Source organism: Rhipicephalus microplus, chromosome 7 (genome assembly GCF_043290135.1).
Source record: "Rhipicephalus microplus isolate Deutch F79 chromosome 7, USDA_Rmic, whole genome shotgun sequence".
NCBI classification, from domain to species: Eukaryota; Metazoa; Arthropoda; class Arachnida; order Ixodida; family Ixodidae; genus Rhipicephalus; species Rhipicephalus microplus.
In genome coordinates, this window is record NC_134706.1 from 79,982,840 (window position 1) to 80,237,217 (window position 254,378).

A 254,378-nucleotide genomic window follows, 5' to 3' on the forward strand; every position below is an offset into this window, starting at 1 on the left:
AAGACATTTTTCTTAGGATTGCGGGCAATATGCGAACAGTTGAGATTATTCAAGTTTTGGTGCGATGTCAAGTGATAAGGTTGGTATATTTTACGGCACATGTATAACTACCGACACCCTTCGCGTCTGTCAGTTGATCAATGGCTGACGGCCGCAAGTTTGGCCAAGTAAACACTTTCAATTTTGGACAAGCCGTTTTTCCCTTCGCCAGCGTGCCGACGCCATTGCAGCATCGCAGTATTATTCTGCGGTACAAGCGTACATTCGTTTCATACGTCAGATCATGTCATTATCATAACGACTTGTTGATACAAATCTAGCCACACATTAAAAAGGCGCACATGCTATGGTACTTATTACAATAAGCCCACGTATTTGTTTCATATAAGGAACGCAAATGTTTCGCTTGCATGCTACCTCATAGTTTGACGAATATAACGTACTATACAGAATGCAGACATACGCGAAAGCTTCTTACCCAAGCCACATTCAGGTTGATCAATTTTATTGTATTTGTCCATAGTTTAAACTTCTCGAGCAACACCTTACAATAAATTGCATGCATTAGGTGCTTGAAGTACGCACCATGAGCAGCATATTGCTATCGTGTTGAACTCTTCAAGGCGGAGCTTAAAGGTCCCCAAATTTATTTATTTTTTCGCATTGTTTTCACATTTCAGTGACTAATAAGTTGATAGAACACGCGTGCAATTAGAGAATTGAGAAATGAGTCAGGCTTTTTGTGACGTTCAATCAAGGCTATGTTTCTGCCATGATCACATCTGCATAAAAGGGGTACGTGTAAAGGTTTTATTATAGCACTGATACGAGGAGAGTTCTAGTGATCTGTGTCTGCTGTTTCTTCTATATCAGTTCATCCTGTCTTGATTAGGAGCCTTTATGCTCTTGGCTAGAAGTCGTTGCGTATAAAGAAAGTACCACCCAATTCAACAATGAACTTGAATGCATGTACGCGTATCGGCGCCAGCTGACAGAAAAGAAATGAGGCTTCGTCTCCTTTGTGCACTTTTCAAGTATATCTTTGTGTTCGCCTTAAGTGGTAAGTGATTTGTTAGATATACATTATTAATTTGACATGTTAAGAGCTATAATTTTTTATCGCACGTTCTGCAGGAGAACTAGAGTAAAATAATAGAATATAATCGACTACCAAGGCTCTGTTCTTTGAAAAGTTAGAGAAAGATTGAGCTTCGAGTTCTTGAGCGAATGTGATTGCAAAACGCGGCCCTATTCTCATCCCTTCATCAGTCGATTAGCTGGTGTGGTTTCTCGGGGAAGGCCTTCAGTGTCCTGCAAGAAAAGTAACGTCTATAAGCCAAAAATTGGGCGTCTGAACTTTACCAGCTAGCACAAGTGCTGTTTATAAGTCACCAGCACGCTATAATTATTTCCTTTCCGTATCAACTAAGTACCCACTACGCGACCATGACGTAACAAGCTAGCCTGCACAGCTACTGACTTTTGTGGTGGTGTAGCTGTAGTTGATGTTCAAACATTTCTGAGCGTTTTGTAATGAAAGAGCCTTCAAACAACTGGCTGGCTGTAAAAATTAGATTGATTTACACCTGGTGCGATTGTACGCTTCTGTCAGCTAACATTATACACATTCACAAGACTTACTTTTATTGCGTCTTTCGTACCTATATGGTGGTTTTGTGACGTTGAGCTCCACATATCAATCAATCAAAACTTACTTTTCTTAGAAGTATGTTTTCAGGGTAATGTTCAGCCAGGGGCAGGAGAAATAAATTTTAGTTGAAACCAGCACTTAATGTGGTGGACCTCGGCCTTCCACTTGAAGACGTTGAGGTTGTAGCGCCTCAATGCGCCGCTCGTCAAGGAAGAAGTTGGCATTTGGGCCGCGTGGCAGGTGCAGCGCGATAATAAAAAAAATCAGTTGGAAAACTGAACGCTGTCAGGGCTGGATCTTTCCCGCGTTAGCTCCGACAGTAAATGGTGACCCGATAAAGAACACACAGCCCCGATCATCCCGCATGGATCCCGCCGGCTCTGCCACCAATCCTACCGGTCCTGACGCCCAAGAAGACGCCAGACCTAGTGGTGCTGCAGTCGCTGCGATTCAACATGTCGACCTGCCACCATTTTGGCCCAACAGCCCCAGCACATGGTTTCTGCAGGTCGAGGCGCACTTCCGTCTACGGCAAATCACCAGCCAATAGACCAGACACTGGCATCTGGTATCCTGCTTACCTCCGGACGTAGCAGACGACTTAGCTGATATTTTAGCGTCACTGCACCCGAGCCATTCCTACGACACGTTGAAGGCAGCTATCATTTCCCGCAAGTCTGAGTCCGAACACAGCAGACTCCAACAGCTTCTCACGGCTACAAAGCTTGGTGACCGTCGCCCATCACAGCTCCTGCGACGCATGCACCAGCTCCTTGGCGGCCCCTCCGCCCCTCAAGAGGAGAAGCTGTTACGTGAGTTGTTCCTCCAGCGCTTACCGCAGAGCATGGTCCCGGTCCTCGTAGCTGCAGGAGATGTCCCACTAGACACACTCGCTGAAATGTCTGACCGAGTGGCGGACTACTCGCGGGCACATAGCCTCAACGCCGTTATCACACCGCCACCGGCCACCGCTGCAGACCCGGCACTCGCGAGCATCGAGAACCGTTCGGACGCCCTTGTCAGGCGCCTCGATGATTTTGTACCTGCGCATCGTCGACCGTCATCCAGGTTCCAGATACGCAGTCGCTCCTCGACGCCTTCACGTTCTCCGGAACTTCGGCCACCCGACGCGCTGCGGGACGTTTCATCCTCAACCGTGTGCTGGTACCACCGCCGATTCGGTGCCTCTGCTCGCAAGTGCACTCGCCCGTGCTCCTGTTCGGGAAGTGCGACGACCGGCCACTGACGGCGGCAAGTGGTACTGGTCGAAAGTCATGCCGCCTTTTCTATGTTTCTGATAAGATCACTGGCGCTTGTTTCCTAGTCGACACAGGAGCCCAGGTTAGCGTCATTCCGGCCTCGTGTGCAGGTCGCCGTCGCAACGAACAGACCTGCCCACTCCAAGCGATCAACAATTCCGCCATTCGCACATACGGCCAACGCTCTCTTACACTTGACCTTGGACTACGCCGTACGTTTCGCTAGATTTTCATCCTCGCTGACGTCTCGCAAGCTGTTCTTGGAGCTGACTTCCTCAATTTTTTCAACCTTGCTGTGGACATGCATGCTCATCGCCTCATTGATCTCAACACCCGCCTCTCCATAAATGGTGTACTCTGTACTTCCTCGCCAACGGGAGTGCAAGCTCTCACACCTGCTTCGCTGTTGGCAAAAATACTCGACGACTTTCCCAACATCACGAAGCCGCACACCAGAGAGTCACCGGTGAAGCATTCCATCACTCACCACATTGTGACCACTGGACCTCCCGTTTTTACACGACCCCGTCGACTATCTGGAGAACACCTCGCCATCGCCCGCCATGAGTTTGAGCACATGCTTGAACTCGGCATTGTGTGGCCTTCCTCCAGCAACTGGGCGTCGCCACTCCACGTGTTGCCGAAGAAAGATCCTGGCGACTGGAGACCATGTGGGGATTACCGCGTTCTCAATGCCCACACCTTACCAGACCGCTATCCACTTCCTCACATACAGGATTTCACATCGAATTTGGCTGGGTGCACAATCTTCTCTAAGATTGACTTAGTGAAGGCTTACCATCAGATTCCTGTAGAACCCGCCGACATTCCGAGGACGGCCATCACCACCCCATTCGGTCAGTTTGAGTATGTGAGGATGTCTTTTGGATTGCGCAACTCTGCACAGACCTTTCAGCGCACTATCAACGAAGTCACGCGAGGTCTCGATTTCGTATTTGCCTACCTTGATGACCTCCTTGCAGCAAGCTCATCCGGCCCTGATCATGAAGCCCACCTGCGCACCCTGTTCCACCGCCTGGATGATTACGGCCTCGTAATTATTCCCAATAAGTGCCTCTTCGGCGTCGCTACAATAGAGTTCCTAGGCCACCTTGTCACTCCAAAGGGGAGGCAAAGTGAAGGCTATTCAAGACTTTCCACCCCCGACTTCACTGAAGAGACTCCGAGAATTTCTGGGCCTACTAAACTTCCATCACCGCTTTCTTCCAAAGTGCGCCACATTCCTAAAGCCCTTGACCGACCTATTGGCTAAAAAGAAAGACCCGGCTGCGCCACTGGAGTGGCCCAAGGACGCTGAATCTGCCTTCGGCACTGCCAAAAAGGCTCTGGCAGACGCTACCATGCTCATACATCCCGTCCCTGATGCCCCAATTCGTCTCATCAACGATGCATCAAGCGTGGCAGTTGGCGCCGTTCTCGAGCAGCACGTATCCGGTGGGCAGCCCCTTGGGTTTTTCTCCCAAAAAACTGAAGCTACCAGAGACAAAATACAGTACATTTGCCTGAGAACTCCTCGCAGCATACCTCGCCATGAAACATTTTCGTCATTTATTGGAGGGCCGGGACTTTTACGTCGTTACAGACCACAAGCCCCTGACGTTTGCCTTCCATCGCAATCACAGCGATTATACTGCACGGGAGATCCGTCAACTATGCTTTATTTCCGAGTTCACTGTGGATCTCAGACACCTACATGGGCCGGAAAATGCCGCTGCTGATGCGCTATCCCGCATCGATGCCTTGTCGACCCAGCCATCATTAGACATGGAAGAGCTAGCAGCTGCCCAAAGCAACGATCCTGAGCCACATCGTCTTCGCTCTTCATCCACGTCTCTATCGTTCACGGAGTGCCCGCTTCCATTTTCTACCTCATTAATAACGTGCGAAACGTCTACTGGTGTCCCTCGGCCCTTCGTGCCTTCAGCTTTTCGTCGTGCAGTTTTTGATCTATTGCACAGTATGAGCCATCCTGGTATTTGTACGACCCAGAAGCTAGCCACATCTCGTTTCCTTTGGCCAAGCATCAATGCTGATGTCTGACGCTGGGCGCGAACCTGCCTTGAGTGCCAGCGCGTTAAAGTTCACCGTCACACTGTCACGGCAGCATCTCCGTTTCGGCCTCCAGACGCAAGGTTTTCTCACGTCTATCTTGACATCGCCGGTTCTCTTCCGTTCTCGCAAGGAGCCTCTTACCTGCTGACATGTGTGGATCGCTTCACCAGATGGCCGGAAGCGTTTACCATTTCCGACATTACAGCAGCAACACTTGGCAAGGCTTTAACAAACGGCTGGGTGCCGCGCTTTGGATGCCCTTCTGTCGTCACCACTGATCGCGGTCGTCAGTTTCAATCAGCCCTTTTCACCGCACTTGCCAATATCCTGGGTATTCGACACAGCCACACAACAGCCCACCATCTTTCCGCCAATGACATGGTCGAACGGCTTCATTGACAACTGAAAGCTGCCCTCACTGCTCACCAGCCAAGGGAACGTTGGCTCGACCACCTCCTCTTCATACTTGTGGGCATCTGATCAGCATTGAAAGTGGATCTCGGCTGCTCATCAGCCGAACTAGTCTATGGCGTTTCCCTGCGTCTTTCAGGAGGATTCTTCGAGCCATCATCGCCCCTTTCCACTCACGATGCCTCCACGTACATTCGAGAGCTGCGCACCACGTTTCGGGACCTCGCTCCTGTGATTCCTGCCGACCAAAAACCCAAGTCTGTCTTCGTCAGTCAGGATCTGCATGACTGCATTCACGTCTTTGTTCGGCGTGACCAAATACGGCCACCACTAACACTAGCCTATGATGGCCCATTCCGCGTACTCCATCGTACACCTAAGACGTTCACGCTGGACATCAATGGCCGTGAAGACGTCGTGGCTGCTGATCGACTGAAACCTGCGTATATCGCCGCTCTCGCGGTCGCGGGGTTTCAATCTAAAGTATGGATGCCAACATCCAAGCATGTCCACTGGGCGACTCCTCTGGTGATTCCTACGGCTCTCGCTCTATGGGGGGGAGCCCTTTAGCGCCTCAATGCGCCGCTCGTCAAGGAAGAAGAAGTTGGCATTCGGGCTGCGCGGCGGGTGCAGCGCGATAATAAAAACAATCAGTTCAAAAACTGAACGATGTCAGGGCTGGATCTTTCCCGCGTTAACTCCGACAATGTCTTCGGCCGAGAGGGAGGCCGTGTAAGCTCGCTCACGATATGAAACTTTTCGTGCTCACGGACTTGATAAAATTAACGTGAACAGGCAGCAGCGTGTACCGAAAAGCCACCACGGGACTCAGCTTCTGTGCCGCGTGCACGACACGCGTTTGTCTGACACGCCTGCACTAGCAACCATGTCCTCGGTATTTAAGACTGTACCTCCCCGTGCAAGCCTCACGGACAAGTGCACCACCATAAAGTGTGTACCGTGTCTCGAGAACGCTAGCTGCACTGCACAGCCTCTAATGTCGAGGAATATTCGTTGTGCACAAACCAGTAGCTGACGGACGTCGAAGTGGTCACCCCCTTGATTCTTGCCAAGGAGGACCACCCAGCAATTGCCTCTTTCTTTGCTTACCTGCGGGCTGCTCGCATGGGCCTCACCAACTGTTGGCATGAGCAATGGTACAACTCTACCTTACGCCATAACATCGTGCATCTCGACCGTAGGACCAAGCAACAAACCAACGCGCTTGCCCACACTCAGATAAATAGACGCACCACGTAAAGAACAGAGCAACAACATTATTCTCACCACAGTTATTTAACCTTGTGAGAAAGTAGTGCATAGTTAGCCGTGGTACATACTCTTCCGAGGAAAGGAGAGTAAAAGAAGCAGCGATTCCTCTGCTTCTCAGAGAGAGAGTTTCCAGTATATGCAACTCTCTTGTCGACATGGCGTGAATAAAATCTCATACTCCGTCAGCCTAGGACGGTGTACAAGCTAGCGCCGAGATCTTAGCACCGATGACAGAAAGAATTATAAATGTCGCATAGCGATATGCCTCTAAGGGTACACTTTAATGGGATAGCTTTCAGTGATACCAAAAGCATGGTTTTGTAATCTTGAACGTTTTGTTCCCGAAACGTCAATGGCAACACATTCGAAGTAATTCGAAGTGAGGATAAACGGCAACATGTAACGAGTCGCAAGGACTTAGTTTACAGCACAGGCTTTTTGCCGCTGGAATAGAGTACAGGCTTAAGACAATAAAAAAGGTAAAATGCTATAAAAATCATAAATAAGACTTGCGACGTACGCGAGTGATACACCACTATGCAACAACCCACCACGCTGACCGCGCTGTAAAAAACTAATTAAAGAAACACGCCGTCCCACTTCATTGGTCAATGTCCGAAAGCAGACACGATGCGTCTTAGAAGTACCTGATGCTTGGCTAGCTGGTTCGTCATACGGACGGAAACTTCTAGACGCCTAAACCACCATAGGAAGGAATACATGCAGGAAAAGAGCGTCATAACGCTCTTTCTCTGTGTGTCTTTCTTCCTGTGGTGGTTTAGGCGCAAGGAAGTTTCCCTCAGGACGATGCGTCTTCTTAACGTGGCAACTTCTTCCAGCCACGTATGACTTGCCGCTATCGAAGACGCCAACTTTCTTTTTGAATTCACTCACAGAACAATATACAAAAAGTGCCGCCATATCCACGAAGTGAATGACAATGAGTGAGTGAAGCTCCGGAGGTAAGCCTGGTAATCCATGAATCTTCCGTGCATCTTGCCCACTTGATTTTATTGCAACACTCCCCCTAGCGTACGTCACCGCACTAAATCGAACTATTGCCTTCCACCAATGACAGTGCCATATGTGACATCATTTCTGTTTTACAAAAACTCGCATCTTTCATCGTCCACTACAAGTACCGCCGTCTAGTTTATAACATCTTGCATATTTTCATCATCAGCCACAAGTACCGCCATCTAGTGAACACTGCAAGAACTAAACGAGAGGTGGTTACATACAGAGAATGCACAGCCCACGCCTAAAGGATCTTCGCCCCTAAAATTACCGAGAAGCGGGGAAGTATTATCAGTTGTTACTTCCGAGTCTAGAGGACGTTCCTTCCCGGCTGTGGCGGCTGCATTTTTGATGGAGATGGAAATGCTGTAGGCCCGTGTGCTCAGATTTGTGTGCACGTTAAAGAGCCCAAAGTGGTCGAAATTTCCGTATCCCCACTACTGTGGCGTCTCTCCTAATCATGTGGTGGTGTTGAGACGCTAAACCCCACATATCAATCAATTAGGAGATGTTCCTTGCTTTTCCTGCTGGTTGAAGTGCAGAGAAATTTTAAATCCCCTGTAATAATCAATAAGTGCGCGTGTACTTCATTGACTAAGTAGTATTTTATGTCTCAAGCGACAATGTGCTATAGTGCAGCGGCCGTGTCAATGTGTAATGATTTGTATCTGTAAACTGATAGCTTCAAATCCATCATCAATTGCTGAAAACCAAATTAAATAGACACGAAAGTATCTCACTATGTTGATTTATTAAAACGAACCACATGACAAGCATGTGTATTCAGGTATAAGTCGCTGACGTGCCATGATTGCACTCGGTGGCTTTCTGTAGTGGTCTGTGTGCGCTGACTGAATGCACAACGCATCGATGCCCATCGCTCATTTTACGAACACCGTAAGCAAAAAACAATGAATTGTTCAGATTACCCAAAGGGAATGTTCTACTGTACACTGACTCTTACTCCTCCGAATCGCGTGTCATTAAACCGAGAAGCGTCGTTGACATATCGGACGGACTCGAATGGTAGGCAAGGCCTACATTCACCCGAAGTCATACTTGCCCAGGTCACATTTATTTGGAGCGATCTCAGTGCAGGTGCCTCTCGAACGTTGAAGTTTGAGCTATTCCAACAGTCTCTAACTGCTGCAATAAGGTGTTGCCTAGGTAAGCGGAACTGTAAGAATTACTAGAGATGCGTTCGATTGTTCGTTTTGTCTGCTGGCGTTGTTTTTCTGGTGTACTAGTGCACACCGTGGCAACGCAAGTCGGATGAGTCAGTGGATGGTAAAGTTTGTAGATTATTTCTCGACCCCCACTGCTGAAAGATCGTTCCAACTGTGTTCGTAAATGCCTAGCTACAACTTCGTAACTTGGCATGAGTGGCTTCACCGCATTGAGTCGATATGGTGGAATTCCAGCTGATAATTGTAATTTAGTAATAAAAAGGGCATTGAGGGCCATCTAGTTTTATAATAAAACGTCGACGTCTCCACAGAGTACTGAACCGTCACCATACACTTGCACATGCTGGATGTGTATTTTTTTTTCATGCACGCGTAATAGAGATATACACCACCCACGCATGAAGATATAGCACCACCCACGCAAATCCATGACGTTACACGTCATAGATTGAAATACCAGTTAATGTATGTATGGCTGTCCGTAATGCGCGAAGTACATGTTCAGTGTTGCTGTGTTGTGTATAATCTGTGTGCCGATGTCCACCCTCTATTGTGACGTAACTTCCAGCAATCTATGCTGCATGTTCTATGTTAGATCGTAGAAAGCGCTCGACAACAAAACGTTATTCCTAGCAGCTAAATTGACTCTAACTTTGGAGGAAGTTGCCACACTTCAGAGGAACCAGAACGTACAATTTAGTGGGAGACTAAAGTAACTCCCGCAAAGAATGCATGCACTCTATTTTAGAAGCACGAGCCTACTCTGGAGAGGAATCTTGTTCACTCTCGTTCAACCAAAATACTAGCACGCTGTCAAAAGAGTGTGCCTGATCTATAGACGAGAACCCACCCATCTCGCTACTAGGTGCCTTGGGCGGTATACCCTCGCTCCCAGAGAAGCCATAACTTGTTTGGAACTGCCAAGGCGCGGCTCGCTAGCATGGCAAGCAGTGGCTGTGGGAGTTTAAAAAGAGAAAAACGGGACTGTTCACGCTGCACCCGCTTATGAAATGTCACTTTGGTACCACAGCGCTATCATGTGATGCGACAACAACCACCGCAAGAGGAAGATATTGCTGAGCACTGCCTGTGAAGTTCACAGCACATCGCGGGAATAGTGCTGTTTCGGTGGTTTGTGATTGCACAGATTTTCATCCACAACAAAAAACGCTGAGCTCCGCCGCCATAGGATATAATCGCAGTCGATGGGAAAAACTACGAGCCCAGTAAAGTGTATGCGAGTAAGTATACTTGTTGCGTTTATTCAAGCGAAACTCCAGCTCTTCCACTTTACAACACCGATTTGCGTGCAGTATGCCGGTATTATGCGGCATAAAACTATTGCCGTACACTTTCACAGGTCACAAGTCAATATTATGATATATGAATCACGAGTCACGCCTGGATGCATGCACCGCGCATGTTTAGTACAACTCTAACGGCCTACCATCGTGATGCAAAGAGACGTGAACAGCGCGGAAATCATGGCTTTCGACTTAGTCGAACTGCGATATGCCTTGAGGCGAATCTGCACGTGCTTTCGGTGGGCGCCACCGTAGCATTTTGAAATCTTGTTTTGGCTGGCACTTTTTCACCGCCTGTGTGTTTCGAGTGCCCGGCAGGACTGGCAATGGATACACATGCATCGCATGAGCTTAAGTTGGAGCCCTATTTTAGCGCTATACGTTGACGCTGGCTTACAGCATTTGTCACAGCCAAGGCCGACTTTGTAATCGCGTACGTTGGCACACTAGTTAATTATTCCAATAGCTTGTTCTTACAGTGACATGGTTTTTATGTCAGATACGCCCACAAGGCGCACTTACAAAATATGATTGATTGGTGCGTCTAACCACTTCAAGAAACAACTACAACTCTTTTATTATATCAACATACAGGGGTTTCGAGACTGCTCAGTCTAGTACCCCGCAGGCTAAACGCAGAGCCAGATCCAGAACATTGTTGATTCTTCTAAGCATCGGTGGCAACGGCCTGGTGCCAACAGCTGCCGCTTGCCCACCCGAGTCTTCATTGTTCTTTTCTTTCTGTGATCGGCAGGCTCTTGGCAGCCGCTCCCACACTGCTCCCTCCACCTAGAAAACAGTGGAGGGAACATGCCGCAGAGATAAAATGGCTAAACCTTATCTTGGCACACCGCACGTGGTGCACGAGACCACGTGCTGACGCAGTCAGTAGGTGCAATACCAGACCCGCTCAGGGTAACAACCGCGGTAGTTGGTCAGAGCCTCACAAAACAACGATGTTACCAATGCAGCACCTGTCCAGGCGGGTCCTAAGCCACATTATTTATCGTATGGTATGTTGGTTGATTATTAGGCTAACGTCGCAAAACCACCATGTGATTATGAGGGATGCCGTAGGGCAGGACTGTGAAAATTTCAACCCCCTGAGGTTCTTTAACGTGCACCCAATTCTCAGCCCACAGGCCTACAAAATTTTCACCTCCATCGAAGATGCAGCCACCGCAGCCGAGATTGGATCCCGTGGACTGTGGGTCAGCAGCCGAGTACCTTAGCCACTAGACCACCACGGTGGGGCTTCGTGGTCGTTGTTGCTGCCCGCACCGTTGACGTATAGATGGTGGCCACTCCTCTCCACGTGGTAGTCTTCGAGTGCTGGTGACGCCAGCAGCCAGAGAGGTGTGAAATTCCCGTAGTAGCTCCGACTGCATACGGCTCCAGTACTGGATTGCCTTTCCTACTCTCCTTCGACGTAGCTTTGGCCGCCACCTTGCACGCCTGGTCGGACATGCTGGTGTAGTTGCTCACTTCGGCTGCAGCTTCCTCCAACTGCTTCAACTTTTCTGTCGCTCTCTCCATGCATTCCGGGAACTGCCTCACTTGATCTTGCAGTCGAGATTATTATTTGTCCTCCTGCTGGTGCTTTGCCTTTTACCTGAAAGTGAAAAAAGAACCTTTTCCTAATCTAGCACAACTGAACGCAGGAGAATTTTGCTTTAGTTTTAGACAGTAATAAACAATTGACCGAAAATTTCTTGGATAGCAACACATGCTGCTTTCATTACTGTGTTTAACCTAAGCGAATAACTGGTACGCTCATTGCTCATTGTTACAGCATTTATTATGGTGTCCAACATCGCAGCTTCTGAAGGAATGGCAATGGACATGGAGTTTTGCCCAGGTGAGCTTGCCATCGCTATTCTACATAATAACGAGCAGCTGAAAGCAAGCGTCTTCAGAGTAATGTGTATGAAGAGAACTACATAGATGTTTGGCTGTTTTTAGTAGCAGAGGTGCTTAAAATGAATATTCGCCTTGCCACACTAATAAAGTATGTGACTGATTATGCTATTGTAAGACTCGCTCTAACACAAAAGATTAATTTGGCATTACTGGGCAAGTTGAGTGCTTAGTGTACTATAATAAGTGAGAGCTTGCACACGTTCTATTGATATTTGGCACCTTTAGCACTATATGACGTGCATGGAAACACGTAGATGCGTATAGTAGTCCATCTCTGACGTGGTGACTAATTCCCATGATTATAATTTAACTGATGTGGAAGATGAAGTTGTCAATATTTCCCTGCATAGAATTTCCTAAACCTGATGCAAACATAGCATACACAAACAAGAAGCACATAAAACAAATAATTAACAGGCACTTAAAAAGCCGATGTTACGTCACAAGGACGTTGCACTTCACACGATAGCTTGTAGTTAGACTATATCGCAAAGCAAGGCAAGCAGCACAAACCATGTAGCATGCTGCTCCCGCTCAAAGCACGTACCAGCTGTGACAGCTTAATACTTATATGTGCTGCTTGAACACTAAAAAGAAAGCACAAAACGATAGCACAAGTATACGCAAAACAAGCGCGAGCTAGGATCTGTCACAGAAATTACTTGTTCATGTTAGCAGCGCACTCCCTCAGCGAAACGTGGTTGCTGCATCCAACGAAGTCCCTTTCGTATAGGTAACAAGTAAATAATCAGCACAAATGAAGCCTAGAAGAAGTGCATTTTTCATTTTCTAATATGTGGAAATATTTAGCGCTTTATTAGAACAATCTTCAAATAGAAAGGAAAGCTGCGAAAATCATATGATCATTTTGCGGACAGTATACATGCGCAACTGTAAACGATTGCGCATATTTACATTTTTTGCTGTGATAGTCATTCGGATAATCTTTACAGAATTTTAGAGTGGGTGTCGTGATCTTGTTCCTAATATGGTGTAACTTGACAAAATTCCCACAGGCACAGTATGCTCTACCCGCTGCTTAGAGTGTGCAAGCGGGGCTGTCCAACAGGGATGAAGCAGACTTCAAGCAAGTTGCCCATATGCGTCACTCGGATGGAGTATCTTAACGTTCCTCTTCTTATGACTTTAGTAGACTTCTGATTATGCAGAGAGGAAGTTCGCCGCTCTTCTTTAAAGAGCACAAATGGATGTGAAAGGGGTGTCCTGACGCTTTTTGGGCTGCTACTCGTTGCTTCATCTGCGCTCAGCGGCTGTGTCCACAAACACATGCACTGTATCAAAGGCGCTGCGTCAAACAAGAAGCCAGAGCACATCTGAACTATGACTAGCCTCATTCTGGGAAGTTAATAATTAAAGAGCGCCAAAACGCCAGAACATTGAATAACAAAGGACACAGGACGACACACTTCTGTTGTTGCACAGGGTTTAAGATTTTCGCAACTTTTCAAGTTCGACCCAGCTCGTCTACCTGCGTCTGCTTAGTTCAAGTATGGCGTTTTGTCTGCCCGTAGTGGGGCTCCGGTTGTGGTGTTGAACTTCTGGCGCGAAGGTCGCGCAATCAATCTCAGTGGTAGTGGTTGCATTTTGAGGAAAGTGAAACGCTACGGGCCTTGTTTGCGCAAAGTCACTGCACGTTTAAAAACACCAGATGGTAAAATTTCCCGCGATACACCACTAAGGCGTGCATTATATACATATGTTACTATTGGGACGTGAACGCCAAATTTTATTAAAACTATTTGTATTGTAATGCCACAGCTCACATATTGAAAGCATGGAGGCAGTACATGCACGAACATGAAATGAAAAACAGGACTGATCTCTGTATCGTAGGAAACGGTATCACACGAAAGCGAAACGTGTCTTCACAAAGGTAGTTGACCGCTTATTGTCTATTCGTTACACCACATGTTGGAAAAAATGAGTCATAGGACAAGAAACTGTAATGCCGAGTGAAGAGCAGCGAGCTGCTAGAAACTTGCGGCACGTTTTTGGAACAAAAGTTAGACAAAACGACACACACAAGAAGAGCACGAGCTAAAAGCTGTCAGAGCTCGGCGCCTAAAGCGCTCTGCTCAAATCGGAATGGAGGATGCACAGAACGAATGCTGAAGCATAATCAGGACGAGCGCAGACTGTCGAAATTTTCGGTGAGTAGTATACACCTTTTCCCAGCGTGGCCGCTGCACCTAGCGAAGTGCCCTTTGTTGTCTCTGTTACTTCAACACATGCTTGCGGTAAGAGCCGAAGGCTCACTAACAGTGCGAGCGCACGAGTGACCCCTCCCAGTTGGAGCGTGGGCGCACGAGTAGGGACCTCTCCCAGTGGGAGCGTGGGCGCACGAGTAGTGACCCCTCCCAGTGGGAGCGTGGGCGCACGAGTAGTGACCCCTCCCAGTTGGAGCGTGGGCGCACGAGTAGTGACCCTCCTAGTTAGAGCGTGGGCGCACGAGTAGTGACCCTTCCCAGTTGGAGCATGGGCGCACGAGCAGTGACCCTCCTAGTTAGAGCATGAGCGCACGAGTAGGGACCCCTCCCAGTGGGAGCGTGGGCGCACGAGTAGTGACCCTTCCCAGTTGGAGCGTGAGTGCACGAGTAGTGGCCCTCCTAGTTAGAGCGTGGGCGCACGAGTAGTGACCCTTCCCAGTTGGAGCGTGGGCGCACGAGTAGTGACCCTCCTAGCTAGAGCGTGGGCGCACGAGTAGTGACCCCTCCCAGTTGGAGCGTGGGCACACGAGTAGTGACCCCTCCCAGTTGGAGCGCGCGCGCATCGCAATGTGTGGGGCGACGTGTTCGCAAGCGCATTCCGCAGACCCCTTCACGGGATGTCGCCGGTGGTAACAAGAGCACACTGAATCCAGTGATGTCTCTCATTGCTGCCAGCGGTAAGTGATACATACAAATAGCATGCCATTTGCTCGCTGAAGAACATGTGCTATGTGGCCGAGTTGTTTCGCGCAACGTGCTCCAGAACGATAGCGTCATTTCAAGTCCCAGCAACAGAACTTATATTGCGATAGCAATAATATGGTCCCTTTCGGCTGGATCGTGCCACTGGCGTCGGCTTCGGCGAAACCTTCTTTCAGAGTATATATATATATATATATATATATATATATATATATATATATATATATATATATATATATATATATATATATATATATATATTGTAACAGCGAGCTGTGATAAGATGGTTTTATTTACAGGAGGTGAACGATGGCCGTTTGCAGCAGCACACTGCGATCGTGCCAAGGCACTTCGTCTTCCTCTCCTACTCTTCTCTACCTTTTACTAGTCTGTTACATTCCCCCGCAAGCAGACTAAGCCCGTCGGGCGAGTTATGATGCACAAGGAGGGTAGAAAGGTTTCAGGTGAGCAACGTGAGTGAGCTGCGTTCTGCTCGATCGTCGACCATTGGACAAAAGACGAGCTATTACGTAAGTGAGCTGGCTTAGACGCTCCAAAACTACAAATGGGCCTGAATATTGCGACAGAAGCTTTTGACACAATCCACGCTTGCGTTGCGGTGTCCAAAGTGACACCAAGTCACTTTTTTTGAATAAAATCGGTTCTTGACAGTTGTCATATCGTTTCTTCGAACGACGTTGAGAGGCCGGAGTACGAAGACGAGTGATTCGACGGGCTTCTTCTGCGAGGCACAGGGTGTTTGATACAGAGTCGTCATTGTGTAGAATGAAGGGTAAGAAAATGTCTAGAGGCTTAGTGGCAACCTGGCGCACAACAGATAAAATGGGCTGAAGTTCGTTGTTTCATATTTTGCCGTGTTGTACGCGTACGTGATAAAAGGACGAAGGCAGCACTTCATCCCAGTTCTTGTAATTGGAAGAAACGTACATGGCAAGCATGTTGGTCAGCGTTCTGTTTGTCCGTTCAATGAGGCCTTTCGTCTGCGGGTGATAACGGTGTCGAATGACGGAACTGTGCCGTGCACATACGTAGTAATTCTTCAACGGCATCAGCAGTGAACTGGCGGCCACGGTCGCTGATAACAACACGCGGCGGGCCATGGCGAAGGACCATGGGCTGAAAAGTCTGCCACGGATGCAGCAATAGAAGAGGGAATAGTTTTGGTTTCGGCATACCGCGTAAGATTATCTACGCAGACGTTTATCCAATGCTTCTTATTGTTAGATATCAGCAATGAACCCATAATGTCAATTCCTACTTGTTCAAATGGTAATTAGTTTTATAAAGCAACTTGTCTCCGACCGTAAAGCGACTGCTGTGTTGGGAGGCACGTGTGGCGGCAAAAAGAGGATCCAAGTTGAGATCGTTGCGTTGTTCTCTCTTGAAATCAGCCGCGTTCGGGAACGTGCTTGTAACAGCAGCAAGGCAGTCGTCAAAATTTTCAGCATCGCAGTCGGTAGTCGCAAGAGGAATCCGGGAGAGGCAGTCTGCGTCAGCGTGATGACGGCCACTTTTGTACGACACCGTAAAGTCGTATTCCTGAAATCTCAGTGCCCAACGTGCGAGGCGGCCAGAGGGGTCACGCAAACCGACCAGCCAGCATAACGAATGGTGATCGGTAATTATCTTAAATGTCCTCCCGTAAAGATAACAACGAAACTTCTGTACAGCAAAAACAGCTGCCAGACATTCCTGTTCCGTAACTGTGAAATTGCGTTCAGATTTGCTCAGGCAACGGCTGGCATATGCCACGACATGCTCTGCGCCATTGTGACGTTGTACAAGCACTGCGCCTACACCGACACCACTAGCGTCCGTGTGGACCTCAGTCGGGCAAGATGGATCGAAGTGACGCAACAGTGGTGCTGACGTTAGTACAAACTTAAGTTGTGATAATGCGGCGTCACACTCTGGTGTCCAGTTGAAGGTTGCGTCCTGTCGCAACATGATTGTCAGCGGGTACACGATCTCCGCAAATCGTGGAACAAAACGATGAAAATACGAGCATAGGCCGACCAATGAGCGAAGTTCTCGTGCGGACTGCCGTGATTTAAAAGAGCTCACTCCTTCTATATTGCGAGGATCGGGTCTGATGCCATCCTTGTCGACCAGGTGCCCCAGCACGAGAGTTTGACGTTCGCCAAAGCGACATTTTTTACAATTCAGAACCTGCCAAGCTTTTTCGATGTAGTCGAGAACAAGACTGAGACGGTTATTGTGTTCCTCAAACGTACGGCCAAAGATCACAACATCGTCAAGGTAGCACATGCATATCTCCCATTTTAGACCACGTAATACTGTGTCCATAAATCTTTCAAAGGTGGCTGGAGCCTTACAAAGGCCGAAAGGCATGACATTAAATTTGAATAAGCCATCCGGAGTTATGAAATCAGTCTTTTCTTTATCGCCGGGTTCCATAGGTATTTGCCAATAACCTGACCGCAAATCAAGCGTTGAAAAATACGAAGCGGCATGCAAGCAATCTATGACGACATCAATCCGCGGTAAGGGATATACATCTTTCTTCGTCACAGTGTTTATACGCCTGTAATCTACGCAGAATCTCCAGGAACCATTCTTTTCCTGACAAGAATTAGCGGGGCTGCCCACGGGCTGGGTGACTCTTGCACGACACCTTTGTTCAGCATGTCCTTTACTTGTTCGTGGATAACTTTGCGCTCAGAGGATGACACTCGGTAGGGCTTTTGGCGAATGGTGTGTGCAGAGCCGGTGTCTATTCTGTGACGAGCGCGGGACGAGGGTAACTGAAGGGGTGCATCTCTATGTTTGAAGTCGAAAGCAGCAACATGCCGGGAAAGGACCTGCACCAGCGCTTGCCGTCCCGTCGTACTGAGAGTCTTGCTGTTCATAGCGAGCATTAGATCTTCATTATGGCGAATATGACAAGGAGAGGAACAGGTGGGGAGGTCCGTAGCTATTGCTGCTATTGAGTTGCATGAGGCTTCATCAAAGAAAGCTATCTTCATCCCGCGAGGAAGCACAACGGGCGTGGCAGAACAGTTCAGCGCCCACAATGTTGCTACTCCTTTTGTCATGCACACAACAGAACAAGGCACCATTATGTCCTTCCTAAAACAGTTCTTGCGTAGAGGCCCCACTACGAGGTCAACACAAGCATCATCAACCGCTGTGGAAGAGACTCGAACGGGTGTCAGGCACCAAGATGGTGCTATCACTTCATCAATAACACTTAGTGTGTTCTTGTCTTCGCTACGGTAGTCTTCTTCGGAAAGCGACGGTAGAAACAAATTGTTCAGTGATATTTCCCCACTACCACAGTCAACGGAAGCGCCGCATTGCTCCAGGAAATCGATACCAAGAATGACATCGCGCGAACAACGAGATAGAACCAGAAATTCCGATACAAATACTATTCCAGCCAATAAAACACTGGCAACACATACACCAAGAGGATAAAGCCACTCGCCGCCTACACCACGAAAGGTGATTGTATCGCCCCATGAAAACATATCTTCGCGACGTAAGCGGTTTCTGAAGGCGAGGCTCATCACAGACACAGTCGCCCCAGTGTCAACTAACGCCATCGTCAGTATTCCATCAATCAACACAATCACTTTGTTTTTGATCATAACAATAGGCAGAGGTACATCTTGCAAAGACCATCCGGCAACCTCACCTTCATTGGCCGTGGATGCTAGTACACCGGCGGCGGAGAAGAACGACGCAGAGGAGACGGCGAGCGACGAGAACGGTTGGACGGTGGTGTCAAACTCCGCTCGGATGCTGGCGAATCACTGCGTCTGGTCTCCCGCGAAAAACGGTCCTTTGGTAACAAGTTGGTTGTCCACAGGTCGTATGAAGCACCGGGCCTTGGTGGCGAAGACATGGCTGCGGTCCTTCGTGATTGGCGGCGTTGTTGGCGGCAATACCGGGCGACATGCCCAGTGAAACCACAGTTGTAGCACACGGGAGGGTCACGGTTTATACTATATTCATTGGAACGAATCCTGGGCTGCTGCTGTCGGCGAGGAAGTTTGTTATCATGCGAAAAACGGGTTTCTGCCGCTCTCTGGAATCCATTGTATTCGTCGTAAGTTAAATCTTGGTAGTAGGGTTGGTACTGTCCTTGCCACAGCGGGACGTAGTCCGGCTGAGAGTCCTGAGTATAAGAATGTGGCTGTGCTCGTCGTGATCGTGCGTCATAGGCAGGGCCTCTATCGTATAGACGTGGCTGATACTGAGGTGTGGCATCAGAATCATCAAAGCCCTCCGCCACTCGGTGCGAGGAGAATGAAGCAACGTTTCGCTCGAACTCTGGTGGATAGTAGGGGGATGAGTGCTTGGGCGGTTTGCCACTTGAGAGTACAGGCCGAGTTCTTCACGTACTATTTGCCGGATTGTTGATGCAATATCAAGCGCCTGGCTGCTGTCTATACTCGCGATGGTCGTCACATTGGCTAGCCGGCCGAACTTCGGCGTGATGCGCCTCGTCTTTAGTTGCTCAAAAGTGCGGCAATGGCGATTGACATCGGTGACAGATGTCAAGGTGTCTTTCGCGATAAGGAAACTGTAAACATCCTCGGCGATTCCTTTTAGAATGTGCCCGACCTTGTCTTCCTCAGACATTCCGGAGTCAATCGTCTTACGTAGCTTTATGACTTCCTCAATGTAGGTCGTGCAAGTTTCACCTGGCACTTGAGCGCGTTGCATGAGCGTCTGTTCTGCTCTTTTCTTTATTGTTGTTGGGTCGCCGAAACGCTCTTTGATTTAAGAAACAAATCTGTCCCACGTCGTTAGCGTTTCCTCCCGATTCTCGTACCACATTAATGCAGTATCTGTCAGAGAGAACGGGACGTAAAAAAACTGAGAAGCGGAATCCCATTTGTTAGCGGTGCTCACCCGTTTGTAATGGATGAGCAAAGCCTCGACGTCTTCATCTGGTCTGCCGGCAAAGGAGCGAGAATCTGTCAGTTGTGGAGCCGAACTGGTCGGCGCAGAAGTCGAGAGGGGTCGGTATTCATTTGCGTTGTGGGACATGTCCAGCTCAGATGGATTCGGTGGAAGTCCAGCAATGCGACGGCTCCGTCGAAGAACTTGCGGTTCACCCTCCGTCTTCGGGTGTCGATCACCCCGGCACCTCCACCACAACTGTAACAGTGAGCTGTGATAAGATGGTTTTATTTACAGGAGGTGAACGATGGTCGTTTGCGGCAGTACACTGCGGTCGTGCCAAGACTTTTCGTCTTCCTGTCCTTCTCTTCTCTACCTTTTACTAGTCTGTTACAATATATATATATATATATATATATATATATATATATATATATATATATATATATATATATATATATATATATATATATATGCTTCCTGGAAATGGTGGTTCGGTGTGGGGCAAAAAAGAGCTTGTTTAGGAAGCTCTCTACAACCTTATATAGCAAACCAACGGATCGACAACAATACCTCCATTACTAAAGCGATCACCCACGCCACTGTAAAAACAGTATTCCATACAGCCAGGCTCACCGGTTTAAGCGAATCTGCTCTAGAGACGCTGACTTTGACACGAGCTCACAGACGCTAAACCTTATGCTCGAGAAACAAAAAAAACCCCACATGTAAATAATAACGCTGTTCAAAAAGCGAGAAAACTAAAGCGTGAAGACTTACTTATGAAGCGACCACCACGAGAAGACCCACAACGAACAAACCTCTGCTTGACTTACAGCACCAACTTTTCCAATGTAAACAAAATCCTTAAACGACATTGCAACATTCTGGAACCAAGTGAACGTCTGAAACGCGCATTTCCATCCGCTCCAGGCGTCGTTTACCGACGACCACGTAACCTCAAAGACACCCTTGTCCACTCCCAGATAACACATCGTCCCCCAATAATTAATGCCGCCCTTGTTTAAAGCCACGATGTCTTGTATGTAAGGCGATGCGAGAAACAGACAAAGCAACCAGCACACAATCCATGTTTTCGATTAACATACGAGGAAACCTAACATGCGATTCCTCTAATGTGGAACACCTACACGAATGCAACGTGTGTGGTATGCAGTACATCGGACAAACAGAAACACCATTTAGGATTCGCTTCAATAATCACAGAGCCCATGCGAAATCAGCCCCAAGTCTACCTCTATCCAAGCATCTCAATCTTCCAGACCATGCATTCGACAAACTATCAGTAACGCTCTTAGAGACGGGATTTGAATCAAATCGAGAACGTGAACAACAAGATTCATACCTTATCCACCGATTTAACACCCTCAATAGAGGAACAAATGAGAATCCTGGTACACTTGCAGCAATTAAAGCATTAGAAAACAATAATGGAAACAACAAAAATAGTAACTGAGTTCACGGCACTGCAGCCGCGAAGGGCACTGGACAACCCAAAATAATTCCAAGTGTAACTACTGTTCCTAAGTGCAGCTGTCGTCTGTTTTCTGTTTTATTTTACTACCCAATCAATTGTGCCATGCATGAAATGCCCAACAGCAACCCTGTGCACAGCCGGGAGGCCCCCACTACACGCGTAATCCAGAAGCGGGCAAGGAATTCGCATTGCGCCCGCTTACCAGCCTCTACCGCGATACGGGGCACCCCTCTTTTTACGACGAAATGTTGACAGGGTGCCGAGTAGCTAAAGGCTTAGAACTTCCTGAAATGCCCGCTTACCAGCCTCTGCCACAATACGTGGCACCCCTCCTTCTACGACGAATTGTTTACGGGACTCCGAGTAGTTAAAGGCTTAGAACTTCCTAAAAAAGCTTTTTTTTGTCCCACACCGAACCGCCAGTGCCAGGATTCGCCGTCTGGCCGGGATGAATGCGTTAGTGAAAGGAAACCAACACGGACCGCTGACATCAGAAAGGTGAAGGGGAGAAGGGGGAGAGAGATGAAGGGAGAAATGGAGCGAAGAGTGGAAGGGGGGCACCCGAGGGCAGTCCACCGTATAAAACTTTTCTCTTCTGTTTCTCTTTTTTCTTGTTTTTTTATCTTTTTCTTTTTTTCCTCCTTTTTTCTTTTTCTCTTTTCTTTTTTCTTTTCTGTCTTTTTTCCTCTATCCTTACCCTCTGATTTGAGATTGTATAAAGCTGAGCACCAACAAACTGTATCTTTAATCCTGATGAAGGCCAGACTCTAGGCCGAAACGTCGAAATAAACCACGTTGTGACCGCTCACGGAGAACTTTATGCAACGCTACAGCCACTCAACGACCATGCCTGCATATATATATATATATATAAATATATATATATATATATATATATATATTGTTAAGGCGTTTAATAGCCGGTACACAGCGAGCAAGCACAATGGCGACAGTAACGGCCAAGCACGGGCTCTCCGTACGAGCGGCGTCCTTGTTGGGTAGTCCCACTAGAAGGTACTCAAGAGTTCGACCCATTTCATAGTTCGGAGGCTTCGCTACAATTACCCCGGGGTCGAAGAGGGAGCCGCCTGGCGACCTAACAGCTTGTTATTATGAGCGGGTCATAATAAGCCTTCAGGCGCTCTACGTTGACGATGTCTCGCCCACGGCGGCGCATGTCCGAAGATTGTTCAACGGGTTCGATCAGATAGTTGACGGGTGAGGTGCGCTCGATGACACGGTAGGGGCCTTCGTATTTGGGACGTAGTTTGGAAGAGAGGCCAGCGGCAGAGGTCGGGATCGAGAGCCATACAAGCGCACCAGGAAGGAACGTGGGCTCAGAAGTGGCGCTGGCATCACGGATACTCTTCTGCCGCTCTTGCTCTTGCGTCGTAAAAGTCTTGGCAAGCTCGCGACACTCTTCAGCAAGCCTGGCTGTCTCGGAAATAGGTGTACACTCAGATGGATCCGGCGTGTACGGGAGTATCGTGTCCATGGTGTGCGACGGGTGCCTTCCGTACAGCAAGTAGAAAGGTGAAAAACCAATCGTGCTCTGAGGGGCGGTGTTGTAGGCGTAGGTGACGAAGGGCAGTATATTATCCCAATTAGTGTGGTTGGCAGCGACGTACATAGAAAGCATGTCGCCGAGGGTGCGGTTAAAGCGTTCGGTGAGGCCATTCGTCTGTGGGTGGTAAGCAGTAGTTTTGCGGTGGACAGAATGGCACTCCGTCAGAATGGCTTCGACGACTTCCGACAAGAAGACACGGCCTCGATCGCTGAGAAGCTCTTGGGGTGGTCCGTGGCGCAGTATAAATCGATGCAGCAGGAAGGACGCAACATCGCGCGCAGCAGCCGCAGGGAGAGCGGCGGTTTCGGCGTATAGCGTTAAATGGTCAACGGCAACGATGGCCCAGCGGTTACCAGCCGACGTCAGAGGAAGTGGTCCAAACAAATCGATACCTACGCGCCCAAAGGGACGTTCAGGGCAAGGTAACGGTTGTAGACTGGCGTGCGACTTATGAGCTGACGGTTTACGGCGTTGGCAAGTGAGGCAAGAGCGAACGAACTGCTGCACATAGCGGTACATCCCGCGCCAGAAGTAGCGTTGTCGAATGCGATGGTAGGTTTTGAATACCCCAGAGTGCGCGCATTGCGGATCAGAATGGAAGGATTCACATATCTCTGACCGCAGACTGCGGGGTATCACGAGTAACCACTGCCGGCCGTCGGCGTCGTAATTGCGTCGGTGTAGAAGGCCGTCACGAATGGCGAAATGGCGAGCTTGACGACGCAATGCACGCGTGGATGGCGTTGCGGATGGATCAGAGAGCAAGTCGATCAGCGGGCCGATCCAATTATCCTTTCGCTGTTCGGTAGCGATTATGTCAACGTCAATGGCAGAAACAGCAGCCGAGGATACTGAGCAGAGCACATCACCTTCAGGCATAGGGGAGCGCGAGAGGGCGTCGGCATCAGCATGCTGGCGTCCATTGCGGTACAGCACGCGGATGTCGTAGTCTTGTAAACGAAGAGCCCAACGGGCGAGACGGCCTGAGGGATCCTTCAAGGATGAAAGCCAGCATAGTGCATGATGGTCGGTGACGACATCGAATGGGCGACCATACAAATACGGTCGAAACTTTGTAAGAGCCCAGACGATCGCCAGGCACTCTTTCTCGGTGACGGTGTAGTTTGTCTCAGCTCTCGTGAGCGTACGGCTTGCATATGCTACGACATATTCAGGGAATCCGGGTTTGCGCTGCGCCAGGACAGCGCCGAGGCCTACACCGCTGGCGTCTGTGTGCACCTCCGTCGGGGCCGTAGGGTCGTAGTGGCGTAGAATGGGAGGAGATGTCAACACATGGCGGAGCTTCGCGAACGCGTCGTCGCACTCAGACGACCACGAATTGAGGGACCCGTTACTTCCAAGGAGCTTCGTCAGCGGTGATATGATCGTGGCAAAGTTTCGTATGAAGCGTCGGAAGTACGAGCACAGGCCCACGAAACTACGCAGTTCTTTGACGGACGCAGGTTTGGGGAATTCGGCCACGGCCCGAAGCTTGGCTGGGTCAGGAAGAATGCCATCCTTGGACACGACGTACCCAAGGATGGTGAGTTGCCGTGCTGCAAAGCGGCACTTCTTCAGATTTAGTTGCAAGCCGGCATTGCTGACACGTGCAAAAACTTTTTTCAGACGTTGGAGGTGCGTAGAGAAATCTGGAGCGAACACAACAACGTCATCGAGGTAACACAAGCACGTGTGCCATTTCAAGTTGCGCAGAACGGTGTCCATCATGCGCTCAAAGGTCGCAGTTGCATTACATAGACCAAACGGCATGACGTTGAATTCGTACAAGCCGTCGGGTGTGATGAATGCAGTCTTCGGTCGAGCGTCATCAGCCATGGGTACTTGCCAGTACCCCGAGCGCAGATCGAGAGAAGAAAAAAATTCGGCTCCGTGAAGGCTGTCAATTGCGTCATCGATGCGCGGCAGTGGGTAAACATCCTTGCGAGTGATCTTATTGAGCCGTCTGTAGTCTACACAGAACCGCGCAGAACCATCTTTCTTCGCAACAAGAACAACAGGAGACGCCCATGGACTGTCCGAGGGCCGAATAACGTCGCGTCTGAGCATATCATCAACCTGCTCGTTAATTTCCCGACGTTCAGCAGGCGACACGCGGTAGGGACGTTGCCGTAATGGTGGATGGGCACCAGTGTCGATACGATGCGTAACAGCGGACGCACGACCGAGAGAACTTCGCCCGACATCGAAAGAAGAACGATATTCTCGCAACAGGTTCAGAAGCTGGGAACGCTGTACCGACGTGAGGTTGTCATCAATGCAAGGGCCAAATACATCAGGAGATGACGAATCAGAAGTGGAAACAGCACTGATGGTACGCAAATTGGGAAAACGCGAGTCATCAGGTACGTCCAGGACTTGTGCGTTATCCACTGGTTCCACTCTGCCGAGACATTCCCCTCGAACCAAGGTAACAGTGTACGGGGATGGGTTGGTCACGAAAATAGAGGCGTTGCCCTGGGTGATTTGCACGGTCGCGAAAGGTACTAGCAACCCTTTCCTTCGGCAAGCACGGTCGGATGGCGAAATGAGTGCAATTGTGTCGGAGAGCCCAGTGCAGTAGACAGATACACCCATCGTGGAGCTTGGAGGCACTATGGTATCGTCTTTCACGAGAATCTTGCTCACTTTCGAAGAACTGTCTTCCGGCGTCAAATGCGAGAAGGGGGAGAGTTCAATTTCGGCGGCGGCACAATGGATGACGGCGTCGTTGCGGGAGGGAAAATCCCACCCCAGGATGACGTCATGAGAGCATGCGGGAATGATGATGAATTGGGCGACATACAGAACGTCCTGAACGACAACGCGAGCTGTGCACCCTGCTGTAGGATGGATACGATGCAAACCGGCGGTACGAAGGGACAATCCAGAAATTGGCGTCGTCACTTTACGAAGCAAGCGGCAAAATTTTTCGTCCATAACGGATACTGCAGCTCCATTGTCAATAAGAGCAGATGCGTGAACACCGTCCACAAGCACGTCAATGACATTAGATGGGCGGCTCTGAGGGCTTTCACAATGCGATAGCATCGCAGTCCTTGCCTCGGGGACTGCGACGACTAGTTTTCCCGCGCGTGAGCAGCTGAACTTGGCCGCATGGGGGACGGGGAACGACGTCGTGGAGACGGTGACCTACGAGAAGATGAAGCTAGGCGAGTTGGCGGTGGCATAGACGGCGTTTCCTCGTGATAGGTACGCCTAATCTGGCCAGCAACAGGCGATGAGATATGGGGCGTCTGTACGCGAGTGCAATAACGTGCTACGTGGCCGGCGTAACCGCAGGCAAAGCAAATGGGCTGGTTGTCGGATGTGCGCCATCGGTTCGCCGGGGTATGTCTTGTCCATGACGCAAGAGCCGATGGACGGAACGGTGACTGGAAAGGCTGCAGGGGGTGCTGGAGCTGAGTCTGAGAGGTCACGTCAACATACGTAGCCGGCATACCCGCTGCAAAGGATGGAGGTCGTGCGGCAGCTTCGGCGTAAGTCAGTGGGGCGGGCGCTTGAACGACTGGAGGCGGCCAGGCGACCACTTGGGCGTAACTTGGGGATACAGGAGCCGGAAACTGTTGTGGGTGGTACGCAGGCATAACCACCGCTATTTCCTGCTCAATCGCTCGGCGGATGGGGGGGAAAATGGTAGTGGCCGATTGTTGAGCAGCCGGTGGGTGGGCGAAGGGCAGGAGAGAGAACTGCCGTGCGATTTCCTCACGTATGAAGGACTTGAGGTCTGCCAGCAGTGCCACCTGGTCACAGCTCGCCTCCAAGCCTGCAAGCCCTGCATCTCGTGGTGTGGAGCGACGGGTCATCGAACGCTGCCGGCGGAGCTCCTCGTAGCTCTGGCACAGCGTGATGACCTCAGCTACTGTGCCTGGGTTTTTGGCCAGCAGCATCGTGAAGGCATCATCGGCAATGCCCTTCATGACGTTCCGGATCTTCTCTGATTCGGACATGCTGTCGTTGCATTTCTTGCATAGGTCCAAGACGTCTTCAATGTAGCTGGTGAATGATTCACCGGCCTGCTGAGCGCGTTCGCGTAAGCGCTGCTCGGCTTGCAGCTTACGAACGGCAGGGCGGCCAAAAACGTTGGTGATAGCGGTCTTAAAATCGGACCAGGTTGCGAAATCAGACGCGTGGTTGTTATACCACATGCCAGCCACACCCTCGAGGTAGAAAACCAGGTTGCCGAGTTTACCTGCCTCGTCCCAATGATTGGGGACGCTGACGCGTTCGTACATGACGAGCCAGTCCTCGACGTCGGTGCCATCCGCGCCGGTGAAGACAGGTGGGTCGCGGATGCGGGGGACACCGGAACATGGCGTCGGCGATGGAGGAAGCGTTTGCTGGGCGGCGTCTTGTTGCATGGTTGAAGGCACGGTACGGGATCTAAGCTCCAAGGGCATCGAATGTGAACCGAAGATGTTTGAAGGGCACAGCACCTCCACCAAAATGTTAAGGCGTTTAATAGCCGGTCCACAGCGAGCAAGCACAATGGCGACAGTAACGGCCAAGCACGGGCTCTCCGTGCGAGCGGCGTCCTTGTTGGGTAGCCCCACTAGAAGGTACTCAAGAGTTCGACCCAATTCATAGTTCGGAGGCTTCGCTACAATATATATATATATATACATATATATATATATATATATATATATATATATATATATATATATATATATATATAAATATATATGTGTATATATATATATATATATATATATATATATATATATATATATATATATGAAATAGATGATTAGAGTTTCTTCCGGCTACCGTAATAAAAGTTATAAACTTCGAGAATAGTGCAGTATAGGAAACAAAACAATAAAATATTTATTTATTCCTGACAGTTTCGGCTTGTGCGCCAGCCTTCTTCGGAAGATTTAAGTGAAATGGTACAAGTTCCCGTAGCAGAGGGTCAACCTCACAGTTTGAAGACCCTCCAAAACGATCAAAAAAAAACGAGACAAATGGGCGAACGAGGTGGCAACAGACAACAAGAAGCAGAAGAAGGAGAGGAACTAGAAAGGAGCGACGGAGAGCCGCCGGAAACGAGCGGGTAATTCTGGCATTGTCACTGGGTATAGGTAAGAAGCGCCGCCAGTTGAGGCGACCAAGAAAAACGAAAAATGTGAAACATGATGCGAGTAAGTGGCTACATGTTTCACATTTTCCGTTTTTCTTTGTCACAAGCGGCGAAGTGCGTCGGCATTTGTACTCTTGCTATCGAATGTTGTAGCGTTATCGCTGGCGGTGGCATAGGTTCCAGAATAATCTGTACAGTTCGCAGAGTGGGCGTGATCTTATCGAAATGATGTACTAAAGTCCGGAAGCTTCTCGAAAACTGCACGCTCGTTTTGTGCTGAGAATTGTGTGGTGTTTTGGGGCGATAACAAAGCTTGAGAAATGGAACGTGGTATTGCCCCCCTCCGAAAAAAAAAGCATCGTCGCGATGCTTTAACTAAAGATGAAGGTACCAAAATAATGCAAGAAAGTACAATGAATAAATTACGGTACAATAATAATACGAAAAAACACTGTTTCAGTTTGTTAACGCGCATGAAACGGCTTGAGGCGTGCGACATGGACGAATTCAGGTCGCAATCGGCGTCATTGAGAGTTCGTGATGCTGTCGGGGACAACTTCGTAATAAAGTGGGCCGAGTCGTCGAACCACCCTCTATGGTCCGAAGTACCGTCGCAGAAGCTTTTCACTTAGTCCACGTCGGCGTATTGGCGTCCACACCCAGACACGTTCGCCTGGCTGGTATTCCACGAAGCGTCGTCGAAGATTGTAACGGCGGCTGTCGTTCGTCTGTTGATTCTTGATGCGGAGACGCGCGAGTTGTCGGGCTTCTTCGGCGCGTTGAAGGTACTCACTCACATCGAGGTTTTCTTCGTCAGTGATGTTGGGTAACATGGCATCGAGCGTCGTTGCCGGGCTCCTTCCGTAGACCAATTTGTATGGAGATATCTGCGTCGTCTTCAGCACAGCTGTGTTGTATGCGAAGGTCACGTACGGAATAATGGCGTTCCACGTCTTGTGTTCGACATTGACGTACATCGCCAGCATGTCGGCGATCGTCTTGTTTAGCCGCTCGGTAAGGCCGTTGGTCTGTGGGTGGTACACTGTCGTCCGGCGGTGGTTTGTCCGGCTGTATGGCAAGATCACTTGAGTTAGGCCAGCAGTAAATGCCGTTCCTCTGTCGATGATAAGGACCTCCGGGGCACCGTGACGTAGGACGATATTTTCGACGAAGAACTTAGCTACCTCGGATGCACTGCCTTTTGGCAAGGCGTTTGTCTCGGCGTAGCGGGTGAGGTAGTCGGTAGCTACCACGATCCACTTGTTTCCGAAAGCCGACGTCGGGAACGGCTCCAGTAGGTTCATACCAATCTGCTGGAAAGGTCGGCAAGGTGGATCGATTGGCTGCAGAAGTCCCACCGGCCTTGTCGGTGTTGTCTTGCGTTGTTGACCGACCCGGCATGTCCTCACATAACGAGTGACGTCGGTAGTAAGACGTGGCCAATAGTACCTTTCTTGTATCCTCGCGAGCGTGCGAGAAACACCGAGGTGCCCTGCTGTAGGATCGTGGTGCAGGGCCTGCAGGAGTTCTGGTCACAGAGCTGAAGGCACCAAAAAGAGGTACTTGGCTCGAAGCGGTGAAAAGTTTTTCTTTTGGAGAAGACCGTTTCACAGGAAGAACAACGCAAGTGCGCGCTTGAATACCTTCGGGACTTCGGCGGTCCTGCCTTCGAGGTATTCTATTAGGGCCTTAAGTTCCGGTTCGGCCCACTGTCGTTCAGTGAAGTTGTTATTAGTTAGCGTTCCCGAAAAGTAGTCGTCATCCGGGTCATCGGGTGGTGGTTGGTCGACAGGCGCACGAGAGAGACAGTCGGCGTCGAAGTGTTTCTTGCCGGACTTGTAAACGATGGTAATCTCACATTCTTGAAGTCTCAGGCTCCATCGTGCGAGGCGACCTGAAAGGTCCTTCAAGGTGGCTAGAGAACACAAGGCGTGGTGGTCGCTCACAACTTTGAAGGGCCTGCCGTAGAGGTAAGGGCGAAATTTCAACGTAGCGCAGACGATGGAGAGGAACTCCTTTTCGGTTGTGGAATAATTGGCTTCTGCTTTGGATAGCGACCGGCTGGCGTAACTAATAACCCTTTCAAGTCCGTCAGCCCTCTGCACAAGAACGTCGCCAAGATCTACGCTGCTTGCGTCAGAGTGTATTTCTGTCTCGGCGAATTTGTCGAAATGAGCAAGTAACGAAGGCGTCTGGAGGCGATGTTCAAGCTCCTAAGAAGCGTGTTCCTGCGGCGTTTCCCACTTGAACTCCACGTCGGCCTTGGTAAGGTTAATGAGTGGATCAGCGCTGTGGCCGACGTTTTTCACGAACCGCCTATAATAGGCGCACAGGCCCAGAAATTGGCGCACCGCCTTCTTGTCAGTGGGCGGCGGTAAGTCGGTGATGGCGGCTGTTTTCCGTGGATCGGGACGTACTCAAGAATTGGTAATCATGTGCCGCAGAAACAAGAGCTCTTCATGCGCAAATCTGCAGTTTTCTGGCTTCAGTATGAGTCCGGACATCTTGATGGCTTAAGTACAGCTTCAAGGCGCCGAAGATGCTCGTAGAAACTCGCGGAAAACACGACGACGTCGTCCCAGTACACCAGGCAAGTCTGCCACTTCAATTTTGCCAGTGCTGTATCCAAAACGCGTTGAAAAGTTGCAGGCGCTGAGCAAAGGCCGAAGAGCATCACCTTAAACTCGAAGAGGCCGTCCGGTGTTATAAACGCCGTCTTCTTTCGGTCTCTTTCGTCGACTTCGATATGCCAGTAGCCAGTCTTGAGGTCCATTGACGAAAAGTACTTGGCGTTATGGAGCCGATCAAGTGCGTCGTCTGTTCGTTGGAGAGGATACACGTCCTTTTTTGTGATTTTGTTCAGGCGGCGATAATTGACGCAGAAACGTAGGGTTCCATCTTTTTTCTTCATTAACACCACGGGGGATGCCCATGGCCTCTTGGACGGCTGGATGATGTCATCCTGCAGCATTTTATCAACTTGTCTCTTCATGGCCTCACGTTTTCGCGTCGAAACCCTGTACGGACTCTGACGGAGTGGTCTGGCATTTTCTTCGGTTATGATGCGATGTTTCGTGATTGGGGTCTGCCGATATTTCGATGACGATGAAAAGCAATCTTCGTATTGCAGAAGCAGGGCCTTGAGCTGTTCTTGCTTATGGTTTGGAAGTCTGGGATATACGTCGAAAGCTGAAGGAGGGGCTTGGTTATTCTGAGCAGGTTCCGCGGAATCGGCGAGGGCGAAAGCACTGGTGGCGACCACAATTTCTTCGATGTATGCGACCATTGTTCCTTTGTTCACATGTTTGTACTCATTGCTGAAATTCGTGAGCATAACCGTTGCTTTGCCTCCCCGCAGCTCTGCGATTCCTCTTGCGACGCAAATATTTCGGGTGAGCAACAGATGCTGACTGCCTTCAACGACGCCTTTAAGGTTAGGTGTTTTAGGATCGCCGACTGAAATAATGACGCTGGAGCGAGGTGGAATGGTGACTTTTCTTCCAGCTCATTCAAGGCATGGTTTCCTGGCGGCGTGCGTGGCGGTAGTGCTTCTTCTATAGATAAAGTTATCGACTTTGTTCTTACGTTGATGACAGCACCATGGAGACATAAGAAGTCCATACCAAGGATGACATCTCTCGAGCAACGCTGTAGGACTACGAAGTCTGTCGGATAAATACGGCCGTTAATGGTGACTCTCGCTGTGCAGATTCCTGCAGGCGTTACGAGATGACCTCCGGCTGTGCGGATTTCAGGGCCTTCCCAAGCTGTCCTAACATTCTGTAACTTCGCGGCGAACGGCCCACTGACGACGGAATAGTCGGCTCCAGTATCGACGAGAGCGGTCACACTGTGGCCGTCGATAAGAACGTCGAGGTCGCTACGCTAGTTCGCTGTCTTGCATTACAGTTAGGGCGCGACGTCGGGTCACGGCTGCGTTGGCTTGTTCCGCTGCTTCCATGTTGCGTCGTCCGGCCACCTTCGGTAAGTGAGCTTTTGCCGTCAGGGCTTTGCCTGGTTGGCGTTGTGTTCGGAAAGCTCCGTCGCGGCGTTGTCGTCGTCAGAGGATCTTCGGTAGTTCGTCGCACAGCAACCGCACCTCCATCGGTTGCTGCCCTTAGTTTCCCGGATACGGGCTAGGAGACCGGCCTGGCCGGGGGTGCGGTGACATGCGGCGGCTGGACGACGGTGAACGGGAAGGACTTCGTGGTGTCCATTGAGTTCCTGTCAGGTAGTCGGCGATGTCACGTGGCCGATCTCCTGGCTGCAGACGCGGTGCATTGACAGCGAAGCCATGCAGTCCCATCAGTCGGTACTGGCAATGGCGGTATGTGTGCCCGGCCTCGCCGCAGTGGTAGCAGAGCGGGTGGTTGTCAGGTGCACGCCAAACGTCCTTTTTTCTCGGCGCACTGCGCTGGCTCTCTGGGGAACGGTAGGACGTCGGTGGGGGTGGTGGCGGCGGTGGCGGCGGTGGCGTCTGGCGACGGAAGTGCGACGGGGTGGCGTTTTGGCGTGGACGGCGAGGAGCGTTGTGGCGCACTGCAGCGGCGTAGCTTATAGTTTCTGGCTCGGGCAGCGGTGATTGGGGAATTCGAAGCGATATCCGAACTTCTTCTCGCACAATGTCGGCGATCGAATCCACTTGAGGCTGCGCTGAAGGCAAGTTTGCGCAGCTCTTCCCGCACGATCGTTCGGATCGTTTCACGCAGGTCTTCGGAGAAACTGGCTTGAGCAGCAGCGCATTCTGGAGTCAGGCGGCGATTTTACTGTCTGGTGCGCATTGTCCAGGGTTTTTTCGATGGTGGTCACCTCGGATACAAATTCTTGCACGATGTTCGGTGGATTCCTCATTTGTCCCATGAAGAGCTCCTGTTTGACCCCTCGCATGAGGAAACGAACTTTCTTCTCCTCAGGCATGTTTGGGTCAGCGTGACGGAATAGGCGGGCCATCTCCTCTGTGAAAATTCTAACCTTTTCATTTGGTAGCTGAACCCGGGTCTCTAGTAGAGCAGCGTCCCTCTCTTTACGAGCGACGCTCGCGAACGTTTGCAGAAATGCCCCGCAGAAGACATCCTACGTTCGGAGCGTGGACTCTCGATTCTTTAGCCAGGTCCTTGCGGTGTCTTCCAGGTAGAAGTACACACGACGGAGCTTTTCTTCGTTGTCCCAGTGGTTGAGGGCGGCCACTCGGTCGTATGTTTTTAGCCAGGTTTCCGTGTCTTCAAACAATGACCCAGGGAACGTTGGTGGTTCGCTGGGTTGATGAATGACGATCGCGGGCGGAAACGCTCCAGTTGTCATTGTCGCTGCAGTAGAGGTCATGGCCTTGGTCTTCCGCGCCTTGTCTTGTAGAAGCCCGTACTCCGGTGGAAGACCTTGCTGTCGGCGGCTTGTTCGCTGCTCTTGGTTGGCGACAGTGTCTTCTCCGCGACGTGGGCTGCGTTCACGGCTTGACGGGGGCGTCCAGCACGTGAACGAAGCAGCACCTCCACCAGATGTCACGGGGCCGTTACGTGGCCGAAAACAGGAGACTTTGCGTTGGAATTTAACTGTTTATTTAGGCGAACCTGTGCCCGGTAAACGGAAAGTCCAATTACAGTAGCAGTATTGAACTGATACAAAGAGAAGTTTATTAACTTCAAACTCAAAAAGACTCTTTACGTCATTTTATACATACAGTGCTCGTTTAGACACCTCTCTTGTGCACTATGGGGCATACAAACTCCATCATTCATAAAGGAAACTAGCGGCACATACACAGATCTATATATATATATAGCGGTGAAGGAGCGTCGGCCGTCGATCAACTACTCACAAGCGGCGATGTGCGTCGGCATTTATACGCTTGCCATCGAATGTTCTAGCGTTATTGCTGGCGGTGGCATAGGTTCCAGAATAATCTGTACAGTTCGCAGAGTGGGCGTGATCTTATTGAAATGATGTACTAAAGTCCGGAAGCTTCTCGAAAACTGCACGCGCGTTTTGTGCTGAAAATATTGTAGTGTTTTGGGGAGATAACAAAACTTGAGAAATGGAACGTGGCAATATATATATATATATATATATATATATATATATATATATATATATATATATATATATATATATATATATATATACTCTTTCGTTTATTTATTATATAAACCTTATAAACTGTCTCGGGAAGGCCACCGTGGTAGATCATCGAACGCGTTATTTCAAGGTCACAGGTTTGGTTCCTGCCCACGGCTAGTTATCTTTTCAACTACTTTTATTTCTTCCATTTACATTACGTTTTGATCTATTGACTCCCCGTGTACTTTCCTTGGCATTATTGCCTGTTAGATCCCATTAATATATCGTAAAATACGGAAAAACGAGCCCTTAAGTATAGACTCCGTTCCTTGAATCCTAAACGAGGGTCTCGTACTGGCAGACATGGTGCCTTTAGGTTGTGTACGAGAGACTATTGGTCAGCTGCCTACTCGTAATACGTTCACGCGCTACGTGACGCCAGAACAGGCTCATAAAGAGTGTGCTACACTCGCTGCCATGGATACAGGTGGCACTGACTGACACTCTCATGTTTAGTTGATATATAAACCCTATAAAGTGTCTGCGGGGCTGGCCACCATGGTAGCTCGGTTGGTAGATCATCGAGCGCGTTATTCGTAGGTCGCAGGTTTAGTTCCTGCGCACGGCAAGTTATCTTTTCATCTACTTTTTTCTTCACATTTTCTTTAGGATTCGGTCTAATAACTTTCTTTTTACTTTCTTTGGCAACATTGTCTGTTAGATGTTAGATCTCATTATTAGGGTGTTAAACACGGAAAAACGAGCCCTTATGTATACACTTCTTTCTTTGACATATATATATGTATATATATATATATATATATATATATATATATATATATATATATATATATATATATATATATTAGGAATAAAGGAGCACACTTACGAAAATTTATTAGTTGTTTACTTTACGTTTCGGCCGTGCCACGGCCGAAACGTAGAGTAAACAACTATCAAATTTTCGTAACTGTGCTCCTACATTCCTAATTATATTTGCACCAGACCCACAGAATTTCTTTTTTGAATTATACATATATATATATATAAATAAATAAAAATATATATATATATGTATATATATATATATATATATATATATATATATATATATATATATATATATATATATATATATGTATGTATGTATATATAATTGTTGTAGGTATCGAACTTTAGCGCCCTCTTCCCATCACATCTCACTGGCAAACGATGGATAGTGACCGCCGTAGACCACTTGACACGCTACGTGAAAACAACGCCTCTATCAACTGCCTCTGCTTCGGAAGTTGCCGACTTCGTTCTGCAACGCCATCATTCTGCGCCACGGGGCCCTTCGTGTATTACTGAGTGACCAAAGAAGGTTATTCATGCCAGAAGTGCTAAATGAAGTATTGCGCGCCTCTGGAATAACACACAAGACAGCTTCGAACTACCACCCTCAGACCAATGGTCTCACCGAGAGGTTTCACCGCACACTTGCTGATATCATAGCCATCTACATCATCCAGATCACAAAAACTGGGATTACAAACACCCAGCACCTCCACCACTTATGACGTCTGGGTTGAGACAGCATTTTTTCAGACAAGTGCTCAGCAGCGAACGGACAGTCTGAGACTGAGCGCGCACACATCAGATGATGATTAGGGTGACACCTAGTGAAGATGAGGACAGGGACCCAGACGGATGATGATGATTATGATAATGCATAAATAAGAAACGCATAACAAATGCGCACAATATATGCAATTCGCCGTCCTGAATTGGTATATGTGAAATATATGAACCTGATGTCAACTATGAATAAGGCAAGTTGAAGGACATTAGATTATGAAAATTTTCAGTCCTTCGCTAGGGCGCCCTTCACACTAATATTGCTGTTTTGGGACGTGAACGTAACACACAATAATGTAACGGTAGAGTACTTCTCACTCCCTCATTTGCTGACTTGTGTATAGGGGCAACGAATGTTGTATGACAAATATATGCGTACGTTTGTTTTTCAGTGAATTCAAGCTTGATAAGTACCTGCGTTAAGATAACTTCCAACCCTCCAAAATGCACAGGTAAGTTGGCTTAAACCACCTCACAAAATCGGGGAACATACCTGACCATGATATTTACCATGTTCCACAGTGAAAACAATGCTGCTCAGATTAGAAATCCTGCAAATTGTGGTGTTTGTGGCAATAGGTACCACGTGGTGTGGGTGGTAAGTCATAACAATTGGCAGCTGATCCCACGTACATTGGGAATCGATGATATGCGAAGCACAAATCAGAATCGTTGATATGTCACTTTAAAATCAGCACAACGTTACGAGGTGGAGGCAAAAATGTCGCGCATGACTTCCACGTCATGATGATTAGGTTCAGTTGTATCATTTATTTTTGTCACCTATTCACATCACCCGATATAAAATTTAGTATATGTGGAGCCAGCGACACGGTCGCGAGCCCGCTATGAGCGTGGTATGCTGTCTTGTACTTACATGACACGCGTGTCAGCATTATCATGTTTGCACCAGTCGTATATTTCGTCATCTACTGACGTCACGTAACACCGAATTTGGTATTCGTGGAGCCTAGCATAACGGCCACGAACGCATCAAGACGGGCCTTATATGCTCCAGTGTAGCCTTGACGCGCGCGTATGCTGGGCACAGTGACGCTACGTTAGCAAAACAAGAGCACTATATAGTCGAACGCCAGACGCGACCGGCGCGACCAGCGTCCGTGTGGCGCGGCCCGACAGCAACCGGCATGAACTGCGACATGCTGGATTCCGTGCCGATGCGTTACCCAGACAACACGGCGTCTTTCTCTTTTTTTTGATGGAGGGATGCCGGATGCGCTGAAACGAGCATGCGCCAAAGCAACACAACGCGGCGCGCGCCGGCCAGTATAAGACAGGACCGGTGCCTGGCGTGGCAACGCCGGCGTAACGCGAAAAAATGAACGTCGGTGAACACGCGCACGTCGAACTGTATTGACGCCTTGACTGTGGCATGTAGTCATGTTCTCACATGACACGCATCTTATGATTATCATGTTTGCAACCAGTCACATACCTTCGTCATCCATTGACGCCACGTAATACCAAATTTGACGTATGTGAAGCTAGCGAAAAGCCTCGAGCGCATCATGAGTGTGGCATATATTCATGTTCTTACATGACACGCATGTCGTGATTATCACGTTTGCATGTGTCGTTTACCTATGTCGTCCATTCACGTCACGTAATACCGAGTTTGGTGCATGTGAAGCTAGCGAAATAGCCGCGATTGCATCATGAGCGTAGAATGTAGTCATGTTGTTACATTGCACACATCTCATGTTTATCATGTTTGCACCAGCATAATAAGCTCGTCATCCATTCACCATCCGTAATACCCAGTTTGGTATAAGTGTAGCTAGCGAAACGGCCGCCAGTGCATCATGAGCATGGCATGTAGTCATGTTGTTACATGACACACATCTAATGATTATCCTGTCAGCACCGGTCACATATTGACGCCTTGACTGTGGCATGTAGTCATGTTCTGACATGACACGCATCTTATGATTATCATCTTTTGCAACCAGTCACATACCTTCGTCATCCATTGACGTCACGTAATACCAAATTTGACATATGTGAAGCTAGCGAAAAGCCTCGAGCGCATCATGAGTGTGGCATATATTCATGTTCTTACATGACACGCATGTCGTGATTATCACGTTTGCATGTGTCGTTTACCTATGCCGTCCGTTCACGTCAAGTAATACCGAGTTTGGTACATGTGAAGCTAGCGAAATAGCCGCGATTGCATCATGAGCGTAGAATGTAGTCATGTTGTTACATTGCACACATCTCATGTTTATCATGTTTGCACCAGCATAATACGCTCGTCATCCATTCACCATCCGTAATACCCAGTTTGGTATAAGTGTAGCTAGCGAAACGGCCGCCAGTGCATCATGAGCATGGCATGTAGTCATGTTGTTACATGACACGCATCTAATGATTATCCTGTCAGCACCGGTCACATACCTTCGTCAACCATTCACGTATCGTGATACTAAATTTTATATTTGTGACGCTAGCGAAACCGCCGTGAGTGCATCATGAGCGTGGCATGTAGTCATGTTGTTACATGACACACATGCCATGATTTTCATGTTAAGGTCTGTCGCTTGTGTTCGCCATGCAATCATGCCATACCATACCTGTTTTGCAACATGCCATGTGAACGAGTTGCAGGACCATGAAATGTAACTCATGACATTAATGACATCTATATCATGATTTTCATGTCATGACTACTCAAATATGTTCTTCATTCAGTCATGTTATGCCATACCAAGTTTGGTATCACTACCATTATCTAAACGGCCATGAGAGCTAAATGTCTTAGGCGGTTAGATAGATGGATATACAGATACGGTCAAAGTCGCCGAAGTTCGCTAAGAAATGCTGTGCATTTTATACTAATGCCCCTGTTACATAAGCGTTTACAATTTCTTAAACTGATAGTCTGTTCGCTAAACCGTTATGCTCAATTTCCTACTCATGGGGCCTCGATTACCATTCAGTATGTAGTCCATCGAGTCAACGAAGCACGCCACGACTCCGTAAAGTTTTGTGGCCGTTGAGACATTGAACGGTGAAGATCGCGATTGTGCTTGTATTCCAAATTAAAAGCAAATCAGCCAGCCTGCAACAAAAGTAGTACATAGGAGAATGATAATTTATTTAGTCACGTAATGCCAGTTGAAACGCTCAAACTGAATATGCGGCACAAGCAGCATGCTTAGCTTCGTCTTGCCATGTCTCACTCAACGAACCTCTGCTGCTGAAAGACTTAACGCAACATATCACAACTACGAATGAGCTTTTAATTATTCGTTGTAACAAAGATAAACGATATATATATATGGGCTTTTGAGTGTATTTAATCTAGCTAACTATGCGTGACACGAATACTAAAATAAAGATTCCCTGGCACACACAACTGTGTGACAAAAGTGCAATGCACTCAATGGCCTTTCAAAACTGGCTTGCAGCCGCGTTCTAACTCCCGCCAAGTCTGACGATTGACTGAATGGCCTTTCCAAAGCACGCATGTGACCCGGGTTAGTAAAGATGAGTAAACGGAAAGTGACGATGGACCATGCTGAAAAGCAGCAGAAGAAAAGTGTGCTTTGTCGAACGACAGCGCCCAATTTCGCAAGCTTGAAAGAATGCTCAAAAGTCGTCATACGGTTCTGGGTAAAGGAGTCGTGAAACGCTCGCTCCAAAACGAGAATGCGAAACCACCGGTACCCATGCACACTAAGGAACGTCTACATAAGTAATGCTTTGCCTATCGACAAACGCGTAATTCTTCGGTACTTGCAAGGGCGTTCAATTTGGACACCCATCAGCATCAATGCCTACGCAATCGGCACCAACCTGAACTCTGATGTCATATCAAGCAGCGTTTCGGTGGAATGGCGATTGCGTATGGCCGACGCCGATGAGCGCCTTTTGTGCACACTCGCTATGCCGTATAGATCAGTGTTCTTCGGTAAGCAAAGTGCAGGTGAACTCGGGCTGATAATGTAGTTAGCGCATGTGGCTGCCGATGGTGCCGCATCGTCGTTGTAAAGCGACCATTTCACGACCCGTTTAAGAAAAAAATCAGTAGATTCCACGTACAGTGGAAATCGATGATATGCGAAGCATGAATGAGTAAGGGTGATAGGTCACTTTAAAATTAGCACAAGGTTGAAAGGTGGACGTAAATGTTGCGTACATGACTCACAGGTCATTATTATTTATCATGTTTGGACGTTTCATCTACCTTCGTTATCTATTAACGCCACCTAATATCAACTTTGGTATATACTGAACTAGTGAAATGGCCGTGAGGGTGCTATAAGCGTAGCACGTATTCATGTTTTACATAAAATCCATATCATAGTTATCATACTTGGACGAGTCACTTACATTCGTCGTCCATTCACGTGACGTATTACCAAATTTTGTATAACTGGATTAGTGAAACGACCGCAAGGCTGCTATGATCGTAGCATGTAGCCATGTATTACATGAAACGCATATTCTTATTATCAGGTTCGAACGTGTCATTTACCTTCGTCTTGTATTCACTTCCCGTTATACAAACTTTGGTACATGTGGAGCTAGCGCAATGGTGGCGAGCGCGTCATGAAGGGCCCAGTAAACTCCAACGAAACCTTGACGTCCACCCAAGCTGGGCGCAGCGATGCCACGCTAGCAAAACGAGAGCACTCTATAGTGTGACGCCCGGCGCGACCAGCGTCCGTTGGCGCGGCCCGGAGTCAACGGGCGCGAAATGCGACATTCTGCGTTTCGCGCCGATGGCGTTACTTAAGGCCGTTTCACATGACACAAAAAGTAGCGGTTTTCAGGCTGCGAATTCGCTCGTAGCGAAAAAAAGGGCAGTTCGCTGCCACCGCAGCGGTCCGCGGTGAGCTCCAAACACGTTGGAAATTTTCGCTCTCATCGCAGCGGCGGGAGCAATTTTTCGTTTGGGACCCGTCGAAATGAATTTGACATGTTTCTTTTGGTAATGTCCGATGCTTTGCATTTTAAAGTGAATTCAGACTGAAAAGTGTTCTTAAATGACTAAACAAGCAAGCCATTCGTTACCGTTCACGATAACTTCATGATATTATAATGCACATAATATTATATTACATTCGTGTCTGTCACAATGAGCGGTGGCAAGACCTCACCGCTCCAGCAGCAGAGTGAAAATCGCGCACCGCTCGCGGTCCGTGTGAAACAAAACTGCAATTAGCGACGGTTGCGAACAAAACGATTGGAGCGAACGGAATGTTTTTTTCGGTGCAATCGCGGCATGTGAAACAGCTTTTAGATAGCACCGCGTCTGCCTGTATTCGTCACCAAGGCACACCGTTTCGCTCAAACGTGCATGCGTCAAAGCGTCGCAGCAAAGCGCGTGCCTGCGAGTATATGGCATGCAGATCCACAATAAAGGTCAGTGGGCAGATCCACTGATCTCTACTAGGAGATATCGGCGCCTGGCGTGGCATCGCCGGCTTGACGCGATAAAACGAATGCCTCCGCGCACACGTGCTGGCTCACGTTGAAGTGTATTGGCGCCTTGAGTGTGGCGTGTACTAACGTTCTTACTTGACACGCATCTCGTGATTATCATGTTTGCACCAGTCACATACCTTCGTTATTCACTTATGTGATATATACCAAATTTTGGCATATGTGAAGGTATCCGAACTGCCACGACGCCTCATGAGTATGGGACGTAGTCATTTTGTTACATGACACATTTGTCATGATTATCATGTTCGCACCAGTCACGTACCTTCTTATTCCGTTCACGTCCCGTAATACCGAATTCGGTTCATGAGAAGCTAGCGAAATGCCAGGAGCGCATCATGAGCATGGCATGTAGTTATGTTGTTACATGATATGATTCTCATGATTATCATGTTTGCTCCAGTTCCATATCTTCGTCATTCATTCACGTCTCGTAATTCCAAATTCGGTATGTGCGAAGCTAGCAAAATGGCCGCGAGCACATCATGAGTGTGGCATGTAGTACTGCTGTTACATAATACGCATGTCATGATTTTGATGTTACGGTCTGTCACTTTTGTTCACCATGCAGTCATGTCCTATAATAGCAGTTTTGCAACATATGTGAATGAAACTACCGCAAGATAAGCAAGACCATGACAGCTAAAACATGACATTTATGATGTACATGTCATGATTTTCATGTTATGACTAGTCAATTGCGTTCGTCATACAGTCATGTTATATCATACCAAGTTTAGTATCGATACCATTGTCTAAACAGCCAGGAGAGCTAAAAGTCGTTGGCAGCTGGATAGATAGATAGATAGATAGATAGATAGATAGATAGATAGATAGATAGATAGATAGATAGATAGATAGATAGATAGATATGCTCGAAGTCGTCGAAGTTCACCAAGAAATATTTCGCAATTAAAAGGACGTATTATGTGATACCCTCTTGATGAAGCATCGCGCGAGACGGTGGTTATGCTTCAGTGCATGAGAAATACGTCGAATATATTGTCTGAGGTCTTGGTGGTTTAAAAAGAAACTATGAATCATCTACCAGAAGGAAACCCCGGCGGGATGCCAAGCAGCAGTGGTGCGCACGGCGTAACCAGATTGAAACAGGCGTCAACACGGGCTCTGGAATAACGAGTTGTAGCGAAACTTGGTGTGACGTTTACTCGAGTAAACGTTTGTTTAAAACGCAAAAACACGAAAGGCGGTGCGCATTAACGCTTGCAATCCTTGGCTCGCGCATTGTGAGTGTTTCCCGCGCATCCTCTGTATTCTAGAACGCGATCAGTTTTCTTTACTTGCACCACCTGGTCAATGTCCTTGGTCTTCCACTTCCAACAGCTGCGGTTGGCTGCTGTGGTTCACGCCTCATCGGTGTTGATGTCATCATTCGCGAACGCTATTGCCTTCGCTAACTCTCGCGATGCCGGTCACAGCCGGGACGCGCACACTCGCAGCAAGCATGGCGCCATGGTGGCCCGCCCGTGGGTGCGATCACGCTGCAAGCAGTATCGCACTGCCCACATCGTTAGCGCCGATAGATGGAGAGAGGTGGCAAGGGTGAGATAATGCCCACGTGAAAAGTTTCTCGAGTGTTTCGAGTGGTGGAGAAAGTGATGCGAGAGAGAGCTGACGTGGCGAGCATGCGGGAGGGCAACAGTGTGGGCGGAGGGACAGCATTACACAGGCTTGTCAAAGAGTTTCTTCACATCTAATATACCACATTTCGCTCTAGATGGTAATCAAATTTGAACAAGGTAGGCCTCTAACTCGATCGACAGGAACAAGGTAACGTTAAAATTATCGTAATGCACTTTCATATAACGTTCAATTTATGTATGCTACACCCAAAGGTTTCGCTATAGGAGGATGCCAGAGGCTAAACATGTTTTCAAACATACATTACAATATTGAACTGACAGTATGAAATTCCCTTAAAGGGCCTTCGGGCGCATTGCCAGGTAAATTATTCAAACACTGTCATGTTCGACAAAATCATACAGTAAAATTAGGTAGCAATTGATGTTATAAAAACAAACCTCTATTTTGATCCCGAAGAAATAAAAGCAAACACATCATCAATGTTTGCAATGTAGAGTTGTCAACTCATGGACTGCATGAAATCTACACACACGAGACGGTGAATACAACAACTTTCGCGAATGAATTGTGGTTATTTACCTTTTGTCTTACAGCTGAATGCAAGCATATTGTACATTACGTATATAGATGTTGACGAAATTGTCTTTTAAGTTCATGATGCAAGCCCTTCACCTCGTCAAATAGCTTGGTGGTGTTTTGCTTTCATTCAAAACACAAGCAGGATGTGCCCTGTGCCAATAAGAAGGTTCCCAGCAGAGTTTTCTCTCCGACAAATGGCGTATTCTGCGAGCACTCGTTGATCTACGTGCGCTTCTTGATCCACACAAGTATGTTTGGGAGAGAGAAACATTTAATGAGGAGCTGGAGACGTTTGTCGGGCTTATTGCCTGACATATTATTCCAGTTGCTGGTGATTAGTATGATATATGGAACGATAAACATGGAACACATACACCACAAACGTGAACTATGCTATCTACGAAGTTTCATTCAATCTTGTGGACCGCAAGAAAGTCAGCAGTGCTTTTGTGAACTAATGCACTGTACCTGCTTTTCCATGTGCCGAGAATATGTGTGAGCTCCAAAATGTCGCGTTCTTGAAGATATGAAGTCGTCCTCAAAGGCTGTCTCTCTGGTGCGTATATCGTCCAATCACAGAAGACATGGTTGATACAGTCTAGAAATTTACAATGGATACACGATAGTGAGTTCGACAGTACGATTTCCTTTCTAAATGAGTTGGCATGAGCGACCTTTAATCGAATACGGCGTGAGCAATTCAAATGGCCTATGGAGGTTCCGCGACCCACCGAATTGATCCGATGGATTGATTTTGTACAGATGCCCATGTATCTTGGCTGAATGTGCATCCGGTAGATAACACCCGCAATCACGTGACATGTTACGTCAGGCTTCTCTTTATATAGCCATTACTCACCTGCAATAATGTTTTTGTTCAACCGACTGCTGCCTTTTCAACCTCCTATACTGGGGACTAGCTTCTGTCCAGAGGGATCACTTGAGGCACCAAGCGCCTCAAGTTTATTGAGGCGTCAAGCCGAATAGGCGACATACCTTCCTCGAGACAAGAAGCACAGCTTCTTGTCTCGAGGAAGGTATGTCGACTATTCCCATCGAAGTGTCACGTCCAGCTTTGGCTACATCATCTGCCTAGACGCCTATTTGTATTCCGCAGCGGACATTGTAGACCAGACAGCTGATTCCCGGGTCCTCTTTACTGACTCAAGAGTGGTGGTGCAGTCGCTGAAGTCTCCACGCACGCACCACCAAGTCGTCATAGGCATCACAAGCTTATGCAACAAAGCCTGCGACCTACATCACTGCATTGTTCGGCAGTGGACATAGCCATGCTTGGTGACATGAGAATGGTGCCTGCTTGAGCCATGGCATTTCCTGCGGACGCTAGGCCAATATGGTCAATACCGCAAAATCCAAGGCTGTTGAAAGTGAAAGTTGTTGGGGCACTAATAACTAATGAATAGTGCCCCAACTACTTAAAGTAAAAGTTGTTGGGGCATTAATCACTGGTGATTGTTCGAGTTAAACGTCCTCAAACAAACACAGAATTATGAAAGATGCCGTAGTAGAGGGCTTCGGAAATTTCGACCACCAGCGGTTCTTCAGCATGTACGTAAATACAAGCACACGAGCCTTAAGCATTTACGCCCCCATTGGAAATGTGGCCGGAGCAGCCGGGATAGGATCCCGTGATCTGCGGGTGAGCAGAGCTGCGGAGTACCTTAGCCACTAGTCCACCGTGGTGGGAGGCAGGATCAATATGGCCCTGCCATTCTTTTGCTTATATAGTTGCGTGCTGCATATTTTGCATTCGGCATAGTGGTGGCGTGATCTATTACCAAACAGTTAATATTGTAAAAATAAGTGAATAACTCTACGTAACTAGTACGTTAGCCCATTATTGCAATAAAAGTCTGATTTGTCTCATAACACACATGAAGATACGAATATGAGCACAAAAATGGTTTTAAATGTGATTGCATGCACCTTAAATGAAAACCTCAATAATTGGAAATCACGTGCACCATCCCCATTGTCACAGAACGAGCGCTCAAAAAGGGCGCGCCGCCAAAGTCTCGCGACGAAACGGGGAAGTGACGCCGCGAGGTCAACGATAAAAGAACAAAAAAGAGAAAACAAACATCCAAGGCTCCCCGGGCGCGCGACTCTCTCCCCTCGGAAGCGTGGCTTCGCCGACGAACCTCCTCACCCCACATTAGCGGCCGAGCAAGCACTCGAAATTTCTAGAAGGAAAGGGGCTTGTTATGCCGGGTTGAGTCATCTGTCGGGGACGGCCCTCGTACAGTCTCTCGCCCTCCCCTAGCCTCCGCTGCGCATCGCGCCGACGAAATGATGAGAACTTTCTGGAATGTCGCGCGGAAGGTATTTAACCGAGCAGCAGAGATGAGAGATCAGGAGAAGACGGAAGTTAGCGCCAGAGAGCGTAGGGTATGTGATTCTCGGAAGAGTATCGTCCAGACTTTTGTTCCAAGAACTTTGGACTGAATAGGTTTCCTATCTTTTTAGTCTTTAAGTGTCTTGGTTGTTCCATGCATGCGACTGCCTTGTAGTGCGTATTGTTGTCTGTGTCCGTTGTTTCGAGTGTGGCTGATTGTACTGTGTAGTACATTGTTTGATTGGTGACATATTGTATGCAGCTATTGTGGAGTGAGCATACTTGTGTATTGTTTTTTGATTTACCATTATTAAGAATATAATTTTGTTTGTTTATCAACTCTCGGCTCTGACTTGTTTTTTGGGCCACAGCCGGCGTCCGCTGGCGCGCCAAAAAGGACCACTTCTAAATTGTCCACACTTTCGTGGTGCGGTTCGGGGGGCCGATACTTCGGCCCTTGGAATTAGCCCGGCGATCGCCTCTCTAATAGCGAGACCTGTGACAATTATTCTGGCGTCCGCGACACAGGACCTTTTGGTGCACAGTGTGTCCAAAGTAGTGAGAAAGAGCCTCGAGTTGTTGATAGTGCTATTGGAACGATTTTGTGTGTTGTTCAGTGTTCTCGTTAACGAGTGCAGGGGAGTGTTCCGATAGACTGATTTAAGCAGATACTTTTTACACGCGGCAAGACTTTATTTGCGAGACACCATGGATCTCGAAAAGTTAGTTGCTCTTGGTGAGAAGATGGGTCTTTCTGGTGCCGAACTACGGAAATGGGTAAGCCAGAAGGAGAAAGAGGCGGTGGAGAGAGAAAGGTTGGCAGCTGAGAGAGCAAAGGAAGAAAAGGCAGCTGAGTTGGAACGAGAGAGGTTGGCAGCTGAGAGGGCCAAGGTTGAAAAAGCCGCTGAGTTGGAGAGAGAAAGGCTGGCCGCTGAAAGGGTGAAGGAAGAAAGAGAGCAACAATTGAAGTTGGAGTTGGAGAGAGAAAAGATGGCAGCTGAAAGGGCGAAAGAAGAAAGAGAGGCAAAGGAGCGACAGCCGAAAGAAGAAAGAGAGCAGCAATTGAAGTTGGAGCTGGAGAGAGAAAAGTTGGCAGCCGAAAGGGCGAGAGAAGAAAGAGAGCAGCAGTTGAAGTTAGAGCTGCAGAGAGAAAGACTGGCAGCCGAGAGGGCGAAAGAAGAAAGAGAGGAAAGAGAACGGCAGCGACAGCACGAGATAGAACTCGAGCGGCTCCGTTTGCAACAGCGAAGTGAAACTCCGGTCCAAGCTAGAGTTGAAAGCAGCGAACGGGAGGACCACGGCTTCCGCTTGAACCCAAGCAAGCCGCTCGTAGCGTTTGATGAGAGGAAGGTCGACCTTGACGCGTACCTTCATAGATTTGAGACGATTGCAAGGAGCCAGAATTGGCCGGAACATCAATGGGCAACTGCTTTGAGTACTTGCTTGAGTGGTGAAGCGCTCAGTGTGTACGGTAGGCTGACGCCGACCGATACAGCCAACTATGCAAAGGTGAAAACTCCTTTGCTGAAGCGATTTAGATTTACTGTGGAAGGATTCCGGGACAGATTTCAGACAGGAAAGCCAGCTTATGGTGAGACGGCTACGCAGTATGCCGCGCGACTTTGCCATTAATTTGACAGATGGATTGAACTTTCAGGGACAGCGCAGGAGTACGATGACCTTAGAGCTAATAATTAGAGAACAATTTTTTACTAGCTGCCACCCAAGCCTGTCGCTGTACTTGAAAGAGAGGAGAGCTAAGTCATTTGAAGACATGCTTGAATTAGCTGATCAATTTTTGGAAGCACAAGGTGGCACTAATTTGGCCAAGGTCAAGAAGGAGTGTCCCGAAGATTCGAAGAAATCGGCTCCCGAAGAAAAAAAGCGTGCACCGGAGAGCATTCCGCGATGTTTTCTGTGTAACCGAGTGGGTCACCGTGCTAACCACTGCCGAACTAACTTCACGAACCCCACGGTTGTAAAATGTTTCAAATGTGGTCAGACTGGGCACAAAGCAGACGCATGTCGTCACGGAGCGAGTCAAACTGACCAGGTATCCTGTGTCCTAGCAGCACCGAAATCCGATGATAATGCTGTCACCGATGGATTCGTAGAGTTGAAAAATGGGGAGAAAATTCCTATTGTGGGTGCTGTGATGACAAAACAGCCAGCCGGTTTTTCTAAGCAAACGCCAACGCTGCCTGGAAAGGTTGCGGACAAAAAGATTACGGTGTTAAGAGATACCAGCAGCTCCACTGTTATGGTGCGGAGAAATTTGGTACGGGAAAGTGAGTTGACAGGCAGAACGAAACCGGTTCGCCTAATTGACCGTACGGTTCGGATGCTTCCCGAAGCAGAGATTGAGGTTGAAACCACGTACTTCAGCGGGAAGGTTACGGCTCTATGCATGACGACCCCCCTATACGACCTCGTCATCGGAAACATCGACGGGGCGCGAGGGCCGAATGATCCAGAATGTTTGGCGGAAGACCCGAAGATGGAGCCCCCGCCGACACAGGGACCGCGAGATACAGCGGAGAACAAAGCCGCGAAGGAATTCACTCGAGTCCAAGGTGAAGCCACGGTGCAAGAGAGAGTGAATGAGAAGATGATCGTGTGGAACGAGTCTACGCGCCGAGCAGCTGGACTTACGTCGGCACGACCTCAACCGACCGACAGTGTAAAGGTGACGGAGTTGGCCAGCCAGGCCAAATGTCGGGACGTGAACAAGCGGGTGAATAACCGGGCAGGATCGGTTGAGCGTCATGACCCGTTAGCAGTGTCAGAAGTGACAACGATCTCTGAGACGCCGCCTCAGATACCGTCGTTGGAAGGGGCTCGCCGGGACAAAACGAGCAAAGACAATAAGAAGAGATCGAGCGAGCACCGCAAGAGAGGGCGCAAGCGCCGTTCGAAATGCACAGGATAAGTGTTGGGGTTGAACAGGAGTGTGTTTGACAGTGCTATATGTTAAAAGTTGGTTGTTGTCCTGTGTCACAACTGTATGTCGAGCGAGTCAAAATGTTTGTTACGGTGGTGTGATGTGTAGTATTGTATAATTGCTGTAATGAGACAACTTTGTACATTTGTATTGTTTGGAATATGTGATGGAGTGTTGCAATCATATACCTGTGGCTATATTCCATGTGTTGTGGAATTGAATTGCAATGTACAGTTGTATTGAGTGATATATTGTGAATGTGACGTGTCATGAGCGACAGACTATGTTACAGTCTTTAAGTGTGTGGTGACTGTTCGCGCTCGTTTGTGTGGTTTTGAATATTACGAGAAATATTCTTAAAGGGGGGGGCAGTGTCACAGAACGAGTGCTCAAAAAGGGCGCGCGGCCAAATTCTCGCGACGAAACGCCGGAGTGACGCCGCGAGGTCAACGATAAAAGAACAAAAAAAGAGAAAACAAACATCCAAGGCTCCTCGGGTGCGCGACTCTCTCCCCTCGAAAGCGTGGCTTCGCCGACGAACCTCCTCACCCCACATCGGCGGCCGAACAAGCACTCGAAATTTCTAGAAGGAAAGGGGCGTGTTATGCCAAGTTGAGTCATCTGTCGGGGACGGCCCTGGTACAGTCTCGCGCCTTCCCCCAGCCTCCAATGCGCATCGCGCCCGCGAAATGATGAGAACTTTCTGGAATGTCGCGCGGAAGGTATTTAACCGAGCAGCGGAGATGAGAGATCAGAAGACGGAAGTTAGCGCCAGAGCGCGTAGGGTATCCCGCCGTGTAGTCGGCGAAGGTTTTGTCCGTAGGGACAAAGCAGGAGAAGACGTGAGGTTTCCTGGAAGAGAAACTTCGGAGGAGAAGACGGAAGTTAGCGCCAGAGCGTGTAGGAATTCCGCCTTTAAGTCGGCGAAGGTTTTGCCCGTAGAGACAAAGCAGGGGACGAAGATGATTTCCTACTGAGGGGTGACGACTCGAGCTACAGGCAAGAGTGTGTGTTTACCGCTATCGAGCGAAGACGCGTGGCAACAGCTGCGTTTGTGAAGCCGACGTGTTTCCGGCGAAGAAGTTGAAGCCTGGATAGTGGCCAATTGAAGACGCGGGGTTTCCTGGAAGAGAAACTTCGGCGAGGTTTTCTTGGAAGAGAAACTTCAGGGGCAGCGGAACGACGACAACGCTGGACTTTGAGTGAGTGATTTTCGGAAGAGTATCATCCAGACTTTTGTTCCAAGAACTTTGGACTGAATAGGTTTCCTATCTCTTTAGTCTTTAAGTGTCTTAGTTAATCAATGCATGCGACTGCCTTGTAGTGCGTATTGTTGTCTGTGTCCGTTGTTTCGAGTGTGGCTGATTGTATTGTGTAGTACGTTGTTTGATTGGTGACATATTGTATGCAACTATTGTGGAGTGAGCATACTTGTGTATTGTTTTTTGATTTGCCATTATTGAGAATATAATTTTGTTTGTTTATGAACTATCGGCTCTGACTTGTTCTTTGGGCCACAGCCGGCGTCCACTGGCACGCCAAAAAGGACCACTTCTATATTGTCCACGCTTTCGTGGTGCGTTTCGGGGGGCCGATACTTCGGCCCTTGGAATTAGCCCGGCGATCGCCTCTCTAATTAACGAGACCTGTGACACCCATGCTTCCCACCCATCTCGGATACCGGTGACTTCGCCATTTACACACCTCGGCTACCATATACTGTCCATTCATCTCGCCTACAATCCACCCACTTTCCTACCATCTACCTACCCTGTACACCAAGTACGAGCCTTTCCTGTTGTCTGCTATGTACCGACTGCATCATTCTGGCGTACTGTGGGATGATTTTGTTATGCCCACCATTTCTCGCTTTTCAATGGGGGAAGATTTTGGATCTAGGAGCATTGCCGAAAGTATGTGAAGTATGGTCTTATTCTTGTTGTTCCATGCGCTAATCCACTTGCTTTAGGCCAAGTATAGAGAAAATTAAAGAAAATGCTGCACAGTGGTTCACCGGGACCAAAATGCCATATTTCCAACCTAGATATCAGGTTCGTAAATTGATGCTAGCAAATGAGAAAAAAAAATTTCCTGATTTACGGTCGAACCTCTGACTTTTCAGCCCGCGACAGTAAGTTCCCGGTGCTCGACCTAATAAACTTTACCGAGGCAAATACCAACCACTATAGAAACACTCGTTGGATATTGGTACGAGACAGGAACAGTTTATTGAGAATGCTCGGCGACAGAACACTGGCTGGTGTGAATCTACGGAAACGATAAAAAAGTCCTCATCCTATTTTCCTGCGACAGAAAAGACGCCATTACACTTCTCCTCATGCAGACAAAGCTCACCGCGCAAGTCAGGCGTCCTCTCACTGGGTGCATGACTTGAACAGGGCGGTGTGCGTGACTTGAGTTCTCAGAGAACTTTTGCTGCATGGTGTGAAGCATGCGATCAAATAGTTTACCTTGTTCAAATGAACCATGGTCCAATACGGGCCATAGCAACATGCTAAAACCATAGTGCATAGAATATGCTTCTCCACTGGGGGTTCAGAAGCACTCAAAATCAGCAGAGACTCACCGGACGGTGCTTACTGTCGTATCGGGCCCTCGAAGTGGTCTGGAAAGCCAGCTTGCGTAGCTGCACTGGTTGACGAAATTCCTCCGCCCGACAGACAATCTCAGATACTGATAGGTTGTCAGCGGTCGTCAAAGGAGGATGTAATCTGAAGTACAGTGAGGTGTACGGGCGTAAAGAAGAAAGATTGGGCTATAGCATGCTATTTCCGGCCGTGTCGTGTTGAAGGCGTATGTTATAAACGTTAAAATTCAGTACCAGGTCTTATGATTGGGCGTCACGTACATAGAAAGCATGTTTGGAAGTGTCTGGTTCGCACGCTCAGTAAGTGTATTTTTTAGAATGGTAGCGTGTTGAATGCCAAAATGTAGAATGACACATGTGTAGCAACTCGTTCACTACGTCTACAGTTAACTAGCAACCACAGTCACCGATTATCACTCGGTGCTGCCCGTGTCAGACGAGGATATAATGTAAAAAAAAGCAGGGAAATGACAGCAGTTGTCCCAGGTGGATCGTGGGAAAGGGCCTAGGAGGTCAATGCCCACTTGTCTAAAAGGTGAGCAACAGGTGGCACAGGCTGGAATTGATTGGCTGGAGCTTGTCATGGGTGCTTGTGACACTGACACTTGGTGCACCTTTTGTCATACTGTCCGGTTTTTTGCCACATCAGGGGCCAGTATGAACGCTATGTAGCTCTATACAGAGTCTACACCCACCCAAAATGGTCTGAAGTGGAGTCATCATGCAAGACGTGTAACACAAAGGAACAGAGGCTTACCGGCACCACCAAAAGCAGTGCGGGCCCAGTTGCAGTGTAATTCTTATATATTATCCTATTGCGAGCACAAAACTGACGCGCTTTCTTAGAAAATATGTATGAATCCGTGTATCTAAGTATGGTTATTCAGGCTTGAACGCGTCAGTGTCGGGAAAAGCGAGATAAAGAAAATACAGTTAATAGTTGAAGTTCTCACCGTAGAAATTCGTAGATTGTAGTGGCAAGGGTAAAGGTAGTCAGCGTCGACAGGGCACCGGTTGGTCTTGTAGAGTACAGTGATGTCATTCTCCTGTTATACGAGGTCCCAGAATGCAAGTCGCCCGAATGTATTACGTAGACTATCAGGCCACAACAGGGAGAGGTTGTCTGTCAGGAACGTGAAATATTGTCCGTACAACTATGTATGACTGAAAACTCTGAACTGCGAAAATTACTAGACATTCCTGTTCAGTGACAGAAGAGTTACACTCGGGATTGCTCAGCCAGCAGCCGGCATAAGCAAAGACGTGTTCTTTATCATCAATACATTGATTGAGCACAGCACATACGGCCACACCATTAGCGTGTGCGTGAGCTTCTGTCAGAGTGGAGAGGCCGAAGTGCTGGAGTATCGGTTATGAAGTCGAAGAACTCTTCAGCCACCAACAAGTGGCATCACATGCACCTGTCGAGTGAAATGATGCATTGTTTTGTAGAAAGCGTGTCAGGAGGTAAGTGACGTCAGCAAACCGGTTAAGAAAGTGACAAAAGTCCAAACACAGTCTAAGGTCACCGACCACGGAAGCTCCAAGTCTTTGACGGTTATAGCCTTCTGGGGGTCAGGTCGGACACCATCTTGGTCGACAATGTCACCTTGTACGAGTGCTTGCGACTCACCAGAATGGCTGTTATTTGAATTTAGAACTAGCTTAGTATTCTTAATGCAGTCCAGCACAATCTGAAGAGATCGATTGTGGTAATGTAATGTACGACTAAATGTTAGATCACCGCTGTGGTAACAAATACAGATCTTCCTCTTTAGGCTATGCAAAATCACACCCATAAGCATCCAGAATGTTGGGGGCGTTACACAGATGGAAGGGCATGACACTACATTCATAAATATTATCCAAAGTAAAAAAGTCATATTGTTTGCCAAAGGGATCCTTCGGTATCTGCCGATCACCTGAGCTCAAGTCCGTAAAGAAAATTTACGGGGCGGAGCGAAGGCAGTAAACGGAATCATCGATTTAAGGTGAGGGATAGACGTCATTTTAGTGACTGCATTGAGACACCGATAGTCCACGCAAACCTTACAGGTGTCACGTTTCTTTCTGACAAGTATGACTAGGGCCGCCCAATGGCAGCACGACTCCTTAATTACCGCCCTCTTCCAGCCTATCCCAAACTCGCTCATTGGTTATTTTTCATTCTGCCGGGAAAACACGGTAAGGTTCTTGCCGTATGGGATGCGCTGTGCCTGCGATGGTTTTGTGGCGTGCGCCACAATACAATCGGAAGCGTTTTGTACTCTTGAAAAAAGTCTAACATGGATAAGTGGCATGACAAGATGTCGACCAAGGTGTAGCCTTCACTTACATGTAGTGATGTGCTGACCATGCCAAAAATAGTCACCTCCGAAGGACGTATGTGACAGTCTCGCCGGGGCTTGTACGTTTCTCCACGAGGTGCCCGTGCCCTGTCGTGGTGGTCTGGTGGCTAAGATACACGCCTGCTGACCCGCAGGTCGCGAGATTGAATGCCAATTGCGGCGGCTGCATTTCCGATAAAGGCGAAAATGCCGTACTCAGATTTTAGGTGCTCGTTGAAGAACCTCGACGGTCGACATTTTCGTAGCTCTCCACTACGGCACCCCTTAAATTCGTATGTGGGTTTTGGGATGTTGACTCCCACATATCAATCATTCATCAATCAACAAGACTACTGCAGAAAGCGCCTCTTTTTGAAAGGCAGCGAGCTTCATTTCATTCGGAACTAATACTGGCTCTATGGAGTAGTTGACAGAAAGCAGATTCTCTATTTTCACTGCCACCATGCAATGCGAAGCGATGATTTTCTCTTCAGAACAAGCTAATTTTATTGGATTCGCGGTGGCATGAAACATGGAACCTGTAAAGCTTGAATAGGTCACAGTTACCCAGACAAATGATAATGCTGGCATGTTGAGTGCCTCAGAGACAGCGAAGGTACTCTCACAGCCGCGGTTGCATCCTCCAAATGTTCGAAAGGAAGGTGATTTGTTCAATAATTAACCGCCGTGCATTGCTGCTTTGAAAAGTCATAGCCCAAAATTACATCTTGTGTACACCGAGGAATGACCACTATTCGTTGGTGAAGAGTCTGCCACCCAGACACATCCACAGTGCGCCTTCGGCTAGAATACAATGATTCACCACCCACTACAAAAATATTCCTTGGTGATATACCCTACGAGACTAACTACGCAGACACGTTTGTCCAGCAAAGCTATAACAGGTACTCCACCGACACGCAGATGCACTTTGTTCTTCAAAATAAAAACGGGAAAATGTACATCTACTAACAGTGATTTTCCTAGCAACCACTCCACCATCCGCCACGCTGGTTAGTTTTGTGGCCGTGGTGACGGTACTCGCCACGGCCACGAACCGTGGCGATGAAGAATGGTTCAATCGAGGGCCTGATGTTAGTGCCAAGCACCAGTCGGAGGCTGCCTAGGTGTTTGTGAAGATTCTTAGTGCACAATTAGCCCCGCATGTCACGTGGGTCAGTCATTGGTTACCGGTGCGCCCGGGATTGCAGGAATTACCAGCCGGGGGTCATTCGTACCGAGATGACTGCCAGCGTCCACAGAACTATGCGATGAGAGAAGCCACGAACAGCTGTAACACGCTGAGAAAGGCGACCGCTACACACCCGTCTTGTCGAAGTAATCTGGCATGCATGGGTGTGGAGAATCCACAACACTTTTGTGCTCGGAGTAGTAACCAGTGGGCGGTGGTCTACAGCGGCTGGTGAACCAAGTGCACGGTTCGTAGTTAGGACTCAGTGAAGGTGGCACCATGGCACCTGGCCCTTCCGTGGGACAGCTGACATCAGTGGCATTCACGAACTGTCATGCCGGAACAACGTCTGGCAATGAGGAGTCTTGCGCTCAGCCGCCACTCGAGAAAGGTGGCGTGGGCGAACATAATTCCCGCCAAAGCAGTTGTTCGCAAATAGTTCAGCGTATTGTTGAATAAAGGTCACACGATAAGCTGATGTGGACAATAATTGCTACCGTGATAGGGCTTGAGACGACTGACGTGAACAGTCTCACGTCCAAGCTTTCGCCTGTCTGTAGATGGCGTGACCGGCTCAATTACGTATGTGATGTGAGATCGACGTTCGACGACGCGATAAGGACCGTGAAACTTGGGGCCAAACTTAGAGGACAGACCTGGGGAGTGGAAGTGCAGTCGGAGCCAGACGAGCGAGCCCACGTCAAAAGTGTCGACTTGCTGGTCGCGGTCGTGGCGGTCTTTTTCGAGTGCTTGGTTGTCCGAGGTGAATGATCGGGCCAACTGACGACACTCTTCAGCGTGGCGCACAATTTCAGAAAGACGGTGGAACTCTGAGACGTCGGGACGATACGGCAAAATGGTGTCAAGGGTGCAGCATGGCTCACGCCTATATAGAAGAAAGGCGAGAAGCTTGTGGCTGACTGCGTCGCGGTGTTGTAAGCATAAGTCACAAATGGAAGAATGACATCCCAGTTCGATTGGTCGGAATTGACATACATGGCGAGCATGTCTCCCAGTGTTTTCTTGAAGCGCTCAGTTAGACCGTTGGTCTGCGGGTGGTAGGCTGTAGAGGTGCGGTGCACCATGTGGCATGCCCGATGGAGTTGTCGTACAACTTCGGATAAAAAGACATGCCCTCGATCACTCAGTAGTTAACGTGGTGCCCGTGACGGAGTACGAAGGGTCTCCAGACGAAATTGGCTACGTCACGTGCACCAGCAGTAGGTAGTGGAGCTGTTTCTGCATACTTCGTCAGATGGGCGACGGGAACAATGATCCATCGCTTTCCAGCAGCAATGTACGGAAGGGGACCATATAGATCGATTCCAATGCGGTCGAAAGGCTGCGCCGGACACGGTAAAGGTTGTAATAATCAGGGTGAATGGGCAGCTATCTTTCGTCATTGGCGTAATGAACAGGACCGATTGTATTTTTGAACAGAGGTGTACATACAACGCCAGTAGTAACGCTCGCAGATCCGGTGATATGCTTTTAACACACCAGCGTTAGCACGTTGTGGGTTAGCGTGAAAATACGCACGGACATCAGATCACATGTGGCGTGGTATAACCAAGAGCCATTTACGACCATCCGCGTGGTAGGTTCTGTGGTATAGTTGCGCTACACGTATCTCAGAATGTGTGGCTTGGCGGCGAAGAGCGCGTGGGTACGATGACGTTGAGGAGTCAGAAAGAATGTTAAGGGGAGATTTTATTCATGGGTCTTTCCGCTGTTCAGACGACATACTTGAGACGAAAATGAGAGCGATGGGGAAGTTGGCGTCCGAATGCAGGTCTGTGCTAGATCTCACTGGTGATCGTGAGAGGGCGTCTGCATCTGAGTGTTTTCGTCCTGAGCGGTGGACGACACAAATGTCGAATTTTCGTAGGCAAATAGCCTAACTTCCAAGGCGACCTGAAGGATCTTTTAGCGACACCAACCAACAGAGTGCGTGGTGGTCTGTCACAACTTCGAAACTCTGTCCGTTCAAGTGAGGACGAAACTTGCTTAACGTTCAAACGATTGCGAGGCATTCTTTTTCAGTTACTGAGTAGTAAATTTCTGCTTTCGTGAGTGCGCGGCTTGCATATGCGACGACGTACTCTAGAATACCAGGCTTTTGTTGCGCGAGTACTGCTCCCAGACCAACGCCACTGGCGTCTGTGTACACTTCAGTGAGGCACTTGGGTCGTACTGGCGTAGAATGGGTGGCGACGTAAGCAGGTGGCGCAGTGTAAGGAAGGCTTCGTCACATGCCGGGGTTCAGTTGAAAAGATGAGCTGGACCATTCAGTAGTTGCGTTAGTGGGGCTATTATTGATGCAAAGTTGTGGGAAAAACGGCGAAAATACGAGCACAAGCCGATGAATCTCCTAAGTTCTTTTAGTGAAGTCGGCTTTGAAAAGTCGGCTACGGCTCGAAGTTTGTCCGGGTCAGGGCAAATTTCATTCTTTGACACAATGTGACCAAGTATAGTAAGTTGGCGAGCCCCGAAGTGGCACTTATTTAGGTTAAGCTGAAGTTTTGCCTTAGTAAGACACTGAAGCATTGTGAGCAGACGGTCGACGTGGGTAGAGGAATCAGGAGAGAATACGATAACATCATCAAGGTAACATAAGCATATCTGCCTTTAAGGCCACGTGAAATGCTGTTCATCATTCGTTCAAACGTTGCAGGTGTATTGCACAGACCAAATGGCATAACAATGAATTCGTATAAGCCATCCGGCGTAACGAACGCGGTTTTGAGACGGTCACACTCTGCCATCGGAAACTGCCAGTAACCTGAACGTAAGTACAGCGAAGAAAAGAATTCGGTGCCTTGTAGGCAATTGATAGCATCATCGATTCGGGGAAGAGGGTACACATCTTTCCGTGTAATTTTGTTTAGTCGCCGGTAGTTGACACAAAATCTAATCGAACCATCTTTTGTGTTCACTAGCACAACAGGTGAAGACCAGGGGCTAGAAGATGGCTTGATGACACCGCGCTGAAGCATATCGTCCACGTGTTCTGCAATTACACTTCATTCCTTGGGCGATACGCGGTAGGGGCATTGCCGCAAATGAGGGTGCGTTTCAGTGGAGATTGTGTGAGCGACGGTGTTAAACTGACTCACTGCCGTTTGAGGAAAGTCAAATGAATATCGGAATTCATGCAGAAGGGTTATTAGTTGGTTCCGTTAATCAGAAGGAAGCGTGCTGTCGATGGAACGATCGAAAATATCCGAGGAGTAGTCATCCCGCGTAAAAAAAGGAGTAAGAGCGTTCAGTTGAAGTTGCTGGCCAGGGTCTTGAGACTCAATAGGCACAATAACGTTGTCATCAACAGGAAGAACATAGCCCAGTGTTTCCTGAGCTCTTAAGGTGAGAGGGCATGAGCTAGGATTGCAAACGACAATTCCGGAAGTATCTTGGTGAGGTGGCAGAACGGCGTATGGCAGAGACGTACCGTGGCGGCGACTGAAAACGTCACATGGGGAGAACACAACGGTAGAGCCGGACAATTCAGTGCGATTGACGGGAACAACAATGGCAATAAGACGGGGAACATCTATGTCGGAACTAAAAAGGGGCTTGCGAAGGTGAGTGCGCTCATTATCGGTAGATGGCGCATCAGAAAACACGAAAAATTCCACCTGCGCGCGAGCGCAGTCAATTATGGCATGGTGGCGCGACAAAAAAATCCCATCCAGGTATCACGTCGTGGGAACAAGTGGTAAACACTTGTGGGGGGGGGGGGGGGTGTAATTCAACCTAGAACTCCGCATCAGGAAACTACCTGTCATCCCAGAAATGGCTGAAGAAAGCACCCAGCAAGGTACGACCCCGCCTCCTATGGTCATTGTGCCCACTGCGCTACGCGTGCGCGATCCACCTTTTTTCAACGGTACCCATGAGCAAGGCGTAGAAGATTGGCTGTCGACATTTGAAAAGGTAGGCGCAAGCAACAAGTGGGACAACACATCGAAGCTGCAGTATGTACCCTTCTACTTGAAAAAGGTAGCGAGTCTCTGGTTTAAAATTTACCACTCGCAATTTGCCACTTGGGGTGCTTTTAAGCTACGCAATACCGATGCATTCCGTCGCCCCGAGGTACGCAAGCTCCGTGTCGAACAGCGTTTACGGGGACGCTCACAGCTTCAGGGGGAAGGCTTCACAAGCTACATCGAGGATGTGCTCGACTTGTGCAAGCGCCGGGACCCTTCAATGTTCGAAGGAGACAAGATCAAACACATCCTGAACGTGATAGACGACGACGCCTTCCAGATGCTGCTGACTAAGAACCCACGTACCGTGTCTTAACTCGCCACTCTTTGCCAGAGCTTCGGGGAATTGCGCAAGCAACGGGTCATGACACGATGGCCAGGGACTACCGACGAAACTCTCGCGGCATTGACCCTAGGTGGAGACAACAACACAATTATGTCGGAAATCAAACGATATGTGCGCGAGGAGGTGGCCCGACAACTTTCGTGTCTGTCGTATCTACCCGCAACGGAACCCTCTTCTGAGCGTCTCGCGCCCACCATCAGGCAGGTAATACAGGCGCAGGTCTCTGAGGCACTGCCGCCTGTATCTCAGACAACACCTGTCACCGCGCCATTGACTTACGCTGCTGTTGCTGCTACCCCGCACCTACACCACTCCGAAACGAGGTTTATTGGCGTAAGCAGTAGTTTAACAGCAGGTCTATTGATGCGCAAAGCGGGTGGCAGCAACGGACCCAGGAATTGCAGCACTCGGGGCAACAGCTCGCGCTCAGCACCTTTCGTTAAAGGCGTGACCCACTGCGGCACATAATCTTCTTCCTCTCTACACCGTCACCATATCAGACAGGCTACCAAACTTGGCAGTTATTAGACGCATCTTCGACGTTCTCGACATCTGGCAATGCTGTGTGACATCAGTCACAAAGCTTAAACTGATCAGGAACTTGTACACGTCCTGAGCGATGTGTTTGAGGAGATGCCAGATTTTGTCTTCCTCTGACGTAGATGAGTTGACCATTTTGCCCAACGTCAAGATTTTCTCAATGTATGCGATGCAAGTGTCACCCCAAAGCTGAACCTTCTAGGCGAGTGCCCACTCATCATGGTTTTTCTTTACAGTGGGTTCCACTGAAACAGCTTTTCTGTTATTGAACAAAAATGCTCCACGTCGTTAGGGCCTCGTAGTAATTTTCGTACCAGATGAGTGCGGTTTTGGTCAACGAGAATACTGCATTCGTGAGACGATCATTTACGTCCTATTTGTTGCTTTTGCTCACTAGTTTGTAATGCGTCAGTGACTGATCAACGTCTTCAACAGCTTTCCCTCTGTAAGAGCATGGCTGTGCGGCTGCGAGGGACCAGCAGGCACTACTGTTCGAAGCGTAGTGTTCGAAGACTCCCAAGCGGACTACTGCGAAAAACACTTGGGGGGACAGCTTCCGTGGTTGGAACTACCTAAGCCTTTATCCACAAGGTTACGAATCACGAAGCGATTATTGAGAACGCTCGGTGATGTTGCACTGCATGGTGTGAGGCTACGGAAAAAAATAACCAAGTCCCCGTCATCTTGTTCCGCGATTGCTTCTCTTTATCGCTCCGATACGCCGTTACAATATCTGATATACTCTCTCTCTCAAGTCGCTCTTTGTTGGTGGGGTGAAAGCCTCTTGCTATCTGCGAGCGAGCGGAGATATGATATATTACTCCATGACTTGTTACAAGAGATTAATTCGTCGACGAAGGAGTTAAATCGTGGCATCAAAATTTGGCACAGGTGCGAAATTTTTGACGCCAGGGTTAAAGTGTCAAAACAGCAGGGAAGAACACAGGCCGCGCTAACATGGGGCAGCACCAACATAGATATGTATTTCCTTTTGTTTCATGTTAGTGTGTGATGGTTTGCTTTCGGACTATAGCAGCTTCCACGTTTGCAAAAAGTGCTTCGCCTCTAACAACGTCGGGTGCAAGAGCACCGACTGGAAAAGCTGCTAGAATTATGGGTGGAGCAAGGCAATAACGCCAACGTACGAATGTCATGCGTTAGTGCAGTGAGCGAGAGGCCAGTGGGCCATACAACGCCTGCACGCGTTCGTGGCACAAGCAACAAACCTCTACCTTCTACTTTGCTAAAGCGCATAAAGGTAGTGCGTGCATTAGCGCAGGCTTAGGCTATCCGAATACTCCGGAGCCCACACCGTGCCGTTTCTGGCCTTCACTGACTGACGACACCTTTAAAAGATAACAGTCTTTCTTGGAACACTTCTAAAATATTTAAGTTTCACCAAGATTACATGGCGTGAGTTCTCCACACAATAAGGTTACTTATTCAATTGGCACTCATTTGCAATTACGAAGGTTCCGCACAGTCACACGAAGTATTTCATTTCGCAAACATTATTTGTAAATATTTGTAATCATTGTTGCAATGTTTGTAAACATTTAGAGCGTCTGCTCACTCATCTTATCGCGGAAAACATCTAGTAAATGTTATATTCACTCCCTGAAGATGCAACAGCATCGTGTTTCGATGACATTCCCAGTGAAACGTTCAGATAAGGGGGAACGTTTTGACCATGCGTATGTCAAGAAGCAGCGTTTCTTGTGACTTTGTTGACATTGTCTTTGCACAGAAATAATGATGCGCTCTGCTCAGGTATATGTGCGGCTTCCACAATAGTTCAATTATGACAAAGGCGATAGTCGTATCGACGGGGATGTGCCACTAGGTGTGAACGTTGGTGTATCTATGTCAAATGGTGACATAGCTGGCCAGCACTAATGCACACTGTAGAAGCTGTCATACATCACTACACAATAGCTACTACTTTTGTGAAGACTAACTTCACTTTCGTGATACGCTGGTTCTTATGACAGTGAATCGGACATTTCTTCAAATGTTCGCATGTTTTTTTGCATTAGAATATGTGGTCTATATTCGACAGCTTTTTCACTGCGCTAACACAATCTTACAAGGAAACGTATATTTGCAGATATTTACGATGATTACACGCGACGGCAATGCCTGGCACACTGGCGTGCTGGGACCAGTCTCTATTCACTTCGTAGTCTTTTCTTTCAGGCAGGGACCCTCTACCGCTTTATGCCCCGATCCCACTACTGCTTTGTGGCACTACCCTGCGGCGTTAAAGCACCGACCCCGCGCTTGTCACGAAAGGGGAGTGTTGGGTGACACATAAGGTTTTCAGTCTTACGACGTGCACTACAGTGGATGGTGGTGGCGTTTAGTGCGCTTCGTCGACGACTCGCTGTATCTCGTAGGTGAGGTTGGTAATCTTGCGCAGGACCTTGTATGGTCCGTCATAGCAAAATAAAAGTTTTTCTGAGAGGCTGATGTGACGACATGGGGTCCACAAAAGTACGAGAGAGCCTGGTGCATAGTAAACTTCGTGGTGGTGACGATCGTATCGATCTTTGTGAGAGGCTTGAGAAAGTATGTGTCGTTCTCGGGCAATCTGTCGTGCTGCGTCGGCTCGCTCTATGGCATCGCAGACGTATGTGACAGGGGAGCTTCAACCAGCGGGAAGAAGTGTATCAAGAGGCAGAGAGGGTTCCCGTTCATAAAGAAGGTAGAACGGGGAATAGCCTGCGGTGTCATGTCTGCTGGAGTTGTAGGCGAAGGTGACGTAGGGTAACGTTGCGTCCTAGTCACGGTGGTCTGGAGAAACATACATTGACAATATGTCCGTGATAGTGCGATTCAGGCGCTCTGTAAGTCCATTAGTTTGTGGATGGTATGCCGTAGTGAAATTGTGGTTCGTGGAACAGGAACGTATGACATCCTGGACGACGCGAGATAAAAAAGTATCGGCCTCGGTCAGTAACGAGCTGTCGAGGAGCGCCGTGATGCAGTATGATGTCATGCAGTAGAAAGTGCTGCTGAACCATTCTACCCTACGTGGTAGAATGGTTCAGCAGGGATCTCAATAGGGTTAAGAAGGCCAGCTGGAAGCGATGTTGGCCGTTTTCGACGTTGACAAAGGTCGCAGCTGGCGACATACTTTCGCACAGAGCGATATATGCGTGGCCAGAAAAAGCGGTGCCGGACGCGATCATAAGTGCGGGTGACTCCCAGGTGACCAGCGGCAGGTTCGTCATGAAGCTGTCGGAGAACATCTACACGCAAATGGGAAGGCACGACAAGAAGGCGGTCAGGACCATTAGGGCGCATGTTGTGGCGGTAGAGAACACCTTCGTGAAGGAAATACAAGTTCAGAGAAGTGGGTGCAGTAGCGGAACTCAGGCTTTCTATGATGAGAAGTAAATCCTGGTCGCAGTGTCGCTCAGAAGCGATATCAAGAAAGTCTGATATTGATAAGACGCAAGCCTCCGTAGCTCTCTCTGTGGCATCTGGTGGATCCACTGGATACCGTGACAGGCAGTCGGCGTCTTCAAGGAGGTGACCAGATTTATACACGACCGAGAAGGTGTATTCTTGGAGACGGAGAGACCAAGGACCGAGACGTCCCGTGGCATCCTTGAGCGAGGAAAGCCAGCAGAGTGCATGATTGTTCAGTTACAACAGTAAAACTGTGGCCGAAGAGGTACGGGCGAAATTTAGCGACAGCCCAAACAAGAGCAAGACACTCTCTTTCAGTGATCGAATAGTTCCTCTCGGCAGGGGATAAAAGGCGGCTGGCGTAGGCGATGACACAGTCACGTCCATGCTGACGCTGAGCTAAAACAGCACCAATTCCGTGGCCACTCGCGTCCGTACAAACTTCTGTCGAGGCAGTCTGATCGAAGTGGGCTAATATTGGCGTAGTTGTGAGGGCTGCAATGAGCGCCGAAAATGCAGCACTTTGAGGCGAATTCCAAGCAAATGGGACATCTTTTTTAAGAAGCTCGGTGAGAGGCCGCGCAATATCGGCGAAATTGCGGATGAAGCGGCGAAAACAGGAGCACAAACCAAGGAACCTCCGGACATCCTTAAGAGAAGAGGGCCCGGGAAATTGAGTCACTGCGCGAATTTTGTCCGGATCGGGCTGTACCCCAGATGCGTTAACGAGGTGACCAAGTACAGTTATTTCGCGACGGCCGAAACGGCATTTTGAGGAGTTCAGCTGGAGACCAGCGTTGCGGAATACTTGGAGAATACTGGACAGTCGCTCAAGATGGCTTGCGAACGTCGGTGAAAAAACAAATATATCATCTAAGTAGCATAAGCAAGTTGACCATTTGAAGCCGCGCAGAAGGGAATCCATCATGCGCTCAAAGGTGGCCGGCGCATTACAAAGCCCAAATGGCATTACTTCAAATTAGTATAACCCACCGGGGGTTACAAATGTTGTTTTTTCTCGGTCCCGTGGGTCGACAGTGATCTGCCAATAACCAGATTGAAGGCCGATGGACGAGAAAAACATTACGCCATGAAGGCAGTCAAGGGCGTCATCTATTCTTGGTAAGGGGTAAACGTCCTTCTCAGTGACCTTGATGAGATGTCTATAGTCGACGCAAAACCGCCATGTGTTGTCCTTCTTGACAAGCACGACCAGGGATGCCCACGGACTAGATGAGTGTTCGACGACGCCTTTGGCGAGCATTTTCTTGGCCTCTTTCTGGATGACAGAGCGTTCGGCAGCGGAGACGTGGTAAGGACGGCGATGAATTGGGTTGGCATCACCGGTGTTGGTGTGATGGGACACAACTGATGTCTGGCCTAAAGGGCGGTTGTCAAGATCGAATATGTCCGCATAAGATGTCAACAGATGGTGGAGGTCTTGTGCTTCGGAGGGAGAAAGATCTGGTGCTTGCTATCATTTTGGCAATGTCAATGCTTGACAGGTTTGGCGCAGTGAGCAAGTTGACGTGCGGAGTAGGTTGCTGAGCCGACAGTTCAGAAATATTACACTCTTGTAACGACTGCACGACGCTTAGTTTAATACCAGCAGGCAGCACGTGCGTGGAGAAACCAAAGTTCAAAAGAGACAGATGGGTCTGGTTGTGGCGTACTCTCACCACGGTGTGCGGGACAGCAATGGAGTGCTTTAGCACAACGTCGGTAATAGGTGAAACGACATATTCACCATCGCGCACAGGCGGATCACACATGAGCTGCACTTAAGTCGCGGCTTGTGGCGGAAGATGCGGGAACTCGGTGGCACAAAGGCGACTTTGAGCATCACGGGCAACAGCGGCGTCAAAAGGCAGTTCCAACTGAAGAAGACCCGTCGAGCAGTCGATAAGGGCGGAGTGCGCAGTGAGAAAGTCGAGACCAAGAATCACGTCATGTGGGCACTGCTCAAGCACGGTGTACAATACGACGGTCTGGCGCCCAGCAATACACACGCGAGAGGTGCACATGCCGAGAACGGTAGATGTGCTCCAATCGGCCAGCATTACTGCACACCTAATAGGAGGCGTGATCACTTTTCGCAGTTTAATACAGAGAGCAGCGCTCAGGACTGAAATTTCTGCACCAGTGTCTATGAGGGCTGTAACGGTAACGTCATTCACCAAAAGGTCCAAAATATTGCGGCGTGTAGGAATCGTCAATAGAAGATTTGCAGAACGGGTCGTTAATGCAGCGTCACCTCCGGGAGCTGCATGGTCTTTTCCCGAGGTTGAGGGCCCAGGTCGTGCAGGGGACCTGGATCAAGAAATCATCGGCGAGAGAGATTGGCGGTCTTGGGGTGACCGGCTGAACCTTCGGCCCAGAACGTTAGTAGGAGCAGGCTGTGGATCGTACGGAGTAGAAAAGCGGCGAGAATTGCCTAGAAAGCGACGCCATGTTCCAGTGTTCCAAGATGAATTGGATATCCAACGATTGCGACAGTAGCGTGCAATATGGCCGGCGCGAGAGCAGTGAAAGCAGATCGGTCTATCATCCGACGTTCTCCATTCAGCAGGGTTCCGGTGCCGGGAAGGGTAGCGTGAAGGGTACACCGGAATCTGGTTAACAGAAGCCGAGGTCTCGGTAGTGCGAACAGCGCAAACGGGTGCGATGCCGAGATTTGCTATTTCTTGGCGAACGACGGTTTGGATGAGGGAGACGGTGGATGCGTTGTCTTGAGGACCGTCGGAGGCGATGGCTGCAGAAGCCATTGCTTCGAGTTCGCGGCGAACAATTCGGGTGACATTTTCGGACGACGTAGCTTGCGTGAACTTGGGGCTGTCTTCGCAGGTCGAAGTGGCTGCAGTATTAGGCAGACGCGCAAACTGGTGGGTTATGCGACGGTTCTTGGCGTGCTTGAAGTGCTGACATTCTTTCACAACCGCGTCGACGGTGGCGCAATCTTTAACGATCAACAGATTGAAGGCGTCAGCGGCAATTCCCTTTAGTATGTGAGCGATTTTCTCAGTTTCGCTCATGTTCTCGTCCACCTTTCGACAGAGGCCCAATACATCCTGTATGTAAGATACATATGATTCTGTCAATGTCTGCACGCGACATTCCAGGCCTTTCCTCGAGGCCTGCTGTCGCCCAAATGGCCTGCTGAATAACTCTACAAGCTTCACATTGCAAACGTCCCAGCTGGTCAACTCCGACCCATGCGTCTCATACCAGGTGAGCGCTGTATCCCGCAAGTAAAATACAACGTTGGCCAGCATCAAAGTGATGGAGGCCGAAATAAGGGCCCAAAATGTTAAAGCTGTGCCTTTATTTGAAATAAACATTAAAAAAGAGAGAAGAAAAATGTTTGATCGCCTAGATTCGGCATGTTTACATCTTGTTTATTCGCGTTCGTATTACATTGCGTTTTTCAACCTAAATTAGCTGCATATAATTAAAAAAACGAAGGTGCGTTGATTCGCTTTCATTTCACAAAATAGTCGAAGCCCTTGACGGAAACAACAACGAGCTGGGACCGAAGACAACCCGAGGCGAGTTTACCCGCGGCTGCCCATGGCGCCTGCTTTGGTCGCTGTATTGGCCGTACCTTGGCGACTGCGTGCGCTTAATCCGATTACTCTCCACCTTTCTTGCTCATAAGTGTGCTGTGTACATATAGCGGTCACTTCGTTCGAACAATGCATCTGACAGCCATCCGGAGCGAAAAAATTTCGACATGGCGTTGCTGAAACGCGATCCTCGCTGAAAGTAAACATCCTGCGCACGTGTGTGGAAAATAAAATTTGGTGGAAACGCTTGCGCTAACAGTCTTCTTCTCACTGCGTGCGGCGATCGCCCGACCACTTGAGTGTCTTTTGCTATTCTGTGCTACGAGTCAACGCAAACGTCACGACATTCCAAAGCGGCGTGTCATCGCCGATCGTCGAATTTGTTCGTGTTGCAAACGCGACTTAACCGCGCGGAACACCATGGTGTAGTTAAATTTCTTCGACAAGCCTTCTTGTGTGCGCGTGTGTGAATGCGGTTGTATTCCTGATATGAGCAACGTCGGTACGTAACATTGAATCACCGCGTGGATTTTTAATAGGGTGTTTGTGCTTTTTCGATTTGCCTTTGTGCCTACCTGAAGCACACAAGCTGCTCAAGAATTAAAGATCCTTAAGTGAAACGCCCGCGAATTGGCCTAGATATTCTTGCACTTTATTTTGCTGGCGATCTTATATGGCTTCTGATGTTTTTTCTACGTTAGTTCGCAGCTTGGTGCTTTTCATCAGTAAAATAGCATTGCTGCTTACCGAGACATTTCATTTAGTATCCGAGTGTGAGGGTAACCTAAGAGTAACAGAGTAGACAATAATGTACTTTGATATAGTTTTATTATTTCGTGGCCAGTAGCTGTGGATATGGGGTATTTATTTATTTATTTAAGAAGATACTGCCTGTCAGAATGCCATACTTTAGCAGCGGTGAGCGATACATATAGGAAATATACAGTGATGGCCAGTGGCTATAAGGTATCTATTTATTTATTTAAAAACATACAGTAAGTCTGAATGCCATACTTTAGGCAAGGGTCAACGATACAGTGGGAACAACACAATTCAGGAAATACACTGATGGCCAGTAGCAATGGCTATGTGGTATTTTTTATTTATTTTAGAACATACAGCCAGTCCGAATGCCATACTTTAGGCAGGATCAGCAATACAATGGGAATAACACAATACAAGAAATAGACAATACGTACAGAACAATATGAAATATAGAACAGATCATAATGTAGGAACAAGAGTATTATTTGTTTAAAAGAAAAGCCTGAATAATACACAAACCCAAACAAAGTTTCATAATACCACACAATTATCACTACACGAGCTGTACAGTAACAGCAACTACCACTTATTTACCATAACGGCTTGACATATACACATGCCGCCTTGCAGCAGCTGAACAAAGTTTTTCATTCATCCATCGATATACACATGCAGCACAAAAATATAATGACACTAAGTTGAACAACTACGTAAGGTTATGCTTGCACACAAAAGCTGCGGCACATGCCACCCACAATGCAAAGTACAGAGTTACGCAGGTACTTACTAGTATATTTAATTACACATTCAATGCACGAAATACGCTTAGGATGTGCTTCCAAGTGAACAAAAGGACAAGACATGACGCTGGCACTGAACAGTAAGGGTAGCTTAAATAACTATTAAAATGCAAAAACAAAGAACAGCCACACTTACAGTAGTACAAGAGACATCATACATTTTACACAAACTTTCTACCAGAACTACCTAATGCTACCTGCAGCAACATGCATTCCAATGCTTCGGCTACCACACTTCTGTGAGCTTTGAATTTTTGTCATAAAGAGATGGTTTTTCTTTTTCACGAGAATTGAGATTCTAGTTCTTAAAAACGTGGCAAGGAGTTTGTCCGATATGCAGTGGCATGTAGGGAAGCGATTGCCCAAGTACAGAGAACTTTAAATGGTACTCTGAAGTTTAGATGGAGAAACTCTGTTCGCAATCAATGCATCTTCATTTAAGCGCACATAATTTTCAGCAGCCTCTATTAACTGCAAGACAGCTGGTGATGGGACTCTCAATGCCGGCTTCTCATTGTTGTAGCACTTCAGCATTGTGAGCTTGTTTCCCTCGGCTGAGCTTGTGGTCGCTTCAACACAGGCTTGACAGGAGTTTGCCCTCTTGACTTGTGCAACAACGTAACCAGCAAGGTACTCCAAGGATTCATGTTCTAAGTCTTAATATCAAGGAGGTCAGACAAACGAACAACATACATTTTGCTTTCATTTGGTTTGTTGTCATCGGCCATGCCAGTCAAGAGAAAGCAGTCTTATTCAGTGTAGCTGCCGCACTTACTTGGCCTCAGAAACTGTGCCATCGCAGCAGCTCAAAGCGAAAACTTGAATTCAAGTACACGAGGCACCGGGTTCTTACACCTTAGTGTAGAGAAAAGATTCTCTAGGGCATCTTGGCCGAACCTGCTCAGGAGCAGAAACTTAAAGTTGTACTTTTCAAGAAACAGTGCCTGCAGTAGCAACACTGATGTTGTCGCTAGGATAACGCCAGTCTGCTCTGGTTTCCAGGTGGCTTTTTTTTCATCCCCCAAACATATTTTTTCAAAAAGTGCAATTGTTTCTTCAAGAAACTGAAGGGCCTTTCCATACTCAACATCATTGAAATGGCTCAAAGCTAGTTTTGTTGTTCTGGAAGTCATGAGCCTGAACCATCGAAACATCATCTCAAGAAAACATGCAGTTGTCAAGGCTGGTTTATCTAATGTTCTATTATCTACAAGCAAGCGTACTGCAGCAGCAGTGTCGCTGTTGATAAGGCTGAATGCTGGCCCCACCTTTATTTTATCATAATGGCTGGGGTCAACTGAAGAATGCTTCAGGTGGGGAGCTAGCTTTAGCTCTGCATTGCTGTCTATCTCGACAAGCTTCTGAATAGGCTCGATGGATATTTCATTTCCTGGCAGATTGTTTTTTTCACTACTTCTTCGGGCAAGTATATCTTCTGGCCCTTAGTTAAGTGGCTCCTCAGGTTCTTAAGGAGATGAGGAACGTCAGCCATGAAAAAAGGTTCCCTAGATGCATCACATGAGTGGAGACACGAGGTTTTAGGCTTGCTGTGCTTGCCTACAATTATATCGAACAGTTTCCAGACGGCTTGGTTCCCCCCTCCCATGTCTGTCACCACAACATCTACTTTCAGGGAAATTGCCTCACATGCTTTCATGATGACAATGATTATATCTTCAACTGTTTTGGCATGGAATGATTTTCTAGTGAAATGGTAAGCCACTGTTTGCTTCCAGCGGGTTGTTATCCCACCGAGCATATATACCAGCCCATGAGTGGCCAAACAGTCGGTTGGCTGTTTTCCGTCTGCAAGAGGTATAGTTGGGGCTCCAAGCATTGTTCCCGAGGATGGGTTGTACACTAAGTCTGGTGCAAGCTGCATCTTATCGAGCATTCAAGTGGCATGCCGCTGCTCTGGTGACATGAGGCTAACCTATGGAGTGAAAAGATTTAGTTAGGCGATGCAAACAGCGGTGATATGGTAACAAGACAGTTCAAGGGTCATGGGCACCTGTCTGTGCACTTACCTTTAGTGCGAGAGACGCCATTATGTCATCCAGCAAATCTGATGTGAACTTGTACCCTTCTAAGTGACGATGTAGGGTGCGTTATGTTGGCAGAGGTTGTCCAAGCTCCCTGACTGAGTCATAGCCACGTGCTCTACAGGAAAGGCTCATTTTCAATGCCTTTATAACAGTCTTCTTAGTCCATCGAGTCCCCTGCATTGTTGCCATCTTCAGACATTTAACTTGTTCTTCATTCAAGTATTTGGTTAGTCCTGCGACAAGGCGCTTATTTGCAGTTAGTGCCTGGAAACGCTGCCTCTGAGCAAGTTTAAGCTTCCGTCGCGTCGCCTGAAGTTCTATTTCAAGCTGGGCCACCCTCTTCTGTAGAGCTGCTTGTATCAAGTGGCCTGAAATAGTGCACCGAAATTAAATCTAAAGCAGTTGTCAATGCTAAACAGGCAAGAGCGGGGGCTAGGTGGTGCTTCATATTGAAGATGTCACACTGATACAGAAAGCGCATGCACGGAACAGCCTGTTTGCTGTTCTCTGCATGTGTATTCTTTATCAGTGCGATATCTCCCCTAGTTTAAATAGCATTGTTAAGAATGCGTTGCTGACAGCAAATGACCTGCATGAGAGCAGGGAAGCGCTGCACAAAAACATCAGGTAAGCGCAGGAATATCTAACATTCCCGCATGTTGCTTTTCCCTTGTTCCCTTCATGCAGTTCATTTTCTCTCACTCTGCACGAGTTGGACACAAATCGGTACTGTTACGGGTATAATGTATTGCTATTTACGAAACAAAGGGCCTCGACCTCCTAGTAGCATGGAAACTTGCATTTAAAGAAAGGTTGTGTCAGCTTCCGTAAGTATGTCGCTATGCGCAAAAGAGGCATTGAATGATGGCACACAAAAAAATTCGAACAAAACTGTTTAACTCACCAGCCTGTGTACTTTCTAGCTGGAATGGAGCAGGGATCTGTAGGTCTAGTTGCATACCAGGAACATCTGCATAGAGCACAAAGCAAGTTGACAACCAGCAATGTAGAGAAGCATTGGTATCTCACACGGGGAATACACATGCTTTGGGCCACACAAAATATCTGCCTGTTTGCTCAGATCAGCTGTAGACACAGCTTTATTAGACATGAAGGTAAGCTTGAACCATATTTTGCAACATAAAAAAAGATTGTAAATTACAAATATAAAATATCTCTGCGCTATCTGCACGGCATATATCGTCTGTATGTGAACGGGTGAAGAGCATAATCACGCAATTTACCAGCTGATGGAAATGGAGGAGCTCACAGACGGCAGAAACTTACCATTCTCAGTGTCGACTGGCTGGGGTTAGACATCGACCTGTGTGTTTTGCTTGACTTTGGGGTCATCTGGGTAGGATACAAGAACACAATGACAAATGATAACTGAAGGATTGTTTTCATTGCAATAATCAAATTTGACTTGAACGCTGTGAATAGCATTCAAGATAATTTGTCCTAATGAACACCGTGAATATACCAGTACTTTCCACTCTTGTTCTTTTAGGGGGTGGCTTGCGTGGCTTTGCAACTGGTCGATGCAAAAAGATGGTTGCCGTCGCAAATGGCCTTAGCTTCTTTTCACCGGTATTCTTGAGAATAATCGGTTCAAACTGGTCTTCTGTGAAATGATCCTGTTGCAGAGTTGGAAACGACTTTCAGAACATGTTGTAAAGCGAAGTTAACAACGCGCGCAGAGATAGAGAACTAGAGATAGTAGAACTCACTGCTGAAATTTATGAATGTTTATCGCTATAACAATACTAATAATTGCTGGGGTTTACGTGCCAAAACCACGATATGAGTAAGAGGCGTGTCGTAGTGGACTGCTTCGGTAATTTCTCGACTACTTGGGATTCTATTACGTGCACTAAATACGCACCGTACACGAGCCTCTAGCATTTCACCTCCATCAAAAATGCGACCGCCACGGACGGGATCGAAGCGCGTCTTTCCGGTCAGCAGCTGAGCACCGTAACCGCAGTAACTGCCATACCACGACGGCGGACAAATTTAGGTCGCGTGCAACACGATGCGGATATCTGTCAGCGAGTTAGTGCGCTTCCATCGCTTTATTTACTTGCATGCTAGGCTCGTAGTGCATGACCTACGTCAGCGGGTTCATAAAGCACTAAAATGAATAATCTCGACAAATGTGGGCCATCAAAACCAGCGCGCACGAATGAAATGCCATTGCAGCTCGGCACATGCACACGTATGCTTTTTATTGCGCCTTTGTGTCGCGTTACTTACCTCGCATAGTCGTGCAGTGGCCGACGGTTGGAAGTCTTTCCGTCCAATTCTGTGCAACCACACTTTTTTTTTTGTTAGGTTCTGCTTGGCCCGCGGGATGCAAAATAACTTTTTGCCGTCTTCCGTTCGGTTTCGGCACCTAAACGCACAGCAACATGGCATATCAGACCGTCCAGAACGGAATCACCGCACAACGTGCATAGCGAAACAGGCGAAGCGAGCGCTCTCCTCCCGGACCGCGGGAACCTTCATGGCGTAGCAAGGTCACGTGCCACAGATCAGCCTATCACGGGCGCCGTCAGCTTCATGAAAGCTTTTCGATACTTTTGAATTTATTGTGGGACTTTAACGTCGCCACACCGCTGCGACGTGGCATAGCGCGCTCTTTTACGCGTACTTTCCCCCGCGGAGAGGAGGGGGATAGGCGCTCGCTTGTGCGCTCTGATCTCGCGGTAGGAAAAATCATATATATTCGCTGGCCTTGAGAATTCACCGAAACATTTATGTTGCGCAAAGGTCACTATAATCGTTGCAAAGTCTCTGTTTGCGAAAAGGGTGCGTTTTGCAGACATAGCGAACTAATAACTGAAACGCTTATTCGCGTTCATCTGTACTTTGAGACACCCCATAGACGCCACCGGGAGCGGCCGCGTTTCGCAAGCGCTCCGAGAAAACTTGTGTTTCTGACTGCTTAAGTCATTCAATGGCAACTTGAACAAATGTGTAGCTTTCTACAGAATCGACCACATCATCTTAAGCGATTTCAAGTGAGGGCTTCGCAGTTCGCATCCAGGAAGATCGACTTGGCAGCGTTTGAGGACTTTGGTGGGCCTACCTGCTAGGCCCACCAACATGGTCACCCACGAAGCAGAGGGAGAGGAGCTTCCCTCCGCCAAAGCTCTCAATGATGATAAAGGCAGATGGCGTCAAGTGTATGCCAGGATCAGAAAGCCCGCTTCACCTCGAAGAATTCCACGCCTGCCATCAACACTTCGCAAGAACAGTCACAGAAAGCTCTCCCACTGACTCGTCGCATTGCCCCCAGACCCCCTCTACTTCCAGCGGACGGCTACAAAATAGTCCTTCAAATACGTGGAGGCCTCAACTGTGCTGACACTTCACTTTCAATGCTCTAAAAGCGTGAGCACTCACAAGTTCTGTACATGACCAATACCGCATCAACTCTGTAAGCACACTGGGTTCGCAACGCACCGAAGCATACCACCGTATCAAATCCATCAAGATGGAAGAACGCAGCTTTGTAGTTGTCCCCAACATTACTGATTCATCGAATACCTTCCGAGGGGTCATCCGTATTATTCTTATAGAACACACTCTTGAAACCATCTTGTCATGTCTATTGGACTACGACAGACTAGGCCTCATCCTGACCGGGCGTCGCTTGGTTTCCACAACGTCCATCTTGATCAGCTTCAGAGGTACGTGCGTGCCTTTCTACATAAGCTATCATGTTGCATCCCCTGATGCGTACCCTATCGTCATAAGACGGAAGCGTGTAAAATTTTCCTGCAAACTTGGTCACAAACTAGACGTATGCCCAGGCGCCCCTCAGTCTTTTTGTACAATGTGTGGCATTCCGAACCCACTCCTTGATAACGAATGTGAACCTAAATGTGTGGTGTGCAACAGTAATCACCCCACTGGCTTGTCCCAGTGCCCACAGCTCTACAATCCCAAACCAAAGCACGCATACTTAACTTTCGAGCAAGATGCAACTCCATATACCTCGACCCAAGCACATCTTCCAAGAACGCCCTTAGAGGACGCTCACCCAGTACCACAAGACAACAAAGCCGAAAAAATGGCAGCATATCCACGGAGTGAATGATATGGAGAGAGGGGCGAAGCATCAGTCCGTCCATTTCTTCTTGCTTCAGTCCTTTCATGCGTCTGTCTGTGTGATCGTCCGGGCGTCCATTCACCCGTCCGTGCGTGCGTCTGTTTGTGCGTCTGCACGTCCATCTGTGCGTCCATCCCTGCGTTCTTCCATGCATCCGCCCCTGCGTCCGCCCATGCGTCCGTCCGTCGGTGCAGCCATCCGTGAGTCCGTCTATGCATCTGTGTTTGTGTCTATTCGTTTATCTATTCAGCACTCCAAGGGCCACCATCTCGCATCTTTTCATCATATATTCCCGATTAGAGTTACTGTATATGCTACCTTTAAGTAGTAGAGTTGCGCCACTGTTTTTCGAGCGCCGCTCGCTCCGCCTGCAGGAGTTCAGTGCTCCTATTCGCCGAGCGCCGTCACGTGGTCATAAGTGGTTCAACTGCACTGCGGAGAAACCAACGCTACGATGATTCTGGGCAGATCAAGCTTGGTTAACATCGGCTGTTGTTATTCTCGCCGCACTTCTTCGATACTGTAGTCATGTTGGTCGTGAGAAGCGTGGTATCAAGTGCATTTTGTGGTAACTACAGCCCATGTGATCAGACGCCGGTGCAGCGGATGTTGCTAGGAAAGGATATTGTTCAGTGAGGAAGAAATAAATGTTTGACTTCTTTTTATCTATCCATGGCACGGCAAACTTGCTAAATTTGTATTACCCACAGATGCAGTGATTAGATTATACCTGCAGAGTTGGTCAGTGTGTGTCGGCTGCATACGTCCCATTTGGTATGACTGGTATAGCACTACAAATAAAGGGAAAATAAGTTAAAATATACTTATTCAAATCGACAAGGTGTTGCGGCTAGCGCGTGAATTACGCGAATTCAATGTATCTTTCAAACCTTACGCGGAAAGAATGTTGGGCGCGACAGGGCTGTTGAACGACAATTCACATCAGCTGTCGTGAGCCGCGATTGTAATACGAGCGTATTCGAGAGCCGTGCGTGATATGGGCGTCGCACGGGTACTCTCGATTGCCATCCTGCTCGATTTAGTTGAAGGCAATAAAACTACACCGGGCTCCCTCACACAGTTAACGAATGAGTTCAAAACGATGAAAAAAAAACACCCCTAACTGGTTTGATAGCGACCAAAAGTGCAAAAATAATTTCATAATTGTAAATGGGAAAAACAGTAGAAAAGAAGACGAAGCTAGTGTAACCAACCATAATTAAAAAAACTACTTCAAACCAACCATCTTACTGGTTCAACGAGCCGACGCACTTTGTTTTTTTATTACATACCAAGAACGTAAGCATCAAATCAAGGCTTCTAGGTGTTACCGAAGCAACCGAGTTTTACTCATACCTTTAAAAAATGGAAAGAAAGCGAAAAAATAAATAAAGCCACGCTAATACCATAGTCCCTCAATATTGAGAGACAATGTAGCACTCTGAAGCACGAGCGTCGCTCCTGCGTGAGTGTGAGTGCCTTACACGCAAGACATTTGAACTCAAGATGGTGCACCTTGGTGCAACTCTGCTACCTGAAGGTAGCATATACAGTAACTCTATTCCCAATATAGGAGCACCGCCATCCAGCGGACATTCCAAGGACTAAACGAGAGGTGGCACACGCACACTTTCTTACGGCTCGCGCTTCGTGTCTACTTCCCACCTATAACCACCTCGACTTAATGTTATTTAATAGTTCACTGTATTCATGGCACTGCGGCTCAACGCTCGCTAAACCTTTTAAAGCCAAATAAACCTAGCGAAAATGGCTTCTCGTAACCGCACTGGACTTTGCGTATGGCAATGGAACTGCAGAGGATTTTGCCAAAAAAGGCAAACCTCCTGCAGTACATCAAATTACAAGCTACACCTTCCCCAATCATTTCATTACAAGAAACAAATGATGTAGCGCAGCTGCCAAACTATAGAACACATTAAAACCCGGCTGCTACCAAACCAAACACATCAGTATTAACTTAGAACACCTTAATGTTACCTATTCAAAATTTGCTGACATCGACATTGAGCCCGATTTTCTCTAAATACTACCTGATAAACTTAACTCGCCACTCTTACACGTTCTCAACGTATATAGTAGACTACAAGAGAAAAGCGACCGCCTCGATTCCCTATTCGCCCGAGCCACATCCTCGGCAAGCAAACACACCCTCCTCATAGTGGGGAATTTCAACACCTCCCACCCAGCGTGGGGTTACACCGCATCTACACCGAAAGGTAGAGCCCTCTGGTCCCATATTAAGGCACATAGCTGCACAACGACCCGGAGGAGCCTACTCGTTTGGGGAACAGTGTGAACAAAGATACATCCCCCAATCTTACCCTCACTCACAATGCCCCCACAATGGTTTGAACCAACACCCGAACTAATCTTGGGAGTGAAAATTACATTATTAGCATTACTTTACAACTAAAATACAGCCCTATTGCACCCAAACCAATGATGCTCAAAAAATGGGACGAATTTAGAGACACCCGCAACAGCACCACTCCCTCACGTATTGCAGACCGTACTGAGGGGACTCAACAGTTTCAAAAAGATGTTGAAATTCACATGACAACTCTATCCCCTGACACCCCGATAACTACTCTCGACTTCAAGCTCCTCTATATGTGGGCAGCAAAACAGCCACTTCTACTGCGACGGTGGAAACACCAGCGCCACAACAGCAAACTCCAAATTAGGATAGCGAAGCTAGACCAACAAAAATCGAGCGATACGGGACTCAATGGGCGACACAACAATGGAGTCGATTTTTTGAAGGAATGTATTAATACCTCCGTAATGAACGAACTTGAAACTTCTTGGACATAAGCTAGACCCCAGTACTTCTTGCGCACGACACTGCCACGCTATCACTAAACTGTTACACGAGCAGTGACCATTTAGGACAGCTCTTCGATGACCTCCGCCCGTAGCATTTACCTCAATTACGAAAATATTCTGTACCATCCTACATTGGAAAACCTAATGAGTCATGAGATGCACCGATAACGGAGGCAGAAGTTAGGCACGCCCTCACAACAATCCGCATCACGTCGGCTTCAGGCCCAGACCGCGTTAACAACAAACTACTTAGAAATCTTGACCCTATTGTTATTAAAGCTTTGAGTGAGCTCTTTAACGAGTGTTTTGATAAGGGCACCCTCCCGCCTTCGTGTAAAGATGTCACAGTCATATTTATACCTAAACCGAACAAAGCTTCCTCAGTAGAACATCTGAAGCCCATTTCCTTAACATCGAGTCTCGGAAAGACTATGGAGCATGTTATGCTTGCAAGCCTCCAGATAAACGTGGAGGGTAATGGACTACTGCCTCCAGAAATGATTGGCTTGAGGGCCTTACTTTTGGCGCAAGGTGCGATGCTTCGGCTTCAACACGACATTATAACTCCCAACCAGAGCGAGGATACTCAGGCGATCCTTGGTCTGGACATACATGGAGCATTCAATAACGTAGCCCTTTCGGCTATATATGCTGGCCTCAACCACATTTCTTGTGGCCCTATAATGTACTCTTACATCATAAGCTTCCTCACAGACCACACAGCTACTTTAACATTAGGTTCATAACATTCCTCACCCTATACACTAGGAAGCTTCGGAACGCCTCAAGGGTCACTGCTCTCTCCAATCCTTTTAGTCTGGCTATCCTACCAATACCCAACGCTCTTCAACGTATCCCTGACTTGAACTTCTCCATCTATGCTGACGATATCACCTTATGGGTGAAAGGAAGCTCAGATAGACACATTCAAGACACCCTACAAACAGCTAGAGATAAAATAGCAGCACTAACATCTGACATGAATCTTTATTGCACACTGAGTAAATCAGAGTTACTGCTTCTACAAACTCATCGTCGGAACGAACATTTTCAATATTCTAAGTTCACATAAATGGATGCCTCATTCCTAGAGTATCACGCATTTGTGTGCTAGGTTTATATATCTAAAACAAGCAACTTAATACGCACACTCGAAGCTTTACACAATACTGTTGGAAACACCCTAAGAATAATAATAGGATAGCGTGGCACAAATCCCACAAATCAATCAACACTCCACCACCACACCTTTCCCTCTTGGGATAAACAAAGTTTTTCTCCTCCCTTACCTCATCTGTACCTGTGATGACGTTTCGTTCGTCAGTTAAGTCAGGTGTTCCCCAAGGCTCCGTCCTAGGGCTATTATTATTTCTAATTTACATAAATGACATAACTGGTAACATAGACTGCAAAATTAAACTTTTCGCAGACGACTGCATTATTTATAGAGCAAAACCAGTTCGGATGACCATTTATCTTTAAATAATTCATTGAGTAAGATTGCTCACTGGTGTGAGCAGTGGCAAATGTTAATTAACCTAACAAAAACAGTTTGCATGACGGTAACCAGGAAAACAGAACCCTCCGACTTTACCTATACAATTAACGGCGTACCTTTACAAAGAGTTACGCAGCAGAAGTATCTTGGTGTTACCTTGACTTCCGAATTAAGATGGGATGCGCACATTAACAATGTTACAGCATCAGCTTTGCGTAAACTGTTTTTCCTACGAAGGCGTTTACCCTTCGCGCCGACAGATACTAGGCTCCTAACTTACACCACATTCGTGCGACCAATCTTGAAGTACGCTAACACTGTGTGGTTCCCGCAAGGTGTTACTAATATAGCAAAAGTTGAACGGGTTCAAAGGAAGGCCATTAGGTTTATACATAATAAGTACAAACGCACCGACTCGCCCACAAACCTTTTAGCAACCTCCGGTCTACCCACGCTTGCAACAAGAGCAAAAATCGTGTGTCTCAAATTTCTGTACCACATTCTGCATAACCACAGCCGGATCGATGCATCCAGGTACATATCTTTGGCAGAATCACGAACACTACGACATAAACATGCATACACTATCAAAGAATACGCTTCCAACAACGACTGTTTCAAGCAATCCTTTTTTCTACTGTCAATCAGCGAATGGAATAGGTTAGATCCCTCCATTACTAACGCACCATCACTGGCAGAATTCACTTCAAAAATTGAGACTATACTTTGTGACAAAGGCTTTCTTCAACCATGACCTCCATTATTGTTTTCCAGTAGTATTTATTTGGATGTATAAGTGTACACAATGCCTTCTCTGTATAAAACTGTATTGATTCTTTTATGCAGCAAAGATTCAGTTCGCTGCTTCCGAAGTGTGAATATTTGGAGTGCATAAATACCTATGTCTAATGTTTCTATGTAACTAGGATTATTATTACCAATTTTAAAGTAACTACAGTTCTGTATGCCGTCTGTAAGAAAGTACTTAGCATTCATTGTATTCTGTAACTCATGCCCTCCTGCTTTGGTCTCGTAAGAGACTGGCAGTATTGTAAATAATAATAAATAATAAAATAAATAAATTTGTGCGTAAAAACGCGGGGCACGTTTTGATCTACTTGCCATTCTGTGCGTGACCTGTCAATTTGTTGCTATCGCATTCATTGCTTCGCCTTTGCGACAAAGCTGTAACTTTTTCCTGTCGCAACTTTCTTGGAATTCAAAAGTAAGTCTAATGTCATGAGCTACTAAAGGTAGCCCGTCCTAGTAAGAAACCAACGCATCATATTGTTTGGCCTCATCTATGTGGGCAAAGGATATCCTAGATTGCTCCCCTGTTTTTACCACCGTTACTGAATGTCTTTACGATTGCGACGCTGCAAACGTTGTTTACGAATATTTCTTTTTTTCTTTTTCATGTATTCAGCTGTAAACGGACCGGGAATTCTCTGTGCAAATCGTAACCTGAACCCATCACTATGTGACGGCTGCCCAGAGTGGGTTGTCAAACAGTCGACACATAACCTGGGTGAGACATATTCTGATATTTTTTGCGATACATACTTTTTGCGATACTATGAAAACATTGCCATCAAATCGCAATGCCTATTTTTTTATCTAGGTTTCTGTGCGCCCTCGCACTTTAGTGTATGGGTGTTGTATAGATGCGAAAGCTGTAAAATAGTGTTTCAATGCAAAGGTGGTGCAAAAGAGGTTGTTAATTGTCATACCAGTCATGCGAAAATCAAAACGCGGCTTATTATTAGCATTTTATAAAATCGGAGTTTTGCGGAAATGCGCAATTTCTGATGGCAACCTGGTTTGTTATCCGGCAGGTCACTTTTAGTTCGCCAATGCAAACAATTGATATGAAGCTCTCACTGCAATTTCCTGCATTCAAATTCTTCTTTTCATCTGTGGTAGAACACATTATTATGCCTCAGCAACAGGATGTGACCTTGTTTTTTTAGATGTGTTTGAACCGCAGCCACCGTAAAGAAGTAGTACTCTTTCTTACTTTTCTTGCTTTTTTAAGGATGATAGTTTTTCTTGGGGACCTTCGGAAAAAATTTGGCCTGCCTGCCTGCCTGCCTGCCTGCCTGCCTGCCTGCCTGCCTGCCTGCCTGCCTGCCTGCCTGCCTGCCTGCCTGCCTGCTTGTCTGTCTGTCTGTCTGTCTGTCTGTCTGTCTGTCTGTCTGTCTGTCTGTCTGTCTGTCTGTCTGTCGGCCTGCCTGCCTGCCTGCCTGCCTGCCTGCCTGCCTGTCTGTCTGTCTGTCTGTCTGTCTGTCTGTCTGTCTGTCTGTCTGTCTGTCTGTCTGTCTGTCCACTCCTAACAGCACCAGGTACTTAAAACAGCCGACCCCATCCGCAGCACCCACCAATGTTGCTCAAGATTTAGCGTTCTTACTTGTGGAGTTGGCAATTCAAAAGCCACGATTGCGCATGTCTGGGGCACCATAACAGCAAGTATATATTCTGCATGTGCGCCTGTTACTAGTAACGACATACATAAGTAATTGGACCATAGCGCTTATCACGTTGCGCTGACCTTGTAGTGCTTGCACGAAAAGGCGAGTGTTTCCAATGCTTTGCCAATTTGTTTGGAATGCTGCAGCTTGGAGCTAGAATGGCTTTCCTTATTGCAGCTGCCTTCAACACTTCAGTGTTTTGGCGTGCACGAAAAAAGCGCCGCCATATCCACGAAGTCTATGATGATGAGTAGGTGAAGCTCTGGAGGTAAACTTGGTAAACCATGAATTCTCCGTCCATTTTCCCTTTTCGATTTTATTACAACGCTCTCCCTAGAGTACGTCACCGCACTGATTCGAACGATTGCCTTCCACCAATGACACGCCCCATATGTGACATCATTCCTATTTTATAACATCTCACATCTTTCATCATCAACTACAAGTACTGCCGTCTAGTTTATAACATCTTGCATCTTTTCATCATACGTTTCATCATGAAGTACCACCATCCAGTGAACACTGCAAGAACTAAACTAGAGGTGGCAGACAGTTTGATCTCCTTCAAAGTATTTACGAGTGCACGAGGGGTGTACATTGGGAGATGATTTATACTCCAACTTAAGGTTTGAAGAAAGTGCTGTCTAAATCATCTCCCAGTTTCAGAGTCTAAACATCTCCAAGTTTCATACCAAACCACACAGACTTCTCTCGAATGTTTACATTCAGGGTTGTGCATTGTTTTACGAGAAGTAGGACGTCTCTCGTAATCTAATATTATTCTTTTCGTTTCTTGTCGCCATGCAGATAAACTCATTGATGAAAACGAACCAATTAAATATCCGGTAAGTTTTCTTACAATTGTTTTTGGGATAATGAGAAAACTGGTTGATTTATATGTGGGGTTGAACGTCCCAAAACCACCATATGATTAGAAGATAAGCTTTAATGGAGAGCTCCGGAAATTTTGACCACCTGGGGTTCTTAAACGTGCGCCCGAATCTGAGCACACGGGCCTACAACATTTCCGCCTTCATAGGACATGCAGCCGTCGCAGCCGGGATTCGATCCTGCTACCTGTGGGTCAGCAGCCGAGTACCTTAGCCACTACACCACCGCGGCGGGGCTAACGAGAAAACTCAACCATGTTTCACATCAATAGGGAAACTCGGTGAAATTCGAGACAGAGAGTTTATATGGAAAGTCCCGGTACCAGCATAAGCTGTAGGCATAGTTGGAGCAGGGCACCTCTATGGGCTGCTTCAGTTTCGAAAATGGTATTGAAGGCGTCACATGCTTTCTACATGATACAAGCGCTAGTTGGTAGTCCACAGTTTGCGCTATAACAATAATCTTCCTACACCGACGTGGATTTTGTCACCGGCTCTCTGGGGCTGGCATTGTGAAGTAAATAGTTATTGAAATTCAACATCATTAGTCATCGACTACTATAATTGTCAAAAGTATGCTTGGCGACAGCCTTGTACTAAAAACAATGACGGGGTGAGTACGACTTTGTAAATGTATGGGTAAAACTTGCCACCTTCTCAAAAGATCAGCCGGGTGGCCACCCCTTGATTTGACCCCTTCATGCCGAGGGCATTGAAGAGAGGTGCACTAAACGTCAGACGCAAAATGTCCTCATCGTCAACAACTTCATGAATGTGCCACCATCCAAGCGCGACTACGAGCATAGTGCCTTCATGTACGATGTGGTGAGACTGTAAGCGAACGTTGATACACTTGCCTCAACCCAAAACAAGATACGAATTGCAGTGCAAAAAACAGAAGAGACTGTAGAAAAAAGGCCGTTACCGCCGGCAGCCTTCAAGCCAACGCCTACTCTAGCGTCGGAGCCACAGCCCCAATACTCCGAAAACCCAACTATGGGAAACTTGTCCAATATACTCGATATTGTAACACAATGCACCAGAGATTTCGAAGCACCTGCCTGCTCCCCCCCCCAAAAAAAAACAATTTATTGGCTGCTTGTGAGGCCCTTTTCACCATTTAGTGAGTATCATTAAAGTCCGTGCATTTACAGCCACTCAGGAGCACTTGAAATTGCGGGATCAGGCAGTAATGACTTTTACTGTTGCTGCATAAAAAGTAAGTAAACTTATATTCTAGCTTGGATGTGCCAGAGCACATTTAGGCACTAATTTCAGTTTGTAGAAGGTTGAAGCGCACAAATAATGCATATATGACGAAAAATTGTTTTAGCTTTTCTGACAATGTACAGAACTACGGACATTGTCGGAATTGACAAATATACTCGAATGTACACACGCGCTCGCTTTTGACGCTCTACAGTGAGTAATATGTTTTTTGATTCAGCTTTTGTCTTCATTAAACGTAAACATTAAGCGTTTTATTTCTAAGTTACAAGGCCCGTGTGAGTAATGCCAGGACTAAGACACATTTGCTCGTCCTTAATCTTTGCGTTTACGAGTTAAACACGATCATGATATTCTTTCATCAGTGCATTCTGTGTAATGTGTAGGGGTAAATAAACAACGAGTAATTATGCGCGCGAAATGTATTCGAACTTGGTGTGCACCCGCTACGTGGCCTCAATAACGATATGTGCGCCGTAACATTTGTGCCTTTTGTAGCGGGTAGACTGCTTTAAACTAAGAGGTAGTACCAATCACGTGTTCTAACCTGCGGTGAAAAACTGCGCCTCTCAATTTTTCTATGCACAGACCTTGCCTAGCTGATTTTCTTAATTATTCATTTTGTGAAGTCCTTGATACAACAGAACATTATTCAATATTTTAGAAACGACATGTCGCATTGCGCAAAACAACATTAGGTGCCTCATTCCGTCTCTTAAGACTCATAAGACAGATTAAAACACTTCAACTGTACTTTCTTCGGAGGCTTTGTCTTTAGGATTCACTGGCGGAAAAGTAGCTGATACATTGCAGAAGTTTATTATACGTTCAAAAAGATTCAGGCTGTAGAACCTATTAGTAGTCCCAAAATACGTTTTTTTCAACTGCTTTATTTATTTATTTGTTAATTTTGTTGCAAAAGTTACCTGCTTCTTTTTCTATATCCAGAACTGTTTTTTTTCAATCTATATATTTTAACTTTTTCCCTATCTCACTCATTCTTTTAAGAGCCATAAGCTATAGAAATTCAAAGCTTTGCCACAAAGGTGAAGCAATGAACGCGATAGCAGCAAATCGGAAAGTCACCCGCAGAATTGCAAGCAGATCAAATCGTCTCCCCGTTTCTAACGCACGAATGCATGAAACGTACTCAGAGGTACAGGTGAACGCGAATAAGCGTCTCAGTTGTTACTTCCCTGTGTTTGAAAAGCGCGCTCTTTTCGCAAAAAAGACTGCAAGAATCACAGTGACCTTTGTGCTCCCGGTAACTACAGCAGAATCGTCCCAGTGAAAGCCAAAAGCCAGCCAAGACATATGATTCATCCCATCACGAGGTTAGGGCGCGCGAGCTGGCGTCCACGCCTCCTCAGTGCGGCAAAATGTACGCGTGGGAGATGAGAGCACGCGCCACTGTGTCGTGATGATGTGGCAACGCCATAGAGAAATAAAGATTAAGAGTGGACACTCCCGTAGACCCCAGTGGCCCAATCGACCCTAGCACACCTGGTGGTTGGTGAGAGCAAGTGGCGTGCGCTTCCTGTTTCGGTTTCACTGGCGCAACTTTTGAATTACTTTGCATAACCGACGTTTGGCTATGAGGAAAGTTCATGATTTCAGACCACTATTCATCGCCCAAATGGATAGTTTTTGTAGGTCGTTTTGATTTAGCGATTCCCTGTTTTGTTTTGTTCAGTGGTTCGTGCGAATCGGTCGTGACGTAACTTTTATTTCGATTAAGGTATAATAAAAAGAGATGCAGGTAATGATAATTCTCTACGGTTTTATTCATCGCGCTTGTGTTTTTCTTTTGGAACGAGTGATCAATGTATATATCAGTCAAAGAGACAGAGTATCCGTAATGTTTTATTCAAAGGCAAGGTAGAGTCTGAGAATATAAAAAGCGCAATATGACAAAGGTAGACAACAAATGCATCTCGCCTTACAAATAAATTGTAACAAATACAGAGAGAACACAGACAACGCACACATCGCTAGAGTTGGCAGAAGCCGAGAAGCTGGTGAAGTATGACACACCGGGCCAGTGGGTAAGTAAGGATCTATGGCAAAAACACAGCGCACAATGCTGATGAAGAAGGAAGAAGTGACATATACACAGCAATGAAGTCGCGAATCACGCCTGGGGTTAACCGAAATATTGCATATAAAAAAAGAGCACACAGAAACCACACGACACAATATAGCAGAAAGGCAAAGGTGCAGTGTGCTGGCTGTGCTTAAAAACAGCTAGTCCAAAATGAAAAAAAGCAGACTTGATGCCTGCTTGTCCTCAGAAAGGTAGGGCTTTGCAGCTTGCTCACTACGTAAAAGACAAGCTTTATGTTACAACACTGGCAGGTCTTGCGGCTCTTCTTATGCGTCGCCTTCATCAAAAACTTAAGATCCCAAGCGATTTGCGTCTGGGTGTTGCTGTGACGCTTGCGAGCTAAAATATGTTGTAGTCATCACTTATCCAGAATTGTGGACCTTAATTGGTGCTACGAGAGCGGTATTACAGGGCTAATAAATAGCAGAAGGAAACCACTTTGGCTCATTATTTTTCACAAAGGCTCTACATCGTACGTTATCACTCACAAGCTATATAAAAATAAAATGGCAGCGTCCGCAGCCCCATCAAACGCTACAAGTTTGAGTATTCTTTTGAAAATTTTGATGGGCGAGATGAGGAGGTTGATGAGAAGCTAAAATACGAAAAGCGTGATAACGTGAACCGTGCCCACTTCATACTGTGTTCCTTACCCGCTCGAAGACATTTCAACAAGCGGTTTTGTTATCGATATATTACTTGAGCTGGAGAGATAAAGCATACACAGTGACCAAGCGAGCCACAGTAAAGTGTACAGTTCGCTTGCATTTGCTACAAAAATACAGACAGAATACCCAACAATCTTTTTAAGGTTATGCAAATCACTTCGAGCGAATACACAGTGTCCCTACTCCTCATAGCGGGTAACCTAAACAATGTATGCAACGAAGGAGTGGCTAGTCCAGTTGAGCTGAATATAAGCATATAAGACCATAATGAAGTCTGCTGTAACGAAGTAATAACATAAAGCTATTGCAGGATTCGGCTCAACTCGAATACTTTAGTGTAAACCCGCCGCTAAATGCTAACCTTTGAACTTGTCAAGCTGTATGCCTGAGATTGAAGACTGTAACCTAACCCTATCTAAGTTTCGGTTCACAAAACGCACATGCCAACATAAACGAACCCGGCAAAACATTTTCAGAAACTTCGCGCGACACCCAGCAGAGCAGAAATGAAAATCGCCAACACTTGACAGATGGTGATACAAAACATCGCACACTTTCAGGTGATGTGCAGTGGCCTCAATTATGGCAAGAAAGTGAGATTAAAGTTGTTGTACGTATGCAAAAGCTGCTTCTGATGGCCCAGTGAGATTCCCAAAAAGTTTGCTGGGGACGTGGTATGCTTTGAGCATTGTGAAATACTGGTGGGTACCCTTAAGCGTCTCACTGTCGTCTTTCAGTAACTGTGGGCAACTGCAACCGTCACATGCATTCCGAAGGAAGTGTTTGATGAGAAAACCAGCGACATAATATGCAGCGGAGTCATCGATAATATGGGAGTGAACGTTTGTCGCAAGTTCAGAGAGATAGTATAGAGCGGGAAAGTCGGCAGGCTGTGGCTGTGCACACTCCTCATTATCCACAAGAGACGCACTGGTGAGAGAGAATGGCGAGAGCTGCTCCTGGAGGAGGTCACATTCATCATCCTCGACATTTCCGTATTCTGACAGCTTGAAGAGTTTTTTTATGCAGATGTGCTTCAGGCCACAAATAAAGTGTGCTACATTGGGGTTGGTGTTGCAACCCTGTTTTTGCCTAATGTGGCCAAATATGTTCTCCAGAGGATCCTGTTGAAGCCTGCGTGTTAACAGGTATTCAAAATTGTAATTTTTGGAGAGGTCGTCCCATAGTTGACAAATTGCCTGAATTGTAATTTGCCAACCTACGATGGTTTGTTGTTGACGTCTGCCAACAAACTGCCATGAGGCAATCCAGGGAAGCTGGCCTCGGAGGAAGTCAATCAGCTCTGAATCATTTTTCATGATTGCAAGCCGCAGCTTTTGCGAAGTTCTTTTTTTACTCGAGCTGTTAAAGGCATCGAAAATCCTGTCCATACGATCACAAAATTGAGCTGTAGTGATGGCCGAGGCAGGCAGCACCTTCGCATACACCAATGCCGTGATAGCAATCGAAACTGATGCACTAAGGACCTGAGTTGCTCTGCTGACCTTCATATTAGAAATAGGTTTCTGATGAACGTGCCGTTCAGTCAACTTTGGAGCCAATCGCAACCACAACTCATGTGAGGATTGGTAAAGGCTTACAATGTGCGACCAGTTAACAATGTCATCCCCAATGTATAAGTTGTGTGCTTGGACATTACTGCGCGTTGTTTTAATTAAATGCGGAACATCAAAAATGTATTATACCCGCTCACCATTAACTTCAAAAAAGGCTTTGCTACAGTCACTCTTGGTTGGTTAGCGAGACTTACATTCGAACTGCCCTGGTCACAAATGACTGCTTTCACTGCAATATTAATGCCCCTAAGCTCCAAAATGAGTGACACCAGCAAGTTATCCATAACAGATGATGGTGTTGATGTGTGCCTTATAGTAAAAGCAACCGGTTGAACCCACTTTCTCGAAACACCAACAAGAAGAAAAACCAGTGCTCGATCAGCGATGGTTGAAGTGCGATGAGTGCCATCATCGGTAAAACCCTGGACAACGTCTCTTGCAGCATCATAGTACAAATTCTTTTTGAGTGCTATTTCGTCGAAAACTAAAGCGCACACTCGGTCCCGTTCATTCCAAGCTTGAGTATTTGTTGCAATGGAAGAAATGATTCCTGGAATTATGCCTGGAGTCATCTTTACATTAGCTAGCCACCTCCTTAATGAACGCCGGGAGGGCAAAGAAAAATATGGAGCCAAAAATCGGTATGCTCGCGGACCTCGGAAGTTTAAGTGAAGAGCAAATTTCTTGAACCACACGGGAAACCGCTTGCCCTTGCGTTTGGGCCTCAAGCGAACATGTGCAGAAAGAAGTTTAAAAACCTCCTCGGTGACGTGTGGTCGCATAACTTCAAGGGCCTTTGAAGTCGATGACGGTGCTTGGTAAGGCTGTCTCCGCAGTCTTTTGATAGTTTTCCGCTGTGCTGCTACTTTGGCTTGCAGATGTTTAATGGTTTGCTTGTACTTCATTGATCGAGACATTGTCGCTGGCACACAGGAACGCACTTCAATAAACAAAAAAATGGATGTAAAAGCAAAGAACAACTAATCCCATACGAGCACTTTCCTCGCTCTTTCAGACCCAAGGTGCACAACTTTCTGTGGTGCAAAGTTTTCGATTCCACTACCTAAAAACAAACCATTCACAATGATGACAATGCACAAAAAAAATAAAAATCACTGAGAGCCCACTCTTACATTTTGTAAGTGCACACGTAGTGTCCTTTTGAGGATAGTTTCCTGAGAATGCCCTAAACATAAAATAGCACATTAAAAATAGCTGCAATAAAAGCATAGTCACCATTTTCTCTAGGGCACTCAGGCGTGGAGATGTTGGCGGAGACGTCTTCTGGAGGGTTTTGTGAAGCTTGTTCAGTGCCTCGGACAGTGCTGTCGGAACAATCTTGCGAGCGGCCTGCGGAAGTCTCTATATCAATCCACTCTGGTGTTGAAGTGAACATACAACTTACCGGTCACACAAGTTCCTTTTGTGACAGCTGAATGACTGGTTAAGGTTTTCTCCGGCAAGACGAAGTCAGCGGAAATTCTTTCACCAGCTACAAGGAAGCTGCCACCTGCAGAGGTTTGGTCAACAGTCAATTTCGGTAAAAAAAAAAAAATCGCGACACTGAACGGATTCTGTTCATCGGGGCACCTCAATGTGTGGTAGCCGCTTTTTGAAGCCTCTACCGCAGGTCCTGAAGAAATGAAATTACGACAATGTGTCAGTAAGAGGCTTAAAATAACACAAACTGAAGCTCATCCGCACCTTGCAGTGCAGCTTCTGCAGCCATGTCACAGTCACTACTTGAAGCGACGCTCAGAGAACCTGCATATATGTGCAGTTGGTACAAGTTACAAAGCTTGTAGCATGGGGAAACTTAAACAGCTCTTTCAAACGCATAAATTGGTCGAACGTGGAAGAAAAGAGAAGGCACCAACTAGGAAACAAGTAATTTGTGATTTTTGGAATTATCAACAGTGGCAGCTTTCACTTATGAAAGGTATACGTACATGTGCACTCAGGCTTGAAGATAACGTGAAATAGCCCTTTAAAGTCTTTTAAAGAAGTTGCGCAGGTCAAGAGCATCAAAAAACGACAGAAATGTACAGCTGATGTTAGGAAGGTAATAGCCCACAATTCACAAAATTTAAGACTTTCCAAGTGTTACTTCTATAGTGAGGCTTCTCCATCGGCTACAAAGATCTTCACGGTTAACTGTCGCCACTGATTCAATGCAAGTGGCTGCTATTGCACATATTTGAGTTTCAGTCAATCACATACATGGTGCAGCTGGTTGCACACTGGGAACAGCCATTCTTGTAAGCCTTGTGTGCCCAGGGTCCATAAAACTTTGAGCAGTAAAATGGTCGCTACGAACCCTGTACGTTGCGTACAATAGGCTGGCCGGCTTACTAAGGAGATCATCGCGTCCAGCATACTGCATCCATGCTTTCATCCTGCATTGGCAATGAACTATCAGCTGAAAGGAGAAGTGCTTGAATAGTGATTTTTTATTGTTACCCTCACTGAGCAAGTACGAACAGTAAGCCTAAAGACATGCAAATCATACAAAAGCTTTAACACACCTGCCGTCCCGTGGTATGCGGAAGAAACTCGTCCCAGGCTTCTTGTGGGTTCTACCATTGTTGAAGCACCACGATACACAGCAGTAGCTGCCGTAGCTTGGACCACCGGACGGCATGGCGTCAGCGCGGTCTGAAAATGTTAGTAAGTGGATGCTTCGCTGTCAAATTACGAAAAAGATATGTGCACGTCATAAGTGTACCAACAAACCCCTTTGAATGATTAGCTAATCTGTGCACAATACAAAACCAGTGATACATCTCTGACCCATAAAACTCTGACTTGCAAAGATATACGTCAAGACTACGTACAAAGATCTTCAGAAGTTTCCAGGCCGCTATCCCTTGTAATGCAATGGTATCACGGCCTCGGAACTTTAGAACACCTTCGTACGTACGCAGTATCAGCAGTACCTTGGGAAGAGAAATCGTAGTTGAAATTTATACCGTAAAATTATATTGGAAACTTCAAAAAAATTTGTGAGCAGCTTGCACTAGTGGCACAAGGCTAGCGAAAAAACGAAGATGATGGCCACTTGGCTAGTCCAGATTTGCCTCCGGCACACCAAGAATTATTCGTGTTCTGAGCCTTCGGGAAACGCGTCGTGAAGCATGCGAGGCCCAGCGAATGCTTCTCAATATTTTGCACCGAGCCTATGAACTAGCTGCCCAGCTATGCTCTGCGCACAGACGCTCGCGTCCGTGGCAGACGCAGCGTGCGTCGCCTCGACTTGACGCCGTGCCGCCTTTGCTATACTGCATACGTTGCACAATGTTCCCGTCTAGCCGCCGCATAGAGCCACAAACTTTCTTTTTAGCGAACCTCCCAGTCCTTACAAGCTTCAGAAAAAGGTTACAACTGCGTGAATGAGACGCCACGTAAGAAACAAACTCGCACACTCGAAGCGCAACGTGTGTGTGTGCATCTTTCTATGTTTGTTGCATGGTGTCTTATTCGCGCAAGTGTAACCGTTTTCTGAAAAAATGACCCAACAAGACCAACAACATGTCATTCAACAAGCTTCGCTTGAAAACGTGCCTCACCTGTTATCTCACGCACGAAAACGCCGATGCAGCCGACGTTGACGAAAGCGATGAAAGCTTCTCGCTGTCAGTCATGCATGGGCTTTTCGCTGGGTAGATGGTGTTTATGACAGTACGGCTGAAGAAAAATAATCGCGTAAGGTGTGTTGTATAAATTGTTTTTATGTGTAAAGAATATACCAAATTTTTGCGTATAATTATTATTTTGTAGAAACAATTCTGTTGCATTGATTATAACCGTTTTTTTGCGCTTGTGCCCTCTGACATTTGGATAGAGCACTAGTTCGTTACGTAGTCGTGACGCACTTCCTGAGGCCAGGTTGTTGTTGTTTTCCTGTGCACATGGCTCGTACCCAAAGAAGGGGATTGGCCGATTATAAGGTGAATTTGCCCTAAACTTTCAGCATTGCGTCATTCCTACAATTTTTTTTGTAACTTAATTTGGATTTGAAATACCGATATCAAGTTTGCAGAAAAAAAAGAAGAAAAATAGTGAGACAGCAATTTAGGTTTCGCGGAGTGTCCGCTCTTGTCTTCTTCTTTCTCTATGGCAACGCGCGCTCATTGCGCCATCTTGCTGGTATTGCTGAGAGCAAAATAGTATCCCCTGCGAGTTTCCTGTCACCTGCGGTAAGTGGCAGATAGATTGCCGTTTGATTTTTCGTGGACGTGTTTTTCCGTGGCTCAATGGTTAACGCCTCGCACCCACGCTTCAAAGGCCCCACGTTCGATTCCGCGCACCGGAGCCTTTCTCAAGATTTTCCCCCCTTTTTTGCGTTTTCATATATACAGATAGGTATACATATACAGTGAGTGACAGCGATGCTCACGTCGAAGCCGATTGCCGATGCCGCCGGCAAAATCCAGCCGAGAACGCCCATTATTGTTTCTATAGCAATTAAGCAAAAGTATTTCGTTAGAACTACCCGGTTCTTGACGAATCCGCCAGCATGGGTGTGTGCCAGTTTCCAGGCTATTCTTCTTCGTATGTTCTGACGACCGATGGCAATGTCCGCTTGTGTTGGTGTTTCATTGATTGGGAGCAATCATGTGTAACATATGGTTTTCTGAATATATATGCAATCTTTCATATGAATTTTCGTTTGTAAAACCCGCGCTTGTCTGATTCTTCTCTTTTGTGTTTAATCAAGTGTGTACTACGTGGCAACTCATTTACTTATTATTTCTACTACGAGCTGCTGCTACCTGGTATCACGGCCTAGTAGAGCCATGGCTTTTGATCTATTCTTGTCATGTCTATATATTTCTTCCAGCATACGTCACTCAATATTGAACATAATGACTGAGTTCCTGATAACTAACAGAACAAATCCTTGATTTACCATAGCATGCAATGAGATAAGTGAGAACGCACCAAAAATTGTCCCCTTTTGAAACATTTACCATGGAGGCATAAATGTTGTAGGCCCGTGTGCTCAGATTTGGGCGCACGTTAAAGATTCCCCTGGTGGGCGAAATTTCCGGAGCTCTGCACAACGGCGTCTCATATAATCATATGATCTTTTTAGCACGTTAAGCCTCACATATCAGCCAATCAGTTAAGCAGGAAAGCTTAGTAAAGAAAAGAGTGGTAGACTTCACTTATGCAAATTTCATTGAACTCGTATTACGAACGTAAAAAGACGTATACGTTCATTTGTGTACGTTAATAGTTTAAAATGGTTAAGATATCAGTGAATGCATTAGGAGTAATGAATTGAAAATGGTGTCTAGATAAACCCCTTGCTCTGTATTTCCAAACTACTATAGGCCACTTTTCGTAGCATCCGCTCATGAGTTAGAAGACATTGTGTCTAAATATGATATAAAGTTGTGAGTAGAACAATGGAGTGATGCGAGTTCGCTATTCTGATCTTCGGAAAGAAATACCGGCCTGACTCCTCTACTCGTCAGGTGGTTCAGCGCATGGGGAGGGGCTCGACTTTCCAATGCCAAAAGACGCGAACGAAAGTTTCGTTGAATCGTTTGCCATTTCGCAACTATCCTTTTCCTGTGTTGGCTCAGCACCCTTTGTTTCACTCTTGCTTTCTCGGCGTCGTTTATTTTCTTTTTATACGTTGCTCAGTTCTCTCTTTTGAGAAATCTGCTTTCATCATTTGTAGAGTAGAACTAGTCTTGTCGGCGTCGGTCAATGTTATGTTCAAATAGCTGGAGTAACCTGTATTCAAATCGTTGGCCCTCCTACTTGTGGACAGCTTAAGCGACTGCTGAACAATAAATTGATATTTGCTGCGGCTGTGCCGCTCGCATCTGAAAGGCCTACTGCAAACTACACTCTAAAAATTGCGGAGGGTATCGCAGGAGTAAAAAGGCCAAGTTGCTCTTCAGATTGTTCTTGTACTCTCGCAAAGCATTATATAGAGCGATATTTATTTTCACTCAGTATGAAATGAGAGAGTGAAAATACTTTCTACTCCACCTTGGTCTGAGAAAATGTAATGCCCATATACTCATCAGGCATGAGAAAGTGAAACGCAGTTATCCTCCTGCTCCTAATTACACCTAGATGGGTCGGCACACAATGAGTGATTAGCACTACTTAACAATCGCACATATATTCAGTAAAACGTTCTGCTTTTGTTGAGGCGTTAAAGAGGATCAACAAAGAACAACGCTTCCAGCGTGCGCTTGAACATTTCAGCGCACTTGAGGCTATTTGGAATATCCACAGTTTTAGTTTCGGGTCTGTGTTTTGAATTGAGCGCATATTATCTTAATAAATTGGTTTAATCATGTTTTTTTTTCAATACGACCATCGCACAAGGGGGATGCTGCCGTAAGTCTAACGTACGGTATGGCTAAAGCAAAGTATTGTGGCAGTATTCGTCTAACCTGAAAAGAACGTCATCAAAAGGACCAAATGTATGACCAAGGAGGCCAAAAAAAAACTAAGTTGTTTAGAGTACAATTTAGAAGCGCTATGAACGCAGCAATGACTAACGACTTAGCGAGTGATTGAAAAGCCGTTCATATGATTGGTTGTGCTAATCTTATATTCTTCTACTGTAAAAAAATATGTCGGATAGCCGTTACGATCTCAAGAAGCACAAAGCAAACAAAAATAAACACGTTAGCTGCAGTCCGTCTCGTTTTGAGAAGCGCAAGAGAATAAAATCTGCATTTGTAAACAAGAAAATGCAGGCAGATCACAAACATTACTTATGGCATGAAAGAATATACGCTATTTTGAGTCTTTTCATGTGGTGTAGTGAATAGCGTGTGAAGCTCGCAAGGGGCAGTACGTGTACAGTTTCACTCAGTCTCTCTTTTGTATTTTTTATTTATTTTCTTTTGTAAATACCCGAGCTTGTGTTTAGCCGTCCTTTTTGAACCGTGCGTGAGAAAATTAAAAAAAACAATTGTAAACCCGATTTTGGCCCAAGCTGTGCTATTATTTTTGCGTGAGGTGTACTACTACACTTTTCGGTAAATGTTATGCTACTCTGCTTAGGGAAGCGTTATGTTACCCTGTTGAGGGAGAGTGCTTTGGTTCGTACGGGAGGATTCACTGTACTCTGCCTCAACAAGAAATAATTCACTCTGGAAACAGAGTGAAACATGGGGCAAGAAAGTACTCTCATGAAGAGAGGGCCCAGCACGCCCTTAGTGTTAAGAGTATAGATCGCCAAGCACACGTTGTGCGTTAGCACACATCTGCGACCAGCTGCCACTACAGGAGTTCTCATATGTCGAGCTGATGTGGGTCAAAAATTTCCAGTTAGATTCCATCAAAACACACATTACTGGTAGCTGTGCAAAGTCAGTTACTGATGACATTTCTGTATCAGCAGTATTCAGACGGCACCCCCATTTTTGAAATTAATAGGGCCTTTAGTGGCCTCTGTGACCACCATGGTACTTCCGGCTGCTAAGACATTCGATGCAGGTATTAACCTGCTCTTAGCCTCACAGTTCATCATCATCATTATATATCTGAATACGCCCACTGCCGGACAAAGGCCTCTACCTTGCTCCGCCACTCAACTAGCTACCGGGCTTGCTGCTGCCACTTTATACCCGCAAGCTTTGTAATCTCGTCTGCCCACCTAACTTTCTGTCTCCCCCTCAACCTCGTGCCTTTCTTCGGAATCCAGGCCATGATCCCTAATGACCAGTGGCTGTCCTGCTTTCGCGCTGGGCGCCCTCTCCGTGACGAATTTTTATTCTTGAATTTTAATGCGAAGGATTTCTAAGCGAAATTCCGCGGCTTCGAGCGCATCTATCTATCTATCTATCTATCTATCTATCTATCTATCTATCTATCTATCTATCTATCTATCTATCTATCTATCTATCTATCTATCTATCTATCTATCTATCTATCTATCTATCTATCTATCTATCTATCTATCTATCTATCTATCTATCTATCTATCTATCTATCTGCCTATCTATCTGCCTATCTGTCTCTCTGTCTGTCTGTCTGTCTGCCTGCCTGCCTGTCTGTCTGTCTGTCTGTCTGTCTGTCTGTCTGTCTGTCTGTATGTATGTATGTATGTATGTCTGTCTAGCCGCTTACGACTTTTAGTTCTCCTGGTCGTTTCGTTAATGATGTATATATCAAACTTTGTACGGCATAACATGACTTTAGGATGAGCATAAGTGGCAAGTCATAACATGAATCTCATGACATGTATGTCATGAATGTCATGATTTACAATTCATGGTAGTGCTGCTTTTGTAGTGGTTTCGTTCACATAACATGTTGCAAAACTGGTATGATATGACATGACTGCATGGTAAACACAAGTGACAGAGCCTGACACGGAAATCATGACATATATGTCATGAATGTCTTGATTTAATATTCATGTCATCGGTGCTTTTGTAGCGGTTTCGTTCAGATAATATGTTGCAAAACTGCTATGATATGACATGACTGCATGGCAAACACAAGTGACAGGCCCTAATGTGGAAATCATTTGTGTGTCATGTAGGTCAGAGACTCAAGACTACACGTCACGTTCACGGTACGCTTGCGGTCGTTTCGCTTGCTTTAAATATACGAAATTAGGTATTACAGGACAAGAATGGATGACGAAGGTATATGACTTGTGAAAACATGATAGTCATGAGATACGTGTCATATAAGAGCTTGATCTGCAACGCTCATCACGCACTCACGGCTATTTCGCTAGCTTCACATTCAACAAATTGGGTAATACGTGACGTAAATAAATGGCGAAGATATATGACAGGTGCAAACACAATAGTCATAAAATGCGTGACATGTAAGAACATGACTACAAGCAACAATCATGCTGCACTCGCAGCCGTTTCGCGAGCTTCACATGTGCCAAATTCAATATTATGGGACGTGAATGGACGACGAAGGTAATTGACACGTTCAAACATGATAAAAATAATATGCGTGCCACGTAACAACATAACCACCTGCCACGCTAATGATGCACTCGCGGCCGTTTCACTAGATTCACATACATCAAATCGGTATTACGAGTCGTGAGTGGATGACGAGCGTAAATGACACGTCCATACATGACAATGATGGCAAGCGTGTCATGTAAAACATGGCTACAAGCTACACTCATTGCACGCTCGCGGCCCATTTGCTAGCTCTACATATACCGAATTGAGTATCACGTGACGTTAATAGACGACGAAGGTAAAGGACACGTCCAAACATAATAATCATGACATAGAGGTCATGCATGGTATAATTTACGGTCACCTCGTAACGTTGTGCTGAAATTGAAGTGACACATTAACCTTCCTAATTCGTGCTTCGCATATCATTGATTACCACAATACATGAGATCTGCTAATTTTTTACTGTGATATTCTTAATCCGGCTTTATTCCTTGGCCTACTCTGCTTTTTAGGGGCGAAGCTCCTTAGGGCGTGGGCTGTGCGTCCCCTGTAGCCTGTATGTAGCCACCTCTAGTTTAGTTCTTGCAGTGTTCACTAGATGGCGGTACCGTCTCCTGTATGTAGCCACCTCTCGTTTAGTTCTTATAGTGTTTACTAGATGGTGGTACTTTTAGCTGATGATGAAAAGATGCAAGATGTTATAAACTAGAAAGCGGTACTTGTAGTTGATGAAAGACGCGAGATCTTATACAGGAACCGCTCTCCCTTCATTTCACAGACCATAAAGCCGTCATAATGAAGGGACATCGCAAGCCATCCATCGTCTAAGAACAAATAAAAGTTGATTTGTGTATATACACACACAGCGTTTCTCACGTCTTTACATGATGATCGACTGGGCGAATTACACGGAAGATTCACAGTTTACCGATGAATCCCTCCGGAGCTTCGCCCATTCATCATCATTCCCCCCGTGAATATGCCGTAATTTTTTTTAAGTGTGGAGCATTTCATACTTAACTTCAGTGACTTTGAGCGTATCTATCTATCTATTCATCTATCTACCTATGTGCCCAGCCACATGCGTTCCAGTGATTTGGTGCCCCGCTCCTTTATCTTGGCATGAACTAAAACTAGCATGATAGGGTGAGATGATTTAACGAATATGACGCACCGGTCAGGGCATGAATATTGTCACACTACCGTCGCGTACGTCGTCAAACAGTTCCCGTGAGGCAGTGCCACATACCGAGTGCGCCCATGTGCTACTAGTATGCGGGTATGTGCCATGGTGATTGACACTTCGTATCTACCCAGGGACGACGAGAACACACATTGGCAATTTTAACGCGTGAGCGTTAAGCAATACCCGACAAAGGTCACGTCGACCCCATGAATCCAAAGAATAAATGTCAGGGCTCCAGCTGGGATCAAACGCAATAATTCTGCGTAGCGATGAAGCGTTTTACCACAGAGCTACGCCAGGTCTCGCAACTACTTTTCGAATAGATGCTTATTTCTTGAAATGACAATTTTTCTTGCAGTGCTGCCCACCCAAGTTTATAAACATTACATATGTTCTCTTTTTATACAGGCATCACCTTGTGTTAACATCAATTGTGGTTAACTCTCATGTACTAAAGTTGATTTATGTAGCAGTGTGCAAAACCAGCATCTTCGCGAGCATCAGGGGTTTATATCAACTTCTGCTGTTTCTAGTATGCATGTTCTAGTTGGCATAGATGTTCAAGTCACTCAGTAAATAAATTGCAACACGGTCATCTTTCCTCCCCATGCTTCGCATAACATTGATTCCCAGGTACGTGGCATCTGCCGAATGTTTTTTTTTTCGTTCTTTGGAGTTACGCCTTTCACTTGAATTTATATTGTTCCCTGCTTCGTTATAAACTTAAGTTAAACCCTCTTTGAAATCCTGGAGGATTTGTTCCGAAGGTATGTACCGGTAATATGAGCTGGTAAATATCTTCCTGATAAGAGATAGTGGCAATATACCCCTGATGATTTGAGAATGCTTGCCGAATACGCTACACCCCGATGTTACTATTTTAGTTGCTTGAATTTCGTGGAGAAGCGCGAGTTTCTTACCTGTCTTAAGTAGACGTACTTTTTTACAACTTCAAGTATCTGGTGTCTTTCTCAAAGCTCTGTTTTGTTCTGAATTTGTTGTGCTTTACTATCGTTTTTTGGTGATTTCTTTAGAACCTACCTTTCTGCTCTTCTTCTCCAGTTCAGTAATCATGACTGGCAATTCGTCCTTTGAGAGAGAGTAAAATGAAAGAAAAGCAGAAATCAGAAATTTGAGCATTCGTTTTGTTACCCTGCACTAAGGGAAAGAGGGGTGGGAAAGAAAGATGAGAAAGACCACGAAGAGCGAAGTAGACGTGCAAAAGAGAAAAAGGTGAGCTTGGGTGGTATAGCCTATTCAATATGCCACCACAACGCGAAAAGTTCAATAAGGCCATCACTGATTTTCTGTGAGAAGATAGACCATGTCGCCTTTCAAGCACTGACTGTTCAGACAAGAAGATATATCATGTCGCCTTTCAAGCACTGACTGTTCTGACAAGGGTCTGTCGTCAAGGCGATCTGACGCAGCAGCTAGTTGCCATCTTTGCACGCTGCAAAAAGGGCAATGACAAACAACGTGGTCTGTTGTTTCATCGATGCCGCAACGACCGCAAGCAGTACTGTCGTTCATGCCGATTCGGAAGGCAAAAAATTTAGTGAAAGTAACACCAAGCCACAGTCGGCAAAGCACCGTTTCTGAAGCCGAGAAAGTCTGCACGGAGGCCGAAGTTGAAAATGCAGCCTATGCAATTTCGTGTGCCGTAAGTACTCAGCGTTCCACAGGGTTTGTACTTATCGAATATTATTTTTCGAATTTTCATTCAAGCATCAATGCTTGAAAAGGAAATAAATTCTTCGTCATTTTCGTGTGCTGATCGGGCCACTGCATCGGCATGTTCGTTGCCCAACATGCCGCAGTGACTTGAAAGCCACTGCAGCGTGATTTCATATCCTTCGCCAAAAAGGTGGTGAAGGAGCTCTCTAATTTCAACCACTAGTTCTTCATGACGTCACCAGCGCAAGGCGAATTGCAACCACTATAGTGCAGCCTTGCAGTCCGTGAACGTGCTCCGTTTCATGACTTCTTGGTATTTAATGACTTTAACTGCAGTTCGTAGAGCAGCAAGTTACGCAGATGTCGATGACGTCTGGTGAGATATCCGAATCTTCATCCTCGCTGCTGTGTTTCGTCCCCTCAGATGCAATGTCATCGGCGAAGTGCAGGTTACTAAGGTATTCTCTATTAACTCCTATTCCTAACTCTTCCCATTGTAAGCGTCTGAAAACATTTTGTAAGCACGCACTATACAGCATTGTGGAGATCATGTCCTCTTGTCTTACACCTTTATTTACTGGTACTCTGTGCTTTTCATTATGGAGCACCACTGTGGCAATTGTATAACTGAAGATTTCCTCCAGGATGTTTATATATGCTTCGTCGACGCCCTTAATACACAGTGTCTGTATGATTGCCGATATCACCACTCAATCTAATGGCTTCTTGTAGTGTATGCATAGTAGTTGGGTATATTCTGAGCATTTCACTATCACCTGATAGACAGCATGAACTTGGTCGTTTGTTAGGTAGCCCGTGAAAAATTCGCCTTGATGCTTCGGTTGATTGAATTATGATGTATATTACTGTTAAAAATTACTTTTGTGAATAGCATGTATATGACATGCTATGGCCGCAAATAGCACACACTCGCACAAAGTAAAGAAACACTCAGCACAAGCACAAGCATGTATTTAATAGAGCAAGTCCTTGTCATCTACTTTTCTAGGATGTTAGCATTCTTCCAAGATTCTGGTACCCTCTCCGTCAGAAGACACTTCATAAACAGCGTGGCCAGTTTTTTAATATAACTTGTCCTCCGTTTTTCAGCAAATCTGATGTACTCTGACTCTCACCAGCAGCTTTGTCTCTTGGTATTTTCTCGAACGCTACTGTTACTGTTTTTCTTATTTGTGGGGTGTCATCTGGGGTACTTCTAGCTCTTACAATAAAAGGGCGGCTGTTCCGGCTACTGTACAGATGCCTTGCTGAGTTTGCCTTGGAAGGTGTAAATAAGCTTTTAGCAAATATTTCTTTTGAATAGCAACTGGACCCGACCATATAGCAGCAGCAATGGTAACCAGTTTTTCTGAATTTTATGCCCATATTTTTGCTATTTTTTCCAAAAGAGTTTAGAGACAAGCACCGTTCCAAGTGACTGAAGATTAGCTAGTGTTGTGCCTGTATAGAAAAGTGGACCTTAAAACTCCGTGAAAAACTACAGGCCAGTGTCTTTACCTAGTACTACTTGCAAAGTAATTGAACTTGTTATATATAGTTTTATAATGTCGCATCTTGCTGAACACAACTTATTAAATGCAAACCAACACCAATAGAGGCAAAGTTTTTTTTTGTAGTACACAGCTAGTAGAATTTACTCCAAATTTGGCCCTAGAAATAGATAAAAGGCAGGCAGTCTATTGCATCTTTCTATATTTTCGCAAAGCGTTTGATGCTATGGCTCATAACCTTCTTATAAGCAAAATATACGTGTACAAACTGACCAAGAATGTAATCACAAGAATACGTGAATATCTGTCGCACAGACAACAGCCTGTGGTTCTCAAAGGCATTTTCTCTGAAGTCACCGCGGGCACCTCTGGAGTGCCACAAGGCTCTGTCTTCGGGCTTTTATTGATTTTTTGTACATAATTGATATCACTAGTGACATCCCATTATATTTAAGGATGTTTGCAGACGACTGTGTGGTGTATCGAGTTACTGATTGTGATTCTGATTTCTTCGACCTTAAGAGTATATTAGATAAAGTTTAAGCTTGGTGTACGAATTCGAGATGTCTGTAAATGTTTAGAAATGTTCAGTCATCATCTTTAGTAGGAAACGCTCACATGGGGCATGTGAGTACAAAGTGAATAACGTTAAGTTACCTGGGCTACGGATTATGAATACTTAGGGGTTTGTTTTACTTCGCATTGAAGATGGAATAGGCATGTACAGGAAATAAGAAGAAAGGCAGACAGATGGACACAGAGTTTTATTGAGATCCTGAGGAACAATACCTCAAGGAGGTAGAGTAGCGGGCCACTTCCACGTCGGGACGGGTAGGCCGAGCCTCAGCACGCAAATTAGGCTTTCTCCGTCGAAATTTTGCACAAATACCTAGTAACTTGAAAGAACAGTTGTATTTCACTCATGTACGTCCGATACTTGAGTACGCATTTGTGAGCTGAGATCCTCATACTCTACAGTGAGTGAACTTACTAGAACAGTTAAGAACAGGGCTGTTTGATTTGTTTTGGAAAATTACGACAAACACCTCAGTGTTCCTAAAAGTAAGCGTGCACTTCTTCAGCAGGACTTAAAGAACAGGCAGAAAGCACTGAGACTCAATTTTTTGACAGCATTCTTTATTAAAAATCTGGCATTACATGAAAAAACTATATCGCATTACATCATATATTTCGTGTAGAAGGGACCCTTTGAAGGTCCCTTCCTTTTAAATCTGACACTTCACATTATTTTTATTTGTAGGACTGCGAGCGAGCGAAATGCTATGTCGCCAAATATCGCAGAAATTCAATGTAATGGTGATTTTCACCACGCTTTGTGTGTGGAAACGAATTGCCATTTCATCTACTGGTGTATATAGCCCCCTCCCTCCTAATGTAATGCCATCAAATGCAATGGAGGTACTGAATAAATAAAGAAATGAATAATAACATATAACTCTGTAGAACACATCCGCTAGTTTTATTATCTTATTGATATATGTAGTCAGTTTGCTTTCCCTGTCCTTTAGTGTATTTACCTGTTCTCTGACTACGCAAGCTTCGTCCTGACGTCTTTGACACTTTCTGTTTTTTTTAGCATGTTCAACACTTTACATGTTATACCTTATCACAGTTGATACCTAACATTTCATATTCAACTTCGAATACAATGCTGGTTTTTTTTTGTCTGTTGTGCTCGAAGCTTTCACGCTTTGACATTTCCTAAGGAGGTTATTCAACTCCTGGGACAGCTTGTTAGTGTCCCGTCTATCTATCGTACCTCAAACTTTCACTGAAGTCTCCTCAAGATTACTTGTCAAATTAGCATTCACAGGTACTTCCGTTTTTTTTTTTCTCGCTTCGGGCGGTTCGGCACATTCAGCCTTTTTACACACTGAGGCCTTGACATTTATGGCATCAAACTCGCACGGTCTGCTATCACTTTTCTGGCGCCTTTGCGAACATACTCACGGTATATTTGTACCAATTTACTCAGGCGCAGCTCGTTCACAGGAACTGGAGTTCCAGAGGCTGAGGCGTGATCTGACTTTGCTGTACACAGTTCCAAGTGCTTTTTTCGCCTTCTGAATTCTAAGCATTGATCTCCCTAGCTGCCTCTCCTGCTCCATAAAAATTCCAGATGTCTGCACCTTATGCTTTCTGCATCGCGTTCTTCCTCAAGTTTTGTTGTTCCACTTCGAGCAAATTGTGCAGGTGCTTGCCTGCAAAAGCTAATGTTTGGCTGTGTTCAATTAACTTGTCAAGCTTCGTGCTCCACATTTTATAAACAGCTGCCGACTAACAAAGCAATACCACGGCAGCGGCATACTTCAGGCTTCACGTTTTACGTCACCACGAGGTCAAACAGTCCTGACGCGGATGTCAGGATATGTCCCACAATTTGGGTAAAGCTTTACTGTTCTGACAACTACGTGCGGCAGGCTCATAGGCTTCCACTTTACGCTTCGGTATAAGACGCCTGAAAGGCTTCGAAGTGCTGCAATTCGAGTTTTGGTTGGCCGGTTGACCTGTTTGAAGTGGCACGTATAGGAATGCTGAGATTGACCGACGAACACATGGAGGCAACACGGATATGTGATTAGGAACAAATGAAAGCAGACCAGCATGAGTGAACAAAAATCACCTAAGTGAAAAAACGCAAATACGCGCTAGCAAAAGAACACCTACAAAACAAGCTATGCTGTAAAATGGCACCTACAAATACAAGCAACGTGGTATATTTATAAGTAAATGGCATCAAGTAAAACACACACAAAGCAAGAAAAATATTAACTACTATAATTATCATACTACTCCTCCAGGCTTTTTACGTGTGACGCAGCACGCACTGAAACAATATATACAGCTCGATATATTGAAATAACATAGAAAGGAACAAAGATCACTATGAATAGTTTCGTTAGAGCCGAGTCAGCTCGTGCAACACGTAGGGATGCTGACGGGGGCCACTTATGATCTGGCTAGCTTAAGGAGAAGCCGAGAATGCAAGCTGTTGCAGGGGACTGAATTCGTTCAGTGGGACATTCCGTATTCGCGGCGCCAATGACCACGCTCTTCACTTGTTCAGTGTCAGCTAACCTTCGAAGCAGTTGAATTCTTTTCGAGTGTACAAATCGCTCTTGAGGCCATTTCCTCTACACACGTACGCGCCTTTTCGCTGCAGGTGCAGGGAAGACGCAGCGGGGGCACTGCCGCCTGGTCAGTTGCCACAAGTTTCTATCCGTCACAATTGGCGCCTATACTCTCAATTTAAAACACAGCGGGATGAATGAAGGTATCGCAGATATTTTTCAAGAAGATAATACCAAAGAACTTAATAAGGTATTGTGTGATAAGGTCGCAAACGCCTTTGGTTTTGCGCCGGGGCTCGCAGGCCCTCATAAACCTATTAAAGGCTTGCTGTAGGGCCCATAGTTAAAGCTACAGTTGGAAGCGGAGCAAATTTTTTGAACATTGAGGGCTTTCTAATTCATACCCAAGTTTTAACGTACAGGCATTTTTATTTCCAAATTATTTTATCTGGCTGCCATAACCTATGGTTGAAAACACTACTTCAGGTTTATCAGTGTTACACATACAACTCTACTTGCGTATGAGCTGATATCATGAAAGACATAAAGAGAGATGGATATTTGTATTTCAAAGACGGTAAACCAATTTTGTCGCACACAGGGTGAGAATGCCCTTAATCAAATGAGGCTTTCTCCTAGCTATGTTTTTCTCACCATGTACGCCAGTTAGTTTTAGCACAGCAGCAGTTGAGCAGCCATTTTGAATCATTACCAGACCAGTAATGAGGAAAACACACAATAGCATTATGACTTTGCTTTAGTTTTTCTTTGAGTTCTGTTTGTGTCACTCATTAATTAAAATGAAAATATTCATTTTTCTTTTCAGTTACCTGCTTCAACTAATGTTCTTTACCTCGTGGGATACTCCAAAGAACTTAACACGTCACGGTATTCATGCGTAGCGTCTCGTTTCTTAAAATTCGGGGGAGGCTTCATACACCGGACCCTGATCTTAAGACCTGCAGATGTAAGTGGCGCTAAAAAAACTTTCCGATTCTACGCATTGCGACCACCTGGTTCACGTGAAGCACACAGAGAGTGGCTTTCCGTTCAGCATATTTCTGCTGTTGCCTAGCAAAACGTTAAGAACCAGGTGGCTAGTACACTGGGGACTTGCCAAGCACGTCAAGTTGACTGGCATCTAAAGTGTAGCTTATCACTAGATGTAAGATGACTACACAAGTGGCCAGTTCATTCACAAGCCAGTTCATTCGGCACAAATTAAACGCTGCAGTAGTATGAGGAATCCATCGTGTGTAACCAGCTTTGACGTATTTCTCCGTGGCTCGCGCAATACTGAACTGTAGTTTCCCCCGTGGTTGAAATACGTGTACACTGTTTCTTTCGTTGTTTTCAAAGCGGCTAGCTTGCATTTCAAGTATACCCAAATGCTGTCCCGAGATGACTCTTGCTAGGGCGTCTTCCAGCGGCAGGTTCTTGCGCTGGTGTCACTTTGTGGTAGGATACTTGACTGTTACACTAAACGCCTTCGTTCAATACTAGAAAGCACCACAATTTTGATTCTCTGCGTCTATCAATGTTTTCTTTGACATGCACTGTTCTGAACAATCGTATGAAATTATCCTTGCTGTGGCAGGGTCATGGTGCAAGGCTACTTTAGGTGAGCGTACTCCGGGACTATCCGCTGCCTGGTAATGTTGTTTTTCGCAACGAGCCCAAGCGATCGCGCTGGTAGATATTCTGTATAGATTCTGTACATTTATGGTTAAACGATAAAGTGGCAGGGCAAATGACACTCCTTTCTTTTGTGTACTTGTGGACGGGAGAAAAGGCCAGAGAGGAAAACCAGGCAATGGTAGCGTGTATATCAAATGACATTCAGGAGTTAGGAGGGGAGTGCGAGATAATTATACTAGGAGATATGAATGAGCACATAGAAGATATAGATGGGTATACCGACCCGACAGGCAAAATCATCATTGATATGAGTGAAAGGCTTCATGTGATCATTTGCAGCAGTACCGAGAAATGTGAAGGGCAAACAACATGGGAGGTAGGAAGGCTGCAGTCGACGATAGATTACGCACTGATGTCACATAGGATTTATGATAAGCTCAGAGGAATGCACATAGATGAAGGTGGCTCCAGAAGTCTGGGTAGTGATCACAAACCTATCAAGCTAAGTTTTGGAAGAGCAGTGAAAGTGGGAAGGAGACAAGATGAGCAACTACAGGAAAATGTTTATTCAGAAAGGCAAATGGAAATAGCCACTAAACATATTGAGAAAGTAATCACGGAGGATAATAATACAGTGTGGACATACACGAATCTAATTAGACTGTTTGATCTAGAGCTTGCTAAGGAATGTGACAAGTCACCCCGGAAAAGAAAACACAAACCCAAAAGTTGGTGGGATGAGGAAGTTAACAGAGCCATAGCAAAACACCAGAAAACCTCTAGGGAACACAGACATGCTAAGCAGCGGGGTTAACCGACAGATCATGTTGAAAGGAAATGGGAAATCTTTCTAAGCTGTAGAAGGAATGTCTTCCTTCTGATCAATGAAAAGATTAGAAGAAAGCGAGCTCAGTGGCTGGCCGAAGTACATAAAAAAGATAGAAAGGCAGCTGCGAAATTTCGGAACTATCTAAACTCCCTAAGAAATGAGAGGAGACTAGAGAATAGGTTTATAACTACAGCTCAAGGTGCTAGGCTAGAAGGGGACGAAGCTATTGAATATATAAGAGCAAGGGTGACAGGAAAACTTCAACAGAGAAGTGCTTCATGCACCACAATAGACAAGGATAAATCAAGTGGCGCAATGGCTCCATTTTCACAAAAAGAGTATGAAAGGGCTGAGAAAAGGTTTCTTAGTAGTACATCAACAGGCCCAGATGGCATTCCAATTATGCTGATAAAGACATTAGGTCCGAAGTCTGAGCAGGCTTTGAGAGAAGCAGTGAGCAAAATAATATCGATGGAGAAGTTCTCGAATAATGGAAACATAGCAGATTGAGCATGACCTATAAAGGAAAGGGGGACAAAGCTGACATAAACAAATACTGTCCTGTAACAGTGACATCAGTGGTCTACAGGCTGGCGATGCAGATTAAAATTAAAGACTGCAGGCATAAATAGAGGATGATGGGGTGGTGGGGGCACTGCAGAATGGGTTTCGGAAACACAGGAGGCTGTAAGACAATCTGTTCTCACTGACGCAGTGCATTTAAATAGCAGAAAATGAACACAGGCCCCTGTGGCTAGCATTTTGGATATCAAGGGAGCGTACGATAGCGTGGTTCAAGAGGACTTGTGGCGAGTACTGGGCACAAAAGGTGTGAAAGATGGAGTCACTAATCTTTTAAAGAATATCTATAAAGGTAATAAGTGGGAAAACAGGCATCCAATCCCGCAGAGGTAAAACGGGGGCTTAGGCAGGGGTGTCCTCTGTCACCCTTGTTATTCATGATTAACCTACAAGGATTAGAGGCCAAATTAGAGGGAAGTGGACTGGGCTTCAACCTCTCTTTCGTCAAACAAGGAAAACTCATTGAACAGGCAATACCAGCATTGATGTACGCAGATGATATAGTGCAAATGGCCGACAACGAGGAAGATTTGCAGAGATTGATGGACATCTGCGGTAATGAGAGACATAGATTAAATTTCAGATTCAGTAAGCAAAAATCAGGAGTCATGATGTTCAATGAAAATGAAGGTAGTGAGCTTAGAATACAGAAGGTCACACTAGAAATAACAGATAAATACAAATATCTGGGTTATGGATAAGCAATGGGGCTGAGTACTTAGGGGAACACGAAATATACGTGACGCCTAAAGGTAACAGGAATGAAGCGGTGATGAAAAAGAGGGCACTGTGGAATTACAAATGGTATGATGTTGTGAGAGGACTATGGAAAGGGGTCATGGTTCCTGGTCTGACATTCGGCAGTGCGGTCTTGTGCATGAGATCAGAACTTCAAGCAAGATTAGAAATTAAGCAACGTGGAATAGGTAGGCTTGCCTTAGGAGCTCATGGGAATACACCAAATCAGGAAGTACAAGGTGACTTGGAATAGACATCATTTGAGGGCAGGAAAGCTAGCAGCAAGATAAAATTTAAGAAGCGATGGATACAAATGGGGGAGGAGCGTTGGTCTAGGAAAGTATTCAGCTACTTGTACATGAAGAATGTCAGTACAAAATAGAGGAAGCGAAACAGAAGATTGGCTGGTAAATACTTAGCAGGGGGCCAAACCAAAAAGAAATATCGGTTAAGAAGAAGGTGAAGGAAGCTGAGAACGATATCTGGAGAATTGGCATGATTAAGAAGTCCGCACTAGAGATATATCGAAACTTTAAGCAGGAAATTGCCGAGGTAAGGATTTATGATAATACTCGGTGTAGTTCTCTACTGTTTGAGGCCAGGACGGGAGTATTGTGAACTAAGACATATCGGGCCAAATACGAAGGGGTAGACACGGTATGTAGTGCGTGTTGAGAGGAAGAAGAAACTTCCGAACACTTCATAATGTTCCGTAAAGGGCTTCACCCTATAGTTCAGGATGATGGCGCAGAGTTTTTCAAAGCACTGGTGTTTAGGGACAGTGAGAGAAAAATAGACTTTGAGCGGGTAGAATTAACCATAAAGAGGTTATCTGATTGGGGGCTAAAGTCTAGGCACGAGAGAAAATTAAACGCTTCATTGCAAAGTACGAATCCTCAACCTCGCTATTTGAGGGAAAAAAATAAATCTAGTTTTTGGTTCATCAAGTATTACGGCTTGGTGGCGCTAGCCACCACCTGATATAAAGGTACAGCCATGTCCATCTATCTATCCATCTATCAATCCATCCATCCATCCATCCATCCATCCATTCATCCATCCATCCATCCATCCATCCATCTATCCATCCATCAATCCATTTCTTCATCCATCCATCCATCCATCCATCCATCCATCCATCCATCCATCCATCCATCCATCCATCCATCCATCCATCCATCCATCCATCCATCCATCCATCCATCCATCCATCCATCCATCCATCCATCCATCCATCCATGGGTAGCATCGTTCAGCACACATATTTCTTCCGTCGCTCGCTTCGCTATTAAACGAGCGCTGTCCCAGAGTGCGAATGGACGTCAAAAGTTCAAATTCACGTGGCGAAGCCAACTTTACGTGCAAGATGGCGCGGCGCCCACGTGTTCTCGGCCCGCACCGCCTTCAGTCTCTTCGTGAAAGGTATTAGGGGCTTTTAGCTTGTACGTATGTGATTTGTGTTACCATATTACCGGATAGAATTCGCGCATGCGTGGGTCTTTACAAAATGTGAACGTTTACGTAACGGAAGATACCCGCTGGGTAGGTTGGTCTTTTGCGGTGCTATTTCACAAATCCACCTTTGCTTGTGTAAACTCGCGATATCTGCATAGCGGATACTCCAGACATAGTGTCAAAATAAGCCGGAGTTCGAGCGCCATTTGCGAATAAATTGTTTCAGCCATATTATCGTAACCTAGAATGGCCAGAACATCAAAAATTGCCCGCAGCTTCCCTCGGGGGAACACTGAGGAGGATGCGGACCATATAATTGGTTAACGGGGTGTTAAAGTGCGACTTACTTGGGTCGATGGCTAAATTGGTTAACGTGGTTGTGAAATGGGGTGTTAAATTGCGACTTATTTGGGTCGATGGCTAAATTGGTTAACGTGGTTGTAGGAGGGGGTGTTAAATGAGTGAACACGTACACACGTATGCGAAAGGGCGGCGCTGGTCGAAGGGACGTCGATCATTGTGTTTGTGGATTCGTTGGAATTCATTTCACCGCAACCTTGGACGTCGACGCGCCGTACAAACCAACCGACGAGCGGCAACTGAGCGAGCGAGCGCCGACCTTGAGTATATATACAGCACGACGGCGCATGCACTGTCAGCTGTTGAATGTTCTCGAAGCGCGACGCCACATGCGCGTCCACTGGAGAATCAGGAGAATTGTAGATGTCGAACGTGGTGTCTAGAGGAGGAAGGGTGCACAGATGGTGGAGGAGTGAAGCGCGCGCGGTGTGTAGAGGAGGAAGGGATGCACAGATGGTGGAAGAGTGGGCGACGGCGCGACGGCGCATGCGCGCGCGTCAGCTGTCGAATGTTCGAGAAGCGGTGCGGACGGCGCACTACAATGCGCGAGTATAAGATGCTCCGCATCTAAAAACGCAAACGTTTAAGCCCCCGACAGACTGAATATGTGGCGCCCTCAAGCGGTGTGAAAATGAACCACAATTTTCATTGCGGAAACATTGCGCATTGTACGTCTGATGTAGAAACAGCACTGCGGCGTTATTAAGAATAATTTACTTGTTTATTCTTTTCCACCTCATTTTTTATTGTTGAGTTTACGTCTCAAAACCACCATATTTTGAAAGAAATGGCGTCGTAGAGGGCTCCGGAAATTTCGACCACCTAGGGGTTCTTCAACAAGCACCTAAATTTAAGCACACGGGTCTCAAACATTTTCGCCACCTATAGCAATATACCGCCTCACTGCAACAGTGGAATCTTGTTCAGCGCGTGGGAATGACTCTGCTGCATGCCGTCCGCGAAAGAACATGTTCATACCTGAGTTATCGTTTGCCACCACCGAGACACCGTAAACATGCTGCTACCACGGAAGTGACTAGCAAACTCGAGCCTTCTGCCGATCAATGCCCCTTACCCAATTAGAAGCCAGCACCTTAATCTACCAGATCGCACTAACCCTGGAACTCTCGGTCCTCACATCACCGTGGGTGCCCGCATCGCCTGAAACATCAACTTCTCATTACCTACAAAAGAGCTGCGATCAACCGCGGGGCCTTGTGGGTTTGACAGCTCCAGAGCACAGTCCAGAGCAGTAACTGGCTTGCCTTTTCCATGCAGGTTAGTAAACAATATCGCCTGTTCTAAAAAAATCACGCAACTACTTTTTGCTGCAGCTGCCAAGCTCATAATGCTGGTATTTGATTGTTGTCCAATGTATTGACGTCATTCGTTCTTTCCTCATGCAATCTGATGACGTCGAGTTGAATCCGGATTCCAAATCAGCTGATATACTCGATGAATACATAAAATACCACCTGGTCAGTCGAAACTGATTTCTCAAGTGAGGGACGTGAAAAATGAACTAAGCACAAATCAAACTATCGCCCACTTGACCCAGCGGACGAATGATGTTGAGAAACATTGTCAGAGCCTTTTTTTTTGCTTCGCTTAGAAGTAGACAGCATTAAGTCCAATACTAACCAAACAACCTGGGGTTCTTTAACGTGCACCCAAATCTGAGCACACGGGCTTACAACATTTCCGCCTCCATAGGAAGTGCAGCCGCCGCAGCCGGGATTCGAACCCGCGACATGCGGGTCAGCAGCCGAGTACCTTAGCCACTCGACCACCGCGGCGGGGCGTGTGATTCACCCTGAACACAAACGTACGATAACACTTTCTAACGAAAGAATGATGTTATAAGTAATGAGGAATGTACAGATGTCTTTAACACCGGCTTCGCACTTGTATTTACTAATGATCATGCTAAGCCTCCAATCGTAGTAAGATCATAGTGCATTGCCAGCGAACTGCCAATGCCCAATTTTGTTTTTTTTTATTGATGGCATAACATTTCGCATAGATAATTAAAACTGAGATCATCAGCTGATTTTGGCGAAGTTATTTCCAAGATTTTACTAAATACCGAAAGCCTCTCGACTGCTTTGTTATGTCTTTTGTTCTCCCAGTCCCTTTCTACAGCACACTTACCCGATGACAGAAAAGTGGGAAAGGTCTTTCCCATCCTTAAGTCTGGCAGTAAGCAGCCACCATTGAATTATCGTCCATTATCATTAACAAGTATACTATGTAAAATCCTCGAACATGTCATCATTGGCAAATCATAACCTTCCTTGTCTTAAATGATTGTTTTCCATCCTTCACAGCATGATTTTCGCAAAGCTCTATCCTGTGAAACTCAGCTAGCTACCTTCCTCATGATATACGCTTAAGCTTAGGCTGTAACCATCAAACTGATGCTATCTTTTTAGATTTCGAGAAATCGTTTTATAAGGTGTCTTATAAGCTTCTACTTTTTAAGCTTTCAAGCCTAAACATTAACCATTCCCTATTGAAAAAACGTTCAGCTTAAGAATGGTGGATTCCACCATCCACCATTTTGGTGGATTATGATGCTTGAAATGTTGGTGGCACATGGTGTACTGTGGCGTATGGTGGAGCGGATGGTGGATGGCGTGCTCTAGCCGGCAATGCTGGAGCGCGAAGCAGCGTCAGAACCACCGTGACGAACTGGCAATAAAGAAATAATGAAACTAATTGCATGAAAAACATTGTAGATAGCACCCATAAAGAAACATGCGACAGCGCGGAATCGAATTGGTCACCCACAGATTCTCAACTGATCACACTGACCACTGCACCATGCCGACATATGGCAACTTGGTGTTAAAGAAGTAGTCGACTCCAAAACTGACTGGTCAACTTCAGTTATAATTGTTGCTTACCTGAGATAGACGGGATCGGCACATGCTACTAAAATTTGCACATTTGATAAACACTAACAACTGCTGCCTGTAATGATTGCCACTGCGATAATGGCAACAGAGATATGTTTTTGTTACAATTTACAACCGCAAGAATAAAAAAAAACTCAGTGGACTGAGGAGCAGGTAGAGTTTGTCGGTGGTAACTACCAAGTGTAATATTCGCTTCTCGCTCCTTCCATAGAGCGATATCTGTTCAGGTTTTATGGCGCTTCTATTCTCATTCGATAGATACGCCCACACATTTGATTGTGATGTCTTTCGCGCAACACACAGCACAGTCTTGCCACCGCACCGCTGTTGCTCTGTCATTACGATCAACTACATAACGGCTTGGCCAAAACGAGTGCAGTGCGCCAGAAACATTATGCTATCATATTGGTTCACTAAGCATACGAATCGACGAGTCTGTGTTCTCGCATAGGAGCCAATGAAGTGCCGGCGCGTGTGACCGGCGGCTGTCGGTGAGGGGAGGCGTACATTTGGTGGAAGTGCAGCAAGCGCGTCGCATCGATGTTTGTCGCTTCTTGCGCGGATACCATACAAAATAAAAAAAAGCTTCATTTAGGTTCAATGATGCCACAGCTGTGCTTTCTTGTCATTTGTATTGTCAAAATTGTGTATTCTGAAACCCAGAAGCGCCGATAAACCTTGTATGGGCTCGGTCGGTATGACTTCATGGTATAAAATCATGGTAGTGGAACAGAAGGATGAAAGTCAAATTCCCTCGGGCTCGTCTTGACGCATGTCTAAAGTGAAAGTTGATGCATATTCGCACGCACTTTGTTAACCTAAAGGTACGGCTCAAGCAATAGAGTGTGCAAGATTTGCCAGAGTTGCATTTCTAGCGTGGTGACATCACGTGACTACTGTGTTCTGCTCAAACATTGAAACGGGGCAATTGCGAACTGAAGCTAATTTATTTCGCGACAAGAGCGCACCGATGTAAAAAAAATTATCACTGTGCACAGTGACACCTCTAGTCTTCTAAACATCACAACAAAGAAACACATCGCAGATGTCAAACTGATGTAAGTAGGTGCGTGAAATGTAAACATATTCACGGCCGCGTATTCTATGCTGCTTAAAAATTGAAGCGTTGTTGACACCACGCGAACAAAGAAATGAACATGATAGAAAGCGTAATGAGCAGCGTTGGTTTCTTTTGACTGTAAACATATATCTCGTCACATTTAAGAACGAAAAACTACAAATAATTGATTTCACATACTGTCGTGTGCTTTTTTATCACACCGCCATCATCCACCAAGCTTCCATCACGCCACAGTCATACACCCTGCTCATCAAGCGTTCCACCGAACACATTCTGCCTCGCCACCATCAGCCGGCGTTTTCCACCATCACCACCACCATCTGCCACCATTTGTTTTTACTCTAGCCGTCATCAGCCGGCATTTTGCACCATGAGCACCATTGGCTTGCCACCACGACCACCATCTGCCATATTTTTTTCACTCTCGCCATCATTAGCCTTTATGCCCACTACAGTTTCCACCATATTCACAAATATTTCCACCATTTCCACTATTCTTTCCACCATACCCACCAACGATTCCAGCATCCACCAGCTCAGGATTTTCAATTGGGCTGTGTTCTTAATTGGATTGCAGATTATCTGAGGGAGCGCTCAAAGTCAGTTTTTGTTAATGAGTCTGTCTCTAACCCTCTTCCAGTAATCTCCAGTCTTCCCCAAGGTTTGGTTTTAGGCCTCTATTGTTCCTAATATACATAATGACTAACCTTTACACATTTTATATCACATTCGCATGAATACTGAGTACCGGTGTTATGTCCATTCTGATGCCATTTTTGTGCGGGATTACGCCATTGCTGTGTGTAGGTGTGGGTTAACGATTTCATCTACCCCAATGGAAGCGAAATACTTACCCTTCTTTAACAGTGAGCTTGCTTTAGACATCAGACTGGAGATGTGTCGTTAGGCCTTAACAAAGGTACTTTCACATCTAATGGTGGCGTACATTCCTAATATCGATAGACGTTGTGCAACTTCTCATATATAAATATGCAACAAACAGTCGCCTCAACTCCGGTAAAGACATTGTGTACTTTCATGTTGTACAGATTTCTATGACGGAAGAATCTACAAGGTTTTTGTTTTACTTGTAATTTACTATGCGAGTTCAAACATGAATTGGCTAATTCGCTATAATTTCTAAATTCATGATAGTCATTCGCGAGTGTGGAGGACAATTATTTTTGTTGCGTTTTATCGGCGCAGGCAAAGCAACAAAAACTGCAAAGAACCATGTATGTTGCTAGAGGGAATCTTGCATTTCAGTCAACATTTTGCAATTACTAGTTAGCTTCAGAACTTCCCAGTTCAATTTTCGTCAGTACGCCTGTCGACTCTTGCAACAATGAGTACCGGACTTGGTTGTAAGAAGTATGGCCTCATGTTAAAAACATTTTGTAGCATTTTTTCCTGCCTACTACTATATCAAATTTTACTATAATGGCTAAAGTGGGCTCTATCAGCAGCAGTATATTTATACACGATATGTTTACAGATTCGCGCTTTAGGGATGTTTCTCCAATTTATGAGTGAGTGGGTGCTTTGCTCTAGCGGTTTTATGGAAATTCAAATAATATATAACGTTAACCCAGTTAATATGTTGATGCTGCTACATGGCACGGAATTTCATTGTTTTTTGCAACATTAGTAAACTCTGTTTTATTGTCACTAACACGTGTTCATCATCTGAATATTTACCGTTTTATATGTTTTCCTTGTCTTTTTTCAGTCAGAAGGAAAGCCGGACGAGTATGTATTTCGCATTACATTTATAAAACTTGCAAAGCGCTGAAGTGCAAACAGACATTCATTTATTTGGGCTTTGCATTATTATTTATCAAACTATATTTTAATTTGTTTAATTTTTGAAGCAGTCACGTGACTACGTCCGAGGAAAACTTTTAATTGAGAATGACAGACAGATAGCTTTATGAAGGACAAGCATCTTAGAGTCTGTCGCTCTGCCGATGTATGTATGTATGTATGTATGTATGTATGTATGTATGCATGTATGTATGTATGTATGTATGTATGTATGTATGTATGTATGTATGTACGTACGTACGTATGTATGTATGTATGTATGTATGTATGTATGTATGTATGTATGTATGTATGTATACATGTATGTATGTATGTATGTATGTATGTATGTACGTATGTATGTATGTATGTATGTATGTATGTATGTATGTATGTATGTATGTATGTATGTATGTATGTATGTATGTATGTATGTATGTATGTATGTATGTATGTATGTATGTATGTATGTATGACCGCATACGTCTGCGTGCTCTCCTGATTGTCTGAATAACATAGGACAGACCGAAATCAATTTGCGAGTGCGAGAGGGCTTCACAAAAATGCCAGGCTGGTCATGACATGAAAAAAATCGGCAGATCCTACGTACCTGGGAATCCACGTTATGCGAAGAATGTGCTGTGCAAATTACCATGTTGCAATTTATTGAGCGACACGTCATGAAAGGACGCTAAATGTATGTATTGTATTCATCATGTCTTCTGGACCTAGTAAAGGTTGCCTTCACCATTCCATCACAGTATAAATGTTGCACGCACAAAGATATGTTAAGGAGTTGCAGATGTTTATATAACGAAATGTTTGCACTTGCACAACAGTGCCAACTAGAACATGCATACTAGCAACACCAGACATTGATATAAACCGCTGATGCTCGCGAGGATGCTGGCCCTGGACCCTGCTACAAAAATCCACTTCAGCGCATGGCAACTAACTACAATCGACGTTAACCAGGCGTGACAGCTGTAAAATAGGAGTACATATTTAATGTTTATAAAATGGGGTAGGCAGCACTGCAACCACTTTTACGTTGCACAATGATTAGCGTCTATGTAAGAATTATCTCCGAGACATTGCATAGCTCTGCGGTAAAATGCTTCATTGCCACTCAGAATGCTTCGGTTCGATTCCCGCTGAGAAGCTGGCATTTATTTTTTTTTGCATTTGTCGGGTCAACGCTGCCGACATCGGGTATTTCTTAACGCTTGTGCATTAAAAGGGTTCATGTGTGTTCTCGTCGTTCTTGGGTACATATATCGGCCCGTGGGTATGGGCCACTGTCCAGCGGGAAGTGTTCGACGACGCATGCAACGGGATTGTGACATCAGAGGGTTTTAGTACAGCGGAATGATGCTACGTACGCACCACGCAAGCGCCTTGCGTTAGGTGCCGTAGTTTGCCACGAATTCGCTTTTAGTACGCCATGGTACTCGTGTACCCACGTTCGTAATGAACGTAAAGTGGTTTGTGCCATCTCGTCGATCAATATAGGAGTACGTGTTGTTCAAGTCCAACCTGAGTGAATTTAGTTCTGCTAGCTGGATTATGGCCGTATTTTAGTCGCTGTAGTACGCTGTAGTACGCCTTTTATTTTGTAATTTCGCCAAACGAAGCCTCGCGCTGTCGCGAAAGTCTTCGAGAGTGGCGCGACCACCTTGTACGTACGCACGGACACGTCGCATGTGTGCGTAAATAGAGCAACGCGATACGCGCGCGTTGCGGTCTGCGGATGCCTACTGCGCGAAACGTGGAGTCCTAACGTACGCAACGCTGCCACGTAAAATACCTACGCAGTACTAAAACTCTCTATTATTATTTTAATGACCAGGGCATCATATTTGTCAAACCATATTACCCTCTCATGCTAATTTTGGTTCACGCCAAGTGAACCAAAATTACGAGACCACGAGAGCACCAAAAGTAAGCTGATAGATAGATAGATAGATAGATAGATAGATAGATAGATAGATAGATAGATAGATAGATAGATAGATAGATAGATAGATAGATAGATAGATAGATAGATAGATAGATAGATGGATAGATAGATACGCTAAAAGTCGCCGAAGTTCGCTAAGAAATGCTTCGCATTCACAAGCCAAAATACCGTCAGGAACGTCGTCAAACTCCTTTCTGAAGACACGCGTGGCGCGTAATCATAAGCAACGGGCCGTGGTGCGTGGTATAGCACAACTGATTGATAGTTTACATACCAAGGAATGGCAAGAACAAACATTGGTAATTTAAATGCTCCAGAGTTAAAGCATAGGTCCCCTATCTACATGTTCCACTCCAAATGTCGTTGAAAGATGATATATCAGGGTCTGAAGATAGTGATAAAAACGTTCATTTGATGTTCTGCGTGAGAAAATCGGTGAATTGTATTCTGGAGGCGCTGCGTTAGAGCTCCTCGATCCGTGCAGCGAAGGTGAACGAGTGCATCGAACCACGCGAGACAAGAGCGCTATCTGGCACTTATCTTTGAAAACGAATGAAGGCGTGCGTGCCTGTCTCGGAGGCGATAAAGTGTAGAACGCAAAGCGACGGGCAGGTGCCACCACCATGTCGTCTTAGCAAAGTGTTGGAAACGCTTGCTTTTTTGTGCATGTCGTTGCATGGTTAGCGCTCCCACCACGGTGATCTAGTGGCTAAGGTACTCGGCTACTGACCCGCAGATCGCTGGATCGAATCCCGGCTACGGCAGCTGCACTTCTGATAAAGGCGAAAGTGTTGTAGGCCCGTGTGCTCAAATTTGGACACACGTTAAAGAACACCAGGGGGGTCAATATTTCTGGAGCTCTCCACTACGGTGTCTCTCATAATCATATGATGGTTCCGAGACGTTAAATTTCATTATATTCAATCAACGCATGGTCAGCGTGGCGTGATAAACAATACGGTCATTAGAATTACCTATGTATGCCTTTTCTAGTACAAAGACACACGAAAAGAATATTGACGTGTCGTTATCGTGTTTTAGATGTGGGCACTATTTGCTTTTTAGTTGACAATCGCACAGGCTTGAATGCAGAAATTTGAGCAATAATGGCGTGTGCTGCCGATAGGGTTAGATTTTAGTCGTTGGGTAGGCACACAAACAGACCAAAGTTTTTGCGTCGAAGTGCCTCAAGAAAAACTATCGTCTTTAAATATTTATCTTGAGTGCATTGACCACACAAATGCAGCGTGTAAATGAGGCTGCAACAGTGTCATCAGTATTAGGATGCTCGTATCGAGAATTCGGGCAGAAGAATGCAGAACCTTTTTGCACCCATAACCACGTGTATTACTGGGTTATAACAGCACGCAATAACATACAGAAACCGCGGAAATGCTACACACATAAACAAACAGGCCAAAAATGGATGCAATAACTGATTCAGTTTCTCCACTTTGATGTCCAATTGATGTCCCATCTATGCTAGGTGAACAGCAATTATTTAGATGAAGGTATTCCAATTGCAATACTTGATATTAAAATAGGAGTGTAGGTGAGGATTACGGTGAGAGCCTTCGAAGCTTGATGATCAGGTGTGGAGCATAGCAAAGTCTCTGTCTTGCCTTGAGGGAAAACCTCGTTGCGTCCTCTCTGAACTAATTCCTAAGGCGTTATACTTTTTTCAAACTTTCCCACTGTTTTCCATCAATGCCACAGACATTCGATACGGGTGGACGTCCCTGCAATCATGGAGCGCAGTCATATATGCGTGCCGAAATGGCGGTGCCTCTGTTCGCTATGCGGCTTCAAATCCAATTAAACGCCGGCATTCAGGTAGCCGTTGTCTTCTCCGCCGCCTTTCGGGCTAGAACCAGCGTTTTGTCTCCTCCTATCTCACATGGAAGAGAATAATCCTAAGACGAGTCTATTCATCAGGTGCTCAGTGACTAAACAGTTCGCTGGTGGTGGCGCCCACAGCTAGGACGTCACAACCAGCAGGAACCAAACACAAGCATTCTACGTGATATTGACGCATTCTACTACAGAGCCGTGCAAGGTTCCTAGAACTGCTTTAGAAAGACATACTCTGGGGTCGTAATGCTCGTAAAGGGTGAATGGCGTTGCGATGCTGCTAATATAATATCATAAACAATACATATTGTGAGCGCAGTCACCAACTCTTCTTCATCAATTGGACCTTTCATCCACTTATTAGGAAGAGCTTCATTTGTGACGAGCTCGATCTGGCACACACTGATGGTAGTATCTACAGATGAGGAATATATTTAAATGATGATGTCACGTCCAATTGATGAAGAGTCGGTGACTGCGCTCACACTATATACTCCTATAATACAAGCGTCACGTCAGATTAACGTCAGTTGTGTAGTTTAGCGCCATCCAATGAGGTATATCTTCACGGCAGTATTCAGTGCTACCACCCTAGCAAGAATAAGCACTACGTAACAGCTTACCCAATCTGGTGGTAGTATTAGCCCTTTCTTGTTTGCATTTTTGCGCGACTGAAAACAATTGCTTGCACAAATTAAATACGATGGTTCAACATATTTATGTGTCTAGACTTGTACATATCTGCATCTTCATCTTGTAAAGTTTCTTTCAATAGACAAATGTTACCACAGCCACCGTCATGCATTGAAGACATCGATTTCATCGGTACGTAGGATTTCGCGAATGTTCAGAGTCAAAGCTGAACAGAACACAACAAGAGTGACGTAGTATATTCAGCATAGGATAGGGTTCGAGCCTGCATCTTCATCGTACCAGCGCAATAACTACCGGTGCTCGAAACTGCTAAACACGTAAATTCTATACAAATATTGTGTCGGGGAAGAACCACGTTGATACAAGGAATATAACGGGCCACAAAAGGAAAATATCAACCAGGCGTCACTTACTGCTGATTGTATTGGCAGGCGTAGCACAATATGAATTGCATAACGAAAGGGTCCTTGAATGCTTCCTACCGATTGCAAATTGATCAGCTATAACTCCCCATCATCATCAGCTACCGAATCGAATATTGAAGCAGTGGTTATTTTACAATGCCCTCTTTTAACTTAAGAACGTAAGGGTCTACGTTTATGTCTCGGCTTTGGAAAATTTTTAGCCAATAATATATTTTATCACAAGGCATACAACCATGCCGAAACTTTAAACTAGCTTTCAAATGTTAACAGTTAAAACATGACTAAACACCTCTGCGTCCCCACGCATGCACTCTCGATATGTTTTCCTCAGTTGAGCCGTCCGCATTTCTCACTTTGAGTGGTCTACACGACAGAGACCTCTAATAACTTTCGCGGAAAAACTTTGGACACCATTACAAGTATCACTTTGTGGTATAATTTAGTCGAATGTATTTATTCCCTCAGTGGTAATTAAATTTGTTTTATTTACAAATAACGCTAAACTATTGCCCACCAGATGTTTAAAAAGGTTGTTGAAAGATCACATTAAGACTGTGTGGATTAGTTCAGTAGTTGCCAGAGAATGATCATGTAAGTGATGTGATAGCCGGAGTGGCAATCTATCTAACAGATTTCAGTTGGTCCTTTTTCCTTCGCTCCCGATTTCACAACTATATTCCAGGTAGAATATTGGCACTAATTCTTGCATTGTGCAAACGCCAAGCACGGGTTTCTTAAGTAGACTCTTTGTCTGTATGCACTGCTCTAGCCGCATTTCACTTGTTGAGCTGTCTCGCACAGGTTTATCCGTAAATGCCAAATCATGTGCTTGATGTCCGTCTAGTTTGGGCACCGGGCCACACTGGAATAAAACAGAATAAAGCGGGGGACACCTTAGCAGCAACATCCGTTCAAGGACCTGTCCTAAAATTTCTAAAACCATCCTGCAATAACACCTTCGCACGAATCAAAAACCTTTGTCAGCACGATGACCATACAAAATTTTTTGTTCTGAGCTTTACAAGTTTCCAGTATCCTAGGTGTCAGTTCGAGGACCATACCAAATTTTCTGTTCTGAGCGTTACAAGTTTCCAGTGTCCTAGGTGTCCACGGAATAGCTCATGGTTCAGCACAAAGCAAATGGAAGTTACGCTAACAAAATTGCAATGCAGACAACATTGATTATTTTTTTACTTTCGCCAGCCTGGATTCATTCCTTCACGCCAGTCTGACTTTTTTAATGAAACAGAAACGATCAAGGATGTGTTCATGGAATGTCGAAAACAACAAAGCCTCAGGCATATTTCTCAAACCTCCTTTTCAAAAAAGTGGCCTTGAAGTGTATACGTCAGCATTGCTCTCTCTGGGGGCGTCGGCACTATGGCACTGCTACAAGGGTCAGTTACGTTGCTGTATTTATTTATTCATCGACGCCGTGTGAAATCAGGGCATCGATGAAGCATATACACACAACCCGAAAGAAATCCACAGGGGATCAACTGCTACCATAGTGCTTTATAAAGAAGGCAACCGAATACCAATCAAGAAGGGTGTAAGGCAGGGGGACACAATCTCCCCAATGCTATTTTCCCCAATGCTATTTACCGTGCAACCTTGCTGCCTTCGAGATTGGGAAATTTTCATGCTGCAGCTGGAAGAAAAAAAAAACCTGTCTGAAAGAGGACAAACGCCCACGAACATGCTTGCGAGAGGCACGTGTTGAGTTGGCAATAAGATAGCGCAGCAATCACGCTGACGTCGCGGCGCTGTTAAAATGTTCACTTAGTGGCGACGCTGACGTGTTCGCACACGGTGTTTCTTTGTAAACCACCGCAAACGTCCTACATGCGTGTCCAACGCCACGTGCCTTCTTGTTGCCATTTCTATCAACGCTGCTATCACACGCTACTCACTGTCTTCATGCCACTGCAGAGAAAACTCGGAGCAAACTCGTCTGCCGAGAAGCTCGGGTCATCCTGCATCGCACCCCTTTACACGGCGATTTATGCATGACGACAATAGCATTGCTCCTTATTCATGACCGTAGACCATATTATAAGAAAGCCGTCAGTTGTAATACAAAATTCCTTATTGTGTCATACTCATGGGTTCCACCGTCCATCCGGTCCACTTGGATAGCGTCACCTGTGGCCTCTCCCCCTTCTGAGGCAGATTAAACTAGCTTTATGAGTTGTGGAACGCGGATAGTGTCTGCACGATGCGCGAAAATGGAAACGCATGCGAAACAAAAGCAGGTTTTTGTAGCGTCTGTGATTCACAGTCAAACTCAAACAAAAATGCCCGCACCTCGCCGAACAAAATCTTGACGCAATGCAAATGCATTGCGTAGCATTCATAATGGCTTTTCGCACCTGAGAACCTAGCACTAGAAAACTTTTTTCTTTTTTTTTCTTACACCGTGCAGCCCATAGCGCCGGCCGTTCGCCGCGTGTGACGTTTTTCTGCCTCGAGTAGCTACCATACACGATTAAAACGCTATGAAGTTAACAAAACAAACAGTGTTCTCAGCTCGGCATTGGTGTTTCACAGTGGCGCCACGCGCACACATTTCTGGATGTTTTTAAAACGCGAAGCCAGTGAATGGCCGAGAATGAGGCGTTAGCAAACGGAAAAAAGGGGTACTGTGAGAAGAGAGAGCAAATGATGAGAGAAAGACTGGTGAAGCACTGCACTTACCTTCTCCTACACTCTCTCGAACCACATGCTTCAGTTGCTAGGGAAGAGGATGAGCGCGTACGCCCACAGCTGTTGCTAAGGAGAAGGAGTGAGAGCGGAGAGATAACACCTACTGGCGCGCGGACAACGCCGGATGCCTGACATAGCTTGACTATGAAATGCATTCGAATTTAAAAAAAGAAGGACACGCAGTCTGTTTGTGCGCCATCCTATTGCGAGTGCAAAAGAAGATGTAGCATAGTCAGCCAAATAGCCTCATGGTTTTGCCCCACTTCACAATTCATAAAGCATCCTTCAAATTCTTCTACGCAAGCTGTTAATTCAAAGTACCATTGTTATGGAGGATATATTCAGGTGCCAATGTTATGCTCTAGTGGTTAGAGCATTCGACTCGCATGCAAAAGGTCCATGGTTCCAATACCGGTGCCGCGCAGTTCCCAACCGGATAAAAAAAAATCCGCGTGGTGATGAAACTGCATTAAGAGGCCTGGGGTGCGGCCTCACCGGTAACCACCGCCGGGAACGCGCTCCCTCACCAGAGAAGGATTGGCCACGCTGGTGCAGTATCTGGCCACTACCTCCCACATGCATGCGTCAATTAACTCACGGCCCTCAGTCCCCAACAGCTGCGAAGCAACTGACCACGGTGGCGGTCAGATCTGCAACGCAGCAGAGGGTGCTAAGAATCTGTGGATCCAGACAGGCCGCCATTGGAACCTGAACTTGGCAACGTTTAATGCTAGTACCTTATCTAGAGAGGGAAGTCCAGCTGTACTATTCGAGGACCTAGAGGATGTTAAATGGGATATAATAGAGCTCAGTGAGGTTAGGAGGACAGCTGAGGCCTATGCAGTGCTACAGAATGGGCACTTTCTTTGCTATCGAGGCTTGGCAGACAGAAGAGAACTGGGAGTTGGGTTCTTAATTCACAGAAACATAGCTGCCAACATAGAGGAATACTATAGCAGTAATGAAAGGGTGGTAGGTATTGTAATAAACTTAATAAAAGATACAAGATGAAGGTGGTATACAGGCTTACGTGCCTACATCCTGCCATGATGACGCTTCAGTTAAAAGCTTCTATGAAGACGTGGAATCGGCAATGCGTAAGGTAAGAACACGGTATAGTATAGCGATGGGCGACTTTAATGCAAAGGTAGGGAAGAAGCAGGCTGGAGACCAGGCAGTAGGAGATTTTGGCATCGCTACAAGAAACGCCAGAAGAGAACTACTAGTAGATTTCGCAGAACGCAATAATTTACGGATTTTGAATACCTTCTACCAAAAACGAGGAAACCACAAGTGGACATGGAGGAGCCCTAATGGCGAAAATAAGAACGAAATAGACTTTATAATGAGTGCACACCAAGGAATCGTGCAGGATGTGGAAGTGGTTGGGAAGGTACGATGCAGTGACCATAGAATGGTACGGTCTCGAATCCGCCTAGACTTGAAGAAGGAACAACAGAAACTGATACACAAGAAGCCAATCAATGAGCTAGCACTGAGAGCAAAAGTACAGGAATTCAGAGTGTCGCTTCAGAACAGGTACTCGGCTCTTAGTGAGGAAACCAGTTTTAGCGTAGATACAATGAATGATAATGTGACGAGTATCATTACGGAGTGTGCAGTGGAAGTTGTAGGCAGGGCAGTTATACAGGACACTGACAAGCTTTCCCAGGAAACGAAGAATCTAATTAAGAAGCGTCAAATCATCAGAATCTCAAGTACAACAGACAAAATATAACTGGCAGAACTTTCTAAGTTGAATAATGGGCGTAAGGTATGCGATGTAAGAAGTTATAACATGCAGAGAATTGAACACGCTCTGAAAAACGGAGGAAGCGTCAAAGCAGTGAAGAGGAAACTTGAGATAGGCAAAAATCGTATGTATTCACTAAGGGACAAACAAGGCAAAATAACTACCAATATGGATAGGATAGTTAAAATTGCGGAGGAGTTTTGCAGAGATCTGTACAGTAGCCAAGACAACCACAACCCTAATACTATAAGAACTAGCAGTAACTCAGATAACACCCCACCAGTAATGATATAAGTCAGAAAAGCTTCGGAGAGCATGCAAAGAAGCAAAGCTGCTGGTGAGGATCAGGTAACATCAGATCTGCTGAAAGATGGAGGACAGATTGTGTTAGAAAAACTAGCCACCTTGTTTACGAGGTGTCTCCAGACGGGAAGATTACCAGAGTCTTGGAAGAACGCTAACATCATCCTAATACATAAGAGAGCAGATGACAAGGACTTGAAGTACAAGCCGATCAGCTTGCTTTCTGTAGTACACAAGCTATTTACAAAGGTAATTGCTAACAGAGTACAGAAAACATTAGAATTCAATCAACCAAAGGAACAAGCAGGATTTCAAACTGGCGACTCAACGATTGACCGCATTGATACTATCAATCAGGTAATAGAGAAATGCTCAAAATATAACCAACCACTACACACAGCCTTCATAGACTACGAGAAGAGGTTTGATTCAGTAGAAATATCGGCCGTCATGCAGACACTGCGGAATCAGGGTGTAGATGAAGTATATATAAACATTCTGAAAGAAATAAACAGGGGATCAACTGCTACCATAGCGCTTCATGAAGAAAGCAAAAGAATACCAATCAAAAAGGGAGTACGCCAGGGGGACACAATCTCCCCAATGCTATTTACCGCGTGCTTACAGGAGGTTTTCTGAAGCCTAGAATGGGAACAGTTAGGGATAAGAGTTAATGGAGAATACATTAGTAACTTGTGCTTTGCCGATGACATTGCATTGCTGAGTAACTCAGGTGACGAATTACAACTCATGATTATGGAGTTAGACAAGGAGAGCAGAAAGTTGGGTCTTAAAATTATCTGCAGAAAACGAAAGTAACGCACAACAACCTCGAAAGAGAGCAGCGCTTCGAGAAAGGTAATAGTGCACATCAAGTTGTAAAAGACTATGTCTACTTAGGGTAGGTAATAAACGCGGAGCGTAACCACGAGATTGAAGTGATTAGAAGAATAAGAATGGGGCGGAGCACATTTGCCAAGCACTCTCAAATCAAGACAGGTAGATTGCCACTATCCCTCAAGAGGAAGGTTTATAACAGCTGTATATTGCCGGTACTTAGCTACGGAGCAGAAACCTGGAGACTTACAAAGAGGGTTCAGCTTAAATTGAGAGCGAAGCAGCGAGAAATGGAAAGAAAAATGGTAGGTGTTAACTTAAAAGACAAGAAGAGAGCAGAGTGGATTAGGGAACAAGCGGGGGTTAAGGATATCATAGTTGAAATCAAGAAGAGGAAATGGACATGGGCCGGGCATGTAGCGCGTAGACAGTATAACCGCTGGTCAGTAAGGGTAACTAACTGGATTCCCAGAGAAGGCAAGCGGGTTAGGGGGTGACAGAAGGTTAGGTGGGAAGATGAGATTAAGAAGTTTGCGGGTATAAATTGGCAGCAGCAAGCACAGGACCGAGTTAACTGGCGGAACATGGGAGAGGCCTTTTTCCTGAAGTGGACGTAGTCAGGCTGATAATGATGACGATGAATGATTTATTTATTTAAGAGAATCAAGAAGAATGTCATGTTGACGCTATCAGTGCATCTAAAACATCTAAAATTTATTCACTCCACCTAACTATCAAAATACTACTTCATGTATTGAACATCAAGTGTATTCCATTAAAAGACACCAAACCCTCGCAAATATTTTTCTTTCTCTATAGATTATTGTTTTTCGAATATGAGCTTCGCCCTGTTTTTCTGCTCTTTTTAAATGCTATTTTAATCTTTTAATATTTGTTTCATAAATTGAACTGCCGCACAGCACGTGGTCGATCCTCCATGGTGGGCTGTGCCACTCTTCCGGAAATAATCATCTCCATCATCATTATCATCATCCAAGAAAGTTTCCAACAGCTTCTAGAGAGGCCGCTCTTTCAGCTTTCGCTGGTATTGTGCAGCGCTCTCTGCGCAAGCGGGACGTTTCTATAAGTTGTATAGTTTTACGACAGAAAGCTTAGCCATAGGAAGGAGGCACACGGTGAAAAAGTAGACCTAATTGTACTGCCACTGCAGAACACATCAGGTGCATGTGATCACATTAGGACGAAAATATTGAAGCGAAAACACGACCTTGAATCACGCGCATGATTTGACTGGAAAACATTATACACAGATAGACTGGGCTGTGTATTGATGAATATTATTTTTTAGTTGCACATGGAAGAACAGCTACACAAGAACTGGGCAAAGCTCACTTTTTGTCTACCAGATTTCTGGTTTACTTCTTTTGCAACAAAATATATCATGGCTGGATTTTACCAGCCTGGCCTAAATAGTAACCTACCAGTATTAAACAATTTAGCTATCGTATAAAGCATAAACAGAGGTGCAGTGGCTCGAAATCAGCGTTTAAATTATTAGTACAATTTACATCCTTAAAAAACAGTTGCTGTGCAATATCTGAACACACCTCAAATATCGTTTCATATATCTCACATTGTGTGCGAAAGATTGCGAATAACTCAAAAGAGCTTCAATTTATTCCTCCCATTTGTTTGATATTTATGGTAAAGTTTTACAGTCACTGAGATACACAAGTATTAGTTCTCTTTATTACGTACACTCATCAAAGTAATAAACTGCTACATTGTATTGCATGATGGAGGGCTGATGTGACTCACTTACAGGATAATACCCATCATGGTGCAAGCTAAATTGTGCTACATAACAATGAATTTATCTGTAAACCGTAAGTATGACACACCAAATTGCATCTCCGCACAAATTTAGCATGTAATTTTGTCGTAAAATTGTATACAAGAAAGTCATTGTAGCGCTTGCCCGCTGCAGTGAAACTTCACTTGAACCAACTTCAAGGCACCTTCAAAAACAAAAGAGTGCGGAATAGAAAATTCACTAAAATATAATGTAGTTCACTAAACACCTCTTTTATCGTTCATTGATATCCGAAGAAAACATCTGCTGTTCTGATACATTGGAATCTGTTTATGTTTGTTAACCTCATACTACCATTAGAACTTTATGCTTATTCATCATGTTACAAATATTACAGCAGTATTTCCACACCTGTGTGATTAAGACTGCAGTGATGAAGATTTGAGTTGTGCATGCTCCCATAAACTTTCTATAGTTCAACCTTCTCACAGACTGAAAATGACCAGCATGGCCAACCGAAACACCGCTTCTACACGAAATATGCGCTGTTCCATTCGGACAGATGCACTTTCGTCTGGCCCTCATGAAAACCATCACCTGTTTATATTTTGCAGCAGCTGCTGCATTTATCATGGCTTCCCTGTTAAGTCTCGGTGGCGCGCCTGTGGTGCTGCTCATCCGGAAGCTCATTGTAAAGATATGTTACAAAAACATGATTGTACTTGTTGACGTGATCATCATGACGATGAGTCACTAGATGGTGTCACGGAATACGTTCATACAAGTGAAATGTGCTATGCAGAGCGTTTCCTTCAATTGAAGTGAGTTAGGATTGGGCACAATAACGCTTACATGAAAGATATACAAAAAGTGTCCTTAAGGCTAATTCATTTAATTTGATTTCGCAGCATAGAGTAAGATGTGGTGAAATTTCTTGACGTACGCAAGTGATGTCTCGTATTGTCTACCTAGAGTAGTCCACCTGACTCTATATATAGTGAAAGGCAAATCATCACAAAGCTGATTGATTGATATGTGGGGTTTAACGTCCCAAAACCACTATATGATTATGAGAGACGCCGTAGTGGAGGGCTCCGGAAATTTAGACCACCTGGGGTTCTTTAACGTGCACCCAAATCTGAGCACACGGGCCTACAACATTTCCGCCTCCATCGGAAATGCAGCCGCCGCAGCCGGGATACGAACCCGCGCCCTGCGGGTCAGCAGCCGAGTACCTTAGCCACTAGACCACCGCGGCGGGGCCTCACAAAGCTCTCAAGGCACATACAAAATATATCCCTGAATTATTGTGGCTTGCCTTTGGTTTCTTCGAGACCGAAGAGGACGTGGTAGATCACCAGAAGTTTTGATGCCAATAACAGGTACCCTATCACCTCTGCAATTAATGGGAGCGCTATCAATCGCATCATTCATGGGAGCAGTTGACCACCCCTAGCTTGAACGCCTTTTAAAGCGAGGTTTGATGTGATGCTTATATGCCATCAATCCGGTAATTGTGTTAGGGCTAATGCTGTTGACGGAGCACGCCACTCTTAGAGCCCATATGACAGTGCAGTTTTCCTATAGTTGTCAGTGAAATTCACTGAGAAGGATCATGGGAATCATGCAAACTTACAGTTGTGTATCTTTTGTGACCTCATATTAGCACGTGTTGTGGCCATGCTTCCTCCTGTACTGCCTTCCATTGAGAGGCGTCTCATATGTGACCATCTTCAAGGCTGTATAACTGGTGTCCCTTTCGAGAGAGAGGTGTCTGTGGAGGCCCAGAACTGCACGGGCTTTCCGGACGAAGAACTGGCTTCTTGATTTTCTCACGCTGTTCAACTTGAGTTTTCAGAACTTCATCGTCTTTCCATCGGCGAACCCCCGAAGGGGCGCCTGCGCGAGTAGGCATTTGGTGTGTAGCAACACCACGGACCCGAGCTAACGGGGGAGTTTTGACTCCCTCCCACGCCTAGCCGTGCGTGGCTTTGCCGTGTCCGGGGAAAAGGGCATCCTGGGGGTTGAGCCAATGCTGGGTGATTGGCCCTTTAAGGGCCCCCAGTGGCGGCAACACACCCCTTTGGCCCCAGCTTCACGTAGACGGCACCCCTGGGCTGACGCACCCAGGGGAAACTGGCAGTCACCTTTTCCTGTCTCTCCCTCTCTTCATCTTCGTCTTTTCCTCTCAATTTCAATCTTTCCTGTTGTCTCCTCTCTTCAATTTACGTCTGTTTTTCCTGGCGGCAAGGGTTAAGCTTGTGTGGCTATCCAAACTAGGGTAAATCATATTGGGTTATAGTAACTGCGTACTGCTGGCGTTGCGCAGACATGCCCACATGCTCTGCCACGTTTCTTAAACTCCGTGGTGGGTGGTAGGTGCCGTCACCGAAAATTTCACATTTTTCCATGGGATTCTCGACACCCTCTCTGACTGATCGTGCCTCGAAAAGGGTACGCACCGACGCAACTTCACTACTTTGGCCCAAAAACAGAGAAAATTTCCCAAAATACCATGTCCTCCACTGCAAACAATCATTTACAAAAGCTAGAGTAATCTCACCCTTTCTTGTGGCCAAGTGCTTGAGAGATACCATTGGAACCGGTTATAAGGCCACGAAGATGGCAAGTGGAGATCTACTTCTCGAATTAAAAAACAAGGAACAGTACAATAAACTCTCGCACCTTGTAGTCTTTGGTAACATTCCCGTCTCTGTGAGCACACACCGTACCATGAATACAGTGAAGGGTGTGGTATCGGACGAGGATTTGATGACACTGAGTGAAGAAGAGCTCCTCGATGGATGGAAGGATCAAGGTGTAATACATGTCCAGCGCATCAAAATCAGACGTAACAACAACGAAATAGCAACAAAGCCCTTGATACTCACCTACAACTCAACCAGTTTACCTGGGACTCTCGAAAACGGCTATATAAAACTCCATGTCGGACCCTTCATCCAAACTCGAGGCGTTGTTTTGAACGCCAGCGATTTGGTCATGCACCTCAGAGCTGCCGAGCTCAGCTGATGTGTGCTAAGTGTGGCACAACCGGCCATAGTGCTGATGAATGTAGTCATGACGAGGTCCTCTGTGCTAACTGCGAAGGTAGTCACCCCGCATACTCCATAGCGTGCCCAGCCTGGAAAAAAGAAAAAGAAATATAGACTAGAAAAGTTAAGGAAAATATCACATTCAGGGAAGCAAGACAACGGATCTCGTCATCATTGGCACTAAAACACCTTTCGCCGAAGTGGTGCAACAAGGGGCGGCACCACAAAGGCCCTTGGCAGTTGCCCGGACCACGCCTAGCGTGCCGACGCCAACGCCACAAGCACCTACGGCGGGAGCAGCCAGCGCTGCTCTACCCACATTCAGCCTGTCCACCCAAGCGACCTCTACAAGCTCTGGCAGCAGCCAGGGCAATCACGAAGCCAAGAGGGCCTCATCGACCCCCAGCTCGTTGGGGATAAAGACTTCGTTGATCGAGGCGAAGTCTAAGTGACACACAAATCACTCTGTAGAGCGGGCGTCTAGTGCCTCGCAAGAGGATATGGACACCAGTTCAAACGAAACGGTGCAGGAAGCACCGAAGCAGCAGCGAGCTTCTCTCGACCACCCGAGAAAAGACAAAACGCAGATTACAGGGCCTGACAAAGGCCCTGTAAAATGAGCTAATCTCCGTCTTTTCTGCACACAGCACTTTTTCCTTTTTTTCCACTCTGGACAAAATCATACAGTGGAACGTAAGGGGAATACTTATAAATTTAGATGACGTCCAAGAACTGAGTAAGTTTAACGCGAAAGTGCTATGTTTGCAAGAAACGCACTTAACTCCCAAGGACAAGGGCGTCCTACGGCAATATATTATTTTCCGAAGAGACCGGGAGGATGCGGTCGTCCCATCTGGCGGTGTAGCCATTATAGCTGATCGAAGTATAGAATGCCAGCATTTGAAGCTCCAAACGGCCCTTCAGGCAGTGCCCATTCGAGCTGCACTTTTTAATAAACTAATTACCATATGTTCTGTCTACATACCACCACATCAACAGCTACACAGACGTGATCTAGAATCATTAATAGATGAACTACCAGAGCCGTTTCTGGTTCTAGGTGATTTTAATGCGCACAATGTCCTGTGGGGCGATGCTCACTGTGATGCGTGAGGACGTCTCATTGAGCAGCTCCTTTTCTATTCTAGTTTATGCCTTTAAATATAAAGGAGCCTACGTATTTTAGCCTTGCAAACAACACGCACTCCTCCATAGATCTTAGCATTTCATCACCGTCCCTTTTACCTGTTTTTAATTGGAACGTTCTTAAAACCCCTTACGGGAGTGACCACTTCCCAATCATCCAGAGTGCGCCGAACAAAGATCAACTACCCCCGCAGGTTCCTCGATGGAAGATTGACTCAGCTGATAGGGAAGGGTATAGAACTCTTACACACAAGACATGGACTGAGCTGTCTGCCCTGACCGTAGATGACGCTGTCACGTATTTTACAGCTTTTATACTTGATGCCGCATCTAAACGTGTTGCCAAAACAAGAAGCAGGTCATTTAAACGGCGAGTCCCATGGTGGAACGACGCACGCAGGAAAGCACGGACCACTCAGAACAAAGCATGGGCGTTGCTTCGTGATTCCCCAACAACAAAAAACCTGGAAAATTTCAAGCGGGTCAAATCGCAGGCAAGGAGAACGCGTCTACAAGCTAGGCGAGAGAGCTGGACAAAGTTTATATCGAGTATCACTCATACACAGATGAAGGAAAAGTGTGGAATAAGGTAAAGAAAATAAAAGGCCAACAAATGTATTCCCTTCCAAAAGTAAATAGCCTCGGGGAAAGCTTGGAGGATCAAGCCAACTGTGGCACACATTTCGAACACATATCAAGCTCCTAACACTACTCCGTAACCTTCCAGAGTTACAAAGCATGAATAGAAAAAGAAAAAGTTAGAAAGAAAATCCACAAAAAATGCGGCATATAATGAACCATTCTGCTTAGCAGAACGGCGAACGGCACTCAGCTGCTGTAATACATCTACCCCAGGTTCTGACAACATAATGTACGCGATGCTGAAGGAACTACCCTCCGAAACTAAAGAAACGCTCCTCTCTCTTTATAATCGCATATGGTTTTCAGGTGTGATCCCCTCCTCCTGGAAGGAGGCTGTTATAATTCCAATTTTGAAGCAGGGAAAGGATCCCTCTACTATATCAAGTTAGAGACATATAGCGTTAACAAGCTGCCTATGCAAACGATTTGAAAAAATGATTAATTTCCGCTTACTCCACCACTTAGAAACAAACAGATCGCTCGACCCTCACCAGTGCGGGTTTAGAAAGGGCCGATCTACCACCTATCATCTTATACGTATCGAAGCACACATACGTGAGGCTTTTGTTGATAATCAGTTTTTCTTATCTGTGTTCCTCGACATGGAGGAGGCCTACGCTACTACGTGGAGGTTTGGAATATTGAGAGACCTCTCACACATAGGTATACACGGTAATATGTTCAGTGTCATTGAAAGCTATCTGTCTGATCGTACATTCCGTGTTAGAGTGAGCAATGTTCTGTCCCAAACATTTGTACAAGAAGCCGGAGTGCCACAAGATGGGGTGCTCAGCTTTACGCTCTTTGTTATGAAAATGAATTATCTCCGTCTGTACATCCCACGTAATCTTTTTTATTCAACATATGTCGACGATGTGCAGATATGTTTTCAATCGTGTTCTCTTGGGATCTGTGAGTGACAGGTTCAGCTTGCCCTTAACAAGGTATCCAAATGGGCTGATGAAAACGGGTTCAAACTGAACCCACAGAAAAGCACCTGTGTCCATTTTTCACAAAAAAGATGCTTGCACCCTCATCCTGAAGTGGTCATTAAGGGTGAGCGTCTACCCTGAACATAAGTTCCTAGGTATAATTTTAGATGCGAATTTAACCTTTGTACCGCACATAAAACATCTTAAAAAGAAATGCTTGAAAACAATGAACATCCTAAAGGTGCTGTCACGAACAACGTGGGGCAGCGACAGAAAGTGCCTCATGAATCTGTATAGAAGCCTTATACGCTCACGCCTTGAGTATGGGGCAATAGTATATCACTCTGCCACGCCAAGCGCTCTGAAAATGTTGGACCCTGTTCATCATCAAGGCATCCGCCTGTCCTCAGGCGCCTTCAGAACAAGCCCAGTTGAAAGCCTTTATGCGGAATCGGACGAGTGGTCACTCCATCTGCAGAGAACATATTCTTCCTTCATATGTTTCCTTAAAGTGCGAACAGTGAGCAACCCGCATATTCCACCATCAACGACCTGTCCAGCTCCCAACTTTTTTTGCAATCGACCCGCAATGGCACGCCCTTTCTCGCTGCGTGTTAGAGACGTAGCTGAAGAAACAGATGTCCCACTGCTTGAATACCACCTCAGCCCCCCCCCCCCCGCTCTGCGGCTCCCACCATGGCAGTGGCAGGTCATAGACTGTGACACATCTTTCGTAGCTGTCACAAAGCATGCCTCCCCCATACACATTCGGATGTATTTCTTAGAGCTGCACCATAAATATGACTGTCCAGAATATTATACTGATGCATCCAAGTCCCATACTGGCGTGTCCTATGCGGCGGTCGGCCCATCCTTCTCGGATGCCGGCGTTCTGTCCACCAGCACAAGCATTTTTACAGCCGAGGCTTACGTGTTATTCGTAGCCGTTGAACACATCAAAAAATTGAATACGCCAAGGGTAGTTATATACACAGACTCCCTGAGTGTCGTAAAATCGTTGAAAAATCTAAAAAAAAACACAGAAACCCTATAATTATATTCCTCTATTCAATACTCTGCGCATCTTATGCTTCCAAGCAACATATTGTCGTGTGCTGGGTGCCAGGACACTGCGAGATCGAAGGAAACGTGTTGGCTGACCAGCTCGCCACGTCAATCAACGAAAGCAGTGCCAACTCTCCAGTTGGTGTCCCTATATTGGACCTAAAACCAAACATACGGAAGAAGCTCATGGCTTACTGGCAGAAGTTATGGGATCTACAAACTCATAACAAGTTATACTTGATCAAACCATACCTCGGGAACTGGCCACGCACGTCGAAAACGCGCCGTACAGAGGTCAGTCTCTGTCGGCTAAGAAAAGGACACACACACAGCACGCACACACACCTTTTGTCCGGTGGTGACCCACGCAGCTGTCACAGATGTGGCCGTCCACTTACCGTACTCCACATACTCCTTGAATGCTCTGAGCTAGAAGCTAAGAGGAAAAAACATTTTCCACTAGAGTACAAGGAACACATACCCCTTCATCCAGCTATGTTTATTGGTTGCAAACCTCTTTTTAAATATAATGCATTGACTGCATTCCTAAGGGAATTAAATACTTTCCATGTTATCTACTCAAGTGATCGGTAGCACGGCCTCTGAAAGGAGGCTGCTGCTGCGGATGCTACATCCAAAAAAAGCAGCTGTCTCCCGGCCCTTGGGACCAAGGGCGCTGGAGAGGTATCGGTGCTAAGCTAATATAACACTTCTATTCTATGGTGTCATGATAACTTAAGACTCATTCTCACCAAGCATGCTTCACTTCACTTTCATGATTTTAATAAATATATGTCTTACGCCCCTTCAGAGCGCAGAATCTTAGGCCCTTTTACAGCCATTTAACATAACCATTGCGTCAATCCGATATCATGCCTGGGTGTTCTTTGGCCATCAATGGCCCTTGTGCCATTAAACAACATATATCATCATCATTCCATCGGTGAACTTCTGCTTGCTCAAATTTTCGCGCTCTTTCACCAACTTGCGAAGTAAATCTCCTGAGCAGGTTCATTCGAAAAGTTTGCAAGGGAACTAGCAAGGAAGTGCAAAGACGTCCTTAAGCTCCTTTCCCATCTTCAAGTTCGAAGCTTTGCACCACAAATAAAATGTTCAGAAAAGTTACCCGTCAACTCGTCTAGGAAAACGTTCTTTTATGTATGCTTGTTCCGTAGGTCATGCAACCTTTTTCCACAGTTGCTCGTAATGCATGAAGTCACATTAAATCAAATGAGCGTTTGTTAGTAAATAGAGGTGACTCACAACTTACACGAAACCTCGAAAACATGATCTTTATAAGACACATCACGTGAAAAGCGCAAGAATAACGCATAGCGCTTGAAATGCCTAGCGATAATATTGTATACCACACGAGCTCTCAGGGATAAACTATTATGAATGAACAAGCTGCATACTAGCGCTGTTGGTCTCCTCAGTGATATGCAAGCTAACGCTAGCTTCACTTGGTTTCAATAAATGTGGTGTGTGTGATCAAATTAAAGTACCTGCGTAAAGTCAGACAGTGAGCTGCTCTTTACGCGATTATGAAATGTGTTTTCTATGTCATTATTTTGCCCCTCAGGCTTCGAGGTATTACGCCTGAGAGCCCCCACCGAACATCATTGCCTCTGCAAAGGCAATCTGTGTCAAGGCCAGTGAGCGAGCCCGCCTGATGCCTTCTCTTCAACGACGTCGCCTAACCCAATGGCACCGGTGTGTCTTGCGCAACGCATGGCAAGCTCTCTCCACGCAAGCGTCCGGTTCCAACCTGATGATGCATCATCGCTTTCCACTGGCGAGTCTTACGCATTCCATAGCAATCTTAATCGTCCTTGAGTGCAACCCAGCGCAGCGGCTCGAGATTAGAGGATTCTCCAGATTGGAGAATCGGTGAGTCCAGATTGGACGATTCTCAGGTGACCGAGTGGCAGTTCCTTTTAGACCTTGCTGACGTAAGACATCAACCCGTGGTCTACAAAGAACCAAGCGGCTCTTCGCCAAGCGGCCGACCTATGCGTCAGAGAGAAGCCAACGTATGCGTCAGAGAGAAGACATCTCCACTCTTTGAGTCCCCAAGCGGTCGGCCCCAGCGCTGAATATTTACCGCCTCTATTTCTATGCTGTACATGTACCTTGCCTTAACTTATCGTTGTCTTGTCCGCTCCTCTATCAGCTCTGCGCAGAAGCAGTCGCGAGCTGAGAAGCACACGCTACCAAACGGCAAGTGACCTTGACAGCAGCGGGTTTCAGAGCAGTGGCGCCTTCGGGACCGTGTTGGCGTCACGGCTCGGTAACAGGGAATTTGCTTACAATTACTCAAGTTACACAATATAGTTAGTAGACAAAAAAAAGTTGGCTTGAGAGGCGGAATTGAAGGCAAAAGTCGTAGAAGTGGCTACGAAAAGACGGCAGCGAGCCGAAGAAGCCAAGTAAGTACAAATGAAGAATATTATAGAACGGGAAAGGAATGACGGCTGCGAGCAGACCCAGAAGTGATAGAAGACCTCAGCCGATGGCGATGCATCGACACCGGCCACTTGCGTACACTGTTTTCAAGCCGCCAACGTCGTACTTGTGTTATATAATATACGAAAAGTCGGCGGATGACTGCTTCATCAGATTGCAAATGACTTCTACTCAGTGCTCTATACCTTGACTTTAATCTTGTTCGCGGAGTATGTCGGCGGCCTCTCATCCTTTCACAACCACGAAACCGCTTGATTCACCACCTCCGCATTATTACGTTTCATCCCTCGAACCTTTCGAACTATATTTAGTTTTTTTTTGAAGCGATTGACTTTCTCTTGAATTATAGCTTACAGATCTTCTCCTTTCAAATATTTTTTTTGGTGCCAGCCCGTCATACCGCTTGGTAGTAGGGGTGACCCTTTCATTCTTTTGTTTTGTTTTTGCTCGCTGGCGAACGAAACGAGCCAATGACAACGTGTCCGTAAACTTGTGAGATGACTGAACGCCTATTTCTGTCTCTAGTTTCAGTCTCTAGAGTTTGCACAACCGTGTCGGGTTTCGGAATATCTGTTTCACTCGCACCTCTCTGCGCTTCAGAGTCAGCGTAAAAACAGCCTTGTATCACCTATTTAAAGCCTAGAAACAACCCTTAAGCTACCAAATCAGTCCTGATTGATTTTACATTTATGTTCTAACGTGAGATCTGATGTTACACCTATTCATTAGGTGCGCTTTAGTCATAACAGCATTGTAGACGTACCTGGCAAGTACATGAAAGCCAAGCCGATTTACGGATGGAATGCAGCCTATGGAATTCGTCATTTTTTACTCAAAATAATACAATGCATCGTACACACCTTCTTACTCATTGCTCCACCTGACTTTGATTCCGACAATGCGGGAGCACTGCCTAAATTCTGCCCCTAGCAAATTTCCCATATTCTTTGTGCACTGTGTCAGAGTGTAGTATGTCAATGTATTTTATGTACCAGCTGTGCCGAGACAAACAACCCAATTTTTTGTTGTTGCCGCAATTAGGCAATGTGCTTTCCAAGTTTTTTGTGCGCGTGCTCCACGATCAGTACTCGACCAATCACTGCCAGTGTAGGCAAGAATGGTGGTTCCAGTGATTAAGTGTCGCTTTCTTATGTCAATCACACTTGATGCCAATTAATATAGTGGTTTATAAGTCTGTGAGAATCTTGAACTACATCGCGCAGCTGACCTGATAGAAAAGGCTGGTGCAAAGTCACAGTATCTGCTGTTTCATCAGACTTGGAACACCATGCTACTGACGGAATTGGTTGATAAAATACAAGGTAAGTGCCCTGATATTTATGTTCACAACGCAAAAACAAGACATTGTGTTATTATTTATGGGGCAAGGTGTAACATGTGTTGAGTATGTCGTAAACACTCTCTAGTTCAAGTCTGCTCACTGAATTGAATGTCCTCTGATTAGCTGCTCATGAATTCATTAATTTGTGGGAAGAGTTCGTTCTGGTTGTGTTGTATGCTATGTTTTTACTTCATTATGCCCACCAATCATATTCGCTGAATTATTAGTCTTAATGGCACAGTCATTGCAGCACTCGGGTGCTAAACCCTAATGGCTTTGAGCAAGTGCGTGGTGGTGCCATTTGGCATAACGGATGTGCAACGCATAGCTAGTCTTTTCAATAGCAAGACAATAGTGAGCCTCGGGCCAAAGCTCCAACGGATGGTTATATATTACCTATGTGAGATAAAATAGCGTAAAGGCGCCACAAATAGAATATTTGCCTTAGCGGACAGCGTGGAAGCTTGAACAGTCTGTGTTTCATCACCTGCAAGGAACGTGGTCATTCGGTACATACGAACACACTAGTTCTCTCATTGGAGTAAAGTGGTAAATGCAGACTACGCACGTCTCGTGGAAATGCATTTGAATGTCAAAACGAAGGTGCGAGGTTCATAAAAAGAACAATGAACGATTAGTGCAAAAATCAGTGTGCATGGGCATCCATGAAATTTGATTTCGCATTGTGCAATGGCGTCTGTATATACACCAACGCTCAACTTTTATTTATTACGTGTCTGAATGATGGCCTTACACTATGATAACATGTAACATATGCAGCCATAGCAGATGAACAAGTCCGGTGCATATTTCCGGTGATTGCGATATTTAGCAATTTCCTGATATCTCATCGTAATTTCTTGAGAAAAGCATTGAGAACATTGATCACTTGATAGTGCGCTAAAAAGGAGTCTTGTAGTGGGAGAGATATTTTCGTGGTGCTTGCGCAGTGTCTAGGTTTAAATCTCTATTACACTTACCACATTTTAAAAGACACAAGAAGTAGTTAAACAATTATTTTTGTTTATCGGCTGGAAAATGCGGAAGTGGGCTGCATAAGCAATAGATGCCAATTTCTGTGCTGGGACAAGGTAGCATAGTGGGTTGCGGATCGTCAAAACAAAATATAGCGAGAAAATAAGAAAACAAGCAAAAAACTAGCCAACTTCAACCACTGTCATTAACGCAAATTTCAAAATAAAACGTTTTGCGATTCCAGCGCACATTATGCACACTACCAATTGTTTCTTGAGTGAGGACGTAGTGTTTGCGCTGCTGCGGAAATGACACTCCATCTATATTGCATGACTTTCTTGAAGTAACTAGCGGTTGCGACAATAGAAATCAGTCTATAGCATGACGACTGCGTTCAAAACCTCAGTAGCTGGCTGTTACGATTATGACGAGTGCGCCATAGGGGCAAAATCGGAGCGGGAAATTCACTGGTAGAGAATAAGAAAGAAGACTGGTGCAAGGAGCGTGCGCTGGTGGCTTTGATGGTTGTTGGATTTTCGACCCCGTGTCCTGGGCGCTTGCCCCGGTCGAGCGTGACCTGGACGCCAGCAAGATGTCAGGGTGGGGGACATTGACTTAAGCTTGAACCAGTGAGCTACACGAGAAGGCGTTTTACCACCGTGGACGCTACCGCGACGGACTCAACGCCACGTTGCCCGGTGCTACGGCCACCGCAACGACGGTGCGCGTGAGTGTCGTCTGGAAAACTTGGTGGCGCGGGAGTGAAGTGAGTTGAGTATTAGGATGTAGACTAGCGTCTCGCATGGACAAGAACTTTTCACTTGACCTCCTTTGACCTCGTATTGTCCTGACGTTCTTTGTGAGATTTCTTCATGTGTGTCCTTGTAAAGAACGTCTTCGTGTTATCAGGTTGTCTTGAGTGCGTCCGATGACCTGGGTCCATTGAGTAAAATCCCTCCCTCACCACACGGGCACTGTAGCATACATTTTCGCCACTTCTAAAGTAATTTCTTGAGTGATGCATACAGAGTCACATTCCGTATATACGCCAAGGAAATGATACAAGCCGTTCGTCAGATGATCCAGTTGATAATTGATGGCCGGGTTGTCGAGAGATTCAAAGAAAGTACTGAAAAACTTGAAAGATCCCACGTGCCATGAGAATCTAAGTCATGCAAAGCATGCGAATAGAAAATAAACGAGTCCTAAATTTCTTGGTGAAAAGTTTCGAAAATGTACCGAAATATACGTACAAATGTCCCATGTAAAAACGCGTATGTTGAACAGTCAAATATACTTATATACCCCGTACGTTCACAATTTACCCTGTAGCTCCATCACTCATAAACGGGGTTACTCATCGTGTAAGTAGGACTTGCACAAAAGTTCCATGTACACTGAAAACTGACGGCTGCAACCGAAACCAAATTAAAACCGTGAGAGCCAACAGATCACACTCGCTGCTTCTGGCTCGAGATGGCCCACTCCGGCGTATTGTTTTTCTTGTTCTTTGCATACGTAATCAAAAGTACGACGAAGGGTTTCTTGAATGGCCAGTTATACATGATACTGAGGAGAAAAGCCGCCTCTCATCCCCGCCAAAAAAAAAAAAACGGAACGAAGAAAGATTGAACACAGCGCTTGTTTCGTGTGTTCAATCTTTCTCTGCCCCATTTTTTTGCGTTGTTTCCCTCAGTATCAGAAAAAAAATTCCGCCATATCCACGAAGTGAATGATGATGAGTGGGCGAAGCTCCGGAGGTAAACCTGGTAAACCATGAATCCTCTGTACATATTGCCCACTCGATTTTATTACATCGCTCCCCCTAGCGTACGTCGCCGCACTAAATCGAACGATTGCCTTCAACCAATGACACGCGCCATATGTGACATCATTCCTATTTTATAAGATCTCGCGTCTTTCATCAACTACAAGTACCGCTTTCTAGTTTATAACATCTTGCATCTTTTCATCATCAGCTACAAGTACCACCATCTAGTAAACACTACAAGAACTAAACGAGAGGTGGCTACATACAGGAGACGGTACCGCCATCTAGTGAACACTGCAAGAACTAAACTAGAGGCGGCTACATACAGGGGACGGTACCGCTATCTAGTGAACACTGCAAGAACTAAACTAGAGGTGGCTACATACAGGCTGCAGGGGACGCACAGCCCACGCCCTAAGGAGCTTTGCCCCTAAAATACGTGCCATGCTCAATTTCCAAGCAAGAGTTAAATGCTAGGTCCTGCTAACGAGTACTTCAACAACAGTGGCTTCTACGTCACGAGATATCGATAACATTGCTCAAAATGATAGTACAAAAAGTTGCAAAGAAGAAACCAAGTAGCCAAGACTACTTTCTACCGTCAGGGCCTTGGGAAAGTAGCCATACAAACACTAAATAACTAAGATTGGCAACCATGGTTGCAAATAAGATATTAGAGGTTGTTGAACTATGTGTCAAGTACTGGTCTATTGATTTTCTTTTTGTTGTGTGAAAAAATGAGCAGATGCAATGTACCGTAGGAATGATAATATGTGAGCACAAATGAGGAAGGTTGAATTGTCACTTTAACATCATTACAACATTACGAGGCAGACGTAAATTCCCAAACGTGACTTCCATGTCATGATTGTCATGTGTGGAAGTATGATATGCCTTCAATCACGTCACGTGATAGCAAATTGGGTACATGTGGAGCTAGCAAAACAGCCTCGAGCACGCTATGGGCTTAGCATGTCATAATTTAAATGACACGCATGTGATGATTATCATATTTGGACGAGTTATTCACCTTCGTCATCTATTCACGTAACGTCATATTCAATTAGGTATATATAAAGATAGGGAAACGGCCGCGAGCGCATCATGAGCGTAGTATGTTGTCATGTTTTCAAATTATACGCATGTCAAGATTATCGTGTTTGCGTTTGGCCTCTGTGTTCGTCGTTCATTCACGTCACGTAATACCAAGTTTGGTATATGAGAGGCTAGCGATATGGCCGAGAGCACATCATGAGCGTGGCATGTAGTCATGTTCTTACATGACACGGGTGTCCTGAGTATTATGTTTTCACTAGTGATGTACTTTCGTCAGGCATTGACGTCACGTATCACCAAATTTGGTGTATGTGAAGCTAGCTAAACGACCGCGCAGCCACTATGAACGTGGCATGTATTTATATTCTTAGATGTCAAGTATCTCATGATTATCATATTTGTACAAGTCATATAGATTCGTCACTGATTCACATCCCACATTAACGAAAAAGGGCATATGTGAATCTAGCGAAATGACTGCGAGCGCACCAAGAACGCGGGGTGTAGCCATGATTTACATGATTGCATGTCATGATTTCCGTCTGTCAGTTATGTTCGCCATTCAGTCATGTCGTGCCATACCAGTTTTGTAATATATCATGTGAGCGAAACTACCACAAAAGTAGCAAGACCATGAAATATAAATCATGACGTTCATAACATAGATATCCTGATTTTCATGTTATGGCTAGTCTGTTATACTCGTCATACCTTTATTACTCCAGAACAATTTTGATATCGATACCATTATAGAATTAGCCAGGAGAGCTAGAAGTCGTTGGTGGCTAGATAGATAGATAGATAGATAGATAGATACATAGATACATAGATAGATACATAGATAGATAGATAGATAGATAGATAGATAGATAGGTAGATAGATAGATAGATAAATAGATAGATAGATAGATAGATAGATAGATAGATAGATAGATAGATAGATAGATAGATAGATAGATAGATAGATAGATAGATAGATACGATAAAGGTCGCCGAAATTCGCTAAGAAATGCTTCGCATTTAAAGTCAAAGTGTTTTGTTAACTTGCACAGTAAACTGCGCAGTGCGCATTCCTAAAACTTGATATGAGTGAAGCGAACACGCTCAGCTGAGCAAAGTTTGCTATACATAGATGTACGTAAACAATTTACAGAAAGCAACTTTAATAAAATATTCAGGAGTCTACACACTTGGGAAAAAATGTCTGCAGCCAGCCACATGGAGTGTATTTGCACGTTCGTATTCTCAAGATTCTATTTCACTCCATATTTATCGATAAATATGAAAAAATTACTTCTACATTTTAGGGGCGAAGCTTCTCACGCTGTGGGTCGTATGTCCCGTGTCACCGTAGTCGTCGTAGTCGGCGTAGTAGCCAGTTGCATTGCCTTGGATGCCAATAAAAACGGTGTCACAGCATATTCACAGAGGCAATGGTGATTAGTGTGGTGAAGTGTCCATCAGTGCCTCCATCGGTGTGTCCGTCTACTTCAGCCCACTCGTCGTCATTTAGCTGGTGAATGTGCTGTGATTGTTTTTTTAATGAGTGTCCTAGACATCCAGTGGCCATTTTCTTGGTTTATCGCCGTTGCGGACATTTTCAATCAATGAACCAGAGCTAGAAATCGCTATATCCTTGCAAGTTTTTGACACAAGAATTGGCACGAGGTCTCCTTTTTATGTTAACATATAAAAAATGCTTTTTTTTCTAAATGCTGAAAATACTGAAGAAAATAAAGAAAAGTATTTCAGGAGAAACTGCCAGGCCGCGCCAGCTGGTGAGGGCGGCGCGATAGCGTCATGAAGTGATGTTTACGCCGTCGCTCGGCACATGCCGCTTTCGGCCTGTTGCCGTCTTTTACATGGGCTTCTAGGAACGCGATGCATGAAAACTTTGATAGTGCCTCGTCCACTGCAAAATGTTTTTGATTTTCATGTGTATAGTGAATGACTAGATGTGACAGAGGTTTCAGTGTCAACTAATATTTGATAGTGCCAGAAGTAGGGGCTGAAAAGCACTTGAAACGAGCTGCTGGTATACGCTAAGGAGCAGAGGACATCTACCGCAAGCCCACACTTCTCGCTCCTCGCTGTCACGTTGAGAGCGCACATGTGTGTGTGGCCTTAGGAAGGAAAGTTCGCCACAAGCTGTCACGAATACTTTCACAATATCTTTAGCGCTCTCAGTTGCTTCAGTTCATTACGCTGGCGGTGCTAACCAATTGCGCGCGCTTTTCACTCCACTACAAAGGAGAGTGTTTACAGGATTCGAGCATTGCTTCTTCAAGATGAGGCGGAAATGTGTCACGCCGAAGTGCAATGGTGGTTACGCATCCTGCATGGTTCCTAGCGACCCAGAGAAGATTAAAGTGTGGGCATACGCCATACCTAGGAAAGATCGCGAGCTGACGCCTCATAACTACGTTTGTGAGAAGCGCTTCTCGAACAGCGACTTTGCCACATCTTGTTACATGACAGTGCATGATATTCATATAATTTTTGAAGCAGCTTCTAGCAGTATTGTAGCTCTGTAGTCGAACAGCTGCATGCCATTAAATGCGTGGGTGTTATTTCTATTTAGAACGTGCCTAGAACCAAAGACATTTCCATCTGTCTCAATTTCGCTCTCACGAACAACGCTGACTTTACCTTCACAACCAACGACGCCAATGCAAGCTTCCTGCGAAACGAGCTCTTCAACGCTGTCACGTCAAACTTTGGAGCCGGTGAAGAAGCTCTGAAACAAAAATCGGCCCCGTATACGCATGTAATTTGCAAATGTCGTCGAAAGACGATAGTGTTGCGTGTGAAGAGAGTGAAAAAGAAACACTTCTTTGATGTTCTGCGCAAGAAAAATGGTGATTGGTGTTCCGTGGGCACTCGTTATAGGGCCTCGAGCGTGCAGCGGAGGGGAACAAGCGCATCAAGTCACGTCACACGTGAGACATGAGCACCATCTGGCAGTTTTATTTGAAAAACAAAGAGCGTGTCTATGAGACGGGCGTGCGCGCCCGTCTCAGGGGTGATAAGGTGTAGAACGCAAGGCGGCGGGTAGGTGCCACCACCGTGTCGTCTTAGCAAAGCGTTGGAAACACTCGCTTCTTCGTGCAAGCGTTGCATGGTCAGCGCAGCGTGATAAGCGCTACGGTCCTTAGAATTTCTTAAGTATGCCTTTTCTAGTAAAAGACGAACATGCAGAATACATACGTGTTGTTATGGTGCCTCAGACATGCGCAGTAATTGCTTTTTAATTGACAATCGCGCACGTATGAACACTGGTTCTTGAGCAACATTGGTGGCCGCTGCGCTTAGGGTCGGCCGTCCGGGGTATTGGCTGGTGCTGTGTAGAGTACCCGGTTCGCATTAACGGTGAACAAACAGAGAAAGGGACAGACAGACAGACAGACAGACAGACAGACAGACAGACAGACAGACAGACAGACAGACAGACAGACAGACAGGCCAAAGCTTTTGCGTCGAAAGTCCCCAAGAAAGACTATCGTCTTTAAAAAGTAGGACGTGAAGCGCGAACGCCGAATCAGAGTGGAGTGGCCTTGACCGTGATAGTGGTGACAGCGTTGCGCACGTATTTTCTCCTCCGCGAACGCAGTTTGACGACAGCGGGCGCGTAAGTTGCGTGCCTGATTTCGTGACGTTTTCAGTTCACCCGAGCGAGCGCAGTTTCACCACCGCAAGAACTCTGGCTCTGTGGTCTAGACCAAGCTAGATGCTATGCTACCCCGCTCTGACAAAGAATTACTTGCACCTGACATTTACAAAAATATTCAGTGTATGGAAGAAGCCTTACACATAAAAGGACTGCAGATTACGGTGCGAACAAGCGTAGCAGCTTGACCTATAGCTTTCCCAGCCGACAAATTGATCGAATAAACCGCGATGATCAAGTTTCGGTGCACAATACCACTGCCATGTGCCGAATTCAATGGCGTGCAATTGAGCACTGCTATTGAAGTATGAATGCCAACTTCGCAAAATGTTGATGAAAAATATTGTTAAGGAGAGTGATATCTAGATTTTGAAGGTTTGTTACTTTGAACAATAAGTGAGAACAAAGAGTCATATGCGTCTCAGGAAACAAGCAAAAGGAAAACATTTTTACGCACATCAATAGCTATAACCAGTGTTTCTTTTTCTTTTAATATGCTATCTATCTATCTATCTATCTATCTATCTATCTATCTATCTATCTATCTATCTATCTATCTATCTATCTATCTATCTTACTATCTATCTATCTATCTATCTATCTATCTATCTATCTATCTATCTATCTATCTATCTATCTATCTATCTATCTATCTATCTAAGTAAGGCGCCAAAGTCTCGCAGATTTCGTATTTCAGAGTGGATGTGCTTGTTAGAGTGCTCGCCCACATGAATTTCAATGGTGAAATACTAATATAAATTTTATCACCTATGCAGTAGTGTGCCACATGAATATTTCTTTAACTATTTTTTACAGAGCCACTGCTTTGTTCTCTTTGGGCAAAGTATAAAAATGCACGTGAACATCTCATGGACACTATCACACTGGATCTTTTTAATGCAGTTTGCAAAGAACCAGTCTACGACGGTTACCCAGAAGAATGCCCGAAATATGATACATAAAACTTGTTTTCTGCCATAAACATCTGATGTTGTTGTTGGGATACTTTCGAAACTGAAATTCGCCCACTCAAACTGAAACATTCTTCCGCCGGGTCTCCGTTGCCATTGCAACAGAGTTTTCCGGACAGGCAATGCGGAGTTCTCGAGACAGGCAACGCCTTTCGGACAAGCTAGTATCGATCTGCTAGAACTCTCTCGGCGGTCTTGCAACAACAACCGCTGGATCATAGTCTGTGTCGATCACCTCACCAGATATGCGGAAACCCCTGCGATACCAACTTCCACCGAGAAGCCTGTCGCTTCTTTCCTGTTAAGATTCATCGTTCATCGCTATGGTCGTCCAACGTGTCATCATCCGTGTTCGTGGTCGCCAATTCGTCCTGGACACTGTGCAACAAGGGCTTCGTTTCTGCACATCGGAGTCTTGCCACTCAACACCATATCGTCCTCAGAGAAATGGCCTTGTCGAATAGACAAAGCGCACGCTTTCTAATATGCTTGCTATGTATGTATCATCCAATCAGACGACCTAGGTTGACATCTTGTCATTTCTCACCTGTGCGTATAATACTGCCTCAGAAGCACGAAAGCACGGACGTCACTCCGTTCTGCCTACTGCCTGCTCGACATTAAATCACTGCACAGGTCGTTTTATCCGGCCCGAGCCCAGCCCAATATTTTTATATACGGCCCGCACCTGGCCCAGATCCGAAAAGTTTGGGCCTGGCCCGACCCGGCCTGATCTGTTTCGGCCAATCATGTATTGAGCATTAGCAAGCACTGACTGATATTCGGTAATTAGGATGACACTTGCTGCCAACAAGACGTTTTCAAGACTGTCTTGAGAACTTTTTTGAGGTTCGTAAGTTTAACTGGTATATTCTGTGTACGTTTGTGTAATTACGCCCGTAACACTTCCGAGAAATTATTGCAGGGTAATTCCAATTTATTTAGGCTGTACTACTTAATTGGGCTGTACAAATTAATTGGGCTTGACAGTACTTACCACACTTTTTTCACTTCAGAGGGTGACTACAAAATAAACAACACCCGTAAATTGCAAAAAAGCAGAAATTTAGAGTTTTTACATAAATTGCATGCAAGCCGGGTTCGTCGAGTAAACGTGACGAGACTAATGCAATCGTCATTTATTACGCCATGCAATTACAAAACACGCTTTAGATAATTCTAACAGCACTACCACGTGAAAGAAACTCCCTATACCTCCCATGTATTCACTCCCGGCAGCGGCAGAGTCGCTTCAACCGAATGCGGTTGCCGGGCATCCTACTGGAATTACATCATGAAGAGAAAATTTATTTCATAACGCCACTGCTGAGGTCCCGAAATAGAGGGGAGGAGGAGGAGGAAGGGAAAAAAATTAAAGGCATGGAGGTCAACCAGACGCACGTCCCTTCGGACAAAGGCCTACTGTCTAGTGTCTCTAGCGTTTCGCGTTCGCAAATTGCGTTCGCTCGCAACGAAAGCAAGACGGTTGCCGCGGAAGCCTTACTTTTCATCTTCGCATGCTTGCGCAATGCGCCCGTGCCTTTTTTCAGGTCCGCTGGCCGCTTGGCCAATGTGGCTATAAAATTTTGTTAATTTTTTAAAAATTTTGTTCGTGTTTCCTCAAGAGGCAAAAGTTAAGCTCACTGAGTTCTTAGTAAGACGAAACACGTTTTGCACAAATACAGTAAATATTGAATGGTTTTATAAAAAAAACCTACACACTTAGTGTAAAAGTGTCGATCTATAAAAGCAGCTTTCATTTACAACTGACGTAATGTTTCCAGCTTTGATGTGTCTTACATATGCGTTAATATCCAAAAGACGGCTAAAGATAGGGAAGAAGATTGAAGGGATGCGAAATTCCTAAACTCTGGGTGTCGCAGGAGCCGTCACACAATAATCCAGTAAAAGGTGTCAATGCAACCGTGCCTATACACCTCCACTCCCCTGCTTGAAGGTGCACAGCAGCAAATCAAAATATTAACCATGAGTTTTCTTATATACAGCTCTTATGCACTTCCCCCGCGGGGGTGGTTGCACGTTTTTAGTGCCATGAGAACACTCGCGCTTCGTCACATGAGGACGCTTATGAATTACTTGTTCTATATCCATGGTACAACTGTCAGTTCAAGCACACGAATAAACAGAAAGGAAGAGAGGAAAAGCGCTTATGATGGACGTTCTAGTTAAATCCATAACATATTTCGGTAATTACCAAGTGCTAAATATTACCAAAGGCTAAATAGGCGCGCCAATTGCAATTTCCTTGCGATTGGCGCGCCTGTCATAAAAGTCACTTCGCCTCTCGCAGTTAAATTGCATCAGAAAAGTGAAGGGGGGAAAAGGGAGAGAGATGGAGGGGGATGTCGAAGGAAGAGTGGAAGGGGGGCGCCCGGGGGAGAGTCCACCTTATATTCTTTTTCTCTTTTTTATTTCTTTCTTTTTTATTTTATTTTCGTTTTCTTCTTTTTCCTTTTTCTTTTTTTCTTTTTTCTGTCTTTTTTTCTTTTCCTCTCTGATTTGAGATTGTATAAAGCTGAGCACCAACAAACTGTACCTTCAGTCCTGATGAAGGCCAGACTCTAGGCCGAAACGTTGAAATAAACTACGTTGTGACCGCGACCGCTCACAGAGGATCTACTTGACTATATATATATATATATATATATATATATATATATATATATATATATATATATATATATATATATATATATATATATATATATATATATATATATATATATATGCCGAAGACCGACACTGACACTCTGAAACATACGGACATGATATATACTATTTTACCTAAAACATTTGGGCACCACCATATCTTGGGCTGTTAAGTTGAAGCTTTCTTTATTCTTTCGATTGAAATGTAAAATATTCAGGCCACGAAACTTCGTGTCCACCAATTCAACCGTTTCCATGTGTATGAGTGAAATGTAACACTGTTAATTTAGTTCTTAAAGATGAAAAACAGAAAGGTTAACAGCCTTCGAGGTGACACTGAAAATCCTCCGTAAAATAATCTATAGAACTAGATGAAGACGAAGTAGAGAATAAGGCAGGTGGCCCAGGATCGGGTGTTATCTCTGTCTGCTTCCTTCCAACGACGCAGCTTGACCATAGAACCTTGCGGCTTCAAGCATCTGTCCGTAGCGTCGTGGGCCGGCGGCAACGCGGGCTTTTTCATCGAAGAACGCCGTCCACTCCTCCTTGGCGATATAGTCACTAACCGAGCAGCAGCTTCAGGTGCCCATCGGACTATCAGCGGACGGCGTCTACGCTTCCCGTGCGGTATCAGGGCATGGCCTGACGGACATCATGCTACCACTTCACGGCACGTATACGCATGGGCTCCTGTTTTTTTTTTTGGGGGGGGGGATGCTGTTCAAACTTCCCAAAGTTTCTCTTACCAGTACTCTGCAATCATACTAGCCACCACGGAACACCATCCAGGCTTCCTTGCTCGTGCATCTCAGCAGTATGAGTGCGGGAGCCACTGAAGACTTGGTGAATGTAATCCCTGTCTCTTCAGGTTTCACTCTTAACAGTGCCGTGAACCTGCTGCGTACCATTGCGCTACTACACGTCACGGTAATCGCCGTGACAGCCACAAGCACCACACTGTTCCCTGTCATGCTGCCGACCCTGTGTGCAAGCCGTGCCAAGTTCGTTGCAGCCGTCGCACAACTCATTGAGGCCTGCTCATCTGAGCAATGCAGAGAGCTCAGATGCGCCCTCCTGCAGCTTTGAGCCCAGCTCGGCTGCTTCGACTGAACGATCGTGGCATTCTCACGTGCCGCCATACTATCGCCATCTCTCTTTGAATTGGCGGAATTCGACGGATTATGGAACGAGGCTGAGACCAGGGTAACAAATGTCAGTGTGCTAGCAGTGCGCTACGCCTGGACGGAGTCTCAAACTTGAACAGTGGCCAAAGGCCGCTTTCTGTGAGGTGCAGAGGTGCGGCACCGATATGCAGGTTTGAAACAGCAGTCCTGGGCGGAGTGCGCTCCAAGCTCATAGCTGCTTTTGGTTGGATTCCTTATTGCCTCTCTGCCACCACCTGGTCTAAGGAGACCACGCCCGAGAAGGGAATGCAGGGGGAGTTCCTTCCCCAGGCTGCAGTAATGCACTGCAGTTCATCTCTTTAGGGTTCAGACGCTGTGTCGAGAACCGCCCTAAATACACGATGACCGGAAGCCACATTTCAGCCCAATCAATCAGTTTCAGCATCATTTGGACAAACAAGATTCATGACACATCTGGTACACTTGAACCCTGCCGCACGAGCAATACGACCTTCCCGCGAATACAACGAACTACATCTCATCTTGACCCATCGAAGCAACATCCCCAGCTATCGTATCAGTCATCACAGCAACATGGAGTCAGTGACCTACTGCGGAACACTGCGCATCGCATTAAAACTGAAGTGGCCGGAGTAATTTTATTGGAACACTTGCTCGTACAGCTCAAGCCTCTTTCTCAAGCTATAGTCTCTGAGCAGAATGGCTCATTTCTGCATATGCGTCTGTCAGCATCCACAGGCTCAGGTGCACATGTCTGTCTAAGACAAAATCTACACACAGAAAACGTCACAAACCAATGCTCAGGGTCGCCCCATCGTCAAGGTTCATCAGTGCGACCAGGATTGTTTTGCGGTCTTCCCTGTCATCTGCACTTCGCTAATAAAGCCTACAAGCAGCATTGGACGAGGCCATAAAAATACATCTGACCACCCACCACCCATCAGACCACGCATCAGAACGCCTCCGCAACAACATGCGCCACTCCTCGGGTCATCACGACGGTCAGTGAAGTGTTTTGCCGCAAACTGAACAAATTGACAACTTCAGTGGTTGAAATTTCTTTACGCACAGCGAGTTCGCAACACGTCCATCCTTGTGCCACATGCACTGCACGTTTTGTGATTGAAGGAGTGCTTTACATCGTTGAATTTGTCGTCCTTCCACATGCGTCTCATGAAATCATCCTGGGATGGAACTTTCTTTCCGCTAATCATGCGGTTGTCGCCTGCGCTCGTGCTCAACTCGTTTTTTTTTCATTCAGCACAACATTCATAGGTCTTTCTCACTCACTCACCCAAAAAGGTTATCGTCGCCACTGACATCGTCATCTTTACTTTTTTGGTCACCGCGGTATCTCTTTTGAGCAACTTCGTTCCCGATTCAACTGCCCTGTTTATGCCGTCACAAGAATGCACTCGTCGCCGGAACCTCGTTTGCCGTCATAACACCTGCCGATGGCTCCATTGCCACGTACGCGTGCAATCCGTTCCCTTGTCCTGTTACCTTATTGCATGGCGAATGTATTGGAAGTCTTGACACTTATGAACACATCTTCCGCTTCGATGCCCCTTCTGATACGACGCCGATGTCCGTGGATGCTGTCACAGCTGCCACCGCGCCCTCACTACCTGACGAAGACGTTCTGTTGTGTAGCGTAGACACCGGCCTTACGCAAGACCAGCGCAATCAGCTCATTCAACTACTTGACCGTTTCCGCGCCTCCTTCGACCACGGACAACCTCCCTTGTGACGCACGTCAGTTGTCGCTCACCATATCGACACCAGTCATCATAATCCACTTCGTCAGCGCCCCTACTGCGTCTCGCAGGCTGAGCGTGACGTCATCACTCAACACGTCGACGACATGCTGCAACGTGGTGTTATTCCACACTCACACAGTCCTTGGGCTTCGCCGGTGGTCCTCGTGCGAAAAAAGAATGGCTCTATCAGGTTTTGCGTGGATTATCATCGGCTAAACAAGATCACACGCAAGGAGGTTTATTCCCTGCCACGCATTGATGGCGCCTGTGATTGCCTTCAAGGTGCGGAGTTTTTCTCTTCACTGGATCTGCGCTCTAGATATTGGCGAGTGCCAATGGCTGAACCAGACCGTCCCAAAACGGCGTTTGTGACCCCTGACGGCCTATATGAATTTAATGTATTGCCCTTGGGTTTTTGCAATGCGCCTGCGACTTTTGAAAGCATGATTAACAGAGTCCTCAGGGGACTTAAACAGCACATCTGTCTTTGCTATTTAGACGGCATAGTTGTATTCTCGGCGAATATCGAAACTCATCTTTCCCGTCTGGAACAAGTTCTCCAGTGCCTTACGGCAGCCGGGTTGCAACTAAACTTTAAGAAATGTTGTTTTGTCGCCCGCAAACTCACCATTCATGGCCACGTCGTTTGAAAAAAAGGAATATCGCCAGACCCTGCCAAACTGCGTGCCATTGCCGAGCACCCCAAGCCTACAACCCTAAAGGAGCTTCGTAGTTTCGTAGGCCTGTGTTCCTATTTTCGGCGTTGCATTTGCAATTTTGCCTCTATAATTGCCCCCCTGACTCAGCTTCTGTCCCGTAGCGCGGACCTATCTAGCTGGAATTCCGACAGTTATGACGCATTCACGGCACTGCGCCAGCTGCTCACGTCTCCGCCATTTCTCCGCCACTTTGATCCCAATGCACCCACTGAAATTCACACAGATGCTAGCGGTGTCGGTCTCGGTGCCATTCTTGCTCAACGCAAGTATGGCTGCGACGAGTACGTTGTCGCCTATGCCAGCCGTACTCTAACGAAGGCAGAGTCCAACTATTCCATCACGAAAAAAAAGTTCTTGGCTATCGTTTGGGCTGTAGGAAAATTTCGCACTTACCTTTACGGACGCCAGTTTAATGTTGTGACAGATCACCATGCCTTATGCTGGCCAGCGTCTATGAAAGATCCTACTGGCCGCCTCGCTCGTTTGGATTTACTCCTTCAAAAATACCACATCCATGTTATTTATCGCTCAGGACGAAAAAATTCAGACGCCGATAAACAATCCCGTTCTCCAATGCCTCCTGACCTTGCCTGCTTACCAACTGCCATCTGCTATTCGTCATCGTTGAGTATCACCGACATGCCACCCGAGCAGCGCAAGGATCTCTGGATCAATTCTTTGCTCGACGTCCTCTCTCACAGTTCGTCAAAAACGACCTGTGAGATGGCAGCACTCTCACTGTTTACGCACAAAGGTGGTTTCGCAAATGTTCAGTAGGCGATACACAACTGCCCTACTACAAACTGCGTGAAATTGCAATATGCAAGTGAGCCCCGAAAGTGATGATGTGAATACAAATATTTCAGGCCTACAGTGCTGTTCAAGAGCACATGTCCCCCAAAATGGGATTCATTAAAATAGCAGCTAATCAGCACCTACTTTTTTAATATGCTTTTCACTTTCTGTTCTCACGCGCAAAAGACTGAAAGTTCAAAAAAATTTATCTGTGTGTTAATGCTATATATATAGCATACGTTGATGACTACAGGAGCAAAGCATTCTTTATTTTAAGTATTAACAAAAAGTAAAAAGTTTAATATCAAGTTAGATGTGCAATAAATCAGAGGGGCTATTTTGTTATTGTTCTGTTTAAAACGGTACAGAAAATAAACAAAAGAATGAAAGGAAGCCACACTAGATTGGTCCAGGCTATTTCTCATGCTCAACGCATGAGAATAGCCTTGAATTGTGCATAAAACGAGTGGAGGCGAAACGGCATCCAAGCAACATGGATTCGATTGAAATGATGTGCTTGAGCCGAAATAGTCGAATTAGCTTGTTTAGCACCTGGCTTACCATAATTATGCTGCGAAAATCACAACAAAACGACTCCTCCAAATTGCGGCACCACCTAGCGTCTACTCAAAATACAAATGACTGGCTAAAGTCATCCCACTCTGCAATCTCAAGCTTTGAAAAACAACGCACGCCAATATTGATGTTGAGCTGTGTTAATTTTATATTTTTTCTTGTGTTGAAAGCATTTCTGAGTTCTCTTAGCTTGCCTACAGGCTGTTTGCTCCCTCTTGTTCTTCGATTCTATCTTCTCTCTATTCTAAATAGAACGCTTACAATTTAATACCCCCCCGCCCCCCTTGACATAGGCTATTTATAGTAAATTACGCTTTGCAATGGTGTAACAGAGCTTGCTACCCCACCTGTGTATCGATAAAGCCTGTTTTTAACACACCTGTATTGTTCCTTATGATTAGCAAATAACTAAAGCAACCCTTATTTTAAAATCCACTGAAAGCTGCAGCCTATTTAAAGAGCTCCTAAACCACTCCTTTTTTTTCTGAAACGCTTCAAGTAAACACGTGCATCGTATGCCGAATGCTGCTTGATCAACGATTCTACACGTGGCAGCGCAACAAGCTGCCAGCGCTCTACAAATTCCAAAAAAGAATCCCTCCACGCCTTTCAGGCTGGCACGTGACATAAAGAAGCTGAATCTGACGTGCAGAATAAATATGCTGCGATTGGTCAAGCAAGCACCTGTGACATCCGGTTAGTCAGCAAGAAGCTGTCCACGCCACTTTTCGTTTGTCGTGATGCCTGCATGCATGCGCTTGCTTGCAATTCAGGTACCGTGGCCCGTAGCACAGAGTTCATACCGGCACCATTAATATAGGCGAAGGCTGGCATGGCAACAGCGGTTCACAAACAAACACACATTTGACAGAGGGCAGAGTCGTGGCAACCAGAACAAGACAGTGTTTGGAGCAGCATGTCATCAATGATGCATGCCGTGAAAGATTGGGAGAAGTGCTCGGCAAGAGCGCAAAGTGGCTTCGGGAGAGGTACCAACGGAGGGTAGCGAAAAAAAAGAAAGAAGTGATCGCAGTGCTTAGAATAATCAAATACGTTTAACTCCGCCATTACAGCACCGTTTCAAAAAAATTTTCATGGCTCCATGGTCGTTGTGCACTCGCACACAACTTCCCCACCACAACTAAATTTCTCCCTCTGGGTGAATAAATATTGCATCTGGTTTTTGGCTGCACGCAGTACAGTACATATAAAGCGCCAGCACAGTTCAGTTAATAAAATAATACTAAGTGTATGGCTGTGAGATTGTTGGCCTCGAAATCAAGCGGCGCAAGTCTAGACCAGCAATGCTATTGCCACTGACACATACCGTCAAACGTGGCACTCTAGTGCTCAATGGCATAATCAGCATTCATTTCATTACAATGGCTCATATAGACTGATATTTTTATAACGCCCTACCTCCCAATGAACAATAAGAATTCGAACGTATATGCATGTCATTCAAGGCCAACATTGGTTGCAACACTCTAAAACTTGTTTTAGTCATGACTGTAGGTCTGCCCAGTGGCCATGTTCTTATATTTTCATCGACACAAATCCCACCTTCCTGCCAGTGACTACACATCTCGTATATGTTACGTCATAAAGATGCTTCAACCTATAGCTGTGTGACAGCGCATTGGAAGGCATATATGGTAGCAGGGAACTTGACTCCTGTACATGCGTGTGTAATGGAATTATATAGGGTAACTATTCGTTATTGGTGTCATGCTGTCAACTTTAAAAACTATTCTCTCAAGTAACTACTACTGAAGTTCTTTGAAAACAAACAGATGATAGACTACCAATAGAAATTAACATCAGTGCGCAAAGGGCCTGAAACAGCAAAACTATCCCACTTAAATAACATCAATAAAAATTTCCCAAAATGTCACGATTAAAATTGCATGTTAACTAGTTTGGAAGTCAATCTAGCTAATAAAGCTGTTACCGGCATCATTGCTTCAGGTTGTGTGACTTTTTCTTTCTCTGTTTCATGCATTTGTTATATCTTGAAATAATCATTGAGTTGCGAAAAAAATGTCTCATTGAGTTTGTGGCACCTGAGTTAAATTGGCTTCAAATATTTTTGCCTAACAGCTTTAATGTTGTCACATAATTCAGTAAATCTGTGCTTTCCATGGGTTTGCAAATCTGCTAGTTCTCGAGAGTCACAAATAAAAAGCGATGAAGTAATTTCAATTTTCTATTTGCCTGGTACTTATGCTCAAGGGCTCTGAAAAATTAAGTGTAACTTCATGTTTGCTGTCAGCTTGATCCCTGCAATTAAATCTCATCTAAAGATGGGTTAGGTACGATTTTATTACCTGAATTTTCAATCAGGTAGAATAAAAGACGGTGTGGTCTTGAATCTGAAGCTCTGTTTTTTTGTACCTCATCAAGCTCGTGGTCGCAAGTCATGCACAGTCATCTTTCCTAACACATTCACATCGTAAAAGCACAGAAGGTAAAGCCACATTTGCAAAAATTAACGATTAGGATGATGCATGTGCCCCTGAACACCAAAAATCAATGTTCATTTAACCAATGTAATGAATTCTGTAAACTTTGCCGTACATCAAACGGTTCTCCAAACGTTTTGAAAAGTATACTTGGTCATAACTCTAACATGGTTTAGTACAACTATAGGAGCCAGAAAGCTTGAATAAGACTTACAGATTAAGTTAGTATGGATAAATATTACTCGAACAGTACAACAATGAAAATTAAAAACAAATGATTCACAGAAACACAAGCGCCGATTCACATCTGAAGCTTATTAAATATAACAGAACAGATGTGGCTATACGCGACATTGACCAGCAGTACCGAAAAAAGAACAAGTTGTACACATAGTAAGATTGGTTTACCCTGCAGTGTACTTGAAAAAAAGCTGATGCATGATTATTTTTCATTTAGACTGCACTTTCTCAATTAGTTCAATTTTTTTCAAAACATCACACGACAACTCGGGAAGCTTGTGTTCGCGCACGTGACCAGTAGTTTTTTTTTTCGTTCTTTGTCGTGCCAGTCTAAAAACAACAAAGCTTACTACATCTCAAGAGTACATGTAGTAGTTTTTCCGCTACTTGTTTATGTGGAATTCCACTAGTGCAAAATCTTTCCGACTTAAGTGTTGTCATATATGGTATGTATCTACTGCCTGATTAGGTCTTTTTTTAATAAACTCCAGCGCACTGCATTAGTGCTATTCAGACTCCCAGCAGCTTTAATGAACTGAATTTGTCACTGACAGTAAGTCAACGCAGCAAATATTCCTGCAGTTCACTGAGTCAAAAAGAAAGTAAGAGGGCAGCTAGTGATGGCATTTTTCATATCAAAAACTTATTTGGTGCAAAGCACGATATTAAATTTTAACAAAGGCCATATAAATTGAGGAACATGTGAGTCTTCTAAAAACACGTGAGCTGAGTTTGACAGGGGCTATACAAAAAAGCATGTTGATCGTCATTCTCTCATCAGCTTCAAAACCTCCATTCAGCAGAAGCAAGCCTGATATTATCCCTTCATTGCATGTAGAAAGATAGCATAAACACAGTGCAAATATTTTTATAATATACACAGTGTCATTAGAGCATCATATTGTTGTTTTATTTTTAACACATTCTAAATACTGCAATAAATAAAACACATCTCAAGGTTTACATGCATTTTTTACTGATATTTATGTCTTTGATGCCTTTCATTAAGCACAACTACTACACATGTCAACGTGAATATAACAGATGGCTCAGAAGTGGAAGGTGGTCAAAGATGACCATGCGGGTCGTTGCTCATTTATTCGAAGAACGCCGTCTGTATACAACCCCACCAGTTTCCTTTGTCTCCTTTAATTTGAGCATACTCCCAGCCAAAGTGAAAGTGGTGAGCTTATTGGAGAGAAATTTGGTGAGTCGGTGCCTATAAACCTGGAAGCATGAGCATTTTAACCACGTAAAAGGGAGTATGGTGTGTGTATATGCCCCTGTTTTTTGTCATGGCGAGGGACAGCAGGTCATTGGAACAATCTTATCTTGTCCGGGAGGTCGAGATTTCGGTTGTAAATGTTGAGTTTGAGCCAGTGGCATTACGTGTTCAAGATTTCTTGCAGCATCCACTGTAGCATAGGTTCAGGGTTGGTGGTTGACGTGTTCATTGTGTCGCATTGTAGTCTGCCATTATGTCTCGTCCACTTGCAGTCACCAGTTTTCAGGGTGTGTTCAAGAGTTGTACTGAAGCCATTGTTAGAAATCTAGCTCCAAGTATCTTCCATCGGTGCATAAGAGCCGGATTTGAGTAATGGCTTTCTGCTCCATCAGTGACTCCAGCATTGGTGTATTCCTTTTAACAATCTAGTGCAAGAAAGACATATAAGGTAGGTTTTCATGACTTTTCAGTGCTGTGCACGAACTACTGACATCACTGAAAGGCTTTTCTTTTTGTTGTGTTGTTGTCTCAGACAAGTCCTCAGAGCCCCTCGTTGCGTTATACTATTTCTTTTCGTAGCAATGCTCTTTGTATGCTTCTTCTATACTTTGTACTGTCATGAAAGCAGGTACTGGCAGCTGTTCATTATGGTGCTTTTATCTGGTGTTCAACATACTTCTCGCTAGCTTCATTTGCATACAAAGCAAGAAGTCAAAATATTGTGGTAACATATGCTTTGAGTTTCTGTGTTTCTTACTGTATTTTAGCCAGGTTCGGTGCAAGGATTGTTCTATACCGGGGGTTCAACCACGATAAGCAAGGTCTTTCAAGGGGAGGAGAGAGAGGTGGGGAACTTGGCCACTGTGTTATTACTATGTTCCCTCTTGGGAAACTAGTCATAACACAGTCACAACACAACACGGGGATCAGGCAAAAGATGGGGGAGCGGGGGCTTCAGCCTCCCTGTGCTTACCACTGGCACTACCGCCGAACTTAGCCTGTGTCATTTGACTGCTGACGACTTCGTGTGACAGATTTCTTTCATGCACTTGTTTTTTGTCAGGTACTTACTTGTCTTATCATTTGAAGACTGTTCATGCGATAAAGGCAAACCTCTGTGGGTTCTTATTTTGTCATTTGTTGATGACGTATCTTTAGCAACTTTTATGAGTGTACCTTTATCTTACTTGGCTGGGAGATCAGCAACGTTACCACTTTCAGGTCTTAGCAGGTTTTTATGCACTGTAAAATCAATCGCTGTTCCTTTCTCTGGCAAAATGTTTTGGATGTTTGGCATGTCAGTACTTCTCCTTCAGCTGGTGTCTGTTTTGCAAAGAGGACTTCGTCGCGGCTGCCTCCTGGTACTGGATGCAGTGCTAACTCAGCCAGCTTTTTTGGTACAGCGAAAAACATCAAAAGTATGGTTTTAGAAATTGAAAAGGTGTGCCCTTTTTTCGTTGCGGCTGGTGTATTTTTGCAGTTGTGATGTGCTCAGTATGTATTACTTGCTTGATAAGCAAGACCTCTTTTTTTAGTCAGCTGCAAATTAGGTGCTAAGAGTACTATTAACACTTGCTAAGTATAGCACCTTCAATTGCGAATTATGATGCGCTGTCAATAAATGTGTCAAATTCAGATAGCACAATCACAACTCACTCAATCCTACATTCCAAAGAAAAAAATCTTGTGCTCTTTTGTGTGAACGTCAAAAAGCCATTCAATTTCTATGAGATTAAATTCTTCCTCATTTTGCTGTGAGTTATGTTTACTTTTGATGTAAAAAGAATGAAATCATGAGCTCCTGATGTGTGTACAACTAGTTTTTCGTTGCAATAATTTCGAGGAAATAAAAGCAACACTTGAAGTTAGTTCTGGAACACGACATGAACGACACATCAAAGATAGAAGTCCCTTCAATAAAGTGATTGGCTACGGTCGTAAGCAGCAGACTGTAATCAAGTCAGGCCATATAATTAAGGAGAAAGTACAGTTCATATAACGAACTATGTAGTTTGTTCTATTCTGGCGGCAAGTTGAAACATCTACCATAAACCTATTTCTTACGCAAATATAGCCACTGCTGCTAAAGTTTTAATTATTTTCCTTTGAAAAATTTCGCATCCGCAAACACAAGGTCGCATAAACTTTCACAAAAAGCTTGAACATGGGCCATGGACACCTATAACCCGTCATATAGGTGGACCTTTGTGTAGTGGAGGGATAGGGGGTCGACGTCCTTGGTCTTCAGTGTAGGCAAATCAAGTATGAGGTATTTGGGGCTCGGTATCTCATTGCTTAAAGTTTCAGGAGTGGGTCATTTTCCCAGTGTCCCATTCGTCGGCTATACCACTGCATTACCTATGAAGCACCCATGTTGCAGTTTTGTGCCTTCAGTGGCTCATAAATTAAACTACCTCTCTGGTGGACGTGACCGTTTCAGCCATTACTAACACACATAAGCTTATTATGTTGATCCGCATGTCATTTTTAAAGTGAAAAGGGTAATTGAAATTTCAAACGTTTTGTGTAAACAATTTCATAAACGGCATGAATATGAATACTAATGAGAACTTTATGTGTGTTGAGCAGTATAGGTCACAAAGATATAAAATACGGGAAGAGTGATAGGCACCAGCTACTTTGGCCAACTTAGCCGTACAATTACACCTGCGTTTAGTTCTGTTTGACTTTTCCACTTAATATAGAGCGTCCTGAAGACACATACACCACAAAACTGCATGCCGAGTAAGTGATTAGTAAGACAAATGTACTAGTTATTTGCTGAATACATCAATCCTGTTTGCTCTGCTACACTGAGTCTCGAGAAAGGAAAGTGAAAGATATGACTGAGGTTGATTGAGAAGCACTGTAAGAAAGATATTCAAAGAGCTCATATGCCAAAATGCACAGCGGCTGACAGCACAGCCAACAGTCTTCAATACTACAGTCACTCACTCTAAAGTGTTGGTTGTAGTAACAGTAACAATCGTAGTTTCTAACATTTAATTATAGATGTTGCCTTTCAGTTTTGAAGACCAGTCCTGACACAGGCTGTCAAATTACCCTCCTCATGTTCTAAAGGTTATCATGTTTCCTGATAAATTTTCGGTTTGTAACGTGTACGTCCACTGAAATGTTGAAAGACAGCTGGCCTTAGCCGCCCCACTAAACAGAAAAAAATAAAGGACAGCGGGTGTGAAATAAAACTCTCTACTTTACAGGAACCAGTTCGCCATATATGTGCAAATCACTTCCTTTTTTTTCCCAGACCTAAACAACGAGCAGAAGAGAGGAATAAAAGTCCGTGGCTCTGTATTTTATCAAAAGAAATTGATGCCCTAAGCGTGCGTGTTCTTTTATATAAACGATTAAGCCTACATGTTTTCTGTTCTATGCATCAGCACATATGAACTCACGGAAACGTTGTTTTTTTTGCGCGCCGTACTGCGGGTAAAATTAGGTTACGTACTGCGTAAGCTGATGTTTTGGCTACAGTAGGGCAATGTATATATATATATATATATATATATATATATATATATATATATATATATATATATATATATATCAAAATAATCAACAGAAAACGTTCCTGAACAAAATTCTATCTCGCGACGAACCACGGGCCCAAGGTGGCCGATTATCATGCACTCCATCACAATTTACAACCGTTCGCGGCGCTGTTGTAAGTAATTCGTGTGGTCGTTGCCATACAGGATGCATGTGTCGGTGCTTGTGTCAGATTACGGCAACTGCATGTGTAGTGCGACTCAATCACCGTAACGCAACTGATAACCCCCAGTTCCATCATGTCAAGCACTTGCGTGCCGTTAACTGGTTCAGCGCTGTGAACGCGAAAGAACCAAATCGGTCGCGGCGATAGCATAGCAGGACCCACGATGTGATGCGATATGCGTCCGATATTTGCGAAGTACAAAGCACTTGGCGTGTTATCGCCTGGGTGCTGCGATGAAGCGAATGCCGGTCACGCACTGGGTCACGTCGAAGTGCGTCGCTATGGTAGCGGCATCCTCGGTTTGTTCATAACGTCTGCACAATTTTCACATGAAAAAGCACCGCATCAGGTGTCTGCCATGTGAGGAACGTGATAGCTTTTTTTTTTCAGTAAAACAGTCTATCTTGCGCAACTTCAATAATGAATACCACCTAGTTCTGCGTGATTTAATAACGAAAATATATTTCTCGTCTGCCCGGCATATTACTCTCTCAAACTTGAAAAATTGACGTGCGAAGTGAGACCAAAGCAGTATCAAAAAGCTGCAGATAGAGAAATTGGCTCACACCGGTCCAATAATAAAGTAGACCCTTTAGCCGACGCTGGTAATAACGTTTGAGCGACCGGCTGATAATGCCGGCCTAATTGCATGGCTCCACCCATATTGGCTGCTGCCTTGTACAACTCAGATCACTCTGGCCATTCTAATACACTGGCACAGCCGCTATTGGCTAAAAGTTCTGAATGCTGCTCCAACATCACCGTTCTATGAGACTGGCACAGCCATCATTGCTATGAGACTGGTACAGCCATTTTTGGCGGAACGTTGTCAATGCTTACTCAACATCGCCGTTTATTTGACTGGCACAGCCTTTATTCGCGGTACGTTGTAGATCGTGGGCTTTTCTGCGGCCAGGAACTGCCAATCTATCCCCAACATTGAGCCAACGTTCTGTGCTGCCTTGGCATCTGAACATCCCTTGGCGTACGACAACGTTTATCAGGACATTTTGCGGAATATATTGAAAGAAATTGGCATAGGTGATGACTTTCTATAGCTTTTTAGAGAGATATACCGCGAAATTACAGTTTGTATAGAGTGAGAAGAAATAAGTAGCCATAACAGCATTGAAATTACATTTGGGAACTCGTGTGCATGGAGCCTGAGGTGCTACGAAGAATGGATGTAAATCAAAGGTATGCGGGACGCTTTGCGTTAGGCGCCTACAGTAAGACGACAAAGGAAGCTGTAAAGGGGGATAGTAAATTAAGAAGCTTTGAAGTAAGAGAAGCTCAAAGCAATATGAGACTTGAAGGGAACCTTAGGAAAAGAAAGGAGAATACACGGGCAGGGAAGGTGTTGAAGTATATGTACAAGAAGAGTGTGGACACAAAGTGGAAAAAAAAACGAGGAGGCTCACCAGTAAATATATGGCTGGCAGTGTGGACGAAATGAAAACAAGGAATATTAATCTAGAAGTCCGAAAGGCGGACGCGGTTTACTGGATGACAGTGATAGAAAAGACGGCGGCTCTCAGCAACTACCGAGAGGGCCCAAACAAAATAAGAAGGAATAGTATTTATGATAATTCAAGGAGAAGCGCTTTACTGTTCGAAGCGAGGCCGAGTTGCCTTAGAAGGCGTGCTTATAAGACCAGATTCAATACCGAAGAAGAGTAATCAATTTCTTTTAGGGAAGCTAAGTAAACGATGAAACTTGTTCTGAACGAATGTGGTGATATCCACCCAGGTATACACGTGGATATGAACCTACAGGATGCCTTCCGTTTTAGGAACAACCATGAAACGATTTACACGTTGGTGATAGAGCCAATAAGAGATGGTCAAGGTAAGGGTAGCAGAAAACAGATATAAAGGAAAGATTTAGCGGGGAGAATGAGACCATTTAGCGGGGGAAATGAGACCATGAAGAGGCAGAGAGAGAAACCATGAATTTTAATCTCGTTTGTTATATTAGGATCGTTCTAATTGATGTTGATAAGACATTAGGTCGCTTTAAAATAATTTTTTCAGCTTTTTTTACAAACTTAGTGACACATATGTCATCGCCTCGTTTTAAAGATGACGCTAATAACATTCATCCCTCTATCCACTACCGCAAACATACATGCACCATGCTACAGCAAACACTCGGTGTCTCAGCCTATAGGGCACTAGTCGTGGAGGCCATTTTGATGATTGGCCAAAATTTATTATATTGTAGGCATTCAATTAGCACATCTACTCTCTTTACACATATTCATCATCATGAGTGGTCATCTTCATCTGCTGTGGGGACTTGGCTTGTCTGAGTTCTGTGCCTTGGGCGTGGTCGCTTCATCGTGTCTTCTTGTCCTAATAAAGGTTGCCTTTACCGTTACATCTCAATATCTTTAACCACTGCCAATGCTGCCAGTGCCGACATCACGAATCCCCAGCAGTTCAAGTTGGCTACGGTGGTGCAGAAACCTAGTACCATAAGGGACAATTTCACGCTTGTAACTAAAATATAAATACACCCTGACTACTGCAGGGGTGGCTGAATGCGCGAGAAATACATCCATTATCGAGCCAGTCTCATTACGAGTATGGGAAATGTTTTTGGACGTGTCTCCACATTGTGAATTGAATTTGCGCGAAGCTTTCGTTTCAAGGTGGTATCTGAGTGGGGTCACTTGAGTGGCCATTCGAAAAAAAAAATGTCGTCACTCTGCACTGGTCTTGAGAGACAGCCAAGACGGCTACTCTCATCGGCAAAGACTTGAACGGCCTACGCGGTTCTGTCCTCGATTTCGTCAGGTTCTTCGCTCCATGAAACATTCTCTGCCTGCGGGAAACAATCGCCGACTGGCGTCGACCGGCGCACGTCTTTCCTTGGTTAGCACACACAGAAGGAAAAAAAAGAACATAAGCATTCTTTCACATTTGAAAACACGCTTTAGCTCACTTTCGAAAAACGCTGCACTTTACAATTTTGTTTCACATCCCGGCAACTTAAAACAGCCAAAGTTTGTGAAAACACCTAAGTTCCACTGGTTATGCGCTCGCTCATAATCGTGATAGAGCAGGTCGATGAGCGACAGAAAACCTCTTGCACAGTTTTCCATGAAGACCCTATGAAAAATTTAAGAGCATTGAAAGCACGCACATACCTCGGATGGGGACCGTAGAGGCAAGATATTTCACAATTTTGAGTATATTTGATCGTTTTGGTCAAATGTAGTGGCCGAAATCATCCAGGTACTTTACTCAAAATTTCCGTTTATGGGGTCATAGGACTAGGTTAAATTGGTTTTATCGAGATCGGCCTTTGAAGCCATCGTCGAGGTGTGCAGTGGTTGCTTAGCCAGCAGCAACTGCGCGCAATTGCGTCGGAAACAACAGAGCATTGCTGCTCTACTATGTAGCGTAGCTTTCAAGTCGACGAGTTCTAACTGAATTGCGGTGAAAAGTTTAAAAGAAGTGAGAGGTTGAAACAAAAGAAAGTACACCTCTTGAGGGAAGAACAATAAATAACTGGTGAAATTTCATGGGCGAATGAAATCAACAAATTGTTGGGTTTGACCTAGGATGGTTTTCTAACAAGTTGATTGACTTGTGGAGCTTTTTTCGACAGTATGATAAGAACCAGGACACCGCTAATTGCGGGCAACCGCAATCTAATCTGGAAGTAGCGATGGACACATGCCGAGCGTCGGCTTTGCAACGGCAACTCTCTTCTTAGCGACTTTATTTCCAAGTTGATTGTTGTCATCATCATTATCATGTCCTTCAGAATGACCACGGTCAATGCAGCGCAAAGTTGTCTCCATGGTACGCGATTCCATCCTGTCCTGTTTATGCTGCAGCCGCTTTATAAGCTCAAACTTTTTGTCATCTCCCCACCTTACTTTTTATCACCCTTTCTCAAGTTCATGTTCTCTTGGAATGCATTACGTTTACACTGCGGATGCTTTGCCCACGCACCGCAACCACTGCCTATGCTGTTTTCATTTTGGTATGTTTGACTAAGATTTGCTTAACGCTCAATTGTTCCCTCATACTCTTTATGTAATTCTCGTTTCCTAAGGTAACACCTATTTTTAACACTTACTGCACAATAATATTGGATACTTATCTGTGCACAGAAACTTTTAAAAAATTTCGCCTTCGTACACGAACGCACTTTTCTCTCAATACATCCGTTTTTTCTGATGACACGCAGAGCATGACTAGTGGTTCGAAATAGCCTCTTCATAAAGGTGTGGTTCGCCCCATAGTCTGTAAGGGGCTTGCCTTAGAGATAAACACTCTGTGGTCACGTATTGGAATGCGTGAACTTTACAATATTCTAAAGTCACGTATAGTTTTATGTGTAATACCTGCTGTCCCCATGGATGCTGCGAATGTATTATGATATTGGTCTACTGTGGTTGGAGGTAAAAGCAGAATACATTAATAAACATTCCTCGTGTTAAGATGGCTCAATATCTGGCTAACTTGTTGTCAAAAAGATTTTGGTTAGTTGTCAGTTTTCTTAGTTATACTAATTAGGCATGTATCATGTTTAAATTAACTTTTTTAATTGATTTATATTACTAGAGAGAACACTCATTTGAAACTGCCAGTTATTTAGCCAATTAAAACACAAAGCAGATTTTATTACCTCAAATGTTTTTTATCATACAAGTTATGCAATGTGTGCGTCACTAATAGGCTCGGGCATTTCGCATTGCTTCCACAAAGCATAACCTAATAAAATTGCTTTATTTTGGTATATTCGACTAAATTATGCAGCCACAAATCATAGACATCGGTATCTTCCAGTACGTTTTGGCTTGATGACATAATTTCACCTCAAAATATCACAAAAACAGAGCAAAGGATTACATAACTACAAGTACTAGTGGCTTGTTATTAGGTAGGACAACATACAGTCTTGATACAATAGTTTTCAGCTTGGCGGATCATTTCTTGGTCATTCCTTTTAATTAGCCGATTACGATGTCGCTTCAGATAGAATCGGTCTGATATAAAGGCCTTGCGCAAATGATCAATGTAATGCGAACTATGATCGCTATCATTAAAAATAAATGCATGATATTTTGACGTTTGACGTCACATTTCCTAATGCGTTGTGCGACGGCTTCGCAGGTTAGGAAGAAAAACAAACTCAAAAAGTCAGCACAGGCTGGTGGTCAAACCACACTATATTTAAATAGAACCGAGAGCGATGGCAGAGATTAGCCGGATGCCACAACGACTCAAGAATTACAAAGGTAGCATAACTATTATAATCATTTGCTAAGACTTATTCCCTTGATGACTGTCAGCCACATCACACCAAATACATTTGCCCCATTAAGTCCTTGAAAACAATGAAGTAAACGAAGCAATTTCAGGGGTCTATATTTCAAAAAAGAACGACTACAGAAGGCTGGCACGTGGCATTGTGAAGACTAACTTGAGATGTGGTAGACTTTTATCGGCATTGGTAAAATAATTCATGCTATTTTCACTTTATATCTTCTCATGACAGCTCATGCATTTCAAAACGTATCGCGAAGTTTGATGTTTGGTCATACTGCCAAACGGCACTTAGTGACTATCAGCTTATGCGGCATGTTTTTGGGTGCCTTCAACCAAGATTTCAGGTGTGGACTGACATGTGCGTGTACTTCTTGTGGTAGTGCGCATATTGAGCGCTCAGCGTGAATGCGAGTTGAAGATTGCCTGGAGTAGTGTTGGCTTTACAAGTTCTACCAATAACTCGAGTGAGAAAACTGGAGATGAAGAACGGAGTGGTGATTTTGACTGTACTGTTGGCTTTTTTACAAACATTGTGGTTTCAAGGAACTTTTCGTGAAGGATAAAACACTCCAACGATTTTGATGTGTCAGCAGGCTTCGAAACAGTTTAGTTTTTATATAAGCAATTATGCCTACATGTTTTGTGTTCTATGCATCAGCACATAAGAACTCACGGAAACGTTGTTTTTTTGCGCGCCGTACTGCGGGTGAAGCTCTTTCGAAAGTGGGTCATTCCCTCCTCTGTTTGTAGTATGTAGCTTCCTCTTGTTTATTACTTGCTCAATAGATGGCGTTGTGTGTATATTCTCTTAGGAATATTATAAATAGAAGGCACTAATGGGTTCCACAGCATATCCACGGAGTGAATGAGTGTGGCGAAGCGTCCATTCGGTCGGCCGTTAGTCCAACTGTTTATGTGTTCATCCGTTCACCCATGCGTCCATCCGTTCGTGCTTTCGTTCGTGCATTCCTCCGTCTACGCTTCTCTCCATCTGTCCATGCCCCCCCCCCCCCCCCGTTTTTCTGTCTTTCAATACTTCCGTCCACTGTCTGTCCGTACGTGCATACATCCGCCCGTACTTCCGTCAGTTCGTCATAGTGTGCGTGCTTTCGTCCATACGTCCATACTACCGTCCGTCCATCTGTCTGTTAATCCAAGCGTCCGTCCGTGCTTCTTCCTGCGAATCCGTCCGCTGTCTCTCCGTTCATGCTTCTGTTCATTCATCCGTTTGTCCATGCGTGCTTCTGTCTGTGAGTCCGTCCATTCGCCCGGCCGAGCGTCCTTGCTTCGGTCGATTCGTCCGAGCGTCCATGCGTCTTTCGATTCGTCCATGCTTTCGTCCGTCTGTGCGCCCGGTAGATAGACGAACGGAGGGACGGATGGACAGACGCGTGGACGTACGCATGGGCGGACGCACAGATGGAACGGAGGCAAGAACGAACAGACTAACGGAAGCATGGACGGACGAATGGACAGAATCAGGGACCGCTGAATTGACGCCTTTCCCCACCCATTCAAACTCGCTCTGTGGATATGCTGTGACCTTTTTTCCAGAAGTGGTTATGTCAACCACCACGCATCTCAACCAGAGTTCGCTTAAAGTTCTTGCATGCCGAAACATTGGAGATGTCAGCCATATGAACTGTTATACCTGGTGCAACTAAGCCGAGGTTTGCTACTTGCACAAGTTTAATTGAAGTTTTTAGTAACATGCAGACGAGGCAAGAGAGATAAAAATGCAAAATGATCGTAAAACATAGAAAATTCAGAGGGGTAATAATACAATGAGTGGCCTATTTTATCCAGGTGAGTCGCTGTCTAGTTGCGGCCTATGTGATGCAGACATATTATAAACATGACGCATCGCCTTTGCTGGGCGTGCATCATGTCTTCAACATCCAGCGGAGGCAACGCATCATGTTCGCATCGCAGCTGAGGCAACACTCAAGCTCCTGAACCCTTATTTTCCAGCATGTCTCACACGTTCGATGCTAGGCGACTGACAGATCTCGAGGGGCAATAACGCTGCGATTTATCGGGTCCCCAGTGGCGCCATTACCTATATATATAAACACGTTATGAGAGACAATATACCTTGTATCTTTTCAAACTGCTAGAAGCTTGACTGTCACTGGAGCCATATATTTAACGGTTGAGTAGCGTTCATCAGCAGTGCGACACGCATTCTTATAAAAGTTTTGATGTACGCATTAGGCGCAACTTGTGCAGATGTCATAGGTTGTTTGGAAAAACAAGCGAAAAGAATATGATAAAAAGAAATAGGAATACAAAAAAGACTAGCGAGACTGGGAGACTTCTTGGAATTGTCGGGACCAAGGTATCCGTGTAGAACGCATTACAAATCATATTACTACTTTCCCGTAGTCGCCACCACCCATTTCTGACTTTGGAATACGTGAGTACTGAGAGTAGCATTCATCCTCACGCTGCTGGATTCTATACACTTTCCGTTTTCGTTTGATCGGCTCTCGCTGCACGTATTAACATTGCTCTATTCAAACCTTTCTCCGCATCAATAGCCTTTATCTCTGGAGTGGAGAAACTGCTTCATCCCAGCGGTTAACCCTATCTTGTTTCTCAGTGTTCTCTACGTCATGCTATAACAGCGTCGCCACATAGTGCAGAGGCAAATGCCCTCGCAGGAGCGCTCTTGTCTACTCGGCCAACTGCACCACCTGGATTTTTTCTGTACATGTTGTTTGTCATTTTGATTATTTGGCATGCCGAGCTACGCCAGGCAGCACACCGATTTTGCGATCTCATGTGCTGGAATGAAATGACTTTGCTGTAAAAAAGAAAACAACGAATGCTGGTTTTCGTAGCTGGGACTGAATTAAAGTGGGGGGTGGGGTTCTTCGCTGAACTTTATGAAATGTTACACATGTAAGCTTTAAGAAGTTTATTATAAATTAAGCACTGTCAAAGCGTAGTCATGAACCTATTCGTGACTAGTAGAAACAAAAATATTGTAAAAATTCAAGGTGGTAGAAGTTGGGACGCCAAGAAAATCGAGCTTATTGAATAAAAATGTTCCCAGGTCTTTCTTCTTTTCAGGCATAGATAAAAATTGAGTTATTTTACAACGATGATGCGTTTTTTATTGGTTTTTACTCTTCTTGGATACGCCACATATGTTACCTGTGTCTTTTGTCCTGCCAAATTTATAAATGGTGAGTATTTGTTTTCAGGTTTTCCTAAGTTCTCTTACAAAATGCTTGATAATAAAATTTAAAAAATTTTTAACTGTACCCATTGTACTCAGTGGTGTCTAAGTCACGTTACCTAGAAAGCATTTTTCGATTGCATATGAACAAACAGGCTGTCTGTTGTATGCGTTAGCCAGAGGAAATATTAACTCCTGATTAGATAGGCAAGACGCGATATTCTGCCATTATTTATATTAAGCATCGAATTCTTCATTGTTGAAACAATTTGTTTGGTATTGCGGTATCTTTGATTGCGGATATAAATTTTTTCAATCGAACTACCGAACAAACAGTCTAGTTCAAACAGAAGATCAATTCTTCTCGAGCTCTTCAAATCCACTGGTGTCAAAAATGAACTAAACTAAGGGGGACTGGTAAGCTTCGCCTTTGGTAGTTGAACGCGATAGCTATATCCCGTGCCTAGTGCGCTCTTCAACTACATATCCTACACCATTTACTGTATGATGTCATTCGACAAGTTGAAATTGTGGACTAATACAACGTAATCTATAAAGTTAAAAGTGACTGGCGTCAGTGAGCTTACGCATAAGGCTGCATTCTGTGTAATGTATAAAATGCTTTAAGCTTCCAGTAATTATGCGCGTCAAAATTTTTACTAGCTTTGCATCCACTACGTCGTCTTAAAACAATGCGTGGGGTAACGCGCGTGCCTTTTGTAATGAATGGCCGGCTTGAAACCACGAAGTCATTAGAGATAGTCTCACGTGCTAACAATTGATGTCTACGTACACTTGCACCTGGTGATATTACTTCGTTAATTCATTTCGTAATTGAACACTGTATACAGGGCTCGTGTGTTTTAAATCATTAATACAATTTCCATTGCATTTAACAGTAAAAGTCATTTTTTATGTTTTAAGAAGACGTGGGGCTTCGCGATAGAACACTGCTTGCCACAGAAACCGCCGAGCATCGATCCTCAGTCAGACCCGGTAACATTATTCACTTATGAAAAGCAATATTTTTGCTTGGGACACCCCAGGGCCAACGTTTTGGTCTGTCTGTTGGCGTTAGTCAAACGATTCCGCCACCGGGAAAAGTTTGAGTGCTTGCTTAACTCCAAGCCGTCCTGATCTGGTGGCTGCAAAACATACTTGGCAACATTGTCATTCGAAACCAAATATAACGCATATTTGAGGCCCACCATCAATGCAAGATTGTTTGGTATAGTGAATTTTTATTCAGATATTACATACATACGTAATTTAACGACGGAAGTGTTTATTACGACTGTGCTGTCATTTCGACGCTTTTGGCGAAAAAGCGGCTGTTTCTTATGCTTCGCTAAAATTTCAGGGGCTTTAACGAAAATTACGCTGCACTGCCACCTTGCAGTGACTGCTTTTTTAAGAAAAACTTTCGTTTGTTTACATTATTGCTAGATGGCGACATATCTTACACAGCGCCTCCAGATAGACAGACATGTTTGTGTGGGAAAAGATTATTCCTAAAATAATAAAAATAAAATAACCAACAATGCCCTGCCTGCTTCACCAAAGTATTGTAGGCTAACGAATTAAAAAATTGAAGAGGACAGGTGTTCAATAAAAATTTCGAAGAAAAGCGAAAGAGAGCAAAAAAGCTAAGTAGAAAGCATCCCCACCAATGCCAACCATCTCCATTCGATTGAGTGATGAACTTAGCCTTATATTGTGCAGGCAGCTCCTGGCATGACACTAATCTTTCGATTTGAATCTCTCTCGATTTGTTGGTCATGGCATAGACGATAATTGTTCGCTCACAAGAACGACGCCCACGCGGACATCGACGCCAGAAGTACTGCGAAACAAGCTTTGTAACTTTTACTTGATCGCACTAACATACCATATATATATATATATATATATATATATATATATATATATATATATATATATATATATATATAGATAGACAGATAGATAGATAGATAGATAGATAGATAGATAGATAGATAGATAGATAGATAGATAGATGTTTATATGCATTCACAATGAAGAAGCAGCAGCAGTTTAATACTGGACAACTCACTTCAATTGTACCAGAACACTGGCAAACTGATCAGATGGCAGCTTCGTTTTTCTTTCTCGCTGCGCGTGCTCTTTGTCGTTCTCTTGGTGCTGCATATTCAATGCGACATTTGCCCCACTCCAGAAAGCAGCGTCCGATGCTTTTTTATAATAGACGGTGCAGTAGATGTATGGGGCAAATCAGTCCGAAAAATAGGGCTTCATTTGCACAATGTGCACAATTTCTGGTTTTTGCTGATGAGTTGTCGGGTGGTTGTCAGGTACGACCACGTAAGTAACGTCACTCAGGCGTTGTAAAACTGTGTAGGGGCCAAAATACCTCTTCAGGAATTTTCAGACAGTCCCCGGTCACGGTAGAACTCCGTACCCACACTTTTTCACTGGGCCGATAGACGACATGTCAGTGTCGCAGATTATAACGTTGGGCGTCGTAATGTTGCTGCTGGTTGATTCGGACGCGTGCAAGCTGCCTCGCTTATTCTGCTTGTTCGGTAGAAGATACAACGTCTAAATTGATGACATTGCAGTCATACAGTAACATGGCGTCAAGAATCGCTGTCACTTCACGGCCATGAAGAAGACTGAAGAAGATTTCAATGCCCATCATCCTCGTTAGTGTTGTCGCCCACAAGACAATCGTGGAGTGAATATCAATGAGCTAAATGTTAAACATGATCTGCAGACCCTAGGGACGGCTCATTCACATTTGTCGGCAGAGGAAAGAAACAATCCATCATTGATCTTGCCATATCAACGAGAGATGTGCGTCTTACATGGTCAAGTGAAGCTGACCCATGGGGTTCAGATCATTTGCCCTATTGGCTGGTTCCAGAGAATTCTCCCAGCAGCTAGAGTGCTGCCTATACACAGTGACAAATTGGGGCAAGTTCCGTCAGCTGATTGCGAGATGCCATCTCATGATAACCTGTTCAAACTAGTGAGTGAATATCTGCAGCAAGCTACAGTACGACGACTGCGAAGCATAGACAAGACAAACCCCGACTTAAAGCTTTTGAGACTACGTGCTTGTCGACGACGTGCTTACAGGATGGCACAGCGTTCCAAAAGAAGCTCTGATTGGACACTTTATAACAGCTTAAATTCAGCCATTTGGCGGCACACAAAACAACTTCGTCGAAGAAGCTGGGCCTCATTGTGCAGCTCGTTGCATATGGCAAGTGGTTTTTGGAGTGTATGGCGCATATTGAAGGCTCTCCGAACACCTGAGGTCTCCAAGAACCCGACAACTACATTGTGCATCATGACTGGGCGGTCTCCGAAAATTCTTGCGGAAAATTTTGCTAATATTATCGCCTGTCCTACGACAAAAGACAACGCCAGTCATCGTTCTGGAATAGTTTTATATGGACCGTGTGAGATGTATGAGGCAGAATTTACCCTGGCCGAGCTGCGTCATGCACTTAGCCTCTGTTGCGTCTTAGCTGCGTCATGCACTGTCCCATACGAAGATGGTCTTACGTACTAAGCCTTGCGAAACTTTGATGAGGTCTTTCATCAAAGTATCTTCTACGAATATAACAAAGTGTGGCAAACGAGTCTGGTTTCTGCTGAATGGAAATCGTCTGTGGTGAAGCCAACTTTGAAGCCTGGTCGCCCTGCACAACTCCTGAATTCATACCGGCTGATATCACTAACTTCTAATAATATTAGGCTGATGTAAGGTATGGTGCTATTTCGTCTGAACGCCAGATTACAGGAGCCCACTTTCTTCCCTGATGTCATGAGCGGATTTCCTTGCCACCGTTAAGCCCTTGGCAGCATAGCAGATCTTGTATCATCGCTTGAATCTGCTCGAGCAAACAGACATTCAGCGTATGTTCTGTCTCTTGACATACAGCAAGCGTTTGACTAAGGCAAGCGTTTGACTGACCACATAAGGCGAATATTTGTGCACTGATAATTGGTGGAACTTCAGGTCGTCTGTTACACTTTCTCCGTGATTTTCTATCTGAGCGCCGAATGAAAGTGCACGTTGAAGAAGCACAAAGCCAACCTCACACTGGTAAATTTGGCGTCCCGCAAGGCAGCGTCTTTTCACCACTTCTCTTTAACAGCGTACTTGCTGGACATCCAGGCCGATTACCGCAAGAAAGTGTCTTTCCTATAGGCATAGCAATTTGTGCTGATGACATCGCACTCTGGGTCAGTGGTTCGTCACATCATGGTCCACGTCTTTTATGGTATACTGCAGCGAGCTCTGAATGCAACTTCTGAATACTTGGTGGAAGTTGGCCTGCAGGTTTCCCCTGCGAAGTCAGTTGCGATCGCGTATCATCCAAGGCAACGCGCTCGTCGAAGCCTTAGCAGGCTTTACCTCGGAGACACACCGATCCAGTGGGTACACCAGCATCGCTACCTGAATGTAATCATTGATGATCACCTTTCTTGTCGTTCTGCTGTTAAAATGGTGAGGCGAAAATCGCTGTCCCTGTTCAAGTATGAAGCCGCCTTGACTGCTAGGGGTGAGGGCATTGATCAGAAGACGGCACTACAGCTTTACCAATCAGCTGTACTCTCTTGCGTGATGTATGCTTTGCCTGTCTTGAATGTACCGCCTGCTTTAATGTCTCAGCTGGAACGGGATCATTGTGTTGTCCTGCGAGTACTCTTCGGCTTACATCGTGAAGCACAATACATCCCACTACTGACTGAAGCACACCAGTGGCCGCTAAGGCTGCAAGCTGACCAGAGAGCGCTACATTATATTGAGCGTCTGAACTAAGCCCCACATGGCAAGACACTCCTTAACAGGCTGTTACAGCGCCCACAATCTTGCATCGGTAAAATGGTGGCTTTTTTCAATGACTTTACTGGCAATTCCGGCGAAACTATTCAGTACCAACATCTACAGAGCACAGGCCATGTGCCTTCTCTACCCATCTGTCATTTCGAGGAATACGCAAAAAGTGTGTCCAACCTGTTTTGGAACTATTCCATTTGACCAATTCACACTTATTGGAAAACTTCGAAGACTATGCAAAAGTATTTACGGACACTTCTGTACGCAGCGATGGCCTGAGCGCTTCTACAGCTTTCTTCTGCCCTTCAACCCATATAAGGCGGTTGTTTAAAATACAAGACGTTTTAAATACAAGGTGATGGTCGAGCTAGCAGCGATTGATGTCGCCCTTAAGTACGTACAAGAAGGTTTACAGGTATCGAAGGCTGTCATCCTCACCGACTTTCGTGGTGACCTTAGCAGACTCACCAGCAAGAAGACCAACAGTCTTATTCTGAGCAGTATCATGAAATACATTAATAATATTCTGTCACGTGGGGTATGTTTAGCTGTACAGTGGATACCTTCGCACGTGGGTATCGCGGGCAATGAAGAAGTGGATCGCCTTGCTTCGTCAAGCAATCATGATGGCCATGACTGTTTGGGAATTCTGTGTGCGATGGACAACGCTCATCTGCTTGCACGCCGACACCTCCTAAAGCAGCACCCAAACCAGCGTGTGGCGAATGAATCGTTTCCTCCCCTTGTTCGTGGCCGAGGCTTTGCTCGTAGTTCCCGAGCGCAGTTGTACAAACTAAGAGCGGGCTCTGTGCTGGTGCGTGAACGATTGCACTGTCAAGGGCATGTGGACAGCCCGTTGTGCGCAGCTTGTGACTACTGCGAAACACTTGAGCATCCCACATTTGCTACGCAGCCGTATTTGCTGATTAAGCAATATAAATTCTCAGAACTTAAGTGTGCGACTCTAGACGACTACCTCTTTCCGAGTGGTAGCGCTTCCCGATGCGGCCAGGCCCACCGAGCTCTCCTTATATTTATGAACCAAACGAACCTGGCTACCCGTTTACAGACAGTCTCTTTTTTGTTTTTTTTTCTTTTTACTTATGTTTTTTACTCATACTCGTCGAAGTCTTCATCATTTTTTCCCTTCCTCATCTTCTTTTCTCTTTTTACTCTCCAATCTTTGTTTCCTCTGTTTCTTCACTCCTCCCGAAAGAGTGAGCAGGCGTGGTGCTTCCCTGGTGGCAGTTGCTTTCCTCTGTGTCCTTGTGTATCTGTGTATGCATATCAAAAAGTAGGAATAAATATTTTTCTCATTATATTGTGTCAAACAAGGAAAAAGGAGCCTTTTAAAATACGCTTCTTTGCCTTATCCATTAACGAGGGTCTCGTACTGGCAGACTTGGTGCCTTAGGTTGTATACAAGGGACTATTGGTCAGCTGCCCGCTCGTAGAAATTTCACGTGCTACAAGACTTCTTATGACTCATAAAAAGTGTGCCACACTTGCCCCCAGGGCTACAGATGGCGCTCACTGACACACCGACGCTTAAACTCACATATAAACGCAATAAAGTGGCTGGGGGGCTAGCTGCCGTGGTATCTGAGTGAACACTGCAGCACTGCGAATGCAATGTCGCCTAATCTGCGGCTTCTGTTGCTCGAACAGGTTTGCTTCATCTGCACATCACTACAAGCTGGGGCATAGCGCATGCGTGGCTGTACTAGCTGCTGACACCGCTGTTATTGACCACAGACACATCGTCGACGCTACCCTCGAGCACAGGCACCCTAGAACGTGCATATAGTGGTTCTTCGCGGGACCTATAAAGTTGGACACCCTGCAGAAAAACGCATGCAGGAAAACGCATGCATTTGAATTACGACAGGTTGGTTATAGACAAAGATGTGTATTCCTGGGACTACGACAAAAACTGTCGAGTTAAGTTTAAGCATACAAAGAAAAAACCACATCACTCTGACGACGATGACTAATGCCATTCGCAGTCAAGTGCATGCAGCCTTTGCTTAATTACTCTAAATGCTCGGAGCCTTATGAATAAAATTAGTGGCCTAGAATAAAAATTAGCAAGCTATAAACCACATGTAATCACCGTCACAGAAACGTGGCTGCGACCGGAAATAGCGGATTGCGAAATTGTACCACCCGGCTATAAAATATTTAGGAAAGACTGCGATACACGAGGTGGTGGTGTGGCGATCCTATTTGCAGAAGATGTTGAAGCGATTGTTATGAAAGGAATACCCCACCATGAAAGTGTATGGGTAAAAATAAAGCTACCCAAATCTTCTCTTGTTTTGGGAGCCGTTTACAGGCCTCCAGGCGCCTCTAATTCATACCTAGAAAGTTTGCAGCAATACCTTGATGGTATTGCTACCCGGAATCGTAGAGTGGTTATGGCAGAATATTTCAATCTCCCTGGAAATAATTGGACCACATTCTCAACTAAATCGAAGGAAGCAATAGACTGCCAACGGCTTTTAGACATTGCATTCAGCCGTGACTTCACACAGGTCGTCGCTGACAGTACACGTGAAACAGGGTATCCGCATTCCATACTAGATGTAGTTTTTATTGACGGGCGAATCGACACATACAACGTTGCAATTGAACATGAATTGTAGAACCACAAACTTCTTTCAGTTGAGGTAAGCATTGATGGTGCCTTGCTATGCAAAAAAGAAAGCTTCAGACATGTGCGCTACTTGAACAAGGCGGGTGATAATATCATAATTGAGTACTTGTCGTTTTCTTTGGGTGCGTTCAATTAGGAAAGTGGCGTCAATAAGATGTGGATAACGTTTAAAGAAATTGTCACCCTATGTATCAACAAATTTGTGCCCTTGCAAAAAAAGAAAGAAAATAAACAGAATCCTTGAATGACTAAGAAGCCAATACATTTGAAGCGCTTCATTAACCGCGAGGGGCAAACAGTAAACAAAGATCAATCCAAGATACGCAATTCATCAAGGCTTATGCATTCTGAACTGAAAGAATCAAAAACAAAGTATTACAAAAAAATATTGCCGACATTTATCAAATCTTCCCCACATCGTTTTTGCCGTCACTTGTCTCAGAAGGAAGACCACTCAAGACACGTGCATTCTCTTGTTGTCAATGATGAATTGGTGACCGACTGCTCTTCCATCGCTTACCTACACAACAGATTTTTCCAGTCAGTGTTTACTGCTTCTCCTGATGATGGTGATGCATTCATGCCACTTCCTCCTCAGTTGTCAGTTATGCCTGACGTTCAGATCACTTATGAATGCATCGTATCATTATTACTGAACATGAACGTGAAAAAGTCGATCGAACCAGATGGCATACCAAATGATTTAGTGCGAAGATAGGCGGAATGTGTTGCGCACTATTTATACATATTATATAATGCCTCAATAGAACAAAAGCGTGTCCCAGACGACTGGCTTGTGACGAAGATCGTGCCAACACGTAAGAGTGGAGACCAACTAAAGGTGGAAACTTACCTTCCGATTTTCCTTACATGCGTATGCTGCAATCTTTTAGAGCATAATATATCCAAAGCTATGTATACGTATCTGGAGGGCACAAAAAGCTTTTTTCCTAATCAGCATGGTTCCCGGCACAATTCATCCACTGTAGTCCAATTAATAGAAACAGTCGATGACTTCACGCGTGCCTTAAATAATAATGTTCAGATTGACGCAATATGTCTCGACTTCTCCAAAGTCTTTGACAAGGTTCCTCACAGGGAGTTAATTAGTAAGTTAGCACACCTAGGCATAAATTATAACATAATACAGTGGATTAGTGCGTACCAGATAGGCAGAACACAATATGTAGAAATACACGGCTTCAAATCTGAGTCATTAAGCGTTACCTTAGGGGTACCGCAAGGTTCAGTTTTAGGACCGATATTATTCATAACCTACATAAATGACTTTTCATGCGGCATAGATAGAAGTACTACAGTGCAACTTTTTACGGACGACTGCCTAATTTATAAAGAAATACACAGTGAAGGTGACCAAAAAACGCCTAATGATATTCTTGATGCTGTCAGTATTTGGTGCACTGAATCTGAAATGGAAAGGAATCAAACTAAAACAGTTGCTTTGCGCGTCACAAGCAAAAGTAATCGGGTCATCCATTCCAATTACACTCTAAGTTCCACCCGCCTGTCTACCGTCAATGAAATAATATATTTAGGGGTAACAATATCCAGTAATCTAAATTGGAGAACCAATTTGTTAATTTGTGTGGTGGCGGAGAGAAAACTAGGGTGCTTGCGAAGAAAATTAGTACTTGCTACGACTCCCGTTAAGTTAGCAGCATATCTTACTTATATTTGGCCAACATTGGAATATGCCAGCATTGTGTGGGATCCCTCGGAAATCGGCCTCATTAATATGCTAGAAAGAGTACAAAGGCGAGCTGCCAGGTTTATTCTTTCAAAGTATTCCTCGACTGAGTCAGTAACAGAAGTGCTACGCTCTCTTCAACTGCCCACTTTAGCCGAACGACAGCAACTGGCAACGATGAAGTTCTTGTTTTTATTGTCAAAAATAAATTAAACATAAACACAACAAAATATTTAACGCCACGCCGTGGAAGAAACCTAAGAAGTTTAAATGATTACCCATACGAAGTGCGACAACAGCATGTCAATGTGTTTGCGAATTCATTTTTTTCTAAAAACCATTCGTCAGTGGAATGCTTTGCCATTACCACTGGTTCATTGTGATTCACCTGAAAAATTTGCGGAAAGGCTCAAAAATATTTTTCTGTAAGCATGGTCTACTATGTAAATTTATTGCAATTTATTTGTATGCTTACTACGACTGCACTGTTTTTTCCTTTAGCCTCAATGCTGATGTTTCCAATGTATGTCATGTAACATTTCCAAGTTCAAGTGTCACTGTGTAAATTGCTGTATGATTTGAATGTATTGATGGTCGTCATTCTTAGTATGTCCCACCCCTGTCACAGCCGAAAGGCTAACAGTATTTAGAAAATGAATAAATAAAATAAATAAAAAATCTCACTGGTTGAGCATCGAACATGTTATTCGAAGGTCGCACGTAGGGTTCCTGCCCATGGCAAGTTATTTTTTCACACACTTCTTTTTACATTTACAATACCGTTCAGTCAATCAACTTCCCCTATACTTTTCTTGGCTTTCTTGTCTGTCAGATCTCATTATTATTGGGTCAAAACACAGAAAAACAAGCCCTTAGTTATACACTTCTTTCCCTTATTCATTAACGAGGGTCTCGTACTGGCAGACTTGATGCCTTACGTTGTATACAAGAAACTATTGGTCAGCTGCCTGCTCGTAATAAGTTCACGTGCTATGTGACGTCCTACAGGCTCATAAAGAGTGTGCCACACTCGCCGCCAGGGCTACAGATGGCGCTGACTGACACTTCCGAGCCTAAATTAACATACAAACCCAATAAAGTGGCTTGGGGGATAGCCGCCGTGGTAGCTCAGTGGTACAGCATCGAACGCATTATTCGAAGGTCGCAGGCTCAATTCCTGCCCATGGCAAGTTATCTTTTCCCCCACTTCACTTTCGTCACATTTATATTGCAAATTATCTGTAATTTCTTTGGCTTTGTTGTCTGTTAGATCTCATCATTATTGTGTCAAAACACGGAAAACGAGCCCTTAAGTATACACTTCTTTTTCATATATATATATATATATATATATATATATATATATATATATACATATACAATATTAATGAGATCTAACAGACATTAATGCCAAGGAATGTACAGGGGAAGTTATTAGAACCAATCGAATGTAAATAGGAAGAAAGAAAAGTGGATGAAAAAATAACCAGCCGTGAGTACGGCTGCTTAATTTTTCATCCACTTTTTTTCTTCCTATTTACATTCCATTGGTTCTAATAACTTCCCCTTTACATTCCTTGGCGTTACTGTCTGTTAGATCTCATTATATTGTGTTAAAACACGGGAAAACGAGCCCTTAGTTCTACACTTTTTTCCCTTATATATATATATATATATATATATTGTTACGAAGTAAAGGAAGATGGACAGAATCAGCTGACAGGCGAGTGTGCCAATCAGCCATTGTGATTTTAGCATGAGGTTGTTCCTCTGTAATTGCGTTTATACTGAAGTAATGACCCCTTAACATATTGGTGAGAGGTGCTGGGTAACCATCAGGCAACGCAGCTCCGCAGTGGACGCCGCATCGGTTTTGTAGCCATGGCCAATGCTGATCCCTCCGCGTCAACGTCAGCGTCTCCGACGAACACGTCATCGCAACCATACGTTTTCACGCCACTCAAGGATCCCAGTCCATTCTGCGGGACCGATGGCGTCGACGTTGACGGTTCGTTGGCCATGTTCAAACGAGTGAGTGTGCCGAACAGATGGGATCCTACACTTCAGTTGGCTAATGTGCTGTTTTACTTGAAAGGCACGGCGAAGGTGTGGTACGAAAACAACGAAGAAGAACTCACAAGCTGAGACCAATGCAAAGAAAAGATGCGAGAGGTGTTTGGCAAAACCGCCAGTCGTAAGATCGCCGCCAAAAAGGAATGTGCCTGCCGTGTCCAATCACCAACGGAATCATACCTCGCATACATTCAAGACGTGCTGGCCCTCTGCCGAAAGGCCGAAAGCGACATGACAGAAGGTGACAAGGCAGGGCATGTCCTGAAAGATATTGCCGACGACGCGTTCAATCTCCTGCTGTGCAAGAACTGTTCCACAGTGGACGCCATAATCAAAGACTGTCGTCAGTTTGAGCAAGTAAAAAGCCACCGCATTCTGCAAACATTCGCCCGACTTCAAAACACCGATGCAACATCGGCTTGCAAAAAACAGTCCGCACCACAACTACCGTCGCCACCGGAAGACATTACATGCATTGTTCGTCGCGAAATGGAAGCAATGGCACCCTCGGCGTTCAATTCACACAGTACCGATAGAGCCCCAGAGTCAGTGTACTCCCTTTCACTATGCCCTCCTCCGACTAACAGTTTTCTCCACGTACTCGAAACCCGTCTGAGCGGCGAACTGCAGAAGACCACGCTATATGTTTCAACTGCCACCGCGTTAGACATATTGCTCGTTACTGCTGCAACACTTGGTCTTTGGCACCTCGTGCAACGGCCAAGATGACCCATTTCCGCGGTACCGCCCGCACATTTTCACCTGCCAAAGAGTCCCATGCCGTTGACCCTTCTCGAAACACATGGTACAGCCGCTCGCCTTCACCACGTTGGAACCAGTCTCGTTCGCCGCAAATATGTGGCCCATCGTCCCGTTCGCCGCAGCCACGGCGCTTCTTGTCCCCCGTGGCTTCCGGCTGCATCGTTCCGGAAAACTGAGAAATGCAGTCCCCGGAGGTGGTGCTGCATTGACGACTTCCTCAGCGAATCCTCTCTCCGTTCCTACCAGACGAAGTGTAATAGACGTTGAAGTAGATGGCGTACCTGTACAAGCACTTGTAGACACCGGCGCAAGCATTCCGGTCATGATTTCAAGCCTACGCACACGTTTAGAGAAAGTTATAACACCAGCGGCTGCACAAATGCTCCGTGTGGCCGATGGCGGCACGCCGATTGTTCTCGGTCTGTACACTGGCCGCTTAAGTATACAGGACGACATTGCTTCTGTCATTTTAGCCGTGATTGACCACTGCCCTTAAGACGTTATACTAGGCCTGGACTTCTTGTCGAATGACTCTGCTCTTATCGATTGTGCTACCGGCGTCCTTCAGCTAGAACTGCCTCAGATAGTCGCTGTACACCACACTGCCCCACCGCGCCTGTGCTCTCTTCAGGATGTGCGACTGTCACCTCAGGCAGCCACCCACGTCATTTTGGCCACACAGCCACAGGTTCCTGATGCGCAATATGTTCTCCTTCCTCTCGCCGACGTCCTCTTGAAGCGCAACATCGCCATTTCTTATACGCTTGTGACTGTCACTGACAACTGTACCTCGCTCCCACTTCTCAATTTCGGCTTTTGCCCTCACGTGCTTTCTCGTGGCATGTTCTTGGCCAGTGTATTCAATGCTGATGAATTCGAAATAGCAGCTCTCACCACCGAGATTGGTTTACTTCAGTCTCCTGTAGCTAACAGCATCTGTTCTTTGCCCAGTCGTTTCTCGAAGATGATTCCAGCTGACCTCAATCCTGCGCAAGCCAACGATATCCATCACCTTCTCGCGTCGTATACCGACATTTTCGATTTCGACGACAAACCTCTAGGGCAAACATCCACCGTTCAGCACCGTATAAACACTGGTGACGCCAGTTCCATTCGCCGACGCCCCTATCATGTCTCCCACACTGAGCGCAGAGTTGTCCAAGTGGAAGTTGACAAAATGCTGAACAAAGGTATCATAGAACCATCAAGTAGTCCTTGGCTTCCCCTGTCGTCCTTGTGAAGAAAAAAGACGGCACCTGGCGCTTCAGTGTTGACTATCGCCACCTTAACAAGATCACGAGCAAAGACGTATACCCGCTACCACGCATAAATGACGCGTTGGACTGTCTGCACGGCGCTACGTACTTGTCGTCTATTGATCTTTAATCTGGCTACTGGCAGATATCTGTCGATGACATGGACGGCAGGAAGACGGCCTTCATTACACCGGATGGTTTATACCAGTTTAGGGTGATGCGTTTTGAATATGTAACGCCCCTGCCACATTCGAACGAATGGTGGACTCTCTCTTGCATGGTTATAAGTGGTCTACTTGTCTCTGTTACCTAGACGACGTGATAGCCTTGTAATCTACTTTCGATAGCCACCTCACCCGTCTCGCTGCGATTCTCGCAGTCTTCAGAACAGCTTGGCTACAACTAAACTCCAAGAAAATGTCATTGACCCAAGAGGTCACTGACCCCAAAACAATATATATATATATATATATATATATGTGTGTGTGTGTGTGTGTGTGTGTGTGTGTGTGTGTGTGTGTGTGTGTGTGTGTGTGTGTGTGTGTGTGTGTGTGTGTGAATGTGTGTGTGTATTCGGGTGGGGAGCATTTCGTGTCAAGTGTACCCGGTCAACCTTGGAACTTTTCTGACCATGCTAAAGGATCATGCAGGTATATGTGACTGTGAAAAAAATATTTGCTTTCTTTAGGGGGAACTTCAAACTTCGGGCACCCAATTAAAAGTGTGGTAGGTTAAATAGCGTGTTTATTATTACTCTTTGCAGTAACTACAATGAAACAATTTTTCATTATTTTCAAGGCGCTACTGTTTCATGACTATGAGAATTTATTCATTTTTTCATTTCTTTCTTTTTTACGTTGGCGAAAAATTGCATTATGCTGCATGTTTAGCGTTTTTTATGAACAGAATTTTTCGGCCAGTAATACTATTACATTTTCTGATGATGATGATGATGATTTGTGGGGTTCAACGTCCCAAAACCACCATTTGATTATGAGAGACGCCATAGTGGAAGGCTCCGGAAATTTTGACCACCTGGCGTTCTTTAACGTGCACCCAAATCTGAGTACACGGGCCTCCAACATTTCCGCCTCCATCGGAAATGCAGCCGCCGCAGCCGGGAATCAAACCCGCGACCTGCGGGTCAGCAGCTGAGTACCTTAGCCACTAGACCACCGCGGCGGGGCATTTACATTTTCTGTCTTATATGTTCTAAAATACATGATTAAAATACTTTGAGAGCGAACGACGCAAAAATATTGCTAAATACGGTGACAAAGTTGGGAAGAGCGGCGTTTTAATTCAATTTTCTCAATATAGAGGTACAAGTAAACATGGGGTTTTATATTGTATCATAGTATAATTTGTCGGTAGGATGTGGAGAAACGGCACAACCACACTGTAGTAGGAAGCTTGCCTTTGCCTCACCTTCACAGCATAGTACGTCAGCGCGAGGTTCAACTGGGGGCTATTTGGCAGCGAATAATGCATGCCATAGAACACCTTGTCACGTGTTATATTAATACTCCTTTATATTATGTAGAAATGGGGAAGTAGTGCTTTCTTTGCAGAATAGAATCTTCCCCCTTGGACCACCAAAGGGCAGGTTATACTGAACCGCTACTTAGCCCCAAGGGGCAGAATTTACATGCAGTCGATGACGCGCAAAACAGCATAGAGGCATTGTGCTTGGCTTCTGATAAATAATACACATAATTTTATTATTTAAAATTAACGACATATTTAAAGCATTATTCTTCTGAGCTGTTTTATAATGTGTCAGGTACCGGCTGATGCGTGATCTCTTACCACTGGTGTGTATGATGAAATGGTGTGTACTAGGTGTACACGTTAAAGATGATTCAATATCGTATTCACAAATGACACTTTATTCGTCATTTTTGGTTGTCACTTATAATAAAGATGATAGTCTTTATTATAAGTGATAGACAAAATTTTTGGTCTGTCTGTCTGTCTGTCTGTCTGTTCATCGGTACATTTGTCTGTTTGTCTGCCCTTAACGGCAACCTAAACGGCACCAAAGTACTCAAACACTACACTAAACGGCCGACCCCATCCGCACCTCCTGCCAATATTGCTCAAGATTCAGCGTTAAACTTTGTGCGATATTCAATAAAAAAAGCAATTTTTGCGCATATCTGAGGCACCACAAGAACAAGTCAGTATTATGTATGTGTATTTTTTACTAGGAAAGGCATACATAAGTAATTGTCTGTATGTCTGTCTGTCTGTCGGTCTGTCTGAATGTTTGTCTGTTTGTCCACCTTAACGTTACCTCAAACGACCCCAAACGGTTACCTCCATCCGCAGCGCCCACCAATATTGCTCAAGGTTTAGCGTTCATCGTTGTGCAATTGTCAATTAAAAAGCAAATATTGCGCATAACTGAGGCGCCATAACAACATGTCTATGTTTTGTATGTTTGCCTTCATACTAGAAGAGGCACACGGAAGTAACTCTAAAGACTGTAGCGTTTCACGCGCTGCACTGACAGGGCAACGCGATGCTCAAGAAGGTGTTTCCAACGCTTTGCTACGACGGCACGGTGGTGGCACCTGCCCCACGCTCTGAATTCTACACTTTATCACCTTCGTGACTGGCGCGCATCATTCCCCGCCGTTGCGCATGCCTTCGTTTTCAAAGATAACGGCCGGATGGCGCTCATGCCTAACGTGCCTAGATGCACTTGTTTGCCTCCGTTACGCACTCGAAGCCATCTAACGCAGCGCCTTCAGAATATCATTCACTAATTTTCTTACGCAGAACATCAAATAAACGTTTTGTTCACTCTCTCCAGACACAAGATTATCGTCTTTCGACGACATTTACTGTGTAACATGTAGATTCGAGACAATTTTTTCATACGTGTTTTTAATGATCCAAAGGTGTTGAAAATATTGAAATCACGTCAACATTATTAGACAGCCTTTTAGTTGAAACCTTTCCATCATCTTCAGTCGATTCAGAGATTCAGTCGATTAAAATGTTAAATTCTCTATGGAGATATTGATATTGGCTGAAGTTCGGTTGTTCGCGAAGGACTGCGTCATTTATCGCCCCATTATCGATCCCAGTGATAACGTAGCACTCCAGCAAGACCTAAGGAAGATAGACAAATGGTGCAACAAATGGCTCATGGTGCTAAACGTTCACAAAACATCCATCATGTCATTCCACAGGCGTCACTCCTATTCCACGTACAAATATTTCTTAAGTGGCTCCGCTATATTTCCTGTCTCGTCCATTAAATATCTAGGTCTTCTTATTTCTCATGACCTTACATGGTCATCCCATATAAATCGCATTACCAGTGACGCGAATCGCGCGCTGGGCTTCCTCCGACGTAACATTAACCTGGCTCCGTCCACAGTTAAATTATTCGCCTACGAAACGCTTGTTCGCCCAGAGCTGGAATTCGCGTGTGCAGTCTGGGACTTACCACAAGCTAACTCAAGTACCATCCTTGAATCCGTTCAGAACCGTGCGGCCAGATTCATCTTTTCCGATTATTCATACCACACAAGCGTAACACTTCTTAAACGTAAAGCTAAATTGCCAAGTCTCAAAACACGACGTACAGTAGCACGATTTTGCCTCTTCCACAAATTCTACAACTCGTTATCATGCGAAAGCCTCCACATAAAAACTGCTCACCACCCATCGAATCGCCTCAACCACTCAAAAGCAGTATACCCACCTCGTGCACGCACGACCGCCTATCTAAATTCATTTCCTGTTCTGACAGCCATCGAATGGAACAGCCTTCCTGAAAGTGTCGTCACCAAAACGAACCCGACTCAGTTCAAAGCTGCCGTCGAAAAACTTCTCTACTGATTATTTTTGCGTCATGTATGCGATTATCCTTAGTGGTGTTATCTGCTTCGCTGGTTGGCATTGTATGCTTTTTATGCTTCGATGGTATGCTTCGTTGGTTGGCATTGTATGCTTTTTATTAACAGAGCGTGGTTGATACTCTTTCGTGATACGCTCGTGCAGTTTTTGTTTTCTTTTTCTTTTGTGTTTGTTGATCAGTTGTGTAATTTTCGTGCTTCAACACCCCTCATGTAAAACCCTACTCATTGGGGTCTTTGAGGTACCTGTAAATAAAATAAAGTATCATTTGGGAGACAATGTCGAATATTTTCTAACGTGTATAATATAGGTAGAGACGTCTAGGATCCATCTCTCTCTCTCTTTCTTTCTCTCTCTCTCTATATATATCTATATATATATATATATATATATATATATATATACTGTAAGAGACCATTGTTGTGTTTAAGTGTGCATCAGCGTGACTAACTCATTTCACTCTCTGCAGGGCGCTGCCTCATATTTGGCCGAGTAATTCTTAATGGACTATCTTGGAGTTTCAATAACCCATGCGTACAGGTTTCATGTAATTATCACGGAAGGGAAATTATTGTAAAAGGGTGAGTTTAACTGTTGTACACTTACAACCTCAGCGGTATCGCATACAACGAGAAAATAGGGTAGTGTCTGGGGTGAAAATAAAAAAAACAAGCCTGCGTGGTAGGAGCACGACAGTTACAGCGAAATTATCAGATTGGCCTTTCAGAACCTTTTCAAAACAATAAGCTCCTCAAGCACACTTGCTTGGTACTTTTGGGTAGTAGGCCGGTATCTGATGTGCTATTTCTCGTCATTCTTCTGAGAAGCGTAGTATCCAATAAACACTTGCTAAAATTTTGCGCCAATTGTCCATGCAGAGGCTGATTATGATGAGCAATTGTGGCTGAAGTGGGTATGCGCCACAGTTAGTAGGGAAGCAAGAAAGACATTGGTCGCGACTACACACCGCGCAAATAGTATTTGCTCAAGCGCTACTACAGCAACTAAATGTAAAAATTAACCATATTGGTCCAATACACAACCTAAAGTCCATGCTTAGCATACAATTTGATGATATATTTCCTCATAACGAGAACCAATTGACACTTAGGTATTCAAATGAACAGTTAGCAGATAATCTAGTTCAGCTAGAGATAACAATATTTTTGTGACTGATGCATCTGTGTCAAAAGAAAAGGCTGGGGTTGGCATCTTCTCTCCTTCTCTGGACTGGTCCTTTTCGATTAAACTCCCAGACTATACTCCTGTATTCATTGCAGAATTATTGGCAATTGTTCTTGCTCTACGTAAATTGCCCTCAAGCGAATCATTAGCTGTTATGATTATAGATTCGTTATCAGTTTGTAATGCACTTTCTGCGGCAGTAAATGCAGAGCTGATGAATACGTTTCGGCATTTAGTACCAAAAAACGTAAAAAAACTGCATTTGCTATGGGTACCGGGCCAACGCGGATTATATTTGAACAAAATGGCGGACTCTTTAGCAGCAGTATCCCTGAGTAGGCCCACCATCCCAGTTTTGTCAGATACGGCTTACGTGACAGCGCTAAGGTTCCGAAATGTTTGTCTGCAATGGGTAAAAGGTAGTTTGGATAAGTTCAAAGATTTCGAGTATTTGAGGTATTGCTGGAATAAACAGTGGTATGTATCTCGCCAGTTAGAGGTCACTTATACCATATTGCGCTGAGCAGTTCCCCAACTAAATTATTACCTTAACAAAGCTCGACTAAAGGCGCCACCACTATGCATTTGGTGCAACAAAATTGAAACAATTGAACATTTCTTTTTATTCTGTCATTGTTATTCTTATCAGAGAAAAAGATTTTTAGTAGCCCCATTACAAAAGCTAGGAATACAAGTAAATCTACCAGTAATTTTATCACTTGGCAGAACTTCATTTGGTTACTGTCACAGAAATATATGCTCCACTGTGTTTGATTACATCAACGCAACTAAAAGATTACCGTGCTAGTGAACCCTAACCTTTTCGGATCTTTAGTTTAAAATTCGTAGCTGTGTCTATCAAAAACAAGAGATGGTTTGACCGCTTGCTCAGCAAATGTTTTTGTTTTTTGGTAGCATTATTTTTAAACTACTTTTTCAGATTGGCTTCATTTTCATTTTAGTTTCATTTAAGTATTCTGCCGCCTGGTTCTTGGCCCATCCCCCTCTGTGGGTAAGCGCCATTCATCAGAGGTCATCAGCATCAGCATCAGCGTCAACAACCTTTTGTAATGGGTTGGAGAATCGGACGGCCCACTCGTTACGCTAATCGCATTGTACAGTGACTAGTTCTTCTTTCGCTGTTGTAAAACGCTTTATAAGTCGTAAAAAGACGATTGATTTCCCGACATCCAGCCTGTCTAAGGCAAGTTTGATAACAAGTCACAAAGACCGGAGTAGCTCAGTGGTAGAATACTGGGCTGGCACCCAGTGGACCCAGCAGTCATGCCTGCCTAAGGCAAGTTTGACACCAAATTACAAGCACTGGCGTAACTAAGTGGTAGAATATTAAAGAGGCACCCAGCGGACCCGGATTCAAGCCTTACTCAGTCATTAGTACAAGGTTTTCTTTTCTAATTTCGCGCGATGTGGTTAGGGACACCGGCGGCGGCGATGGTGGTGGCGCACTACATGTAACTGAGCGTGACCTGAGTTGTGATCTCATAACAGCTTTCCCTGTAAAAAATGAGGCTGAAAGTAGGCTGCGGTGGAAAACGTGCTAGTAACAGCGGCATGGCCGTCTAGAAAGTTCTCAGCATCGCAATCGGCACTGGCTAGACCATTCTGAGAGAGGTAGTCTGTGTAAAAGTGACGATAGTCACTTTTGTACGACACCGTAATGCCATATTCCTGAAGGTGCAGCGCCTAACGTGTGAGGGGGCCAGAGGGACCACGCAAACCAACCAGCCAGCATAAGGAATGTTGGTCCATAATTAGTTGTATTGGCCTCGCGTAAAGAAAGCAACTAGATATTTGTACGGTTAAAACTGCTGCCAGAAATTCCTGTTCCGTAACCGCACAATTGGATCCAAGTACGCTTCAGGAACGGCTGTGATATGCGACGATATGCGCCGAGCCACGGCAACGTTATTCACGCACCGCTCCTATGCCGATACTACTAGCACCATTGTGCTCTTCAGCAGGGCAAGATGGATCGAAGCAACGCTACAGACGGGCAGACGTTGGTATAAATGCAAGTTGGGAGTATGAGGCGTCTCATTGAAGTGCCCAGTTGAAGGCCGCATCCTGCCGTACGGTACTTGGCAGCAGGCACTCGATTTTAGCGAACTGAAAAACAAACGGCGAAATTATGAGCACGTGGCTATAAATAAGCGATGTTTTCAGGGGGACAGCGTTGAATTGACGGAGCTCTGGAGAGAACTGGTGTTACGCCACCTTTGTCGACTACGTTCCGCTGCATCAGTGTCTGGTGTTCGCCAAACCCACATCGCTTTGAATTCAGAGGCAGCCAAGCTGCCGAGAAAAGCTGAGACAATTCATTTTAGATGCGGAAGCATCTTATACTCGCGCCTTGTAGTGCGCCGTCCGCGCCGTCCGCACCGCTTCTCGAACATTCGACAGCTGACGCGCGCGCATGCGCCGTCGCGCCGTCGCCCACCATCTGTGCCGCGCGCGCTTCTCCTTCGAGAACATTCGACAGCTGACAGCGCATGCGTCGTCGCGCCGTCGCCATCTGTGCCACGCGCGCGCTTCTCCTTCGAGAACATTCGACAGCTGACAGCGCATGCGCCGTCGCGATGTATATATACTCAAGGTCGGCGCTCGCTCGCTCAGTTGCCGCTCGTCGGTTGGTTTGTACGGCGCGTCGACGTCCAAGGTCGCGGTGAAATGAATTCCAACGAATCCACAAACACAATGATCGACGTCCCTTCGACCAGCGCCGCCCTTTCGCATATGTGTGTACGTGTTCACTCATTTAACACCCCCTCCTACAACCACGTTAACCAATTTAGCCATCGACCCAAGTAAGTCGCAATTTAACACCCCATTTCACAACCACGTTAACCAATGTAGCCATCGACCCAAGTAAGTCGCACTTTAACACCCCGTTAACCAATTATATGCTCCGCATCCTCCTCAGTGTTCCCCCGAGGGAAGCTGCGGGCAATTTTTTTTACACGCACGGACCTTGATTGCAGCTTTGCCAAAATAGCCTATGCATATATTTCAGTTTAAACCACGTAGTACTGTGTCCACAAATCTTTCAAAGTTGGCATGAGCATTGCGATGGCCAAAGAGCATAATATTATTTTGAATAAGCCACGTATATACAGAAAAATGAGTGTCTTGCTTGTCTTCAGGTTTCGTGTGCACTTTCCCATAACCCAATCGCAAATCAAGTGTCGACAAATAAGAAGCAGGAAGCAAGCACTGAATGACGTCATCAATACCTGGTAAAAAATAAACATCTTTTTTGTCACAACGTTCAAACGCCTATATTCCGCGCAGATTATCCAGGAACCATTTTTTCCTCACAAAGAGTACCGGGGCATCCCACGTGCTTGACGATTTTTTCATGACAGCTTTTTTAGTCTGTTTTTCACTTGTTCGTAATAACATTGCACCTGGAGGAGAACACTCGACGGGGCTTTTGGAGGACAGTGTAGGCTATGCCGGTGTCTTGTCTGTAACCAGTCTAGGACAATGGTAATTGCAGAGGTCTATCTTCATGCTTGCAGTCGAACGCAGCGACATTCCGGAAAGGACTTTACCGAGCTTTTGTTATTTTGGTTCACCGAGAGCTTTGCTGTCTATACCGATCACTATATATTCTTCATGACGAATATTGTGAAGAAAAGAAGCTTTGGTGATGTCCGTAGTTATTCAGGCTATTGAGATGCATGAGTGTTTAACGAAGATGGCGATCTTTATACCACGAGGAAGAGCAAGAGGGGTGAAAAAATAGTTCAGTGCCCGCAATGTCGTGACATTTTTGGCCATGAAAAAAAAACAGAACAGGCGAGAGAATGTTCCTCAGAACCGTTTATGCGCAGAGGCCAAGCTACAAGGCCAACACAAACAGCATCAACCACTGTGGAGAGGACTCGAACGGCTGGTAAGCATCAAGTGGTAATATCACTTCGTCAATCACATGGACTATGTTCCTGCCTTCACCACGTGAGCTTCGTTCGGAAAGGAATGGCGTAAATAAATGAATTATTTGATAATAGCTTGCCCTAGCACAATCAACGAAAGCATCGAATTGTTCAAGGATATAAATACGAAGAATCTCATTGTGTGAACGAGAAACAACTAGTAATTATGGCACAATTTCTTTCCAAGACGAAAACAATATGGTGGAACCACGCGGTTCCAGCAACCCGATAGGCAATGGGCGCATTCCGAGAAGACATAAATTTGTGACCTCGGCGGTTTTCGAAGGTGATTATGATTACAAGCACAGTGACCAAATTGTCGTATAAGGCCATTGTTGGTATTTTGCCGACCAACACAATCATTTAATTTTGAGCATAACAGCAGGGAAAGGTATATCTTCCAAAAACTGTCCGGTGACCTCTCGTCAATTGGTCGCAGACGCCACCTTTCCTGCGGCGGATGGGACGAATGACGCCGTGAGCACGGCGAGTAAGGACAATGGTGTTGCGAATGAGGGACTTTGTCAGGACCTGGAGCTAACCAAGCGTCAAGGTGAGGACGAACCGAGGAGCCGGGGATGAAAGCTGGAACGTTTATTTACGGCATTTTACAAGATTGGCTCGCGTTGTACTACCTAAAAAAAGGAAAAAAATCGCCGTCGAGCGTCTATGCTCGTGCGTTTTATATCCTTGGTCTTCTCCAGATGTCCTGCAAAAGAACACAATTATGTACAGAATCCTCCAAAAGGATCTTCGCCTTCCACTCCGCCGACAAAAAGGCAAAGTCACAAACCCCTCCATCTGAAACCACGTAAAGGGTGAAGGCACGCACAGTTAGTTGCATAAAGAGGAGGCAGGGTATACAATACGCTCGGTCCCAGCACGGCACAACTGGCATGGTGCGAGGACCTGGAACTCCCATGGGCAGAGTCGACGAATTCAGTTGACAAGGTTCAAGGTTGACTCATCAACAAGGCATCGCTGCTCGGCAGGCCATAGTGCACAGGAAGTGAAGACTGCAAATTCTCTTAGTATACGAGAAACTACCTTGAAATATGGTTTTCCGGCGCCGTATTTATTGTCAGGTGCCTTCAGATGACTCCAGCAACACACAAGGAACCAGTCTTTTTAAGCAGCCCAGGTAGCAAAACAGCCCTTTTCAGGTTACCCATCAGCCGCGCGGGTCCAAATGGCTTTTTTCGAGGTGAACTCACAAACCTGAAGAATTCGCAGTGTACTACTGCTGTGCTGTAGCCGATTCTCGGCACCTGAAAAAATGCTGCAAAGCCAAAACCCTTCCTCACGTCCAAGCGGTGCCGAGACATGGAGACGGATTACATCAATAGTTAGATGGTGGTGTAAAACAACGCTCACATTCTGCAGAGCACTGAGTCTTGCATTATTAAAAAAAACTATTTCTCAGAAATAAGTAGGTCATTTGCCGTTCATATGATGTACAGGTTCCCGGCGGCGGAACTTGCCTGGTGCCCTTCCTGATGCGCCTTTGATGATGGCAATACTAAGCGATAGGTCCAGTTGAAGCGCAGATGTAGCATACGGGAGAATAACAGCTGATACTTCATTAATCAGAACGAATTCTAGGCTGCTGCTAGCGGGGAACAAATTCGTTATCATGTGGGTAGCGGATATCTGCTGCTCTCTGATTTATACTGTATTGATCGTATGTCTCATATCGGTAGAAAGGTTGATGCCGTTCTTTCCGCATGGTCACTTTATCAAGCGAATAGTGTTGAGTTTAAATGCGTAGCTGTCTTGTTGTGGTCCTTCACAGAGGCAAGTGTTTCGAGAAGTGACATTGAAATCATCAATGCCCTTCACCGTTTGATGCGAAGAGAAGGAAGCAACGTTTCGCGCAAACTCTGATGGTATCTAAGAGGGATGAGTTCTAGTGTGTGCTACAGGTGCGTGCTGACTGAGTTCTTCCCGAACTATACTCCGGAGGGTTGATGCAAGATCAAGAGATTGGTTGCTGTCTATGGTTGAAACTGTCGTCACATAGGCTAGCCTGCCGAACTTTGGCGTGATGCCCGTCGTCTTTCATTGCTCAAAGTGTGAGAAAGGCGTCTCACATTGGTAGCAGAAGTCAGGGTCTCTATAAACTGGAAAACTTTTCGGCAATTCCTTTGAGGAGATGCCTTCATTAGGTAATGCGGAGTCGACAATTTTACAAACATTTTTTTTCCTCAATATAAGTCGTGCAGCTTTCGTCTGGAACTTGCACGCATTGTATGAACGTGTCTTCTGCTCTATTTATTTTCGTTTCGAAGTCGCCAAAACTCTGTTTGATTGGAGAAACAAATCTACCCCATGTCGTTAACGTTTATACGCCATTCTCATACCACACTAACTCGGTATTCATAACAGAGAACGCGATTTTCAAACGCTGAGAAACAACATACCAATTGTTGGCAGCGCCCACATTTTTAAAACTGTTGAGCCAGACTCAACGTCTTCATCTGGCTTTCCGATGAATGGACGGGCCACAGTTAGTTGTAGAGCCGCCCTGATCATAACAATAAGAACAATATCTGAGGTCTTACGTCCCAAAAGCATGATATGAATATTACAGACATCACAGTGAACGGCACCAAAATTGTGACCATCTGGTGTTCTTTAGCGTGAACTGATATCTCACAGTATACGGGGCTCTACCATTTTGCCTCGATCGAATTTCGACTACCTAGGCCGGGATGAAACACGCGATCTTCGGATCAGCATCCGAGTACTTTACCACTGTTCCACCAAGATGGATATGTGAAGCCGAACTGGTAAGCGCAGAAGTTGAGGGGGTCATCGTTCATCTTAGGTATGGGACATGTCCAGGCCAGTTAGATTAATTTGAAATCCAGCAAGGTGATGGCTCCGTCGTACAATTAGCGCATTATACTGCATTTTAGGTTGCGAAATAGCCAGCACCTTCTACAACAAATAGTCCACCAAGGGGTCATCATGCCATGTTTTTTTAGTGATTTCAATTTTATGGACAATGCGGGTGGATTTTGCTGTTGCTGGTTTACCTCTACCATCAGAAACTCTGTATGTATATTTATATAAATATGGGAAAGAAGGGTATACCTAAGGGCTCGTTTTTAGTTGTTTTGACAGATTATTGAGATTTAACAGACAATATTGCCAAGAAATGTAAAGGGAAAGGTATTATAACCACTGTAATGTAAATAGGAAGAAAGAAAATTGGATGAAATATAACTTGCCATGAGCTGCAATCAAACCTACGACCTTCGAATAACGCGTTTGATGCTCTATCCACTGAGCTATCACGGCGGCTATTTCCCAGCCACTTTATATGTGAATTTAAACGTGCGGGTGTCAGTCAGCGCCCTCTATAGCCATAGCGGTGAGTGTAGAAGAAGATTTTAGGACCTTGTGTGGCATCACGCAGTACGTGAAATTATTACGAGCAGGCAGCTAACCAATAGTCCCTCTTATACAACCTAAAGGCACCAAGCCTGCCAGTACGAGACCTTCGTAAATGAATAAGGGAAAGAAGTGTATCGCCAAGGGCTCGTTTCTCCGTGTTTTGACACAATGTTAATGATATATAACAGACAATAATGCCAAGGAATGTATAGAAAAAGTCATAAGAACTACTGTTATGTAGATAAGAAAAAAAGTGGCTGAAAAAATAGCTTGCCGTGAGTAGAAATCGAGCCTACGACCTCCGAATAACGCATTGGATGCTCCAACTGCTGAGCTATCACGGCATCTATCCTCCCAGCCACTTTATTGGGTGTATATGTGAATATAAACGTGAGAGTTTCAGTCAGCGCCATCTGTAGTCGTAGCGGCGAGTGTGAAACACCTTTTCATGAGCCTGTGTGACGTCACGTAGCACGTGAACTTATTACGAGCAGGCAGCTGACCATTAGTCCCTCGTATACAACCCAACGGCACCAAGTCTGCTAGTACGAGACCCTCGTTAATGAATAAGGGAAAGAAGTGTAAATCTAAGGGCTCGTTTTTTCATGTTTTGACACAATATTGGGTTCGACACAATCGTAGGCTTGATTCCTGCTCACGGCAAGTTATTTTTTCACCCACTTTTCTTTCTTCTCATTTACAATACATTGGTTCTAATACCTTCCCCTATACATTGTTTGGCCTTATTGTCCGTTGGATTTCATTATTATTGTGTCGAAACTCAGAAAAACGAGCTCTCAATTGACACCTCTTTCCCCTCGTAATTAACGAGGGTCTCGTACTGGCAGACTTGGAGCCGTTAGTTTGTATACGAGGGACTATTCGACAGCTGCCCACTCGTGATATGTTCACGTGCTACGTGACGCCACACAGGCTCATAAAAAGGTGTTCCATACTCGCCGCTATGGCTACAGATGGCGCTGACTAACACTCCCACGTTTAAACTCATATATAAACCCAATGAAGTGGCTAGGGGGATAGCCACCGTGATAGCTCGGTGGTCAGAGCATCGAACGCGTTCTTTGAAGGTCGCAGGCTCGATTCCTGCTCACGGCTAGTTATTTTTTCAACCACTTTTCTTTCTTCTTATTTACAGTACATTGGTTCTAATAACTTCCCCTATACATTCCTTAGCAATATTTTCTGTTATATATATATATATATATATATATATATATATATATATATATATATGCGTGTGTGTGTGTGTGTATGCATGCCACAAAAATAATGTGCAAAAATATATTTAGACAACTGGAATCCAACAGGTATGACCTCTTGCACCCCAGCACATGGCTAAAGCCACTGAGCCTCTACAGCACACGTGCTCCACCGAAGTAAGCGGGGGATATTTACATACAACACTTATGGCTCGTGGTGTTCCGAACTCGGGATGAATATAAGGGTATTTTGAGCTTTTCCAGTGAGATGCCAGATAGAGTGCGCATTGCGGAAGCTTGCCATGACAGGTAATATGGTAGCCGATATATTTATGATATATCAGTAAAAAAATTGTTTACATTTTAATCTTAGCACTCAGTCTTGCATCATTAATTCTGTGCCGACATCAGTAAAGAATTGTAGAGCACTATATCTTTCATAAATTACTAAACACAATGACTATGAGATTACTGGTGTCTGAAATATGTTCACCTAGCACGAGTCGAAAATACGATTTATATATGTAGTGGGCCGGTACTACGAAGGACAAACTTGGTGGAAACAGAGGAAGACGAGGTAGAAGAATAAAAAGATAATCGCCCCTATTGAAGATTGGTTACTCTCTGTCCGCATTCCAGATTTCGTACCCATTTTGTAGCAGAGGTTTTTGCGATACTTCTGGCTCTCCGCAAATGAACGGCGCCAACTAGTTCGGTAATAACTTCAAGTGATTCGCTGTCGGTGTGTTCTTCTCTCACTGCAAATGACCCACGTGCTGAGTACTTTCAAATCATTAGCTTCTCCGCATATACAGCTGCTTAAATTGGTTTGAGTACCAAGACATAAGAGAATTTTCCTCAATGAAATGACGGATGCATTAGCTGATTCATCCTTACGTGGCCCAGTTATTCAAATACTTTCAGCGTTTAAACTAGTTATAAAGGCTAAATTTATAAGAAAAATGATGTTAGAAAAATTTTCTTTGTAATCTATAATGAGCAAATTGCAATTTCAACACATATATCATTGTTGGAACAGTAAAGTATGTGACATGCGTGCAGTCGAAGTCGCACTCACAAGGGCGAGGTGTCATACTTCATATCTCAATTTTTATTTACACAGAGCTGGTCAGGCTGCTTTCCCTCATTGTTGGTTTTTTTGTGTCTCTCAAACATCAGAACATTATCTGATATATTGTAAAAAAAATACTCTGCATTGCGCAAAGTCACATTCACCACTCTAAATGCACTTTCATATGTGGGGTTTAACGTCCCAAAGCCACTACATGATTATGAGAGATGCCGTCGTGGAAAGCTCAGGAAATTTCAACCACCTAGGTTTTTTAACGTGCACCCTAATATGAGCACACGGGCCTACAACATTTCCGCTTTCATTGAAAATGCAGCCGCCGCAGCCGGGATTCGATCCTGCGACCTGCGGGTAAGCAGCCGAGTAGCTTAGCCACTAGACCACCAAGGTGGGGCCTCTAAATGCACTTTCTTTGGGGGTTTTGTCCATAGGGTTCACTGACGGGAAAGTTGCCGATGCCTTGGAGGAGCTTATTAAAGCTTCAAAAAGATTCAGACGGTAGAACCTATTATTACTCCTAAATTAGCATTTTTTTCCAAATTGCCTAATTCAATTCCTCATTGTTGTTGACAAAGCCATCTGCTTCATTTTCTATATTAGTTATTTTTATTGTTCATTTTTCATTTACTTTTTGCCCCTTTTCAATAGTGTATAAACTGTGAGCTAAGAAATTAACATTGTTTCGTCAGAACTTCCCGGTTCTTGTCCAATCTCCCAGCGTGGATTTGTGCCACAGTTTTCAGGCACTTCCTTCCTTACTTCTTATGCCCGCTTGTCATGGATTGTTACATTGGCGCATTCTGGCAGAATAGAAGACTCTGTTATGTGGATAACGCTGAGCGTATCGAGAAACGCAAGCCACCAGTCGTATTTTTAACGTGTGAAGAGAATGAGGTCACAAAGTATTTTCTGCGTGCAAGCATCGTGACTCCCAAGCTTCGTGAGTTCATCACTCAGAAGGCTGGAAATACGCTGCAGGAGATCGATGTTCAAGCATCACTGAAGATAAGTTTGAAGCATGCCGAATTGCAACAGAATGTGATGCCGCCGGGTTTTGTGAAGTCAAAAACTTCATCAAGCCAAACCCGTTCTTCCTAGGACTAAGGCCTCCTAGTGATGCTTAGCTTGCAAGAGCAACACGCCGAGAGACAACAGAAACTCATGAAAATGATACTAACAGTTATTCAAGCCCATCCGCAATAAGAAAAGCAGATGATAAAGCCCGAAATTTTCGGCGGATAGTTCTCAAACCCCGAGACTTTATGCAGTTGTATGAACTACAGCGTGTCAGGAGAATTCTTGGCATGAAGCTTACGAGCGCAACAGAAACATGCGTCAGTTTCTTAGTGGAATGGCCAAGAAGTGGTGCGACATACACTGCACTGGACATGCGAAAGATACTTGGAGCTGTTGGAGAGATAGCTTTTTCGGCAGCCTTTGAGAAAAACACAGTTGAAAGGTGGGAACGAGCTATTACTTATAAATATCGTTCATGAAAGCCCCAAAATAATTTTTACAAAAAGGCGACTTCTTCGCATGACAAAAGTTGAAATACCGGACTCTGCTTTAGTGCCATTCATTGTTCATGGCTTACCTAGAGAACTGCAGAGACAGACGCAAGTAATGTCACCAAAAACCATCGAGCAGCTTTCGGGATCTTTCAGGAGCATCTGTACCGATTTTTACCTTGAAATATGCGTCGGACTGACGAGGCTTTCCGAGGTGCACCATAGAGGTCTCGCGAACACGAAAATCATCATGACTCGAATCAAGTCGACAATGCAATCTCCGATACCAGCAACGACGCGATACAAGCCGTGTTGCATCTAGAAGCAATACAAAAAAACGACTAAAAGAGGATGTCCAGTCCCACCTGATGGTGAAAATTGAGACTGTTTATATAACCACCCTTATTCTCGTTTATATCAATCTCAATATCAATGGCAACAATGTTAAGGCATTGGTTGATAGCGGCTCCTCATTATGGGTGATAAATCAGGCGCTTGTTAACGATGAGGAAATAATCACAGGAAGACCGGTGCAGGTATAGAGTTTTGACGGGACAAGACAAGTTACAATGAATTGGTGCAAGCAACCGTTTCTTACCAAAACCTTATGGCTAATATTGACGCCCTTGTCGTTACGGGATGTGACTCTAAATTCCTACTTTCAAGACTCGATGTGAAAACACTGAAGTTCAATATTTCTTAGAACGATGAAGTAACTGTGGCACAAGAGGAGTGCGCGTTGTTTCACGTTGCGGACCACCTCGTTAGGTGTGAGAAAGACGTACGTGAAAAATGTCCTGAATTTGTGCGTCGAGGTAACTATACTAGGCTACAACAAAACTCACGGTTCCCTTTAGGCAGAGAGATTTACGCTGGTGAGAAAAAAGTTATGTACCGCAATAAGAAACTTTGGTGTTAAGCTGAAATCCGAAATATGTTAGATGGCGGAACAATACGGCCATCGGTGTCTACGTTCGCCTCGCCTTTTGATTTGGCTCCAAATGAAGATGGATCTTTGCTACGGTGCACTGATTACCAGATCTTAAATGACCAAACAGACATATTTCCATTTCCGCTGCTTAGAACTCATGAAATAATTGAAGACTCGAAGGTTGCAAATTATTTTTTTGTAAGACCTCTTTGACCGATTCTGCTGGAAGGATTTGGGCCGATCCTGCTGGAAGAGAAGTACAAAATGTACACGGATTTTGTCACACCAATCGACGTATACAGATATAATCATTTACCCTTCGTATCAAAAAGATTATGGCGTGGTTTTAAAAAAATGATGAATAGTGTTCTCAAGCCATTCTTTGAATTATTCTGCAATGTATACGTAGACGACATCACAGTGTATTCCAAGGATGAAACATCACACGCAGAACACTTCACATCTGTTTTGATGGCAGAGCCATGGAGGCTATTTAAAACCAATGCGTAAATGTCCCGCCTGAGAGCAAGTTCTGTGAATTTAGTATGCTCACGAAAGGGACAAGTGGCTAAGAGAAAAAAGAGGACTGTAACATGGTAAAATATAATTTGTTTTGCTAGTTAAGCTGTGGCCGAAGGCTGCTTGTTTGCAAGCTTGGTTTGCTCACGCATCTGCGAGAAAATTCGGGTGAGACGTCAATACAATTCCAAAAAGCTGCGAGGAGCTTTCCTGCAAGAAAATTTCAAACTTGGAAACACTGGCTAACAGGCTCATTTAGCGCTCTAAGCTTGTTTAGTTTACTTCTGCACACTTCAGCGAAGGTAACGCACTGCGAAATGATCACACTTTGAAATAAGCTGTACGGCGTACGGAGTGAAAAGCAGAAACCACAAAAAGGCAGGAACAATATTGATACAAATTATTTTGGCTGTTTTGTTGTCCCAGATATTTATCTATAAAATTGTTTCGCCGAAATAATTTTGATGTGTCGATTGAGTGAGTGGACGGCTTTTACTCTTCTTTTGCCCATCACTTTACGACGCGACGTCAAATCAAAATTGCGCTGAAAAAGTAGCAGCTTATGCAATTGTTTCTGTAAAAATACAAGAAGTTAGTATTTTCGGACCCCTCATCATTCAATCAGCAGAAAATGTTCAAAATCAGTATACCTAGTGACAAATGAGCAGCCGTGTTAATACTACTCGGCGGCCCACTCATATACGTTGCCAAATGCTTCGTCATCACCCCGTGCATCGGGGGCACGTTTACCTCTTTGGACGGAGAATTGTACCTCTTGGTTTTTACCGGAATGGCTGCGCTATAGTTACAGGGCGCATGACGGTGACTTTCTTCGCTGAAGTATCTCTGTTCGCGAAAAGAGCGCGCTTTTCAAGCACAGTAAAGCAACAAATGTGGCATTAGTTAGATCGCACTCATCCTGAGTATGCTTGGCTAATACATTTCACGCGTTATTTGAAATTGATCAGGGTATTGTACGTTGAGTTGTGAACGTATTAGCTGGTGTTCATCTTCCGTATGATGGTATGGTGCGTTTTTTTTTCGTCTTGAGCAGCACACTACAACTTTTTAAGTCAGTAAGCGCTGAAATAGTATATCACTCATCTATACTCAGCTCATACTGAAGCCATGTCTGTTACATCATTGCCATTTCAAATCGTGACAAACAGAGCATTTGTGCTAAATAGGGTCATACGTAGTGTGCTTCATCACGACTGTGACATATTTTTCATTCGCGCCGCCGTGGGGGTCTAGTGGCTAAGGTACTCGGCTGCTGACCTGCAGGTCGCGGTATCGAATCCCCGCTACAGCGGCTGCACTTCCAATGGAGGCGGCAAGTGGCAGCACTTTCAACGGAGACTGCACTTCCGATGTAGACCCGTGTGCTCAGATTTCGGTGCGCGTTAAAGAAGCCCAGTTGGTCAAAATTATCGGAGCCCTTCACTACGGCGTCTCTCATAATCATATGGTGGTTTTGAGACGTTAAACCTCACACATAAATCAACATATTCTTTATCTGGCGCGTTTCTTTATCACATGGAAGAAAAGTCACATTTGCACATAAAAAATCAGCACTGCGGGAATCTTGACGCATTAACATTTTTTATTATATTCCATGAATAGTTATTTTGACTACAATATATACAATGCAAACAATGTTGAAACTCTGATAAAATTGTTAGCATGTCCCGCTGCGGTGGTCTAGTGGCTAAGGTACTCGGCTGCTGACCCACAGGTCATAGGATAGAATCTCGGCTGCGGCTACTGCATTTCCGATGGAAACGAAAATGTTGTAGGCTCGTGTGCTCAGATTTGGGTGCACGTTAAAAAAACCGGGGTGGTCAAAATTTCCGTAGCCGTCCACTACAGCGTCACATAATCAAATGTCGGTTCTGGGACGTTAAACCCCACAAATCAATCAAATCAATCGTTAGGATGACATTGTGTAACTTTTCGCCGCAAAGAACAATCGTATGTGCAGTGTAGAGATTCATGATTGGTCGAGTAAAGAGAAGACCGAAATAAGCAACAAACTTGTATTTCGTCTAATCTTGTGTGAGTGATCATTCCATCACCAACGGCTAATTTCAGCAACCGTTTGCAATTAGAGCACATATTCCTACCATAGTGCACACGTATGATGAAAGTTGATGCTTTTATTTGAGTTGCCCGTTTTGCAGCCCTCACACGATCCTACAAACTTGATGCGCAGGTGTCCAGGTAATGAAGCTCCTGGAGCACCCCAGCCGGGAAACCGTTATCCTGGATGCTGTCGTAATTGTGACCCATGGTAGATCTTTACAAATTCTTTGTTTCAGCGCATGTTTGCAAATTAGAAATGCCGAATAAAATTCTGATTTATTACTGTAATGATTACTGTAAACGGGTGTCACAGTGTTTTCTGTGGTCAATGCACACGGCAAACGAGTTTCCACTTCTCGTTTCGTGACGTCAATAAAACTGTTAATAAATGCACTCTGATTCCCAATCGTAGTGGACCGAGCATAACAGCTAAGTTATAGACTATGCAATTGATAATAAATGCTCAGCTATTACAAATTCGTATAGGCAACAAATTAAACAATTCCATTATCAGGATTCACAAAGAATGCAAAATGCATTGTTCTTGAGGCTGCATAGTTGTGTTTTTGTCTGTCGAACCATGCGTACAAATTAACCACTGAAGGTAAATATAGCACGCGCAGCTATGCCAAAAATGAGCCACAACGATTAGTTGCAGTTCGACTCAGCTCAAACTCTAGTTAGCTCTTAGCTACAATGCCCTAGAAATGGTTCTCTACTATGCAACGTGATTATCTCCTGCCGCTTTGCCAAAGGAGGCTGTCCATATAGCCATCCAATGCGGAATTTCCCCGGCACCCTAACCCACTTATATTCCCGTAAACAGACAACGATTGCAGAGCACGAAAATTAGGAACTTCTGAACTACATTTCTTCTTAATTTTTGGTGCAAGCGCTATCCTGCCGAAGTCGCTAATTGGGGAACAATCACTGTAACAGGCACTTGCTTTCTGAATCAGGGGTTGATTGTGTCGTCTTGCTACCACAGCTGAAGCACTTTAATGACGGGGAGAACGCGTGTTGAAGTATTCGAGCCTCACTGATTTATTTTTGTCAATTTCAGACAAGACCACTTTCTCACCCACCATATGAGTGAATATAAGGCCAATTTGTGAAGGAAAAAAATGTTGCGCCTTTTTATCACCTAATTTTTCTAAGTACCAATGATAGTGCATGTGTACAGGCCAGAACTCACAACGCTGGCCCTATTAAAAGTATCAATATATTGAAAAGAAACATGATTTTGCTGCCTGTTTCTAAGCAGAATATGTACGCTGTGTAGGTGCCGTTTTTACGTCTACAAGATGTGTACCACACATACCGGTTATATCTCAATTTGTGCAAAATAAATAGCAGCCTAACAAATTCTGCCGTGCAATGTTCAGCTAAGGTTATGGAGGCTGCCGGAACCCTAGTTCATTTTTGTATAAAACAGTGCTTTCGAAGTCACAGTTTGGTGCAGTCGCAGCGCAGCTCGTCGCTTGGAACACGTGCAAAAACTAATCTAATCCTACAATTGAAGCAATCTGGCTTGACACTGCTAACTCAGACGTCTTGATAATTTTCATAGTAATTCTGTTCTTTACCTTTACATAAGTGATGCATTAGAAAAGTCCACCAGATTTCCCGCAATGGTAGGTGTTCCGTTATACCGGAAGCGCTTGCTGTAGATTGGATCGAGGGACAGTCACAAGCGGCCTTGTGAGTAAAGCAATAAACTTCATAAGTTAACTTCAAACGGTAAATGCATATAAATACTCCTAATTCGCTTAAGACTAACGTGTATACAACTATTCATTGGACACCAAAACGAAAACTAACACAGCTAACAGTTAGGGAAACTCTAGACCTTAGACAGTGTGTAGCTGTCATGCTTCTCTGTTGCTACTGTCGCTGGTTCGCGTGCTCATAGAAGTTCTTACAGAACGTGATAACAGCTTGGGAGAACGAGAAAATGACACTTCATTGAAGTCCTTCAAACAGCCCTACTGTCACTGTCTCTCAGCTTCGTCCATATGATACTCTGGTTTCTGTTTTTTGTGACCCTATCGCGTGAGGTTTAGCAGGTTAGGTCTATAGCCACGTCTTCTCCCCTTACTCCGTACCGCCCGGCCAAACCATTGACATTGTGTTCAGAGGACTGTCATGCGGGTCGTAGCCATCCTGTTAAGAAGGTGAAGAGCAGCTGAAGCCCTACGAAGCAGGAGCACCGGAAATCTTGACGAGGCGCCGCTCGTCCGGGGAAAGCCTTTTGGCGTGTAGCGAGGTCAACAACTCCCGGCACTCTCATGCCGCCATCTACGCATCCGAGTGACTGCTACTTCTGCCGCAAGAACTCTGCAATAGGAAGTGAGACAGATATATATATATAAATAGAGAGCAAAGGCAGGGAGGTTAAGGAAGCATGCCTCGATTGGCTACACAGTAAAAACGTTTACACCCAACAAGGTGTAAAAATGGTGCTTTTACGGTGAAGCACCCTTCGCAACACTCTTTAACACCCAATAATGGTCGATTGAAAAAATGCACCCCTTTGTTTGGGTGCTTGCCTCGATAGCACCCTAAAATAGGCTCTAAGGGTGCTTTTGTGCCTGAGAAGGGTGTAGGTGACGATTCATCAGATGGAATATGCAGCAAAAGAAGAACACATAATTGGATGACTGTGTTGTGTACAGAAACATTTTTGATCACAATGATGTATTAGAACTTCAGAAAGACTTAAAGCTCATTCATAGCTGGTGTACCAAATGTAAAATGAATTTGAATATAACAAAGTGTGTACATATTTGATTTACCAAAAAGATGAAACCATTTCAGTCACAGTACCATCTGGAAATGTACAGTTGAAACAAGAGAGTACATATAAGCACCTAGGTATAATACTATCATCTGAATGTTCATAGAGGCCTCAGGTTGACACTCTCATAGCCAAAGCTGGTAAGGCCTTAAATTTCATTCAAAGAAACCTGCGATGTTCACATGTGAATTTAAAACGTATGGCATACACTACTTGTATCAGACCTATCTTAGAATACGGTTGTGTCATGTGGGACCCCGCCGAGGTAACCTTCATTGCTGCTCTGGAACAATTACAAAATCGTGCTGCCAGGTTCGTCTTGGGACGGTACGGAAGGGGGGAGAACTGCACTGCAATGAAGGCTGAGCTAGGATGGGAGTGTCTTTCTGACCGCCACCAGAGCAGAGATTAAAATTTCTTTACTGCATTTACTACAATAAAACTGGAAATAATAGAGAAATATACCTACACAACCCTCATTACACTTCAAAAAAATTTGATCATAGTTGCGAAATTCTGGAATACCCAGCTAAAACAAACATGTATGCTAATTCATTTTTTCCTACAACGATTAAACAGTGGAACTGGCTAACTGAAATGCAAGTACATAGTGGGAACGAAGGTATAATTTATTCACTGCTGTAAACCCGTGTTGTAACCTGAACGAAGATGTATTGATGTGTGAACAAAATTCCACTATGTGGGTGAACGAAAATGTATTTCACTTATTTATGTGGGAACAAAGTTGTATTGTGTGTGTGAACGTAGATGTACGTAATTTATTGATGTAACCCCCCTGCTATAACGCCTTCGGGCGCTGCGGGGTATCTGATGAATAAAGCTAGAATAAAGCTATAAAATTTGAAATTTTACGTCTCAACAACTTCGATATGATTATGAGGGTCATCTTAGTGGAAGGCTCCAGAGATTCTGACCATTTGGTGTTCTTTATTGAGCGCTGATATCGCACAGTGCACAGGCTTCTACCTTTTCGCCTCTGTCTGAATTCGACTGCCACGGCTGGCATCGAACCCATGACCTTCGGATTGGCGGCCGAGCAGCGTAGCTACTGCACGACTATGTAGACCTTGCGTTAAATGACGGCCTAATTGACTTAGAATGTGTGAAGGTGCTCTCCGAATACAGCAGAATGCCAGCAGAAGCAAATCGCGTTTCATCTATAATGGCTATTAACTGCAATCCATGTTACGAAAGCTTTCCTTAGCGTTGGTTATAAGCTACATGTTTGCTATGGATTATATACACGAACCTAATGTTCGCCTGAGTATGGGTGTGTGTGCGTGAGCCTACGCATGTGTTCGTGTGTAAGCGCGATTTGTGTACACTCGTGCATGTGTGCATGCGCGTGTACGTGCGAGTCCGTGCTTGTGTTAAGCGTGCCTGTGCACATGTGTACGCCCATGCATGCGTGCGTTTACGGTCACGTGTGTGTGTGTGGCCGTATGTGTGTATACGTGTATGTGTGTGCGCCTGTGAATAAGTATGCGTGTGTATCAGCCCGTGTGCCCTCGAATTTCATGTGTGTGTGTGTGCGGGGGGGGGGGGGCACTGCTTCTTAGTGTTTAAGTTCCCGCACCTATTTAGACTGGGAGTCTATATGGGAGTTGGCATAAGGAATGGCAGTGGTCAACGCACTGTACACGGACTATTCTATTCAGTATATGAAAAACAGCTGCACATTCTCGTACCTCATCATTGCTTACGGACTTCCTGTGGTAGCTGATTCGGTATGCTGAGGCGCTTCTACGCTCGAAAACGTGGGTTATGAACAATTCACACGAAAAGCTGTCACTGCACTGATGCACAGCCATCGTTTATGTTAACAACATTTAACAAGAAGGTGCCCTGCCTTTGCTACAGGTGCTCAGCTAGCTCATTGGGCAACCATATGGAGTTATGTGCTGATCATGTGGTCAGCAAAAAGTTTCTAATAACAACCTCGGCACGTTTCGTGGTGCGTAACAAGCCTTCTAAATATCCGCGACTGTGGATTAATTTGTTCCAGCTTCGACTACGCATTCAGTGTTTGCGGCACCATATGCATAATTGCCAGACACGGACAATGCGAAAAGAAATTCCTCTGAAAAAAGGTGTAGTGATGCTCTCCCGCTATTGCCACCGAGGATGAAATAATTATTGTTTCTGGCCATTCCAGGGTGTACTTTGTTTTCCGCAAGTTTTCCTTCACTATTTTTCGCCCACTGCAGTCGCATGTAGGTAAACGAATAGTTGCGTCACCGAACACCTGAATCGACAGCTGCGGCGCCACCGCCAGTGCCTCCTCCTTCTCTCTCTTAACGTTGCTCTCTCTGTCTCATCCATCTTTCGAATACGTTGAGTTGGTCTGGGGTCGGAAATGCGTTGCGTTGGTCTTGGTCGGTGTGTGAGTTCTAGCAAACAGGCGCATCTTCAATGGTGGTCACGCATGACACCATGTTCGAAGTGACGCTGGAATTAAAGAATATTCATGGAGCGGCGGACACGGACAACGTGGGCCTGTTAACGGTAAGTGTACTGTTTTTGTAGGTTGCAATCATACAGCGCTAGCTGGGCGCCTGCAGCAGCTCTGCCGAAGTAGGCTGCCAGCCATTTACAACAGCATGCGTTCGTGGGCCTGTTGCAGATGCCCGATTAAACGTGTCACTTACCGAGTTCACACTGCTATGCGCGATGTTGTGTAAGTGCCTGCATCACTCGTACAGTGAGTGATGTGATCACTTAACAAGGGCGCGATCAGTTGCTGATCGCACATTGTCTCTACACTGCTCAAAGTGATTGATATTGTTTCAAGATGCGCTTTAGGCTACATCGTAATAACATTTCTATTAATACCCAAATGTGCAACGTGCTTCTGTAGGTGTAAGCGTAAAAAACAAAGAAAAAGAAAAATTATTGTACAGAGGCGCACTGTACGAAATGGCTTTTTTTGCTTAAGGACGGTATATTTGGAGGTGCTGATATGCCGCGATGCTCCCAGCACGTGCGCCTTGGTATTTTAAGCTATTTAGAACAAGTGTCACCAGCAACAGGAAAAGATCTAGCAGACTTCCAAATGCGCGTTGTTGTGGCCATCGCCGTGCGTTGTATTCCCTCGTTTGTGTTTGCTGTTTTCGTGCTTTGCTTTCATCTGCGATAACTTTCAGCGTTATAACACAATCGAGAGAGTACACGTGACTGTGGGAGCTATGTACGGTAGCTCTAGCATAAGCCATGGCTGCTGCAACGTAGACGGCGTCCGCGCGCGTTGGTGTCATTCAAGCACTCGTGCTCGCTTGATTGTGTTTAACTGAGTATTTAGGCACGGGTTGCGTTTTTAAATCCCGTGGTCAATAATCGCTAATAGCGTGCCCCTGATTGCTATTAGAGGATGGGCTTGGTTGTCGAAATATGCCAGACGCTTTTTCTGAACGCAAGCTTTGAAGAATTTTTTTTAAAAAAAGAAATACTTTCATGCGTGCTAGGCAGTGCCTATTGGAGGCTCGAAACTCTTTAAAAACTGGACGAGCTATCACATCTTTTATTAAATTACAATGAATAAAGATGATCGAATTATAGATGACGAACTTGTGTGCTAGATTAGGTGCACAAAATACACGTTCGCAGCCCTACGTCTAGAAAGCAGGCCAATAGGAAGCACAGCGTCAAATTTGGATTAAATGCCATGGACGAAGCTTTTGTGAGGGTAGAAAGAACGAGGAAATTGTTAGTTTTTGACGCCCATATAGATGCAATCAGAATTGCACTGACTGCTGAATTGTCACAATTCCTTAAATTGTTAGAGGCGTGATTAAAGTCAGTAAATCTTTTACTTTTTTTGCAGACCTATTCGCTAGTTCCACGCCCAAGATCATTTGTTCTCATGTAAAAGAGAAAGCAGAGATGCCTTCTCTATTTGTACATGAAGAGGTAAGTTTCTTGAGCGTTTTGAATAATGCTACATGTCCTAAATGTTGTACTTTAAGAACTGTTTTTCACACTGGCTCATTACCCTATAAGAAATTTGATTTTTAGGTGAGTTCAGGCTTTCGTAAAAGCCATTTTTGAGTTGTAGTCTTACACTTCACCTCAATTCGGGAATTCGCTGCATGCTGGAAAACAATCTTAACTTTATCATACGAATTTATTGGAATGTATGGCTTGTATGCTTCGAGTTCAGTGTGATTTCAAATAAATGCCATTTCAAAGGATATACACTACACATTCTTCATATATGAAGCTGCCGGAACAGCACGAACATCATTTTATGAGAAATCATATTTGCTCTTAATACAGAACGAGAGGGTGCCGCTGACGCCCTGCGTAGTCTACCCCAACCACAGCCTAGAGCAAGCCTGGTTCCTAAACCTCCACGTGTATGACCGAAAAATCTTCCGTGTCAGTAATGACGAAGAAGGAGTGACAGCACTGATGAGTTGATTTTTTTTATTTTCAACATTGTCTATGGCCGCAAGGCCTTAAACAATAACCACAGTGATAGAGCGGCTTTTTCTCGGCCTGAGTTTGGAGTTTATCAAAGAAGTTGTTCAGGCAGAACGACGCTGAAAATTTTAGTGTCACAATGCCTGAACAAATTTTCTAGTGTGGTCTTGGTAGATGAATAAATATTGCTATTTGTGTAAGGTATTTTGCTTAAGTATAGCTGGACCATTCCATGCCAAACATCCCAGCCACTTTCGCGACCATCTGAAATGTATCTGAAAAAAATGTGCTGACTTACTGCGTTAAAAACAGTGAACTGCTTGAAAATTTCAGCGAGAAAAAAATTTTGTTCATGTGGCTGGCTTCTACACTTCCTGGCATAATGCTGTCTGGGTGCTGTTTGTGGAAAATTTAATTTTTAAACTACCGCTTATTTTTTCTAAAGCAAATTTGGGTGTACATGTTAAGTAAATGTGCCTATGTAAGGTATTTGAAGCTCAATAATATTAGTACAATTCTTTTGCCACATTAGCAATCAGAGAATCAAGCCAAAATGTGTCATGTTTGCATTTTTATTTCCATATTCCGCTTTCTATGAATATCTGTGTAGCGAATACTTACTCCACCGAAAGTATATTATGAGGAAAAAAATATCTTTACACCTCTCAAGCTGCTGGAATATACGAGAAAATATCACGAATATCACAAAATCGTGATTTTTGTCTGTATTGAGATGCAATTTGCTACATGTTGTGATACAATGAAAACTCATCATTATATCCCAATTGTAAGAAAATAAAATTATTTTTATAATAAAAACCTTATCGCAAAAAGGACAGGAAAGAGTACTGTCAACTGAATTTATTTGAAGGTGCTACAAGCGTTTTTATACTGAGCACAGGAACAGGCTCATCTGCAACAACACGTATGTGACCATGACAAAATACTTTTAACCGAAAAAAAAGCTCTCTTTCGGAAAAGATTCGTGAAAGAGTACTGATGAATTGGTCCTTGGCCTTCCTGATAAAGAGCTCTAAAATCTGTCATTTTTCTGCTTGCTTTTTTTTCAAAAACCGTGTTTTGTGAAACTTAGTACTGCACTTACATTCTTTACGGTGTCCGGCCATGAGACTACTATAGCCCTTCTTAACATTTAAAGCATGCTGTCTTGCTCGGTCATTGAAGTATTGTCCAGTTTGTCCCATGTTTATTTTTCCACGTATTAGCGGTATCTCATACACATTAGATTGGCATTCAGTAAACCTATTCTAGTGACGAATGGTGCAAGATTGACTATTCCTGTTGCTGTAAGTACATGCACTCTTGAAAGCTTGCGATGGGTGGAAGACAACAATATCATATCTGCTGGCTCTTTTCCTAAAAGTGTGAGACAGCTTATGTACGTAGTACCGTGTAACAAGCAAAGGTCATTGGTCATTCTCTTTTTCTTTTGGTCCTGTTTCCTTTAACTTTACTTTCTGCAGGAGGGTTTCGCAAACGAGTGTGATGATGCTGTTGGGGTATTGGCTGGTGCTATCAGCTCAGGAGTGCTAAGAATGTTCTGACTTTTGATAGTGGGCATTAAAAACTAGTAAAAAGAGGAATTGACAACACATGTATTCAGGCCACCCTTTCAGAAGTAATGTTAGCACAAGGGTGAGGTCAGGCTCAAAAACCAGATTAAGAGACTAATAGATGCTGGATATCCCAACAGAATCGTCACACCCATTTGTGAAACCCTCCTGCAGAAAGTAGAGTTAAAGAAGACAGGACCAACAAAAAACAGAATGACCAAACCCTTTGCATGTTATACCACATAACGTGTTTCACAATTAAAAAGAGCCGGCAGATATAATATTAACGCGTTACTTTCCACTCCATGCAAGCTTTCAAAAGTGTGTGTACTAAACAGCAACAGGAATAGTCAATCTTGCACAATTCGTCATGAGAATAGGTTTCCTTAATGCCAATTTAAAGTTTCCAGACGTATTTTTTATCAGGAAGACCAATGATCAATGCATCACTGCACGTTCACTTATCCTCTCCGAGTGGGAGTATTCTGTTCTGTGTAGTGGTCACACGTGTGATCGCGCATGAGCACTGTTCTTGTACTCCGTATAAAGGCGCTCGTAGCACATTCATTAAATTCAGTTGACAATCGCTGCTCTTTTCTGTCCTTTCTGTCTCTTCCTGAAGTTGTCGCGCTGTGACTAGCACACAACCACGATAAACCAACTCGCCCAAATTAAACTCTTATTACTTAACACGTTGACCGAGTTTCTTATAGAAAGAAGGAGCGGTGCTTTTAAAATAAAATTTTTCACATACAACACTTAGTTGGAATTCCAGGAAGCTCAGAAGGCAGCCACGTGACCAAATATTTTTCCTCTCCTAAATATTCCAGAAGTTCACTATTTCAATGCAGCACGAGTTTTTCGAATACACTTGAGATGGTCACCAAAATGGCTGGGACATTTGGCTTAAAATGACCCAGCTGTGTCATTAGCCATAATTATGAATTACCTTATTTGTTTTTTTGTGTCCTGACTCAGTTTTGTGTTCGTTTTTAGCTTATTCTGTTTCTGATCATTGTATTGGTTTTTTAAGTATTTGCTAAAGTTATATGTGCGAAAACTCCTATATGTTTGCATGTACATCATTTCTCATAACCAATTGTTATACATCCACGAATCCAAAGCTTAAACAACTGTGATTGTATACGTTTGAAAACATTATCGGTATATAATTTCGTGTGCATCGCTTCTTGGGAACAATTGTGTACATTAAGGCGTATATAGTGAAATCATGGTGATTGTATATATTTGAAAGATTTATAAGTATATATTTGCCTGTATTTTATTCCTAATAACTGATTGTGTACATGAAGGAGTATTAAACTGGAAAGCACTGGAATTGTAGATACTTGAAAGAATTATAGGGATATATTAGCGTGTATTTCATTTGAAGTCTCTGTGTACTTGAAGCAGTATACTAAACTGAAAGCAGTGTAATTGTATGTTTCAAAGAATTGTCAATAAAGTGAAACTGAAAAAATATAATACACATTTGAGGTGTTGCATGTGTAGTGTACGTACACGTGAACATGTTACACATCTGGTGACAAATTTGTGTGCCAGAAGAAAAGTTTATAAGTTTTATTTGCCTATTAAATAAATGCAATATGCAAGGGCAGCAAGGCTTAGTTTTCTGTAACGTGCATTATGCATATACGGTGATGTATATATAGATCCGGCCGAAGTTCATACACGAATGTACGTGTTTATAATTTTTGCCCACAAGCAATGAATGAAGCTCGACAGGTGGCACGCCATTGATAATCAGGACCACTTTCTTCAAGTAGTGTGTAATCAGTGCTTGATGATATCTATTAGTGCAGTTTGAAAGAATACTGCCACTTCTGCTATGGGTACTCAACAGCCTTTTTCACCCTTCTCGCACCTTCCTCAGTGGTTGTTAAAAAAGCGATGGACACTGAAGACACCCATTTTTAAGGGTGTTTTTGTAACACCCTACAGTTTTTAAATGTACACGCTGTTCTAAGGGTGTATAGAAAAGCACCCTTTTTGGAAGGTGCTGAATTAACACCCTTAGGGTGTCGTCTATGGGTTCAACTCATTTACACCCTTCTGGGTGTAAAAATTTTTACGGTGTACCCTACACTTGGTGTGGGAAAAGGGAGAATATTAGAAAGGAAAGAGATAGAAAAGAAGAGGGGTAAAAAAAGAAGGATGAATAGTCAGCTCGAGACTACACAGCATGGTCTCACACTATTCTTTCACAAGCGGTCGTGAAGTCTGGTGGCCCTTAAGAAGTACAAGAGGGCTTTCATGGCTTTGCGCGTATGGGAAGCTGTCGGCCAAGGTCCCAGGATCTTGTCTTCTGTAAGCGGCCGTGAATCTAGTTGACAGAGCTTGGCTTCCATGATACGTCGTTCAGGCTGGTATGCTGGGCAATGGCATAGAATGTGCTCAAGCATGTCTTCGCAGGCGCAGATGTCGCATGCCAAGGTGCTCGCCATTCCAAGGAGACGAGAGTACGCATTCGTAAATGCCTCGCCCAACCAACCAAAGTTTCAGCGTATCGTGAGAGCCCGGATGGCAAACGAAGTTGCAAGTTTGAGCCGAGTGAATACAGGTGCGTGTTGGAGAAACTCGGCGTATTCCATTGTAGGAGAGTTATACGGCAAGCAAGTGATTGTAGTCACCTTGCATCGCCCGTTCTCAAATGTGGTATGGGCGTACGCTGGTCTTGAACATGAGCCGATTGAGCAGCTTCATCTGCGCGGTAATTGCCGACAATTCTGCAATGACTCGGCAACCGAGGAAATTCAATATCGTGACCTTTCTTGAGCACTTCGTGGTAGTCGTGCCTTATCTGACTGTTCGTGTAACCCGTGCTGCATAACAAACCGTAGTGTCTGTGAGGCGGGCCTTGAGTCGCAAAAGATGACGCATTGGTTAGGTTGCTGCTGAAGAATGTACTTTACGGCAACTTGAAGGAGTGCGAGCTCTGCTGCTGTCGACGTCGTGGCTTGAGGAAACTTGTATTGAAGCAACACACTTTCAGATGGAACAACCACTGCTCCTGTAGAGCTGTTGGATTTGGTGGAGCCATCGGTGTTAACATGTATGCGGTCGAAGTATCTTTCGTCCAACAGACGCAAAGTCGATTGCTTCAGGGCTTGTGGTGGCATGCGTGCCTTCTTAACGATTCCAGGAACTGATAAGCGCACGTCTGGTTGACGGAGACTCCATAACGCAGCTGCTGGATGCACCGCAAGTTTTAAGCCAGGTGGTAATATGTCCTGATGTTTTGTCACAATACCCCAGGACAAAGAATGTGGCCTCCGCGCTGTCAAGCACGCTAAATGATTGATGATTGATTGATTGATTGATTGATTTGTGGGGTTTAACGTCCCAAAAACCACTATTTGATTATGAGAGACGCCGTAGTGGAAGCCTCCGGAAATTTTGACCACCTGGGGTCTTTAACGTGCACCCAAATCTGAGTACACGGGCCTACAACATTTCCGCCTCCATCGTAAATGCAGCCGCCGCAGCCGCGATGTGATCCCGCGACCTGCGGGTCAGCAGCCGAGTACCTTAGCCACTAGACCACCGTGGCGGGGCAAACACGCTAAATGATGCGACGGTAGCCGTGATAAATGCCGAATGTGCACTCTCAGCGTCTCGACATATATATGCGTTTTGACCAGCTGTTGTTGTGCGATAACACTACTTGCCACTGTCGATGAGCATCTTGGAAGGCCAAGGCACGTCCGAAGTACTTGGTTTTGTACGCTTTGCATTGCACATATGTCTGTCTTGCACGTGTTGGACAACACAGGAAGGCTGTACCGGAAAATTCCGAGAAAGAGGGCTGTTTAAAGCTGGAACATCGAGTGCACGGATGGGCCCCATGATTTTCCGGCGACGAACTTGAGTACATTCTGAAGCCAATGAGGTTTTTCTTCAGGTATGTGACATGTGGGCTCCAGGTTTGGTCATGATCTACGATGACACATAAGAACCTATGACTGCTCTTATCTGTGATTGATCTGCCATCGATGCACAGTGGGTAGAAAGACATCGGTTTGCATGTAAACGTCACCTCTGTGCATTTTTCTGTGGCGATGGCCAAACCTTGCTGGCGAAGGTATGCCGATGTCATTGTTGCCGCTTTCTGTATTCTTGCGTGAGCTTGACGTCCAGCTTGACACGGCGTGAGCCGTGTCAGGCTGAACACCCAATTGTAGATATCATCAACGTAAAGAGATATATAAGCCGTCTGTGGCAGCACTTCTGTTAGCTCCACGAGAACCAGGTTGTAAAGAGTCGGACTGAAAACACCACTCTGTGGCACCCCACGCCTTGTGAAATGCTTAATCGTAGGCCCATCTTCAGTTAGACGAACATAGATTTCTTTGTGAGGTAGCTTCTTACCCATCAAAAAACACGACTTCCAAGTTTAGCTGCTTCAAGAGCATTGAGGGCAGCCTCTTGGGTCACGTTGTTATGGGCACCTTTCACGTCTAAGAACAGAGCTACCGACAGCCACTTCTTAGCTTTCTAATCCTGAAAAGAGGTCACTAAATCGATGATGCTATCAATTCAGCACCGATCCCGTCAAAAGCTATCCATAGCATCAGGATAGAAGTTATAATGTTCCAGGTACCATTACATGCGTGTAAGCATGATTGTCTTCATGACCTTGCTGCCGCAGCTTGCTAGTGCTATAGGTCGGTATGATGCCAAATACAATGGAGACTTTCCCGGTTTCAACAAAGGCACCAGGCAACTTCACTTCCACTCCTCAGGCACCATTACATCATTTCAAGACTTGTTGAAAATGTCCAAGAGACAGCGCTGTGCCTTCGGGCCTAGGTGACGTAGGGCAGTATAGGTCACTCTATCGGGACCTGGGAACGATGAGTGTCTGCATGTGTTCAATGCTGCCTGCAGTTCTTTGATAGTGAAGGCAACCTTCATTTGCTAATCTCGTGCGACTGGAGCGTCCTGTGGCAATAGATTGATTGGTATAGAGATGTCGTCGGTGATCTTCGCACAAAGTTCACCAGAAACATCAAGCTGTGAGCGAAGTTGATGCAGTGCCAGAGCGGCGAAGGGATGACGCTGTTGCGGATGCGAGTGAATATTTCGAAGAGTCCTGTATACAGAAGGCAAAGGCTTTCGAGGGTCTAGCGAGTCACAAAAACTTTCCCATCGTTGTTCCAGGCGTCTGTGCATTCGACACTCGATTTTTTCCTGAATGCGTCTGGATTTTCTGAGGTCATAAATAGATTTCGTGTGTCTGTATTGTCTTTCGGTATGTCGGCGGACCACTCGAAGTTGTTCCCGCTCTTGGTCGAGTGCGGTGTGTCTCGATTTTTTGAGCATTTCTTCGTAAAAATCTCCATCGCACAACAATTCACTTCTTCAGTGAATTTAGGCGGGTCGTCTATACACTTGCTCTTTAATGATATCTGATACTCTTCCTAGTCAATAAGTCTTGAGTGTTCATGGGAAGGAGAATCACCCAGACCTCTGACTGTCACGTACGTGGGGATATGATATCTGCCATGGGTTTCAAAATCTGGGAACCATTGGACTTTCCTGACAACGCTATGCGACACCAATGTGAAGTCCAGGCAACTGTTATAAGTTACTTCTCGGAGATAAGTAGGGCTGCCATCGTTCAGCACCTGAAGCCCGTGCTCTGAAGCGAGATAAACTAGGTTCATGCCTTTTCGATTTGTCATAATTCTTCCCCACAGTGGATGATGGGCGTTGAAGTCACCCATCATTATTCAAGGTGCCGGAGTCGTTGCGAATATAATATTTATTATCTGTTGATCCAGTCGACGTGACGGCACTATATATGTGCCTATCAGCCTAAACGAATTCTTCTTTTTAACATATACACACACGTAGTGATTTCCATTGTGAGACTCTACCCTTTGGCGAGCATAAGTGAGTTCTTTACGGATGTACACAGCAACTTGACTTTTCTCAATACATGATGAAGAAACGAATGATTCATAGCCCGACAGTCGAGATATTTCTGAAAAAAAAAGTGATTCACAAATGAAAATTACGGGAAGCTAATTCGCGAAAATGAACTGTTTAAACTCGGGCATTCTTCTCTGCACACCTCTCGCGCTCCACTGAATTGTGGAAGCACGCATGACTTTTTCTCGGAAAGGCTTATGTGGTCTATGGTGCGCCATCTTGTTTCGAAGTCTGGCCAGAATTGATTCTAGTATGTCCAAAACATCCAGTGCGCATTTAGCGCCAGGAATCTGTAGACTAGCCAAGAGAATGCGTATAACACTCATGAACGACCTCAATACAGAAAAACTTGTACCTCTTGGGTGTATAGACTGCCTGCTGGGGGCATATTCGTTGTTGACTGTCGATATTGTTGTTCTGTAGACACGTGTAACCGCGGTAAAGCGGGCCAGTCAGTGCCAGATGTTCTCTGTTGCGCCAGTGTCTTCCGGCACCTCTGGACGTACCCCACCTGGTGGTGGGGGTGGGGGAGGTCGCTGTGGTCATGGGGGTGGTAGTGGCGTAGGTAAAGGCACCTTTGGCCCAGGACTGCTTTTTCTTTTCTTCGAGCACCGCCGTCGACGGGAAAGCCGTCGTTGAACAACCGTTACAGCTTCCTTTCGTGAGAATCCGCCTTTCACCATTTGTCTCCGAATGTTCTTCTCTTTCTTGAGTGCTGGGCAGCCTTTGGATGAGGTCTCATGGTTCCCGTTGCAGTTGCTGCATTTTAGGATAGTTGCTCGGCAGGCCTCTGCTTTGTGGGCTCCGGCGCAACGTGGGCATGCTTGCTTCTACAGACAGCCCAAACGTGACCCAGTTTTAGGCATTTGTGGCACTGTAGTGGCCTTAGGTTGTATGGTCGGACAACGTGACGAAAGTGACAAACCTTTGCATGTGATGGGATGCAATCACCTCTGAAGGCCACATTTATGCAAATGAATTAGCCAAGCCAGGATACTTGCAATATGTCTGTTGTCTCAGTAGCTGGCTTTATCAGAACAGGAAGGTCTGCGTTCGTTATGGAAACATCAACGTCATAAATGACGCCCATCGTCGTGTCACTATCCTGCGGAATGTAAGTACTGAGATTGATGCCTCCAAGCTCCATGACAGTTCGCAAGGTATGTAGCGCAGCCGGGTGCTCAACGTCTATGGCAAAGATATTCTTCCGTGGGCCGAGTCTAATATCCTTTATCTCTTTAGGCACGATAGCTTCAAGACGCGCTAATATCACTTGCCTGTTCATGTTCTTCAGGTTGATCGAAGAGTCGACAGGAACAAAAAGTGTGGTATGGCGTTTAGAACTGTACGCCGCCTTCACAGTAGAGACGCTAGCTGGCGAAGACGCGCCGCCCATTCTCCTTTTAGCTTTACGCTTCACTGCAGGGATAAAATCGTCGTCGCTGTCTTCACTACTCGCCATGTACAGTTTAGTGCTGTCACTGGTGTTGTCATCCTCCCGGCTTTTGCGCTTCCTTGAGGTTGACGTCTAAGGTGACGCCAAGTCCGGATTGCATACTGTGGGGTCTGGATCCATCGCTGCCCGCAGGAGAGCGACGATCCTCGGATAAAACGTAAACTCACAAAAAAACATCAAACGTAATAGGCAGCGTTTAGCAGAAAAAACACTTCGTTGTCGTCCTCTGTGCAATAAAAAATTCGTGCAGCGCCGAACGACCTTGTTCGTTTGGCGCTCCGCAGGTAAGTCTCTTTCGAGGTTTTCAACCACGTCTCGGATCGCGTTCCACAAGTCCTGCACCCACTCATTCTGAGCGTGGATGTTGCAATGCTGTGCACCCTCAGGTACTTTTTTATGTCTGGACCCACTATTGCCCCTCGCAAACATTCGGTACGTGCCTGGCGCATCTCTACATGCCAACACTGCCACATTTCAACAAACCTTTTACCTTTTTAGAGTCCGAGACTTGAATGACCTGCCACTTGAAGCCGAAACCATCATTGAAACTCAACCATTCGAGCTGCCTATCGAAACCTCCTGCCATAAGGTACATTATAGCGTTGTCCTATCAATAAACCACTCCGTCGTGTCATATTAAGAACAGAGAACCTTGACAAAAAATAATGAATAAATAAAAAGATAAGGGCAGGGCTTCTCGCAACAATATACATATGTAGATACAATAAGGCATCTAATGGAATACGTTGAAGTGCCCGTTAATGTACCACATGTAGTCGTAATTCACAAAACAATCCACTACGTCGTCTACCATATTCTTATGGGGATTTCCAGTAGTTGAACGCTAGAAATTTTAACGCTATATGTATAAAATTAGTTTTCATTGCTGAAGCGAATCCGCGAGTCCGAGTATATATTACCGCTGCATGCGAGTGTGTAATTTTCTATGTGTGCGCACGTATATAGCTATATGTTCGTGTATGGTACAAAAGCGCATGCGCCAAAGTCTTCATGTAGAAATGATATGCTTCGGCATGTGTGTTTTTATTACGCGGATGCCTAACTGAAAGCTCCTTGGGGAAATTTATGGCATAATATTCATGTCAACGTCGCAAATCAATCGTCCACGTGATAGCGCAATACTTGATCGTGCACAAATTAGTGATTCCTTTGTTTCCCATGTGTTATACAGCTGTGCAAACGGAATATTTTTGGCATATATGCGACAAGAGCACGTGCGAAAGAGGAAATAAGCAGAAACTTGGAAAATCATAGCTTTATTTATAGAACAAAATGAGTGTCCACATATGTGGAGACGAGGCACACCGGTTACACTAGGTGAAACCGTTCGAAGCAGTTCGTGGGTCCATCTACCTCAATGCATAGGTAGGCTTGGCACTTTTTCCATTGCATACGTGTCTTCCGTTTACATTCTGGCATTTTGCAATGTTGGGCATTTGGTTGAGAAATTTTTACAGGCATATGACTGACACCGTCATACCTCACTGCGCCAGGAATATCGGATGCCCTGTTGGAGAGCCTGGTAGACCCGAATTCTCTCTGCTCTTCCGCATCTTCTGTGGCTTGCTCGGCCGTCATCAAACCAAATGCGATTTGGAGCTTGTAGTGAGCGAGCTGCATAGATGATCCTTTAGTGGCCGGATACAGCAGCCAGCTGTTCATTACGGCTAGATCCAGTAGGTGAAATACGACTCTCTTATACCACTTCTTGGTCTTGAGGTTGTTCCTGTAGAACGCAAGCAGCTGGTCTGCCCTATCTACGCCGCCCATACTTTGATTGTACACTCTCACACGGCTGGGTCTGTGGACTTCAACAAATGATTTGTTCTTACGGTCATATCTGCGGCAGGACCCCACAGGGTTCACGCTGTGCTTATTTGAACCAATGGTTACGGTTCGATTGTCGTAGCACTGACAGATCACAAGGCCATTTTCTTTTTCACGTCGAAAATCAAATGAGCCATGGCCGTTGCCTTTTAGCTCCTTTTCATTTTGCAGTGAACAACGGCCGGTCCTCCCTCTTCTGAACGTTGAAGTGCAGCCCAACCCACACAACTTCATTTCAGCGAGCAGCTCGGCCGATGCGAAAAAGTTGTCGCAGAACACTTCTTTTCCTGCGCAGCCCTCTGTCAAACGAATGTAGCGTCCTCATCATCACCATTCATCATCATCGTCATTTTTCTAGCCACCGCGCTGTGCCTCTCGCGCAGCTGATGCGACAGCTTGAGGCGTGAGCTGTGGAGATCGAGCTCACGTGCCTGGCGCTTCGGACGTGGCAGCCGCAGCCGCCGCCGCTCCGCTTCGGCAATCGCCCTGGATAATAAAGTGGCGAGAAAACGACCCGACCACGTTGGCCGCCGTCCCGTCTTCCTCTCTCGCTACACGGACAACTATCTTTCCACTTTCTCCGATTGTATTCTGAAGCCCTTTCGGCTCAGAAACAAGGTTGTCGCCGTACAACTCACATTTGTACACATAGCCTGATCTACCAGCGAGTGTCCACACTTTATAGCCCCATTTCTTTGCATTTTTCATCATATAGACTTTCAGGCTGTGTCTACCTTTGAAAGATATTATAATTTCATCCACTGCGAGACATGGTTTCATCTCAGCGGCATTCAAGAAGTTTTTGTTGAGGCGCTGCAAAACAGGCCGCACTGTGTAGAGGCGATCATATCCATCTTGTCCTTTTTTTTCTTGTCATCGTTGTTTGCGGCGTGAAAGAGCAAAATAATTTCATCGAACCGGTTTCGGGGCATGCAATCTGCAACGTGTGCCTGACGCAGCAGTCGCGACCAATACATGCGCCTGAATGGTAGACACACAACTGGCATGTAGACAATAATCCCAAGAAATTTTCTAATTTCGTCGATCCTGATTGGTTTCACTTTGGTCTTGTGGTTCTGAACTCGGAAGTGATTTGTTTCGAACGTAAGGTGTTCCACCGAATCCTCATCGACGAGCTTCGAGAACACGTGGAGTGGCGTTTTCGCTTCATCAGGAGTAACCAGCGGGACAAGTTCGCTCTCCGGGGAGTCTTCATTCAAAGGGACATCTGTCCTCACCCAATGCCAAAACTTTTTTGCTTTTTTTTTTACTGTGGACGATTGTTACACTTCCAAGTCTTCGTCATCCGACGAGTCCTCTATGTACTTGTCGATGGGACCTTTGCTTGACGGCTCTGCCGCAATGCGTTCGTCATCCGAGCTGTCCATATCGGAACATTCGCTTCCACTAGGCCACTCAAAAAGTATGGCCTGTATATCTTCGTCACTTAGCCCACGTCTGAAACGAAGTAAATAAAGTCTAAACGCAAGTGTCACGACATGTATTTTACCACATAACAGAGAAATGTTTGTCCATAGCCGCGCGGCAGCAACGTGGGCCTTACTACCATGAGGAATTTCACATGCACTTCGCTGAACTCTCTAGGCCTGACGTCCACATACGTGGACGCCGCCACAACACCGCCCATTAAACAACCTTAGGAGCTTGCATTGCGACGAATTTGCACAAAAACTAGATATGCCCTTTATTTTTTAGAATACCACCAAATAACAAAGAAATTCTTAGGAATTTAGGGTGCACTTTAAAAAAAAAAAGTCAGGCATCTACCTCGAGGAGCGACTTGTGGAGGACGCTATGTTCCTGTGCCTGTTTGACGGCGTTCTATGAAAGCTACTGCCATCTGGTGATGTTTTTATGAAACATCAAAGCAGCGCCAATATTTGAACTCAGTTTTACGGCGAAGCGCTCGCTATAATGGACACACTTCGCTCTTATGTTTTGTCCACATATGTGGACGTTGGGATACAAAGGAATAAATAAGTGACAAAAAGTATAAATTTCGCAAACCGGGTGCCTAAATTTAAACGCTGAAGTAAGATAGAACACCAAGAACACGTTGTTGTCTTTGTTGCGGCTATGGATAAAATGTATTTCTGGTTGTCATATTTCGCTTGATCGTCGATCACATTTCCCTAGAATATATGCATTTTCAAACAGTTTCTTGAACTTCAAAGGTATATTCTGCATTTCCAGGAGCATTTACTTTTTTGAACTCAGAATTTGGCCAATGTGGGCCTCTTCACAAAATTTGCGGAGAATAAAGAGTGTTGGCGTTTATCTCACAAGAGAGAGGACTATTTCTGTCTCTAAGATAGTTTGATCAAGCTTCTCATTAGCTTCAAGACATTCATCTAGGCCTGCAATGTTGCCCTTTAAGAAAAGAGATTATTGTGGAACTTCTAGTACTGCTTATTAACATTTCTTATTTAGTGGCTTATATTCAAGAGCAAGCTTTGTTTTGCTTGGCTGTGGGTGTCTTCTTTTTTTTTTTTGCTAGAGATGCTTCAATAAAGGAGCAGATGGTGACGCAAAAGACAAGCAAATTACGCTGCGTTTGCGGGTAAATTCAGCGCTTACTTAGGCAGAACACACCTCCTTGTGAGGTTTCTTTTTTTGTTGTTTTGGCACACAAGAATTTAACGAGTGGGCTCATCTACCAATAGGTGAACTCTCCCGCCTCTGGGTACGTGCTTCTGAGACACCCATAAGATGGTGGTATTAAAGCTCGGGTGGACGCGCAGCTTAAAGCTACTACTGCCGAAGTGGCGGTGACAAGCCTGTATCACACTGGTTTCTAGTTCATACCGCAATTTGTATTACATGCCAAGTAGCTTATGGAGGACTTCAATTCAGTGGTGTGTGGCGTGGCCACTTTGACTGTACATGCGCAAAAGCTGGCCCAAGCACTACCAGAACTCTACCACGCGCTAGCTCATTCTGGCTTGTGTAAAGGACTAGCTAAGACGCTGTGGCCTCTCTCTCTTGCACTCTCTCAGCAATCATGTGATGGTGTCGGGAAAGAAAGTCTACAGGCGTGAGATGAAAGAACGCGTTGTATTCTAGTGAGAACGCGATGGCACGCGCTAGCGTTTTCGGGTCGGCCTAAAAGTCTGTGCAAGAAGCTGTGTAATAAGCTTAAACCTCTCGGCCTCACGATTTCTCCGCAATCATTTGATGGCATCGGGCAACGAGATCTTGAAGGCATGCGGTGAACTAATGTGCTCCAGCGTGGTGTGGTGATGAACCCGTGTGGCATGCTCCAGTAAGAGTTCAGGACGAGTAGCAACATCAGAAACTACAGTGATTCCATGGTGTGCCCCACTTGCAAGGGTGCGTTAACATCACGGCAGGTGCTTGTGACCAATGGAACTTTATGTCAACCATGTGCTATTTCGCACATGGGTTGTCTTTGAGAAGATTTTCACCAGCTCCCACTAATAGTGCCAATTAGTGGGAGCTGGTGAAATTTTTCACTGTGAGACCATTTACCATCTTCCAGACGCTGAAACAAAACGTGATGCACTTATATTTACGTATTTTTTGAAGCTCAAGAAGCTTGGTAGTGTTTGTTTCTTACCGCATGTAGCGCCAAAGGTCATGCAGCAGGATGTGTTTGCTGAAAATATAATTTTGGGGTTGTTGCTTCAGAGCTAAAATGCACATGGACATCAAAAGGTTAACTTGTGCAATGAGGTGGGTGTTGATTATACTTTTCTTGTTTCTTACATGAAATGGTTGTTCATCAACTGTTTTATTCATTATAGCATATATGTTAGCGCACGTGATTGCCGAATGCGTTGTTTTGTCTGTTGGGGTATATCTTGGCTCTTATGCAGTGGATTTGTCGTGTTTGGGAGTTTCAAAAGATGTCTTCTCTATGATAGACACTTCCTAAAGCTAAGGAGCAACCAAGGCCATTTATATTGGGCCAAGATATTCTGATAACATGCTAATAGCAAAACATGCCTAAATGAAATTTATCTCCTGATCAAAAGCATTCCCACTGGTACGGCCCAACATTTCGTCTACTACGTCAGAACCCCCTTTGCTTCCATCAATGACGTGCTCATCGATATTGACAAAAATGGGACGTCAGCAGTATTAGTTATCATCCAGCCATACAGTGCGCGGAAACTTTGGGAATCGCTCTAATGAAAGGAGTTTTTATGCTTGAAACCAGTGTCAGAACTGTTAACTACAATTGGCGACACATCGGGGAGCCACAGTTACAAAGTCGTTGCACAAAATCTCATATTCTGTGAAAAAAATGGCAGCATATCCACGGAGTGAATGATGGAGAGTGGGGCGAAGCATTCGTCCGTCCATGCGTCCGTCTGTGTGACCGTCCATGCGTCTGTTTGTGCGCCCGTCCCTGCGTTCTTTCATGCATCCGCCCCTGCGTCCGTTCATGCGTTCATCCATGCATCTGTTTGTGTGTCCGTTCGTTCATCTATTCCACACTCGAAGTCCCACCATCTTGTATCTTTTTATCATATATTCCCCATATAGAAGCACCGCCATCCAGCGGACATTCCAAGGACTAAACGTGAGGTAGCACACGCACACTTTCTTACGGCTTGCGCTTTGGGTCCACTTCCCACCTTTAACCACCTCGAGTTCATGGTATATTCTAGTTCACTGTATTCATGGCACTGCGACCAAACGCTCGGTAAACCTTTCGAAAACCAAGGAGGTTACGCCCAGCGAGTATAACGTAGCAACCTTTCCCTGTCAGATAGGGCTCAATTTACATGCCAATGGCTGCTAATGGGAAATGAGAGACAGGAGAATTCGGCTTTTACTTTCTTACGGCTTGCGCTTCGTATCTACTTCTCATTTTTAACCACCTTGAGTTCATTCATGGTATATAAAAGTTCATTGTATTCATGGCACTGCGGCTCAACGCTCGCTAAACCTTTCTAAAGCTAAGGAGGTTACACCTAGCGAGTATAATGTAGCATCCCTTTCTTGTCCGATAGTGCTCAATGTACATGCCAATGGCTGCTAATGGGGATCGCAGCGTGCGCGTTGACTAAAAGCCGAATGCTCATGTCTCTCATTCTCCATTAGCAGCCATTGGCATGTACATTGAGCACTATTTTTTATTGTTAAACAACGCACAGAAGAAATCTCTCACTGGCACCACCTTGGAGGTCAAGTGTTATACCTATTTCGGGTATGTGCCACTGGTGGTTACATACGAGGGACGCTCAAGCCACGCCATAAGGAGCTTCGCCCGTAAAACGTGTATGGTAGTCTGCAAAATATTTGATTAAAACTCTGTTTGACAACTTGTAAGAGTTGATTGAAAACGATTACGCTCAATACAACAGCATTTATTTGATCAAGTCGCTACTTTGGCAAAGAGAGAAACCAAAATAAGGATGTGGCAATGGTGCAGAAATTTCTTTTTGACTTTTATTATGCGACAAGAAAGTTATGCGGCTAAAGACACTGGAAAACGCTGTCATAACAGCAAGATTACCGATGTCAAAGGCAGACAGGTACATGCAATGGCACTGAAATAGTAATACGTTACATTCATGAGGATAAAGACGTCAAATCACAAAGAGTTCAAGTAGTCTTTTCGGCAAGATGTGGTGATGAGAAATCTGGGTAATTCTGGAAAGAATCAAGTCATACTTGATTCTTGTAACACTTTGTAATAGTTATCAAATAAAGAGGAGTTACTCGAAATGATTGATAGATTGATACGTGGTAACAGTAAGGGGTATCTTTTTTAAATAATTATTTATGCAGATGCATGGAGTCTATGCACATACAGCCCTATCTATGCTTTGTATAGGGATAACATGGCCAATCCGTTTTCCTGCGAAATGCAGCGTAGCCTAAGTATAGCAGTGCCAGCTATTATCTATCTTATATTTGGAACAAGGAGGCATTGGCTTATGAAACGTGCCTAATATTGAAGCGCCATTTTCATTTCAAAACGCTTTCGATTAAAAACGCTATTGCTTTAATATCTCTTTTATTGTTTCTTTGAAATGTTCTGTATTTCTTTCCTATCTTCAATATTGTAAGGAATAGAAACTAAGCGAGTTGGTAGGCCATCATGTTATGTTGAAGCAGACTTCACCGTACGCGAATGAAAAAGGCGTGTCTTTTGTGCTCCCTTTTGTTCGTCTTCATCCTGTACGCGCTGCTTCAACCAAAGATCAATCTTGTTACCCTATCACCCTACGCCTGCTTAAACAGTTTTCTTACTATTCAAACACCAATAGAATAGTACTTGATTCCTAGTCGTATTTAATTCAGTTCCATACTATTTTAATTGTCTACAATTTGGCTCTCATATTGACGATTCACTAACCCTAACATACAGGATAACACAAATTTTAATGTTCTAAAAAGGGCAAACACTATATCAAACATTTTCTGAGAATATCCTGCGTTCTGCCCACGTAGCAAAGCAGCTGAACGTGGGGCCACAACAAAAAATTCGTCAAGTCAAGAAGTTGAGTCACGTTGAAATTTACTCCAACTACCCGTGCAATATCACAAAGACCATGAAAAACAGAAATTTACAAGCGTAGAGACCAAGTGCTGCCTGGAAAACATTCTGGCCTTGATCATCCGTGAGTGCTGTATTTCTCTCCAACAGCAAACACGATATCAAAGCACAAAGTTGAAGTATGGAAGTGTGCTAAAGTAATAGTTTTAAGTTTTACTGCAGTGTTTGAGATAAAACTGGAGTGTGCGAGGTGCTCCCAACTTTTGTAAAGTAGTTTGCCGCTCGCGGCGCACACCTGTTTTGCACATAGGCCGCATTTAAGATTCCCAACCTCAGAGTTGTAGGTGGCGTTGTGTTCGCGAGTGTTATTTTCTCCATTATCATCATCATGGCTAGCGTGGTAGCGCCAGCAGTTACGCCTTGCGGCGAGTCTGGGTGGCGGCACCTCACGCATTGGCAAGTCTTTATGGCGTGAGGGGCTGGCCCTTACGGTTGTCTCATGCGGGCCGCCTGCCATGGCTCCTCGTGGCCGGGGTCATGGCCCCTCGTGTCGAGAGACATATGGACGGACGCACAGAGAGACGGGCAAAGAGACAGACAGAGGACAAACAGATGGCCGGATGGACAGACAGACGTACGGGTGAACGGATGCACGAACAGACGCAACGGTAGACACATGGACGGACAGAAGCACGGATGGCCGAATGGATGCTTCGCCCCTCTCATTATCAATTTATTTCGTGGATTTCATGTAAGGTGATTTTTGCGTGTTTGTCAATAGTCATGTATTTAATTCCACTGACGAAATAATCGTTGTAAAAGCAGTTAAATAAATGCACGTGGCTTGGTTTGGTCTGACCGCGTCTGTTGTGCCCGCTTGCTCTGAGAGAAGCGATCTCATTTCGAGATCCTACAAGTGCTTCCTTCCCCTTGTACTTCTAGATGTTCGTTTTCCTGAAACGGCAGCTAGCACAATATTAGCAAATACCGTTAACTTAAGTCGTTCAGAAAAGTTTTTTGCGAGAAAAAGTTGCTTCCTAAAGGGAGGGGCTATTAGCTGTGACCATTTGCTCCAGCCTTGCTGCACTCAAAACTGCAGATGGGTTATTTAATTAAGTTTTTAACGTAACAGTGAAGACGAGAATGACAAAAATAAATACAATAATCCTGATTCGAATCTTCTTGGACAACACGAGCGGCAAGGCGCACCACGTACATGCCGAGGCACACCCTTACATACAAAGAAAACGCCCCAGAAACCACCAAAGTACGCATTCAGCTGTCCGTGGTGTACATAGCGACCAACTATATGCCCGCATTGCATGCGAATGCGAATTGGGGCCTGAAAACGTCAATTCTACCCTGCTGGGAACCATATCTGGAGCAAACAACCGGGAAGCATTTTTGGGGACTATTAAACTTGTTACGACTTTTACTTCCTCTAAATGATTAAATTTGTTCATCTTTTGAAGAGACCGGAGCAACTCAAAAGCCCCGACGGATAGCGGTTCGAAGACCGCACTAAATAATTTAATCAGTTGTAGCAACTGGCGGTGTGTACAAAAAGCAGAGACGCAATCAACGCGAGCTTATGACTCGGCGCTTACTGGGAATTCCTCATTCAAAGGGAACAATTGCAAGCCCCTATTCCAATCCCATAAGAAGTTCCACGGGTTACCCAGTGTTTTCAGAAAAGGATAAAGACACGCTGATTCCTTCTGTGTAGCGCGCATGCAGCCCCGGACATCTAGGGGCATCACAGACCTATTATTACTCTGTTTCGTGGAGCTAGGAGCCGCTTGTCCCTCCAAGTGGTTTGTAAGGAGCTGAGAACATTGCACCTTGTTAATAAGCTAGCATCTCATTCTTTATCGGCATTAACCGGACAAATCGCTCCGCCAACTGAAAACAGCAATCTGGTTCTGCTTCAGCAAGCCCGGCGAGAATAAAAGGGCAGTGTGACCTAGACTAGATCACGTACATACTTGTAGAGAAACCTCAATGTCAATAAAACGTTCCATTACGCGTAACATAACGGATGAACTTATTGTTAGTTTGTGATGATGTGATGCTTATATGAAGTAGCATAGCGAAATAAAGCCATGCTACGCGATGACCTGGTAGGAGTAATGTGACTCTGCCGTGCAGAGGCGTTCGTATTTTCTTGGTTAGTGTTCGGCGTAGCTGCCCTGTAATAGCGAGAGGTGAGTGGCCCTGAGAACGCATGCCGTTTAGCGTTAGCCTTTTGATTAAGCTGGGGGAGCTTTCAGTTATCTGGTTGGCGATGTGATTTCTACAATGCTTTCGACAACGACCCCCATGAATCGGCCCGCGTTGTGTTTGAGGCTACTCGCGTTGGCGTGTTCCCGCTCATAAAGCTCACAATAGCACTCACAGAAAGCGTATTACTGCTCGACTCCGGCCGTTTGATGCAACCTGGAATAAATGTGCGCAGCGTGTATATATACGTGAGCAAGCACGCCCCCAAATAGCAGCGATGGACGGGCCGACCATGTTCATGTATAAGTCGTGGTTCTTCGCGTTATACATGTGTCTTGTTTGCGTCGTGTTCAAGAATGTCAACACCTCATAAGCGAAAACATTTGCGCTAGGCTTACAGCGGCTGAGACTAGCGCAATTATTTATTTTTTATATTCTAAGAACATCACTATTAGAACATAAGCAGTGATTGATTTGAATATTGGAAACATTACTCGGGAGTTGATTCGTACAAATTGAAGCAACTCGTTAGAATATATAGCGAGTAAGCCTAGTGCGTATAGTTTCCCTTGCCGGATTCAGCGAAACTTGTTGTAGTAAAACCTAGGAAAAAGTAGTGCAGAGGTACAATGAAACACTTCAAAACCAAAGACATAAGAGAAAATGCAGCTTTGTGGTACATTTAGTCTTGAAACCATGACGCCGTGCCCTTTTTAGAGGATGATTGTGACGACAAGTTAACATGTAAAATGTCGTATTTTTACTAATTTTCAGAGTGATCAGGCGAAACTTTTTGTATTCAACCTTTTCTTTATTCCGGTATGAAGGAAACAAATGCGTTATTTACGGTGCAGTAGTGTACGACACTCATCATGCTAGGGTAAACTGTGGTATTAGAGAAGTCTTTTTGTTCGGCTGATATCAAAAGGAGACGTGCGTCGGTCGGCAACATTTTAAAATACGTCAGTAGACTCTCATGGTAAACCACTATTATTAGGAATATACCATTATTCACATTATTACGAAGAGAGTGGAACATGATGGCATACTTGTAAATCATAGGTCGAGTCGTAGAGTCAAAATCCATGCTGAATGTCTACGTTGTATTCCAACATTCGTGGTACGGCAGCTAAATAACGACAAGTTTACTACTTTGAAATGCGAAGCATTTCTATGCGGACTGTAAGTATGTACCTTTCGTATCTATCTATCTATCTATCTATCTATCTATCTATCTATCTATCTATCTATCTATCTATCAATGCGTGGTACTCTACAGGTCATGAAAAACAATGAGTAGAAGTGGGCTTACTGAAAAGTCGCCGTTAATATACCATAAGCAGAAACTACATCAAGGAAAAAAAAGTTGTACAACATAAAAGAAAATAAAAAAGCTATAATACAATACAGTAAAATACAAAACTAACAAAAACGCATTTTTATACAAACATTAAGGAAACATATAAACTTGCAGTGCTCACGAAATTTCGCAGGGTCTCTTAAAGAAACAATTTAACCGGGAATATTATTCCAAAGTGCTTGGCGCAGGGCAAACCTTGCGTAATGGAATGTCTGTGTGGCCGAAGAGGCACCTGATACTGCAATGATTGTTAGGACGGCATGATATACCCGGGGAAACTTCAATCGAGAGACGACTGGTGCACGAGTTGTAGTGGCATTCGCAGCGGACGTTAATGCCGGTATTATTTTCAGTTGTGTACGCACAGCAATTCATATGCTCAGGCGCACGGGGCATACACGGCCAGTATACTTCACGTTATCTCTGGTGTTCCGCGGCAGATATGCAGCCACGCCCATTTTTGTGTTATCATGTTTTTCGAAGCCTGTTTTTTGTAGCAAATAAACCGGTCTTGTCCTATACTTCAACGAATGTAGACGTGTTCTTTCTCGCTCCTACTTGCAGCGAGTACACTGCAAAATGGTGGCGCGTGACGTCTCTAAAAACAGCAGCCATGGTAGACCAAAACGGCACTTCAACTTCATCTCCAACCAACGCCTCAAGGTTAGAGCTTCCTCACTTTTCCCCAAAAACCCTCAGGTGTGGTTCAGCCAAGTCGAGGCCCGCTTCCAGCTTCACCGCGTCACAACGCAGGCGACGAAACGCTCCCACGTCGTTGCAGCACTTCCAGCTGACGTTGCTGGCTCTATAGACTACGTGCTCGCCTCCGCTTCATCGCACAATGCCTAAAACGAACTAAAAGCGCTGTTTTGAAACTTCTAACTGTGTCTTAATAGAGAAGGCTGCAAAACTCACGAAGAGCTCGGTGACCAGCGTCTCTCGCAATTACTCTGCCGAATTCGTCAGCTGCTGGGTCAACAAGCTTCAAAAGAAGGTGAACAGCCATTTCTTCGCGAGTTGTTCTTGCAGAGACTGCCACAGACAAAACAGACGATGCTCGCTGGCACGGGTGACTTTACTGTCGAGCATCTGGATCAACACGCCAACCACATCACCAGCAAGATCGTTCAATTAAAAATGTCTATCGCTGCAGCTGGAATGTCCTAACATGCAGACCTGAAAGGTTGACAGAGTTGATCGACTGGCTGCCGTAGTCAAAAACCTCGCCCTTTAAAAAAAACACCATTCTGCACGGTTTCAACCATCAGCCCATGCTCAAACTCCGCAGCAACGTCACCACTCAAGCCAGAAAGAGCAGAGCGCCAGATGATATCGCCGCAGTTTCAGACAGCAAGCCACTCACTGCACCCTACCATGCTCGTCGACAGGAAACGCAGCGGCCAGTCCCCAATGGCGGAATGCCACATAAACCATCACAAAAGCCGCTTTTTCCTCGTGACCAACCGCATCACCGAGACACGCTTCCTTGTCGATATCGGGTTTAACCTATCACCAACAACAGCTCAAAATTGCCGACGTGGCAAGTACACTTCCAACCTATTGGCAGTTCTTATATCATCATAAGAACTTCAGTCAATGACAATAGAAGTCTGACTCTGGCGCACATTTCGATGCCTCTTCGTTGTGACTGATATCAGAATTGCCATCCTGAGAGTGGACTCTCTGATCCACTTCAATCTCGACTTTAGCGTTCGTTATCGTCGTCTCAAGGACAGCATTACTTCGCTCACAGTCGCCGGGCTGAAGTTTGACCTATCCTAATGCGGCATTTCCTCTTTCAACCCAAAGCCACGCTTTCAAATTATTATGGCACAACTCCCTGAAATCACCAAAGCTCCTAACATCAAACGGCCAATCGGGCACAAGGTGATGCATCACAATGTCACCACCGGAGCATCACCATTACCGCTTGACGGAGGTTTGCTAAAGACACAAAGTCACCCGCCATGAGTTAGACAACATGCTCCAGCTTGGCATTATCGTAGCTTTTTTTAGCAACTGGTCTTTTGCGCTGCAAACAGTGCCAGACAAGAACCTGGTGATTGGCGGCCTTCTGGTGATTATCAGACACTCAATGCTGTGACAACAGCAGACCAATACTCTCTTCCTAACATCCATGATTTCAGCGCTCGCCTCGCAGAAACGACGACCTTCAGCAACCTAGATATTATGGCGGCTTATCACCACATTTCAATAGAAACAACCAAGATTGCAAATACTGCCTTGACAACACTTTTGGTCTCTTTATAATTGTTCGTATGCCGTACGGACTGAGTGCGGCGCCACAAAATTCAAGCGTATCATGAATGAGGTCACTTGTGGACGGCCCTTTGTTTTTGTCTACTTATATGACATTTCGGTCACCCGAAAAATGCCCGAAGAGCAAAAAAAATTTCCCGCGCTCCTTTTCAAGCATCTTGACGAGCACGGTCTTGTTTTGGAGCCCCGAAATTGCGTGTCTGATGTTGAAGCACTTGATTTCCTAGGTCATGAAGTCAACCTGCAGGGCATCTTGCCACTTATTCACAGGTACACCCAAATACACATTTTCCATCACCTACTTCTTTCCGCAAGTTACGCGATTCTTAGGCTTATAAACTTCTTCCATCCTGAGCACACATTCAGCAGACGCTGACTGACCTTCTGCTTCGGAACGTCATGAAAGCGCCTGAGTTTAACTCGTCAGCAGAGCACAAAAAAGCCTTCTATAGGACGCCAAAACTCGGCTTGCCAGCGCAACACTTCTGACGCACCCGCTTTCCGAGGCACTAAAGTGACTTATAATTGATGCTTCAACAGTCACAGTTTGGACAGTGTTGCCGCAATACGATGGCAAGGACAGGAAACCGAGAGGTTTCTTCTCAAAACGTCTGAAACAAACGGAAGGGCCCCACTGCACCTTTGGGAGAGAGATGCAGCAGATGCTGGTAATTTGTTGCTGACATTTGCGTTGAAGAATAACAGTTCATCATATTCAGAAAGAGAAATGCAATAACTTTTTTTTCATTTCTGAATTTTCTACGGGCATCGGCTTCATAGCAGAGATCAAAATTGTCCAGCCGACGCACTTTTCCGTATCACACCGTTTCAGCGTCCGTTGAGATGGTGAAACGAGCTGCCGCCCAGTGAGACAACCCTCAGCTAACCGAGATGCGACAGAATTTACTATTACGGCTGCTCGAAGAGATCCTCCTACCAAACACAATGGTCACATGCGACACATCGCATAAATGTCCAAGACTCTTTATACCTGTCTCTTTTCAGCGCGCAGTGTTTGACCAAAATGTTTGACCGCAGTGTTAGATCCAGGAATCCGCACGAAGCAGAGACTCGTCACAGACTGGTTTGTGTGGCTATTCGACGCTGGGCGACGATGTGCCGAAACCTGGCCCCGTAACTGTATGTTACACAGCAAATGTCGTCGAAAGACGATAGTCTTTTGTCTGGAGAGATTGAACAAAACATTTATTTGATGTTCTGCGCAAGGAAATCGTGGACTGGTATTCTGGAGGCGCTGCGTTAGAGTGCCTCTAGCGTACAGCGGAGGCGAACTAGCGCATCAAGTCACGTCACACGTGAGACATGAGCGTTATCTGGCAGTAATCCTGGAAAACCGGGCACGCGCTGTGTGCACTGTCTCTGAAGTGGTAAGGTGTAGAACACAAGGCGACGGGTAGGTGCCACCACCGTGTCGTCTTAGGAAAGCATTGAAAATGCCGTTTCGTGCAAGCGCTTCATGGCCAGCACAGCGTTATAAAGGCTACGATCCTTAAAATTACTTATGTATGCATTCTGTAGTAAAACATACACATACATAATATTGACGGTGTTGTCATGGGGCCTAAGATATGCGCAATAATTGCTTTTTTATTTAACAATCGCACAAGTATGAACGCTATACTTTGAGCAATATTGGTGGGTGCTGTAGATGGGGTCAGCCATTTGAAGTATCGTTTTGTCACTTTGGTGCCGTTGAGGGTATTGTTAAGGGTGGACAAGCAGCCAGACCAACATTTTTTCGTCGAAGGTGTGCCCAAGGAAGACTATCGTCTTTAATATGTCCAGCAGTGAAGGTCACATGTGAACAGCACTCTAATCATTTCACTTTGGTGCCGTTTACTGTACTGTTAAAGGTGGACAGACAGAAAGACCAACATTTTTTCGTCGAAGGTGTGCCCAAAAAAGACTATCGTTTTATATGTCAAGTAGTCAAGGTAACACATGAACAGCCCTGTAATCATTTCAGCCACAGGAGTGTCGCCTCGGCCACGTTCACTTGGACTTGGTAAGATCTATACCCTTTCTCAGAGTTACAGACTCCAGCTCACATGTGTTGACTGCTACTGACGGTGGCCTGAGGCGACGCCGATTGTGGACGTCACAGCCGAGATTGTCGCACAGGCGTTTTCTGTAGTGACGTTGGTTTCACGCTATGGCTGCCCATGGCGCATATCAACCGAGAGTGCACGGCAATTTCAGAGCAATCGATTCTCTGCGCTGCGAAGCTCCTGGGAACACAACTCCAGTACACCACGGCTTACCACCCAGCGAGCAATGGAATGGTGGAGCGGCTATAGCGTCGACAGAAGGCAGCATTAATGGCCAAGTTAAATAGAGAACACTGGGCCGAGAAGCTCTCTCTCGCCCTTCTGGGGCTGCGTATCACGACAAAAAAGACCTAGGATTCAGTGCAGCGAAAGTTCTGTACGGCTCTACAATCCGACTACCTGGAGAATTCTTTGGTGAGAAGCCAAACCGTACGCCAACACCTTTAGAACTAAAGAAAGGCTTCATTTCTGCTTGGAAAACCTGGAATTCAAGGGGCCCCACGTCAGCGACAACAAAAAAGTGTTTTCGTTCCCAGAGAAGAATGTGGCAGCCCATTTGTTCATGCGGTGGGACACAGTGAAAGCGCCATTGACTCCTACGTACGACATGCCTTTGCGCATGTCGTACGTAGGAGGTGAACGAGGAGATATTTGTATTGTGGGCATTTAGTATACCAATCCTCTTTATCTGTACATTCTCATCATTATCATATGTCTAAAGCATCCTCATCGTTGTCACGTAGCATCATCATCTTGGTTCGTTCATCTCAGCTGTCGGCTGCTGGTTCCTCGGGCCTAGTAAAGGCCTTTCAAACCAAGACTTCATACGTGGTGGGGGTGCTGGGTATATTGATGCATGGGGAACTAGGTCTGAACATAGAGAGTAAGGAGAGGGAAAGCCAGCTTTCTTACGGGTGCAAGAAACTACGCAACACTTAGATGTGTTGAGCGTCATTTGTGAGTGAGCACACCAATGAATAATTCGGTCGAATTCCTCTTGCAAACTACACTAGTCTTCAGAGCTTATAGTCCGAGATAAATTAAAAAATAGATGTTACAAGGCAAATTATTATTATAAATCAGAAACAGGAGGCCTAATATACTACGCAAGAACAGATCTGATTACTCAAGTGACGTAAATGAGTTGGATTTATTGACAAATGTGAAGTGCTGTCGATCAGATGAAAATTCCGGAGACGAGATAGTGGTAATCAGTCGAGTCTAAGTTGCGATAGCTTAGCTATTTGGTAACAGTGAGTAACTCTGTCAAAATCTTTCACAAAGTTGAAAAAATGCAACCATTGATGTCCATATTAGTCACACCATTACGTTCCGACGTAAATTCTAAAATTTCAGTACCAAAAGAAAACGTTTTTCGAAATTAGGGTTGATTTACAAAGAAGTTATTTGACTCAAGATCACTCTAAATATGGAAGACAATGACGTGTTCAAACAGCTTTCAAGAAATCTATCTATCTATCTATCTATCTATCTATCTATCTATCTATCTATCTATCTATCTATCTATCTATCTATCTATCTATCTATCTATCTATCTATCTATCTATCTATCTCACCGCCTACGTCAGGAAGTCTGACAAGTATTTGTGGGTAAATGGTTTGATGACTGTGGCTCCCTGTTTTTCATATGCTTAGTGTCACAATCCTCTCAAGTACGTCGTCAAACACGTTTTGCCAGACAGTCGCGCCTGCCCCCGGGCAGGTATAAGCTGCATGTATGCGCGTATGTGCCGCAGGTAATTGACACTTTTCATGAACTCAGGGGTTGTCAGAAATAAATGGTGGTAATTTTAATGTGTGAGCGTTCGGAAAAACCTGCAGCAACCTAACGCTTCGCCTTTAGGAGTTGAAAGTGATTGCAATTTTTTGTTCCTTGCGCGTACTTCGAAGGCATAGTGCATGGAAGCTTTTCGAACTTGCTATGCACCCACTACGTGACCTAAAAAGAATAGGCCCAGTAGTGTGTTTGTGTGTCTTTTGTAGTGATGACCGGCTTTAAGCCATCAAGCCATTTTTTATTATTGCATGTTCTGACGCACGCTAGCAATGGGTGCTTGTACAAAGCATTACTACTGCAATATTTCATATTGCGTGTGTTTATAAAGCATGAAACCTACTTTCGCTGAATTTCCAAAAAGAGAGAGTTCTTTTCACTGTATTCACAAGCAGACAAGTGGCCATGTGGTAGTACATCCGCTTGCCACGTAATCTACTCGTGTTTGATCCCCAACCGAACCCAAATGACCCTGCTTCGGTCTCCACTGTGGTCCAGCAGTTTTATTACCTGTTTTATTTGCATCGTTTTTGAATTTACGCTCATTCATAAGACAATGATTTTTCACTCACAAACAACGACGCAGACGCCGACAACAATTCCAACACCAATGCCAGAATTTCTGTGAAAAGAGCTCTTTAACGCTACTACGGTAAAAGCTGAGAATGCCTATGTTGACCAGAGCATCGTAAAGTAAAGGTGTCAGGGCCCCATGAGAAATCAAACCACAGCATTATGTCTAGCCAGCACGTAATCTACCTCAGAGCCAAGCCACGTGTAGCAACTGTTTTTTAACTAGACTGTAATATTCGTTAAGCGTCCATTAGAGATGTAGCGATGGCTATTAAATTTCATAAACATTACAGGTTCGCTCCTACAATACAGCCGTCACGTCTGGTTAAGACCAACTGTAGGTAAGCGCAATGCACTAAGGTTATTGATAGTTTATATCAACCAAGGAACAGCTTGAGACAGACATTGGCAATTATATTTCGAGAGCGTTAGGAAAGATCGGTGTCGCGAATTTCTACGAAGCGAATTAAGACAAATAGGCCAAGCTATAGATTCTAAGTACCTTAAACTCATCGCTGAAGTCAGCGGCTAGTGTAAAAAACGTACAGGTACATGGACGGATGCGTGAATGAACAAACAGTTGGCGGTATGCAGGGATGAAGCTACATGTGGATGTATTCTTCTGCTGCTGCAAACACCGACGTTGCTGTTACCATTGCCACGCAACAGTAAGGCTGCAACTGTTTAGCATATGTCTATGCATACCACAGTCCTAGCTTCATGTCAGAACGTTTCGCTCAATAAATAAGAGTAACCAAATCATCCCCTCTCCTCATGCTTCGCATAATGTCCATTCGCAACACACGAGTGAACTGGCGAGGTTTTTAGCTGTAAGGTGACGCTGATCAGCCTTCTTTTCTGTAGTAAGTAATTACGGAGGTTACTTCTGCCTATATGCTTCCCTAGTAACGAATTGTGTTTTACAGCGTCGCATTTTATTACGCCAAAGTGCATAGCAGCAAGCCAGAAACCACACCTAGGGTCGAAAGGAGGTGCGTGTTGATGTGGTCCCCGTTCCATAAAGAAAAACTGACGGCTACACGGCATTTTTCAAAACAACTATGTGAACAAAAATTGCGGGACTCTTAAGCTACGCCATTAAGATTTGAACACGATAGCGATATCCTGTCCCTAGTGCGTACTCCGTACTTCAACTCTCCTCTCCCCTTTTTAGGGTTCATTTTGTGCAAACATATTTAGGTGGGGTTTGAATGGCGTAATACGTACTGAGCTCAAAATCGCATGTATTTTCGGAGCTTTAGCATACGGCTCCATTCGGTAAAATTGGTAGCATGCTTTGAACCACGAGAAATGGCGTGCGTGAAGTCTTTTCCAGCTTGCTAAGCAGCCACTACGTAGCCTCAAGGTAAAATGCGGTGTAACGTGTGTGCCTTTCTTGGTGGGTGACGGGATTTGAACTGTGAACTCTGTATGATAATCACATGTTCCGACGCCCGATGGCAAGGAAGCTTGTACCACACATTTTTTCGGCAATATTTCATATTGAATTGTGAAGAATTTATACAGGCATGTGCCTTTGTAAAGCAAGAAAGTTGCTTTCACTGCTTTATTAAGCAGAAGAAGTTATTTTGACTGTACTCACAAGGAAATTTTGCAAAAGCCTTTGATCGCGTGAACCATTCAATTAACTTTTTTTCTTCCTGAACATGTATATATTGGCTCCTTTGTACATAAGGGTGTCAGGCTTTGTTATGATCATTCTTCGACTCATTCGTTTGCTAAACGTCACTTCTCTGAACCTGTTTTACTGGCTCTTCTGTAAAGCAAGGATGCTCAATGTTGCCACATCTGTCCGCCTTTTTCCCAACCTCTGATTCTTGGAAAATTCTAAACGCTAAGTATAAACAAAAAATTCCAATTTCATTTGAAAATTGCTTGTTTGAAACACGCCAATGTGATGTTTTCAATGACAAATATTCTGTTTTTTTTAGGGCACATCAAGCGCCTTTGAAGAGTCAGTGCTGGAGCTGTGTTATTTATCATTTTTATTATTCCCATCAATGTAGGCATTGGCTGTAATATACGGCTATTTGCAGATTGCGTTATTAACGGAAAAAAACTCAAAATGAACATCATGTCACTGACCTACAAACTACCTTTCTACGTATTCATCAATAGCGTCTCAAGTGACGAATGAATTTAAACACACTAACAAGTGCGTCCATGTGTGTATTTAAAAAAATAATCAGTCGTAACTACAATTTAAGACAAAACATTTTAGATAGAAGATGTAAGTGCAAGTACTTGGGTGTATTATTGTCACACGATTTTTCCTTGAATGCGCATGTGAATTGTGTGGTTGCTAAGGCTGCGGTGGAATTGAACTATATTCAAAGGAGTTTGAGATGTGGAGATTTTCAGCTTAGGAGCATGGCTTTTCTCATTTGTATTCGACCAATTTCGGAATATGCTTGTACTCTTAGGGACCCGACGCAAGTAGGCTTGATTAATTATTTAGAGAAAAGTTCAAAAGTGAGTGGTAAGGTTTGTCTTTACTCGGTATGAAAGAAATAACTGTTGTACCGAAATGCAAAAAGTATTAAACTGGGAGTCACTTTAATCACGCCGTAGAAAATAACGTTTGAAGCTGTCATATCAGAAATTTTGTTTTAAAACTGGAATTAAAAAAACATCTTTTTAAAAGAGCCAGAGTGCATATCTGAACGTATAGATCAAATACACAAAATAAGGCCATACCGGGCCAGGATGAAACCTGCACGCGAAGTAATTTTTTTTCTTGTCAAAACGTTTAACGAGTGGAATGTTCTGCTGTCTGAGCAAGTGTGCAGTAACTATGAAGATGTGTTTTTTTCATGTTTGTAACCCCCTGCTGTAACGACATGGGGCTGTACGCCGAGCCCTTTTGCAGGGTTTAATTGGACTAGCATTCAACCAAAGTATCTAGGTGTGCCACTAGATGCTTATCAATTGAGGGCATACTAATGGAAGGAGCGCGTTTCTACGCCAGACAGGGGCATTTGTCCCATATCGCCTTTAATTTATTAATTGAGCCATATCTTGTAACAGATTTTTTACCACAAAGATTTACTATGTCTTGCACCATATTCATTGTGCCAGGTTCTATGTGGAACGCTTTGATCATCTTTTTGCTACTTTCGTATGGTGTTCGACGTTTGAGTCTATGCGTCAAGAGAACATATTCAGGAGAGTTGTTTATGGAGGTTTCGGTTTCAAACATCGTTATCTATGATAAACAGTTCGACGACTCCCCTTTTTCTGTGATAGTGCCCATCCCATCATTCGTTCATTCTTGCAAGTTACACTTGTTAATTCCTTACCTGACATTGCTGTTTCTTCAAACTTTTTCATGCACTCGTGTTTGCAGGTACTTACTGAGGAGGTTTACTCTGTAGATAGGTTTATTAAAACTCGCTTTTCAATGCAACATTCGTATACAGTTTTACGCAAGATTATATGCAATGACTGCCTATTTATACTCTTCCCTCCTCCATGTATCGCTCAAAATACTCTGATCTTCAAGGCCATGATGTGTTGAAATGGGTGTGAAAAATGTATGTTTTTGCAAATTAAAAAACCACAACCTTTTATAAACATTCTTCTGAAACACTACCCATTAAAACTTGGTTTAAAAAGCTACTTTCGTCTCGTCTGTTAATTGCCGTCTCTGTGGTGTACCTACAATGTTAAATCATTGCTTCATTAACTGCAAACCCACCCTTGTTTTCTGAGATGTCCTCCAACGTGCTCTACAGAAAAATGTGTTAATTATTTCGCACGTTGTTCGTTATCTTATGCCACCATCTCTTGATTAAGTGCGATGCGATAAGTTTTTTCTCATCAGTATACGCAGTCTATGAAAGACACGTATGCAGGACCGCGACTCTCCCTAGACCATATTAACCTAAACCTTCGAATTTCTTTCTCAGCAGTGCTTGTACGCTTCTTGTCGCTATAAGACTGCAACAGTGAAACTCTGTACAATATTGTATCCTATTTTAATACGCGTTCTAATAAATGCCAAGTTAAAAAATAGATGCGGGGCTGTGTGGTTGAATATCTGCTTGAAACCCAAAAGACCAACGTTCCATCCCAACTCAGATAGAGAGTTTTCTTACTTATTTTCTTTGCATGCTTCTCGGTTGTTCGATCACCCAAACATAATAATTTATCGCTCACAACCTACGACGCCGACGCCGGAAGTTCTAAGAAACGAGTTCTTTAACGCTTTTGCATTATTATGTCATTCGTGAACGTAGGGTTTCTCATATTCTTACCTAGAGGGGAATATGGCACCAGTGAGCTGCTGGATGCAAAGGTATACATTGATATACGTGAGCTACGGACTTGACTCGGGTTTGTATACCTTTGAAACGCGTCTAAACTCACGTTAAAATGATTGATTTTTTACTAATGAAGCACGTAATAAGCTATTTCGTTTTGTCATTGCCCAAAAACGTGTTTTAATTAGCACTAGAACCATAGATAAACATACACACATAAAGAGCGAACACACCCATAGGACCCTGCGGCCCAGCTACAGCGCTGCTCTCAGCGCCACGAGTGGTTGGTCAGACCCGGTATTGTCCTCAGCGTAAATAAAATACACAACTTTTTTTCGTTCAGACGCTGAGATTTTAACCCTACCCTCACGCTCCGAAAGCGAATGTCTTCATCACTAGGCTACACACCCGTGCGTCCACGAAGGGAATAATAGATGTACTGTATTTCTTAACCACAGAAATGTATCTCTCTGCAAAACAACTGCAAAAATACAACACTCTTTAGTCATACTTCACTGTTTTCTGTTGTAAGGAAAAAAATTTCGTAAGCGGAACATGATTTAGGGCGAATTTATTAAAATTTTACAAGTTCACGGAATTTCTTCTTCGAAAAAATTGATGTCAAACTTGGGTATTCTTTGTCCTCCTGAGGAGGCTATTACATATCTTAACAAAGGAGTAAAAGCAAGCATGGGTACTTCATCTAGTGATTCATCAGACTCTGTCTTGCTAGGCCGCAGTCGTTGTTGTTGTTGTAGTTTTCCTGTGCAAATGGCTCGTACCCAAAGAAGGGGATTGGCTGATTATAAGGTGAATTTGCCCTAAACTTTCAGCAATGCGTCATTCCTACAAATTTTTTGTAACTTAATTTTGATTGGAAATACCGATATCAAGTTTGCAGAAAAAAAAAGAAGAAAAATAGTGAGACAGTAATTTAGCAAGAAAATCGTTTAGTCGCAGTGATGTATCCTTGAACGGCGAATAAAACATCCCTGTGGCTGAAACCCAGTGTAGAGGCCCCAAATGAAAGATGATCAGTGGCCGCTCTTTATATAGTATATTTTTCTATGCTAGAACCCTCTACGTTGTTATACAAATTTACAAAGAGTAAAAAGTAACCAACGACCGCTAAACTTGGCAGGCAGACGACAAAGCGAGCATTCTTTCCGCCACGTTTACGCCGTCAGTTTTTTTCCTTCGTCGTTTGGTTGTGCCATCAAGGCGAGTTGACATTTATTTTAGGCTATAATACCGGGTGGATGAGATCCGCTTATAAACGTTTTGTTTTAGAGAAGCTTTAGTTAAACAGTCGTATTCGCTTTTAAGCTGAAGCCTCGCTCAACACCAGCCAAGAAAAGTCTCGCAGACACAAATACCGTCATTCGCCGCGTCCCAGAATCGCCCCTTAAAAAATTCGCATAGGCGGTGGCTCGACACTTTCTTCTAGGCATTTGTGAGAAACTCTATGTTCCTGAAAAACACAGTGCTTGGCGAGTTGTTTTTTTTTTTTGCTGTACCACCGTATTAACGTGTCCTTCCTGCTTCCCAACCGGGCGAAACACAAGCATGCACTCTTGAATCTATTGTGAAGTTTCATTTGCCAAATTCTAACGCTTTTTATCAGTAAGCCTTTTATTTTCCCGACATGTTACGCATGAACATTCAGCGATTATAGATGAAAAAATAAACAGTTCCCAAAACTTCAGCTATGCCGAATCACCATGGCTGGTGTAGAATACCGTAGGTGTCTTGCCAGAAAGTACCTTTGATATGCCACCTCCGCTGAGAACGCAAGCAGAGACAGGCCGCATCCGACGAGATAGACAATGATGTAATCGCTGGCTGGGATGTCAAACACAGCCATAGCGATGCCGCAGCTGCAAGGCCTCCATTGCATTCTGGTGTGATGCAGGGTTTGACCGGACTCTTGCAGCGCGTAAATCAGCCTTCGGTGCTGGTGCCTGAAATTGTTACAGAGTATCAAGTGAAAGGACACGCAAAATAATTTTCCTGAGAATTCTTCTATACAAATGTGCGGCCAATGTTAGTTGAAACTCTGTCATTTTTTTACGTTAGCCTGACTGTGCCCAACGCTCATGTGCTCACGTTTTCTCTTTCACCTACGGTAGGCCATACAGAAAGTGTGGTTGCGGTTTCGTGTGTTAACGTAATCTTCAAAGTGCTCATTGCTTTTTTGCAAGGTTTTGGGATATACTTCATTTATCATTTTTCGAAAAAAGCCCAGCGGCAGCGTGAACGAAGAGAAACGCGGAGACAAACGACAGCCCTGACTCGCAAATTAATGTTTATTAAAAACGCATGAAAGCAAAAGAAAAAATTCTACATTCTTAACCCATGTGACTTCATTAGGAGAAGACAAAACCGCAAAACAAAAAGCGAGACAGCGTTGCATCTCGAATGCGAAAAAAAACAGGCCATGGGTACTCGCCAAAAGAACGAATATAATGGTACAATACTATTTAGAATAATAAACTCTCTCTCATGTATGTCAAATGCCTTAATCAGTTTCATATTTTTCTAATATAAGCCTTATTTATATTTTATGTGAATTCATCACGATGCATTGAGAGCGCCTTAACTTTCTAAAACATAGGTGTGCGATAACGTGCAGCATGTGAGGCACAGAAGTGAAGCATGCTGGGACACATGTCAATCTCCACTCTTTTGTAACAAGATCTTGTTTTTCAATAACCTGATGGTAATGTATCTACTCGTGTGACACATTTTTATTGGACCACATGAAAACGGCAAGAGGTACACGACGACGGAAAAAATCACTCTAGTTTAAGGGAACTGGGACACCAAATTCCTAACTCCAGATCTGGCGTTCATTCCGTTGCTTGGTACCTGTGAGTTTTTCTAGCTAAGCACATATGTTACGTAAAGCTTCCCGGTCGTGATACATCGACAGAGTTTTGCCTCGTTCAGCAAGATCCCTGGCCACAACTCAGGCATTGAGTGACGACGAGCGAGCAGCGATGACGTCGACCTGAGTTCTCATTGCGGCGCCTCTCTCGTGCGCCTGTCGACCAACCACCACCCGACGACCCGGAGGACGACCACTTCTTGGGAACGATAACTACCGACGACTTCGCTGAACGACAGAGGGCCGACCCGGAACTTAAGGCCCTAATAGAATATCTCGAAGGCAGGACCGCCGAAGTCCCGAAGGTATTCAAGCGCGCACTTGCGTCGTTCTTCCTGCGAAACAGTCTTCTCCAAAAGAAAAACTCTCAGTACCTCCTTGTGGTGCCTTCAACTCGGCGACCAGAACTCCTGCAGGCCCTGCACAACGATCCGACAGCAGGGCACCTCGGTGTTTCTCGCACGCTCGCGAGGATACAAGAAAGGTACTATTGGCCATGTCTTACCACCGACGTCACTCGTTATGTGAGGACATGCCGGGACTGTCAACGACGCAAGACACCACCGACAAGGCCAGCGGGACTTCTGCAGCCAATTGAACCACCTCACTGACCTTTCCAGCAGATTGGTATGGACCTACTGGGGCCGTTCTCGACATCGACTTTTGGAAACAAAAGGATCATGGTAGCTACCGACTGTCTCACCCGCTACGCCGAGACAAAAGCCCTGCCCAAAGGCAGTGCATCCGAGGTAGCTAAGTTCTTCGTCGAAAATATCGTCCTACGTCACGGCGCCCCGGAGGTCCTCATCACCGACAGAGGAACGGCATTTAATGCTGACCTAACTCAAGCGATCTTGGCATACAGCCAGACAAACCACCGCTGGACGACAGCGTACCACCCACAGACCAACGGCCTCACCGAGCGGCTAAACAAGACGATCGCCGACATAATGGCAATGTACGTCGATGTCGAACACAAGACGTGGGACGCCATTCTTCCGTATGCGACCTTCGCATACAACATGGCAGTGCAGGAGACGACGCAGATATCTCCATACAATTTGGTATACGGAAGGAGCCCGGCAACGACGCTGGATGCCATGTTACTCAACGTCACCAACGAAGAAAACCTTGATGTGAGTGAGTACCTTCAACGCGCCGAAGAAGCCCGACAACTCGCGCGTGTCCGTATCAAGAATCAACAGACGACCGACAGCCTCCATTACAATCTTCGACGACGCTCCGTGGAATACCAGCCCATTGAACGTGTTTGGGTGTGGCGCCGATACGCCGACGTGGACTAAGTGAAAAGCTTCTGCGATGGTACTTCGGACCATACAGGGTGGTTAGACGTCTCGGCCCAATTGATTACGAGGTTGTCCCCGACGGAATCACGAACTCTCAACGACGCTGATCGCGACCTGAAGTCGTCCATGTCGCGCGCCTCAAGCCGTTTCATGCGCGTTAACAAACTGAAACAATGTTTTTTGTATTATTATTGTATCGTAGTTATTCATTGTACTTTCTCGCGTTATTGTTGTTCCTTCATCTTTAGTTAAAGAATCGGGACGATGCCTTTTTCATAGGGAGCCACGTTCCATTTCCCAAGTTTTGTTATCGCCCCAAAACACTACACAATTCTCAGTGCAAACCGCGCCTGCAGTTTTCAAAAAGATTCCGGACTTTAGTCGATCATTTCGATAAGATGACGCCCACTCTGCGAACTGTACAGATTATTCTGGAACCCACGCCACCGCCTGCGATAACGCTACAACATCCGATGGCAAGAGTATAAATGCCGACGCACTTCGCCGCTTGTCAGTAGTTGATCGATGGCCCAGGCCCCGTTCGCCGCTTACCCGGTGCCGGGATTCCCGCGACCAGACACGCTGCCAGTCGTCGACCTCATCTTATCGAGCATCAAGCGAACCCCTGGACAACCCGCCATCTCTGTCCAGGCCTTCATCGTGAACCAACGCCCGGGCACCACAGTGCAAGCCGTAGGAGCCAGGGCCAGGACGAAAGTGTGATGGCTTTCGCAGCGCCACCGCCGAAAGCTCATTGCTTTAACTTCAGCGCTCCAGAGGGGAGCAACGTCGACGAAATCATAGATGCCTTTGAAGCAGTAACTGTTCCAGCCGGTATCAAGTCCATTCAGCACATGGGAGTTGCAAATTTTGGCACCGCAGCCGCAAACGTCCATGCAGCCACCAAGCTGAAGAGCCGGGGCGCCATTCTCTTGAACGGCGAATCAGTGCCACTAGTCAGCGTAGGTCCTGAAATAGTCCACGTCAGTCTTCCGGGTACCGCTGTGGGTAAGCGATGCAGCCCTAGCGACTGCTCTCTCCACCTACGGCAACGTGCAACATATCCACGAGCCAGTGTTCAAGGGCCACCCTGGGGTTGGCACAGGTGTCCGTGTGGCGCGAATGGAAATGAAAAGCCAAATACCGAACTTTCTGACAGTCCAAGGCTACAATGTCATGTGTGACTACCGGGGTGTCAAGCAAGTGTGCTCTAAGTGCAGGAATGCTGGCCACATCGACGAAGATTGTGCCACGCCCCATTGCACGCACTGCAACGTGTTTCGAGATGCCACAGAGGGATGCGCAGAACCGTGCCGCAAGTGCTCGGGCAGCCATGCAACAGCTGACTGCGTACGTCCGAAGTCCTTCGCAGCGGCTGCAGCAGCGGCAACCGAAGAACAAGCGTGCACCGACCTCACACCCGCATTGCAAGATGATTATCCAGCGCTCGAGCCTGCGAGCGACACTGACACAATCGACACTGACGCCCATGCTGAACCACAAGACGCAGAAGACCTGCCTCGCCTGTCTGAGAAAGACTTGTCAACCCTTCACGCTCCTTCCGAGAACAGCGACTTTTCGGCGGACGCCTACGAAGATCACAGCTCATCCAAAGCCGAAGCCCGAGCACCCGAACTTAGCAGAGACCTCGCGAGCTACAGCTTTGACACAGTTGGCACCACCAGTAGCTCCGAGGCGCCGAAAGCTTCGATGGGACGCGGTACCCGAACGACGGGACGTGCAGACGCTCCGATCATCGGCCCAGACAAGACCACAACAGTGATTATGCCACCGACAACGACGAGCGCCCGCGCCAGCAAGTACTCGGCTCAGACCCGCAAACTGAGTCTGTCAAACCCATTTACCAGATTACAGGTGCGGCCACCGGTGCGAGTGTCGGTGCCAGCGCCATGCAAATAGACCGTTCAGCCACCAAACGAGCCCACCCACCGACTATATACGGACTCTGAGGGCTCTACAGACAGAAGTAAGCCCCTAAAATTCGCTAATGTTCTGACGACGTCAGAGCATTTCTCTCTTTAGTCATGTTCATTTGTTGAGCGCTCGCCCCACCCCCTGCAAGGGGTTTCTTTGAAGTTTGCGCGCACTCTCCTTTTTTAAAAATGGCTACGGTGCATTTTCATTCCTTAAACGTCAGGGATTTCAAATGCCGAGATAAGCAGAGAAAAGTCATGCACTTCAAGGTCACGTCATGTCGACATCCTCTTCTTACAGGAATGTAATTTTAGAACCCCTTTTGATGTGCAATCCTTTTGTTCACATTTTGGAGTCGAAGCCTTCTTTTCCTCACTGATTCAAAGATGTGCGGAGTCGGAGTTGTTTTTTTTTGACACCAGTGTTACGTCGAAGAGCACACTGTGTTTATGGTTTTGACGGCCGCACACTAGCAGTAGACTTTGACCTCCACGGCAAACGAGTAAGGGCACTCGTAATATGTGCCCCAGCTAAACGTGGGGGCACGGCCAATTTTTTCAAATAACTCGATTTATTTATGTTTGACAGCTACCCTACTTTCTTAGTAGGAGATTTTAACTGTGTTGAGGACACCGACAGAGATGTGCGCGCACGCAGACAAAGCAGACAGCGGAGACAAGCAGACAACGGAGACAAAGCAGCGTAGTTAGCGCATTGCGACAACTCATCCACAATTTCAAGCTCAGCGATGCGTGGGTCGACACTCACGGAAATGACTTCGTTGCAACATGGCAACGGGGTCCCAACATGACCCGGCTAGACCGCTTCTATTTTCCAGAAGCGCTAGCCCCACATGTCCTTAGTTTCAAGGTCCTACATTTGCCACCGGACGTTCCATGCATTACAGACCACTTTCCAGTGTCTGTAAAACTTTCCTTTGAACAATCCACCACATTTAGAAACCATTGGAAAATGGACACCACACTCGTGCACGACCCGGAAAGCGTAGTATTACTGCGCAATGAACTAGAGCAAGCATGCAAAAGGCCGCCTGAACCCCGCAACTGGGACGCAGTGAAACACAGTTGGCGCGCCGAGCTTATCAAAGCGGGGAGCGGAAGGAAAGCGCGCCTGACGACAGAGATAAATGACACGCTACGAAAAGCGCACGTTGTACGCAGAGGCGAGACGCTGACGTTCGCAATGCACGACTATTTCGATCAGTTAAAGGCGCGGTACGAACTTTTGCTACGTCTTAGTTCGCGCACGGCTGCGCACTCTTTTCTCAACGGACGACCGGTTTCAGATCCAGCTGGTCTTCGAAGTGTTCACAACGGCTCTTTGGGTGAACCAATGCATGTCCCTTTCGTTCAGTTGTCGAACGGCGATCAGTTTACGCGAGCAGAAGACATAATGAGGGTCTTTGAAACACACTTTTCGAATCTTTTCAGGGCGGAGAACGCAAACGACGTGAACTATACCACACACCGTAGTTAGAGTTTTGCGAGGGAATTTCCCGCGTACCGGAGGAGCTTCGCGAAGGTCTGACCAGCCCAGTGACGCTGGATGAATTACGCATCGTGCTTAAGCGCATGAACACAACCAGCATCGCCGGCCCTGACGGGATTCCTTTGACTTTCTACAAAACCTTCTTTGAAATACTACAACACCACCTTTTGACAATGCTAAATGGGCTTCTTGCTGACGGAATCAGACTGAATACGTTTCGTGAGAGTAGAGTTATACTCTTGCTTAAAAGCGAGGGAAAGCCGTCCGATCCAAGGGCGTGGAGGCCCATTTCCCTACTTAACTCGGAATATAAGATATTGACAGCCATCCTTGTAAACCGCATAACAATCATTCTACCGGAAATAGTAAGCGACTTACAAACATGCTGTGTCCCAGGTCGTACGATCTATTCCTCGCTTGCGCTGACTCGCCATTTATTCACGTACGCTACAAGAACACAAATATCTGGCACTTTCCTTTTCTTGAATCAGGAAAAAGCCTTTGATCGCGTAGAATGAAGCTGTGTCTTCGCTGTGCTTGAGTGTTATGGCTTCCCAGCAAATTTAACCGACACCCTCCGCTTACTATACACAGACTTAGAAACGTCATTAGTAGTGAACGGCTATACATCTGAACCTATTGCAGTAAGTAGGGGCATTCGACAAGGCTGTCCACTCTCCGTACTTTCACCGATAGGACAGAGAGCTTCACTGATGGAACAGATATGCGCTCTCTATTAAGAACTGGTGATCCAGGCTCTCTGACCAAACCAGACCGTCTACCACACCAGAAGACTCTGGGTGGTGAGTTGTAGCCAGAAAACCCTACAAAAAAGGCAAAGACAGACGCGAGAGTTCCACAAGTAAACTGTGGCGAAAGTCTGCGGCAGATTGTAGCGGCGTCTGCTGATGCCCACGGAAGGTCTCTACGGTACAGCCCCCGCTTGGCTGGAGCAGCCACTCTCATACGGACTAATAGGGCCACTATCTAGTGCTGGTGTCTCCCTTTTACGCCAGCTCCACAGCAGCTCAGTTCAGTGTCCTTTCCTAGGCAGCCGATCACTTCGTTGTTATACCCCCCCCCCCCCCCAGTTGTGATTGGTAATCTTCTGTGACTTCTGGCCAGCCCTGCTAATGCTGTTGCAAAGAGATTAAGCTGTGATCGTAATGATGCAGTTCCACGCCAAGCTGACCACCATCAGAGCTAGTGGTGTGCGTTGGTACATCCATTAGCTGAACTGGGACGTTGTGATATAAAAGAACGTGTGGGTGAAGCCCCCGCGAAAGCAGCACACCACGGTGACAGACCAGTCACCAGTGCTGTTGTCCTATTGGTCTACACCCCACAAAGACTATGAAACCTCCTACCCACAACTCGCCCTCACAAACAGTTGGCAAACGGTGATATACCAAAGAGCTTAACGAACAATGGCCCGGAGAGACTCTAGCGGCGTCCGCTGGTTCACTTGTGAAACAGAAGTGCTTGACTTGCTGCACGCTTGTATTTCACGAGTGGCTTCTCATCGCCTGCGTGCCGAAGATTAGTCGGTTGAAAAAATGCTGGACATATCGCCTGCTCCTATGCTGCCCTGACCAATGAACTACATGAGATGGGGCGTGGCTATCGCGCGCTCAATCTCGCTACGACAAGCATCGAAAACTTCCTTTTATCCTTCACAGTCCCGGATACCAGCCCTTCGGTCTTTCTCCAATCTTGTGGCTGCACTCCCGCCGTGCCTTACGGCCACCGCGGGAAGTGACTAGAGGGAAGAACAGACACAGGCTGCCCAGTGGATCTCGGCTGCCCTTGAAAAGCAGCGCCAGAGCGAAAGCCCCAAGTGCTCGCTACCACCCCTGTACAGGGGCAGGCGCAGGTGCCAGAAGGCGGGAGTAGCGAGGACTGCTCGCCGAGTAGAGGAAGCCACGCCGATGTGATGTCTAGCCGCGTCACGATGACCCTCCCCTTGCGGGGCTAGGATTGTCATCCACAGGATCACCAAATAAAGTCTTTCTCACTCACTCACTGCAAACTTTGCTACTCTATCAAAGAAGAATGCCTCTGCTTCATAGTCCTGCCTATGCCTACAAGGTGCTCTCTAGTCTTCCCCTAATACCTTCAGGTTGTATTCTCTCCAATTTTATATATTATATGCTTTTCCAATCTCTGCCCCGGAAGTGATATAGTTTCCTAATATACACTAGAGGGAACTCTGGCGCTAGTATCTACGGGAGCTGCAACGCACGGCATTTCAGCGTGCATGGGAATGATGGGTAGTAGTACAAGTATTTGTCTACCCTTCGTACTTCTGGCCTGCTTTGGTCTCCGGGTGTGGTCGTGGGGCGTGGAACTGTTTTCTCACAAAATAACAATCAGTAAACGTTCAGCGGTTGCGCTTCAGCACCTTATTCTCTTACGCTTACCATTTTGAATCGGGGCACAAAATTCTACAAGGTTCGTTTTTTCTTATCAAAACGGAACCGAAACCAGCAATAAACAAAGCCGCAAGGACGATTTGTCCCCGCAAATACGAAGACAAGGCAAATCTGCGTACCACCTATTATTCTCGTGGTCGTTGAGCGATTGCAGCACCCGAGTCCCCTTTAGTTATTTTAGGAAACTGTATGCTTAATGACACTAAGCAATGCCGCCAGAGCGGGAAGCAGAAGTGCGTATTTTTAGGTTCTTCGTTTTCAATTGCCTCTTTCAATTGTCACCGCGACATTTGTAAAGACCCTTTGAACATGCAAGCGCCTCACTGATGTAACCAGCTTCAGCCACACACGGCGTACTGAGGCTCATTCAGAACAGTAAAGAGGAAGTGAGGAATTCATACGGAGGGAGGTGGGAGTCAACACTTCAATTGAAGGAGTGTTTTGTTTCGAGACAATTGGACAATATTACGCCACCTACACAAATTGAAGAACATTAGTTGAAAGCGAAAAGCTAGCAGGCGTTGCAAACAAAGTTTCCAGTGAAGCACATACTTCAGGAAATCATGCCTACCTGATAGATCCTCCGTAGCAAAGCTCAACAGAAGCTACAATTTATAATTAAGCACTAAAACACGCTTTGAAACATAACATGTATCATCCGCAATCATTTCTCTATGTTAACCTTGACAGAGTACCTCTGAAAGCTGTTTCCCGAAGTGGCAAAGATCATGTCTGGCAGCAACAGGAAAATTATGGACATAATACTGCATACTAAAATAAATATTACCTTGGTCTTGTCAAATGTGTAAGATTTGAAACACCTTCAACACGAAGCAACAGTTAAAAGCGCCGGACGTGATCGCGTACATCTATAGAATCCACCTTCTTCTACAGAACCTAGTTGTTGCCTATATAATAATTGTTTATACTGTCACAAATAGTTCTCTGGTGAAAAATGACAGCCTGTTAAGGCTAGATCAAACGTGCATTCCTTAGACACGGTGAAGAAACTATCGAAAGCATTGGCACACCATTGTAATGTAGCCGGTCAAAACTTCAACGACCTCACACTCTACGCCCTTCAGTGAAACATCTAATCAACAAGAAAAAAACTATGGAAAGTCATACCTCATTCACAATTTGATGCACTCCAGCCAGGAGGTATAAACGTTTGAAATGGACCTCTTTACAAAAAGAGGTCTCGGCTTCAGAAGGAAATTTGAGTTGACCAAGAGAAATCACCAAATCTTAAGACTTTCTTCTAGGAATATCTAACTTGACACTGTTAACTGGTGCATTCTTCTGACGACCATAATTCAGCAACCCGTCTATGCCCCCTCCTCCTTGCGCCAATTTTCATAGCGAAAACGCTTTTCTTTTTTGTGACTCACTCTATTTATAAAAGTGGACTCTCATTTTCGCTCACCCCTCCCCGCATAACGTACAGTTGCCTTCGCCGACCATTTGGTTTAGATTAAAGGAGACG

The 254,378-nt window shown here is 45.1% G+C and overlaps 1 protein-coding gene and 2 long non-coding RNA genes across 4 annotated transcripts; 2 read left to right on the top strand and 1 right to left on the bottom strand.

Annotated features, from left to right (window-relative positions):
* The first annotated feature begins 831 nt into the window (after positions 1-831).
* On the top strand, positions 832-146,837 carry LOC119179871 (japanin-like-RA2). Of its 2 annotated transcripts, XM_075869320.1 has the most exons (10): positions 832-1,060; positions 11,967-12,032; positions 36,147-36,206; positions 80,182-80,283; positions 82,031-82,068; positions 104,900-105,040; positions 115,404-115,423; positions 127,752-127,813; positions 138,268-138,366; positions 146,672-146,837. In XM_075869320.1, the coding sequence occupies exons 1-10, from the start codon at positions 964-966 to the stop codon at positions 146,815-146,817; spliced, it is 831 nt and encodes a 276-aa protein (XP_075725435.1). In that variant the 5' UTR covers positions 832-963; the 3' UTR covers positions 146,818-146,837. The 2 variants fall into 2 exon arrangements, with proteins under 2 accessions (XP_075725435.1, XP_075725436.1); XM_075869321.1 differs by lacking the exon at positions 104,900-105,040.
* Positions 88,512-89,234, bottom strand: LOC142767515 (uncharacterized). The gene is made up of 3 exons (XR_012884943.1): positions 89,095-89,234; positions 88,926-89,039; positions 88,512-88,629 (listed from the first exon to the last, which is right to left on the bottom strand). It is a non-coding gene; the product is annotated as an uncharacterized LOC142767515 (long non-coding RNA).
* Positions 146,838-170,526: 23,689 nt separating the features above from the next.
* LOC142766992 (uncharacterized) lies at positions 170,527-203,941 on the top strand. Its single transcript, XR_012884696.1, has 3 exons — positions 170,527-170,634; positions 188,259-188,370; positions 203,810-203,941. It is a non-coding gene; the product is annotated as an uncharacterized LOC142766992 (long non-coding RNA).
* Positions 203,942-254,378: the final 50,437 nt, after the last annotated feature.

Bases quoted from the DNA above. Each gene is read 5' to 3' on its own strand.
- LOC119179871 (XM_075869320.1), top strand. From the start codon at position 964: ATGCATGTACGCGTATCGGCGCCAGCTGACAGAAAAGAAATGAGGCTT. The intron at 12,033-36,146 runs GTGAGCTTGCCA...TTTGTTTTTCAG, and splicing joins GGACATGGAGTTTTGCCCAG to TGAATTCAAGCTTGATAAGT. The intron at 82,069-104,899 runs GTAAGTTTTCTT...TTTTCTTTTCAG, and splicing joins ACGAACCAATTAAATATCCG to TTACCTGCTTCAACTAATGT.